The following is a 266,976-nucleotide window of genomic DNA, read 5'->3' on the forward strand; positions in this document are numbered from 1 at the left end:
AGTGCAACCATAGAGTCAAAAGCACCAACATGGCCCCAGAAGAATCAAATCACCAACTATGAGATGAAACCATTACCCCTTCCTCGGCTTGAGTAGGGGTGTATGTACAACTCCACACCCAATCTTGCTGCCCCTGGCTCCATAGGGGACTGGAAAAAAAGGAGCAGTTATTAAAAAGGGGAAAAAAAAAAAAGAAAAATCAGAGAAGCGGAAAATGTGCTTTCCTGATGAAAAGCAGGTGTCAGTTCATGTCTTTTCTACAACAGAGGGTTAAGGTTGTGAACAAAATTTCTAAGAACCTACATGAGAACAAAACTTTAAGAGCTCTCAGACCTGTAGGATATAATGAGCTGCAAGGATTGGAAGGGGAAGTTAAAAACATTCATATTGAAATAAAAAGATAAATGACATGCCTGGAAAAAAAGAGGAGCTATAAAGGTTTACAGAAACACCCTACCATGAGATTGTTAAAGGCTGGTTGATACCTAGGAGCAAGAAGCAGCCTTTCTTGAGCATTTCAGAAGTGTGTGATGCCAAACTCTCACTAATTTGTCACTGACATTTTTACACTTGAAGTTAACTATGAATAGGCAGCATAAATGAACCTTTGTTAGCATTGCAATTGCTTGGAAAGCCTAGGACAGAAAAAGCTTTGGGAGCACTAATGAGCTGAATGTATGACTCTTATTCTCAGCAAGGTGATTACTTCCCACAGAGCAGGCTCATGGTATGAAAAGACTGACAGTATAAACGGACCAGAGTTGATCTTGATCAAGAGCCAAGCCCTTAATCCAGGTTTAAAAACTGCATGTATGTGCCCCCTGTGAAAGGCAGTTCCAGCCTGCCTTGGCAGCAGCCAGCACCACTCAGCTGCAGGGCTGCCCCAGGCTGTGCCATCACATCTCCAGCAGCAGTGCTGCTGCAGCTCTTGGCTGTAACAGGGCACCCCTGAGAAGAACCACATCAGCTAACAGCAGGTTCCAATGACTCCACAGCACTCTGCAGCCTTGGAAAAACACTATCAGCCTGGATGATGGCAGCTAGAGCCTGGCAGAGGAACACCCTTACCTTTTCAAGTTAGAACAATATTCTGCTGTAAACATCTAGTAGTACTAAATTCTAATAGCCACTGCAACAATGAAAAACAAATGATAAAACTTGAATATTTATCACAATGCTTTTCTTGAAAAATGTAGTAGTATCTGTGGAATTCTTTTGAGATTAGTACAGCTATTAGAGGTTCCTTTATACTTCCTCATATTTACCTTCAGGAGAGGGCCATGAGACTCCCGAGATGATGAGACCTTCCCAGTGCTGCCTCGTGTTCCTTACGTGTTGGTTTGCTCCAGATTGAATCAGTCTCACACAGGCAGAGCTATCCTACTGCTGACTTCTCTAGACTCTTGCTGCTGGAGGAAAAGGCAATTCCTACACATCCTGAATTTTCTACTCAGTCCTGAATTCTCTACTCAGATCTGAAAGATCTCTAGTTGCTTCACAGACTGTCTTGCTTTTCTATGTCTCCCATCACCTATTCAGTAAAACAAAGCTCTTTTTCTCTCTGAGATAAAGAATGAAGAGAACTGTCAAATGCCAAAACATAAGAAATCTTTGGATTGTGAGGACAAAGAAAGAACCTGCCAAAATATGCATTATAGGCAAAGAACCTGAGGTCCAAGAAGAATGAAAAAAAATAATTTAACTGCCATGGTAATAATTTTAGCCATTTCAAAATTACATTTAGGTGAACTCTAAAACAAAACTCCTCTTTGAAATAAAAAAATCAGTATTTTTTTTAAGGGTTCAAAAATGCTCATAGTGTTTCTACTTTTCATTTTCCCAATACTCTGAATGATACTGTCAATTTGACTAGAACTTGAAAATAATTTCAGCCAATTATCAAATGTCCTTTTATTTTTATCTTGGTTTTGGGGTCTTGGGTTATTTGGCAAATGATGTGGCTTTTTTTTTATCTTTAAAGCAGCACCTGAAATAGTTCTACCATGGTGAGACCTCATTACCTGCAAGTGAATGGGCAGGCAGTACTGTGCCTGATCCTTTGGAGAGGGAAGGCTAATACTTCCTTCATCTTCACAAAGAGAGAGATGAATACTAATAAGCAGCTAGGACATCCTTTCCCTGACTCTCACTTTTTGTAACCCATTGGGATGTACACAAACTTAGCTGCTACAGAGAAAATAGCTTTCCTACTTCACCCTAAGCAACTGTATTTGTTACAGTCAAATCTATCATACTCTGTATTTTTAGACATAGAGAGAATTACTTGGCTATTTCTAGCTCAAAAACACTGGATTAGACAGACTGAGGGTTCAACTGGATACAACCCCTCTGCTATAGTCCCTAGTAATAACTTTGGCAAAACATGAATCCCACTGCTAGTGCTAACAAAGAGAACTGCCAGTTATTTTTTCCTAACTAACATACGTACACCTTTAATATCACAGAGTCTGACTCCCTGTAGAATTTCACATCACTACCCAAAGAAGATTCAATAAAGTTTTTCAGACACAGCTGCCAGATCTATCGGTACTGTCAGAATACGGGTTTTAGAAATAAAATGCATTATGAAAACATCAGTTTTAGGATGACAGTACAGAAAAGATGAAGTGTAACAGGTACAAGTGGCTCCTGGGGAGATTCCAATTGCACACAAGATGAAAATTTTTCACAACACAAACAGTCACTGAAATAATCTCCCCAGGAAAGTCATGGATTTCCCAACATTGGAAACTTATGGTATACACCTGGACGAGGTACCAGGCCAGCTGGACTGGTTTTTGTTGACAAGAAAGGCTGGACCAGATGATCCTTGACGTCACTTCTGACCTGGAATTCTATGATTTTTCATGAGATACACTTACAACAGAATTATTTTGCTATCATTTCACATCCTTAAATACCAGCCTTGGGTCTGATTTGCATTATGCAAGTTGGAATTAGCCACAGGGGTTGCATGGACCAAAATGTTTGCAAGGCTTCCTAGATTAACCAATATGCCTTAAAATATCCTTAAGACAGACAAAATAGAGCATCCCCTTTGGTGGTGGATGAAACATTTGGTCTTAACTACCTTTAAATAATTTCAAGTGCTGAAAAGTTTGGTGATGCTGAGTAGGCCTAAGGCACTTAATTATCTAAACAAGATTCCAAGGGAACTCCAATAGTGTTTTCTGCCTCATTAGGATAGAAATGCAGTTCTTCTCTTATTTCAGCAAATGCCTCCTCAATAACCAATAAAATGTGCAAGCTGGAAGTTAAAGACTGGTTAAAGGTCCCTTGACATGATCCTACTGAAGTAAAAGAGTAAAACCAGCATATGCTGTGTACACAAAAGGGACATTTCAGCTTAGAAGTTATGTTTTAAAGAAAACATACTGAAGGCCATGAAGAGTTCTGTATCTCCATGGAGGGCAATTACGAAGTTTTGTTCAGCATCCATTTTTGTTTGGGATGTTCTTTCTAATGCAGTATTTTCTATCCTTCAAAGGCAAAGGAGATGCTGTAAATCAAATTAATACAAAGCTTTTCTTGAGCAATAGATGAAGCACTTACTTTACTGCATATGCACATACCAGCTGTATGAATCTCTTCACCCAAGCATGCCATGCTTCATGGATTTTCATTCCACCTATTACTATTTACAATCATTTACAAGTCTTTATTGTGCCTGGTTACAAAAGCTTACCAAGCACTTTTTACAAAAAGACTGTGGAACAACTAAACAGAGTTTGTAAAGGAAAGTCTCTTTTGACTTTTCTTTTTTAATTTATTGACAGTATCTAAGATTGTTCTCCAGAAACGGTGGACATCAAGGTCTTGAGTTCCCAGCCTCCAGACTGCAGGAGAGCTGGGTACCAGGGACAGTGTCTATTTATTGCCCTCTGCTGGTATCATCCCTAAATTTGATGTTTCAAACTGGGCTTCTCTACCATTTGTCTCATTAATGTTTTGTAATTTGTTGTCAGTGCAAACAGTGTTCCAGACCATTATTGGTAGGATGAAATGCAGTGTGCTTAATTGTAAACAAATGAGGATTTTCACAAATGAAGTCCTGAAAACCCAAGTCTCTCAGGCTGTTTCTTTAAAATGGTCTTCAAATATGAGAAAGAATATGAAGAGAAAGCAAGGGGGAACCTTATTGTTCTCTACAATTCCCTGAAAGGAGTTTGTAGCATGGTAGAAGTCGACCTCTTCTCCCATATACCAAGTGACGGTACTACAGGAAATGGCCTCAAGTTGCAGCAGAGGAGGTTTAAATTGGCTATTAGAGAAAATTCTTCACTGAAATAAATCATTGTCAAGCATCAGAACAGACTGCTCAGTAGAGTGGTGCAGTCACCATCTCTGAAGGTATTTAAAAGACATGAAGATGTGGCACTTAGGGGCACGGTTTAGTGGTGGAATGGGCAGTGCTGGGTTAATGATAAAACTTGATGGTCTTAACAACATTTTCCAAACTAAACTATTCTGAGTCTATGACAACATCTTCACAGAAATAGACTCCTAAGAAAGGGAATCATAACTTGAAGACACTGAAGAAACTCCTGCTGATTTTCTTTTTATAGAAAGCTTGAAGCAGTAAAATTGAAGTAAAGGTTTACTATTTTTAAGTATTCATTGCTTCACTACATCATGAAAAGAATGTTTTAGATAAGAAAAGAGAAAGACTTAGCAAATGAGCTGAAAATGTAACATTTGATTTATCATTTGTACAGATAATATTTCTGTTATTTTTTTACATAATATAACCAGTGATTAAGCCATTTTGGAGAGAAACTATATATAACAAATGTTCTTAGCCACAGTAGTATCTGCCAACAGATGTGTTACTGCTCAATTGCTGGCAATATTAAAAAAAAATAATAATTTGTGGGGTATTTCTGTTTCTAAAACAAGAAGCCAGAAGAACTGGCTTAAATAATGATGGGCATGTACTTTAGGGCATGGAGTCCTCTCTGGTTTATGATCTAATAACCCAGCTGCACAGTTGAGATCCAGGTGCCTCTTTTGTGTATAGTTCCTGTCCTTCATCATTCATCTCCTTCATATATTCCTTTTTCTCCTCTTTCTCAGTTCACATCTTCATCTGTCCCTATCACTTCTCCACCTGGTACAATCAAAGGCTTCAAGAATAAAAGACACCAGTTCTTTCTTAATGTATAAAACTAGCTTTAGACTGTCACCTGAAAAAATACAGGAAGCCCAAGATACTGTAGTGGTCAAAGCACACTCTTTGGAGACAGCAAGCCTGGGTAAGATACCAAAAGCTGTAGACTTTTAAGTAAATTTATTGCTTCTTTTAGAAATTTGTTCCACTGTTTTCACTTCCTTTCTCAACATCTCTGTCTACTCTCTTATTTGAATCCAATTTTTTCATATGTTGTTATAATACACCACTGAATCGTTCTCTCAAGAAACAAAGACTCCTTTAGTACTTAGCATTTTTCTCTTGTTAAAATAATCAGAGAAATCACATCACCCACAAATTTGTTTTTAGATAAGATAAACAGGTAAAGAGATAATCATTATACCTCTCATTATACTACATTTTTTCCAGACCATCTTTTTGCCCTTCACTTCTGTCCTCCAACCTCTTTTGCTACATATTCTTGCTCCTAAACTTCTTTTGCTACTGTGTGAATTGAGCACGACTGCCCCTGTGATAGCAGGCCAATTTCAGCTCTGAGAAGCAGTATAACACTTGGGCTGGATAGATTTCAGAGGGTACAGCTGAGAATTCTTCAGCATTTGCAAATTTATACCAGTTTAAATGTTGCAATTCCACAACTGTAGGTGATTTTTCAATGAAGGAAAAGATACGCCTCCACATCCAGGGTGAGTTCTCTGTTCTTGGAAAAATCCAAGTTCCTGCTCCAAAGCAGGAAGATGCCTGCTGGCAGTGCTGAAAGCAATCACTTGTAAAACCATTTTGATTGCTCAGTAGAACAATCCATTCTTTTCTAATTTCAGTACTGAAAATGGCCAGACCACTTTTCTTGAAACTTTTTCTCCTGGAGTCTCCAGCCTACCACTCCCCCAGAAATGCCAATCCTGAACACCTGAACAGCCTGCAAACATTCAGCATGTACACTGAAGTAACACGTAAAGAGCTGCGGGGTAGCAACATAATATCCATGCCAGTCCTAAAGCTGCATTAGACACTGCTTTTTGCCCCATCCATTTCCCTTTTCCCAGAACTACCCTTCCACCAGACTTCTGTAGGTCTCCTTAAAAAAAAAACAAACAACCCATCTTGTATTTTTTTAAATATGAGCATCAGTTTGCATGATCTATCTGTGCAGGTGTTCTTCTGTCACTTACAAATACACAGTTCCCTTTGGTCCTTGCTGTTCACAAGTATCAGTACCTCTAAAACTGTACAGAGAAATTAAGTTCTGAAATACATCTGTTAGTATTTCAAAGGTATTTCTAAAAAGAAAATCTTGCAAAAAGCATTACATATATTTACTACAATAATATATTTAAATGGTTCTTGCAACATCTTTATCCACCAATGAATATTGCACAGCACTGAATGAACAAGAAATTGCTGAGTGCAGTGGAAATTCTGTATGACTTTCTTTGTTGTTCTAAAGCTCCTCTTTTGCTTTGTAATGGAAGCAAGTTATTAAGGTCTGCAAGCCGCTGGTTCACTTTGTGCCACAGAGGAATATATCAGTCCTGACTGGCAAAGCAGAAGATGGACTGTGCTGGATAAGGAAGGCTGGAATTGAGCTAAGTCATGTTAAATTAATGGGTAAAGCTTTCAGAAATACCATTTTATACATGGAGCTCTGCTACTTTCACAAGTTGCCCAAAGCAAAACTCCTTAGTTGAATTATTCACCGAGGGCAGAGTGAACTTTTTTCTCTCCTGAGAATGGATTTCTAACTTCCATCAAGACTGCATAATCTTCAGCTATGGCACTATGGTGCATGAGGTTGGATTGATGCTCTGCAGCCACTGTGTTCCCTGGTAAATGTTGCCAGGACAATTCTGACAGCAATGAGGCCAACTGTATTTTCCAGCTCCTTGGTTGATCTACCTTTTCTAGAAAACACTGGATTTGCACAGCGTGTCATCAGCTTCTCACGGGCTGGTGCTGGACACAGTATCATTTCCTGCCCATTAATCCTTGTGAACCAAACAAATTCAAACGGGAGGCAGGTGCCAACCTCTCCCAGAGCATCAGTTAGCACTGAACACAAGTAATGTGGATACCCAGTGACACAGGTTGAGAAAGACTTGAGGCACCCAGCGTGTGCTGGATGTAAGCTCTAACCTGAATGAACAAGATCCATAGCCCCACTTAAGTTTACCATAATGACACCTCTAGTATTCAAGAAGGCCCCAGGAACTCTGCTGGTTAGCTTGACTTCTTGGAAGTTCAGTGGAGTGAAACTGGTCAAAAAGGCTCCGCTTCTCATGACAGCAGGATATCACCAACACAAGAATCCATGGTACCTCCCCCAAGTTGGGGTTTGGCTCCTCAAGTGCCTTGCACAGAGCTCTGCAAGGTGCAAAACCAAGGTGCAAGACCTCACATGGGGCCATGATTAATGGCAGGATTTGGCTGGGGAAGGTGCATGCATCATTCCCCCACAACCAGCAGGATTTGCCATCTGCAGGATTTGGCATTCCTGACTCCTTGCTCTTGTGAAGCTCCTGCCTGGGATCACCACCCCCCTGCCTTTCTCACAACTTTGCACCTTCAAGAAGCAGCTGCTCAGTAGTTTTGCCAGCAGTAGCAGCACTTAAACAGATCTCCAGTGCTTCAGAGCCTGAGTCCTGTTCTGTGCAGCCACTGAAGCTGAGCTGGAACTGTCCAATTATAAAACATAAACATAACTTTTAAAACCAGTAAAAGGTGAAGGGAGAAAAGAGACATGCTGGAAAACCTGGATAGTTCCATTTGAGTTCTGAGTCTGTCATCCCAGTCACTAATTTGTCACCTGTACCCTTTGCAATGTGTTAGCACTGAGCCAGAGGTTGTGGATATAATCAGGTATCAGCATTGTGAAACAGCACTTTTTTCATAACACAGGCTTTATAAAGTGTTGTAGCAACCTTAAAAATTATATGAGAAGCAGAAAGGCTCTTTAAGCAGGAAAGATCTGCTGGGTAATGGCTACAGCATCAGTGCATGTGCAGAGGAGCTGCCAGGATTGGGACATATCCCATTTAAAGCCTTTGTAGTTTGAATATCTGAACCAGGGCAGGGGAGAGGAGGACGAGTCCCTCTGTGCAGGAGGGGAGATCTATAAATGATCACAGGCAGGTGGAATAGAAGAGCTCAGTAATGTTAAAATTGTGCTGAAGAATGGAAGAAAAGGTGAGAAGGACATCTTGCAGGCTGACAAGATGGGTAGGGAGAAGACTGCATGTTGAACAAAGAGAGAAAATCCAGTCACAAAGGACACTCCTTGGTGTGGGGGGAGTTGAGTGCCAGGCCTTCAGGTTACCTGAGATGTGGAAGCAGCTCAAATCACTAAACATCATGGAGAACTTGCAGTTCATAGATTTCTCTTTCATTTTCATGCTTTTTAATACTAATTTCTGTAATCAAATGTCATTCATAATACTTTTATAGCATACATTTCCTTTTTCTTCTGAAGTTTATCTCTTATCAAAGTGAAATCCCTCCTGACATAGATTAGTTAGTGACCAACCAGTAAGCTATGGCTTCAGGAACCCCACATGGTATAAAGGGAGTTAAAAAACAAAAAAAACCCTAAACTTTCATTCTGTTTCTTAGGGGAAGAGCCACACATACAACTGCACATATATCTACAAAGGAGTGGAACTCTTAGAAGCTTTGATGACCTCTAGCTAAAGTTGCTGCTGTTTCTAGTAAGAATTCTACACAAATATCAGTTTATCAATAGGCCTTTATCTGCACAAAACCCTTCTAGAAAATCTTTTACTTGTGTCATTTTTCATATTATGCCAATCTTGTTTCCAGCTGTGCTGGCAAGATGCAAGTTTTCCCAGTTTTCAGAAACTTGATGGGGAAATATTTCAGTCGTGATTTTCACATCAAACAGATTTAATAATTGAAAAATAATTTAAAAGAAAATAAGTAGCTTTAGTCAACTAGGCAAGTTCATCACTTTAACAAACATATTTTTTTATTTCAGTTCATAATTTTTGCGTGTGGAATTGTCTATTGGGAGATAGGCTAAAATAACTGGATTTTATGCCTTCAAAAATTTCACTGAGTAACTCAGGAAGATGCCATGCAGAGAGCGTCCTTTGAGAAACTGTAATTATTTCCTGAGGTCTCTCTGTTAACCTTTAAAGCTTCATCCAGGGGTTTAGAAGCATACAGAAAAGCTCCAAGAAAAAATAGTTCAGACTTGGCAAGCTTCCCCCAACAGCAGCCTGTGAAAGAGCCTATCACAGAATTCAATGATGATGAACAAGAGTTCATCAACCACAAATTATATCAATCCAAAGGCTGGCAGAGGTTCCACTTAATGTATTAAAATACTTCTGCCCTCATGAATGGATCATGTGACCAGGTCACAGAAGAATAATGAGGAATATAATTCCTACTCTTACTGAGCAACCTTTGCACAGCTATTGAGCTTCAAGTTGTCAATGGTGTTTGTATTTTTCCTAAATTGACTGACCTGACCTCAAAAACTCCTACTAATTGGACTAAATAAGAGAAGGGAGGCTGATGTGAAAAGGTGTCTTGGAAGTACATTACAGCTTCTTGTCAGGCTGACAGGAAAAAGCTGTTTCTGCAAAGTCCCAGCAACGCTAAGGTGATGATTGCCCTTCCCCAGTACTGAGCCGTTGTTTCCTGTGTTCAGAGCAACATGCTACACTCTCAGTCCTGCCAGACAAGCTCAAGACAAAATATAACCCATGTTCTCAGCCTCAACCCAGGCTGTTTCCAGTCACAGCTCAGACCTTGGCTGGCAGAGACAGCAAGGGCTGGGGTGGGCAGGCAGGAGGCTGAGGGGGTGGCACTCTTCCATAAGGTTTTTGTATCAGTAAGTATTGTGGATCAATAGGAGCAGGTGTCTATAGTGAAACATTTGTGCTGAGGACCTGGTGCCTATACTACATCTGTCCTGTATGGGCCATGTTTCCAGCTCTAGCTCAGCTTTGTAAACTGAAAGCACATCTATGTCTGTGACACTTACCGCTCTCCTGAAGCGCATTCACTGCGCTCCTGAAGCAGCATCAACCCTCCAGTTTTTCCAAGGAAATCCAGACCCTGCAACCCAAAAGTGCTTTGCCATCTCAGAAGTGATATCTGGGCTGGGATATTTGCTGTAACATCTCCCTTACCGAGCTGAACTAATGCAGGTGCACCCTGCAGTGCAGCCATAGCGCTGTCCAGTCTCAGCTGCTGCCAGCAGGATGAACATCCTCGCTGACAAGAATCTCTCAGCCCAGCTGCAACACTCCTGATCCACATTAGTGGCCTCCTGGGTGTGGGTCCAGGGCCACCCGTGGCCTGTAAGACTCCCTCAGCTGCACCAGCAGTAGAACAAAGTAGACACTGATCAATTCATAATTTTCACTACTGTTCTTCTCTTCCTGATTTTATCACACACCTTACAGAGGGCTGCTCACACCCTGCCCATCTTCCTTGATCTAAAGTAGTCAGCTCTCCAACCAGATCTCCAAGTGAGACACTGCTGCCTGTGGCAGCATCTGGCAGCAGTGATGAGGAGTGGGCCAGGGAGGCTCCACAAATGAAGCCATCCAAGGCAGCTTTTTCTCTTGCCCAAACATCCTACAGTGGGAACTCCACTTCTCCCATCTAGGCATTAGACAAGGTCCATAAACTGTGGGTGGATGAAAGGAGGATAAATCACTACTCTTTGTCCTCTGCCCTAAGTGCTTGAGTGAAAAGTCACACTACCCACAAACAGCAGGGGAAGAAGCACACCTTTGTTTGTCCTGTTACTTTTAGGCAATAACCTATTCACATCATTCACTTCCAAGACTGGAGAAAGAGAAAGGATACAGAAAAAGAGAGGGCATATTCAGTGACTGGATTTCACAACTGCAGGTTCCATAAAAAGCCTGAAGATAGATGTATGGCAAAATTAATTAGCCTTTTCTTAAATTTTTTTTTTCAATAGGACAGATAAATGACAACCAGATAAACTGAAATGCCTTTTGTTTTTGCAAAAATGCACTGGAGAATAGAGGGATTCTCTTTTCACTGCCATGTGTTGGATGCTGTGCAACTCCTATGATACAGCTATTTGGGAGCTTCTGCAGCATTACCAAGCAAATTTACTGAGACTGTCATTTTTACAATGGATAAGCAAAAAATGCATTTAAATTATGAGTCTGATATGAATATAGTATCTAAGTATATTTTAAATTGGAAAAGTAGCCTGAGACTTTCTTTATCTCAGTTTTAGTTCATGTCTTATTGCAAGAAATAAACTCTGATGTTGAATTATTTAAAGTCCTAATGGTGTTACTTGCCATTAATTGCTGAATACAGATAATATTTTATTGATAGACAAAAATATCTTATGTTTTTTCAGGAGTGGTAGAAAGTAATAATTAAATAAACACAAAATATTCAAATAAAAGTAAGATAAATTAATATTAACTGAAAGATAAAATTATGTTTATATTAGTAGAAGAATTATCTCCTATTGACTAAATTCTGCCAATAATATATTAGTACTATCTTCATATTTTGCACTGCAAAATTAACTTACCACTTTTGCAGTAATTCTTTTCAAATGATGTATTAAGGTATGTCAGAGTTTCTAAGTAATCAAAAATATTTCACAATAGCAATGATTAAGCATAAGAAGCTAAAGAAACATTCAGCTACAGGATGACTTTACAAGAGCTGGTTTTGGTCACTGAATCTAGAGTGTTGGAGCCTGTTAAATATTAATAAACAAGTGCTGTGAAAGGATTAGCTTGGACTGTGAGCAAGTACAGTGAGAGACAAGCCCTTCATGCTGGGTCTGAGTAAAACTGACAGTGCTTGATATATTTCCAAGGTGAAAGCAGGGAAGTGGAGCCTATTTCATATTTGAAATGGTCAGACATTTTATCAGAACATAAAATAAGTGGGAATAACATTAAATTTTTCAGTATGTAAGCAGTGTCCCACATTTGGCAGTTTTAACACTGTAGAGTAGATAAACATTATTGAATAATTATTTTAAAACACACTTTAAAAAGAAAATTACTTAACAAAAAATCTGAAAACTAGTTTGTGATGGCTTTTTTACCCCAGAAATCAAACTAGTGGGAACAAGAAGTCTTTTCTAGCATGTTGGAGGATGATAATAGCTTCATGAATTTTCAATTAATTGTTAACTGTTTTGATCTTTCCAAGAGTGTCACTTCAAACAGAGTTACTGAGATTCTACAGTGGTTTCTTGTTAGTATCATCAATTCTGTTCAAGTTGCAAAATAATCCTGAACAGCTTCTACAAACTAAACCGTAAGCAGGGAAGCAGGGCTGGGTCTGGTACAAACTTTGTGACTATACACACAAGGGTTATTTTGCCACAGGAATCTCCCCTGAGAGGTGTGGTGGGTGTCTGGTTACAAGAGGCTGGGGGTTCTCCAGGCTTCTGTGTGCAGAATACTTCATCTGTGGCACCCTGATTAAGTATTTCTCTCCATTTCTGGACTGCTAAAAGCATCTTAGGTCACTTAATATTGCAACTTTTCATACATAATACAACCACAGAATGGTTTGGGCTGGAAGGGACGTTTAAATGTCCTCTAATCCAACCCTCCTGCCCTTGATAGGGACAACTTTCACTAGATTAGGTTGCTCTGAGCTCCATCCAGCCTGGCCTTGAACACTTCCAGGGGATGGGGCATCCACAGTTGTTCTGGGCAGCTTGTTGTAGTGCCTTACTACCCTCATAGTTAAGAATTTCTTTCTAATATCAATGTGTAAGTGTGAACTCATAATCAGTGACAGCATATTGGGATTCAAGAGAGAAAAAATGCAAACTTCAGCAGAAACATCTGAAGGGCTTAATCTGTTAGAGACCACCAGGGACCAAGGCCTGCACTCACAGCTCTCCATGACCAGCCAAGGAAGGACTGAAGATGTCATGGTGTGGGAAGAACTCCAGGCCTGGCCTGAGAACAACCACCCTGCAAGGTAGGTCTGTCTTTGGAGAGACTTTGCACCCAGCCCATTGGAGATCCATCCATGTGTGTCAGCTGAGGTAACAGACTGCTTCTCACGAAAAGCACCGAGCTGGGAAAGGGCTTGGTGATGGCTCTAACACAGAAAAGTCAACATAAAAAGAAATGTCAGGCCAGGGCTGGAAGTTTGTATTGGTTCAACGTGGTGCTGGATTTTTCCCTAGCCAGCTCCCGGCACTGGGCCGAGCGTGGGCTGCTCCTGGAAAGCAGGGCAGCTTAGGGCTTATGCTCTACAGCAGTGGCTGTCCAGCGCCGAGGGCAGGAACAAGGACGAGGGAGAGCTCTTCCATGTGGCTTCCAAGAGGGATTTATTCTCTTGAAGGTTCCAGGGATGAAAGACAAAAGACACAAGGGTACAGCAACTTATGTAAGCGGAGGAGGAAGGGGCATGTACAAATAATAAACAAATAGGGAAGACTTAGGGGAGGAGCACAAGGCTGGGTTACACAATACGTAAACCAATGTGGAACACAAGGGGAGGAGAGTGGGACACATGGGCCAATGGGGCTTGGAGGAATAGGGGAATTCCAAAGGGGGCGGTCCAGGCAGGGGGTTGGCACAAGGGAGGATTGACAACTTAATGGGAGGGGGAACGGGGAACATTCGGGAACAAGGGCCAGGTATCAGGGTGGATTGGCAACTGGGGTAGGAGGGCACAACTGGGACCAAAGTATTAACATGGGGGGTGGGGGGTACAACTTAAAAATAAAGAAGCCAATTGAATCAAATATAATGAACAAAAATGCACTGCAACATTGGTAGCAATTTTAAGACTGCTGCTAGGATAGTGTGTTGCCAAGGAGGATGTTGGAGTGGGGAGATTCAATGCAGGAACACAAAAAAAGATCCAGAATGTGGAAGGGATTCTTAGAACTGAGTTATTCAGCTTGTTTGAGAAAGGGTAAGAGATCTTACAATCTTTTTAGATAGATACCTACACATGAAGAAGTGCTGGTTTGGGAGTTACTATTACAGACATGAATTAATGGGAAAAAGGGAGGAGGAAAACTTTAATAGGGTTGAAGTCTGCTACCAGTGCTGTCTGGGGCTGCCCATTTGCTTTTTAGTGATAAGGAGCAACACCCACACATTTCCCCTTCCTCCCTGGGAAGAAGGCGCAGCTCCTCCAGCCTGGCTCTTCCACTCTGCAGAGAGCAGGTCACCAGGATTCAGTAGCTAGAAGCTGAACTCTGCCAGATAAACTCAAGACTTGAAATAGGACAGAATTTCCCTGAAATAAGGTAATTAACAGCTGGAATGATTTGTCAGGGGAAATGAACAGGCTTCTAAAATGAAATTAAGTGTCTTTTGAAAGAGACTGTAATCCAGTTGGAGAGAACATCTTTATGCTGTTATGTTTATGCAGAAGACCAGAGTGAAAAAATACAGGGGTTCATTTCACCTCTATAGTATATGGAAAATACTCCTGATGTTTGTAGAAACTTCAGTTCCTGATCATGCTGACTTGGCAGTAGTACGTGTTCCCAAGCAGACTCAAGGCAGGACACAGTGCTGCTCTATTTGCTACTTGTCAAATTTGACAGTTTTAGGGAGGAGGGGAATGGATCATTTTGAAAAAACTAAGAATGCATTTTCTTCACTTCCCTTTTTAAATACTTATCAGTGTAGCAGCTAGTTAAAAAAAAAAACAAAAAAAAACCCCAACAAAACAAAACAAAACAAAACCACAACAAAAAAGCAGAAAGGAAACAAGCAACATCCAGTACAAAATTTCATGCCTGTTTGGTAAAATTTTCAAAATAAATCTGTGTTTGGTAAAATTTTCAAAATAAATCTGTGGATGTAGAGAAATTCTACAGAAATTCTACAGAAATTCTACAGAAGAAGGAGGTCAGTCTCAATAACCCACCTCTGTCAGTCTGCATTTCCTTTGGTTCCAATCCCTTTCCAAGGCGTGTCTGAGCAAAGCCCAGAGTGCCAATGGCCGTGCCTTGGCTGATGTGGATGAGGATGCACCCAGAAGAAATGGAACTGCCATAAGTGTTCTCCACTTTTCTTCTCTGATCCTGATGACTGCTGGCTATGAAATGGTGCTGTAGCATGTCTGCTTTACACATACACTGGCCAAGTTTAATGTGCATTCAGAGCAAGCTGTTTTCCTTGGTCATGCCAGCTGCATTGCAGAGTAAAAGGAAAGGCAAACAGGCACTTAAATGGGCTTTGAAGCCCTCATTGTGATGCAGTGAGAATAAAAGCCTCTTTGCTGCCAAAAAAAAAAAAAATCAATTTGCAGCAGTATAGAGGCTCTTTCTTCATTGTATTCTCAGCTTACACTCACACTTTTACTTATGTTCCTCCACAAATTGACACCAGTTGAGATATGGCAGCATATGTTGTCTGGCACTGGTGGCTGGCCTGGGAGAGCATCCCACTCCTCCACTTTCCTAACTCACCTTGATCACCCACCTTCCTGGGTGGATATGGAGGTGGATATGACATGGAAGTGGCAAGACCTTCCTGCATTCCTCTGCTCAGTTGGGGCATGAGGCCGGATGCTGATTGTGTCAGAGGCACTAGTGGGAGCTGGATGCAGGTTCCATTTTGCACAGGTGGGTTTTGGTCACAGCAGTGCCAAAGGCTGTCTCGGCAGCTGTCTCAGCGAGGCATTTCCATCCCTGAGCCTTTGCCTTTCTCCCCTCATCCTGCAAGCTCCTCAGATGTGGTGGTCTTTTCCTGTGCAATGCACAGAATTACACCAAATAACAAATAAACAGTCTACAACAATCCATGTTGCTCTATTCCTTCCCTGGCTGCACATATAGCTCCTTTACTACTTGGTGTTTGTCCACCTAGTCAATCCAAGCAGGTTCCTGAGCACAGGACCACTGATGTTTACCCTACCCTGCTCCGGCTCCCGCTGTGGCTGAGCGAGTGCGCCCCAGAGCTGCTGCCAGGCACAGTCTGGCAGTGAAGGCAGCAGGGTTGCCCTGGCTAGCAGGCTGTGTGCCTACAGCTGCCTCTGTCTGCCAGCCAGGTGGCAAACTGGAACGAACATGGGCTGTCCCACAGCAGGCAGTCCTGACTCACAGGGAAGTTTCTGGGCATGCTTCATTTCTGGGTAGAGATGTGTCCAGCCAGGGTCAGCATGCCCCTGAGTCCATTTAGCCTCAACTCAGGCAGTGTCTGTGTCTGCAGACTGTGTGCAGCTGCGCCCTGAGAGCAGGTCCAAAATATGTAAATTGTATTTTAGAACCAAGTTGGACTGAACTTGTAGCCTAAAAGGAGTGGGAGGTAAAGCAGCACCATATCCATGTTATTGCTTTCATTCCTCAGCTGTTCCAGAAACTGGAGTTGTTTCTGACATAATTAGGGCTCTACTGCTCCGCTTGCAGAGCTCGTGGTACAGTCCTTGTAAAGAAACCTTGATAGCAATTATCCTCTATTGCTAGAAGATTTCTGCAATCATACCATTGGCTTTTCTTTCATTTGCTGAAGAAGATGGAATAAGAAAGTGGATCTTTATATTGCACAAAATATATCAGAACACAGGGAGTAGCAGCTCAAAAGCAATAGATTTTAACTTTATGGGCAACATTTGAATAACTAACTGGACAAAAATCTGTATTTGAGTAAGTATTCCCAAAGTCTATAAAATTTATACTCCAGGCATATTTTGCTTTTTGGTATTCTTATTACTCAGCTTTGCACTTGAGGTTGAGAAGTTAGGTGGAAAATATGAGGTTGTCCCAGCTGCTATTTATATCACTCTAAATTATGGAAAACATAAGTTTCCTCTTGAATAATACTTGCACCACCTTTTTCCAAGCAGTTGCACAAAATCATTACACTTCCCAAAATTAACATGTTTGCTCGACTTTGGAAAAAAAGAATTTGCCCATATCATCAGCATTTTGTTTCAATAACTAAAAAATTATTATCTCCAAATGTCAGATTCTACATGATGATTAATAGCAGGCAATTTTACCTCGAAACTGTCCAGCTTTTATTGTAAAAGCCTGTAGGTCTTAGTGAAGGACTTGAGTTCATAATGAAATCTAAAAATGCAGGTTTAGTTATTTTGCATTCTCAAGCTGTCAAGACAGCTGAACTAGTTTGTCGGAAAAGCCAGCTTAGGTTTGGGAGATGAAAATCCAACCACAAGATGGCATCTCGTTCTCACAGGAACACCCAACAATGGGCAGGAATATTGCTGAAAACAAAATGAAGCAGTGATAGGCTTTTCAGTAAAACAAAATCATTTTAGACAGGACATTTGCTCATAGTGCTGCCCAGAATAGACTGAAGTAAAATGTGGAGCAACGAGCATATCTTCTCACCCCACCCAAACTGTGGCTGTGAGCTAATGTTTTTAATTGCTGCAATTAAAATAGAAAAGTTTGAATCCACAAAGAACATAATGCAGGCACTTTGGGGCTATTAAAGGGAAAGTGGATTACTAAAAGTGGTTTGAGAACATTTTGAGTGTGAGTTACTCCAAAAGACAATCTGAGTCTGATGTTCTTAACAGGAAAATACTTAGTCACTCTCACGGATGAGACAACCCTTTCCTATAATTCTTCATTTCCAGGACATGCATAATATCTGTTGCATATGTCCAGTTGTCTAAGAGTGATAAGACATAAAAAAAAGCTATGGGCTCAGCTGAGAATTACTTTAGTAGTATTACCACAGGGAAAATGTGACTGGGTCCGGAATTGATATAGTATGAAAGCTAAATTTAAAAATACACACATTTTAGCTGACAATGCAGTTTAAAACAGAAGGCTCTAGAACATAAATGTCTTTCATTTCTTAAGTGTCCTATTAAGTAGAACAGAAGTCTCTAAGCACTGCATTAATTAAGGACATGAGTGTGGGTCCTTTCTGGCCTCAGACATTTGTTTTTCCCTGAGTAACACTACATGCCTCTGCACCAGAAGCAATACCCCAGGAACCCCAGTGCTTTGGGGAAAGTGTTTCCAAGAGGAGAGGGAAAGAAAAGGTAGCATGGTTCCCTCCAGAACCTCTGCTTCATGGCAGCAGCAGCAGCAGCACATTCAGCACCACCTGGTTTCAGATAAACAGGAGCTGTGGGATGAGGGGAATGCTAGGGAAGAAGTAGTTGCCTGCTTAGCCAGAAGCTGCCCAAAATCTCCCTCTTGGCCTAGGTCATGCTTCTGTGTGCTGGTGATGGATGAGGTTGCAGGCAGTCCCAAAAGCAGGGGAGTGGAGCCAAGTGGACAGAAAGCCAGTGAGCTGAAAGGTGGATAGAGTGGCCTGTGATATCCCCAAAACCAGCAGCCTATTTGGGCAAGAGAGTGTCTCTTAAATCATGGTCCTTCCAAAGGCTGTTCTTCCAAGGGTGCACGTATATGAGACCTTGCTGAGGCATGCTGCCCTACTTGCTGCTGCTGTTCTGCTTGCTCTGAAGTGAAATATCTTGTAAATGTCCTGTAAATCATAATCTAAGACAATACTGCATCTGGCTGAAACTGCAGTGAGAGTTTCAAGTTGGGCTGCTGTCATCTGTATTGGATTGACAGCCTCTCCTCACAAAATTTTACACGGCCCCTCTAATGACCAAGAGAGGTCGTGAACCCCCCTCAATGGCTCATCAGGCAGACAGCTCCAAGTTCCCCAGTAAAATACTGAGGCTTCAGCTCATCTGCTCAACCGTGAATATTGACTGCTGAAGCACCTTTGTCCTACTGGAGACTTTCACTAATGCATTGGACAAGTATCCTGCTGCAATTAGCATCTGAAATCTAAGAAACAAAAGCAAAGCTCTCTTCAGCTGTGGCTTGGAGTAAGCCTTATCAAAGTTATGCCTTATCCCAAGCTCTGCCCCTTTTGTAGCTGTGTAAGAGATAAAAAAAAAAGTGAATGATTGTGTATTATTCCTATGTTTATTAATGGGAGGAAACATTTTCCAAAGCTTTGTCTGTTCTTGAATAGAAAGAAACATGCAGTAAAAAAAAATAAAAAGAAATATGACAAGAGTTCAGGAAATATCAGGGAAAATATAATTGAAATTGTCCTTTTTCCCCACATTGAATTCTGTGTCATTTTTATCCAGCCTGTTTAAAAATGGATCTGTTCTGTTTGCAGTGGGAAAACAATAGCATAGACAATTTACTCAGAACAATCACTTATTTGAGATCTGTTATAGTCAGAGAGCTCCAACAAAACCCGTGTCATCACAGAAGCTCATGAATGCTATTACACATCTGCACACATAGAATGTGACATTCCTGACACTCCACTGCCATCTGAATAGATGAAAAAATACTTTAGGACACACTTCAGAGCTGAGAGCATCTTGCAAGAGCTTCCACAATTTAAAACACTGAATCAAAGAGGTTTTATTAACTATGAAAATTGTACTCAGAATTATTAATATTTTTGTTTCTAATACTGTGGCTTAATTTCAGCTTTCTCCTCAGCATTGCTTTCACCCAGGAGAGCTATGTCCCATTTTGTGCTGCACCAATCCCCTGATACTTGGAGAAAAGCCCACACTGAATGCCACTGTGCTGACAGAGCTTCCCAGAACTGAATCTTGCTCAGGTAGACATGAGTGCTTTGCCTACATACCATGAGTCTGAGCTTCCCAAGCCAGAGAGGAAGCAAAAATGAGCCAGATTTGAGATCTTTGCACACGGTCTTGCCAGCAGCTCCTCCATTTACCAACACTTGAGAGCTGGGACTTCACAATAAAGCTGTTAGCCCTGAAGATTACCTCTGCTTCCACCTCTGTTACAGCATCTGGGAGCACACTCCCGGTGTGCTGTTCTGGTACCTGAACTAGAGCAAGCACTAATGATGAATCGTGTGTCTCCTCCCCTCTGGTTCCCACAGACAGAATGTTGCGATGAGAGCTGCAATGTATCTGTAGGTAAATACAGGTGCAACTTCAACTTAAATAGCTTACATGGAATGTTTTCCCAGAGGTTCAATAATATGAGCTCATGTTCTAAAAGACATGTCACATACATAGAATATAATACATACAAGCTTCTCAGATTCCAAAATGAGTGGATCTTTGCTAAGGTTAATAATAATAACTCAAAGAGATAGATTAAATAACAAATGCAATATGTACTTCCCTTACTTAGGAGGTCTTCAAGTTTAAGCTGGATCATTTAGGATATTCACACAAGTCCCATAGCTACCTTTCTGACCATTATGCTTCTTTTGCCACTGAACATCAGCCTGGCTGACATGGAGAGTTCTGTGGTTAAAAGATCTTCCCTTTCTATGCAATGCACAGTACAACCCTGGTAATTCTGCCTTTGTAACTCCACATTTCATATTAGTATCACATCAGTACTGTTACAGATTATAATGAAAATCTCAGAAGCCACAGACCAAACCACCTTTTCTGCCCATGGCAGTAGTCTGTCAACATATACTTATTTAATGGGACTTCAGCTTCTCACCTAAAAAGCCACCCTCCAGATACATTTTCCCTTATAGATGTTTTATCCCGACATTTCTTCCTAGAGAAAGATTGTATTTTCTCCTCCTTTATGCATCTATCATTTGTGGTACAAGACTTGTGAAGGTTTTAATATTTGTTCTGTTTTAACATGGTCCATAAGCACATTATTGTGACACAGAATGTGTTTCAGTTCCAAATGCATACAGCCTGGGGACAAATCAGGGACACAGATGTATCTCAGAAATATTCCAGAGACTGGCAACATTTACTATGTGGTTTGTAAGAAAATTTTCTACTTACTAAGTAGATCCTTCCTAACTTGGCTGCAAAATTTATTAGAAGAATGAGATTTAGGAGATGGTACAAATGCTATTGTTATGATCAAAGAACATCTTTAAGCCTTAAGGTGCCTGAGGATTGCTCTGGTTCTACAATGGAACCAGTGGATCTAATCAATTAGTAAAATCAGTAACATCTCTTCAAAAGGATGTAAGGAACCCTTATCAAATGAGTATTGGTAGCATCAGACTGTACTACAGATCAATTGGCCTATATTCTTCTCTCTTTCCTAAGCAACAGGGAGAGGTTGCACTACACTGCCTGATGCCTTGTGAGGCTATCTGGAAGAGAGGCTAGACAGTGTTAAAGGAAAAAAGGAGGTATTTATTAAAAAGGCCTCCAAAGGATACACCTTGGGCAGTCCAAGAGCCTGGCTGTGGCTATACCCAAGATGGACCCAAGGTGGACTCAAGCTGGATTCTGAGTCATGAGTTTTCACACTTTTATTAGTTTTTGTTCATTTACATTATTACATTATGAACATTACATCATGTTCATTATTAGGGTTAATTGTCCAATTACAGCTTCAGGTTATGAAGTCCCATCCTCCCAGATTGCTCTCCTCAATTCGCTGCTGCTTGTATTTTTTGGGCCCGAAGCTGCAACAGTGTCCTTGGTTCTCAGGCTGGAAAAGGATTGTTTTGTCTAACTACCCTGTGAAGAGAACTTGCTAACACCTTCTGTGAAGTTCAGGGTTATATACTAATGCAGTACAGAATCTGGAAGATATGAAACCTATAACTTAAGACATCAGCCAATAACAGAAATATTAAACCAATGCTGAGACTGCTTTTGCATATCCACAGTATACAGTTAAGGAGATAAAATGTCAAAAGACTACTTTAGATGAAAAAGAGAGAGCTTCTCTCTGTTTCACTTCCAGCTGCCACTCCTGTGGCAATTTCAATCCAAGGTGCAGGTGTTGCACCAAAGTGGTGGTGAGGATGTCCTGTGTGATTCCCAAGGGATGGAAGCATGGACAGCTAACTCTGTGCAGACTTCTGCACTCACAAAACCCACAAAACCAGTCTGGGTCCACAGAACACCACTGGATACAAAAGGAAGAAGGAGACCATGAAGCCCAGTGCTTTCATATCTGAAAGAAAAGTATGAGGACATTGTACTGAAACCCTAATTTAGCATGTAAACATTCAGATTGTATTTGCACAGCGCCTAACACGCTACATTTTGGAAGGTCTAGGGACCAGAAAATAACACTATTTTTTTTTCTAGGAAAGATTTAAATAAGCATTCTAGAACTACTTTAGCAAATTTATTTATTTATTTATTTATTTATTTATTTATTTGGCATTAATGTGCTGGGTAGCTTCCTTGACTAAATAAAAATGACCTAATAAAAACATCCAAATGTTTCAGATGACCCTGTGGGCCTTAAAAGAGGATTATCATCTGATCATATTATTTAAGCATTTTTCAGGCACAATTAAGAAAACAGCAATTGGAAAAGTATTGCAATTGGGACAGATAACATTTATATGGTATTTGGGCTGATGGGAGACTTAAAAGTGCTGTTTGTTACGCTACAGACGGTTATGAAACAAATGATCTGGCTCTAACATAAACTGTTAAACTGAAAACATGCCAGAGGGAGACAGCTGCCAGTACATTAAAAAGTCATTTTCTCAGAAAACAAAGACTTAAACCAATCATTTTATAAACATATTTCTTTGCCCAACCAGATTTTGGTAATTCTAATGGTTTGCCTACTGCATGGAGAAATAAAATAAGCTTTTGCTCATATGATTTGTCAGGAATTTCCAGTTCAGAAGAACAGATGGTGCTAAAAAATTGAACAAGGATAACAGAATTATCAGGCTTTCAACTACATAATCCATTCTTTCTACACGTTTAAAATGGAAGCAATGAATATCACAAACCTCTGACCACAGCCAATCCACAGTTTGCATTTACATGACAACATTTCCCAGTGTTGAGGAACAAAGTTTGGAGTAATTTTCCCCAGATTTGTGACAAAGATTTTGGATTTTAAATTAAAGACATGGCTAATCTTGCCATTGATGCAAATTTGGACATCCCTGTTAAATTGCTGAATGCAGGGATTTACACAGCATAAAGACTCAAAGCTACACTTTCCAAACAATCTATGCCATATTTCATGCTGACCCAGGTGATTGCCTGGACAAGTCTTAGGGAAGTTGGGCACCCAGACAAAGGTCAAAGCACTGTCTTTTCCTCAAAATAATTTTTTACTTTCATAGCATCACCCAGACAATTATTCATGGATTCCCCACTCCACTTCTGATATTATGTCTGTGACCCTCAGCCAGCTAGGGAAACCAGAGATCCCAAATTACTCTGTCCTTCTGCATCTGCATATTCAATAGGTAAGAAAGTAAAGGTAGGACTCAAGTGTAAAAATTTGAATTCCCAGCTGTCATTTCAGAAAGTAAAATAAAATAAAATAAAATAATATAAAATAAAATAAAATAAAATAAAATAAAATAAAATAAAATAAAATAAAATAAAATAAAATAAAATAAAATAAAATAAAATAAAATAAAATAAAATAAAATAAAATAAAATAAAATAAAATAAAATACTGAGGTGACCCATTACACAGACTGCTGTGAGTCCCAAGAATCATGAGTACTGAGGAGACAAGAAATCTCAAGTTCAGTAATTCAAGCCATGGAATTAATGAGGAGAGAATGGGGTGGCTTTACAACCCTGTTAATGTCCATAATTTGCTAGATAACATATTTTCATTTACTTTGTCTTTCACATTTGTTCAGTGGGCCACATTTTGACAGAACTATTGTCACTTATGTTACCAGTTACTTTCTAAAAGGTACAGTTCCTGCCATTGTTCCATAGAAATTATTTTTATTTTCTTCTTTTTCTTGCTTGTTATTCTAACCTTTCTCCGTTCCCTTCTAATTTTCTTCCCCTTCTTCCATCCTTTTCTTCATTTCTTCTTTCCGCCCCTCTTTTCCCTTTCCTTTCCTTCTTCCTGTAACTAAAATCTTAGCCTACTGTGGAAAGAAAAATGAAAAATTTTCTGTATGGATTATAAAGACCTAGAACTCAAACCATAAGGTAAACCTCTTTTGTATTTATTTCTAAATTCCATAATTTGGGTCCAGGTTTCTGTGGGCTTTGAAAACATGGAACTGATAACAAGGTCACCACTTGGATTTAAATCCAGGGCTCTCTTTACAGCACAGTACTGAGAGTGGCAGGTGGCAGCCATGCACAGACACAATTTGTTAAAGCAATAATAATGATCACCACTCAGCATTCCTCTCTCTCCAGAAGTGCCAACACTAATGAAAATGTAATCTGATGTATTTTAAATATGTCATTACCAGGTACTTCTAAGACAAGTCTAACAGCACTGGCTGCATCCACCAGCAGCAAGGCCCACAGCTTCTGCTTCCCAAGAGATGGCAAGGCACTTGCTCCACTCTGCAGCAAAGGGAGAAAAGGGCAACCACGTAAGTCTGCCTGCATGGTGTCTGGTGAATCTTCCTTTTTCTGATATGGACATGTTTGGCTCTGCCTGGTTTTGGAGGTATCTGCCCTGTGTGGGTGGGAGATCGTCTGTGCTCCCATCCAGGAATCAAGAGTCTCCCAAACCCCAAAATTCACCCTGAGCCTCAAAGCTCACCTTGTGCCCCAGCCAGGCACTGCCCCTTAGCACAGCAGCATCCCTGGCATCCCCCCCCGGCCAGCTGCTGCTCATCCCAGCTGAGCAGGATGATTCAGCACTCGGTGGAAGGTAAGTGGAGATGCTGCCAAAGTTTCCAAAGCACTGATGTCTACACTGGAGAGTTTTCAGGGCTCCCAGCCAGTTTTCAGCCTGCACACATCCATCATCTCCTCCTCAGTCTGGCAATTTCAGTCTGGAGCTGCTTTAAGACCCAAAACTAACGCAGTGCCTGTCTGTTTCTAGGACTGGGTAGATCTGCAGTGAGGGTTCAGACAAGCCAGTGTCAGTAGTCCTGCATCCCTGACCCACAGCCCTGTCATTCCCAGGCATGCCACGGCTCCCATGGGTGGCACAATGGCAGGTCCTGGCACACATAGAGGTACTGGCTCAATGCTCCACTACACACGAATGGGTACAGCAATAACGAGTCAATGGGAGCATCAGTCACGCTGTGACATGGAAAAGTTCCCACGTTGGGCTAATGTGCAAGCTTGGAGCTCCTCAGCTCTGAGGGGGGACCTCAGCAAAGTGTACTGTGGGCAAGCATCGTATCTAAACATACACAGCGTGGTCTTATATGAAACGTGCTGTGGAATGTGGCAAGTGACACAGAAAGAATATTTTAAAGCACATCACTCCTAATTTAAGAGATTTTCTTATGAAAGTTGTTTTTAGCGCACATATAAATGAAAGACAGAAAAGGAAAAAACCCCTTTTATTCTCAGCATCTTAGTAATTTAAACCTAATCAATTAAATCAGCATAAACTACAACCTTTTAGTTTGTATGATGTTGCACATTGTCACTGTAGAGAGAATTTCCCCAGGAAGAACAAAGGAGTGCAAATGTACAGTCAATAACACTTTCTCAGACACTGATGTGCACTCACACCACACCAAGTCTGAGGCCTGGGTTTCTGAGGCCGTCAGACAGTGAAATGATGGTGGTACACTCTACTCTGAGCCACCTGCAGTGACATTCCCTTTAACCAGCAACTACCCTTTTCCTTACCACTTGCCAGCAAAGAAACACGAAAGTATGCTTCACAATAAATGTTTACAAATCAAGCATTCCTGTTTCCATTTTTAAATCAGTGTTTACTTATACTGTCCATCCTTTTTATGGTGATAAAATTGATGTTTTCTTCTATCTACACTGGCATCACTAGTAGTTTCGTCCAGCTGCCTATGAAGAGATAATCTTTATTCTTGAATTTGTGAACAAATTAAATATTTGAGAGCAGTCCAGCTCTCCGTTTCATTAGGAGGTATACCAAACTGTATATTCTATATGACAATTCTAAATGCATTATTTTTAGGTGTAAGGCCTTCTTTGGGGGAAATTAAGCTGAGACCCTCATTTCTATCTCTTTTCTTCAGACAGTATTTTTTAACCAAAGTGTGTCACAGACACCCTTTTGAGTAGCCACCTTCATCTGTCAGCCATCACCCCATCCAAGCCACCTCGGCTGTTGTATGAAAAGGAGGGTAATGTGGGGAAAGAAGAGACTACCTTAGTTCATCTACTAAATGTGCTGTCTTAAAAAGAAAGTGGTGAAATTATACCTAACTAGCACCTAAGGTAGTGTTGGCATATCTAGTCTCTAAAAGCTGTAATAACCCAGGTGCACTGTGTACATGGGAGACAGAACTCTTCTGAAAACTGTTGTGCACAGAAGTATCTGTCAAAGCAGGCATCTGTGATGGGGAGACCACTGATCTCTAGTTTTGGACAACCATGCTGCTTTCCTGGTTTTGCACTATTTCCTTTTTCAGCTACTTAGCTGTGATGAATTGTAATGGGAGCCATTCTGGGTAATGCAAGTGAGAGTGGGCTGAAGCAGGCGAGCTGCTACATAAATTGGGCTGTTTGTTACAGCTTTTAAGTTGCTTAAACAGCCACACTGATGAAATGTTGGTAACCATCTGCTACAAACATTTGTAAATAAATATAAACCTAAATATTTACTGGCTTGTTGCTCTGTTTCAGGCATGGGTCTCTTGTCTGCGGAACCTTTTTAAATTTACCTGTACTTTATGTACAGGCCTAATTTTTTCAGACTGTTTAGCTACCTTGGGGTAATTTCACTACACTGTTCTTTGATACCACTCCATGCAAATTACTCATGACTGAATGGAGAGGGAAGATGCATAATTCTGAAGACAATTGTGATGATGATTGATATAATTTATCAGTGTCAAAGCAAACTGTAAAACTTTGAATTATTTCTTCATGAAAGACTGGTTAGAGATATTATTTTTAAGCTTTCTTTAAATCAATTTATTCTGTAAATCTGAGCAAGTGGGACAAATTTGATCTCTTTACAGAAGGAAGAGATTTTATAGCATTTAGGAGCCCTATCCAAAGCTCAGCTATGTTTGGCTCTATAGAAATAAGAGATAGAATTTTGAAAGTCTGAATCTTTAGTTTTGGATTTACATCAGGGTTGATTGTGTTATACACAACAGTCCTCATTTCAATGCATCCTATTCAATGCTTCCTCTCTGGCTTGTGATCAGATAATATCTCTTTTGTTTCCATAACAGATGCTTAATGGGAAAAATATTATTATCAAAACTGTACTAGAAATCAGCTACTGGATACTTCTTCAAGCATGTACCACAATAAATGTTATTTGTCAAGTGCCACTATCATTTAGCACCAGATTGCCCCACGGAAAAAAAATGCTGCTCACTCTCAGATCCACTTTCCTTTCTGACACCTTTGTCTCTGCAACAAAAACTGCCTCCAAGCTGAGAGTGCTCTAAGAAAAACCCACAATTTGGGGAGAGTCTTCAAAATATTATGAAGAAATGAAAGGACTTGAAAGCTAGATTTTTCTGTTAGTGTATTACTTTCTGGAAAGGGGTAGTTGAGGTTTACAACACGCTTTTACAACTCCTCCAACACACCAAGGACTGTGCCCGTTTTAGACATCCTTTGTCTTTTATTGATGATCTATATTGAGTTATCTCTTATGTGAACAAGACTTCTAAATCGACTGGTGAGATGGAATGTAATATAAATGTCTGTTAATTTTTTTTTAAAAAAAAGTTCAATTATTCCTTTTCCACTAGACAACTAGATCAAATATGAGCATAGCTGTATTATTTTGCACAAACCAGTGATCTTTTCATTTCCTTTCTTACTTCCACATGATTGCAATGCTTCTGAAAGCTGCCAGGATGCATTAAAATCATTCATGAATTTGTAATAAGGGTCTTGGGTACCACTAGGCAAGTATTTTGCAGTAGAAAGGATACATTGCCAAAGGATTCATCCTTGTTAATAGCATACTCTGTACTTGTGAAACACTGGCCTTTCAGACTTAAGTAAATAATTGAATGTCCTTTTGGCTCTGTTCCACTAATAACCCTCTAGAATAGCACAGAATCCTAAAGTCAGAGAGTAAATGGGGTCACATCTTGCTGGGACAGTCTTCTAAGTGTATTTGATATCCTGCTGTATTAAATAAATCTTCATTAAATAAAAAGTGAGGCTCGGACTTGAACAAAGTGTTCAAAGAGGTAGGGGGAGCTACTTGTTTATTTTACAGTGATGTGAAAAAAATTTTAAGATTGGCATTAATGGAGTAAGAGTGGAAGTGTCTCTGTCTGTGTGTGAAAGTACCAGAAGAAGCAGTTGGATGTGTTAAAAAGTTATGTGGACAGAGAGGAAGAACAAACTGACCTAAAGATAGGGTATCAAACAAGACAAAGAATGAGTCCAGGGCCAAAAATATACACTTTCATGAAATTCATTGATTTGTGAAGAGTGAAACAAAACAGTGAGGCGAAGTACGGTGAAGGCAAAGTACTCCCTCCTAGAGATATAAAAAGCAAGTTCAGAATCAGTTCACTTGCCAACCAAGAAGCCCAGAGGCACAATGAGGAATAACAGCATCCTTATTCTCTGTGTGATCACACACATGATCTTGGCCAGACCAATTAAAAACACACATTTTGGTATTTCCCAGTATGTGGGTGTGAAAGCATAAAAAGAAAGAGTCAACAGTTTACAGAGATTTTGTTTATAAAATCACATTCCCATTCCATGAGACCCTGTGCTGATCTTTATCACACTCTTTCCAGATGCACTCTAGTTCTTCAAAATCTGTCAGAATCTCAAGTTCCCAGGTAAATGATGCACATTTGGTGGCAAGATGTTTGCTGTCACTGCTGTTCTGCAGCTTTGTGAGGGTTGCACTGCAAGGATTGGCTTCACAAAGCCGTGGCAATAGAGGTGGTCTAGGCAGCTTGAATGAGAAATCACATGGCTAAAATTGTCACACGTGGACACAGCCAGCACAATATCTACACATCATTTAAATTCTCCTTGAGCCTTGACTGTCCCAGTTTCATCACCTTAAAGCACTTCAGCCAAAGAAGAGAATGGCAGTAAATGAAGACCTTACAGATTGTGTGATCCCTTTATGGTAGTGGCAGAACATGCAGTATATTTTCTTTAAAACAACAGAGGAAGTTATACTGAGTCTGCCAGAATGATTTGAAATAAAAGCTTAGTGTAATACTGTAGAATCAATGTGGAAGTTTGGGAGATTTATGAGTTTGATTATAACATGAAAAATTCTGGTTTCAGGTTGCCATCTCAGAGTCAGAGTAGTTTCCAAGTTTTCATGAAAAGTTTATACATGCTTAAAATTAAGACACTTGCTGTGGAAGTCTGTATCTCCTGGCTACACAAAGCAATATGCCAATCCAGGAAAGTCAGAAGTTGGAAATTGGATTATCTCCTTGGTGCAAAAAGCAGTACCTCTTAAGGTATGTTAGATCAGTCTCCACACACAGATAAAGAGGCCTTACAGGATCACCAGTTGGGCCTGTCTCAATGCAAGTACAGAAGTGGATATAGTGGATTTAGGATGACCAAACTGTGTACCAGAAAACCTGTTGCAGTGTCTTCCTCTGAATGTGTCTGACATTCTAGGTGTCCAATCCGAAGTCATGCCCTGGTATATTAAAAATATTTCTTCATCCTGGGAAATATTGAGTAATTCTGCACAAGCCTGTCCTTCATATGAGGGGATGGATACAGCAAGCACATTAACCTGCAGCATCAGCCACTTCAGAAACAGCAGTGGCAGCAACTGCTTTCTTAGGACTGCCAAAGAATGAACAAGATATACGTGAGATGCGGTACTGAACAACTCTTTAAAGTATTGATGCAGTCTTAGAAATCCCAGTCTCCTCTCCTTTCCTCTCTCCATTTCTCCCAGCAACTTCCTTATGAGGCTTAAAATTCAGATTTCCTCACACACTTCCTTCAGAAACTGTTCAGGTTCTTGCTCCACTATGGCAGAGTTTGTAGCAGTGGAGCAGGAAGCATTAGCAGTTATAACAACCTCTTCATAAATGTCTGCAGTGCAGTTATTTTCTTCACTTGAGGCTTCTGAGTACTACTCCAACAAAAACGTGGACAAACAAAAGATAAGAACATGACCCAAGTAAGAGAGAAATCTGCTGCTCACTAGCCCAACACAGCCAATGCTGACAGATGGTTTGTGAATGTCCTATTCAAATGGCTCCTGTGTCTTGCACCAGGCTGAGGCTAATAAATATGGTAGCTAAGAGGTAGCCCTCATTGACTGGCATTTACCATACTCCCTTGCCTCATTTCTACATATCTAGACAGTTTCAAAACCATGGTTTTATTTCCCAAAGCAAAGGTCACATGTAAGGCATGGTTTAGACTGTAATTCTCATAACCAGGCTGCACACTTCAGCTTCAAACTATTCCTTCAGCTCTGAAAATTCAGCTTCAGGGATAAACCTCCATGATGATCATTTTGGAGCTGTGCCTATCACACATGTAACCTGACATCTGTGTTCCTGAGAACCATATGTGTCTGTTGAAAACCAACTGTGTTTCAAAGAAGACATGCAAGAAAAGAAGAAAAGACAGAGGAGTAAGGACACCAGCCATGATCTGATGATTTAACAGCACCTAGTAATCAGGCTACTAGATTGCACTTAATAGTCTATTATTTCATCAAGAGGGATCACTCCATGTAAAAAAAATTAAAAAAAAAATTAAAAAAAGGAGCACAGCAAAACTGTCATTTGTGGTCTCATTTCTACTTCCATTGGTTCCATTGGGATTAGTGCTCTGCATGAATCATAATGGGACACTGATAGCTTGGCTTGAGTGCTCAGACAGCACATCAGGGAAGGGAATTGCATATACTAACGTAACATCCTGTTTGAAGGCTTAAGAGGCAAAAATCCAGCACTAATCACTTCCAAGGGTAGTAACTCAGTTCTTATTGCCTTCATAATGACTCCATAGTTATTCAGTCAATGGAAATGTAGCCTGATAGTGAGCATCAAGAAGATAAATTAAAAGTAAAATGAGTCTTACACATCAATGCCCTACTTCAGCAGAGGACTGCAAAAACACAGCATGTACTCTAAAAGTATGTTGCCCTCTTCTGTAGGGTGCTGAGATGGCTGAAAAGGAGGCAGGAGCAAACCCTTCCTTTACTAAATTCTGTGTGAAGAAAAGAAAAGCTGTTAAAATTTTGTAAGTGAATTTTCCATTGTAATTAATGAATAGTTCATGTTATAAAGTTCATGTTACCCATCATTTTGGCTGAGAGTGAAAACACAACAAAATCATTTTATGAGCTTCAGATTTGGCAATAACAACATGCACGAAGTGCCAAATGCCAGGAGGTTGGCCTTATTAATTTATGTATAAGAGCCACTATTCGAGTCAAAACAACTAGAGTCTAATTAACTAAAAGCAAACAAACAAACCTACCGAAATTGACATAAACCATACCAGTCAAATCCAAGCAAATTTGATCTTGTTTGATGTAAACTTCCTTCCTGATTCTCTCTCCAGCTCCAGGCACTTCTCTTCTGTGTCTCAAGTCATGCTGGAAATAACTTACAAAGCAAACACCTGGCTAAGGACCCCAAATGTCTTCTGGTCAATGAACATATCCCCCAAAGACTTGCCTTACATCTAAAATGGAATATAAAGGATTCTACAACTATACAAAGGATTCTACAATTATAGCAGCTAACAAAAAATCCATCCAAAATAAATCAGGGGATTATCATCAAGCTGGATATAAGACAATGAACAAAAGCTAATGAACAGAAGACTCACTGTGTCAAGTCTAAAATTAGACTGCATTGACATCTGCACTGTCACGGGTTTGTGGAATACTCAAAGACATATTGTTGTAAGCATCATATATATCTTTATCAATTTGATAATTAGCACTAGTTCAGTACATTGCTAGTTCAATGGGTAAGTGACAGGATAATTTCATACAGGAACAAATGATGGATTTGGTATTAAGAGGGACAATTAGTGCAAATTGTAACACTGAAAAAAAAGTGAACAGCAAGTCTTCTGAAGCTCCTGAAAGAAATGGTAGGAACAGAAGGGACAGCATTACTTCTGTCACTGTCCCCTGACACAGGTACTCAGTCCTGAAGCCAACTCTCTCAGTCACCTGTACAGCCAAAACCAGTCTTGTTGGCAATACAAGATGGGGCAAAATGCCAGCATAGGAAAAGAGATGGGAACGTGGAGGTGGGAATGGAAGGAGAGAGTTTAGATGATCTGAAACTCATGACATGGAATCACACCTTAAACTGCTTAAAATAAGCAGGGTCATTTTGAGAGAAATGAGTTTAGGAATGATCGTATGAGTGGCAATCCCAGCAGGCTTGAGAACATTGCATCCTCTGAAATAGAGATGAGGAGGCAGGACAGACTGTGGAAGACAGAAAGCTTCTGCCAAGTTGGACCTGGATACAGTTTCCACCAGTGCTTCCACCATGTAGCACTGGTCTCACATGCCTTATCAGAGCACCTGAAACTGCATATAGCAGAGCGATTCTGCCCAGGAGACATAATGAAAAAACTCCAGGCTACAGTCTGAAGAAATCCAGCCAAGTAAAAGAGAGAAGGGAGAAAAGTAGTGGAACAATTGCCCTTGTATCACTGTATGAAATTATAAACTGTAAATGGGCAGTAAAATCTGGCAAAAAAACCACAAACCAAAACAAAGAAACAAAGAAACCAACCAGGATTGAAAAAGAAAAAAAAAATCTGAAGCTGAAGCTTTGAGACATTATGCCATCAAAACACAGACATTTCTTGAACCATCTGGGTGGTTTGATTTCAATCAACTATGTATTTGCAAAATGTGTGGTTTGATCCATATGCAGAAATATTGCACTGAGCTGGGAAGTGACAAATCATAACACAGGTCTGGTGTAACTCCTTCAGAAATTCATTCTGGAGCTCCTGTTACCATAACGATGCTAATAAACTGAAAGTTGCACAAATGAAGAGAAATAAAAGTTGGTTTCTGGTTCAAATTATGATTTAGGAGGTTTCAAAGCCTCTGATGTGTACATGCACTCAGAGAATCAACAAATACATGATGCTGAATTCAATGAGAAAAGTGCTGATTAGGAAAGAGATTGTTTATGAAAGTTTTCTGAAAAACAAGGAATTCTAGACCATGGAATAACCTCACGGGAAAGAAGCAGAACTGCAAAGCTTGGCAACTACTGAGGACAAAGTAACACCCCGGTGTAAGGGCAGACTCTCCGAGGTAACAGATCTAAGCACAACTGTTCTGTGCTTGATGAAAGGCAGGTTAACATAAGAACGGGACAGCTGCTCAACGAACATTAAATGTGACAGGAACAAGCCCCTACAACAGCAGCTCTCATTTTCTACATGACCTCTAATACTGCAATTGCCTGATCCATTCAGCTTGGTTGCACAAACGCCTCCTTGTCCCCACGACACTTCATTCTTACAATTACAACCTCTTCTATAAAATCAGGAATATATCTGCAGTTTTCCTCAAGTGCAATTTATATAGCATTCCTTGAAATGCCAGAAAATTGGCTTTTCTTTCAGACCATGCACATTTTTACACAAAAGCATCTCCAGCCCCAGTTTCTGCTGCCATAGCCGTTTCGTAGTCAGAAGAATGGGCGCTAATTTAAAGTGTCAATAATAGAAAGTAATAAAAGCGTGACACATCCTGAGGCGCTGTGAGCTGCTCCTGACGGAGAGCCGCTTTGGGAGCACGACCCTCTCCCGGGTTCTGCCGGTCACTGTCTCACCATTATCGGATCAGCCCGGTCAGATTTGCTGTTCATTTACTGCTGGGGGGTGGTGGTGAGCAGCGACGATGCTGAGAGCTTTAGGTGTTTGAAACATTTTCTTTTACAATTAGGTTCTCCGACTACGGCTTGCAGAAACACCGCTCTGCTTCTTTCAACTAACTAGTGTGTTTTCAGCCCATCTCCATTAGAATTTTAACACCAAACCAATCCACAACAAAACCAAAACCAGCCAACCAACCAAACCCCCAATCCGATCTGTTTCAGCACGCAGTCTCTGTAGATGCACATGAATGATAATTTTAAAACCAAGCATTAATGTAACACAACACCGCTAAGTCCGCGTCGGCGGCTGGTCCTGCCAATCTAATTGCAGCTCGTAATCAGGGTGACTTTAGGGGAAAAACTCCCCCTTGCAGGGACAATCCCCTCATACGGTGGGTCTCTCCAGAAGGACAATCCCTTCACAGACTCAATCCCCTCAGAAGGATAATTCCCTTATAGGTTGGGCCCCCTCAGAAGGACAATTCTCCCACAGGCTAGGTCCCCTCAGAACGATAGTTCTCTCACAGGTTGGGCCCCCTCAGAAAGGCAATTCTCCCACAGGCTGGGTCCCCTCACAGGCTGGGTCCCCTCACAGGCAGCCCAGCTACTCCCGCCCAGCGCGCGCCCCCTCAGCCTCCGCCCCCCTCCCTCCCCGCCCCCTTGGCGCGCACGTGCTGGAAGCAAACACCGCGCGGCGCATGCGCGGCTCGGCCGCCCCTCCCTTACTCCCCCCCGGCTCGGAGCTGGCGGGGCCGGGGGAGGAGCCTCAGTCTCCGGGCGCCTGATTGACTGATGTCATTTCCCCGGCTCCGTGCCGCCCCAGCCCATTGGCTACTTACGGACCGCTATCTGCACCGCGCCGTCTGGTTGGCTGTTACCGCGCAGGCCATTGGCCTATCGCAATTCGGGCCACGCGGATTAGGGCATCTAAACCCCGCCTCTTGCTCCAGCCCCTCCTGCCGCCATCACCAGCTCCGCCTTCCCCGCCCTTTCCTGCCTCCCATTGGTCCAGAACAGCTTCGCTCCTCCCGCCCTCCCGCGCGCTGAGCTCTCCGATTGGGTGACGGCCGAGCTCGCTCGTGTCCCCCCTCCGCGGCAGCTGATAAAGTTTTGTTCGAAGGCGCTCGGGCCCCTCCCTCTCCAGCCCGGCCCCGCCCCTTCTCGGTCCCGGCCCCGCCCCTGACCTGCCCGAGGGGGGCGGCCGTTGAGGCGCGCGCGCGCTCGCGGCGGCGGCATCTCCCGTCCCCTCCCGACCCCTCCCTCAGTCCCGCTCGGCGGCCGCGGCGGCAGCACCCTTGGTGCGGGTCTGGGCAGCGGTGCCTTCTTCTCCGCCTCAGCTCCGCTATCTCCCGGGCACGGTGAGCACAGCCGCGCGGAGCCGGGCTCGTCTCCCAAGCCGCCCGCTCCGCGAGGGGGGAGCCGGGGCGGTGCTGGGGCCGGTGGGGAGGCGAGGCGGGATGTTGGGCGGCTGCGGGGCTCTGCCCGCGCCCTGGCACCGCGGAGTCGCTGCGGGCGCGGCCGCCGCTCGTCGCGGCTGGCGCTGGTCACGCTTGTCACCCGGGACCAAGCTGGGCTTTCGCATCGTATTTCATGTCTGTCATATTGCCTGGGAAACTTCCTCAGCCCTATACAACTTCGAGCGAAAAGGCAAAAGAAAAAAGCCCAAGCCATTTCATTTAATGCTACAGCTGCTGGAAAACACAGCCCGGCAAGTTCCTCTTAAAATACAATTGCAACATCACTCCTTTAGAGGAAGCGAGACCTGGAACATAGGACCGCAGGGAAAGCACTTAATCTCGCCTTTTGTGTAACGTGGGAAAAGACTGGGCTTTTCTGTGCCGTAGGACTCTCCGCTGGGAGGTCTGATGCCTTTTAAAGTATTCCGAGGCTTTTCAGAAAGATTTTAAGTGCAAATTGCTCCTGTAAGGCTCTAATTCGGTGAATTGGAAATGAGGTTGTGTATTGGAAGAGTCTGCTGTGCAGATTTTCTGTCATTTTGGGTAGAAAAGGCAAATAAACCATAGTGGTGCTGGACGTGGCTGGTCTGAGATTGGGGTATATTCGCTCGCTAGCCGATGGTTCTGACACCGCTTTCTGAAACTTGTGTGCGCTTTCTTCTGCCTTTGGCTTGACTGACCTTGCTCAGCAGAATCCTTTGTATCATTGCTACTTCCAAATCTTGTGTAACATCTGCCAGTGCTATAGAAATATATAATGTAGTATAGGTTTTGGATGTCCGTCTTGCTTCCTATTTGGTTTTTCTCAGAGAGAGATCTTTTTGAAACTCAGAGACTGAGATTAATGCTTTTCTTCTTTCCCCTCCTTTCCATTCAACAGATGCAGTTTATGTTGCTTTTTAGTCGCCAGGGGAAACTGAGACTCCAGAAGTGGTATGTCCCATTATCTGACAAAGAAAAGAAGAAAATCACAAGGGAACTTGTTCAAACAGTATTAGCCCGCAAACCGAAAATGTGCAGCTTTCTGGAATGGAGAGACCTGAAGATTGTCTACAAAAGGTGGTTCTGTCTCACTGACCTCATAATTACCATACATTACAAACCGTGTATTAAGTAGCAAGAAAATAATGAAGGTTGTTTTTGTTTTGTTGTTGTTTTTTTTTTTCCCTTCCCTCTGCTGGTTACAGAGAAGACTGACTTTTCCCTTGAATCTAATTTGATAACCAAGCAGGAGTTATTCATGTGTGGAAAATCACTCATGCATTTAGAAATGTACTGAAGAAATGAGCTTTCCTCTTATTTTCATAAGGAGTGGCAGTGCTTCTTGGTACTCTGTTTAGGTTCACACAGTACATACATGCTTCATATTGGTACACATTTCAGATTTAATAAGTGATAAAAATTTTATAAATATTTACCTCAAGCAGTGGCTTCAAAAATCACCTGAAAATGTAACTTGCTCTTAAGGGCTCAAAGAAATAAGGAAGTAATTTTTTGAAGTATTTGGTGATTTTTTGTTGTTGTTGTTTTTTGTTTGGTTGTTTTTTGTTTGTTTTGTGGTTTTGATTTTTTTCCTGTAAGTACCAAAAGGGATTTTTCATAATTGAAAACATCATGACCAGCTTTCTTTCAGTGGAAGTAACGTATAATTTTCTTCACAATAATTTCATTTTCCAGTTGTTTCCTAATAATTTCCTAACAGTATTTGGCAAGCATTTTTAAGCTTTGTGCTGATCTTTGGAATGTATCATGGTGTAGTGGCGTGACCATAATTCTTCTCCAGAAATAACAGTAATCCTCCTCCTGATGTGGTAGGCTGCATCTCTTCCAGCTAAAGGTGGTGCTACAAAGCTTTGAGTTATCTCTCTTCCCTAGTTAGTTGTAAACCTGAGAAGGTTGATGCATTCCTGTTTTCTCATGGAGATGGTAGATAGTTTGTGCCCCACAGTAAATATTATTTGTATTCCCTGTAGATAGGACAGAAAGGACTGGACGAGAAATAAGGAGTTTGTAACTCTTTTCCAGGATAACAAATGGGTAGTATTAAATATGTTTAGATGTTTTAAGTGCTGCTCTCATATATACACTGGTTTGTGTAAAGACATGTATGTGAGTATTGCTGGTCTGCCTAATGCATGTAGTTCTTCAGCGTGAGGAGGAAAGAGGAGACACAATGCATGAGGCTGTGCTGATAGTATATACAGTTTCTTCTGCCTCTCGATTTCCTAACAAAACTCCTTGAATGTGTATGTGGACAAGTTTGCTCAAACACTTGCTGTGCTTCCTTCTGTATTAATGCCTGCAAGTGCCTTTTCAGCTGGGCATTCATGGGACACTAAATCAGAAAAATGAGGCATTAGTAGGCCAGTATGTTTCCTTCCTTACCCAGGCTTGAACAGCAGTAGCTGTTCTGGGGATGATTCCACACAGCTGCTTTCCCTCCCTGTTTGTTGCTGTTAACAACTACTTGCCATGTCCTTTTGTGTCAAGGGAGCTGGTGGAAATTTGGGTGGGATTGTGAATTGCTGAACGTTGTGGTGCTGTTGCATTTCACTGATATGTTGTGGGTCCTGTGGTCAAGGAGAATGAAGAAATTTGCTGGGAGATGTCTACCTTGGGCTAAAAATGGTCTAAATACTGCAGTCTGTCTGCTGGACTGCTGGTGTGCACAGCTGACTGCAGTAGCTTATTTCACTCTCTGCAGACCAGTCTGGCACAGAGAGCCTATGAAACTGATAAAGATGAGCTTGTACCAAGCTAATGAACATCTCAACTTTTTTTTGACTGAAGCATCACCAGAAGGACTAGGTATTAGAGGTGATAGTTTAAACGTCTGTATCTGGTAACACTGATAGCTCTTAGGTCTGTAGGACTTGTTCCCATCATTGCACCATAATTAAGGATGATGAGCACAAACTACTATGGTTTCTTTGTAAAGGGTGACTTTTTGTAGCTGAAAGGCTAGTGTCTAAAAGAGAAATACACCAGAAAGAACTCTGTGGCTTGTGAAATTGCAAAAGGTGTTCCCAATTCCTCTTAAGCATCTCTAGAGGATCTCTGCTAAGATTTGTTCTTGTCTGATCTATTGCTGAGAAGGATCTGAACCTGCTGGTGCAAATATTTTTTAGTATAAGTTATAAAATACGTGCCTATTGCTATTTTGAGTCTTAAATTATTGGAATTTAAGTGCTGATTTTTGTTTTTGCTGTTTGCTGTTTTTGTGTTTATTGTTCACATGTAGGAGAATTGAACTTCAGTATTATGAATATGAAATATTATGAATATGAAAGATATTGCAGCTCAAAGAATGATTGACAGTATCAGAAGTATATTCAGGGGCCTCATCATACCTTTTTGCAGGAACAGAATGAACTCAAATGCAGAAGTTGGCAAGACAGTAGGTTTAGCTCCCTTATGATACTTAACAATCATTAAGACTGTTGGACTATTTTGATTAGCCTCCTTAACTCTGTAGCATTTAATCTTTATAGGATGTTTTCTGAATCTTCAAGGAAATAGATCTTAAAATTAATCTATATGTAGGTGATGTTGCTTTTATTTCCCTCTGGTTTCATACATGCAGCATTTATAATGGTTGCAACATAGGCTCAGTCATTGCCTTGTGAAGTTTTTTTTCTTTCAGCACTACAAAACACAGACGGAAAGGTTCCCAGCTTTTGTCATGGTGCATGAATTGGCTTATATGTATTCTGTAGCTGTTTTGGAAGATAAACTTCTGGTGTCTATCAGCCTGAAAAACTAAAAGGAGGATGTGAGCTTCTAACTTCAAGAAGAATAGAGATTTGAAGTGACTTGCTGGGAAAATAAAAAATTAAATATGGGAAGCCAACAACAATTATACTTTATGAAAATAGAGGGGGAGTCATCTGCAGACAGCTGATTAGAAACTTAAACACAGCTTATGTGCTTGCTCTTTACATTTTGTCATTTAAAAAGTAACAGTGGTTTTGGAGCATATAGGGTGGAAGTTCATGCAGCTTTCCCCCTGTGGCAGAAAAAATGTGTTAAATGTTAAAATTTATAATTTTGCTAAAGAAGGAACTTAGGATGTGATTTTTTTTTTTTCTTTGAAGACTTCTCTATTTTATGTTCTGGTAATATGAGTTATTTTCATTGTGTAGTATATTGCAGTCAAAATCAGAACTTGGAGAAGAACTTTTTTATATAGATTTTATTTTGTTAGCATTTAGCTAACTGCATTCACGGGACTTATTGTTAGTTACTTACTTGATTAAGGAATTAATTTGTGGCTTTGCTTTTATGTGTCAGTGTGGAACTGTATTTGGAATGTGATATTATGAAACTACCATAGCTTTTGCTGCTCTTGATGTGGCAGTTGTCTTTTGCGTTTGCACAACATAAGCATAATCTGAGGTTATGAGGTTAAAGACTTACAACAGAACAAGTTTTAAAACTTTCTACCCTCCCTCCACTGAAAGAAGCAGTGAAAGAGCCCATTGTGCAGGTATTGTGCCTCTTAAAGTATTGTGAACTGAAGGTACAGCCATGTGGCCAGTGGCCCAGCTTGGCATCATCCCTCTTTTTCCTTACGTGTAACTTAGCAGCCAGTTGTACCTCTTAAAAAGTATTACTCTGCTGTTGATTAGGTAGCTTTGTAAAACTGGCTGAATACAATGATTACAGTGAATTAGATACTTGGGCTTGATAATTTTAATTAGATCAGATTTTTGTTCAGGGTTCTAGCTTGTGTGGCATTAGGAGGACCTCAGTATGAAGAAGCAACAGCTTTTTCTTTGAGAATTAGCAGTATCAAATTCTTGTTCATTTTGAAGCTGCTGAGGGCTATAGCCTTGCTGAAATTAGAAACTGGAAAAGTGCTTCACTTTAGTAGACTCTGTCCTGGAGCCTCAGAAGTTCATCTTTTATTAAAGAAATGTGTAATGTTGTGGGACAAGAAAAAAACCTTTTGCCAGGCACAGCTTATTGGTGATTCCAATTTCCACTGGGTCAGGTATCAGCAAACGACAGATTCTTGGGCTCATTAAGCACTTGTATGCCTTCTTGTTATTATTTAATTCAGTTCTGTTTGTACCAAACTTTGTAAGCTTTAAACTTCTGCAGTTAGGATCTACATGCACAGTGACTTAGGTGCTGACAGACTTACGGCTTGTTTGCAGGCTTACCTGCTGACGAACTTCCAGGGATGACTTCAAGCACGTGTTCTCTCATCTAGGAGAGCACCACTGAACTGGTAGGATTTGCAAGTTGTGCTCTGCCCACAGTGACCTGATCTCTCAGCAGAATTACTGAGCCTGGCTGGGAGAGAAGAGAACTACATAAACATTGCCTTCCTGTTTTGAGCCTTCCCACTGCTGAGTTACTGCAGCTCTTGAGAAGAAGATGCATGGATTTGTTTCCTATCAAAAAAAAAATCCAGAGGCCATCTGTCTGAAGGCAGGAATTTGCATAAGTATTTATACCCGCTGTGTTACCTTTTTGTTCTTTAATCCTGTAATACATTTTCAGGTGGCTTTGTGCAAACAGTTTTTGGTCTCTCTGGTTTTGGTCCCCTTTCTGATAACTGGAGGATATTTATTATAAAATATTTTTGTAAATGAGGGTAAGCAGTTGAGTTGAGTCTGAAGATTATTTTAATAATACTTAGTGAGATAAAAAATATCCTGACAGCAACAGGAATAAAAAAGGCAGAATGTTTCTTACAGACTGCACTTTATTTACTTTTGGGTATGTGCTTTTCTATCAGGGTTTACCTTTACAGTGGGTGCATATGAAAGGTTTCTGTCAGGCTCATTAGGAAGAAGCTGTTTCTGCAGAGCAGAAATCTTTTTGAGCCCGAGTAATCTACTTGTCTTTGTGTGGATACTGTTCATGTAAACTTCTACAGTTGGCAAAACTTCCAGTTGTTTTCTTATTTTCTGAAGCCCTTCCTTCAGGGGGAAAAAAAATTAAAATAACGCCTTTGAGAATTTGGATCTGAAACATTCTTTGTAGTATGCTTATGCCCTTTGGTATGACTTGTTTATACCCTTCTGCCATTTACCATTCAGGCTTATTAAATCTTCATTTGTTTTCTTTTGTTGAGTAGTGATCCATTAGTCATGGTTGCTACTTAAAAAATAAATACCCAAATATTCTCTGCATATAATAATAGATACCCAGGCCTCTGGTACCACTGAGTAGTTTTTGTTTCTTGGTCTTATTTCTCTAGAACTGCAGTTGGCAGAGCTTGAATGTGCAGTCTGCTCACTAGCTGCCAAATATGATCTTTTGAAAGTATGTTATGTTATCTTTTAAATGAGGGCACTGAGAGTAGACCATTTTCTCAGTATTTTATATTGGTCTCCCTCTTTCCCGTCCCCCCTTCCTTTTCCATAAAATAGTTTGTGCATCAAGAGAGACTCTTAAGTACTAGGGGAGCAGAGAGGGACTGTCCCATGTGGGTAGAATTTGAGTCAAATTTGATTTGATAAGGTCTGCTGGTACATGGTTCAACTTGTGTTTAAGCATTGTAAGGAAACAGTATAACTGCACTTAATCATAATCAGTGCTGCTCATCTGAAGGTGATGAAAGGCTTTGTTTAGATGGATTTGGCCTGAGTGCTGGTGATTAGTGTAAATGTCAAATAATGTGTCAATGCTCTTTTTTGCTACAATGAAATATGATAGTGTGGAGCTTGACTTAGAAATTCCTCAGAAGGTTTGAAAGCACATTTTTTTCTTTATAATATTTCTTTCCAATATTTGTAAAAATAGTTTAGGTTCCTAATACTGATTCAATATTGCAAGCTACTACAAAGACTGTAAATGTCCTTGAAAAATTAGTGAGGCATAAACAGAGCAATGTAAAATCAAAAGAACTGTGCTCAGATAGGACTTCTGATGAGCTGATGAATCCCTATGGTGAATAGATGAGAGGAAATGAAGGTGTCCTTCAGTAGATGTGCCTTCCTCTCTTCTGCCATCATGTTTTGTGGTAGGATAGGCAGCAATATTTTAGAGTAGTTTAAAGATTTTTGTATAAAAGCTATTCCGATTAATCTTTCATCTTGAAGCAGTAGCAATTTGATTTGGAGTAGAGTGGGAGAAGGGGGGACTTTTTTAGATCATAAATGGTACTGGATAGGTGTCTAGGAGGCAAATCTCAACATAGCTGAAAATACAGCAAGGATTTTTCAGAACTTCTAGCCAAAAAGTCTGACAAGTCCCAGCTGATATAATCTGTGTAATGTTTAAAAGATTCATGGATTTCTGTCTATGGGAAACAACTATGTACCTTAGGCATTCACATCTGAATGACTTCTTTTTCAGTAGGGCTGGCTACTCAGGAGTGCTTAATGTGGCCAGTTGTCTCCTCTAAAGAGGCAAACAAAAGCTGGTTTTGGTTCAAGTAAATTAGCAGTTACAACAGGTGGTACTTGAAATCTGGTTTGTGCCATGTGAGACTGAAAGGCATATGGTTTTGACATGTTTGAAAAGACTAAATGAGGTTTTCAGCTTTCATTCCTGCTTTGTTTTTTTTTTTTTAATCAGCTCTCTTTAAACATGACTTGAACAAATGTATGATAGAGCACAGTAGAATTGGATGGTCTTTGTTAAAGTGGAACTTGATCATATCTGAAGTGACAACTTTCCTGTCTTCCAAGATGGAAGTGGATTGCTAGAAACAAACTGTTTGATAGCCTCTCATCAGTCTGATGCCAGGACAGTTAGTAGGGATTGAGTTGTTGACTTAGTGGTAATTGGGGTGGATGATATTTGTGTTGGAGTTTTTTGAATTTTTGTAATTCTCTATAAAGACTAAACTTGAATTCCTAATTCAGTTTATCTTTCTTGAGGCATTTTCTGTGGTTATTAATATCTATTTATAGCTTACATGATGAAAGTTTAACATTGGATCAGTTGATTAATATACTGGTGTATGGATGTTACAGGCAGAAAAGAAAGTATCTCACCTCAGAACTCTCCCATTACGCCACAAAATAAAATATATTTAGTTTTCCAACTGCCACTTTGGCTGTTTCAGTTCTGTCAGCTTGTACATATGTGTGTCTTCTGGTCTTTCAGCCATTCTTTGGTATGACTTGGTTGTGATTTGGATTACCAATATGCTGAACTTGAGTATAAATGACTGCTGAGAACATGCTACTGCTCAGGTGCATTCATTTTGCTTATGCTTGTATGCTAACATCAGGATTATGTTGTTATTACAGATATGCAAGCCTCTATTTCTGCTGTGCTATTGAAGATCAGGACAATGAATTAATAACTCTGGAAATAATTCATCGCTATGTAGAACTTCTTGACAAGTATTTTGGCAGTGTGAGTTAGTTTCTCTGTACTTTGTAATTTTGTTTTATGCCCACAGCACTTTTACAGGAACATAACCAACTAGTAATTGAAAAGGTGCATTTAATATATTTTGCGTGGCTTGCTTGGCCAAACTAAACTGATGGTTGCCTCTATTAAAATACAATATTTAATTCTTGATTTGGAGAAGAACTGTTATCCATCTGGTATTAATTACCCCTATTTGTTTCATTTCATAGTACTCTTACTTGGGGTCACATAAAACCTTACTCTTAGCAAGAAGCTTTTCTTCTCCCTGGCACTGCTCTAGTGTGAGCACTTCTTACATCTTGCTTCCAGAGGAGGCAGTTGGTTGTGAAGTGGCAGGAATGGTAAGGAAAGAAAGAGACATCTGCTTACAGCAAACACAAACATCTGTAGTAATGTACATGAGCTCTCCTAGAAAAACTGGTTCTCGTTCTGCCTTTCTTTGTAGTTTTTCTGACTATGAAATACACAGACTGAACGAGAAATTTGAGATTATTTGTTTTCATATCTTTCTGTAAGATTGCATACTGCAGGCAACAAGATAACTTTTATAGGGAATATTCTCTTGATCTTGAAGAGCTGTCTTACAGACTGCTGTGAATTGAAGCCTTTTTAACAGTGAAAGCTTTTCAGAGGTTGCTGTAGCTGTTTTTAACTCAAGCAAAAAAATATAATTTTTTTTTTTTTTCCAAGGTGTGATTTTATTGTTGTCCCAGTCCTTACAAGCCTTAGGCTTGATTTGGTAAAGTTTGGTTAAGCTGTGAGCAAGTGAAATTTTGTGAGAAGATATACATCAAGTGAGAGTATCCTCCCACTTTGCAATAATGCTTGATGTTCTTTTTAGGTATGTGAACTTGATATCATCTTCAATTTTGAAAAAGCCTACTTCATTCTGGATGAGTTCCTTTTAGGAGGGGAAGTTCAGGAGACTTCCAAGAAAAATGTTCTTAAAGCCATCGAACAAGCAGATCTTTTGCAGGAGGTAAGCAAATCCAGCTTCTCTGGCCAAAGTGTCAGCATGGTAGACTGTGACTCAAAAACCTCCTGTTCCTCTAAGCTTCTAGGAGGTATTTTTTAGCATGCTTAGTATGTAGTTTTAGCTAGTCATCCTAAGTGTGCAATAGGATGGTGTTAGCTGCTGTTTTTGTTTGGTTTGGCATGTTATGATATGTTGTACTCTACTGTGACTTTGTGTTCTGCTAGTAAATGCAAGTGGCTGTTTTGTGTTTATACTTAGATAATTGTAGGTCAAGCTAATTTAACTTAGTGTTGTTCATGTCTTTCATTCCTTCTTTTTATTTATTAACCATTAGTTTTTTTGTCATACCTGATGCATGTGCACTTCTTTACTGTTTCATTGCTGAAATCCAGAAGCTAGACTCTCTTCTTTGAGACTCGTTCAGGTATAGTTCTAATTAGTTCTTAGACTTGCTTTTCTGCTGTAGGCTGCTTACTGTGGAACATTTCCAAGCTGACAAAGCAGTAATAGTAGTGCCATAGAAACATAGAGAATAAAGTGTAAGAACATTGTTTTTTTACTTTGAATGCTTTTGTTAATTTGCTATTATTGTTGAAGAATGGCAGATTGCATGTCTACCATTTTTTTAAAAAACATTTGATGTGAAGGGGTTCAATGGTATAGAAAAACTTAATGTCATTTCTCCATATTTCTCCATCCTATGCTGGTTATTTTGGGTTATTTTATTTTGTTTGGTTTTTCTTCTTATTGAAATGTACACTGTTAAGGTCCTTGAATATCTAAATGGGAATAAAAAATTCTGGTGTACTGGGGGAATCATCAGTCCTGTGTGTAAGTCAGTGGAACATATGGTTTAACATGGATGGTTCACCCTTTTTTTTTTTTTTTAAGTGTACTGATGTTTACTGCCCAGATTTTATACAGATGCAAGTTGCTCTATATTCCCCCCTGTGTGAACCATCAATTTGTTATTTTCTCCTATGAATTAATTTTTAAATTCTCTTACAAGCCTTCTGTGCTCCACTTGGTAGTCTTTTGTTGGATATAATATTAGTAGGATGGGGAAACACGTGGTGTTCTTTACCCTGGTAGCTGTTTTTGTAATCCTTTCAGAGTACAGGCAGATCCACTGCACATTAAAGTTCTTATCATGAACAAGGTCAGCCATTACACACAGATTTGCTACCCTATTTTTCTAGAAAGGAAATACATACACTTATTTACTTCTTGTGTTCTGGTTCAATTTAAGTCGTCCTTTACTCTTTGTAGAAATTACCTTAACCAAAGTCCTGTTGCAGTTTACAAAGACGGGAGAAAAATAATGTTTATTCTCTTAAAATCTTTTGCTCTTTATATGAAAACAGATATAACAGATTAGTTATATGTTCCAGTTTGTCTCCTGCAAATATAGTTAATTGTGCATAAAGCAGAATAACTGTATTCTTATTGTTACTGTTTTTGAACTTTATTTTTACTATTTTATAGGGCTGTTCTAAAGAAATAATGTGTTTTATTACTAGGAATTGATTACTGTTTTTCTTTCTAAGCTACGAACATTCTCTTTTTACAGAGAATATAATTTCACATTAATATAACTTCAAGTTAAAAATCTTACAGAAAGGGAAATACCACTTTTTCAATGTGAGACTTTTCCCTAACCCTGATAGCTTTACTCTGATTATTCTTTCCCCATCTTTAGGAAATTTTCAGTTGTCAGTGTTTATTAAATAATTGTGATTAACTTGAAATGTAGCAGTTTATCACTGCACCACTGGAGTCCTATGGTGGGCTTTTATGTTTTTCATTCTTAGTTATATTGACTTGAGTGTTGGTTAGGTATAAAAGTACTCCCTAAATAAGCATTTTAGTTTATAAACCCTGGAAAAGTCTGGGTTCATATTTAAATTTAGCTTCTAATAAATTTGGACTTTTTTCTTTGGAAGTTGGGTTTTGTATCAACTTTTACTATGTAAATGCTGGGTTTGAGGAAGAGAGTTGTTAAAATAAGTTTCTGACATATGGATAATTTTTGGTACTTAGAGTTAATATCTGCTTCCCAGAATACTTCAAAACTACCAGACAGAAATGTAGTGTGATTCCAAATGCAAAACATATTTCTATCAGGGTTGTCATGTGTTTGTTTTTGACCATGTCAGATTTTAATTATGGGCAACAAAGTGATTGTTTTTATTTGGCCCTGAATACTCAAACTGCCAAACTTGTATGTATGTACATATATACACACACATATATACGTAGCTGAATACACAATATTATTAATGGAATACAACGTTATACAACATTATTAATTAATAATGCTACATGCGTTGCTGTATGAAGTACCTTAAAGATGAAGAGCTGTACAGAACACTTATACAAAAGAAAATCATAACAGATACATTGACTGTTTGTGTAATGTTAACAGGAAATACTCTAAGGCACAAATTTCTGAGTAGTGAATTAGTTCTTAATAGCCTTGCATACTTGTATTTTCTGTGGAAGTTTTCCAGGATGTACTTCTGTGTCTGAGCACCTACTTCAGTTTGTCATAAAACTCTTGCTGCTATGAGATGCCTTTACTAACTGCTAGTTTGTGGGATTGAAACACACTAACTTGTTAACCCCTCCCACTTACACGTTCCTGTTAGTTCTTCAGGAATGTACTTAGTTCAAGTATTCATTCCCTATCCCCTCCCCCATATTTATTACCACCTGATAGCTTATCAACAGTCAGTCAGCAATGCTGGCAGTGGTACCCACATGGGAGGTAGTAAAAGGTAATTAACTCCAGTGCTTCCATTCTTCCTTGTCACTCTATTGTAGAAATTCTTCTGTTCAAAAGAATGCTGTTACAGGTCGCTGATCATTTTATATCTTGTTTGCTAGAGAGATTTTAATACTGAACTAGTGATTACAAAGGCATGCACTGCTGAAAAGGAGGTTCTAAGCAAGAACAACTCAATTACACTGAAAGAAATTGGTAGATACCATGTGTTGCATGAATTAAATATATACATATGATGTGTGGAACAGCTAAAAGATAAGCTTGTGCATCATTTTGTGACACTTGAATTTTTTAAGGCATGGAGCTACCAATGATAGATGTTCTATACAAAAGAGAGGATTTGATTTATTTCTTTCAAAAGTCTAATTGCCCTGGGTTTTTTTTATGGCTTGAGTAATTCAGTATGGTGCTTGGGAGTTTGTGGTCATTTACTGTTCTAAATGCTAAAATCAAGGAGTTAATAATACTTAAACTGAGCAGTCACATATATATTTTAAAGCAAATCTGTACAGACTTGCTGATCTTTTTTTGAAGTAGGAAAAATTTCCTAAACATTGGCTATGAGTAAAAATGTTTTTTGTTGATTATCCTATGTGAATTTTAGAAAAGTATTTTGGAAATTAGCCTCATTTTGTCCACCACTATTCTTTTGTAGGGTTTTTGTGGATTTTTTTAGTATTTGATTGCAGAACATCTAAATACTTAAAAATACATTTATTTTTTAGAGGTATCTAGATAAAAAGTGAGTCTTTCTACAAATCACACTTGCTTGTTTGGGTCACTACTTAAGTAATGATCAAAAACCTAAAAACTATGTGAACCTTTTTTTTTCTTAGGTTCTTGCAGTTTGGCCTCAGGCAGTATTTACTAGTCCTTCCACATGAAGAAAAAGAGATAAGCTATCAATTAACCTTCTTTTCTTCCCTATTTCAAACCCTTTCCTCATCCTATATCCAGAGGGGTGCCGACAGTGTTCATGTTGGCTGATTTGCCTTAGATGCTAAGGGCTGCTGCACAGATTTAAGCTTTTGGCTTTAGAATGAGCGTCTTTGGAAATTAAACTCTGGTGAATTTCCTCTATATGCCATGAGAATTTTCTTACTGAAGATGAAATGTGCTTATTGGAAACCATAGGTTTGAAGGTATGCATAATAATAGGTATTGGGGTTGTTCTTGAGATAGGCCAAAAGTCCTTCATTTTGTCATTAGCACTGGCAAAAGAAAATTCTTCTTTTTAAGCCTCAAGTGGGCAGGAGTATAAGGAATTTTGTCTGGTTTAGGAAACAGCCTTTGTAAGCAGCTCTTTATTACCATTTGCCTGAGAAACTTACCACAACGAATGCAATTAATTCAGTCTTCACTTAATGTTCTTTCTTAAATATGTACTGTCGAAATAGACTGCCTTCCTAAGCTGGCAGTGGCATTATTTGCCTTGGCTGTACTTGTGGTCCCCTGAATGTGAAAAAAGAATGAATAATGGAATCTTTATTACGGAGATCCAACTGCCTTGAATGCCATCTGCTCTTCACATATAACTTCCATTTCAGTTTCAGGTGGTCAGCTTTGTTGGTCAGTTGGTCACTGCAATTCTAAGAGATGTATCTGCTCGATTTCAGGCACAGATAATGATCTATTACATTTTAGAAGATATATGTATGGGGACCTATGAGAGTTACTGTGCATGAGAAATGATAGATTGTTAGTTCATTATCTAGGGATTAGGAAATAGCTATGTTTTTTATGGATTTGGAATCCCTCTCAACTCACAGAAGAACAAGCTGTAGTGTTTTGGTAGCTGATGCTTTTGTAAAATCTGTTTCAGAAGTCAGTCTCTGGAGATGTATTTATAGAAGAAAGGGCTTCTAGTGCTATTAGAGTGTTTGCCACTCTCTCTGATACTCAAAAAGTCACAACAAATGCAGTCCCAGGTGACTGGAAAAGAGGGAAGCTTTGTACCCATTTTTAAAAAGGGTAGAAAGGAGGACTCTGGAAACCACCAACCTGTGGTTGGAAAAGAGGGAAGCTTTGTACCCATTTTTAAAAAGGGTAGAAAGGAGGACTCTGGAAACCACCAACCTGTCATCCTGACTGCTGTCTATACCTGGAAAGATCATGGAACAGATCCTCCTAGGAGCTATGCTAGGGCATGTGGTGCACCCCTTCTATTGGTTGGCCTTCTGTAATGGAGCAGCTTCATCAGTTGGCCAGGGGAGGGCTACAGATGTTGTTTATCTGGGCACAGTTCCCCATAACATTGTTCTCTTTAAATTCAAGAGGGGTGGATTTGATGGGTGCACAGTTATAGCCAAAATATAGTGATCAATGGCTTGGTGTCCTGATGAATTTCAGTGGTGTTCCTTAGGGGTCTGTAATGGGACCAGTGCTGTTTAATGTCTTGGCTAATGACATAGAGGAATTGAGTGTACCCTCAATAAATTTGCAGGAGACACCAAGCTGAATGGTGCATTTGGCACACATGAAGGATGGGATACCATCCAGAGGTACCTGGACAAACCTGGAGAAATGGGCCCGTAGGAATGTCGCAAAGTTCCACAAGATCAAGTACAAGTTGCTGCACCTGGGCAACCAAGGCAATCCCTGGTATCTGTATAGGCTGGAGGGTGAACAGGTCAAGAGCAGCTGAGAGGGGGTGCTGGTGGATGAGAGGCTGGACATGACCTGGCAATGTGTGTTTGCAGCCCAGAAAGCCAGTTCTACCCAGGGCTGCATCTGTAAGTTCCCAGCAGGTCAAGGGAGGGGATTCTGCCCTTCTACCCTGCTCTGGTGAGACCCCACCTGGGGTGCTGCATGCAGCTCTTAGGAACAAATCTCTAAATACTGTGAATTTAATTGCAGCAGACAGCTCTGTAAACCTTGATATTTCTGTATTTTTAATAGGTACTTTTAAACTGTCCTTCTTGCACTGTGGACTAGGCTTTCCTGTAAATACTTAGAAAATCATACTCTCATGTTTAAAGCAATAGGAAGTATTCCAGAAAATGAATAGTAGAACCTGCATTACTTTTTCCCAAGTAGTAATGGGGGAAGAGGAGGTTAATACTTCCAGATTTAAGTATCTTCTTGAAAAAGTGGCATTGACTATCCAAGAAGTTAGTATATCATGCTTCAACCTCTTCCCATGCTCAGTTGGGGGTATTTTTGGTTGTTGTTTAAGTGTGTATGCATCTAAGATGTGACTAATTCTATTGCATAAAAGAAATCAAAATTAGAAGATCTTAAGACTCAACAAGTTGAGGAAGGGGTCTTTCATGAAAGTTTTAAATATACATTCATTAAGCTTTGCAAATTGAAACATCAGAAAGTTTCAATTAAAAATAAGATAAATTAGCATTACCAGTCCTTGCTGTCTTGTAACTATTCAGTACCCTCTCTGATGTGAATTCCAGTACTGATCAGTTTGCAAACTGTGAACTTGATCATTTATTGATATAAGCCTTTTATTGATCATTTATTGATATAATACTGTTGAGGGTATACTAACAGTACACTGAACTCTTTGTAGATTATAATTTTAATACAGGTGTATTTATTCTGGGCATTGAACTGATAGAGTCTTTTCCAGAGACACTCTCCTGTCCTCAGCAATAGAAGCAATGTGTCAGGGTGGTGCAATGAAAATTTTAGCACTGCTGCTTGTACCAGAGCTGTTTCCAGGAGTTCAGTCATGTGCTGCTGGTCAATTAACATACTAAATGAACAGTTGGGGAAGTCTGCTTGAGAGTAAGGAGTATCTTATTTTCAAAATCAGGTGCTCTTTCTGAGCACTCATATTAATCTACCTTTTAATAGAACAAGTTCATTGAATGTGGCAGAATATTGAAAAGAGCAGTGTTAATGTTTGGATCTTGAGACTGTGAGGAGAAAATTCCATTTTTACTCTGTTGTCTGAGATGATATGTCATGTTGCAGTGCTACTACCCTTTCCTAGAATTTTCACTTCCTGCGAGATGGTCTTAAGAGTGCCAGAGAATATTAGGTGAAAAGGATTTGAATGTCCCCAGGAGGCATCCTGTTGTGTTTAGCTTTAGATTCTCATTTCCTTGTGGTCTTTTCTGTGTGTTGTACAGATGTTGGGGCACATTGCTGGTATGTATTTTATTTTTAAGGGAAAAGCTGTATTTTTTTTTGCCGTGCTGTCTAGCAACAGTAGTAGTTCTGATGATGGATATCAAGATACAATAAAAATGTGTATATTAAACTTTAGGCTAATAATTTGATATTAAAAGGCAAAAAAAAAAGTCTGAGAAGACCTGTTGTTCACAACTCTTGGAGAATTCTAAGTATGTTTGATTAATAGATGAATTGATTAAAGTGAAAATGTTGAACTTTTTGCACGACATGAGTGACTACTCAGCAAGTAACAATGGTGACTTAATAAATATGAATTTTGAATTAAATTGTTTAAATTACTTCAAGAATGATAGGTTGAATAAAACTTTTCTTCATGAAACAAGTCTTATTTTAATATTAATGTTAATAATAATACTGGGTGGCAGTTAATTACTGAATGAAATATATGTAAATTTGGTATCATCCTATCCTATTACGCTCTGAATCTGTTCCAATAATGAACTGCTTTTAAGTCTCTTTAAAAAAGTAAAAATTTTGAATTAATATTCCTTTATGTACAACTGAAGCTTTCTAAAGAACTCTGTACAACCTCTTTTAAGGTACCAGTATCCTTTACCTGCTTAAGAAATGAAAAATAAACTTTAGAGGTTTTTTTAGGGCATCTACTTGAAGTCTTTGAACAGATGTTTTCTTCTGATGCATTTCTATTTGCTTTCTTAAGAGTGGACTTTTAGGAAAACATATTAAAATTGTATTAACCTAAACAAGAACAATAGCTGAAAAAAATTTAAGTGAAATAACTGAATTTACTTTTGTATATTGTTTAGAATATTTTTAAGTCTTATTTTAAATGTAAATAATCTGTACATAATTGGGTGGATGTTGGGCTTTTATTTGCGTTTTTTTTAAATTTAGTAGTTGATACTACATTTTCACTGCTGCTTGATTTTGTTTGTAGAGCCAGAATGAAGACTGGGGAGGTTTGTCTGAGGATATCTTATGATTAAGAGCAGTCTAAGGCATTAGCCCTTTTGACCCCATCTAAATGATTGGTAACTACCAAGTTTACCATTTTGGTGGCATGGATTAAATGGGTGCTATGCAAAGAGTGCTGCACGTGTAATTAAGTCCTTGCAAGGGTGAACAGAAAATGGGTGATGGGCTTAACTTTCTGCAACACTTGCATGATGGTCTTTGAAGAGTGCTTTTGAGTGTTTCCTTTTATTTTCCTTTTATGTACTAACCGCATCAACTTGAAATGTCTGACTTCTACTGGCTTTCTTTGGTGTTGATAATTAAGTGAGATAATGCAAGTTAGAGAAATGGATACCAAAGCTAATAACTAAACAGATGTTTGGCTTTGTTTACTTACAATCAGCCCATATAAACATGTATTTATTGGAAAATGAGCTATTTACATCTGCTATGCAAAGAAAATGGGCCCTAAAAAGACTGGGCGCTGCTGCAATTGACTGTATATCAAAATGCCGGATGCTGCATGACAGAACAAAGCTTATTTGCATATATAGTGCATTGCAACATATTTTTGTCCAAAGCATAAGTGGAATACGTTGTGGCAGTTCTTCTAATAAAGGTAAGATTTTAATTTGCATAAAGCAAGTTTAAAACATACATGAAAATGATTTGCTGCAGAAAACTTACTTGGTATAATGATAAACAAGTAATTCAGTAAACAATTTGCTTTTGTAATGTGGAACTGTGATAATAGAACTAATTTCATATGCAGGATATATCAGGATTTATATGTATAAATATCAGTATTTAGTTTCCAGAGAAAAGAAAATAATGGTAGCAGGCAAAAATATTTATAACATGTTCAAAACTAAATTCACCTTTGGTGTATGTATTTTTACCACTTAGGAGTTTCCTAGTATATGATACAGCCATTGATCTGTGTTGGGAAGAGGGGAGCAGCCAATAATCTGCTTGCATATTAGACCTGAAGAATTAGGGCAGCCAACAAGTCATTTGTTGAAAACAATTATTTATGAGATTGGACATACTCTAAAACAACTGTAAGAAAAACCTAAGTTCTTATTTCCCCCCCCCAGTTTTATTGCTTTTTCTATGCTTTTCATGATAACAAGTTCACATACAAAGAGTGTGGTTCTCATGGTGAAGTTAGAATTGAAACTGTGCTTGTAAAACTTCTCTTGAAATTAGAACTTGAAAAAGCTACCTATATTGTTTGGGACCTGTGCTATGAACAGAGCTTAGGAATCCTAATCTTTTTTTTTTGTTGTTTGTCTCAGATGGCTACAAAGATCAATTCTGGCACGTACAAGCTCAGGCAATTCTGTTTGACTCAAATGTATTTGCCTGCAGTGTGTCCCTGGGTGAATTCTGTGTATGGGCATAGTTTAGTTGAAAAAATGTGCTTTGTCCCCATAAAATTAAACACAGTGGCATTATCTGATGCCCATGGAATGCTACTTCTTGCCATGTACTGTTCCCTGGAAGGAGTGAAGGAATAGTTGCTGTGTTCAGACCCTAATTTACAAGGTTGTCATGGTTCCTCAGAATATGGAGAAATAGAAATGGCATCTGCTGAGTTCAGTGGAGAGGGACAGATAGATTGTTGTACATTGTAAGAGATGGTGAATAGTTTGCCTGCATTAAGGAGCTGCAGCTTGTAAATAGGAATGAAGATCATCAGGGTTAAAGAAAGATCTCCTGAGGTAAAGGAGGCTGCCTTCGGGCAAGGGGAGGAGTTTGACGCATAGCTTTGGTGTTTGGATTAACCTGATGTTTAATTGGTTATACAACTTCAAATTAATTTAATCCATGTTACTCTTAAAGGCATAACCAAGCCCAGAATGAGTAGAACTTGTTTTTTTGTTGGCTGTTTTAGAGAGATTTTCTTGTAAACTAGGGTATTGAGGGCTATATGTTCCATGTGGCAGTTTTAATAAGCCACATACTTAGAATTAGTTGGTTCCATAGACAATGGGGTGAAATTTGTGGTAAGCCTTGCATAATATTTAAAAACCAGGTGAAATCTTTATATGCATTCAAATTGTGCTGTGTAGAAATTCTCCTTTCTACTGAGAGCATTTTACAGTGGTAAAGTCATGGTCTTGAGTAAGGATGCAGTTTGCTCATCACCCAAACTCATGCTGACAGTGATTCTTGTTGAGGAAGCCAGATCTGGTCCTACTGCCACCTTTGTGTTGTGTCCATCCACTTACCCTGTGGTTCTGGGGCTCCTAGCTTGTTACCCAAAACTTGAGCTAATGCAGGGCTAGCATGAGGGAAATGCCAGGAGAAAGAAAGCAGAGACATTGAGAAGGGAAGTAAAAAGCAGCTGCTTTTGGCAAGTCAGGGCTTTTGCTAAAGCTGATGGTGCTGCTTTTTATTACATCCTATTTTCGTTTTTTTTAAATCACTGTATCTAAGTGCCTTAAAAAGCCAGTGCTCGACACATCTTGTCCTGATTCACTGTGTGCTGTGAACCCCCAAGTCAGCTTGCCTAGGTAGGTTCTAATTTACTTGTCATATGCTGCACCCCTGCTGTTGGCCTGAGTCATAGGAGTGTAGCAAGGAGCTTCAGCAGCAGCATTGACTTTTGGAATTTCCAGCTGTCCTTTCTGTCCCTCTTTCCTCTGTGCCAGAAAAACTGTTTATACAACCATTCTAGAACTGGATTTTAGATCCATTTTAATGATCCAATTCAAATTTCTCATTTTAAAAAATATATAGTCATCAGCTTTTCTTTTCCATGTTTGCAACTTGTGCCTGCAAACATTTGTCTAAACAATTGTAAGAACGCAAAGTGCTGCAGGACCAGGAAAGAAGAGGGATGCTTAAATGCCATTGCCATGGAAGCTGAATAATATTGGACGTGACATGGTTTGTTGCAGCAGTGTATTCTGGTCATCCCTTCAAAGATAACAGCCCTGCAGTTTAAGAAATGCTTCCTTAAGCAAAGGGGAATAAGCGATGCAAACAAACCTGTATCTGCAGTGCTGGAAGAAAACCTTAATGAATCCTTATGTGCATAGTTGGGCAGTTTGCCAAACATACAGACACTGTCGGATTATCTGACGGAGAAGTCAGTGAATTTTAATAATTTTGTCTCTAACATCACCATACAAAGCAGTCAGCCGTAGTATGTGCTTAAAGCATTTGTGTTTTTGTGGTGGTGAGGTGGAGCCTGTGATGGATTCTTAGAACTATTCTTACTGGTAAAGGCTGGGCTCTGGATTGTTCCTGGCTCGCTGCATAGCAACTGATTGGCACATGTGAAGCAGAGCCTCCCAGAGCGATTATCACCTCTGAGCTGGCAGATCAGAGCAGCAGCTAAGAGGCAGGAAGCACCTACTATTATCGGGTTATAGTGCACAAAGCTTCAAGTGATCTTTGTACTGCTTTTGGGAGAGAGGCAGGCAGGCCGCTGCTGCTGTACTCTTCTGCTCTGGTCTGTTGAAGTGATGTTTTAGACTTGAAGTCTCTGCATATGCTCGGATGTTCTGCTGAATTAACATTTGCAGGACAACTTGCTGTTTCATACTCTAGTTGAGAATTCTGTAGACTGGTTTGCACTGATCTTGAAAATTTTTTGTTTGTTTTCTCTGTATAGAAAGCTGCAGACAAGGTCTTGACCAGGAGTTGCCATTGATGAAACATGCTTCTTTTTATTTGATTCCTTGTGTTTTTTGGGGGTTTTGTTCTTTTTTTGTAAGAGCATTATAGCTAATACTTAGAAGATACTCGAGACCTCGAAAGTGTTTCTGTGTTCTCTGAGAAAACACTTGGCTCTTCTTTGAAAGTACAAATAGAATTTTTAATAAAAATGCCGTAGTTGGAAATACTAAGGCCAGGCTAGATGGGCCCAGAGCAACCTGGCCTATTGAAAGGTGTCTCTGCCCGTGGCACAAGGGTTGGAACTAAATGATCAAAAATACCCCTTCCAACCCGAACCTGTCTATGTAACAGAAGTTTCTGAACAGTTAGGTAACCAAAGGTTGGGAAGCAGTTTCCTGTTTTGAAAGCCTTGAAGAGGCAAGTGAACAGCAGCAATTTCCTAAAGCAGCTGTTCATTAGAAATATTTCCTAATAACAATTCAGAAGTAGAGTGTAAAAGTAATTGCTTTTGAAGCATTGCTAAGGAAGTGCTTGTTAAATGTGAATCTCTACCAACTGCAAAAAATTCATCTTTCTAAACAGAAACCCTCTTCCTCTGCTCTTGATTTCCCCATAGCCTGCTTCTGTAAAATTCTTCCCAAACTTCTTACACTCCATGGACCCACATGTTTTGTTTGAGCTAGTGTTTTGTTAGATGCTGAGTGAGGTCTTTATCAAAAAGTGGCAGTTGTAGTTTTTGTGTGCAGTTTAACATGGCTTGACTTCCCAGGCTTTGTGCTGGTTTTGATGGGAAAGAAGTTAAAATTTGATAACCTAAGCAAACCTTCCCTGAAAAAGACGTTGTTCTAAGTATTGATGAAGTCTGTGTCACTGCCATGGGATGTCACCAGTAAAATGGCAGCCCTGCAACACACTGAACTTGAGACAGTTTGGCATAGACATAAATTATTTCTCTTTGTTGCCTGAGGAAATAACACAGTTTTCTTGTCCATTACAGACATAGAATACCTTAAATTGCAGCAAGAAAATAATTCAGGGTAGATGTTAGGCAAATTTTCCAGTGCAGATGATAATGTAGCATTTAAGTAAGATTGCCTGGGGCACAATGTAAAGGCATCACTGGATGCCTGTAATAGATGAAATATTTCTCAGGAAAGTTAGAGGTATGCTGTTTGGGGGACTGGATTAAATGAAGTCCCTTCTAATTTTATTTTGGTTATGATTTTTAATTAGTTTGGGTCATGACAGAGTTGGCTGAGAAAATGTCATTTGGGTTGGACTGGCTAAATAGTTCTGTTTACTCAGATCAACTCTACCATTTTTCTAATTTAAAAAATCTCCAATGACTCAGGCTGACAATTTCAGAAAGTATTATTAGCTTTCTAAAATGAGTTGTAAACACAGATGTCGTTTTGTAAAAGATTAATTCTATTAACTTTAAAATATTGCAATTCCACAATGTGCAGCTTGTGTTATAGAGCTATTACTTTTCTGGCAATGCTAGGATCTAAGACCTGTATTAAAGTCAGATAAACAGTTTACATCCAAAGTTTTAAGCAATGTTTCAGAGGTGGTATTTCATGTTAGTTTGTCCTTACATTGTGCTGTAAGGATGCCGTTGCCTCTTCCCTAGCTTCTAGATTTACTAATTTATAAACTCATTAGATATAGATTATTTTAGACAACATCTGAGCCTTTGAAGCATGTCCTTGAGGTCTGCACATTCCCACCAAAGGAAGGCAAGATATTGATATTGATTGTGAAGTTTGTCTACAACAAACTTCCCCATATTGTCTTCTCTGGTATTCAGACCAGCAGGTCAGCTGCTCTGGAGACAGTGTAGTGGGGAACACAAAAAAAAAAGTCAGTTGTAGTTGAAACTTGTGAGTTGCTGTAGTTCTGTGATGGCAAACAGAGGAACAAAAAACAAATTTTTTTTGTCAGAACTTCATTTTCCTTTCAGTTGTTTGTCAGACTGCCCACAGTGCCAGGCCTTCTGTGTAGAATGGTCCTGGATGTCCTTGGTGGGATACAGAGGCCCCACTGGAACACCACTGTTTTCCTTCTCGATATTGCTGTGTTATCACTTTGTATCTTCATTACTGTTGTCTTGCATTTAATCCTTTAGTTTCATCTCTACAAGGTCAGTTTATTGCTAGTCTAGTTGCAGGTGATGTTCACATGTTCTGTAAACTAAAATGCTACCAGGAGTGAAATAACCACTTTCTTCCTATTGTTATCTGACAATCTATCTTGCTTTATCAGTAAACCATAAATTTCTGTGAAGATGGGGCACTAATCCCACAAGAGTAATGTGAGTCAGTCATCTAATTTTGTGTACCATAATTTAACATCAAGACAGTGAATTCTTCAAGGTATAAACCATTGAAAATACAAACAGGGTGGGGAGTACCCCAGGGCTGTGTGGGACTCTGCAAGCTAGGAAAGCACATGAAATGAGCACTTCCATGGCCTTATTTGTTGATGTCTACAGTTCTGTAGAAGGGGACACGGTCAGTGTTTCCAGGCCAAAGAGAGTGCTTAAGAATGTATACACACATAATCCTTGAATACAATAGTGGGTTGCAATCAGCTTTGTAAGACTGCCAGAAAACTCTTCTTTCTGACCAGAGAGCTAATGTAAAATTAAGGAGAAATCTGTTAGGAGATTTGACAGGCATTTCAGTGAAGACACAGACTTTGATTGCTCCACATTTCCAATGGTGAACACTGGAACACATGAGTTTTTTTCAAGGAAGAAGGGAATCATGTGTATGCATGTATCTCCCAGATAAAAATTGGGCACTTTAGACTATTACAGTATGCCTGTTCTTCAGTTGTCTTCATGAACAGTCAGCAGCGTAAGTAGAGCAGAAGTTTTGCCTACGGACCTTTCTAGGAATATTTGTGGAGGCTCCAGGAATTCTAAAGTTAGTACTTTCTTCTTTTTAGTCAAAACTCCTACTCCCTAATGACATACACTATTACCATGCAATGCCTTTTCCAGTTAGGAATATGCCTTAGCATTTTGTTTTTAATGTGGACTGCTGTTTTTTACTTATGCCATGCGAGAGCTGTTAAGTGTTGAAATTTGTAATTCTTTATTATATACCAAATTCTTTTGAGTTTAAAAATTATAGCTTGCATCATATAACTTATTTGTAACTGTCACGGAGTTACAGGTGCTATTATTTTGTGAACTACTGGATTTATAGTTAGCTTGGTCAGAATAATTTAAACTACTGTGACATGATCTTCAGATTACTGATACTGAAAAACAGTATAAAAACTGTACAGCTTCTAGAATATTCTGTGCTTTTCTTTTGTAATTTGAGAAGAAAATTTAAAACCATGCTAGCTTGGACATGCAAATAAACTGAGATGGCACAGAGGAGATAGTTTTAGAAGTCCATGGGAACTTTCTCAGTTCTGATTTAAAACTCCTGTTATTCTTGGAAGTGAGATACTGAAATAGATTGAAGATTGTAATTGGTACAGGATCAAAGACGTAAACTGACATGCAGAGAGTTGAGTTCTGTGTGTTTTCATCCCAGAAAAATTGGCATATATGGGGCTGATGCTCCTAAATTTATGTTACTCCATTGTTAAAATTGATTGTCGCTTTCTTTCTAGTGTATCTTTCAGCAAATTGAATACTAATGTTCATGCCAGTCATACAAGAGTGTATTGAGTTCAGCAGCATAATCCAAAAGCAAAAAATCTTTCCCTGCTTTTAGAGGCTTAGGCTCAGAGGCCTCAATTTTTCTAAACAGACCCTCTTTTCTACAAAATATAATTTTTGTCACTAGTAATGCCACCGTTGTACTACCCTGGCATGGTGCATTCACAGCCATGTTCTGGAGGCCTGGTAATAAAACACACACCTCTAAATGTGTGTTTTATTAGAGCAGATGTGGTGGGTGGTGTCAGATGCCACTTAGCCCAGTGCCTGTCTCTGACAGAAGCCAACAGTCAATGCCTGATGCAGAGACAAAGAATAGATAGGGTGGTTCATCCCTGGAGCTTCAAACTTTTTTTGGCTACAAAGAAACCTTTAGCTTATGTAATAAAGTGTTTATGGTGTAAAGTTGTTCTGTCTGGTGTTGGACACAGCATGCAAGTATGGGTGGGTAAAATGATGATTCTCCCCACTACCCTCACCCCCTGGAAATCTAGTGTAGTCAAAAATACAATATTGTATTTCTGTATCAAATGTCCTTTTAATGTCAGAGATACAATAGCAAGATAATATTTTTGTTTTCTTGCATATCTGTCCACCTTTCTATTATGTATAAGAATGTGTACATTTCTTTTGTAGCCACGTCATGAATACTTTAATGTACCAGTGTACTAAATGGCTTCATTCATCATGCATGCAGAATTTCAGAGGAGATAGACCTGTGACTTACTCATGACAGAACATTATCATCAGCTTGCTGAATCCAGTCATCCTGAATCTAATAGAATGCCACAACCATTCTCTGCTGTTGTACTTTCCTCTTCCCCCCTCTGTTTTACAGTGTTGTCTCTTCACATGTCTCATTTCAACAAAACTTGTGCTTGTTGGCATATGGTTTAACTTTTTTATTGTCTGTAAGCTTGAAGTCTTATGCTTGAAAGTTCTGTAGCATTTTCTGAGCTAAACATCTATATACTGCAACACCTATCCTATAACACTGGCACCCACGTTTATCTTTTAAATAGGTTGTGGTGGTATTTAAACATACACATAAAGTCTGTAGGTGAAGTTAAGACCTACAGAGAAAGTAGTGAAGTATCATGTGAAATGTGTATACACACAAGTACTGAATGATGCTGAATGAAATTCTACCTAGACCATGCATCTTAGTTAAAGATGCAGATAACACTATCCCTTTCTGAAGACTGGCACAATAGTGTGACTGACCTTACAAAAAGGAGGGAGGCAGAATTGATTATGTCAAAAAGAATGATATGTAAATCTGAAGTTAAAACACTTGTATTTAAATGAGCAGAATGCTCTTATGAGTAATTTCACAGTTACTGCCACTGAGAGAGAGAACAATATCATTGCTTTCCAAATTAATTATGGAATCATAGAATCATTAAGGTTGGGAAAGACCTCTAAGCTTATTGAGTCCAATCATTAATGGTTAGGATTGGAAAGTCCATTAACAGTATACTTGCAATGTGCCTTCTTAAACTGGCATTTCCAGTTTAAAATGCAGGCTGCCTTGTGTATTGGAGCACTGATTCTGAAAATTGTTTCCATGAATTATCAAGGAGGTGGTTACTAAAAAGAACCACAAACAAGCCAGCTCCATGTACTATATGTGGTAATGCACTACCTTCCAAATGTTAAACTGACATAAAAATGGGAGATTTAGGGTGTTAGACAAAAGATTTGGATTGGATTTGCAGCATTCTGAAATCTTAGAAAACAAGAACATAGGAGTGGTTTTCCATTTCCAAGTTTGCCTTTTTCTGTAAGCCATTAACAATGTGTTTGGATGTCTGGTTAATGCTGCTTTAGCCTGCATTATTTCATGCCTGTTGGCTTAAAATGCTGTGCATTGAGCTGTAATGAGATGCTGTTTTTCTTGTTATCTGTATACAGCTACTTGCTTCTAAATGACTAGGTAATGAATTAGCTTTTCTGGCATGTTTGAAATAAAGTATTGCATGCACTTTTGTCTCATGTGAATGAATTTTTTTCCTCATCAGTGTTCTGATATTTCAAATTTGTGTTGTTTGCCTTGGGTGATTCTGAGCTGCAGGTAGTGTGTAACACTGCAGAATTCCATAAGAATTGGATTAAATGTTTGACACTTAGTAAAACAAATAATGTGAACAAAATATAATTAATTCTATTTGTTTCTTAAAAGTAATAATTACTGAAGTTATTCCTCTAGCAAAATACATTAGCCTATAAGGTGTTCCTTGAGATCATATTGTTGATGAGCACATAAGAAGGCACATCTGTCTCAAGGTTGCTGATTCAGTAATTAAAAAAAAAATTAAAATATGTCTGAGTTCTGTGGGTGATGTATCTGTGGACAAGTAGCTAATGTCCTTGAAACAGGTTGCTTTTAATGGTTAGCCAGTGACCTTGATTTACTTGAAGAAACTTACTGTTTAAGTATATGCCTGCTGAAAATAATCTCAGACTTTGAATTGGCAGTGAAAACAGAAATAGTAAACTGCTCTAAAAACAGTGGCAGCACTGCTCTGTATTTCTTCATAGCTATAAAGAACTTGATTTTCAGGTAACTTTGTAAATATCCTGTTGCACTCTTGAATAACTCTAAAGTGCCTGCTGCTGTCTAATAAATTTAAAATTGAAAAGTGAATTTATTTCAAATGTCTTGAAGACCCTGAAATGCTTGAGAAGTATTATTGTAGAATGCTCTTGAGTTCTGGTGCCATAGTGAGTTAACAGTGTAGGATTTCTTGAGTAAAATGCTTTGGTGGATATGGGACAGGTGTGTCTTCTAAAATGAAGGCAACAAAGTAATCTGGGAATATAAAAAAAAAAGTTATATTAAAAATGCTACATAGCCATTTCTTTATTCAGGTGCCTCCTTTTGGGGATTTGTTAAAATACATGTGTAAATCTTTAATTCTGCCAACCTGTCTGGCTTTGTCAAGGTCACTGCAGTTATAAGAATATTTAAATACTTCATCAGTGGAGGGAAAAAAAAACATGCCAACACTACGTCTTTAATACACCAAGTATCTTGTTTTCATATTTAACTTGCCTTTTTATTGCAAGTTTTATTTGCTGCTGGATTTTAGAAGCCATCTGAAAATGCTGAGATAGCCTGTTCCAAGCTCTGACTGACTTTTGAATGAAGTTGCCTTAAAGTATCATAGCCTGTTCCTTCACTGCTGAATCACCTTATACATGACCTGAATGATGATAGTAAACTTGATCATTTTGTGCCACATAGTCAAGGTTGATAGAGGGAATGTTCTGATGTTATTTGCAAGGTTTGAGGTATTTAATTTTGTGTTTTACCAACATTATTTTTCTAATAAATATTTGCAAAGCAGTTGAAAAAGAATTTGTTGGCTGCCTTAACTGTTATCTGCCTTTTTTTTCTGCTGCATGACATGTCTTGTTTTAGGATGCTAAAGTAAGTTTATTCATACTCTTGATATTAAAGCTTTTGTTTTGATACGGACACAGTATCCCTCCCCTTTTATTTAGGAAGGCATTGTTAATAGTTATGGAAAGGCTCAGCCTAATGTTTCTAATTTCAACCATTTCTTTTCAGATGCTATGGAAGTAATGAATACAAAACTGATGATAATGCTTTGGAATTTGGTATTAAACAACTTCCCCTGAATCTAAGGGAAGCTTTCTAAGATTAGAATTAACCTAAAACGTTATGGCTGTTGTAGAATAATAAAATTCCTGTCCTAAATAATCCCCCTGCTTTGAAAGGAATCAGTTTAACACCAGGCATATCAAGGTACCATGACCTGGTTTTATGCATTAAGCATGTTATCACTGTATAAAAAAACAAAACAAACCAAAACTCTTTAATAAGGATCTTAAGGGATACTGTATCTTAGTTGCATCAGTAGTTTCATTCACCCATTTATTTGTTACTCCCAAACAGATTTTTGAGACCTTGAGACAATTTACCACAAAATTGACTGACTCCATTGCAAGATCCTTCCCCATCCCTCCCCAGTTCCTACCTCTGTTACTCAGTTCTGATTTGTACCCTGCTGCTACATCTGAATTGTTTTATTTTTATTATGCTTAAAGGCAATAAAATCTACCAGCTATTCCTGTGAACCATGGCAATCCAATTAACAGCTCTGTGATAAGTGCAGCTAATACCATGTTTGCAAACTGCAGTGCTTCCATGTTTTCGTGTCTTTTCAGCTTTCTTTCAATTCAGCATCTTCCATACTAACTCATGTACAGCGCCGCTCAGTAGAAACTGTTCATTTACTACTGTCTCACATTTTCCCTCCATAGGAAGCAGAGACCCCACGTAGTGTACTTGAAGAAATTGGATTGACATAAATCTTCTCTTCAGCTGATGCCATCTCAGTGTTTCATACTGTAAATGTTCACTGCCTTCATTGTAATGTTTAGCTAATGGTGTAAGATGCTGTTTGTCAGTATTACTGTTTTGCTAAGCTGCTTCATTCAGGCCTACAAGAAAAATACTTTTTTTTTTGAAAAGGGAACAAGAAACCTAAGTTCAAAATTTATAAATGAAAGGAAATTAGATTTAAATTGACTCAATGTTTCCCTTCACTGCATTTATAGGAAAATTGCATTTGACTTCGATAAGTCTACTTTTTTTTATAAGCAAATTTGACTTCAGAAATAAATATATTATTATGACATCAGCATAGCCTACCTAGATGAAAAGAAACTACATGGACAACTCCAAATATGAAATGTTACGGTGTACAAATTGTGTTTATGCAACCAAAGACTTTGTTCATCTACATTTTAGTCGCCACTTGTGATTATTCTGCTTATTTCAGTTGTTGCATAAAGATTGGAAATATCTGTTTACTACTGAATTTGTCATTATACCAAAGAATCCTGCCAGGATCTGCATATCAATCTGGTAAAAAACTGTTAAGGTGATAACTGCTTTTCTAAGAAAACTGATCAACTCACTAGACATGAAGGTGTATTTTAGTGTAGCTACCTTGAGCAAAACTGTGCAAGTTATTATACTCCAAAGGGAATGCATGGAGGAGAAAAGGAAAACCAGCCCAGACTGAATAAGGAAACTGTTTTTAGGTCTGATATTAGCTTAACCATGAACACAAGAAAGGAGGTCAGCTTTCTAACTGAACAGGGAGATGCATAATGAAAATGGAATACTTTCAAAGATGGGAAAGAAGAAGCTTTATAGAAGGGACATTTTATTGTTGTCTTTCAAAGTCTACCAATTAATTTGTACTTATTGGTGTTTCATAGTTACGCTTTATTGGGTGTGTAGGTACCTTTAGGACACACGAAGTGTCAAAGTCATTTAACCGCTTTTCTTGATCAACACGTTAAACATTTGACACATCCCTTACAATACTCCTGCATGATGTACAATTGAACCAACTAATTTGCAGTGAGAGCCCTTAAACATTAGATTTGTATAGTATATTCACTACAAATCATGTAAACTGATATCCAGTAATATTTTGACAGTGAGCAGACTCTCAGTAATTATGAACTGAGCCTGTTTCACTTGCAGAAATGTGATCCATGTGTGGTTTTGAGGAGACAGTGTGAGTTTACACCTGGGAGTAGCCAAGTTCTGTTGCCTGTCCCCATGGAGAGGGGTTGTTCCCTCCCTCCACCCAGACACCTTCCCCTAGGAGTTTTGGCTTGTTCACCTGAGTTAGTGCCATGTTTTCACAAAGCTTAGCTCCGGCAGTGCTGCTGGCAGCAGCACTTCTGTGGCCAGCTGCAGAGTGGGTTCAGTAGTATCCAGCCAAAAGGGAAGTGCAGTGTTGCCACTTCTGAGGTCCCTGATCCACACCCCAGCATCAGTCCTTGAGGCAACAGAGCGGCCAGCTGGGGCTGGGCTGTGTGTGCCGCTCCTGTGGCGGTAGCTGGGTGCTGCCTGTGAACTCAAGCCATTAGAACTTGTCCATGGATGCCCATTCTAGGACTTAGACCCAGATTCCAGATGACCAGAGACTGTTTCTGTCCCAGGGCATTTCTCCAGAGCACAGCAGGCAAGGATAGATGAGGGTCGAGGGGTAGCAAAAGGACCCTGTGTGTGAGATTGAAGTGGTAAAATGGATTTAAGGCAAAGCAAAAGCAATTTTATATGTATTAAACATGTTTTTAAAGTTTACACTGTCACTTGTATGTGCTTGGCTGGATTAAGCTTCGTTGTGATTGTGACAAACTGTTTGACTTCTGTCTGTCACATTGGTTTAGTTGTAATAAATGTCCATTTTTACACCATTGCTGTGTCTATATGTAATTAGTGCCTGTATTCACAGAGGAAAGAAGAGGCTACTCAGTGCTGGCTTAAAAAAAGGGAAATTTTATTACAGTGCTTAACCTGTTCTTGAGCACTTCATTAAAAAATGTTGAGGATACTGTGTCCAAGTTATTATTTACATCCATTTAAATTGCAGAAAAAGCAATAAATTAGCAAGTTTTTGGAAAGCTTGCCACATTAAACATAAAATTTATTTAAGTGGATGTTAAATTGATGGGGTAGTACCACTTCATTTGAAAATTAAACCACATGTTGAGAGAGATTTCTGGATAATACAGACTGAATATTCAGTTCTTTTCACAGAATTCTGAGCAAGTCAATGCAATGTTTACCATCCAGGTCTCAACCAAAAATATGTCAGATGAATCTGTTTTCCACCTTTCTAAAAGAACTGAACTGCTTGATATTATCAGCAAAAGCATGAGGAAAAATGAACATCTTCAGGCATTGAAATTAATTTGAAATTAAATTCTGGTTTTTGAATTTCCCATATTGTGGGGAGGGGTTGGGGGGGCTGAAGAATAAGTAGGAATTTCTGGATTGTTCAGGCAAGTTGATTGTTGTCTTGAGTGTCTTCAACTTTGCTGATTTAAAAGTCTTTAACTCGAAGAGGCCTTCCTAAAGATCTGCAGTTCCTCTTGGGGTAAGGCCACAATGATGGTCACCCTGTGGCTGCCTCTGTCAAGTTCCCACGTACCATGGGTTAGGTTTGTCCAGTTTGCTTTGCAGTCTGTCCCATGGCTCAACAAAGTGTTACCTGTCCATGTCACACCAGTTTTGGTTTTCAGCCACAGATACTGAGTTCACCTGATACATCAGTGCTGAGCAGGAGTATATGTGGAATAACTGGGGTTTATTTTAATGACAAGCTTACAGTGAAAGCAAAATGAGCTGCACTCTTTGGATGATGTAAGAAAGTAAATTAAGCTTTTAGGTTATTAACTGTCATAAACTTTCATCTTTTACTTTTTGTAAGAAGTGCTAATCCAGGACAGGAAGCAATATCATCTTTTAGCAGGCTCTTGCATGTCTTTAGAAAAAAAACCAAGTTATTTAGTGCACAGGAATGTCCTTGGTAAACTGGAGGGCAGTTTCCAATACACTGAACGTGCTAATGCAAAACTGGATGTAAAACGGCCATGCTGCCATCACAGGGCATAAAAGGGAGAGAAGAGTCACTTGGGGTGCACTTTGGACAATGTGCCCTATACACAAGGGCTGGGGCCACAGAGGGAAGGCCTTGTTGGGTGTCCTTAAGAAATGCCTTGCATTCAACACAAACACATGCCACCCTTGTCAACCCCTGCTGGGGGTTTGCAGGGAATGAAATCCCACAGAAGTGGCTGCCAGCTACAGCTGCAAGGGGGCAAGCCCAGTTCCCTGATGCCTTAATTCTGCCGGGCAGCAACAGTGCCTGTGCCTACAGGGGTTCCCACTGCCTTGCCACTCTGCCCCTTGTGCTGCTGCCTGGCTGGGCTGTTCCCCCTCCACTGAAGGGCAGAAGCAGCCCCTGCTCCCCATCCTGACTGGAGTGGGGTATCTGGCAGGCCCTGGCTCTGCCACCCTGAACCTCTGTGAAAATGCCAGAATTACTCCAAAGCACCTCCGTGATCCCTGCAGAATTCACAACTGAATAAATGGATTTTGAAAGCTGCTGCTTTTAAGTAGTCATTAAAATAAAACTTGGTTCATATTAATCCACTTTATAAGGTCCTTTTCTGTGGAATATGCAGAATAACATACAATGGGAATAGGCTGTTCCTTACAAATTTAAATCCTTTCTGTGTTCTTCTGGGGCTTTTTCCCTTTGGGAAAGAAAATAATTAAGCTTAACATTAAAAAAACTTCTAGTCTGTTTTTCTCTCCAGAATAAAATAGCACACTCAGATAATAGTAAGGAAACACAAAACCATGCATATAACACTACTTAAGGTTATGAAGCAGAGAAGCAATACTGAAAAATACGAACTCCAAAGTTAGAAAACTGGTGGAATCCCAGATTTCATGCTAACAAATGCATAACCTAAATGCCAGATCTACAGCACTCAAATTCTGTGTAATAAACAGATGGTGTGTGAAAGTGAAGGGCAATCACAGCTACCAGTCCTACACTGCACAGGTACAGCCAGCACGTCTGGGTCCAGACCTCAAGAGAAACTGAAGTTTCAGCCATTGTAGAAGCAGAAATAAAGTATATTTAAATTTTTACATGCGTTTCTGAGCAAGTTTATTTTTTTTTATTTTTTTTTTTTTTTTTAATACAGCCACTCAGCTTCCCAAATCCTGTTGCAAAACTGTGGAGAGACAGGGAGCCTAATTACCCATGGAATCCTCACATGGTTCTTAGTGGGCACTTAGTTTCTAATCTCATGGAGGCCTGGTTTGCTGGTTTCACCTGACCGGTCACAAGTTCCTACCACCCCCTCCACCACTTTTACTTGAGCTGGAAAGCTGATTTTGCTGGGATAATGCTCTGTGACATCTGGCCGTGTGACTTGGGGTGCACAGTGTCTGCACAGGCACAAGCCAGCTTTCCCCCCAGAGAGCTTTGGGAAGCAGGGTAGCCCCAGGGAATGGAGGATGGAACCAGCCTGCTGGTGGCAAACTGAACCAGAGTTTGCCACACGCGGTGCAAGTGACCCAGCGAGACAATTGAGCATCTATAAAAAAACAGAAACCTCAGGGAAAATTTGTCTCCAAGGTGTGGTGAGAAAAAGGTGCATTATAAGAAACTGGCAGTAACAAATTTCTCAAATGGAATTAAAAACTTAGTGCTGTCTATCCTTTGAAATATGCCTTTTAAAAAAGTTATTTCAAAAGTTATGCTAATTAATTACGATTCCTACATCTGTTAATAACTAAAACATTTAATCAAATTAACTAAGCTACAGCTCTGCCTACAGTTATGACAATATATAGTGAAAATCGGGTTTGAACTGAACGTCACTTTTGTTGTATTACTCCATATTGGACAAGTCACACATGAAGAAAGAAGGAAAAAACATATCATCAGCATGCTAAGTGCACTATGCATTTAGAAAAGCAAAAATATACATATATCCTGTCCAGAAGCAATGTTCACTCGATCTTAACTATCCTGGGGAAAAACATTCTTGCTGTGAGGAATGCTGTTGGTAAAGTTCAGATACTCAGATTTTCTAAGGGAGTTTATGTTACATTGCTGGGAGTTGTAACAAATTCCTATTTGGGAGCACTTCATGCCTGCTTCAGGCTTCTAACCCATGGGGTCTGATCGGTTCTCTAAAGGCAGGAGCCCAGTTCTTTGGAGAGGCTAAAGACAGGGAGGTATCTCTACAGACCATTAGGGCACCTCACCTTTGGTGCCACAAGCTCTCTCCAAGTGTCTGAGGACACGGAGGTGCCCAAGTTAAAACCCAAAGATAAGCCAAGTAAAATACAGTACATCTAACAGCACATATCTTATAAATAAAAGGAAAAAATAAGGATTTGTCTAACTGCAGGTACTTCGCTAATGTAGCTGTCATTTCAAGGTTTTTGTCCCAATACTTTCATTTTTATGTACCCTACTCTTCACCTTGGCCATAGGAAAGCAAGGGAGTAGGGTGCCTTAAACTATTTGTAAAATAAACCTAAAAAGGCTCTAAGTCAAGTCCTCCTCTCCCAAAACCATAAAGTATTCTTTCATATATAAACCCTTCAGTTTCTTCATCTACTCTGCAGCCATCTTGATTGAGCCTTCCAATCACATCTTTGGTTCCCAGATGGACACTTTCCACCTCTCCTGCACAAGTCAGGCAGCTTGTTTTCACCTGCAAATGGTGTGCAACCAAGAGGTATGCCAAGTATTTCTAACCTCACTCAAGGATTACAGTTTCATGGTCTCCACTCTTTCTTGGGGATTAAGGTACTGAATAAACTGATTGTTTCTCTGTGTACTTTCTACTTGGTTTTAGTCTACTGCAATCCCTACAAGCAGTCAGCGCAGCAGCTCAGTCAGGGCAGAGAAAAATCCAACACTCATGACCAAAGAGCTCCTACTGGGCAAGTATTGTACAATCAAACAGTGATGTCTTTGAGATCCCTTTTCTCCAATTCATAAAATAATTATATTTTTTTTTGTCTAGAAAGCAGTATCCAATAAACAGATGAAAAATACAAATGGCAGTCATCTACACAGCCCTGGATCTGCAGTGTGCCAGGGTGTGAATTTACTGCAGACTGGCTGTTCTGTACTAACTCCCTACAGGAACAGTAAACACTTAACATACACGTAACAGAAATAAGCATATACCAAAGAGGCTTCACTTCTCTATTTATACTCAGTGTGCATCCAGGTGTTGCAGCAGTTCAGAGAGACAAGTAGCTAGAGTACTTGACATTCACACCTTCTATAGGACTTAAAACTTTAATTTTCTCAAGCTTCGCACACAGTAAACTACGTTCCTTTATTAGGAAGAACCATTTTAATGTGCAAGAACACTTTATTTGAAATTCAAATATATCTGGTGCCCTATTGGGAAGATTTCTTTGTCAGCTCTATTTTTATCAATTAGTGATTTCTGAAAGTAATTCTCACTTTGTTTTGGGAGTTTCACTATTTTTTCCTCTGCTGCTTGATCTCTTTTTACCCCTGCTCCTGGATCGAGAGGAACTCCTGCTCCTGCTCCTGCTCCTGCTGCGTGTCCGACTGTGACTCCTGCTGCGACTGCGGCCTCTCCTCTTCCTGCCCCTGCTGTGCGACCTCCTCCTCTCGCGACTTCTCGACCTCCCCGACCGGCGCCGCCTCTTGTTTTTGCGGCGATTCTTTTTTCTCTCGGATTCTCCATTTCTGCGGTAGGAATGGTCAGGGCTCGGGCTGCCCCTTCTCCTGGACCGGCTGTAATAGTCGTCACGATGGCTCGATCTGTTTCTCCTCTCAGAGTTTTTAGACAACTGATGAGTCCGTTCAGGAGAAATCCGTATGTCTCTATTGGCCTCCCAAAACTCATTGTTTGGATTTTTGAATACATGAAGAAAGTTGCAGTGTTTCCCTCTTGGACACTTCTGTCTTTCAAATAAGCCTGCAACAGATTAGGGTTTGCTTTTTTATGAACCAGACCTGTTCAATCTCTTTCTTCATTACGTACCAATTGGCATAATTATTCAGTAATAAACTGAATTTTACTTCTCCAAACAGAAGAACATGCATCTGACCACCTATCAATTTAACTCACACAATATTAATTTTCATTGTGTACTTTTCTTAGAATTAGCTTTTTAACAGCTATGAAAATTTGGTTTTAGCTTAGAACAAACTTAACTTTTCATTTAATTTCATTAAATTTTATTTACCTTAATGTAAGAAGGTAAATCTAGATAAGCCACATGTTATATTTACTCCTCAGACCTGTTGATAGTCCAGAAACTGCTGTTGCTTCTCAGTAGATAAATTAGTACTTCCTGGACTTCCACCTTAAGATTATTATTATTATTTCCAAAGCTAGAATCCAAACCTTTTTTCTAGGCTGTGGTAAATCCACTAGAACAATTCAGACACTTATGTGACATGGTGTAATACTCCCTTTCTTTCCTGGATCTACACAATCAAGTTAGCATATTTGTCTTCCAAACAGAAATGAATACAACATTAGGCAGATCTGAAAGCAACAGCCCAATCCCTCTTTTTCACTTCCATGAGTAAGTAAGTACTCTTTCACGTATTTTCTTTCCCAAGACTCACCACATATGGCAGTTTTCCACCTCGTCACAGGACAGAATTCACAATGAAGCTGTCTGCCTGCATACCATCGTCCACTGAACAGAGCCAGAGCTGCCTGACAGTCCTTCTCCCTTTAAAAAGTAAAAGTAACAGATGGCATTACCATCACATAATCATTTCAGACACTCCTTACCAATTTTGGGCTCCCACTACAGTATGAAAGTGAACTGCATGGATGATACAAACACTTCTTATTTATTACTCAGCTCCAGAGTTTGGTTCTAACACTTGGTAAGACTGTGAGTACTTACGACTGGTACTGGACGTACACATTTCCTCGCAGGTGAGGCTCATAGTTGCAACTGACCTGAGGGGATGGAAACATGAAGTTAGAGCAGTGGGAGGTTTATGCTGTACAGCAGCTCACACATTCTGAGATGGGCAATTCTTATATTTATGACAGTTCATCCATATCAACCTAGAGATGACGTTTTTCTCAACACTTAGTGTTAACCAAAAAAAAAAAGAAAAAAGGAAAAAAAAGAAAAAATAAAGAAAGCCTTTCTGGCTTATGTTTAACTGTTTCCAGCATTATGCTTTGATTAACTCTGGGACCTTGGCTTCACCTAGTCCACAAAAGAGCTTGAAATCCATTGTCTTGCACTTGTCTGGGCCAGCCCTACTGTGCAACAGCCAAATCCTGCTCTGACAATTAGTAGTATCCTCAAGTGGAAATGTGAGATTCATTACAGTAAGAGACTCTAGAGCAACGCATCTTCACTGCATCCCTGTGAAATCGGATTGAGAAGCTGAAGATGCCATTTCTCACTGTACAGTTCTGAAAAACCTTTTTTTGTAACGATTTAGCATTCAAAGTATATCTAAAGCTCTCAAAAATACAAAAATTACCTTTGAAAATTGAAATGCTGCTAGTTACAAATAATTCTGAGACAGGCAGGTCCAAGCAGGTGGAACCCAGTTCTCCAGGGCAAACTGTGGTTCCAGCCTCTGCTGCTTGCAGGCCTCTTCCAAAATCCACAGCAAACAAGGTTTAGTGGCTTCTCTCATCCCTGAACCCTGACTGACCCTCGGGGAATACCTCTTTGTATGCTGGAGCAGCAAAGGGCCACAATAACAAGCACTTGCATAATTAAGTATTTCAGAATAAGGAGTCAAACTAGAGATAAACAGTGTCAATACAAGAACAAGTGAGAATGATTTTACCATAGACATTTTTGGGTAGGAAAAGAGCCATAGTGTTTTAGGGTAGTGTTTTATCAGGATCTTCCAGATTCTGGAGCAGCTTCCCAGAAAAAAACAGCCAGAATAAAACCTTGGGCTACACTGGAAGTCAGCTGAAAGAGATGTGTATAATCTGATTCTAAATGGTCAGAGTCTCAGCTCACTCACAGTTAAGATCCCTGCAAGCCAGCATGTCATTCTGAAGAATCTCTAATGCAGAGAAAATGTGCATGAGAATCATCTTGCTGCTGCACAATTGCCTCAGGAGCCAAGGAATGCCACACTAACAGTCACAGGGACCCAAGCAGGTGCAGCTTAGCATACCTGCACAGAAGGACAGTACAAAGCCAAGGACCTGATGCTGCTGAAAAGGCTTTTCAATCCATGCTCCATAGGGAATCTGCATCCTGTCTTCTAGTAGAGGACAACCAACTATTATTCCATGAGTCAAAATATGGAGGGGATGCTCCACTCCTCCAAACAAGTGAAGGTTTCTTACCTATAAAGCTCATTATACAACTACTGGAAACTCACTCTTTCTACTTTCCTCTTGCTTGAAATGCTAATGCCATCTCAGTCCTGAGGCAGCTGTCAGTAGATGAACACAAAAGAAGAAAAGGCACCATGTGCCTTCTGGTGACTGCAGGAAACCACTCAGGAATGGCAAGCGGAAAGGGAAACTGCAATAGATTCTGATACAAGGAGATTGCACATCCAAGCTGCGAATTCTGGGGCAACATGGGACTGTTAATACACATCAGTCATCTCTGAGGTCTCCATTTACAGATCCCTCTTTATCCCCATAAGAAGTAACAATATAAATGGGAAAAAATCAGTACAAAACACTGAGCAAACCAAATGCACAAAAAAGATGGATGACGAATCTCAAGACCATTTATGTAACTTACATTTCTATAATTCTTCCTGCTGAAATACCTGCTATATTTTCAGTTCATTGTAATCTGATTTTATTTTATTCAGCCAGTCCTGAACTTACACTGTTTAGGTGTACACTCCAAATACATTTAATACCCCCACTATTTCATTCCTCAGGCCCAAATACAGTAGCTCAGATATTTTTATATTGTCTACCAGTCTTAATGGATCCTCTAAGGCTTAGCACAGGATAAGAAAAGAAAGGACTGTGAGATAAGTGGACTGTTGAGGAGCGTGCAATACAGAAGTACAAGCTTTGTAACACTTCAGGGGAATGGGAGGAAAGATTCACCCAGAGTAAGATGGTGCTCTGTAAGAACAGTGACAAGTTTCCAGGTGACATGAGAGATGCACAGTTTGTTGTAAGGACACTGCATAGTTCCCTACTGTACACAGGGTTTACCTGGGGCATGCTGACCAGATTTCTCTTAAGGCTCATAAACCGCACTTAGATGCATACCTTGAATTGAACCACCTTCCCCACATTCTGAAATTCGGGGAGCACATCCTCATAGAACTCCAGGAACTGCTGGTAGGTCTCCTCATCACTGTACTCCAGACTGGCATCTGTGTCATAGTCGTCCCTCCGGCACTGCTCCATGCCAAAAGTGATGAACATCCCTCGCACGAGCAGTGTCTTGCTAGATGTGGGATAGTTATGCTTGCGAGAACATCTGGACAGGTGTAGTGAAGAAAGAAAAGTGGAAAGATTGGCACTTTCAGCAGAAGATAAACTTGTTGAAGCTTCAAATATCTGTCATTTTCAGTTACATTTATTATAAAAGAAATTCCATTAGAGGAAGATCAAGATATTTCAATTACTAAAGCAAATCTTTCGGAGTGAGTTTGTACATAACCTTAAGGCTTCCTTAATGCCATTAACAAACACATTCTTGCTTAAGAAAGCAGAACTACAAAAACTATAGATACCAGTGTCACAGTGAGGGCTGAATTTCTTTTAGGCTGCTAGGGTTAAGGTGTTCCCATTTTCTGAAGGGCTTAAAATATTGTCAGGAGTCTTTCTATAACGAGATTTTAAAGCAAGTCCCTGCTCTTCTTTTTGCAAACTGAACAACTTTTACTGAAGTTGTTCTTACCATATGGGGGTGGAAAGCAGGAATAAGGGAAGAACAGCACATTTACACCTGCACCTGGATGCATACAAGACTGGTATTTTTCCACTTCTAACAAAAAAAAACAAAACTAAACCAACCCCAAAACAAACAAAACCAAACAAAAAAAAGCAAACCAAAAATGAACAAAACCCCCTACAAAACCTTAAAAAAAAATAAACCACACAAAAAAAAAACTCAAACAAAAAAAGAATTCTTCTAAATCAGTTCAATCTTAATCTGCATCTTCTTGGCAGCCATAAAAGTATTAGATCTCCCTCACCATCCATCATATTCAGGCTACCTTGCTAATGCTGAAATACAATTCTCCCCTAGACACCTTTAGATTCAGTAAGAACACAGATGCTCTCCATGTTTATTTCACTGTGCTTTATGATTCCCATTCAGTATGTCCCCAAGCAACTGGGTCATGCACTCTCCAACACATTCCTCCTTTTCATGACATGATGAGAAAAACATCCAGACTAGTCTAGTCTCTTTATGTCACTGGACAGCACAGATGAACTGCAAGGGAGGTCAGGTCTCAAAATGGACAATTACAACCCAGACTTCAGCTAGGAAGTTTTTCTACACCCAGTCAGTCAGAAATGGACCCTCACCTTCTGGTTGACCCCTTAGACTTCAAAATGCAAACAACAACAACAACAACCAAATAAAAACAAACAAACAAAAAATCAAATCTCCAAAGCCAAAACTAAACCAGGAGACCATTAATTTGATGACTATTGTTTTTTTACATTTTAGAAGCTGCCTCCTTTTGCTGTTCAATTTCAATAATAGAACACAAAATATTAAACCCACCTAATATTATCTGTACACAAAATTATATATTCACATGACAGAAAAAAAGGAACCCCATGGAAAATGAATGACCCAAGAATCCCATATTACTGCAAAATGTTAGGGTTTGAATTACTGGTGAAATTGGTAAACTCAGTTAGTTTTAGCTTCTGCAGGACATAATGAGCTTTGACAAGATTCAACAGTTATTTGTTGATAACACTGGCTTTTAATTTTTCACATCTTCCAACCCATCCTTCCAGTTCTACCCTAGCTGTACCAGTCCTTCAACTTGCAGATAGCACCAGACATTAAAATGACCAGATTATGAAGGAAGCAGGTATGTGAGGAAAAAAAAGGAAGATGAAAGAGAGGTAGCTGAGATCAACAGGGATGAAAGAGGAAGGGCAGAATATGAAGTTTCTCAATACTTATTTTCCAAGGGTTATTCATAGTTCAAATGCAAAGTTCAAAGCAAAACTGAATTTTATGCAATCCATAAATAATCCATGGAGGTTATCTCCATTAAAGACCACTGAAACAAAAAAACCCTGCAAAGATACAAAGACCAAGACAACTGAAAAAAATGCTGTCTGCAGTGACATATGCTGGTGAAATTTTTATTATGGAATTCAACACATATTTCAGAATAGAAAAAAAGAAGATGTGAACTTGAAGCTTCCATATAGTTGAATTATCTTATGATTATCCACAATATGCATCACAGTGGAACAAATTACTCCCGGGATAAAGAAAACTACAATAGCTAAACCACACATGTTTCAGTGATACAAGTTAGTAAAATAACCTCTTAAGTTTTTGCTGAGGGTTCATGCAATAAATATAAGAGTCCTTCCCTGCTAAGCTGTTGTTTCTCCTTAGCACAAAAAAAAACAAATTAAAAAAAAATAAAATCAGGCATTTTCAAGCCAGAAGCTGTATTTGGGACATCATTGTTCCTGGTCACCAATAAACATGTAGTCCCTAAATTCATTTATACTTCTGGCTTCCTCTATGTCCTCTGGGAACAAACTTGCCATTTGTTTCATATGAGAAAGTATTTTCTTTTTCAAAGCTGGTAAATGTTCTGAGACACCTGACTAAACTGCAAATAATCATTCCCACCCTACTTCTGAGTTTGCTGTTCATCTACCACAGTCCTCTTCCATCCCCCTCTTTGAAAGCAGAGTCTGGACTTGTCAGTCACTGTACAGAGGTGTTGCTCATCTCTCATTATCCTGATGAGCTTCTCTGTTCTTTCCTTTTACAACACTTACCTCCTTAGATAAGGGTACCCTGTCAGTGTAGCAGAACCACAACTGAATGTATCCCACATTTAAATAGCGAGAACTCTGGAAGCTACCTGACAACTTTCCCAAATGTGCAGATTTACCTTAACTTACTTTAGTCCCCTGGGGATTTGAACATGTGCAAATCAGAAAATATAAAAAAATAGCATCTGACATATCAGACCTGTCCTATTAACAGACCATATATATTCTGTCAGACTATATCTGTGCATTAGTCTAAGCTAAGGAAAACTCAAGTCTGACCAATGTAACCAGAATGCAACACCAGTAACATGCCATAACAATATATAGCTCAATTCCAGCCAGGAAATGCTCTGCTCTCAATCCACATCCAAATACACAGAACTATTTTATGCAGCAATTTTTCCTCAGTTTGCTTATGACCTAATTAAGTTGCCTCCTTTTTATCTCCCCAGCACACTTCTATCCTGGTAAAAATTCAATGGATTACCTGTCTCCAAATCGGCAGGAACCTGTTTTAATATAAAATGGGCAATTCGCTCTATCCTTCTCTGTTCCCAGATTCTCTGGGGGCTCTGGGTTATGCCAACTCACACCATTCTCCAGCTGTGGAAGAAACATTAAAATAGACAAAAGTTAGAAAATAGTAAAGAAACAGAGTTTCAGAAATAAAACTTAACAACTGAATTCACATGCAGTTATGAGCATTATGTTTCTACAAGGCAAGCCGAGCCTATTTAAAGCATTTTTTTTCAAAGCTGCCCTGTGCCTTGGGTCTCACTTTATACACCTGTGTCATGGTTTAACCCCAGCCAGCAGCCAAGCCCCACAGAGCCATTTGCTCACAGCCCCACCAAGTGGGATCAGGAAGAAAATGGAAGAGTAAAAGATATAAAAGTCATGCATTGAAATAATGACAGTTTAAGAAAAGCAAAAGCCAGGCACACAAGCAAAGCAAAACCAGGAATTAATCCACTGCTTCCCATGGGCAGGCAGGTGTTCAGCCATCTCCAGGACAGCAGAGCCCCACCATGTGTAACAGTGACTTGGGAAGGCAAACCCCATCTCTTCAAATGTCCTCCCTTTCCTCATTCTTCCCACACTTTATATCCTGAGCACGATGTCAGATGGTCTGGAACATCCCTTTGGTCAGCTGGGATCACCTGTCCTGGCTGTGTCCCAACCAACCATGCACCCTCTCCCTCTTCACCAGTGTGGCAGTATGAGAAGCAGAAAAAGCCTTGGCAGGAAAGGCCTTGGGTCTGTGTAGGCCGTGCTCACCAATAACAAAAATGTCTCCACATTTTCAACCCTATTTTAAATGTAAATCCAAAACGAAGACCCATACTAGCCACCATGAAAAAATTAACCCTACCCCAGCCAAAACCACAAAATCTGACAGAGAGAAAGCTGGGACTATTTACTTATTTTTCTCTGCAACAGCCCAAAGCTCAGTAAGCTCATCATTATCACTGTTATGTGCATCTAAAAAAGGCTAAAATAAAAGTAACCTGCCAAAGGACAGAATTAAAAAAAAACATTAAATTCGTAGGTAGCACTGGAAGTGTCTGTACTAATCTTGGGTCATTAAGATTTTTATAATTCAAAACCAGGTTGCAAGCCTTGAATGACTACAACCAAGACACATATTTAAAAAGGAATTTTCATTCTAACCAAACAGTCTGTAAAGCTGCCTGGCCTGAGTTCTCATTTTAAATCAACTGAAAATTCTTTTTATTCACAAGCAGCATTTGACCCAGCTACCAATTCTGTTCGCGACTTGCAGACATAACTTTCTATCACCAGAACAGCCCTGTTATGCCAGCAGTAACTGAACCCTGAACTGATACTCTAATGCAGTCTCTAACATACCACATTTCTGACTTTTCCTTTGCAGGCACAACTGCTAATGCATCTTGAGCTCTGGGCAGGCAGCAGTTCAACCAGTTTCCTACCCATCTTCTGAAACAGATTCCCTACCTAAAGAATTGTTTAAACATTATTTGGAACCAAATTAACTCAAATGTAGCTTATGGCAGTCAATAAACAATGGATAACCAGGTTAAAACTTATTTTTCAGATTCATGCAGTGGTTTAATCAGAGCAAGAATCTTCACAAGTTCAACCATGTGACAGGGATAAAAAGCCAAATTATTCTTTAAAGGCAATCTTTAAGATTCAAATGAAAACTGCAATTTTCTTTTCTACACACTGCCAGCTTGAGATCCATGCTCTTCCAGGCATCCAAACAGTCAAGGTTCTCCCCCACTTTTTCTTTTCCTTAAGGATCTGTGCCCTCCTCTACCACTGAATCCTCTTATTTAGAGCCTGACATCTGCTTTAAAAGATAGGTTTATCTTGCCACCCAGGACTGACAGATTTATTTAGAATTACAATTCACAAATAAGCCATCATGCATAGTGTTTTTTAACAGCACACAGCAGTATTTCCAGGTTCATTTTGACTCAGACCTCCGGAACAGTCATCAGCATGCACAACTGCACTGCCACCAACCAGCCAGAAATATGCTTAATTATGTTCCACCCAGTAAATAATTGTTTACAGCTCATGCAAGCCACTATATATTAAATTTATTCAGGCCATTAGGTTCTCGAGAGCAGATGGACAGCATGCTAGAAGGCAAACACTTGATGGAAATTAAATTACTTTTCAGTTCTTTTTTCAGAAAGTCTCTGAGCATACCTGGCTTTCAGCTTGATCCAGCATCCTCTGCACAGCTGCCTATAAATGGTGCAAACACAGGACTAGTAAAAACCCTGAGGACACGCAAAACATCTGGTTTCTTTAGTTAAGAACCTAATTTACAATGCTCAGTGATTATGCATAATGAAAGTGTGATGGAGTTTGCTTTAAAAACAGGAGATTTACTTTTGGCTCTGTAGCAATTCAGATACTACAAAGCTGTTAAAGGATACATCAGACAAGACCTTCACGTAGATGGTTTTCTAAACTAAATGATAGACAACATAAAAGTTTAATTTTCTTTTTTAAAACTATCATTGAACTATCATCACTATCATCAATGCTTAAATCTATCTCCTGCTCTAGTGCACTGCCTGGTTACAGGTAAGTCCATAATTGTTTAACTGCATGAAATATTTTAACTTGCACATTTTATGGAAAAGACAGAAAAATGCAATGATTAGTGAGCCTCTGTTAAGGCAAGACATGTAACTGGTAAGAAACTTAAACATCATAAGTTAACCATATCTTGCCTTCCAAATACAGGAAAGCAATGAGGATATACTTTCCCTTCCTTTTTCCAAGTGGGCTGAGCAAAACAATACCACTCTCCAAAACTGGCTACACACTACTTCTAATAAATTGTTCTATGAACTTCCTAGAAAAAAAGACATTTAAACATATCAATACTAGAAAATATGCTAGGACTGGTTTAATTTGGAAGATAAATAATTAAATTTACAAAGAACAAATAAAAATTTAAAAATTCAATTCAAGATGAGGACCCAGACAGCATCTGGTACTGATCACCAAGGATGTCAGATAGTACCCACCCTAATAAAGAAAAATGAAGCAGAACAAACAAAACTCCCCAAAGTACACAAACAAGAAAAAAGAAATAAAAAAAATAAAAAGACAAAACTACTCCTTCAATGTCTCCAAAAAAGCTTCAAACCACCTGCACCCATCAAACCAGAAAATCTACTTCTTAATTTTAGGGAGGGAGATTAGTTTTTCACTTGTATCACTGTTAGAATATGAATAAACTGCTGTTTCAAGACACAGGCAAAACAAATGAAACAACTTTCTGTTGCCAAAATGGGTGGCTCTGCTCCTAGCTTGGCAATCAGTTTCCCTTTGGGTGCTTGTCATTGCCCTCTATGAGCCAATTTAACTCAGTATCCTCATAAATAATAACCCAGAAAAACACAAGCAAAGAATCCAATAACCAAACAAAAAAGAAAGCTGCTTCCATTTAGTTCAGGGACACCAGTTATCCCACTGAGGCCTTGGGCAAACCCAGACACAAGGACAGAGGGGAGGAATAAAATCCTGCTGTTATCATGATTAAACTCTCTCCAAACTGTATCTCAACCCTAAATAAAGGACACGAGCAGAGTTTTCTCTGCCTACTCTGCAAAGAGAGAAATGGACACTTGAACACCAGAGGAAGTAATACAAGGAAATACAAGAGGAAATACACTAACTGCTGTTCTTTGGCATCCCTCATTCAAGTGTTACATCATCAGTGGCACAACCAGCTATTAACTACAGAGAATCAGAACTGTCTGCTCATGGCTCTTCTCCTGCTGTTCCTATCAGACACAACTGCAAGACATTTTCCAGTGAAATGACTGGAAACTTTGTGATTATGGAAAATCTAATATGACCAGATCCTAGAAAGCTGCGGTCACTCTTCAGTGGCAGTAAGAGGCCAGTCCTCACACTGGATTACTTTATAGGACATCTTATTTCCAGGGCACTGAACTTCTGAAACTTAAGAAGAATGTATCATTAACAGAAATGTTATCAATGACTTGCATCTTCAATATAACTTTTTATTCCACCCAAGGAGCTCTGAAAAAAGATACGTCCTGTTGGATGAGTCAGGTAAAGAAGAGCTGTAACACATCTTTTGATTAAGAACTGTGTTAAGGAACAGCAGCAGTGTACTTCCATATTCCATATCCTCTTTGGACATTTTCTTCAGGACTGACTGTGTTCAACTGGGACATTAAGGAAGGATTATCTTTAATACATGATGCAGAAAGTGCACTTATCAGAACCTGCATTGACACAGTACCTTTGTATTTACCTGACGTAAACAATTACATACTGTGAACAACCAGATGCATTAACAAGAGTTACACTTCAGTGTATGGATCCCCTGGATACTCTTTAAGACTGAATAATGGTTTAGGAACTTAGACAGAATGGGTTAATTAATGCATTTGCCAATTATAACAAAATGCCTCTTCAACGTGTGTAACTGTTGCATCTGATCATGTCACAGGATATGATATATAACACGTATATCCTCCCACCACCAGGAATCACCTCTCTCTCTCTCTTCTCCTGTTGCTTCTGCTGTGCCACTTCTCTCTCTTTTCTTTGCTGCTCTTCCCATTCTTCTTTGATCTTCCTCTTTATAATAAAAAAATAAATTAAGGAACAATACTTTACAATCAAAGTCAAAACTACCATGTTGCATTACAACTCCTTCACCATTAAGTTTTCATCCAGTCACAAGCAACTAAATCTCCGACAAAAACCCTTTTAAGAGTTGTTGTTTTCTTCTCTTTTCAATTTTGCTTCTTTATACAAAAGAGTAGAGAGTCTATGCTTTCAAACACACGAGCATTATGAAACATGAGTCCATCACAAAATAATAAAAGTCATTACACTAAGTCTACCTTGTTGCCAAGCACAACTGTAAAGTTTTACATCTTTGTACCTCTTCTTCTTCTTGACGCTTTCTTGCAGCCTCTTCTTTTTCTTTCTTTAGCTTGAACTCTTCTTGGGCCTTTTCTTCTCTCAGCAACCACTGCTCATGTAGTTTTTGTCTACCAAAGAAACCAGACACCAGTTACACCACCAACTTAAGGACTACCCACAACTGATGCAACTGTCATAAATACAATTCAAATTTTTTACTACCGCAATAACTGTAGCTTATCTAATCTTATTTAAAGCAGAAAATTCCATAGGAATCATTCAGGCTTTAGAAGAAAGGACTGTATAGCCTGACATATTAAATAAAGATTGTGTTTCAGAACATATTCAAACTTTTCAAAGTACTAAAACGGAATTGATTACGAAAGTGTTTATTTCATATATGCAATTTTCTATATTTCTCACCTTTCTGCCTCAAGTTTTTTTTCTTCTTCTTCTTCCTCCTCTTCTTCCACTTCTTCCTCTTCCTCCTCAGACACAGATTCATCTTTTTCTGCAGCTTCTGAGAAAATACACAATTCAATGCATCTGCATAACTGCATGCTACAGCCAACACAGGTACACAAAATGATATCTTTAAGCAAAATATAAAAACAAATCACTTCTAGTTCCACTGACAGTGCCAAATACTTCAGTTACCTGAATCCCTTAGCTTGGCAAGTGCCTGCCGCTTTTTTTTCCTCTTCTCCTTCTTCAGAATAGCTCTGTACTTTTGATGGCTGAAGATGAGAAAATATCTTTTATGTTAAAGCCAAACATCTACCATACCTGCACTTAATTTCCTTCACCAATACAAAATTCCACAAACTGCAAAATTAACAGGCATTTATATGAAACAGTAACTAAACAGCAGCATCTGATGTGACAATGAAATCCGTAAATCTGTGGCTGTGCCATTCAGACTTGCACGTGGGCAGTAGCAAGAAGCTACAGAGGGGGTCTCATCTTTTTTGAACTCTGCAGTATTTGACATCACCAACTCCATGAAATCTCCTTCAGCTCCTGAAACTTGCTCACTAGATAAGAGAGGAAAGCTTGAAGATCTCTTACCCTACAATTTTGGTACACCTTTCAGCACATTCTAGTCTTTCTTTTACAGGACATGAAATTTCACATCCTTTCTATTCTCCATTGATATTCTCCACAGGCAGCAGTCTCAATGCACAGCTAACAAAACACACTCCACAGCCCCCACAGACAATGTTCAGTACTGCTCTTCTGCTACAGAAGCTTGGCCAGACTCTTCCTTGCTTGTCTGACAGCTTTGAACAGCTGCCTACAAGCAGCACCATGTTTTCACTATGGTTAAAATGCCTCTAATGTCTAAAAGCCTTTTCACATCAAGCTCTTTTCTGTCAAGTTTCATTCTACCTTTCCTCTTCTTAAGCAGGTCATAATGGAGAAATAGGAAGGAGGGATTATCTTCAGCTCTAGTCATTGTGCCACACCAAATGCTGATGGGAGATGGAAACCTATCCCTTTTGGAGCGTGTAATTTTAAAAGATTCCACAAGTGTAACTCAGCCAGCCAAAACTTCACCCACATCTCCAATCCTGTTCAGGATTGCTCACATCCTCACCACCTGCACACCTGTGTGTGCCAAGGTGACACCACGGTGTTTGACCCGGCAGCAGCACCTGCCCGCACAGACCAATGTCCCCACCTGGGCCCTCTGCCTCTGACCCGGCCAGCCTGGCCGCTTCTCACCTCGTGTCCCTGCCTGAAATGGACCGTATCCCTCAGTAGGTGCCTGGGGCTGACAAGTGAGAAGCTCCTTCCCAGTTCCCTGGAAACTTCCCTTTCTTGATTCCCAAAGAAGGAAGGAAGGAAGGAAGGAAGGGACGGAGGAACTCCCCTTACTCCCATGCCAGCACACGAGGAGCTGGGCACACATCTGGCACGCAAGGAGCAGCGGCGCCCAAGCCGCTCCAGGGCTGGGGTCCGCCTCTCCCTGCAGCCTCACGACACCGGAGCGAGGCCTTGGCAAACACCACGACCGGGGAATCCCGTTGTGAGTATGGCTGCCCTGGCCCACAGCCTCCGCGCCGGTGCTGGACGGGCTCAGCCCGGGCACGCACACGCAGCCGCCTCCGCTGCTCCTCACACCAGCCAGCGCCGCCGCTTTCCCGGGCTCGGCCGGGCGGCCACGGCGGCCCCGCTCCCGCGGCTCTGGCCGGGGGCGGGACCGGCAGCGCCCCCCGCCCGCGGCTCCGCCGCCTCCGGGCCCGCTCGCTGCCCCCAGCGCGGCGGCGCTCCCGTCCCGCGAACCACGGAGCCCGGTTCCCCCCGTCCCGCCGGGCCACGGCCGCGCGGAGCTGCGCCACTGCCGGGCCCGGCCACGGGGCGGCCTCAGCCGCGGCCGTCGTGCGCTCTGGAGGTCCCGGCCAGGACGGGGCCGCGACTCTCCGCAGGGACCCGCGGACCCTCCCCCTTGCCCCGGGGCGTCCCGGTCCCGGCCCGGCCGCGGCCTCACCTCGGCTTCCCCAGGGGGGGCTCGGGCGCTAACATGGGCGCCGCCATCTTGCTGTGCAGACGGGACGTCACGTGACTCCGCGGCGGAAGGGCGCGCAATCGGTTCCGGCGGGCGCGCGCGGGCTCGGGCGCGCGCTCTGGTGCCGTGGCTGAGGGGCGGCGGGGCCCGTGCGGCACCGAGCGCATGGAAAGGCAGCAGCTGGGAGCTCCAGTTACCAAAATCTCCAAAAGACCACGAGCGAGGGAGTGCACAGAATATTCCGTAATCACAGAATCACAGATTGGGTCAGGTTGGAAGGGACCACGGTGGTCCACATCTGCTCCTACCTCCTTGCTCGAACACGGCCATCAAAGGGCGCAGGGCTGTTTCCAGACGGTTCCTGAATATTTCCCGTGAGGGAGACTATGCACTCTGTGTGGGCAATATTTCCCAGTGCTTGGTCACACAGGGTAGAGAAGTTGTTGCTGATGTGCATTAGTTTGTGCCCGTTTCTCTTGTCCTATTGCTCCGCACCACCGAGACTATGGCCCACTGCTGGACCCATCCTCTGACACCCCCCTTTTGATATAATACGTGTTGGTGAGGTCTGCTCTCAGTTGTGTCTTCGGGGCTGAACAGGCCCAATTCCCTCAGCCTTTCCTGGCTGTGTGTGATGTTCTCAGCCCTGTTGCGTAGCTGGGTGCCTGTGCAGTGCTGTCCGAGCTTGCCTGGGGTGTAGCTGCACATGGCAGTACCTGAGTGCCCACAGCCTGTGCTCTGTGTGTGAGCTGTCTTGGTTGTGTTGGGAACTGTGTGTGGGAGAGGGGTGGGTGTTCAGTGCCTGCCACGAGGTGAACTTTTGAGTGCGTCCCTTTGCTGTGAGTGTGCCTGCTCTGCCCCACAGCCTCTGAGAGCTGCGGGAAGTCAGCTCCAGTGCAGCAGCAGCACACCAGAGTGGTACATTGATCAATTTAGCTCACACTGCTGATGTATTCCCATCATCGTCTCTGAGGCATAGTACCTGACCTGATTATAAACGCGTTTCATGTCAGGAAACTATTCCACACAGACCCTCATGAGTATGATGGGTGGAAATACACAAGTTATCAGTAATCAATTCCTTTGTGACAGGAGTGATAGATTGCAGCCTTCAGAGGCAGTGTGTTTGTAGCTTTCATTTGGGCATGTTTTGCATAGCTATTAATAATGCACATTGTTGATTAAGGTCTAAATTATTCTCCTAAACCACAGTGTAGGAGCTTATTTCCTGTATCCTGGAGGTAGTACGCTGCAGAAACAGCCGGAGCTGCTGACGGTGAAGCACACCACAGCAGGCTCTGTCAAAATCTGACTAATTGACTCTGCTGTTCATTAACAGCATAATGAGTATCCTCTTTCTTACTCTGAAGCTCAGTGAAGTTATTCAAAGCAAGCATGTGACTGCTATTGTCAGCAGCTACATTTGCCACTTGACCAATGAGTATTCAGACCATGACCTCTCTGTTGTTACTGAACCATGTGCCAGATCCAAGACGCTCTTAAAACGAAGGAGTTGTCATCAGTAGTACTTGCACTGTTCCTTGTGCAGAACATACATGTCAAATAACATAATTTGCTGTTTCTTGGATACAGAAGATGGCAGTATTGTGCATTTAACACACCATTGATGATGAACCATTGACGCCCATGAAAGTTTTGGAAAAAAACCAACAAAATATGTTTCATAATCTTATTTCATTAGGAAATTATAACTTTCATCTTTCCATCAACAGAGGAACTGCCATAATATTAACCTCCCTTTAAGCTATTTATGAGTCTAAACTGAAAAATTCTATAATTTCTTCCTTTGGTATGCTACATTTCATCATGGCATTTTTCCGGTGTTCTTGGGGAAGGCACCGTCTTAAGCTTACGTATTTCAGCAATTAAAAGTAGAGTCTCATTGTAAGAAAACACAAAACAGCTATTACAGATATCCATAGTGATTCTGGAAAAAGCTGTCATTCTCTTCAAAACAAGAATGAAAGTTGCATTTTTCTCAATTTTGTTTGTTTTTTATTAATTTATACATATTATACATATAATCTTGATCTTTAAGCCCAGGTGCAGACTTCCATGCAATTTAATTGATACAGTGTCAGAAAGAAAGAGATGTGGCAATTCCAGGCAAGAGCCATTCACATATCCAAAGTTATACTGTATTCCAGTCAGTAGCTGTTATTCCTTACACTGGAATAATAGACCACAGGCCTTCACAAGCATAGTTTATTTATGTGGCAGCCTTCAGGTTGTGGAATTCATTCTTCCATATTTTCTAAAGAAAAATACTCCTTTATGGTCCAATACCACGTGAACCCCATTATGAGAATGTCAATGAGAAGGTCAATACTGGATGCACAGATTGTACTGTATGGAATAGCTCTTTTATCTTACTTTTTTTACTTACTTTACTTTACTTTTATCTTACAACTTGTAGTTAAGTACCATGGAGCAACTACCATGCATGTACCATGTTGTGCTCTAAATCTCTGTGTGTCCTTCAAGGTGTATGCACAGACTGGGCATGCACAGTAGAGCAGCTCCATGTTGAAGTGCAGTGACTCTGGCACACATTTCAACTTCCTTTCCCTGTGGCTCTTCTGGTTTCCATTTCTTGTATTTTCTGCCACTGTAGACTGACATAAGTAGATAAGAAGGGTTCACTCTCTGTTGTATGCCCAAGCCCTCTGTGGAAAAAAGAAAAATACATTTGATAAGCATACAGATTATGTAAAAGTTGTCTTCACTATAATATTGGCCTATGATCCAGGAGAAGAGTGGTGCCTTTCCTCATGGAATTATAAATCTCTTTTTTCTTTTTTTTTTTCTTCTTTTTTTTTTTTGCCCTGGATAATGCAAACAGAAATAAGAGAACATGAGGAAATGGCAGTCAAATCACTAGCATGGGTTTGCTGGACCCAGAAAATACGTGCTAAGTAGGAGACATCCAGGAAGTGTGTTTGGGATGGGTCAGTTTTTATTGATGCTTCTTGGCGTGTTGTTTATATAATAAATGTGACGATGAAGTGTTGGCAGCAGTACCATCCTCCTGCCCTGTCCCATGCTGGAGGTGTCTGTTTGCTCTCTCTCAGTGCCAGCCCTGCCGTGGGCTGTCCTTGGTGCTGTCCACTGCAAAGTGCCCTTTCCGAGGCGCTATATGGGAATGCTGGTGAGTGCATCCTTCCCCCACCTGCACAACTGTCTGGAGAGCTAAATGATTTCTCACACACTGTCTGCTTCTATGAGCACTGATAAAACTTGGTGACAACCATGTCATTTCTGTACTGTTACAGTGATGATTGTGGTGGCAGTCCTCATTCAACACCCTGTTCCCCGACATCTACAGGAAAAGACATGCAGTGTTTGTCGTTTCCACTGCATGCAGGGAACTGCAGAGCTCTGTGCACAACTGCAGCTCGGGTCTGCAGTTTGCCAGGTACATTTCCATGAGTGACTAGTGCTGACAGTCACACATTGACTCTTTCCTCGTAAGAGTTGGACACAACTATTTGAGACTAAAGATTAACTTCCTCAGAGTTTAAAACTGTTAATTTGTTAAATTTGAAAACTGAGGTTAAGTTTAGCCATAGCTGTTAATTAACTTACACAATAGCTATCAATATTTTACTTACCTGGGATTTTCCATTTCAAAGACATTGAAAGGAGCAGAAAAAGTACATTGCTAATCACATGGAGAAGATGGAGGGGATTGGTTTGTTTTACCAAGCATATGCTTTCTTGAAATTTCAGTCCTCTTCTGATTTGTTTGGTAGTCCAAATTTTGATGTATTTTTAAATACATACATACAGATCATACATGAACTTCTGTAGATCAAAAGCACTGAAAAAACTACAGAGATACTCTTATTTTCAAGTAGGCAGACAAATTCATTTGGTACAGTAAGATAAATATTTCTTTGCACTAGTTCAGTGATATTTCTGGACTGGTGCTCGTGCATGAAATTCTTCATGGCTATGACTTGTAGGTCCACAGTAGTTAGGAAAAACAAAGATACTATAAAACAGGAACTACTCAGAAATCTAACACCTCACAAAGTAATCAGGTAAAAACATACCTTGCATATGTGCATGAAGATTGTAATTTATTCAAGCAAACTGATACCTGACTGATTAATCAGTGGCAAACAAATGCAGACATGTTTAATAAACAGTGCTGTATATCCGGCCAAAATGAGAGCAGAGAGGCTGGGCAAAAGGCTATCCACACATGTAGGTTTATTACAAAGATATGAAGTGGCAGAATGTCTGTCTGTCTTTTTAGATTATACAAGTATACTCCATTTGTAAACTGATAAGTTGCAGTGCTTTTTAAGACAGCATTTAAAAATACCATTAATGTGAAGCAAAGTTATCTTCCTACTAACACCTGGTGTAGTCTTGCATGTCCACCTGGCTTATTTAAAAAATGTGCTGGCTTTGGGCAAATGTTTATAGATGTGTAGCAATTGGTTGCTTATGTGTAGCACCCTGTGCATGTACAGCTGGATACGCACATAGGCCTTCAGCTGGATGCATTTGGCACACATCCACGTTGCTGTGCACGTATGTATCAACTGCACGATGCTCTCCCTGTGAGCTCTGAGCTGGGGTGTTTATCACACTGCTGCTTCTCTTGGCCTCCTCCCCTCTCTGCAGGAAAAAATAATTTGTCTTGCTTCTTGCCAGCAAGACAGATTGGGGAAAATCAGCCATCCTGGCTGGAATTCAGCAGCTCTGATCAGGGAATCCAGTCATGTCCTCTGAGTTTGTTCCTGCTGGGTGTCGTGTGCCTTTGCTGTACTTTGTCACAGACCCTGTGCAATTCTGAGGGGAGGAACTGATTTGTGGTGTTTTACAGCAGGGAGAAGTGGTGATCCTGTGTATCACACTCAGTTCCATTTGCCTTCTGCCATCAGGGAAAGGGTGCTTGGCTTTTCTCTCTTCCCAAGTTCTTCAGTGTTTACCTGAAAGGTACAAAAAAGTTCACATGTTTTCTATTGAAGCAATACACATGAATTTACCATGAAACTGACTGCATTCACATTCTTTTAAGATTTTTTTTAAGTTATAAATGCTACAGAAACCTAATAGTCCTTCATACGTCTGTACATTTTTCAGTGTGCTCCTTTTGATGTGCATATATACAGCATGTTCATTTAAGCTGTCATTAGAAATGAATGCATCACTTTTTTGTTTTCATAGGCACAGATTGAATATCTAAGCAGATAACGTATCCAATAGTTTTGTACCCAGACTGGGTTGCCTAGTGAGAGTATAGAGGTGCCTGGGAATGAGCAAGTTCTCTGTTACCCAAAAGTCCGAGTATCTAATGCAGTAATTATTGGTTATTGTTTTCCATAAATTCAGCCCCACAGTTAAATCAGATTTTCTCATTGCATTGCCATTTGCATGAAGCTCTTTGGGTCTGCAGTCTGAAGACACTTCATGGTGCTAAAGGACCAACTGAAAGTAATTCTGAAGCGATCTTTAAGGTAGGAACTAACCATTAATCAGAATGGCTACAGGGGGAGTACAGCAACAGAATGAAATAAACTAATCCTGTCTTGCTGCCTAGATTGCAGAGACTGTTCAAATACCTGCAACACATTCCAGTTTCTGAATTGTTTTTCCTCCACATTTATTTATTTGTCTTGGTAAACATTTGATTAATAGTGCAGCGTGCATTAAAATATTTCCACATGTGTTTGTACACGTATACACAGTGGTCATGTCTACAAAACAAGAATATGTTCCTTTTCAACATGCTTAGTTACTAAGTCGTTTATTGCGTCTCTGCTTATTCTAGTTGCTACCTTAACAAGCCTCTGACAGGAAGAAAGTGTTTCTCCCTTCCTATAACAGTTATTTTCATGCAAAGCAGTGTCTCAGGTGTGGGGTGTTTTTGTGTAGAACGAGGCATTTGCTCTGTTGGGCTTGAGCCAAGACACAGGAGTGGGGCTGAGGTGGGTATGGGGGGACACGGCGCTGTCCATCAGGCTGGCCCTTCCCAAGTGCTGTGAGTTCAAAGGCAAGTGAGGGGCAATGCCTGAGTCCTGTTTTTTTGGGTCCAGGATTTCTGTATTCATCACACATTTCTTCTGGCAAGGTGAAAAGGGTCCCCAGTCTTCCTCCGTCCTCAAGGACCCTCACTGGGGCAAGACGGTTTCCCATGGAAGACAGGTGGCAGCTTCCTTTGGGATCTAGTGACAGCCAAGCTTCAGATTCGCCTGCTGTGGGTAACAGTTGCCAGCTGCTCTGGTGTGACATCCCACAGACACCTCATGTGTCTGACAGTATGCCTGTGAGAAAAAAACATTGGCCTGGAACACTCTGTAAAATGTTGTATTTTTCTAAAAAGGAAGAAGGAAAATTAAATACTTATTGCAGCTTTTTTTTTTTTTTTTTTTTTTAAACTACAGAGAAAGGTAGTAAATAACTAACAGAAGACAGTTGTTTCTAGTGCCTGTTTTTAGCTAAAATAACGGGGGTTAATTATTAAACCTTTTACTTGGTCGCTCACTTGTGCTCCTGATGCTTTAATCCTGGGTCACACAAAGTTTAAGAGTGCTTTACAGGGGAGACTCACTTCTTTTTGCCTCAACCTTTCCATGCTGACGGGATGTTACGTGCTTTGCTGTTTACACTGTCAGTAGTTGCCATTGCTCATGCTGAGCTCTGCAAGCCAGGTAAGATATGGAGCTGATTCCCATCCTTCTTTAGGTAAAGTAGCTATCAGTTTAGACTACAAAGCTGCCAGCTTCTAAGATTTTTATTTTCATTTATTGTCTTCAATTTGAAGATTGAAGAACTGAGCATTCTTCATGAGTTCTTTTTCTAAGTTTGCAAATTAAGTACGGAAGTTGGTCTCACTTAAAGAGGTCATGGTAAACCTCATTGAGACTCTGTAGGGCTTTTTTTCATGCAAGTAACTTCTGTTCTCCTAAGTGGGTGATTTCTTAAGACACATTTCACAAAATGAAATTTGTGAAATAATCAGGGAAGTAAATGATTTAAAATCCTATTTTGAGTGATCAAAATATCAATATATGTTGCTTTCTTCTCTTTGTTTCAGAAGCACAGAATGCTTTCAAAGTACGGATTAGTATCAAAACAGCTTTGGGAGATAATGCAGTAAGTAAAATATCTTCACATAGTCTTCCTAACTCAGTATCTGCCAAAATAGAAGTAATATATACTATAAAATTTCTGAAGGCAGCACAAGCAATTTGTTCTGCAGTGGTAATTGTAATAGTTTGCTCAAGTCATGATCCAGGAATCATTTCTTGACATTTGACTAGCCCACTCCTTCAAATGGCATCCTTTAGGAGAAATATAAAGCTCGTTTTTTCATAAAGATAATTTTCTGTCAAAGATTTTTTTTTTCCCCTGGAAAAGCAGTAGGGATGTTACACTTTATGCATGAGAAGTGCTGCATAAATGTAAGTCTGTATTTTGGGAAAAGCACTTCTGCTCAAGAGTGCTAATTGTAAAGTCAAGCATGTCTAGGAAGAGAAGCAGGAAAAGATTTTTAGGTCTTTATGAAATGAGACTTTATATCAGGCTCTCAGACAAGCATTAACTGTAGAGATCATTCAAGCATGTCTCATCAATTCCCTGCTAATGGAGGGCTTCAGATAGTGGCCTTTCTTCTCTGTCTGTGGTGCACAAGCTTGTCTCATGAGGACTGAAATGCTTTGGCTTAATTCAGGTCTTTGGGCTTAATGTAGAAATACTGGTGTGAGCAGTGAGAGATACATAAGAGACTGGGACATTAGATGACTGAGTAGTCCTTCCTGATCCAAGGCACTATTTAATTTGTCAGAGCCCAGTACTTTGTTAGTAGTTTTGAATACTCAGAGCAAATCTGCAGCATATTAACAGGGCTCAGCAGAAACCTAGGTATGAAACATCCTGGATGGTCATGTCCACTGTAAGTCTGGTGTCTGATTATATTATCAACCCTGGGAAACAAAAAGCAGCAGGTTACATGTGTCAAAAGACTGGTGATATGAGAAATTCCCTGTTACTGTAGAAACTCTTCTAAAGTTATCCTGAAAGATCAGACAATTTAAACTAACAGTAGCAGGGACCTAAATTTCACTGGTAATTTCATATGCCAAACAAAGTACAAAGAAATACTCAAGATACCCGCTAAAGTAAAGAAATTCATAGTGAAGTCAATTCTCTTAGGTGAGAGACTTTAATTAAACAGTAGTGAGAGCCTAGGGTTTTTTTTTTGTTTTTTTGTTATTAAAAATACTGTAATACTATGGCTGAAAATATGTTAATTATTAAATCTCCTCTTGATGATAACTACTAATATTTTGATTTAATCTTAGTTCAACACAGTGGCAGAGAACAAAAATTGCAGTTCCTGGTAATGCCCTTTTTTTGTGCTTTTTTCCAGCTGTAATAAAATAGGGAGACGTTGTTTGATCATTTATAGCTTTTTTATTTTTCATTCAAAAAGGGCATGAGAAAAATCATTACCCTTGAAGGCACTTTGTATTGCTAGAAAAAAAGCAGTAACTGAGGAGTCTATTGCTTTTTTGTAGTTGTTTATGTCTTATAACAAAGTGTGTGAAAGCTCAAAGAATGGGACAATCAAGAGCAGCATTTTAGAACAACAGCTTGCTGAAAGTGGTATGATGCCATAGAAAATCATCTGCAAATTGTAAACAATTTATTAAGTACATAGGTAGTAGTGGTTCTTTTCCATATACATTGCAGTTTTCTCTGTGAGTGACTGAAATTGAAAACTGAAACTACTGTTGAACTGAAATTCATTTTCGTTAAAGAATTTGGGGCACTTTACTTCTTTGTGTTATTTATGTGTTTTAACAAAGAAGAGTGTAATACTGTCATTGTGTCGCAGCAGGACACAGTCACCTTAGTTCATTTCCAGGTCACTTCAAGCTCCATGATAGCAGAAAACCCTGATACTTTGGGAATTTTTCTCCAGGAGTTACAGGATAACTCCAGTTTACATTCAGGGGCATAGGGAATAGGTTGATGCAGATTTTCACATAGTGTAGTACATGCCATCCCCTCTGTGAGGCTGATGAAAGCAGGACACCATTTTTTAATTTGTTCACCAGGTAAGCTGTACTCTGAGGCAGGGAGTTCCCTTTAGTGTATTTATTTAGTTCTTATCACAATGGAACTAGAAAGAGCAGCTCTGATGGAGTAGGTATGCAGCCATTACCATTTTATTTGCAAATAATGGGTGTACTTGACAGAGATGTTGTTTGCTAATCTGTGGGAAGAAACATGGTGCCTGTAGGCCTAAATGGAAGGTGATTTATGAGTCCCTATGAGGATGGTTTTGACTTTATGAGTGGCTTCTGGAATAGCTACTAGTCACTAGTTGCTTTCTGTTAATGGAGCCAGCAGAGGGGTAGAGAGTTCAAACAGAGGCAACTGGAGAGTGAGAAGAAGTGATAAGCACTGACAAGTCTGTGTAACTTGGTGTCACCACTCATTTTAATCATAAGAGTCAAGGAGCTGGCACTGCAGGGGGTGCAGCCAGCTGAAGTAGACAGTGCACTTCCCTTCTGGCTCATGTACTCAGGCTGCTTCCAGGGTGGAGGATGAAGAGGAGGAATGCTAACATACACCTTGTGTTTTGCCACCAGACGGGATCCAGAAGTGTGTTTGTGTGTCTGTAGCCACACTGCAGTCTGAATGGCTGTAGAGTTAAGCACAGAACCATTCAGGAGGGAAGAGATCTTGGATGGTCCCTAGTCCTCTACTGCTCAAAGCTGGGTCAACACTGAAGTCAGGTCAGGTTGCTCAGAGCAATATTGTAATATTATATTCTCATATCTTAAATTTTGTCTTTTACAGCACTATTTCAGCATTTCACCCCATCAGCAACCTACACTCATCATCTTTAATGCAATATCTCATCATCATCTTCATTCAGTGAGAGGCATTTAAGACTGCCTTTCACAATGTGTCCAATTCTGCTCCTCAATGTATAAAGGCTGGCAAGTGCAACTGAGCCAACATCTTTATATGCACAATGAAGATGGTAAATTTAACAGTTCTGATACCATCATGTAGTGTTTCATCGATAACAGTTATATTTACAGTGTGGTTGCAAATGATATTTAAATGTGGTTGCAAATGAAATTTCATGTTTCCTGGAGAGCAGCAGGTGTGCATCAATAGCTGCACTGCATAGGGACATCCTCAGTCATCTGCTGTGCTCCAGGCTTTTGCATTTGCAGATTAAAGATGAAGCTGATAAAGCTGATAATAGGAGGGTTTAGGGGAAGGTGTCCCTGCCCATGGCAGGGTGGTTGGAACTAGATGATCTTTAGAGTCCCTTCCAATCCAAATCATTCAATGTTTCTTTGCATCTCTGATTAGAGAAAGCTTCTGATTAGAAACCATGTTTTGGAAATTCATGCCCACCTGTCCTCAGTTCATACCGTTTGTTAGCTTAAAATTGTTCTTGCCTTACTTTTCCCCCCTCAGTATGTTGCCTCCCCCTGTATATTCCCATATGCAGGCATGTACAGAGGTTCTTGTTCACCTAGAGCCCACAGCCATCTCCATCTCCTCTACTTCCTGTTTAGTCTCCATTCTCTTGGGGCTTCTTGCCCAGAAAGTTGTCTGCAATATCTTCTCCTGACCCAAGCAGACCCCTGATTTCTTCTGAGCTTTCTCTGCCAATCTCCTCCCCCTCTTTCTTGCAGTTTTCTGTTTATTCTCTCTCTTTTCAAATGCCTACTCTTTCAACTGGGCCTGGAATTCCTCACTAAAAATTATCTTCCCTGATTTTGAGATACACTTTTTGTTACTCTGACTTAAAGAAGTGCTAGGCTAGTGCATTATTTATGAGAGCTGTGACAAATGGTGCATGTATATATGCATCACACTAAACATAAACATAGCTTATGTACTTGGTTACATGTACTTGGCAGTGCTGCATTGTATTTGTGTCCATGCGAGCATGAAATGGAGTGTGCTTCATCATTATACATTTTCAAGACAACTGATTAAATTATCTATACAGCTGGTTTAATCCACTGGCTAGCAAATCATGTTTTTTCTGTCCTTTTGGACCTGTTCTCAAAGACTGCAGATGGCATGTAGGGATTCAGTCAATAGTGCCACACACAGAAAAAACAAATCTTCCCTTTTAGTACTGCAAATTGTGCTTCATGGTTTAAATACAGATATCTTTAAAAAGATGATTAATAGTTCTGTGGCTCCGATCTGCATTAATTCCTTTACTACACAATCTCTTTTTCTTTCAGTACTAGTTGCTCTCATTACTGTCATTTTTCATCAGTGCAGTGGGATCAAAACACAGGCTTTTATAAATTTTTTCCGAAGAGTTTCTCTCTGGGTTTTTTTTTTTTTCTCAGTTTAAGTTCCCAAGTTGGCAAGCATTATCACAGTATGCTCACAAGCCCGTTCATTCACAAGGCAGGAGTGGTGAGTCAGAACCCAGGCTCTCAGCAGTGCAGCTGTGCTTTAATGCTGCTCAAGTTGTCTGCTACCTCAGCTTTGTTCTCCCTGTCCTATCTCATCTCAGAGAGCCCATTTCACTCAATGTTCATCTAGGGATGATAAACAAAATCACTTTCTGCCCTTGAAATAACTAACTGCATCCTTCCTTGTTCGGTTTCCCAGGATGCCAGTCTAGCATGAGGGCTGCAGATACCTGAAAGTTGGATCCTCTCTTTGTTTGAGGAGAGGTTTCATCTCCATGCACCCAAAATAAGAATTTAAAAACCAGAATTAAGATTTGGAATTTTCAATACTATTTACTGCTTTTTGATGTACATTACTGTTTTTTGATGTGTTACAAAGGACCATGAAAAAGTAGGTCCAAGTTGACAACAGAGCTAAGTGTCCACACCACTGGGTTTCTTATTTGGATGATTACAGAGCAGATTTTTTTAATGCTGAAAGTTTAAGATTAGATTTGTGTTCTGACTGACTGAAGAAAGCTGTTTCTAACCTCCCTTAATATAATTCCAACAAACTAATAATCTTTGTAATCTGCTGAGAAGGGAAGAAATTCAATCAGTATGCCTCAGTCATGGCTCCGGTTATAAAAATGTAATAGATGCAGTTCTTACAGATCATTAGAATTGCATATGTGAATGAAAGCCCAGGGGAACCCAGTGAAGCTGTCTCAGAAAACTTAAATTATGAAAGCATGATTTTTCATCAAGACAACAGAGAACAGACAACAGGTTTTGAAGCCTACATTCTTCTTGTTATTGAAGTAGTAAGGATGCTATTTTCTTTCTTTTATCTCACATGAAGTATAATAATTTGTTATACAGTTGAGTCTTCTTGCAATCAGGACAATGTGGGGCAATAAGGCTGCGATTGCAGTTATTTCCTGGTGTCCTAATGTCCAACTCTCAGAGACCACCACCAACATTAGGCAGTTTTTTATTATTATTTTTGGTCAGATCCAAATGTTCTTTGAGGGTGGATTTAAACCATCTGCTTTAACTGAGTTTCTCCAGCAAAAGTGGCAAGGCCATGAGTACAGCTGTGTGGGGAGAATTCTAGTAATATGCCTAGTCTTTTGTATAATAAACTTAACATCTCCAGTTTGGTCAGCTTGCAGAAATACTGAATGAATTCAGTTTTTGGAATATTCTTGGCAGTTTATATTACTTATATTACAGTTCATATTGCACTTTTTTTTTCCTATTAGACAAAGTCCTTTGTCCATACTAAATAATGAGCATTTATTTTCTTAGCACCACCAGAGAATTTATTAATTTTCTTGATCAATACAGCATTTCAAGTTCAGTGACTCTTTACCCTCTCTGTACTACCAGCACTGGTGCTGAAACTAATTATTTTCCATCTTCCTTTACAGTATGCCTGGGATGCTAATGAAGAGTACCTCTTCAAAGCAATGGTGGCTTTTGCAATGAGAAGATATTCCAGCAAGAGTACAACTCAGTAAGCATCTGCTTGGATTTGCTTTATACATATTAACAATGCTGCATGTAGTGACCTGTCCTCTGCAGTACCAAGCTGTAGAAATCATTATATAGAGATTCTAAAAGCAGGCTGTTCCACTATACTTCTGACACCCAGATACATATTCAACATCACATTCCTCCATCTTAAGCAATGTTCAATTTTTGAACCAGTATCCCTGTGGATGTGAAGTGACACAGCAGTGGATCTCAGTGGGATGGTGGTGCTGGTTCACTTTCAGCAGAAAGACCATACTGAGAGGAGGTGAAGGGACACATGGGGAGATCAGGAAAGGTAGCACAGATCTTTGAGTAAGCAGCTCTGGTACATGCTTCCTTAGAGCTCAGCTTCAGCAGTGTGCTGAAGATGAGCTGACTTGGGGCCCTGGCAGGTGGATAGCTAAGCAGTGCTGTGCTCTGCTGGGCGTTCCTAGCCCTGGTATTACAGCAGTTGAGTTACCCACCATCAAGAAGTTTCAGATGTTGCAATGCAGATAGAAATCAGCCTTTAATTGGTTTTGGGATTAAATCTACCCTGAGGTGTTGAATATTCTTTTCAGGCTTCTGATCGTTGCTACTCTATGAAATTAGATACCAGATTAGACAGAGCACTTAGCAAGCTGTATTTTCACAATGCTCTTATCTTTCTGAAATGAAAAACCTTGTAAGTGCATTTCCATAGGCCTATTATTTTTTTCATTGTTTTTCAATCAGAAATGAAAGATTGATACTTTTGGTAGGCTAACAATAATAAGGTTTTCAATTTACTTAAAAATAAAACTGCTTCCGGCTGTCATTGCATCAGGTGAAGCCATATTCCCCATTTGAAAAGATATTAGTTAACTTCAGTCACATGATTATTATTGTGGGTGCGGCATTTCTCTTAAGTAAAAGGGGATTTCCCCCTCCATGTGACAGGAGTGTTTGATTTCAGCTGTTTCATTTTTATTCTTCAGAAGTGGTCTCCTTTGAGCAAAAGAGCTGTTACATCAAGCTTAACAAAAACAGCCAAATGTGCTACTCAACCCAATTAAAATGGCACTTTAAAAAATGAGTTCAAGATACAAGATAATTACAGATTATTATGTAGGACTTTTTCTCAGGTTTTCAAGGCAGCAGAGTTTTCATTCAGCTTCTGATCCATAAAGATTCACTTTTGTATATTTATTTTAGTCCTAGGTCCTTTTTTAAATTATTCTCTTCCTTCAAAGTCATGCTATTTTCACACAGCAAAAATTCTGTGTCAGAAGCAAGTGATCTTTTTCCTCTTCAAGCACTGTGGTTTTGTGCAGATTAAAATAAGATTGCTGAAGAAATGGGAAAAAATCAAGCCAGTATGGAAGGTGTAGAAGTTATACTGGCAGTTACCTGTACTCACTCTGGGCAATCATAGAAGTTATATTCATGAATTCAGTTTCCTGTGTAGAAAGTTTTCCCTATAGACAAATATGATCATGCCAGTGTTACTCCAGTTTGGAGGTGGTATTGCACACATCAATAATTCCCTGCTACTAAGTTGGTCAGAAAAGTCACTATAATATTTGGAATCAGGCAGCCTTGGGCATCTTTACCTCTTTTTAAGATGGTATCAGACTTTCTCATGGGATATAACTTGGGTACACCCCTCATAGGATATATGTTGCAGGTATAACTGATAGTTCATGTAGGAGTTAGAGACACCTTTGGGGTCATTATTGACAGCATGTCACCTGAAGGGGAGCTGTACAGCTCTGAGATCTGGCACAACTTCCTAGGCAACTGGCTGAGGAGTTTCCTATGCATAGACCTCTCTCAAATCCCAAGGGACTTCAGAGTAAGTTTAGTGATGGAGAAGCTAGATGAACCTCACAACAAACCTCAAAGAATCTACCTGTTACATGGGAGCTGGAAGATTGCAAAAGCCTCCATCCTGTTGGATGTCCTGGAAATGACACACTCCTTTCCCCACCCTTGTGGCTGGCAGCTGGAAGGAAGGAGTGCAGTCCTGCTCCATCCCCTCTGCAGCAGGCATGGAGGTGTAGGAGCAGCCAGCACCCCAGAGGGAGCAGCAGCATGCTGTACACAGGAACAGCACCCTGGCAGAGCTGGTGAAGACACTTCACTGTGGTGAAGGGGGAGGCACAAGCAGGAGCTTGTAGCAAATAAATTGCACTGCTGGCAAATAAATTGAATTTCACTACCTGAGCTTTTGTATGAAAATGTCAACAGATTTTTTTCAGGAGATGTAAAAGACCAATGACCAATTATTCTGTCATATAAAACAAACAAGTTGCCTGTGACAGCATTCTGGTAGCATCTAAATCTATGGAAATTTTGCATCTGTTTAACTGAACTTTTTTTGTCAAAATAAAACCTGTGAAAAAATTCACTATTATTTTACATAGCTTAATACTAGTTCTGCCAGGGTATAAATTATGCATGTGGCCATGGCCAGGATGTGACAAACCTCCCCTTTAAAAGCCCATTAATTTCTAAAACCCCTGCAGCCTTGAAGTAACTCACAGCCACAACTAACTTCCACGTGAGACACAAATGCCATTAAGTTCAACAAGTGTACCAAATAACCATCAAATTACCAAAATTATTTGTCTGGTGGATCAGGATAACCATTGTTGCATCTGCCCCATCATTTTTGATACTCAGTCACCTCTTGTTAGGTTTCTGAAGCTGGATAAAAGCTGGCCTGTGATGACAAGCATTTCAATGTGCTGCTGCAAACAGCAGTTGATACTGTTGTTGCCCTTGTGTAACCACTGAGTGACCCAGCACAGAATGGGGAGGATTGCATGTTACATCTTGAGTTCTCTAAAGTTAATTTCCAAACTGAAATTTAATAAATCATGGAGCAGTATGTAATGTTTAAAAGGCTTGTCAAATTTTCAAGTTTGCACAAAACAGAAGAAAGGTGCAATCAATCAAATTACTCAGTAACCAAATAATTGAGATACAAATAAATACTTCTTTTTCAGTGGAGAATTAATACCCCATTATTTCCTGCTTTATATATGGCCTTTCAATTGATTCTCAATACATATGGTCGTGAACTACGTAAGCCAACCTTTGATCCCCCAGTTAAAAAATTATTGTTGTAGCCTGTGTTAGTAACCCTGGTTTCTCTAATCTGTGACTCATTTGAAATAATATGCATCTCTTTTGGGCCTGAGACTAGTTAATCTTTAGAGCAGAAAGAATGTCAACACATTTGTTTTCATTCAAATAACAGAATATACTTTTGGTACATCTTCTCCCCATTTATAGATAAAAAAAGCACTAAAATTTTCCTTACAAAGTGACGAAAAAATCATTCATCAATATTATCCATCTTCCTAAGAGTCTTTTTTGATACTAAAAATATTGTGACCAGCTAGAACAGCAAAATCAGAGGATGGAGTAAAGCTGTTAAACCAAGGTGATCCCATGCCTGCTGGAAAGAAAATAATGTTCCTTTGCAGAAGCAACTGCAGAGCCGTGTGTTGGAAGAGGCATGGTGCTTTTGAGAGAGCTAGAGATAGGCACCTGGGACTTGGGGACTGATTCTTTCATGAGCTAACAGCCATTGTGGGCACTCAGCTCTCTTTGACTCTCTGACAGCTTGTTCTTACCCCTAAACAATCACTTAAATCTCCATAAGCAGCAATGATGGTGTTTCAGGCCAAGGAATTACCAGGGTTTCCTGCACTCTACTCACCGGTATATTAAAGGAAATCCAATTTTGGACTTTGGCCATGGTGCCATAAGGTTGAACCAGGATCTTGTCATTTTGATGATAACAGTCTCCTATAATAGCATGTCAAAAGTCTATCAACTGCTAAGGAAAGGAAAAAATGTCCACATATATATTTACAAATACACTTCATTAGTGCTGGGAGAAGCCAGGTTTCTCAGCTCTATACAGTGTGACAGCATAGTTGCAATGGTTCTTCATGTTGTGAATCAAACCCTCAAGCAAATGGCATGGGATTAAAAAAAGGGCACCACTGCACTTAAATTGCCACATTGGTGCTTGTTGAGACAATCTGTTTTGGTGTTTACTTACCCCCTTTGAATTTCTCATGATTGGGATTATTCTCTTTGGGGCCTGGAAGGGTTTATGGTATTTGTATTCCACTGATGAAATAATGGTGGCAGTGAAACCAGAGTTTGGATGCTTGTAATTGAGAAGGATTTTAGAATTGGAGAAAGATTTTAGAAACAACAGGGAAAATAAGCCAAATTTACATATCCTAGTGCAATCCTTGCTGCATCTTGTTTCAGTGCTGATTGTTCTACAGAGATGCTATCCCAGTGATGACTGACTGCCTTTTGTCATGCTAAAAACCTTGGCACTTTAGGGAAGACCCTAGCTTGAAGAGTCTTTGAATGAGGGTGTGAAAGTCAGGGTGTTCTGGCAGTCCTTGTTTGCCTTTCTCTTTGGGGTTCAATCTTTCTTACCCCATGTCAAGAACATTTGTAGGGCAACACCAACTCAGATTTTCACCTGGCCTGGTTTTTGATTACACCACAGACACTGCAGCTTTAGGAACTTCGGCAACATGAAATTTTGGGTCCTACTGTTATAAACACTCAGATAGAAAACTTCCTCTGCAGTTACAATTTTAGATATTCTGTGAAGTCAGCAAGAGTTTGTCAGCCACCAGCCAAAAGTAAGCATTTTTTTCCCCTCTCCTGCAAATTTTGTGCTTGCTTTTTGTTTTGCAAAGAATAAACCTGCTTTCATCTTCTGACTGTTGCCAGCAAACTGATGTGAACATCTTTCCAAATTCCAGAGGATGGATCTCCTCTTTTATCCATAAAAATTCTCTGTAAAATTGATACTGTTCTAGAGAGGTAAAAGTGATCATTTTGGCTCTGCAAAATCCTTGCTTTCCATTTTATTGCATATCTCTCTGGCATGGGTGCTTGTAGCCCCTAAAGCCAACTGCATCCAAAGCTGCATCCAAAGTAGTGTGGCCAGCAGGGCAAGAGAGGGGATTCTGCCCCTCTGCTCTGCTCTGGTGAGACCCCACCTGGAGTGCTGCACCCACCTCTAGGGTCCCCAGCACAGGAAGGACATGAACCTGTCAAAGCCAAAATGAAATCAGCTCAGCTGTTTGGAGCATGGTGCTAAAACTTGCATGGACCACTCACATAAGAGCTGGACTTAATTATCCGTGTGGGTCCATTCCAACTCAAAATATTCTATGATTCTGTGATTAGAGGACTGGAGCACCTCTCCTTCCAGGGAAAGATGAGACAATTTGATTTGCTTAGCCTGGAGAACAGAGCTCTAGTTTGATGTTATAGCACCTTCCAGTATCTGAAAAGAACCTACAAGAAAGATGGAAAGAGCCTTTTGAAAAGGGCATGTGACAGGACTAATGGGATTGTCTTCAAACTGAAAAGTAGGTTTGGATTAGATATGTGTAAGAAATTCTTTACTGGTGGTGACTCACTGGCACAAGCTGCCCTGAGAAGCTGTGGATGCCCCAGGAGTCCCACCAATCCCACTACTCTCACCAGTCCCCCCAGTGCCCCCAGTGCCCCCAGTGCCCCCAGTGCCCCCGGTACCCCCGGTACCCCCGGTACCCCCAGTCCCACTCCCGGCTCCCCTGGGGCGGTGCTGCCTGGGGCCGGCAGGTGGCGCTGCGCAGCAGAGCGCGGGGCGCGCCCGAGCCCTGTCAGGGTCCTGACATGGATCGGAATGGATTTAATTTCCTTTGCTTAAATACTCGCGATTGTGTCATTCCAGAAGGGTTTTCTGATGTTTCCACCAGTTATTAGTGGAAATCTGGAAAAAAATGGCGTTTAAAAGGCATTTCACGCACTGTTTATGTAGTATGCCATGAAAGGCCACCTGCCTGTGCTCCTCCACATAAAACTGAGCAATCTTCCTTTAAAATAGATAATATAAATATTTGACACGGCATAAACTAAAAGAAAGGGGCCAGTGCCAGTAGAATGACTAAATTTAGCTTGTTCCCTCCACTCTGTTCCTGGCTCTGTGAACAAAGATGTCAAAAAGCATAACATCAGTTCCACTGATCTTCCCTCCAACAAATGTATCTTGTAGAAGAACTGCACTCATTTGACAGTCACGTGGGCAATTCTCAATGACTGGTTCCTGTGGTATTTACTGTCAAAACCAGAATTCTTTGTTCACCAATGCACTTGCTCCATTATATGGCCTTTGTCACAGCCAATGATGATTGTTATTCAACTATGGGGGTTTTCTTCCATTTGATTACACTAAATGTATGTCCAAGACCATGCAAGCCTGTAACAGATTTAGAAATTTGTTTGAAGACTCTTTTGGTCTTCATAAGCTTGATTTCTTTAAAATCATATGGAAAATGAGAATGGTATTTCTTTCTTGGGTATTAACTGTTAACTTTTTTAAAAATAAGAAATTTTTCCCCCTTAGTTGAGAGCAATATTTTAAGAAAATCTAAAATATTTCAACAATTCATTCCATGCTTCTTTAATGATGATTTTTGTTTTAAATGTCTGCAGAATTTCCAATGTGCTGCTCTGTAATGTGACAGACCGGGTGTCCTTTTGGTTTGTAGTCACAGATTCTTCCAAAAACGTGACAACTGTTCCTGGAAGTGAGGTAGAGGCGGCCATCAGGTACAGTCACTGCTTTTGCAATGTTTTCTTCCTAGTTTACTGAGGATGTTTTCTCTCTCAGGGCCTTGTATGAATTTTGCATTTTTAAGGATGAACTAATCCGAGTTGCTAAAACACTGAGGGGTCAGTACTCTTTAATGAATGTGGGATTAGAGGGTGTTTAAAAGTCCCACAGAATGTGAAGAATGTGAGCCTTGGGATTATAACTTTGGAAAGAGTCCTTGTTGATGCTGGAGACTCAGAAGAAATCTAGTCCCTTTCCAGCGCCCTCCCTGTGATGTGCTGTCCAGTGTGTGGCACACTGCTCTCATCCAACTGCTGCATTTCCCAGTGAGACAGCCTTCTTCCTCAGGTGATGGAAGGGCACACTTTCTGGATGTGATTAATATTATTTATTTTTCAGTGCATGCTACATGCACATCTATACCTGGGCTAATGACTATAGGCTCCCTTTCAGTGCTTCTCACTAACAGATCACCTGACTTAATTTAGAAGTCAGCTTTCACATGAGAAGAACTCGTGTGAATTCCTCATGAGCAGAGCTGACTGTGTCCTATCTTGGTTTAAGCAATCTTATGCTCACATTCTTGTCATACCAGCTCATTCTAGAATGCCAGTCAATATCACATCTGAGCATTGCTTGTACAAAGTACAGTGCACTACAAATCACTTTGTTTTCTACGATCACATTCTGTAGCAAGTAAAAGGAAGAATGTGGAGCTGACAAGAAAAAAAGAAAAATAGGGTAATCTGACTTCAATGGTAAAAAAACCCCCTGCACTAGGGGTTTATAGGGATGAGTCCCTCAAGCAGCATAATGCACATATATTTCTCAAGCATGGAGTGGAAAATGGATCTCTTTGTTTTCAGGCATTCTGTGCTCTGTCTTGAAAATTTGTGTTATCTCTATGGAGGTGTAATGCCTAATTCCTGATGAATGAGTATGCGTTCTTTTGGAAAGATTAATTTAAGCTTATGAGCAGATTAAACTATTTCCTACAGAGACACCAAACAATAGCTTCATAGCATTAGTGGAGAAGCAGATTATTTATTCACTGAAGCTCTCTGTAAGAGTGCTGGAATTGCGGGGGTTTTGCATTTCTGTTATTCTTTGATACATTCAGTAGCATAAGCTGATTTATTTAAGTCTTTTATGTGCCCTGTTTGGCACAGAAATTGGAGGCTGTTATTGTTTGGTTTTTAACTGTTGTCTGTCACCTGATAAAGAATATGCTATTTATGAAAAGTTTTAATTCCTACCTAATTTAAAAACAAGAAATAAAATGCACTATAAAACTACAATGCTTTTTTTTAATTGCTTCTGATTGCAGGCTTCCATACAAAACCTTTGTTATAATTCTTTATGCTAGGGTAGCACATAACACTAGTCATGGACTAGAATTTTGTTGCATGAGATTTCTACAAAGTAAGAAAAAAGAGAAAGGTAAACCATGTCAGAGTTCTGTATGATACTCAAGATTTTGCATAAATATACACAGTACATAGTTATGCATATAGAAATGTGAGATGCATTTGTAGTTGCCTGCATGTGTTTCAGCACATAGTTCTGAAATTCAGGCCATTGGATGAGGGTAAACAATGCTTATTTCAGCTGTTCACAATGATCCATTCATATCAGTAAGGAAATCTTTTCTAAATGGCAGACAGCTTATGGAATTATGAGTCTTAAAACATGCCATGGATTTCAGTCCTGTCCAGGAATGCTGACTTTCTATTAAGGCTAAGAACTTCCTGTTTAAGGGACAGCCAAACATTATGATTTCCAAGAAGAGATTTTTTTTTAAAATCTTACCTGTATTTCCCATACATTTTTTCTTAGGAAGTACTTGCTCTGTGGTAAATAAATTGAATTGTATACAAAAAAGAGCTCCATTAATTCATAAAACTGCTATCAAAAATAAACTCTCAAGACCAGTATATGTAATCCATTTGCTTAAAAAATTTTAACATTTTGAAAAAGCCTATAAAAGATACTTCTAAAGCCTCTTAAGCCTGCTTAGATTTAGATCCAGAAATATCTTACAGGCAGTGAAATGCTTACAGGCAGAGAAAATAGGTGAAGATATCTGCTGAAGGATAGCAGTTGTACTACTTCTGTGAAAAAGCATATTTCTCAGACTTACAGTTTCTCATATGGAAATGGAAAAAATGTGGAAAGTACAAATCCCTTTAGCTGCATCCTTTAGCTGCTGCAGGGAAGAAGGACATGTTAACAATAGGTGTGGATTCTTCCAGACCAAATTGTTTCCTGTGCCTCATAGATCTAGGAAAATCTACACTAGCAGGGGCAGATGTACCAGCCCATAACATGCAGGATGGCTCAGTTTGAGGGACTAGGGGACAACTGCAAGTAAATCCTGCAAGCATTGAAGGGTAGATCTGCCACTCCTGTGCTAATCTTGAATGCTGCATGAGCAAGGCAACAGAGCCAGTCTTACAGCTTACAAGCTGCTATGTCTTCAGGACATGGTTCAAAACAGAAATAAATAATAATACCGTACTTCAGGTCTCATCTGTATTTCCCAGATTTTCAGATAAATGCATATGAAACTCTGGTGTTCCAAATGTTCTAAGTGTGTGGGTGTCTATGGATTACTGAGGTCTCTGTTATAGTCAAAGTCTGTGTAATCCTGCCAACATCATAGAATTACAGAATCATTTAGGTTGGAAAAGACCTCCAAGGTCATCAAGTTCAACCTTTGACTGAACCACCACTGGGTCAAGCAGACAATGGCATTAAGTGCCATGTACAGTTGTGTCTTGAGCACCTCCAGGGATGGTGACTCCACCACTCCCTGGGCAGCCTTTTCTGGTGTTTAACCACCCTTGCAATGAAGAAAAATCCTCCTGTTGTCCAGCCTGAACCTCCTCTGATGCAGTTTGAGGCTATATCCTCTTGTCCTGTTGCTGGAGAGAAGAGCCTGATCCCCACCATGGTAGATAACATCCTTTTCTTCATCATGCTGGATGACATTCAGCCCTGACTAAATTGCAGCACATTCATGAAAAATCCTTTTATTTTCCGCTATCTTTTCAACTTGTAAAATGCTTTTATAAAGAGTTGTGATGTTTTTCTGTTTATTTGGGTTTTTTCTCTTGAAGGATGAACCGGAACAGAATCAACAATGCCTTCCTACTGAGTGACAAAACACTGCAGTTCCTGAAGATAACCTCAACCTTATCACCTCCTGTTGAACCCTCTACTCCCGTCTGGCTTATTGTATTTGGTGTTGTTCTTTGTCTCATTGTGGCTGGGATTGTTTTCCTCGTTGTTTCAGGGATTCAGAAACACAAGAAGTAAGCAGCCTAGTCTTTATTCTGTTTTAATGGAATACTTGTTAGTAATGTCTGTGTTTCAGAGCAGCCTCAGACAGATTAATGCTATGCATCCTTCACTAGCTAGGTAAAGATAACCTATCTCTCCTTTTCTGAAGAAAAGACTCAAAATTTTAAACTGTTAAGTATGGATGCCTTAGTAGTTTTGGGATATAATGAGGAAATGGAGAATGTAAGAATATGATCTTGGAGGCCACCTAACTGGAGATGGGCTTTAAAAGGACAATTGATGTCATTCTTGTGAAGGTTTATTGTGGCATGGGTGAGTCTCCTCTCACAGACAACCCCCAAAAAGCTACCAAGAAGGGGAAGGCTGGCAGTAGTGTCAAAAGCTGGTACATGAAAAACCATGCTGCTGCAGCTTGAGAAGCCTTGTAGAGCACACAGTAATTATTAATTTATGGCTGAAGAGGGCCTGCTTGCTGGAACAGAGCAGGGTTTCATTTACCACTCATGACCTGATGAGCCCAAAATACCCAGCCCTTCACAGGTTCATGGGTAGATCTCCCCATGAGTTTAGGAGTTTTTTCTGGTGGTAGGGTAGGAGAGAGATACTCTCTTTTCCTCTCCATTTCCATCCTGGTGGCACTGGTGAAAAAGAGAAGGGTATTCATGCTTCCCTAGTGTGAGCATGTGGGAACAACACAGAGAGCAGGTGAAATTTTGATCCTGCCATCTCTGCTAGCTCTGAGTTGAATATAAGGAATAGAAATTTCTCAGCTGAGTTGAGATTCTGCCATAGAAGTTCAGCTTCTGCCATGCTTTTGGCTGCCACAGAGTTTAGGTTTACACAAAATTCTGACTTCAGCAATAGATTTATACAGGAACAGCAGAAGAACTGAAAAAGGGTAAATTCTTGCTGATAACTAGATATTATCATTAATATCAAAATTAATGACAGTATAATGGATTGTATCCCCAAATATATCAGAGCAGGGAATTAATATATGAAAAGTGGCATGTTGCATAGACTTTTCCATTCTGCCTTTTTATTACCCTGAAGGATGTTAAAAGACCTCAGAAGAACAACACTTGTGAAGGTTAAGTGCTTCTTTAGTAGTGTAGTCAGAATCCCTTCAGTTGTATTTTGCAATCAGAGGAGTTGTGTGAATTTCCAAAACCCTTTTCAGTTTTCAAAGAAACCCCACAAAATTCAGCAAACAGTAGATGAAAGATGTTGCTGGGGAAAGAGTCTGGGAAGATATTTGGAATCTGTGGATAGTTAAAGCCTATCACACTCATGTTGTATGGACTGAATTATTTAATGCCCTAAACATAGGCAACCTCTTCTGTAAAACTGAATGATGTTGCCACCTGAAGCCCATATCTGCCCTCTGTGGCATCATGGCTCTGTGTTTCTTTATAGTGCCTAACTTTAAGGGGATCTTTGAACATTTTACATAAATGTAATATAAATAAACTATAATAAACAGTTGTGGTTTTTCTAGCCAAAATAATCACTTGTGCTTCATATAATGCTGAAAGATGGGATTTCCTTCTGTATTTTCAAAATAACTCAGCTGAGTTTGAGCAGTTCCCCTCAATATGGTGTAAACCACATGCTCTTATCATCACACTGCCATTAATATGGCTTGTTGCCGCTGGCCTGTGCTCACTTAGCACCCTCTCCATCCCATGCTCTTCTTTTAGTTGCTATGCTTTTTTCACTTCTCCCTCTGTTTCCCTACTCTTCCATTACATATAATCTTTCCTCAGGGCAGGTTCATCTGTAGCTGAACTCTAACCCTCCTTTCACATCAATAACATGTGCAGGCAGGGGTGGGGAAGTGAGAGAGAGGGTAAACCAAGCATATATTTCTTCTATCTACTGTTGCAAGGACTGGAGAGGTAAAAGGGATGGTCTGGGCTGTTTGGCTACCTTGGAAAAAAAAAAAAAAAAAGCCAGACATCAGAAAAAAAGATTTCAAAAGTGCTGATTTCTTTGTCAGACACTGAAGTGACCAGGTGTTCAAAGACTTCAGCATGTCCAGTAATTAGTTTTCTTACAAGTCCATCCAGAGTTTACATAATTGGAACTCTCTTGTCTAGTAAACTGTGTTGGAACTCTGGCCCCAAGGATTGTGTTGGCTTCTCATAAATCTGGCATTTTGTCTTTAAAGGCAGTTTAAAGTACCATTTAAATACCTCAGTTCAGATAAGACCAAAAGCACATGCTCCAGGCTGTCCATGCTCAGGGTGTCAGGGAGGAGGAATCTGCCTACAGAGGAGTTTCAGTATTGAGTTAGACTCATGCATCATTTATTGAACTGAGAGGTTTGTTGAATTCAGTGCCTACAGAGAGCTGGGTCAGACACACTGTCTCCCAGCCTTGTGTTTGTTCTCCCATCCTTGCAGCAATAGGACACCTCCCCCTACAGCAATAGGTTTGGCACATGCCTAGGGGCAGGATCATCCTCTACAGTCTATCCTGAGCTAGCCCAAAGTGTCCCCTTATCCCTCAAAATCCCATCTGCATCAGGGGCTGTAAACATTTGCCTTGGGAAGAGTGAAAACAGAGTAAGCACACTGTCTTTCCCTAAATCAGTTCTACCAGGAATTAATTTGCAGTTGTGGGCCTTCCTCAGCTGGATTTGGACTTCTTGTATTGGGTAACTCACAATGTTTTCTCTTCCCTTAACTTGTTGAGTCACCCCTTGGATTCATGGAAATTTTCAGCTTCTCTGAATTCCTCTGGTAATGAGTTTCACATGTCTTCTACTCCTCTCATTTCTTTTGAACCTCCTTCTTAGTAATTTTTATGTTCTGTCCTCACAGTTCTGTATTAAAGAACACGCCTTTTTATCAGTATAAGCAGCCAGAGGTCAGAGGTTTCCGCTACTACACCCCAAGTTTATTTTAACAAGTCTGTAATGTCAAGTCTCCCAAAGGCCAATACATTTATATTATTGTTAATATCTCTGTCATTGGCAGTTACACTGAGTCAGATTTTTACAGTTGTCCTGAGTCAGATTGTTACAGTGCATGTTGTGGGATAGGAAGAAGCGGTGCAGTTGACCTTTGAGTTTCTTGTCCTCTGAAACCGCTGATGCTGCAGGCCATAAAGTACTGCAGGATTTTCAGCTATGAACTAATTGTTCTCAAGGTCAGAGTAAATCTGGAATTAAAGGAACATCATGACCTGTTGACTGATATTTGTTTATTACATCTCCTCATTATTGTATTTTACATAACTTTTTTTTTTTTTTAAATGTAGATAATTTTATTCAACCATTATTTTAATATGTTTTTAGGACAACTGAAGCCTGGAAAAGTGAAAGCCATGCAATTGTTTGATCTAGAAAACGGAAGTGTAAAATACTGGGTAGGAAAGTGGCTGATAATGTAGTTTAAAGAAAAATTGCAGATTTGCAGCATTGAGATTACCTAAGAAAGTAGTCATGAATGTCCTGAAGAAGGTAATCATGGATATGAGGGCAACTAAGTTTCCACATTTGAAGGCTATAGTTAGTCTAAGACTGATCTGTTTCTAAAAAATATGTTTTATTTTGTACAGATCATGGGATGTGATCTATGATGTACATGACAGGGTCAGACTACATGCTTAATGTAGACCTTCCTGATGTAAAAAAACCCAAACAGATTTAGAGATTTTTTTCAAATTTTGTTTTGCCCCAGCTTTTCTTTTGCACCTTCTAGTCATGTTGCAGAATAAGAAGGTGAAATAATATTTAAAATGTACTTACAACATGTCTACTTCACTTTTTCTGATCTCCAGTTCTGATCTCAAACTGCTAAGGGCTTCAATCTGTGTGTCCCTCAGCTACTGTATTTAGATAAACCCATCTGGTGTATTTACTACAGCAAGGAAGTACACCAGATTGTGCCTTTAGGAGCATAACCTATGGCAAACTTCTAACTAAATATGCAGTTTTCTTTCTGTGGAATCATGGTGGAGTGCTGCAGGTCAACAGAATAAGATGATTTTTTCTTTCTTGTTTTTAGAAAGAATAAAGAGTCAACAGAGAGAGAAAATTTAGAAGAGAAAGATGAAGTGACACTAGAAAATGGGATTCCTTGTGAAGCACTGGATTTAAAAGCAGGCCACATTAATGGGGTCTTTGCAGCAGATGATGAACGGTTCACATCCCTATGAAAAGCTGCCACTGCTCCTGGGTGGTTTCCTGAAAGACTCCTTTGCCTGCTCCTGCTCATTCACTACTCCTGAATGTCAAACATGAAGACAAGAAAAACGTCCTTCTACGTAATTTCCCTTGAGAGAACCTTTTGCTGATAACACATACACTTGAACCTCCATTACAGTTCTTTTTCATGAGCAACGCAAATAAGAAGGCCTCAGATAATATCCATAAAAGATTTCTGGAAGATGTGTGGCAGAACAGGGTTGGAACCTGCCTTGTGCTAGACATCTCATTTTTAATGATTATTTAAATATGTCCATTGTTTGTTTTTCTCTGACATAAATGTGAAACATCAGTATTCTTGAATCTCACTGGTGAGCGCATCTATCATTGCCAGTTCTTGATGGGTTTTTTTTCAAGCCATATGCAAAAGTTTCTCTGTAAAATTACTTCTGTTTGCTGCTATGTAGTATGCCTTTGGATGGAACAGTCAACAGTGCATGACAGTTTTCATATATTGAGAAACAAAAAAGCTTTCACAGCCTCTTTAAGACCAGGTCAAAATACCTGGATCATCTATAGCTCTGGGGCTAGAAAAAAACGGTACTAGAAGTGTTTTTCACTTAACTGTCAAAGTTACAGATTTTGTGAGCTGGCAATTAAAAGTTGCAAAACTCTGAAATTTGTTGAAATTAAAAGTTGCAACAAAGGGCAGATTTTCCACAGATGCAGTCAGTGTTTAGTGGCTCTCACTAAATCATAGAATCACAAGCCAGCCTGGGTTGGAAGGGCTATTAAGATCATCTAGTTCCAATCCCCCTGTCATGGGCAGGGACACCTTCTGCTAGACCGAGTTACTCAGAGCCCCATCCAGTCCAGCCTTGAGCACTTTCAGGGGTGGGACATCCACAACTTCTCTGGGTGTTTTGTCCCAGTGCCTCAGCAATCTCACAGTAAAGGATTTTCTCCAAATATCTAATCTAAACCTGCCCTCTTTCAGTTTGAAGCCATTTCCCCTTGTCCTGTCGTTATATAGAAGCCCTGGTAAATAGTCTTTCACAGCTCTCTGGAAAAGTCTTGCTTTCAGTTTTTAATAATAAAGCTAGAGTAGATTTCCAACATAGCTAGCATGGGGTCAGATGAGCCTTCATGTTCATGTGATAGGTGAATAACTTTTGAAAAGATTCAAGGTGTGAAACACCAACTTCTGTGTTTGGTATGCCTGACCTGGATAAGTGATAAAATTCTGTCTGTCTCAGAAGCACTGGTCCACTGAAAAGGGGAGTTTTGTGTGTGGGTAACTATAAAAACAGAATGGAAATGTGTTGAAGCAAAATATCTGCAGTCACCAAGCATCTGCCCACATCACTGGATTTGACCATTAACCATCCCATTTCCAGTGTCATGTTTAGATGCAATATTAGAAAACCTCTTTGCTTATTAGGAGTGTTTAATCAGACTCCTCACCAACAGAAACAGGCTTAAACAGAGGAAAAGCTGCTTGTAAAGGACCATCTAGTGTCCTGAAGGGTACAAAGGTTTCTTGTTTCCCAGGGTGGAAATCCTTCAGCCTTTTGGCTGTATTGAGCACCTTTGACTTGTCTCAGTACTGGCTCTTAGGACCAGTGTCAGCAGAAAGGGAGGAATGGGAAGGAGAAGGGAAAGCAGCAGGGTGAAAGGGGAAAGCTGAGCAAGGGAAGCCAAAGGCTGGGGGAGGCAGGGGATACAATACAAAATAAATACAAATTTAAATACAAATACAAAATAAATACAAAATATAAAAATAAATACAAAATAAAATTATAGAACCCACTAATCATTTGCATCATGTGATCTCATTTGTCACAGTTGTCTTTGATGTCCTGCTGGTGGGTCTCTCTGGACAAGGACTGCATCATCTCTGTCCCAGTGTGTGCTGTTCTGTTCTGGGAAGGATTAATAAAATCAGTTATTAGTGATAATATCTCAGTGCTTCAAAATTACCATCCACAAGATGTGGATGTATTTCTCACAGGAATGTTGAAAATGAAGCTTGACAGTGTTGGAGGGGAAATACAGAGTACAGTGTTATTATTACTGCTTCAGTCATTGCTCCAAGGTCTCTCATGTAGGCAAGGTTTTATTGAGGTAATTCAGATCCCATCCTTTCTAAACATTCATACTTTTCCCATTCTTTGCATGACAGATAGCTACACCTCAGTGTGGCCACAATGAATTGCTGTGACTGCAGCACTTCTGCAAGAACCTGTGAAAGATTTTGGTGAGAACAGCTTAGTGGTGCAAGAGCAACCTCAAGCTACAGATTAAGAATTGCTGTTATCCTGTATTGTACTGTATGATACTGAAATAAAATTCTCTTGAGATGAGAAAGGGCCAGGCTTATCTGAGCATACTTCTTTCTTAAGGCCTGAAAGAAGGTTCAGTTCAGCCCATGGCACTGGCCACCAATTTGAAAACAGATTGAAATCCCCTAAACAAGACATTAAGCAATGTGGGCTGACTGTGGTGGTAAGTATTTAATCAGTGTCTTCCTTACAGCTCACCTTTTAGCTGCATAATTACTTTACAGCAGTTTGGCTTAATTTTCTGCTAATGATGATATAGGAATCACCCAGAGCACACATCTAGCTTGCCTCTCTGCTGACAGAAAATGGCTTGAGAAAAAGAAATGATATATGAGCAGCCATATACCACATTTAGCAACACTTTGAAGTCAGTGTATGTATTAGCTCTTTCACTGAAATAGATACCACAAATGAGGATAATCAAGGTCAAAGTGTTACAGAAGAAATAAATCTCTTTTCTAGTCCACAGTAGGATCATATTAGAAAACAACACTTTGATTTTGTACAGCCTGTCCTCCAGAGCCTGCAAATGGTGCAACAACAATTTATATCCCTTGAGGATCTGACACAGATGTTTTATGTAACTTCCACTTTTTTTTTTTCTCTAAAGCACCTGCATCCAACCTCTGATAATAAACAGCAAAGTGAGTAACAAGCAATATAGACTATATGGAGAATTGCTTCCTAAATCAATGAGTTGGTTCTGCTTTCAGTTATATTGGCATTTCATGCCAATGAATTTTGAAAAAAGGTACATGGTGTGCCCAAGACTGAACTGTTTCATTTTCAAGAGCTGTTTTTGAGAAAAGAGAGGAGAAAGGAAAATTCAATTAAGTGAAGCAATAAACCCAGAGAAGTTTTGTTTGAAGAAAATCTGCAACATTTAGCATTAGCTCCACATCCCTGGCAAGTCAACATTTCAGAAAGGACATGTCCAGTTCTGTTCAGCTTACTTGAGAGAGATCATTGATGTCTAGACTAGGATGAGCACAAATCATGCATGAGTAAGTTGTTTACACTGTCAGTCAGCTACACATTTGGAGTGCTGAAGAAGATCAGTGTAAAGGGTCTCTGTGGTACTCAGCCCTAAACATCTCTATCAGCCCACCTTGCAGCCTGGTACTCACAGCCGGACCTGGTATTTCCCTGGGGCTCTGCCAGCACTGAAGAGCCTGCAGGGATGAGCTCTCAGGCCTCATGTACATTATCTGCTCCTGTTTGTCTGTCCAGGTACAACATTTGCTTCTGTCATTCTGATCTTCATGGAGAACTCTTTCCTGGCTGAGCTGTCATAAAGTAGCATCTTTATTCTACATTTTGAGGGAACTCAGTCCATTGTTTCTGCTGTTGTTCACAAAAGAGATGGGTGAAGTGGGCTCAAGAAGCCTCAGGGCAGGATTCAAGGCCTTTTCCTTCATCACTGTGAGTACAAAATAATTCCCAAATTAATACAAATCACTGTATTAGCACAAGAGCTTTTGGTTTGATAATTTCTTTCAAGAACTGGGTGCCAGTTTTGACCAAGAAAGGAGAGTTATCACATCTTGACAGAAAGAGTTTTTCATGAGTAAGCTCCCACATTTGGGAAAACAAAAGAAATTACTTTCAAGCTCAGGGAAGAAGTGCAACAAAGACGTGAAACAACACAGTGAAAAGTGGGAGTCTGTGATTCTAGATACTCTTAAATCATGGCTCAGATGCCCTCAGAAATTTGATCAGTTCATCAGAGCAGTAACCTGTGACTCATGAAATGAGCTGCTTTAAATACATCAAGCTTTTATAGAAAATGCATTGACCAACTGTCCACGATCTATTAGTGGTGAGCAATCTGTGCTTGGCTTTCTATGAGCAGCTCCTTTTGGCCTCTCATGGTTTTTGTTTCCTTTTAATGTGGCATGCAAGAAGGGATGTGTGCAATGGAGTGATACCACAGCTTCCTACACAAACAGACAATTGCTAATGAAAAATTTGCACAGTTAGATATGCTTAATTTGACAGACTGAACTTGCTGATTTTCAAACCACATAAAACTAAATAAAGTACATCAGCAGTGATGAGTGGTTCACTCTTGCCAGCACAAATGTGTCAGTATGTTCAGTTTTGTGAATACATTAAACATTGTGGATGCACTTTGCATAAAAGACTTGTGTTTTAACTGGCTATTTTGTGTCTGCATTGATGTTTGTATCAGTCCAGAGTACTTTTACCCATATAGCCCAGATCCAGCTTTGTTCTGAGTAAAGTAAGTATGTTCAGTAGGAACTGAATTTGACCTAAGATCAAAAAGCAAAGTTTGATTTTGTTAGTCTGTCCTATTCCTTCCTACCATGTTTCCCTTTCCCTTAGAGGTGGCAATTTGAAGCTGTCAAAGCATTTGCTAGCTACAGCAATGGCTAAATGGAAAGCCTTTTATTTTGGAGAAACTGCAAGAGTGCTCTTGCATTATTTCTCTATCACCTTTGCTTTTCTTCTGTAATTTGAGTTATAATCACTACAAAGTACAGTATGTAGCTTTTATCAGTTGTGGACCAACAGGAATTTTAGACTTTGGACTAACGTTCTTGATGATATTGTATCTAAACAACTTTGCAGGTGCTGATGTATGAACACATGGTCACTGTAAAATGAACTGGGACCACTCGCTTAGTGAAACTGAAGTGAGAAACACATGTTGCCTGGATGCAAAGCCGTGTTTCAGAGGGTCAATTCCTTTCCCTTCATTGTTGGGGCAAGGTGTTTTTTGTAAAGGGAAAGGTGTAAGGGATGCAGAATATTATGTCCCATGAGTGGTTGCATGTATAAACCTTTATAGCCTATGGTTTTGATTTTTACTGTAGCCTTCAAAGTTGCACTTTATGATATCTAAATTTAACCTGCCAGTTTGTACACTTGTCTTCCTAAAAATCATTCAGCTCCTAAACTTTCTTCTAAACTTTGCAAAAACACTTTGGTTTCCTGATGCTTCAGGAAACTGGCAGCATCTTTACACAGCTCCTGATGTCCTCAGATCTGAGGCTGGCCCCTGTGCACAGGGCACTGTCCCCTTGTCAGTGCTCAGCACTCTGACTTGGGAAACAGCCTTCAGCCTGTGGCAACCTCGGAGTGCAATGGAGCTGTGTGGAGGTGACAGCTTTTTTTAGGTCTGAAAAAGAAAAACAGAGCAAACTCAGCCTGTCTTGGGACAGGAGGTTATGGACAGATATGGATTAGTTGTCCAAGGCATTGGTCCCAGGCTCAGACCAGTGGAGTGCAAAGCCCTCGGTGCTCTGGGCGGTCACTGGGCAGTGGAACCAGCGGCAGGAGGTGGGTGCTCTCTATCAGTTAGCAGCACCTCCTGCTAAAAACCTCAGGAAACCTCCTCTGGCTTCTTCCCCTCAGAGACAGCGCTCCTGAGTGCGGCACAGCAGGTGGGGAGGCTCTGTGCTCTGTATTTGCTGCCTTTACTTCCATTCCTGTTGGGAATTAATCCGGACAGCCACTTATCTGCCCTTTCTCGTTTCTGCAGAGGAAGAGCCAGCTCGGCCCAAATTGCCGAAGCTCGAGCTGACACTTTGTGCTGGTACGTGCCTTTGGTGGCTCAGATGTCGAGCTGGACAGGCCGTGCCTGCCAGCAGGGGAGAGATGCCCGCTCTCCTCGCTGTCACACAGCTCCGGCTCTCCCGAGAGAGCGGACACGAGGGTCTCACGAAAGCCTCCTCCTGTCGACAGGGATGTGTCCCAGCGCGGGCAAAGCCCCTGCTGCACGGGCTGAAGCTCGCAGCTGCGGGGCCAGGGAGCCGGGGAGCCGGGGAGCCAGGGAGCCGGGGAGCCAGGGGGCCGGGGGGCCAGGGGGCCAGGGGGCCGGGGAGCCGGGGAGCCGGGGAGCCGGGGAGCCAGGGTGCCAGCATCGCAGTGCCAGCTCTGGCGGGAGGGCTTTCATCTGACACAAGGCGGATGTCACGCATTCAGAAGAGTTAGTCATGTGGGAAAAAGGCTGCTCGGGGGATTAAAAGGACTATTTGCCCAGCCCCCAGTTCGAAGCACGAGGAAGAGGATGGGGGATTGCCCCCCAGCGATGCCCAGGTGCAGCCGGGGCAGCACGGCCCCTCTCCAGGCACTTCTGCAGGGAGATGTGCGGAGGGGCTGAAGCCACCGCTGGGCTGTTCGCTGCCTCCACAAAGCCACTTTACGGGAGTCCTCAGAGCAAGGATTTGCCAGGTATTTAACTGAAGCGAGCTGCTCTTTGGCAAAGGGCAGAGGAACGGCGGAGCGGGGCCGCAGCCTTGTGCAGGCGGTGAGGCGGCTCTGCCCCGGCAGCTCGCATCCTGGGGATGCTCCAGGACAGGCAATCCCGGCAGCCCCTGGAGCTCTTTTCCACAAAGTGGCCACTGAGTAAAGCTTCTGGCCGTCTTTTATGCACTAGGCAGAATGACAAAAGTGTTACAGAGAACTTAAACAGCGCTTCTGTGTGGAAAATTTGTCCTGATAATGGCATTTTAAGCCATTTTAAGGGTGCGTGGTGCCCAATACACAACATAGAGGGTTTTATTGAGGCATGTCTAACTGCAATTCTCTGTTATTGCAGTCCCAGATTCATAGCACAGCTCAGCCAACAACATGAGTGGTGAGGCAGAAAACTGCCTTGATAGAGCCAGAGTACAGACGAACATCGGTGGGCAGCTCTTTCAGCAGATGTCAGACAACTCGTTCCCTTGGGACAGGACTGGGAGCGCCAGGTAGGAGCTGGGAGCCGCAGCTCCCGCTGCAGACGGGAGGGGTGGAGGGGAGAGCTGGAACACGGGAGGAGAAGGAGCCTGTGTCAGCATGTCAGGTTACAGGCAGCCTTTGTGCTGTGGCAGTGGCAAACTGACACAGCCCTTTGCTCCTGCCAAGCAGGCTGGCTGCCATCGCACACAACAATGGATCTCAAACCTGAGACATGGTTTAAACCCTCAGCTGCTCTTCCATCACCCAAACCCATGGCTGCTGTCTTGCTGCCTTGGAGGTTTGAATTTCCTGAAAAGGCTCGAGGGAGTTCCCTTTCTCAGCTGTTTATTGTTCCCTTTTTGCTGTGGTATAACTGTCTTCATGCTCTCATCAGCTTTCCAGACCAGATTGAAGGTCCACCACAAGAAATGCTCCTCACCCAAGCATGGATGGCCACCACCAACTCTGGCTATATAAATCACTCCCAGCTAAGAGCCTGGCCAATCTGCAGAAAGCCTGCTGTGCTAATAAGGCTGACACAATCAAGTCTCTGTTAGCCCAGAGGTTGGTTGGGCACCAGAACAAGCTCTCCAGGGAAGTGATCACAGTACCAAGTCTGTCAGAGTTCAAGAAGGAACCTGGATAACACTCTCAGGCACATGATGTGAGCCTTGGAGCTGTCCTGCACAGGGCCAGGAGTTGGACTTTGATGATCCTTGTGAATCCCTTCCAATTCAGGATATTCTAGGATTTTATGATTCTATTAATCTATTGTCTCCCATGTCTTCTCAATGGGAGCAAATCCATCTATGCAGGTTTGATGTTCTTGAGGCTCAGTGACTCCTCAGTGTTCCAACACAGCTTTTCAAAGTGTGGCTTTGTACTAATTCATCTTACAGCTTATTTTTTCTCTTGTGTAAAAGCAATGGCAAGGAAGGTGGAATGCAATTATTGTGTTATTCCTCAGATATGATATCAAGGTTTGCATTTAAGGTGACTCAGAGGTGATCTTATCACTCTACAACATCTTGAAAGGTGTTTGTAGCCAGGTGGGGGTTGGTCTCTTTCTCCAGGGAACAACTGACAGAATGATAGGATACAGTCTCAAGCTGTGCCAAGGCAAATATATGTTTGATATTAGAAAAAAGTTTTTTACAGAAAGAGTGATAAAGTACTGGAATAGTTTGCCCAGGAAGGTGGTGGTGTCACCATCTCTGGATGTGTTTAAAGAAAGACTGGATGTGGCACTCGGTGCCATGGTCTAGTTGAGGTGTTAGGGCTGGACTGGATTAGATGATCTTGGAAGTCTTTTCCAACTCAGTGATTCTGTGATTTAGGTATGCAACAGAAAAGAACTTAGAAATAGGGCTGAGAATTTGCAGCATAATTCAGCATTCAGCAGCAATGGAGCTGTTCCAGCTCGCTACAGTGCTTGCACACACATTTAAATGCAGGTGCAGAGGCAAGCCCTATGGAAAATGAGGGGACACCCTTCTCTTCCCTACAGGTATCCCCTAGAAGTATTCTGCCATTTGGGGGCTCCTGGGTGGTGCATGTACCCCTTGGGGCTTCAGGCTGTGCAAGAACAGGTGGTGGCAGCAGGCGGGAACGAGGAGCAGAGCTGACTCCTGCACCATGGCAAGGAGGGGACAGCTAGCAGGGCTGCCTCTGGACAAGGAGAGCACTGTAAAGGGGGAAAAATAACACCTGCATGTAAAAAGGGAGTTTTGAATCAGCTAGCCCTGTTTCAGTACCCTAAAAAGTACCCAGTTCAGTGATTGTGCAATTAACTTGCCAGCACAGGAGAGAAAATAGGAGAGTTGAAGTGAAGGGTCAACATAGTCCCTGTTCTCTACTGGGGAAGAAGAAATTAAGGTAATAATAGGCATAATTCTCTGCTCTAACAGACAACAGCTGAAACAACAGCACAAAAACCTTTCATCATTTCACCGTGTGACAGTCTCACTGGCAAACTGAGAAGCAAGGAGCAAGACAAGAATCACAAAAGGCACACAATTACTTAGTAAACAGGCTTTGTGGTTCCCAGTCAAGAAGAGGGGTCATTTTAATACCTCTCCTGGGTTTTACTGTATCCCATATCATCTGGATGTGGGAAGAGAATATCTATCTATTAACAGGTTTTTGGGCATTGCCAAGCACTGCCAAGGGAGTCCTTCAAAGGATTACAATTCCAAATGATCATAAAATTTTGAAAAATGGACTGAAATCAGTGTGATGTGCTTCAGCCCAGACAAATTTACAATGCAGTAATTGCTGTCACCCTAGAACCAGATGTGCAGAGAGAAAAAAGGGAACGGCTGAGCAAGTAGCACTACCAGAAAGGTCTCAGCTGGAATATCAGTTGATATTGGCTAATGTTGCCAGAAAGAAAGTGTGTATCAGCAAGGCACTGGATGTAAAATGTTCCATTAATTGGATTCCTGCTCATTGATAGAGTTTCAGCTGTTTGCAGGTATGGACACCATCACTAAGGAAGCACAAAATGTGGCAAATCTGGATGACACCAAGAAGATCAACATGAAATTTAGGGAACACGACCTCTGGAGAAGGGTTGAGTGAATGTTGTTAACTTTCACTCAAAAAACCCCAGTTGTTAGAGGATTGCACATGGATGTGAGAGATCCGTCACCCCTGGTCCGCAGGACGTGGGTACCACAAGATGTTGAAGCCAGGTGTTTCCTCAAGGTCCCTGGTTTCTGGCTGTGCTTGCCAGATGCTTGTTGCTGGTGGCCCTGCTGAGGCTGTGCTGGGTTCCCAAGGGTTCCTGAGGACTGGACCTTCTCTCCAGGGTTTGGCAAGGAAGGGGCTGATTCCTGCTGCTCCCAGGGAGGCAGACCCATGGTGGTTTCAGAGAAACTCTGCTGGGAATAGGAAACCAACCCTGTGGATGTGGCTTCAGAGTTGCATCTCAAAACAAACCCCCACAAGACCCAAAACAAAACCAACCTAGTGATCCTGAACAGAAATAGGCTAATTTAAAAAATACTAAGGCATTGTCTGATCGATAACACTCAACCCAAGCTGCATTTCCAGAGCGAATTCATGCATTGATATTCCCACTGATTTGCAGTAACTGCTGAGGTAGATTAGCAAAGGTATTTAAATATTAAGATGGAGTCATTTTAGTAGCCTTAGTCACCTTAGTACTTAAACCCAGTTGATTTATATTTCAGATTAGGTATTTACACAACATGCTGTGATCTCATAAAGTCTCTTGCTGCTTTTTGGTGGCTCAGTGGACACATTTAAAATTCAGGTTTTATATCTCCTGATTGCTTTGAAAAGGAGGTCTGTTCCCTGAATCACCTGGGCTTTGCGAAGCCTTTAACAACATGGCCCTAAATAACCAACCAAGTACCCTATCTCAGACTAACTGGAGTTTCTTCCTGCCTGGGAGTTAAGGTTCTTGGTTTGCTGTTTCAGTGAAGTCTCTAAATATTTTTACAGCTTGTCACCAACCTGTTAAAGGATTGACAGAACCTGAGCTACCAGAGACACGGGTAGGCTATAGATAAAGTGACCAGCTGTATCATTGACAGCACACTTGGGAAACATTAACCAAAAGTAAAAGCCTTTTATAAGAAGGCTATAAAATGGCAGGAGTAATTATGTTTTTCCAAAGTTAATAATTGACTTTTGTTTATTTGGCTTTTTTATAAAAAACTTTTTCCTTTCTCTCCTATAATGAATAAAACCTATAAAAGGTCCAGCAAATTGGATTCAGCCTTTCTTCTTCACCGTGACCATGCTTGAAGGCTGATGAGCAGAGGCCAACAGAGAAGCTTACCTGAGAAAACCCACTTGTTGAGAGGTTCTCATGCTGAACATGAATATGTTGGTCCATTTCTGGCTTCTCTGTGGCCTGAGCGCTGTTGTGGCCCCTCAGAATGTCACACAAGAAGCCCAAGAGTTTTTAGAAGAGTTTAACAGGAGAGCAGAAGATATCAGCTATGAGAACTCCATTGCGTCATGGAACTACAACACCAACATCACTGAGGAGAATGCCAATAAAATGGTAAGTGCTCCATCCTGCAGGTTTCACTCTTCTCGTAGGAATCTGACACTTTCTGGTTTGTTTTGGTTCCACCAAGCTTGGCTGAAGTTGGAGTGTTACTTCTCTGGTAGCTGTGCTTCATTTTGGGGAGGTAAAGGGCCTTGCTGTAATGTAGCAATTCAGATGTGCCTGGGCCACTACCAGCCTCTACAGCCTTGGGTTAGTACCTGGACTACCTGCACTGCACAAGGATGTCCAGAGGCTGGACTGTCCCTAGCCATCACTTCAGGTGAGTGGAGGGAAAAGGCAAGGGAACACTGCACGTTCATCCTCAAAATCTGTGTTGGATGGGGGGAGATGCTTTCTTCTGCTGAGTCCAACACCACCAGTGCCTCCTGTGTAGTGTTTTTCTGTGGAGTTTCCCTTTCCAAAAGCAAAGCATTTCCCTTTCCTCTTGGAGAGAGCATATCCTGAGGGTGAAGATCTTCTCCAAGGGCCTGGGGTAGGTGCGGTCTGTGGTGCAAGGAAACAGGATTTGAATCTTGCACCCTCATGAGTTCAGGTCTTCCACTTTCCCTAAGACCAGACAAACACTGGGCTTTTTATTGACACAGGCAGTTGTTTTACTTCTCAGTGAATATGCAAATGTTTTCTGGATGCAGGAATTCTGTTAAATGTTTGCTGATGGATTTATATAGCTGCCCACACCAGTTACCCAGTGGTGGACCTTCCCCCTGCCCCCATCACTCTTCTCATAGTCAGGGCTGTTGGTAGACTGCCTGGAGGTATTAGACCGGGAAAAATGAAGTGAAATCACAGACTAGCAAATGCAGCAGTGGAGTTTCTATTACAATGGTCTTGTATGTTGGTTTGAAAATCCATTTCTATCTGCAGGAAGGACCACAGCATTTTTACTTATCCTGTCTTCCAAAACAGTTCTTGCTTCTCAACACTAGCCTCTGTCTGCCCCAGCCTCGGGGTCTCTAGGCAAGAACTTGCAGGAGCAGGCAGCCATGGTTACTGATATTGCCATGCCTCGGTTCAGGATCTTGTAAGCTCAAAGCCTTTCAAAATGAACAAAACCACCTTGAATTTTTCTTTGTTTTGAAGTGGCATATTTTTTAAAGTTAACTCAAGCCTTAGAGAAAACAATTCAGAGCATAAAAGCGAAGTTGAACATCCTAAATCTATTTTTGCTTAATGGCCGGTCTTTCACTTTGTGGTCATATAACTTAATTAAAACATGTTTTAATTATCATATTTCTTAATTAAAGCAAGGAGACTGGTTGCTGGAAGAAATCCTAATGACTAATCATTGTCAATCTGGAATTTTTTCCAAGGCACCAGATACTTAAACTGTAATGTTTCCAAACACATAAAATGAAAGACCTTTATAGTATTTTCATCATTAATGAGATGATAATAAAATACATGAGGAGATACCAGCAATAAAAACCAATTAGTCAAGTGTTCAGAGAGAACTTTTTCTCTCTCTTGATCTCTTCAGCAGCACTGGTAATAAACCCACTGTTTCTCCTCCTCACATTCTGCTGGAGAATGAATAATGTTAATGAATACTGTCCCTTCTGGCTCCTTCACATCCATTTTCCTTGTAAATTGTGTCATAAGCCCTACAACTATTCCTCTGACTTATCAACCAATTCCTCTAGTTGTGGAAATATCAGACAGCAAGACAACTGCTTTCCCCTGGCTCTTGTAGCCAATGAGCCCCCTCTTCTGCCCTGCCAGTCCTGAGGCCTCTCTGTTCCTGCTCAGGACAAGGAGCTCAGGAACACATTTGCACAGTGGTGCTCTTCCTTTGGGTGCTTATCAAGCTCTTGCCCACTGAGCTCTGCAAGCTGCTGAGGAGTGTTAGCACTGTTTGCTCCCATGAAGGGGAGAGTTTGGAAAGCCTGCCAGCGATGGCTAGGATGGAAGAGATGTGGGGCTGGGATTACCATGGGTTTACCTCTGCCACCACCCCTCTCTGCTGGAGCCTGGAGCAGTGGGTGCTGTGCCCGTCACACATGGGGCTGAACAACTCGGGTACAGCCCTGCAGAAGGTGTTGGTCTTACTGGTGTGTCTGCACAGGGGCAAAGGGTGCCTGAAAGAGCTCTGAAAGAGTTTTACAGGTGTTACAGGTGCCCAATCCACGAGCTGGGAAGCCCTAGCATAAGCACAATTAAATAAACTCTCTCAAGGACCCAGGTTAATTGGTACTGTTCTTGTTGCCATTTGGAATGTTGTTGATGTGTTAAACTGTGTACAAACACATTAGAAAAAGGGGGATAAGACAGTCCCAACTCCAAATTGTATTCTAATGCTGCTGCTTTGTGCACTGAAATTTGGGAGTTTCACATATCATGGTCTGTAATTGCAGAAGTGTTAAAAGCAGTGTCCAATCTGGGCACCTTCTTTAGAGCCTCCTTTGCCTAAGTATAATCTTTTATTTGCCAGCATTTCAGAAGAAAGTGATATTTGCCTTAAAAACAGACTCAGTATCACTATCTTGCATGTTGAGTTTTCCTACTACTGCAGCAGAAATGGGAATTGACATCTGGGTCACAGATCTCTTTGTGCCCTGGCTTATTTCCTAACTGGTGGGTGAAGAAAAGCATTAAGGGAAGAAAACATGATTTAGAGTAGGAGAAGACACAGCAAAGTGATGCTGGATCAATTATAACAAGCAAGGTGTGCATAGACAGTTATGCTTTTCGGTATTCCCAAAGAAAAATGGTTATCTGGATGTGAGAATAAAACAAAGCCAAAAAGCTCTCTAGCCATTTCACCGTGAAGTGCAAGTGCTCAGCCCACAATCATGGGTGTTCTTCACCAATAAAGCTCTTCCTAGAAGTGACATTTTTGCCCATTGAGTGCATCAGACCACTCCACTCTTTTGGAGGGATTAATTCAGGGTTGTGTGAACCCCTTGCAGAGCCAGGCAGGTGCCAAGTGGTCCGCATTTTACGAGGAGGCCTCCAGGAATGCCAGCAACTTCCCAGTAGACAGCATCACAGATGACCTCACCAAGCTCCAGATCCAGACTCTCCAGGAAAGAGGATCATCTGTGCTATCATCAGAAAAATATAACAGAGTAAGTTGTTGAATGTAGTTCATCATTTTTGGTGGGTGAGTTCAGCTGCCTCGCATGGTGCTGTCTGCTTGTTTCAGGATGATGCAGTGTATGGTATGGAAGTGTACTTGTTCTAGATGCTCACAGCAATACAGAGCTGTGGGGTAGTCTGGCCTAGGAAGCTTGTTGCCGTTTCTGTCAGCAGTTTTGTTGTGGAATAAATTTCAAACACGCCTCAGAGCAGTCCTTGCACTTATAGATGGATCAGCCATAAAATCGAGAAAGGCATGTTGTAAGTGCTTGGTGAAGTCCAGACCTAGGGCAAGGAGCAGAAAGGGATGGGTAAAAGGCCATTCAATGAGTCAAAAAGGTGGAGATGGAGGAAGTCTTTCTTTCTCTGAACATAGTACATTACCACATTGTGAAAAAGAAGGAATGATTCATTGCACTGGCCACCCTGGGATGCCTGAAAATGGAGAGGGTTCCACAGAAAGCTGATGAAGGGCAGCAAGATTTGGCAAGAGTCATAATGAGATTTAACATTTGCACTGACGAGTTCACCTAAGAGGCAGGTATATGGATAATGATTCTATGTGAAATTGGAGTGAGCAGCTATGCAGACTCAAAAGGAATTTATAACCATATACTCAAGAGTTAAATTGCTTTCCCTTTGCTGAAGATCAAATTGAAACATAGTGTTGAGTCATGGGAACCAACAGTCCAGGATCCTACAGTCCTCACTACAGAAGAATGGTGAGATTTTTCTGCCAAGGTCAGCAGTGCTAATCACCATGCAAGGGAAGCAGCAGATTGGCTGGATCTCTTGTCTGATCCAAATATGATACATTTCTGAAAAAGAGATTGTCTTGGTGGGTATGCTGACAGTTCATACAAAAATATATTTATTTTGGATCACAACAGTGCACCAATGTTAATGTTGTCTCTGTTGAGGATGTATGTTCTTCAGTACCTTCCCTGTTTAGGTACTTAGAATTTCCTAGATAATGGCCTTTGGGGCTGAAGTCGTTGATTCATGTTGGAAAGTGACTTTTTTATACAGTCTGATGGGGTTCCATAGGAACATCTAAGTATTCTTCACTGACACAAATTTTGCCTGGGCACTGATTTAATTTAATGCTGACAGAATTTAGAGCTACTCACTAACTACCCCTCCCACTGACAGCTTTCAAGTTCTGATTTAAAGCTCTAAGTGAGAAACTGCATAGTCCTATAGGGAAAGCTAAAAGTGATACACGTTTTCCTTGAGGCATGAAGACGTGAAAACATTAAAAAATGTTTAAAACAAAGCTATGTAGCATAGGTTCTGAGATAGAGCTGAAAGATTTCAGGTGCATTTTGGCTTTCAGCTGGCCCATGACATGAGCCATAGCTTCTCAGTGATGGAGTCCAAGCAGATCCATGCAATTAGTGGGACGTGATGTAAACACCCTCAGGCAACAGTCATCCTGGCAGCACCTGCCAAAGGGGCCTTTTTTGCTGCCACTCAAAGCCACAACCTTCCTGCAAAGTTTATGTGGGTTCATGCTTATGGAAGCACATTGATAAACTTTATTTTTTTTTACTGGTGCTGTGCATTGACAGCTCTCTTGTGACAGTCAGTGCTCATTGAATCCAGAGCTCTGTCTGACTGGATATTAAGAACCTGCAGGTTTATGTCATATTTTTGGGAGATTATCTGTCTTTTTCAGCTAGGTCTGGTTCAGTAATGCATTTAGGCAAATTCTTTCATTAATCTCTCCTGAGCTCAAACATATGCTTAAATATTAAGCTGGTGGGTGAAGTGTTGATTCTAGCTCTTAAGGAATTAGCATAATTGGCTGTTATTTTGCACAGAGTGTTTCTAACAGGCTATCTTGCATCTAACTTGCAGCTGAGCACTGTGCTAAATACAATGAGTACCATCTACAGCACTGGGACTGTCTGTAAAACCAACAATTCATCTGAGTGTTTGGTGCTGGAGCCAGGTATGACACCAACCACTGCCTTACTGTGTTCTTCACCCTGAGGGTACAAAAAGAGAAAGCCAAAGGGTGACTCCTGACTGCAAAATAACAGGCTGTAATTTCAACAGATATTTCCAGCTATCTAAAGCTTAGTCACAATTTTATTGCACCTCGCTGTTCAGGGATCTCCATTGGACCTTCTGCCCATGGGACATACTGTCTCCTGTTAGTAGTAAAAAGAAATTGGGGAGGGCTGCTCAGCTTGTCAGGTGGCAGCCTGCCTGTCACCTGAGGTTTGCCTATATCACAGAAAATCTATTTTTTATTCCCTGCCATCAGTCATGTGGGACTCAATGTTGTGTTAGGCCAGTCCTGAGAATTCTACCAACTTAAGGGAAGCTAATGTGGAGAGAGCATTTGAGAGACTCATGATGTGCTTCTTGCTTCTTAAAGACAAGGGGAAAACCTTAAATTAGGAAAGGATGCAATGAAATAGTGGGATCTTTCAGTATATCAAATACAAAGTGTTTTCTTCTCCTTTCATGAATTTCTTTCACTTTGGTTTGTTTGCCTGCTGTGAAAGAAAAATTCTGCTTTTCAAAGCCTAGTACCTTCTTTTTTGTTCTGACAGGTCTGGATGCTATTATGGCTGAGAGCACTGATTATAATGAGAGACTGTGGGCCTGGGAAGGCTGGAGAGCTGGTGTTGGCAGAATGATGAGACCATTATATGAAGAGTATGTTGAACTTGAAAATGAGGTTGCAAGGCTTAATGGTAAGTCACCTTTTGCTTTCTTTCTGTTTTTTTTTTTTTGTTTGTTTGTTTTTTTTGTTTTTTGTTTTTTTGTTTTTTTGTTTTCCTTCTGGCTTCCAGAAACTAGTAAACATACTGCAGTCTTACACAATTTTCCCAGGAATTCAAAACACATACATAATTTGCACATAATTTGCTCTTGGTGCGCAGGTCTCAAAGAAAGAGGCAATGCAGACAACTGTTATTGACCAGTTCAGAGGTTTCTTCCCAGCCTGGAACAAGAGGCACCTTTTTGTTGGCACCCTTCCTTGTTAGCACTTTTCCCAAAGGCCATAACTCATCAGTGCCCCTCATTACATACCACCCAGGACTACACCATTTGTGATTTATGGACAAGCACACTCCATTTAAACAGCTTCTGAGTGCTGCTGAGTTTTGGTGACATCTCCTCTTTCCTAGGGGCCTTGGCCTTCTTGCAGCAGCCACAATCATGGGTACATTTATAAGCATTATCCCCTAGCTGGAATGATCAGATTTGATAGGCCTGGGTGGGAATGTGTTCTTCCAGTTTGAGATCTCCACAAATCATATGGAACTGTCTTTTCAAGGAACAGCAGCAGCTGCCTTCTAATTTTCTTTTGGGGTCATCTAAGATAGTTTCTGAAGTAACTACATCATCTGTCTCTTGGCCAGACTGCAGCTGTATCACCTGCTTTCCCATCCTCCTTGTTTTGAAAAAACTCTCAAGCTGGAGATGGATGATAAAATATGGCCCAAATAGTAAGACAGGGAAAAAACCCAAACATAGTCATTATGGGCTCCTCCATACCACTAAGCAAGATACTTCAGCTAGGAGTCACTCTTACTCCAGGCTTGATGGAGCTCAGTGGACTGGAAGACTTAGTGGAACTTGGAGCTGAATTTTACTTCTGGTGTCTGCATGTGTCCTGGTGGTTTAGTTTCTGGAGGAGGGGGCCCATATTCAATGTCCACTGGTTTATGCCTTCTGTGAGAAACCCTTAGCATCCAGCCTGAGCAGAGGCCGCTGTCCCTCACAGCCACAGGAGCTCCAGTCAGGACTCCTGATTTCCTCTGACCTCCATCAGAGAACGACCCTAACTAGCAGATAATCATGACATCAATTTCTGAATTTACTGGAAATCTTCCATACCTGCATGTTCATGAGACAGACCCTCAGGGAGGCTTTTTCCTCTCTGCTAAACCCAGACTAGCGTTTTGATGCTTTGCTTTGGGGGAAGGCTGCAGGTCTGCATGGGATCTGCAGGGAGCTGCACTTCCCCTGCAGACCTAAGCAGTGCTACATGTGGTGTCCTCACGTGATGCATCCATGCTCTACAGGTTATTCTGACTACGGAGACTACTGGAGAGCAAATTATGAAGCAAAGTCTCCAGAGAATTACAAATACAGCCGTGACCAGCTGATTGATGACGTGGAGAAAACATTTGAGCAGGTAGAGGCAGGAAGAGTTCTCATCTGGGTTGCAGGGTTGTGTTTTGAAATGGTGGGCTCATGTGCTGATGTTATGAATGAAGATGGAACCTGTTTTAAACTGGCTGATCTCAGTCTATGTGGGTTTAACAGAAACAGATGTGAGGAGACATACATGGCATTTCTACCTCTGTAGTCATTCAAGGACCAGCTTGGTCCCCAGAGGCTGGGAAAGAGGGAGCTCTACAGGTCCACGTCTCCCCTCCAGGTAGGGTCCGTGGGGTAGATGGCACCCTTGATATTCCAGCTCAAAAGTTAGCAATGCTCCCTCCCTCATACCTGAGCAGGACTTCTGAGGCTGGAATCTGGACTCAGTGCCTGACCCGTCAGGCAGGGAGCAAAACTCAGCTGCAGGTTTGGGATGCAGTTATCTGTCAAGGCTCTCTGTTTAGGAGTAATGAGCGGAATAGAGCAAAGTGAAAATAAAAAAAAAATTGTTTTGTTCTCCTCCTCTGCCTCTAGATAAAACCTCTGTATGAGCAGCTGCATGCCTATGTGAGACACAAGCTGGGGCAAGCGTATGGCCCTGAGCTCATCAGCTCCACAGGAGGCCTCCCTGCTCACTTGCTGGGTATGTCAATGCATCCATGTTTTGCAAGCCTGACTTAATGCACAGGACAATCACCTTCAGGGCACATGGGTGGAGAGTAATCTGACTGTTTAATCAGGATATTAACAAAAAGGTTACAGATAAGAGAAGGGTAGAGGGGAAATGGATAAATTTCTAGCAGAGATGACACAAGTGCTTAGCAGCAGTGGCAGGAAGGGAAGGCAGGTTCTTATCTTGGCCAAAACTCACATATCACAAAACTCTAGCACTGGGCTGGGACATTTCCCTCCCCTCTGCAGCATTTGTCTTCCTTAGCAATGAGAGTTTCAGAGACATTTGTTTTTCCTTTCAAATTTTAATCTAAGATCCTACATTTCATGACTTGGCTTTCAAATGATGTAGCATTAAGCTGCTGTAACAGTTTGTGTACCTGAATGTGGCACAACAATCATGCGGACTAACAAAAAGGATGTTCAGTCTTCACTCACCTTTAGGAGTATGATCAGTCCTGAAACTATATTATCCAAGAATTGCAGATATTGGGTAATAAAAGGATCCTTGATCTGAGTTTGACCTATGAATGACCTTCCAGAGCTGCTCCCCTCCACAACTGGATCAGGCCTGGTTAGATGAATAGGAGTCCCTATTTTTGACACTGCACAATTTATAGACCTGTCTGGCACCTCTGAGCAATACATAATAAATCATTTAAAGTATTTCTTTGTTTCTTTCTTTTTATGAAGGTGATATGTGGGGTAGATTCTGGACAAATCTGTATGCCTTGACTGTTCCCTATCCAGCCAAACCAAACATTGATGTAACTTCTGCAATGGTTGAAAAGGTAAGACATACCTTTATGCAATATGCTTTATGTAACAAATCTAGAGGGTATAAAAATTATGCACCACATATCAGCTGCTCTCTAGAAATCCATGGCTGCCCTCAGGCAGACACATTGCCAACAAAGTGTTGCTTTTTTGCATCCCTTTTTTTGCTTTTCACCTTTAAGTGCTTATGCATTTTTCAATGTACCTATCCCCTTAGCTGTTCTCTGTTTTACTGAACCCTCTTTGACCCCCTTAATCTTGTCTCAAAGTCTATTTTCCTCAGAGACACTTAGACATTAAGAGATGTATTTTGTACTTATAAATATTTCAGGACTCCTGGAGTGGGCTGGTATCAAATATGACCTTTTCCAGTCATTACCATAATCAAATAGTTTGTATATCACAGTTTGTTTTATTTTTGTCAGTCTTGTTTATTTGTATACAGCTAGAGAAACTGCAGTGCTGCCTGTTTTCTTTTGATAACTGCATAGCACCATAAGGTCTGTGTTTGGGATCTGTAGAGCTAGCAGCTGTGACAGCACCTTTACCAGACCAAGAACATGGGTAAAGATAATTCCCTGTAGTCTTGCCAAAGCCTTTCTCCCTTTTTAAAATTAAAGGGTGATAGACGGAATTTGTTTTTTGAAATGCAATGGTTCACCTGAAATCTACTCTCCTCTCAGGCAGCAGTCCATGGAAATGGTATGCTGGTAAGAGAAGGAATAGTTGAATTTGATTCATTAGCAGTTTTCATAAGTCTGCATTAATCTCACCTCTGTTTTACACTACTGACCTCCTTGTAGTCATAAATATGAGTCTGTTGAAGTACCACTGCAAGAAGGGAAGCATTATTTACAGAGCCTTTGAGCAATGGGGGGGATTCATCCTTGTTGGTGGGTGTGCCCCATTTGGGGTTTTCATCCAGATGAGCTGTTTGCTGCCCAGGTGTCTGTGAGAGCTCAGTCCAGTAAATGCAGAGCGCCTGCAGGGTAGAATAATAAAACTGCTGAATGGCAAAATTATCCTGAACATAACCATGCAGTTTTAATGCATCTGATAAACAACTCCCATAGATACATTTGCCAGGTTTTATGGTTCTGGCTGAAATCCCTCATGCTCATCTGCTGGGAATGTAGCTCCACTTCCTCAAATGAGCTGTCCCCAAGTTGACTGAAGGGTCAGGTCACAGATCTGACATATTACTGCCAGGAATGCATTTTTTATCTTACCTTATCTTTTATTGAGAGCTTCTCTGGTCTGGGTCAGGTGCTATCTGCTGAACCTCGGAGTACAGAAGCCTATTTTGTTTGCAGAGAAAACAAAAATTTTAAGGGAAAACTTAATTCCAGTTTCCAGCAGAATTCACAGAAGTGCCAAAGGCAGACACTACTGACTTTCTGTCGATGGGCCAGGTGCAGCTGTGAAGCTCCTGGGAAATAAACACAAAATCAGCTGCCCTGTGTTGAGCAGGGCAGTGGGAACAGGCTGCACGCAGAAACCAAGGTTAATGGTGCCACTCTCTCTTTCAGAAATGGAATGCAATTAAAATATTCAAATCTGCTGAGGCCTTCTTTGTTTCCATTGGCCTTGATCCCATGACTGAGGGCTTCTGGGAAAACTCCATGCTCACAGAGCCCGGAGACAGCAGGAAGGTTGTGTGCCATCCTACAGCATGGGACCTGGGCAAAAACGATTACAGGTACTGAAATTGCTATGACCCCTTTTTGTACCACCTCCTAATTTCTCCTTTATTTTTTTCTGGCTGAAAAGTGGGGAGAGGAAGACAAGAGAGCAAGGATGCTGTGAGACTGTAAACCCTTCTGTGTAACTTTTTCTGTGAAGATCTACTCAATTTTACTAGTAGATCTACTCTCAAATTTTAGCTGAGATGTGACTAAGATTTTTATGAATTAGAGAAATATTTACTATGTTCTAGGGCTTAGAAAGCAGAAATTCAGGTGGATACCATTGCAATTTGTGGACTGCACATTTTGCAACAATGGCAGCAAGGGAAAATCTCCTGAGTCCACTGTCTATCTTTAGCAGAGTTATCCAGTTTCATGAAAATCCATCAGTCTCTTCCACATCTGGGAAAGGAGTGGGACAGCAAGTTCCCACACAATGCATACTTTTCACAGAAATTCTGACCCTTCTTGCAGTCCCCACAGTTACCCAGGGAAAGAAACTGGTGTGAGGCAGAGCCTTAGTGAAACACATCAGCGTCCCACCTCAGCAGTCTGGGGAAGGTGAAAAAAAACTCTATTTGGAAGACATTCCTTTAGTAAATTTAGTACCTGTAGTACCTACACAAGGATGAAGTAGCAGGAGTCACCAACACACAGAGTTTTATAAATTACTGTCTTACTAAGATTGCTGGTGGTTAGTCACGTCCACATGTGCAGTGAGTTTATCACCAGGTTTTAGGGAGCAGCTCTTCTCACAAAACAGCAGTTTTCTCTTATTCCCTGGACAATTTCAAGGTGGCTGAAGGTGTTTTGCTGAGTTTCCCATGAAGTCTTGCTGTAGCAGGAGGATCTGCACTGCATACCAGGACGCCCAGGTTTTGCAAGAGGCATTTGCCAGCTCTGGAGGGGCTTTGCCCCATGGCTGTAGCAAGCAGGGCTCAGGCTGCCTTTCTCTGGCCCTCTCTCCCTCTAACCATAGACACTTTATTCTGGTGTGTAGGATCAAGATGTGCACCAAAGTGACCATGGATGACTTCCTGACTGCACACCACGAGATGGGCCACATTGAGTACGACATGGCATACGCGGAGCAGCCCTACCTGCTCAGGAGTGGTGCCAATGAGGGCTTCCACGAAGCTGTAGGTGAAATTATGTCACTTTCTGCAGCCACTCCTCAGCACTTGAAATCTCTTGGTCTCCTAGAGCCAACTTTCCAAGATGATGAAGGTAAATAAATGCATAAATATTATGTATTTATATGAAAGCACTTGCTGGCCTTATTTTGTAGCAGACGATTGTGCCTGCAAACTCAGCAAGCAACTGACAGGCTTCTGAAAATCTTACTCCTCTAATTTACTGTATTTTTCCCCAAATCACATTGTGAAGCAAGGATCACTGCTTTACAGTGCTGTTACATAATTTAAAAAGAAATATCTAGCACTTCACTACCTTCAATACTGAACTACCCATCCTTAAATCTTCATAGTTCATTTAAATGGGTCTCCAAAACTCTTTTCAATCTCTGTTGCATGAATACATACATATCTCTATCAAGATATGTATTTAGCAGTTCAAATGAAACTGAAACCATGAGATTTACATCTCACACTTAAGTGAATATTGAGTGACATCATAGGTAGGCCCTCATTATAATGTAGTTCATCTGGCTTCTGAGTACTGCCTTAGATGGACAAAGATGCACATTTTATACATTTTGAGATGTCTTCAGCTCAAAATTCCTCGAAGACACGAAAGGTTCTCAGTGATGGGTAACTAAATGTTATCATTGACTGTTGTCAATGTCAACTAGATTATTTAAGAGTTTGGGGGAAAGAAAGAGAGACAAAACAGTGTACAATTCCTAATTTATCTTATGTTTTTTCCAGTAATATTCTTCCTTCCACTTTTTCTTAAGTGAAAATCTGTAATTCAAATGAGCTGTAAGCATTAACTGTAAAGGGAAGCAACTTTAGCCATCTAATCAGATACTAATTGCTACTGTAACCATTACCTTAACTGCTTCTCTCTTCAGAAACTGAAATCAACTTTCTTCTCAAACAAGCACTAACGATTGTTGGAACAATGCCTTTTACTTACATGCTGGAGAAGTGGAGGTGGATGGTGTTTAGGGGTGAGATTACAAAGCAGGAGTGGACCAAACAGTGGTGGGAGATGAAGTAAGTTTGAGAAACAAAGGGGACTTTTTTCATATGAACCTGCAAACTCAACCCCAGTTACTCAACATGGTGAGGTGTTTGTGCCTCCATAGGGCAGGAACTGTGTCTCTGGGTGTTTCTGTAAATACCAGTAGAGTGCCAGATAGAAATACCCAACTGTGATGCAGACAATGTCTCATAAGCCATATATCCCCATTAACCCTGTGTACAGCCCCTAGCAGTTTACCCTACCTCTCAAAAGACTTTCTCCCTGTTTCTAATGTCAGCTATCTGATAAAGACAGCCCATGGCCTTTGCATGGCCTCTCTCAGATCAACATTGCTGTCCCCCTGACAGATTCCCCAAGACATCTTTGCAGCTGAAGTACAGCCCTTCTCTGAGTGTAATTGGTCATGTGTGCTGGTGTGCTCCCCACATCCTTAAGGACAAGTGGAAAGTGAAGTTCATTGTACTTGCCAGCCAGAGAAGCATGCAGATCTCAATCCACCAAATATCTGAGCACACTTCTCTGCTTTGTGTCTCCTCCCCACCTATAGTGCTTTTGGAGGCAAATTGTCTGAAAGATTTTAGACTGAATCTTTCCTTTCTTGTGTACTAAGATACCACCTTTCACAGTAAAGAAAATACAGTTCCCTGGGCAAGTAACAGCCAGAGGTGCCTTTTCAGATTATGCCCATCAATCAGTCTATTTTCAGCACCTTGGAGCACAAGATTAAAAATAACTATGACTCAGAGTGGAGTTTGTAATTTCCCAGGTTGGTTTTAATATGAGAGCAGAAAATGCAAAAAAACCAAACAAGCCCCACACTGAAAATGGAGCCTGAACTCTAACACTAACATGAACAGTAAGCCTCCATCAGCAATCAGAATCTATAATAAAACTTGATATATGCAAGCCTCCTGACCCACTGTAAAAATCAATCAGTTTCAATGTATTCAAAAGTAGCAGAGATGTCAGAGAAATGTAGAATGACAGATTATTCAGGGAAGCTTATGACATTTGTTGCAGTGGCACTGCAAAGCACTCTACTTGAAATACAGGTTTATGAAAAATACATCCATGGAAGCTTATTACAATTTTCAGAACTCAAGGTATGGGTTTGTTTCTGTAGTACTTCTCAGGAAACACAGTCTCAGGAGAGGAAAATAAAGAGAAAGCTCATCTCCAGCCCGGTGGCACAGGAGGCCATTTACCTTTTGGTTTGCCCAGTCTCTGCATGCCCTTGCCCAGAACAAAACACAGGTCTCTAAATTTGGGATGGTCCAGGACATGAAGTGGTTGTGTGAAGCTCATGTCTTGCAGATTATTTCATACCACTAATTGATCCCTGCACATCCTCCTCTCAGAAAAATCCCTTCCTTGCACTATGAGTTTCCAAACAGTTTCCTGTCTGTGGTCTCCAGCTGTGGAGCAGAACTTGCATGGGGTTACTGGGGACTGTGTGGAATTCTTCTGTTTGCAAGTGAGAGGTGTCCATATATATCAGACAAAAGAGAAGAAAAGCTGAGTCAGATTACCTTTGCTTATTGTCTAGAAACAGAAACCCTGTTTTTTTCCCTTCATCTGCAGGAGAGACATAGTTGGTGTTGTGGAACCAGTCCCTCACGATGAAACCTACTGTGACCCTGCCACACTGTTTCATGTGGCCAACGATTACTCCTTCATAAGGTAGTGCAGTGTTTAATTCATGACTTAAGTTTTGTCTACAGAACAATCCCCAACTCCCCAGGACCCAGTCTTATTTTGTTTAAAGCCCAGACCGAAGGTTGCTGGTTTCAATGGGAGTGTTTCTCTACACATCGGGGGTTGTTCCATAATGATCTCTGAGCAGTGAGGAGGCTGTTGACCCTCTTGCTGAACAGAAAAGTTTCACGCTGCCATCAAACCAGCAGAAGCACTTCTGTAAGAGGTGTTTGTCTGCTGTAGAATCACTGTGCCCCTTGTCACTTGGGCCACGAACATGCAGCCCTGGATGTCTGCTGTGTCCCAGCCGCCTCATTTTAGAGGGCTCAGAGCAGAGAGCTGGACCTTAAAAGCTTTACTCTCTCCTGATTTATGTGGCAACAAACAGATTTGGGGCTCTTCTAGCCCATTTGATCTTGGCATTTTGCTAAATTTGATTTAGATTAGCCTATAAATACAAGCTGGCCTCTCTCTGCAGTGCAGTTTCCCAAACAGGAGTGACAGCTGATGCAGCAGAGCTTTCCAAAGGTCAAAGGCTTCCAGGTTTCCTTGACAGTCAGCTAATACAACCTGTGCCTCCCTTTTCCTTGCCCTTCCTTTAGGTATTACACCCGCACCATCTATCAGTTCCAGTTTCAGGAGGCACTTTGCAGGGCAGCTAACCATACTGGCCCTCTTCACAAATGTGACATTACCAACTCCACTGCAGCTGGGCAGAAACTCAGGTAACAAAGCACATTTCTCATACATAATAAATCAGAATATTACAAAGCTTCTGGAATAAATGAGGTTGCATCAAGAATAAACCTAGCTTGTAAATTTAGCCTAAACCCGCTCAATTCATTTTGACAAGTTGACTAAATTTATGTACTCTAAGGTTCTAAATGTCACAAGTTTAATTACTTGTTTGTGGAAATAAAATATTTTTATTAGGAATAATGGGATAAAGGAGTGAATCAGAAGCAAAGAGAAACACTTTTATACTGAACACAGAGTGTTTTTCTTGTCTAGATGGAACATGGCAATAACATATTACTTCTCATTCCACATATACAGACAGTTGCTGGCATTAGGGAGATCCAAGCCCTGGACTCAAGCACTGGAAAGTGTAACAGGAGAAAAATACATGAATGCAGCTCCCCTGCTCCACTACTTTGAACCTTTATATGAGTGGCTGAAAAGAAACAATTCTGGCAGATTCATTGGCTGGAAAACAGACTGGGCTTCATGTACGTATAGCTTGTGGGTGATTTAAGGACACTAGTTATTCTTTACAACCCTTGGTTAGCAAAGTCCCTCTCTTTTGTAGCTGTTGAAGGCTATTCTCCCTAGAAAAACAGGGTTATGGTAAATAAACACTGAGCTGTAAGTTTTACTCACAGGAAAACAGTTCGGCTTCCTCATGGCCAGAGCTGCAGAAGTCAGCACATGACTTGGTCAGAGACCCACTCAGTTCTCAGAAATGGAGGTGCCTTTTTATTTCATAATGACAGTACTCAGAGTGTGGGATGGCTCTACAGAAGGAAGAAATATTCAGAAGTTTGGTCTTGTGTGGCACTTTCCTGAGAGAATGTGCCTGCATTGCAGCTGGGAGCCACTGGTCCTGGGAGCCAGGTGTAGGGGCAAGCTAGTACAAAAATATTACTGCTATGCTTTTTCTGACATGTGTTAGTCAAAGAGGGGAGTTCAAGGAGAGGAAAAGGAGGAGGCTGTGGAAAAATACATTTTTCAGCTTATTGTGACACTGAGTGATGACCCAGCCAAGTTACATTTGTGTAATGATTGCTGGTACTGGAAAACACTCTAACTCTTACAGCCCTGTGCCAGTCTCTGGTAGTGGGATTCACCTAACCAGGCATCAGCATCTGCATCTAAACTGCTCATTCCCAGTGGTGGGAGAGATTAATTTTCCTTTAATCTGCTACAAAACCAGACTTGGGAACTGACAGCTCAGATGAGTGTGTTTGCAGTAGAGGTGACTGAAGGGAAATAAAATCAGTCCCACCAAGCTCTCCAAGGTGAGCAAGGGAACTTCTAAGGAAATTTTAGTCACCTCAGCATTTCCCAGGAGCAGACTTTTCGTTGCTGCAGCTCTAACATGGCCCTTTTTTCTTTTTAAACCAGATTATAGCAATGCCATCAAAGTGCGCATCAGCCTGAAGTCAGCGCTGGGGGACCAGGCGGTGAGTGTGTTCATCCTGTGGCGTCCTTATTGCTTGGGCAACAGAGGTGTTGTGATAATGGCTCAGAAAATGGGTCAGGGAATGGCTGATCTCCGTGTCTGAAGGGTGGCATCAGCTCAGGTGGAGGGTTATCACATGTCTTGTCTGAGTTTGTGGTCAAGGTTCCCTCTAGATTTAATGGAAGAACTTCTCCAGGGAGTGAGCCCACCCATTTTAGGAAAGGCATCTCAGCTAGATGATTTATTCTGTAGAGATGCCAATCATGATTTTTCACCTCCTACAGAGCAGGCCTGGAGGGCTAACATAGAGGAGCCTGTGTACATGAAAATGGCTGTATTTTCCCCATTTTCTGATGTGTCCACTTAAAGCTTCTACCTAATTTCTTCTAATTGCCATTGTCATGGCTATGGTGGCTGCCTTCAGAAGTTACTAGAGCAGCTAACTTCACATTTAAAACAGGCTGGTGAATCCCACTCACTGTCCTTGAATGCTCTTGCCTTCAAACTGAAACACATCTGTTAGCATTTCTTTGTAGATTTTTATTTGGCTGTTTACAGTAATATTTCCAGGCCCTGATATATTCAACCGCCTTCCTGTCCTCCCACCCTGATGCAGAGACAGCTTTGTTATTGAGAGTGTAAGGGACAGTGCAGGGCAGCTGCTTCTGTTTCAGATGAGGAGAAGGGCTTTCATTCCCAAGAGCTTATCTGCTTTCCCCAATTATACCAGCTGGTCCAATAAAATGTATTACAGCAATGAAAAAATCTCATCAAAACCGAAGATGGCTTTTACGATTTTAAACAGAGCATTGGCTTAGCCCATCTGCTTAACCCAGGCTGAAAATTCACTCCTTATTCTAACTCTTCCTCTTTATGCAAATCTCATGGAGGCAGTGTAGAAGGTTTAAGTGCAGACACTTCATTCCTGTTAATAGCTATTTTCACCTTGCAGGACATTAGTAATTTTCCAAGAACAAGTATATCATCAGGCAGGTCATTTAGACCTGTGTGTTGGAGCCTATTGCACTAGCAAGGACACAAACCATGGGCTCATTTTTCATATGAACTGATGCTTTTGCTTCAATCACTCTCTCACATGCAAGCCCCACTGGAGTTTTATTGCTTCCTAGACTGCCTAGTTGAGTTAGATACAATTCAAAACTGATAGCAACAGCATAAAAAGGTTCCATATTACAACACGTTTATTAGTCATTATGGTTAATGTTTAGCTTAATATCATTTTTATGCCTGCCTTTAGCTATCATAGTCTTTTGTTGTGCAATTGAGCAGCTGTAAAACAATCTCATACAGATTACTTAATTTGAATTATTGTATGGACAGTAGGTTCCTAAGCTCTGAAGAGCAAGCCATGCATTTTCCTCTCAAAACCAGTTCACATCACCAACTTGCAGGAAACCTTTTCTATTCGGTTGCTTTCTGCCTCCCCAGCAATTTCCCTTTTGCTGAGCCCCCAGGGACATGGCTGGATGCTGCTGTGGCAGCAGCAGTAATGGCACAGGCAGGGGGAATCTCGGGCAGGAATCTCAGCCCAGCCACACAGAGCAAAGTGTTTTGGGTGCTTTGCACAGCTCACAGTGCACAGAAGCTGTGGGCCCTGCGGTGCAGTTGTCTGAGTAAGGTATATTTTGAGTTGCTTTGCACTGACCTAACAGCATAAAGCACTCTGAGTATGCCAGCAAGCAGTTTTGTATTTGTGCTCGTTAGCCCTGGAGAGAGCAGGCAGGGAAAGATTCCTGCTTTGAGCTCAGGTGGAGCTGTGCTGGGCACACCTGCAGCTCACAGCCTCCAGGCCGTGGCTCAGCCCTGGCTCTTACCAGCAGGGACATTTCGATAGCCCCACGTTCTGGCAAACTGAGCACCCAGACTCTCGTTGGGCTCAACGCCAGCTGTACCAGAGCGTGCACTGCCTCAATTACCCTGCTAATTGTTCTCAGGCTGATGAGATTGGAGCTGCAGCCGCAGCATCGCTGGATCACTGGTGCATCTGGTGATGAGGCTGAAACATCCACAGCTTTGCTTCAGCTGGGGGTTTATGAAAGTGCCCTCAAGAGAAAGTGCTACAAGATCCCACTGAATGCCTTGGGGTCTGTTATATTTAAAATAAACAGTTCCAGGAACACCAGCCCCTGATTGCCACTTGAAAACCAGACCCCACTCCAAACATGGATCCAAAATTCTCTACCAGGTCAATGCCATGTGTGTGATCTCAATGCCAGGTGTGTAAAGGGCTGTCACACAAGACAGTGTCAGGCAATGGAGAGCTGCCAGCCTGCAGGCATTTAGATGTATTTTACAATGAAAAGTCCTTTTTTGAATCACAGGCACACTTACACTGTGTTTCAAATCACATCTCGGATCCTGTAACAGAGCAGAGGTGCTTGGCAGAGTTCATTTCTCTCTGAAGCACAGTGTGCAGTGGGTGCCTGAGATGCCTGGGGAAGCTGTGTGAACAGTCATGACTCAAACACTGATCAGAAGCCAGCCAGGTACTTCCCATCCACACAACCAATAATAGTATTTATAAAAGCAATTGAGAGGCACAGTGGCAATTAAAATCCATTAGACTGAAAAAGACAAAATATAAGTGAGAGAAATTAATAAATTATTAAGAAGTTAGCATGCTAAGTACAGAACGCTTCAGTAGAGGAATCAAGCTCAATTAGATCCTGGTAAAAAAAAAAATAATAGAAAAGCAGTACTGCCAGCCTGAAGATGTTGGGCATAAACAGAAAATTGAGAAACCCCAGCAATAGCCTCTTAGCTGTGTAGTGAACAGTGCCAGCTGCCGGAGGCAGCAGCAGTAACAGGAGGAGGTGATTTCAGTGCAGGGCTGTGCAAGCAAGAGACAGCCTGGGGCCTTTGCCTCAGCCTTTCCTGGTGGGAATGGCCAGGGCTGGCACAGCCCCTGCCCTCCAAATGCCCTGAGGACTGTTCTGATTGCCATGGCCTCGGGTACCTGTGCCTTTCCCAGGACTTGATCCTGAATGGACTGACAGCAGTGGGTTCATCCTGCCCTTTCCTCCCCTTTATCAATAGAATCAGGACTCTTTAGGTTATGAGGGACCTTTAAAGATCAGCCAGCCCAGCCCCGCTGCAATGAGCAGGGACATCTTCAGCTAGATCAAGCTACTGTAAGCCTCACCCAACCTGACCTTGAATGTTTCCAGAAACTGAGTATCCACCACCTCTCTGGGCAACCTGTTCCAATGTCTCACCACCTTCACAGTAAAGAATTCCTTCCTAGTAACTAATCTAAATCAACTCTCTTTTAGTTTAAAACCATTACTCCTTGTCCTATTGCAACAGACCTGGCTAAACAGTTTATCCCTTTCTATCCCTGGCTTCCTCATAGATATTTATACATCTTTCTCATTTTACATCAGTGTCAAGAAGTGGACACATTTGAAAAATGTAGCTGGGTTTTATAAAGCCTGTTACAACAGAGCTGCCTTCTACCACAAGTTCCTGAATAATACTCAAGAAAGTCAGGAGCTGACTGTCTATCACTGGCAGCATTTATAGGCTTTCCTGCCCAGGTACCATAAACACAATCAAATCTATGCCTGAGGGGAATAAAAAGATATTGCCACAGAGTTCAGTTGGGAATTTTCCCTTTGTGCACACATGCTATTTCACAACAGACCAGGCTGCTTTATCACCTCCTGTGGTGGATTTTGCCCCCTGTACAGCTCTTGGTTCCTGCCCCAGAGAAGCTGTCTTTGTCTTCCACTGCAAATAACTTTGGACTCATAAGGCAGGCCGGGAAAAGCGTGCACATAGGCAATAATTTATTTTTTTTTTAATATCACCTATCTATTTTCCAGGGAAAAAAACAAATATATGCTTACTGCAGAAGTACTGATACAAAGAGTTTTTTACCAAAACAGACCCCAAACAAAAATCCTAGCTCATCAAGCAAATAAATTAGCCACCTTCACACAACTACTCTACCACAAAGTTTCTCCTCCTTAACAGAACAGGTCTGCAAATAAAATTATGTGATTAAAACAAGATCTAAATAATGAAATCTTTGAACTTCAAAGAAAATGCACTATATTTGGTAGGAATAGCCTCGCTGTTGCCTTTTCTCCCTGTAAGTCACAGAGGTGTGCTGGCACTGCAGCATCTTCAGCAGTCCCATATAAAGGTGCTAGAGATTGCAGAGGGACAGAATGATGTCTGGCAGCAGGGATGCCTCCTTGGTTATCCTCCTGCACAGTGCCCAGATTAACAGATCTAAAGGGTTTGAGTTGGTTTCTGATGTGCTATCATGGCACAACTAAATAATACTGAAGTGCATGCCAAGCATTAGGTTGCTATTTCTTTTTAGAAGGATTTCTTAATGTCTCTAACTTCTTGCCCTCTCTGAGGAATTTCTCTTGTGCTGTTCCTGCAGTATGAATGGGATGAGAACGAGCTCTTCTTGTTCAAGTCATCTGTCGCCTATGCCATGAGAAAATACTTCGCAAAGGTGAAGAAACAGGAAGTTGACTTCCAGTGAGTGGCTTGCTTAATTGTGCCAGCTATGCCTGCATTGCTCCTGCTTGGCTAATGACAGGAACTGGTGGGATTAACTGTGCCTTCTGTCAACTGTAAGGTGAAACAATGAACAATATGTTCAGCATGAACAACATACCAAACAATGAAACAATGTCAAACATCGGCTCTTTGTAAAAGGCAAGATGCCAGCTTGGGTAGATGGTACCTTTCCCCTCAAGAGCCTGAAGTTTAGGAATAATGTGTTAGTTAGGTAAGAAGGCTTTGTCTCCCTCAGCTTATCACTGATGGAGATGAACCTTGACAATTTGTGCCCAACACTTACATCAGGATATCAGGAAAGGTACACTGATTAGAAATAAACATTTCTAGCTATGTATGTGTATTGTACTGAATGTCCAAGGGGTTTGGGGCCAAGGAAAGATGAACATGTTGACTATAAAACACTAGAATTTGGTACACACTTACTAATTTTATCTAGGTTCAGTTACAAGCATAAAATCTTTCACCTGAAGGTGATTTTGGTAAGAAAAAACCCCCTTTGACTAAGTATCTTCCGTAATGTTCATAAGCTTTCTACTTAAGCTATTAGACATTATAGAACATCAGTCATGTAATATCTAGAATCTGCTCTAGAAAAATAAGGAAGAAAGCTGCTTTTTTCCCACTTAGTACTTCATACATTCTTGAGACCAACCCCAAACATTCTCTGTTTTACAAGTGATTATGTGCTGTGGAAAATTACACCAAGACTTCCTTTAGGTATGAGGGAGACTCTCTCCAGCTCAAGTTACAAATTAGCACACAGAAAAAGGAATTCTGGCAGGAAAATTGATTTCACTTCCCAGCTGATTTCACTAGGAAGCAATCCCCCAGTGTAAACTAAACCCCTGGCAATGCCAATCAAACACAACTGTTCACTTGCCCAAATTTAAAGCTAATGTCATCTCAACAATGAAAATAACCTTTTCCTTCTGTTTCCCCTTCAGAATTACAGACGTTCATGTCAGGGAGCAGACACAAAGGATCTCCTTCTACATTACTGTCAGCATGCCAGGTGATATCGGTGATCTTGTGCCCAAAGCTGATGTGGAAAATGCCATCAGGTGAGATTTTTTTCTCTGGGGTAAAAAGCCAAACAACCAACCAACCAGATGGAAGGTTGGAATGGAAAACAGTGCTTAAGTCAGCTGAGGCAGAAGCAGTGACAAGAAAGTAAATTCTGCAGTTAAAATGGAAATAGTGGGATGAGAGACACTAGGATGAAAACTGTTATGACAGAAAGAAAACAGACCATCTATCAGATGGTATCTTGGGCAACAGCCAAAGTAAAATGTTTCAGGGGACTTGTAAAATTGCCAAAACACACCTCATTGCATCATACCTTGCCAGCAGATCTAATTGCTCAAATTTTAACAGGAACTATTCTATATACTGAAATGTGGAATACAGTAATGATGTGTGCATGCACACGTGTGTTCTTCCTCTCATTTTGAAAAGTCAGTATAAGAATTATTGTTAACAAGGACTCCAGAATAATGGTGTACTAGAAAGACAGCCAGATGTATTTGATTATATAGAGGAGGTCAGAGCAGGGGCTAGCTCCCACTTACAGGTCAGTGAACTTACAGGTCTTTCACAGCATGGTGTGACACCACTGTAATTCATTGCTATAAAAATGATAAGTAAAACTGCAGCTCTGCAGAAAATGGTGGGTAATGTGCAGTAGGAAATGAAGAGGGCACAAATCTAAAAGCAGCATCAACATGATATGGGGTTGAAGAAGCAGTGAGATAAATTGGTGAACTAAGGGAAAAGAGTATGGCTGTGAAAGTTACTCTTGGGTTAGCACTCAATAGCACACGTGGAAGTTTAAGGAAAAACAAGGCACAGATGATACAGCAGGGAAAGGGTCTTCAGGGCAGTGAGAAACACTAGTCAAAATTGTTTAAGATTGTAGGAGGGAAACAGGTAAGATGTCAAAGCTGTGGTTTTATGTGGCATAACTAAGAAACTTTTCAATAGACAAGAAATAGTGAAGAGAATGAAGAATACAAAGAGAGAAGGAGATCTAAAGGTTCAGCTGATAAATGTTAAGACTGAGTTTAAGAGTCCATAAAGTGTCTGAACATGTCGGTTAAGCTGCAGTAGGTTAAGGGTTTTTTAAGTTCCTGTGGTTGTCCTCACATGCCAGAAGGAATATGGGTTTAGCAGTACCTCCTCTGCAGCCTTTTCAACTGAACAGTTCAGGGGAAGCTTGGCATGCTGGAGATTTATAAAACAAATGAAAACTGTTCCTTTCATTCCAATATATGTGTGAAACTCTTTGAATTTGCATTCAATGGCAGTATGTCTCGAGGACGAATCAATGAGGCTTTCAGACTGGATGATAATACCCTGGAGTTTGTGGGAATACTTCCAACCCTGGCTGCACCCTATGAACCACCAGTAACTATCTGGTTAATTGTATTTGGGGTGGTCATGGGTCTGATTGTCGTTGGAGTTATTGCCTTGGTCATCACTGGGCAAAGAGATCGCAAAAAGTGAGTAATATTTTTTGATACTATGCTCATGGCTACTGGAAGATGTCTTGATAATTGAATCATAAGGATTTTTAGAAATGAGGCTTCAGTTTTACTTGAAGCAAGTTAAGGAATGAAAACCTGTTGTCCCTTTCCCATCAACAGTGCTAGCTAAAGGTTCATCTCCCTGTTTCTCAGTACATGACAGCTTTGGCAGCTTAATGCAATTTCCCTGTCACCATCAGTTTAACCAACTTTGTCCACAGGGAGCTGCAGGGCGGCTAGGCTTCTGCCAGTCCTGCTGCAGGGAGGAGGGGATGTCCTGCTGGGAATGTGGTGCTTTCTCCAACAGCAGGGTTGCCCACATTCATCAGCACCTGTAGTTTTCTGTAATCTGATTGTAGGCTGTATAGTAATAATATTTTCCTTAAATATTATTGCATTAACAAGGATAGCTTGGTTGGTTTTCTATGTCCCTCCACTAACAGGGTTTCTAAGAACATAGCAGATTTGCTACAGTGCTTAAACCTAACTTGATTTCTTTTATATAAATATTTCCAGTTAAACACAGTATTATTTAAAGTCAGGAATTCTGGGGATCCAGAAGGACTTGAACAGAACAGTGATGATCTAATATAAAATGAATTTCCATTACAGGAGAGCAAGAGAAAGCAGAGGTGAAGCAGGATCAAATCATGAAGAGGTGAACCCTTATGGAGAAGAGGGAAGAAGCAACCTGGGCTTTGAGCCAGCTGAAGAGACACAAACATCATTTTAAACTGTGTGGGTACAATAAGGGCTTCTGTTTTTCTCTTCATTTCACTTTTAACAATAGTGCCTAGCAAAGGAGCAAAACACTATGGATGTCATCAAACAATGTCTTCTGGTTGACCATTGATCTACTGGTTCATGGCCAAAGCAACTAAATCTGCTCTCTGTGTGGTAACTAGAAAACATGCATGGCTTTTCTATGAATTATGTGCATAACATTACACACCATCTGTGCTGCTTTTCATGTGTGTGCAGCATCCAACTTTTGTTTCCTGTGTAATGAGAAACAAAGGCTTGGAAGTATATAGTTGTATACAGACCAAGACACACATAAAAATAACTCATATACTCCTGAAGAACATCTTGATCTTCCCAGATGGAGACTTCAAAAGTGTTGAAAAGTGATGAAAAATCCCTTGACTATCAGAAGAACCTTAGTGATAAAGAACTCAATTTGATATAACTGCAATTTTTGCACCTTCAAGAAATCTGTATCAATGTAAAATGGATACTGGATGAAGACTAACAAGCACTGGAGGTTTATTAGAAAATCATAAGTTATTTTTCTAACTGTTTGCTTGATAAGTATTGTAGAAACAAAATAGCCCATGCTCCCTCAAAAAAAAAAAAAAAGCTCTTTTATGTTGTATTAAAAATGGAAACTTCCTAAATACTTAATGATCAAAGTGGTTTTGGTTATTTTTCCCTATACCTTGGCCATTGCCTCCACTATTATAAATACTGCATTACAAATGCTGTGTACAACAAATACAATTTTGCTATTACATACAAGGGCCAGTAGATTAAGGCTTGGGAAATTCTGGTTGCACCTGAGAAACAAAATCAGTTCACATGGAGGGTAGATCAGCACTGGACCAGGTTTGCTACTCTGTACTCTGGGAGAGGCTGTGTGATCTCCACCTTTAGAAGTGTTCAGAGATCAGGTAGGTGAAGGTGTGCACGATGGAGCAGTGGGGATAATCCCACTCTGACTGAGAAGTTTGGTGATGACCTCCAGAGGACCCTTTGAGCCAGATTTTCTATGATTCTGAGTCTTGAAGGTCCCCCACTGTAGCTGCAACCGTGCCAGTGTGTTTTCTTTATGTATACACCCAGTCACTGAAAACCAGAAGGTTTTCTGACAGTCAGTCCCAGATTCCGATAAAGAACCAGTAGCAAACACGATCCTGCATGAAAAATGCTCAGAAAATGCATGGACTCTTAAAATCAAGGGCCTCCAAAATGATCACAATCTGTAGAAAGCAGCCAAACATTTATCTGAAGAGTACCTCTGGGCTCTATGGCTTCACATGCTCCACATTCATTTCCTGTTTAAGACACAAGACCCTTAAATGAAGCAGCTCAAAATGGCCAGCAGATGATGCTTAATAATTAACAGCAAGCTAGACACTAATGCAAAGGAAGGAAAATACTTTTTTAAAGTTGCTTATCTATACCACATATTCCATTGCCATAACAGTCCCAAACCTTAGTACTTGAGCTGAACTTTTAGGATAAATAAATCAACTATTTGTGGTCTTCCTACTTTGCTGTAAAACAGAAAAGAAATGGCAATTCTGAAAACAATCAAATACAGTAATTAGTCATGCCAGCCATCTTCAGATCTGTTGTAAGAGTAACTTTTTCATTATGACAAAGCCATAATTTCAATACAATTAATTTTAAAAGCTGTGCTATGAGATAAACAAAAAACACCATTCAGAATTATCAACACATAAAGCTGCTATAAGAATGTGGAAGAACATAAAAAAAGACAACATTTATATGAAAAAAATCACTTGCATGCATTAGGCCCACCAATAGCTCACACCTTCTGTGCTGGGGGAGCCCTCCTCCTCCTGCTTTCTCAGTGTCTGCACTCCTTCCTGACCCTTCTTCTGAGTCAGCACTGCTTGGGCCAGGTTGGTCCATGGGCAGCATCAGATCAAGCCCTGCACAGATCCCCAAGGTCATTTGCATCACCCCAAACGCTGCTTTCCCTCAAACACACCTGCAGCTCCCCAGGTAGACAAGGATATGCTCTCTGAGCCAGCTTCCAGTGCTGGGACCAAGCAGTGCTGGCAAGGACAGGCATGGGAGCCTCTGTCTGGCCAGAGACCTTCATTTCTTTCTGCTCTTTCCTCACATGTCTGCACCCTGCATTTCTTATTCCTTAGGTGAGCTCAAACTAGAACTGCAGAGGGGTCCCTGTTAGGGCTGGGCCAGCTGCATCAGGAAAGGGGCAAGCAGACATCACTGGGACTCTTAAGGGCATTGCATGCTGAACTGGCTCAGATATGAGGAGAAAGAAAAGGATTTATTTCAGAAATTACTCAATTTTAAAGCCTCATTATACATTATTATTATACATATCAGCATTTTACAACTGTCAGTGCCTAAGTTTAGATGCCTCTGTTATGTGGCTTCAGATGTATCTGTATCTCAAGACTTGCTGAAGTTAGCACAAATTTTTGTAGTGCTGAGCACATTTGAAAGTTGGGTGCTCCTATTTAAGCACTAACATCAGAAGACAAATTTCAGGGCCTCTGTAGTAAAGTATTTGGCTAAGCAATAATATTAATAGCATTTTCATTTATCTTCAAATTTTTTCTTCTCAAGTTTTATAGAGATCAGCAAATTTACCATTTACTGTTGAAGTGACTATAGAATTCTGCATAAAACATTATTTTCTTTATTTTTACCTGTTATTGCAGGAAGCAGTAACACTCTACTCGATGCCTCATATGTTGCTAAATTGAAAATATCCTAAATATGCAGCTTAGAATGAATTCCAAATCAAATATATACCCCGCGGGCCAAAACTAGAGTCAATAACACTGGTGAGAAAACAGATATAATATTTTACCTGTAGTAATTTCTAAGTAATTGAAAGTGAGACTATATTTCTTTATGTTGCTGTCACTTGCAGTAGTTCTAAATTCAACTTTAGGTGTCAGCTTCAAGTGATTATGAAGAAAAAAACACATTCAGATGAGTTATGATAATCAGAAAACCTAGCAAGGATATATTTCCCTGTTTACATTTCCAGTTAAGGCCAAATAATGACAATCTGGAGGCACTGAAGGAGTGCACATAATTGGTATATATATCTCAGTGTCTGGGAAGTCTTTTGAAAAAATGCTAACAAAATAAATTATATTCTTCCACAGTATCCTTTCAAATTCTGTCATCCACAGAGTGTCAGAAATGCTTTCTCCATATGCTTCTTGGTCAGCCCCCTGATTAAACGAGAAGAACACTAAAATACAGAATAATAAGGGTGGCTAATGTCAGGCAGATTTCAGGTTCAGCTCTTGTAGAGCAGGCAGGTGATGTGGAGCCAGTATGCACAGTCATCTGTTTCTGAATCTTATTTTTCAAGCTCTGTTGCCTTCTCTCAATGCCTCAAAAGAATGGTAACAGCTGATAAAAGGCAGGGTGCTGTTCTGGTAGCTAAATGAAGCAAAGATGATATGTATAGTTACCTAATTTTAAAATAATTCAGACACTGTAATTTGCATTCCTTTTTCTTGATTTTAGCATGCAGAAATTCATAGAGGGTGATGTCGCTACAAATTTCTGCATGCTAAAATAAAGTTGCAGGACATAAATAAAATTCAACTTACTTTTTATATCTATTTTACATTGTGATAGTTTAATCTTCTTTCTCTGCACTAATATGGCCTCTAATATAAGTCACTTTACTCATTTTCCTGGCAATTACATTAAAAAAACCCAAGGGAACATCACAGTCATTTCATGGTGTAATCAATAATGTCCAAAACAGTTCTTTGTTGCTGGTGAGAAACAAGTCCTGGTCTACAGGCAGCTGATCAACATTTCGAAGAGGAACAATAAATCAGGATAATTTTTGGCACAGAAGATGAAGATCTCAAAATAAAAAGATCATAATCAGCATTTGCCTGATAGCTCCTAGAATGGATGGGGTAACATCCTTCTGTTTTAAGGACAGGGTTGTTTCACACAGATTAAAACTGTATGTTATAAAACTGGATGTCTCCTCTATGTCTGCTGTTTAAAATCTCTGTACAGGAAGGCAGGTATCTTCTATTCTGTGGCTGCTGAGAGAGAAAGGGCAAATGACCACAGGGAGGTATCAGTAATGGTCCTGTAGTCATGGAAGAAATTTAGTTAGTTTAGCTCAGCACACAATTTTTAAACTGTTAAAATTAGGTGAGAGGAATCTCATCTTGTATTTGTTGATGTTGAAAGGTGTTATGCTTAAATATGTGCTTCTAAAAAGAAGGAAACCAGCCCGCCTTTGTGCCTCATTTCCTGTATTGACCATGGCCTGAACTAGGTAATGTAGAATGTATTACTTACAAGCAATGACTTTTATTAAAGAATATTTTCATTATGAGTGTCAGTTCAGCTATCAGCAGGGGCTCATAGTGACTCCTGTGATTTTGTTTTCTCCAGTTTGTATGTGCAGATGTACATACACCATACACACCTCATACCAGCAGTTGTCCATTTTCTGGTAGGTGATGTTTGGAACCTGCTGTGGTCTCTATCCTTGAGAAGCTTTCTGCAGTCATCACGAAGCTCATAGGCCTGCTTTCCCAAAGTAAACACCTCCCACATTAAGACATGAAATTAAAGTCAAGAAATACAAGATAACTCCTTTTTCATGGGACAAGATACACATGCAACATCAAAATGATCAGACTCTGAGAATATTGTCCAAAAAAAAGACTGGCAAGTGTGGTTCTGTACCTGAACTTAAAACAGCTCCTACTCCATAAGAAGACTAATTTAGATGATGAAGTTACAAAATACATTTAGTGGGGACAATGTTGGGCTGAATTTTCTGCAGAATACATGCAAACATCATCTTACATATGTGTGTGTACACAGAAGGAAGGAAAAATGAAATGACAACTATAGGTATCTATGTCTTTATAAAATAATAAGAAAAAAAATTACAGATTTTTTTTGGAGTGGGACATACAATTCCTTGGTATCAAAAAGATTTTCAAGTATTTTACAGTGTCAGCTGTATCCTTTAAAAGCTGGAGTACACAGAAGCAATCGAAACACTGAATAATATCATAATCACTAATTCATAATTATAGCCTTGCATGAAACAATTTTGTGTGTAAATGAATATATGTGATAAATATGCCTATCCTAAAGTAAGAAAAAAAAATTAAATTGGGAAATATTTATTTTATAATGATATATAATATTGCCTGTAATTTTTTTTTTAAAAATAAATTTGTGGGATCTTTGATTTCACTCCAGGTTGAAGACTGGAGCATCATAGTGTTACAGTGACACTAAAATGGCATCCAAATCCCAGCTTTCTTTGATGAGAACATAAAAAAAATAGGATTCTTTGTTCTCTTACATCTGCTTTTGGGATATGAATACATCAGTTGTATTCTTCAGCCCTTTAAAGGCTCATTAGTTAAAAACAATCAAACAAGAACTGACTGATCCCACAGTCCCCTTGCTTCCACTGCATCAATGGATAGTGTTAAAATGAGAAAAATATCTTCTAAGGAAAAATAAAATTTCTCATTGAAGTTAATGCCAATATTGAAGTTAATGAAAGTAAAGCCTGGGGCCAAGATTTAATCAATAGGAGCAAAAAGAAAATGTATCACCACAAAATCCAACTTCTGGTTTAATTGTATATATTATAAACAGCTTGTAAAGGGCATGAATGAGTTGTTTTTCTGCCAGAGTGGTTAACACTGGGAGACCAGGTGAGGTTAAAGATAAGAAGCAACCCAACATTCAGAAGCACTTTTATCTGCTTAATTCACTGTGGTTTGATGCCAAGAACAGTGGGTTGCCAATCTTTCCATCAATTTGACAGCTGCCAAAATATTCCTTCTGGAAGAGCAGACCCAGATAAGTGGAATTCAAGCCTGTTCACAAAAGGTTCTGTTTCCTTTGACACCTTTTGCAGGCTTTTATAAACACTGAACAGACTCTGGGGACTTGGAAATCACAGCTTGAAACCACTGAAGTTGAAGTTCAAATGTTTGAAATTCCTGGTGGAAAGTGATCTGCAAACAGGTATACTTTACAGTGAGATACAGAGTCCCAGCTCACAGAAACTCCTACAGCTGGGCAACACTGATTTATGGTCTAGACAGACTCAAGATTTGACTTGATCTCCACCACCAAAGTTTACTTGACCATATTAAACACATATGTAGCAAGTGTGGAGTGGGCAGAGTTTCTATTTGCCTAAAAGAAGAATCATAGGGCTAAAAAGTCCAAATATGATAGGACTTGTTTGCATATAAAAATTGAGCAAGAATACAAGCTGTAACTTCTTTTTACAGCCTTTAAGTGTGTTAAATGTCTGCTTAACAAGTTGATGAAGTCCAAATGTAATGGCATATATACATACAAACTCAGATGTCAAATTCAATACATAGTAAGGATGCATGCATCTGACTTGCTGCTAAATTTGGTGTGATGAAAAACTTCTGATGCTGAGCACTCCACTGGAAACTTGGTTCCTAGAGAATTTATACACAGGTTATCCACAACATCCCTAAAAAGCACAAACCAAATTTGTGGTTGCGAGCGAATTACAGTGAAATACATTTATTGCTTCTTCCTTGAACATCATAAGGGTCCTAAAGAAAGCCTAGGCAGAATCTCAGGTTTCCAAAGGATACCTGATAGAGGCATTACCTATAATCTAGAACAGATGATTGCTATCAGCTTACTAGGGAAGTAATGCAGAATCACAGAAACACCTGTTGTCAGGTCAATCTAGCCCAGCTTTCTACTGGAGTAGGGTTACTCCCAAATCAGGTCAGCCACAGCTCTCTGTTGCTAGGTCTTAAAAGCCCCTAAAGACTGCCATCCCCCTGACCATCATGTTTCACTGTTCCACCACCCTCCTGGGGAAACAATTTCTCTTTTACTATCCAACTTGAACTCCCTGAGTTGCAGCCTATGGCAGTGTCTGCTGCTGCATCACCTGGCACAGGTAAGACTCTCTTGGCTCCATTAGCTTTGTACCTGTAAGTGGCTATAGGCAGCTTTTAGAGCCCCTCTTATCCCCCTGTCCTCCAGGCTAAGCATCTCTCTCCCTCAGCCTCTTCTCAGAGGACATGCTCCATAGGCTGCTCATCCTCTCCAGCTTCTCTTCATTGAGGCCACTGATTAAGATGCTTGGTACCCAAATCAGGTGCAAACTTTGTACTCAAAGTAAACATTGAGATTTCTTCACAAACATGACTAGTGAAATCTCTCAGCTGTGATTTGCCTTTAAGCCTTAACTTTTTGAGACATCTGTGTGACTCTATTCTCTATTTTTTATTCTAATTCCATAATAACTTATGGTTATTAATGGAACGAAAAGACAAAGTGCTGTATCACACCCCATGTCTTAACTTCCCTGACAGCCAGCTGCAGCTGATCAGTGCCAGTAAACTGCATATACTCCAACATCAGAGCTTCAAATTGTCAGGCTCCCAGTTCTTCCACCTACCTTGCCTTGTCATCCCAAGGTCAGGTACTTTCACAGTAAGTTTGCTGTCAATCAAACAGTTCCTAGCAGCCTTTAGTGGAGAAATGAAAATAGATGAGTGGAAAGAACACAAAAAGGACCAAACAACATCATATGTTTGCTAATAATTACTGTTCTCTAGCATTTCAGTGAATTATGACATCTTTGATTTATGCAATTCAGTTTGAAACTGTTGCTCTCTTGTTTCACTTTTTAGCTATTGAATGAAAAATATTCTGTACCATTTTCTGAGCTTTAAGAAAAAAGGAAATTGAAGGATGTGGAACAGAGGTAAGAAACCCACATTCATCTAGAAAAACAGCAACAGAGCAAGAAACTAAACCCTGTATTTTAAAGGCTTCCTACTCCAGGCCTTCTTCAGTAGTCTCAGAATTTACCAAGACATCAAAAAGTGAAAAGTGTTGATTGGATTATTTGCAATACACTACAAACAGAGTGAAAGGCAATTTAAACAGCTTGATTTATGAAAAGTTCAATAGCAGCCTGTTTCTGCAAACAATCACTTGAGAACATTTATCAAGGGCTGTATTCTCTGTGTGCATGCTCATTAACTTCTGTGATACTGTTTGCATCCACAGTTCTCAGTCTGAAATCAAGCTCAAGTTTTGTTTCTGCTTTCCCATAGTGCACAGACAATTTTCAGGAAACTGACTTTATATTTACAGCTTGAATTCAGCTACTTAAGTTGTCTGATATTTCTGATTTATAAATCAGTTTGTGAAGTATGGATTTAACAACTTTCTTTACACATAAAGACAATTCTTTGAAAGCATCAACAATACAACTAAAATGCTAGCTGGTGGGGCTGCACCCCTGTTGAAAAACGAAGCAAGTCTGGAGCATAAATTGTCAAAAATCTCCTAACACATTTTTGACTAAAGTTAGAAAGCAAAATATTGCTGAAGCGTAATGCACCAGAAATTTGGTTGTGTACACTATTATGAAGTCAATGAAATAACAGCTTATTTTCCCAATAGGGAAGGACAGCACTTTTGCAAGATAAGTTTTGCATAAACTTTAGGTACAAGTCCTTGAAATGACTGATCCCCTCATCAAAAGCAACTTGAAATACTTGCTTGCAAACTGGCAGATAAATGGAGGCAGTTCCCACCATTAAGGCCACACTTTTGTGCTGCTAAATCCTGTTTCAGGTTATGGCTATAGATTGTAATTTCATCAATACTGAGTCTTCTTTTGATGTCATAAATACCAAGTCTCAAAGTAACAAGCAGAAGGACACTCAATCCTTTTAGAAATGGAGTGTTTGAAGTCTGAGATGGGACTGTATCCAGTTTCAACAATTTCTTTAAGTACATTGTATTGATATTTGAAGAGCAAAACTTAGAGAGAAGTACAACAATTTCTATTTTTTCTTTGATTTTTTTTATTTTGGGAATCTTAATCATCCCAAACATTTTCTGTTGTACAGTGTATGCTCAGAATTAAGTTCCATCTATTTATTGAATGAATACTTGTCTAATGGCTTTCTGGTCAGCTACCTAGGAGTCATGGGAAGGGACCTTCCTGCCCTTCACCTTTCTGGAGGTATGTTGGATGTCTGTGCTGTGAAGTGGCACAGTAATTCCTGAGCCTACAGCCCACAAAGGCAGCGTGCAGTGCTGCAGACCTGCCAGCTCCACTCTGGAGCAGAACACCTTGGGATGGGGGATATCCTGGAGTGGAAGGGACACACAGGGATCATGGTGGGGAGTGCTGGTTACATGTGACCTTAGTGCTTCCTGCAGAGCTGCCCCGTGCTGGGCCAGCTGGGTGTCTGTGCTCAGCAGACCCCAGTGCTGCCTGGGGCCAGGGCAGCAAAGGGAGAGCAGCTGTGGCTGATCCCGAGGGGTAGAACTGACCCATGGCAGGTCATGCCCCTCCCTGCCTTCCGAGCACCACTCCTCCGGTGGGATACCTCACAAAAATCTCCCTGCCTGAGCTGACAGCTCTCCAGAAATAGCACCAAAAGCATCCTAACATACTTCCAGAAAGCTAAATTGTGCTGGTGGTAGTATATAATTTTGGGAATTGATTCCAAGCGGTAATTTTCATGGAGGTAGTACTTCTTCCCTGGGGTTTGTACACATTTAATGCTTAACTGCTCCTTTTTTACTAATTAAAAACATCAGCAAATGCAGGACATGTCAAAACCTTGCAAAGTGCCTCCCAGCCCTTGTGTTAGTAGATTAGTTAGTTGTTGCATGAGCTGCAATGCTCCAGCTGGCCAAATAACAAAATATGTAGTAGATGTCGCCAGGAAAAGTCTTACATTTGCCTCAGCTTGCTTTTCCCTCCTCAGCACCTGGGATGTGCAGTACAGGCTCCCAGCCCACTGGAGGTTCCTGCAGCATACTCAAGTCTGATGGTTAGTACTTGTTTCCCAACAGCTACATCTGGAGCAAAAGGCTTTCACATTCTGCCCTTGCAATGGTTCTATATCTAACACCCTCCCTTCCTCCTCTTCCCCTTTCCTTGTCTCTTCCCATTCTCCTTCCCATTCCAGCTCCCATTCTCATTCCCACTCCCTTCCTTCTCTGTCATTCTTGAGACTCCTCTATTCCTCTAGATTACGTGCCTGCTCCATGCCTTTGTTTAGATGAGACAGTTCTGGGTCCCAGTTTTCCCATTCAGGGAGCCACTGTCATGTTCAAATTCAAAGAATGAATATGACCTGAATGTGCCCCAGGTTCATCTTTAACACAATATAGAGATTTTGTTGTTGCCAAGTCACACCAAACATCATGTCTATGGCACACTCACAGAAATGCTGCACATTCACTGGATACTTAGTAAGGAGCCTTGTTGAATACAGACGCTGTGTAAATCCCTGCCTAGCCAGAGTAAACCAGGAAAGCACCTTCTTTTCCCTAATTAAAAAAAAAAAAAGTACAAGAAACAAAGAAGCAACGAGGTTGGGATTAATTTCAGTCAGCTTTAGGCTTTTACAGTATTATGTCCAGAAAGAAAGAGACATTAATCACCTGAACTCCTTAAAGGACTACATTAGGACATGATGAATTATGCCTGAGAAATACTTCTGTCCACTAAAGAGAGGGTCTAGGAAAGTGGTTGTGGCATCCCACTATAAATATTTAAAATTAGCCTAGACATGAAGCAAGTTGTCTGCAATTTTGTTTTGTTGGACAGATACAGATTTATAAGTGGGGAGATGAAGAGTTATTAGCCTCATGTCTCCTCCAGAGTCTGTACAGTTTATAAGACCCAAACACTGCCACATATAAGAGCCCTATCCACCACACTTAATTTCTTTATATTAAGAATTAGATTAATGTATTTTCTATTGTCCAAGTATTTTTGAAATACTGAATAAGTAAAAAGATTCTCACTGTACTCTGTATTTGCACTGTTTTCAGTCTTTATGTGGTACTCCAATGCTAACTTTTGCTATCCAGCTTAACTTCTGTTAATGGTTTGCCATACTGGGCTGGAAATTCTGGTTTTCAGAGTTCATTTAGCAGCTACACCTCCATATTGCAGGGAGGAAAGAAGAAACCTAGAAGTTCATTGCTGGGAAGTTTGAAGGAAATATCCTGTCCCCTAAAGTTAAATAGGGCTCTATTTAGTGATATCCAGCATCTTTGGGGACTGGGACATAACTGCCTTTTCCAATCTTTTGGCCACGCTTGAATTTCACTCTGAACCTCTTGTTCAGGTCTAAGGAAAAGGAGAGTGAGCCAAAGCTCACAAAGGATCGTGTTCCATCAAAGTTCTTGGTGTCAGAGTGAGAGCAAGCCAAAAGAGGAAAACACAGCATATCCATGAGGAAAGCATGGGTGAGGTTGTGTCCCTTCCAGGAAGGTCCATGGACAAGTATTTTTGCAGTCATCTCCTTGTGCACCTGACTAGTCCTGTGGTGCTGCCCATCCTTGCTCCTTCTCAGCTGCATCCAGCCAACACTCCATGAGCACAGCACTGAGTTTGCTCAGGGTCGTGCTCTTGTCTGGGTGAGCTGCTTCTGCTCCACATTTGTATGTTGTAAAACTGTCTCAGAGGATTCCTCTAGACTGACCTGCAGAAAAAGCCACACTGGGAGCAAACAGCTCAGGATTAGAGATGAAAAAAACCCCCAGAGCTTGAGGGGGAAATGCACCCAGTGTGTCTTTGTTCCAAGCCTATTTTAGAGGTGCAAAATTTGTTCATTTATGAAGAAGAGGCATTTTTTGAAATATGACTATTAGTGCCAAGTCAGCACAGACATTTCTAATGCTTTATAATACTACAGCTATTTGAAGAGCATTAGCATCCTCTAGCTACACAGTGGAGCAAAGATGACACAGAAACTGTTCCATGGTTGTTCATATAGAAGCAATAAAGGATATATAGGACCTTCTGACAGAGCAACTATTCAGGCTGAGCATGGGAGATATTACTTGCATGCCAAAGAGAAATATTTGGCTTTTTTTTCACAGGCTGGTTTCTGAATAAAGTGCAGCAGACACACAAAAAATGCCAGACACTGTAAATATTTTCAAAACTGCTTTTAAAAGTCAGAGGGTAGATCTGGGATTTGTTCTACATATGTATTTGCCATGAGATTATAGGGAAACCACTAGCTCCCATCTGCTTCCCCTCATCAGCAGCTCTCCTTGCCCTAAATATCTGGGTCCATTTTGTGACATTGACTTTTTAGGGTAACTCCTTAGAGGAGAATGCTGCTGCCCTAAAGTTCTGCCTGGAGAGAAGCAGTTTGCTCTGCGTCCTGCAGGCCATGACACAGCTGTCTGCCTTAAACATGGGAGGTACATAGTTCTCTAACCTTATTATTATTATGCAACCCTCTGGTTGCATAATATTTAACTGAACTAAATAAAGGGAGAGTTGCCAAATGGGAGAAACAATCCAAACATGAGCTGTCAGATCAGTTCAGGGAGCACCAATGGAAGTCTTTTTAACAGCAGTTCCCTTTCATGAAGCATCACTTTAGTCTACAAGACTCATTTGTCTAAACAACTTTTTCTTTCCCTGAAAACAAATACCTTCATGCCTTCAGGAATCTGTGGGCAGTGATGTTCCCAATGACAATATCTATATTTATTGTCACTGTTATGATAGCCATCCATAGGATACCACTGCTGTGGGTATAGTGGACATGTAAAGTGGAAATGCAAGCTCTGCCCAAAGAATCTTCTGGTTCTTATGAAGATGGGTTCTGTAAATTCACTCAAACTTAGCAATACTCTGCTCTTCTGCCAGTGTCAGTTCACAGACATTGGAGTTTTCCCATCAATGAAAAAACAGTATGTTAAAATTGTGGAAAACATGTGGCCTTCCAATACTTAGAATGGCTTATCAGAAAGCTGGAGACAGACGTGGTACTAAGGCCCATGGTAATGAGGCAAGGAGTAATGCTTTTAAATTGAATGAGGGTAAATTTAGACCGGACATAAGGAAGGCATTTTTCATGAGGAGCGTGGTGAGATGCTGGAACTGTTTGCCCAGAGAAGTTGCGAATGCCCCATCCCTGGAAGTGTTAGAAGTCATGTTAGATGGAGCTTTGAGCAGCATGATCTGGTGACAAACATCCCTTTCCATGGCAGCAACTAGAGGAACTTTAAAGGTCTCTTCAAACACAAAGCATTGTAAGATTCAATGACTATGAAAAATTCCTTTCTTGTGTTAAAAGTCATGCTACTTCTACATTTTTTGAGTAGTTATGCAGTGCTCTAAGGTGAATATTTGAAAAACTTAACACATATGTAATTGTCTGGATGTTTTTACCACTTGGTGAACACTTAAACAGCCTTACTCCTCTACCGTGCAGTATTTTAGAAAGCCAAATATTCTCAGTGCAAGCCCTAAAAGGCAATAACACTACATATCCTTTCAGTGACCTTAGGAGGAGACTGCATCTACCTTTTCAAACATTACGGGGAAGCTTTCCAAAATTGCACAACCCTAGACTTTCCAAACAAATGTCCTTGGCATGACAGATAACAGGAGTTCATGTGACAGAGAAAGAGGCCTCTAAAATAACCTCTTCCACAGAAATAATATTGTCAGGATAATAGAAGAGTATAGATTTTTCAAGGAAATCTCTGATTTTTGTCCAGTATGGCTTATAATAAGAAAATCTGTTCTGTTTCATTGAAATAGTTTGGCATACATCTAATGCTTAAAATGTCATGTCATCTTACTAAAAAGGGAAAGATGGATCTGATCTGGACTCCTTTTATCCTGCCCTGGACTACTCATATAAATACATACAAAATCACAGGAGTGCTAGCAAGGCAGATTTAATGTTGAAATAAAGAGTACAAAGATTGAAATCCCAACATCATAGTAGTCAGTGACAAAACTCTACTGATTTAAATGGAACCAGAGTGGTTTTTATTATTGTATGAGTCAAGAAGATAAACCTTGTCTGATTCTAAGCATTTCAGGAAACTTTATGCTTAATACTCAAAAGGTTATTTAAAAAAAAAAAATATTCCAGAAGCGTTGCCTAATCTTTACTAGACTGGTATGGAAAACATTAAAACAGTAAATGGCTGCATATTGGCTTATCATCATCCCAAGGCAGCTTTTTCAAGTAAGTACTTGGTAAAATCCTTCATTCTCACAAGATAAGCAGTTCCTTGTTTAGATGTCATACATGACTGCATCTTAAATTGGTCACTTAAAACAGGAAAAGGGATTAATCAGAGAGCCATTTTTTAGAACACCACTAACAGAAATGCTCATGGTTAAAACATTTCTGCTTTTACTTACCATGCATAAAAATACAGAAGCAATTTGTTTTAGAAAGTTGCACTTCAATGAAGAGCTCTTTTTGCTAATCATTGGAATGGTTTCTCCCTCTGTGGCTGGTTTAATGGAGTGGGAGGCTGGAGCAGCTGTTGCAGGATGTCCTCATCTGCTGTCTCAGGCGTGTGGTGGACACCAGTGACTACTGGCTGCCTGCAAGCTGCCCAAGGCTGAGCACAGGCTCAGGAGGTTGGCTCAGCTCTCTTCCCTGCACAATGACAGATGAAATTGAGAAGCTAAGTGAATATGGACAGCTGAGCTGCACTCAGGCGTGATGGATTTGTGTTTTAGGGGCCAACAGGCATCCGTAGGTTTAAGATAGTGGACTGGATGTTGTGCCATCAGAAAAATAAAGGGGAGGGGAATAAATTGCATTTGCCCATATTTGAATATGGGCAAAGAGGGAAGACTCCCTTTAACACAGATGTCAGTAGCACAAGGAAACTGAACTCCTGATGTTTGTTCTTACTACATTTAAGAAATCGAGATCTTCATTCTTTTTTCTCAAGCAGAATTTAAAGATTTTGTTTTTTTCTGGTGTATATGTGACTTTTCCTTATACAATCAAGACTGCAAAAGTCTCAGTTTCTTGACCCAAAGGAAAAAAAACCTGTACATGTCTTGCCTTTCTCTGGATGTCTCTCTGCTCCCTCATCCATCTTAGAGCCCTCTAATCAGGCTCCATAAGCAAATCTGACTGTATCATATATTTTTACATAACCATAAATGAAGGTGTTTAGGATCATATCTTGGCTTACCAATTTATCTTTTCCTTTGAGTTGGTGGGGTCATGTGCTGCTTTCTTCATCCACAACTGCATGCAGTCTTGTGAGTCACCTCAAGTTTAGTGTCTTTTTTTGTTGGTTTTCTTCTAATTGCAAACCTAATCAGGGAATTATGAGCAGATCAAGTAATTTCAGTCTGTTCCAAAGCAATTTGAGCATCTCCTAGCTCAAAAATTCTTCCCTTCCACATTTCTATCAAGCACACAAAATTAAACTCAGCTAGTATCCATCATGAGACACACCAGGAACTTTATCTCTTCTAGGCAACTCCTGTTTGTTGTACTGCCTTGGTCTCCAGTGAACTCCTGGAGGTGCTCCTCATTTAATAACTTAGAAAATGTGCTCTTTTCTGCCCCTGATGGATATTAACGAAAAATATCTGATTTTAATTTGCTGAAGGGACTTTCTCCATTTTTGAACCTCTAAAAGAGTAATAAACCCTGTGCAGGATAGGGATGCCCTGCCTTAGGGGAAAAGCATTACCAAAGCTGAGTAGAGACTGAAGTGACACAGGATTTGTGCCTCAGCAGTTCCCATGGGTCTCCCATGCTGTCTCTGACACTGCAATTGTAATAGTGCTGATCTAAAACTGGTTTGCATACACACAAGAGGCAACGTTTGTTAGGAGAGATTTTATCTTTTTATTCACATGAAATAAATAATCGGAAAAAATGTATGTGTTCTGAGTAGACAAGTCCTTCTTCAGGCACCTGTGAAAAATAAGGCCACTGGATATCTTAGTTATTGCACTAGGCAGTGACTGCTGTAAATTTTATTCAACCTGCCAGCCAAGGATGGCAATGAAAATGGAGCTGTATAGAAGACAGTGAGGCTTGTAGAGCAATGTTTAAATCTACTGAGGTAATTCTAACATAGATCCTGAAATCTGCCAGGGCTGTCTGCAGTCTTGTCTTTGAAGATGAGATATGTGGAAGATTTTGGTCATGGAACAAAATCTTTCTGCAGGGCATATGTACCCTTCCAAATCCCTTACTTTCCACCAGTCAGAATGATTTTCTTGTGATACACAGTATTTATTGCTTCTGACAAGCTGGATAGCTGAATTTCCTCTGCCTTCATGGTTGCATTGAGCCACAGCCATATTCAGGGCTGACTTGTCTGGTGGCAGCCCTGGGGGCAGGACGGGCTTCTGCGCTTCCCATTTTGAAGACTGATGAAATAAATGATAAGGTGGTGCAGTACAAGCTGAAATAAGAATTAACACATGACATGTACATGATCACTTACATCTTCAACATAGCAAACATATATAATGACTAATCAAACTAATCAAAGCTCAGAAGATGGGCACAGGCATGAAGTTTTTTCCTTTATCCATTTAGAATGGATGAGGAAAGCAGCCCAGCCACCGTTGTCCACATGTGAGAGGCAGGCGAGGACAGAACCAAGTTCTATGATTATGACACCAGAAGCAATTAACTCTGAGGGAAGACTGACACTGCTGTAATAGGAGGCTGTTGTTACCAGAATTATGGGATAGACCTGACTTGTGCCCCAACCCTGCCATCTCTCTGAACTGTTGCAGTTCCAGACACCACTTGGTCAAATTTGGCTTTACTATAACTGTGATGGGGTACTGTTGTATCAAAAGATACATTCAGAGTATTTTAAAAATAATTTTGGAGTTTTTTTTTAATGGCTTTTGATCGATTGTGATGTTATCATCAAGCACAACAAGGATTAATCAACTGTTTATTACTACGCACTGGAAGCAAGAAGCTATGCTAATTCTAAATCACTTATTTTCCTCTACATGCTTTTTTTGCTGTTTCTCTGCCAAGCATGTTGGATATAAGGAATGTCTCTCCCTGGTGCCTAGCTCTGCCTGGGCACAGCTGAATGAAATTGATATGTGGCTATGGGATTCATCTTATGAGATTTTAACCCATGACTTCACATGAAATATGTCATCCTACAGAAGTGTCTACCTCTCATCAAGGATTGTTGAGGATGTCTGCACAAATGACTTGGATGAGAAGCCTGGCATTAAAGTTAGGTGACATGAATCAAATCATGGGCAAAAGCCTGTCTAAAATGAAGGCTCTGAAGTGCATTTAGAAATTGGGGAAATGTCAGACATCACAATTCTTTAATTAAGAGCAGAAAAAACTACACTTGAGACATTGTCAGCTAAGGATGAGAGAAATAAGAATGACTTAGGAGAAAAGGCTGCAAATGCCACCTATTTATTTATCACTAAAGAACCACTGTAATGCATTGTCAGGAAATAAATCCAAGTGTCCTTCAGCAGGCTGGGATTCCTTTAAATCAAGTCCAAGTGACCATGGCATTGTATGTATGCTTGTTTTCTATTTATTAACATTTCTTAATTTAAATAAGAAGAAAACACAGAACTGGGTTGAATCCACTGAGACAGAAGACACATAATCTCTTCTGCAAGCAACAAATCTCAATCTCATCTCACTGAGCTCCAATGAGATACTCATTCTTTACAGAGGTATCACTCACAGAAGAGTCCTCTTCTCTTGACTAGAAGTAGATCTGTTACTCAGAAAATAATGCTACTTGGTTCCTGTTGGTCATATCTGACTTTGGTGGAAAGGATCTTACAGCTGAGGGCCTGAGTTAGGCAGGACTCAAATCTTAGACTGCCTTAGTGGCTTTGTAGAGTAATGACAGAAATAGAGTCCCCTGCAGTTGTCAGAAAGATGGGAAAAAATATAGTACAGGGATTAAACTGTTGTCTCTTTAGAGCACCTGGTAGAGCAAATTGATATTCAGTAATCATATTTATGAGCTGATGTGCATTTCTGATATTAGGCCTTTGTAATTTTTGAAGAGTTTTGAAGATTAAATTGCTCCTTCAATTTCCTGTGGGTTTTGACCTCATCAGAGTGTCATCCTCTGATGGAACTTTCATCTTTTTGTATGAACAGAAGAAATTAGAAAGCATTGGGAAAAGTAAATTGTGTATAGAATTATTATAATGGAAATTAGTTTTCTTTGTCCAACCTGCCAGGGAAAAGAACCAGTCCAAGATGAGCACATCTGTGTTTCACTGCTGGTTGTATATTTGACTGTTGCAATATTCTGGACAGACTTCATTTGTAATCTGGTAGAGATTAATGTCCTGATTTGTGTCCATGTATACAGCTTTCCATGTCCAAAACTGGCTGAAAGCCCCAGAGCATTTCCTGAGTAACTGAGTGGATCTTATTATTTCCTTTATGCTTACAGTGGTACTTTTGTGGTTGTCATAATGATGACTGTGCCTCTGCCATCTACAGAGAGCCACAGGTGAGTCTGAGATTCAGCTCTGATGAGCATATGAGGAATGGTTATTATCTGCAGAGCTGCATTCCTATTTTACATCTGGAAGCATGTGCTGGATCATTTCAGCTTTCATAAGGCTTGTCCAATACATAACAATGAGGAGATATGTGTGTTCACTCAGTGAACTTCCCTCTGCTCTGCTGCAGCATTGGTCAGACCTACACAAACCATTGTCCATTGCAAAGACAGTGGATGCCAGGCACCAGCAGAGGTGAAAGTGTGTCTCAGGCAGGAAGCTCTTGCTTCCTGTGGTTCTCAAAGCACAGAGGAACTGCCCTATGGCCCCCATGAAGGGACCTTTTGTTCCCAACATTCTTTGTAATGAAACTCTTTAGGCACCAGCTCCTCTGTGGGAGACGAGAGGTACAAATACTGAACTGACAAAGAAATGGAGGCATCAAAGGTGCAGGATGTGCGTGCAAAAGTAATGCCTTGTACAAAAGTAACACTGCAGGTCACCTGGGAAAAAAGCAAGGGAGAAGGGTTTGCAGAGCTGGGGAGGTGAGGGACATGAACTGAGAGGTAGGCAGAAAGAAGGCTGGGGGGATGGTGACACCTCGGATCATCAAACTGAAAAGATGAAAGGACAAAATAAAAATGTGCTGAGAGCTTATAGAATTAGCTCTGTGTCTAAATATAGACTGCTCCTCACCATGAAAAGTCAGTATTAGCTTTCTTAACCTGATTATATCACATGGCTTTGGAAAATGTAGTCAATTTGTTCTACTCAGATGTGGTAATTATTATAGCTTAATTTACTGAACCTGTTTTAGAAGTACCCATCACAAAAATGTCATGTCCCTGCTTTTTAAATTTGTCATTTTCACAACATCTCTGAACTCAAGCAGATAGCAGAAATTAGTCATTAAGGCTTAGCAGAGTCCAGAATGCTCAGCAGCCGATTTGCATGACCGATGATCTCTCCAGATAGACAAAGCATCTCCTGATGGAACCCAGGCATAACAGACCATGATATTCAAAACAAGTTATGCTGCTACATGTTCACAATGCTATTGCTTTCAAATCTATCAGAAAAAAAATGTCAAAAGCTTCTTTGTTCATAGCTTCTCTCTAAAGCTTTATTATTATTTCTTCTCAAAGCTCTGTTTTACAGGTCTTTTGATTTTTATCTTCTGTCTCTTGGCAATCTATGTGTCTCTTAAACCTCTGGCTATTCATATCAACTGCATAAATAAATACTCCAGCTCTCTTTTTTCTTTATGTTTCTTTTTGATTAACAGAGGGAATCTGGGAAATAGACCCAAATCTAAATATACAGAAAAGACAAATTTTAAAAAGTGTAGGAAATACAGATTTAAAAATCACATGATTTGAAACACAACCTGGTTAAATTTGTTGGAGGCTTTGTAACGATGTATGAATACACAGTCAGACCCTACTCCTGGTCCTTTTGTTTAATAGATAAAAAAATCATAACTTAAGAGGCTTTGGTCTCTTCTCTTTTTATTGTTATTGTTGCCTCCTTCCCACCTACAAATGTCAATAATTAAGTTGGGCAGTAAAACTAAGGTCAAAGATATCACAATTGCTGTGGCATTTGTCCAGGAGGAGAAGCAGCTAGATGAGGAAATAAACAGAGAAGAAAATCTTCAAGCTTTCTTCTATTCTAAACTCTGTCAGCTCCTGACCTTGACCAAACCACTGCTGTGCTGGAGGGCTCAGGTTGAGTGTGAGCAGTGCTTTTTGGCATCCTGGTGTCCTGTTTGTCTCTGGGTCTGTGAAATCCTACCTTTCTCAGATGCTGGAACACCACACTCTTGGTTTCTGACTGGTATAAAGTCAGGACAGAGACAAGAGAATGTAAAGATGCACCTCCCAGTTCATTAACTTAGAGGCTGCCTCTGTAAAATTGGGCTAAACAGACATTCCTAAGAAGGCATCTGTGCTCCTGACCCAAGCTCAGAAAAGCACAGCTTGGACTTGTCTGGGGGAAATGCAGCTTGGTACCATTTCTCACCCTGCAGAGCAGCTATAGCTGTTCACAGGCACAATGTTTGCCCTGCCTAACTGCTTTCACTGAGGAGGGTGGTGGAGAGGAGATTTTGGGATCTCTAGGAATGGGGACTTCCTACACACTAGAGAGCTGATTTTGATGGTATTCCCTGGTCCCTCTGGAAATAAGCCTTTTACTTAATCAACATTGCTGCAAAGGCTGTAGCCAGTATTGCTAGCAGCACTGGCCTTCTTGGCCAGCTGGGCACACAATGGCTCATGTCCAGCTGGCTTCAGTTTTGCTGAAGTTTTTTTCATTCATAGACTCTTCTAGTCTATGAATCAGTGATTAAGACATACTGCTTTCAATTACACAGTGGTCACAAGCTCAAGGCTGTTTGGAGCCATCCCTACAGAGAGAGTCTCCCTGTGCTCCACACAAGTCTATTAGCAACACCAGGAGCCTCTTTAGGGACAAATTTAGGGTGGATAGAGCACATTATCATGCATGCATTATTATCTGACATAACTGAAATGTTCAATACACAAAACTTCTCTTTTTAGTTCTTGGGTAAGCCATCCATGACTGGTAATGGGGTATTTTCTTGCCCTTGCAGCTGTCTGGAGGTTTCATGAGCCAATTTGCTGTTCTAAAAAGTGATTTTGAAGCTACGTGAAGCTCTTCAAACTACTATTACAAATCAATTGATAACTCTGTACATTATTAAATATTCCATAATGATGAAACCTGTGGTAACAGTAGATAAGCTGGCATCATAAATTTCAATTTTCAAAATTGATACAGGCAGTCTCACAATTGAAAATCAAGTTCCAAATTGCTCACATCTACATTTTTAGATTATCTTTTAATTTTTGGTTCATACTTTTTTAGACTGTAAATGTTTAAGACCAACCAATCTACCAGTGTTCTACAATTTGAAATAATCAAACTTTAGAAGGCTGAAGCCCAAATATCCATAAACTGCTGTTCTCTCTACCAAACATGGTCTTTCAGTGTTAAGCACCTGCACAGACATTAGGAAATTCTCTTCTGAAAATGTGGTACCTAGGGGGGTCCTGTTGTCCACTCTAGGTCTATACAGATAAAAACTAAAATCCTGCAACTAAATTGTACAGATAACATGTCAGAAATCATGTTAAAATAAGTTGCACAATGAAATCACATTGTTTAGGAAAAAAAAGATATGAGCTTAGCTTCTAAAACTGTATTGTTTTACACTCACCCATACACTCTCTCTTGCTCAATTTCTATTGCTTTTACCTGTTCAGCTTATGGGACATCATGACTAGAAGGGTGTTACAGCCTAAAACTAGAATTTAACTAGAGATATTAAGAATAAAGACAAAAAATAATTCCATCCAGTTTATTTGGTAGGTAAAAATGTCACTAACTTTTTGATCAAACATGGCAGATATAATTTAGTGTTTTATTTCCCCCTGGTTATACTAAAAGCTACATTTTATAGCAGCTATGATATTAAAAAAAGCACACACATGAAAAGATATAAATTTAAATGATAGAAATGTGAACTGTCTTAGCTGTAACCTAAAGAACAGTTACAGAAAAAAAAGATGTCATCAAATATTTCTGTATATTCCCATCATTTCTGTACAAACACCTTATAGTCCACATGCAAACTATTTCTTTCCACTTCAGTTTTCCACATTTGTCCTCCAGCTTCTGGCTCGTGTTACACCAGGCTAGATCAAACACTCATCAAGGCCAGGAACCTGTCACTGGCAGCACCCAGTAATAAATACTGAGGAAAAATATCTGCTCCAGGCAGCTGTACAGTGTCTGAGAATCCTGAGCCAAAGGTGGTGCAGTTATACCTAATACCCCTTGAGAGATATATTTCTACTCTGAATTCATTGTTACCCTTTTAGGCAGATAACTAGAATCTATAACATCCTTCAGTAAGTGTTCCTACAGCTTAACTACTGCTGACAATATGAACAATCAGCTTGTTTGGCCTGTTTTCAGCCTATCTTCCTCCAATGCCCACCTGATAATTACTAACATCTGCTTTGATTTTTAGATCACCTTTAGTACTGGGCTGTCTCTGTGTTAGGTCAGGGTTTTATTTCCCCTGTGTACATTGTTTTTCACTCATCTGCACAGAATTTCAAATGCCACTTTACTGCTTTTGTATGTTAGCCCAAAGGGCTCTTGTTAAATGTTTACTCCCACTGGTGAGTACACACCCATCGATCAGTGTGCTTCCTCTCCTTATGCAGTGAGATGCTGGAGCCCTGTGAGCTCCTCTCTTTGACATGTTATCCATCCAATCTATTAGTCATTGTCAAGCCTCTCCTTTGACATCTGTTCACTCTCAACATCTTTCCTCGATTATAGTCACCAGAACTAGACACAATATTCTCTTGCTGAATACAGCAGTGTCAAAACATGTCGAGTGCTTTTACTCACTGTGTGCCTGTTTCCATGTCCAAGGAGACAATTAGCTGCTTTGGCCACAGCATCAGGGTAGGAATTTATGTTTGGCTATCAGGATCCTAAAGTCTCTTTTAGAAACACTGTTTTCCCACTATAGCATACACTTTCCCCTACTTTACTGAATTCTGCACTCCTGACATGAATACACTAATTTAACATAGATGTGTCGTTTGGTGTCACAACACTGTGGGAGGGAGAAGGAAAATGGAATGACAGCTAGGATCAACCACATAGTTAAATGTTAAGTATCTGTCATGGGCCTGCTCTTGGGCAAGGGAATTATTGCAGGGTCATGAGTTAATGCACTATTCAGTAACCTGTGACTCACTGTAGCTGCCTGCTGCTTGTGCTGGGGCAGTCTGACACTGGCACTCCAGCAAGGAATCTGTGACCACTTCCACATCTGTTCCATTGCCCATAGAATTGGGATTGATGGAGGCTCCAGGAGGAACCTGAGTCCTGCATCTGAAACTGATGAAAGGCAGCAAATTTGATGTTACGCTTTTCTAGTGACATTTAGTTTTTGAACAAATATGCTTTGTGCAGCTGCATCTTCTGATACAAGGCACAGCCTGGGATTTCCTGAATGAATAGTAATCAGGAAGTCAAGGGGCAGATCCTGCTTTTGGCGTTGAGACCAAAAAAGAGGAGTGGAATTTGACAGAGAGAATTAAAATAAGAATTTTATGTGCTCAATTCTGCTTCAAAATAAATGATAATCACACAGATGTATTCCAGATAAAATCAAAGCAAGTATATAGATAGATTCATGAACATGAAAGAAACAAGACCTGATCTAAATTCCATGACAATCAGTTAAAATATTTCAGGAAAGTTGCATCTTCACTAAGATGCTGTAAATATCTTAGAATCACAGAATTGTTTAGGTTGGACAAGAGCTTTAAAACCTTTGTGTCCAACCATAAAGTATTAATATCAGTAGCACTCAGCAGTGTCAGGTTAGGACAGGGACACAACGTGTAACCTTAGGATAACTAGGGTATTTCACAAGAAACATAAACGTAACAAATTTCATGGCTAACCTGAAAAGAATACTGTCTTGCAGGAGGCATTGTTTCCTCAATATTCACTGTCTTAACAAATTGAATTTTCTCAATCCTAATTGACCCCCCTTCACTTTCTTCCTAAGAGAGACAAAACCACAGCAGATTGTGACCTAATGTTAACACAATATAAAGTATTACAGTTGGAAATTTTTGTATAATTTTGTGCTTCAGGTTTGTCAAATTTTAAGAGAAAGGTAGTAAGAAATCTCCTTGATGCCCTACCTGCACCTAATATGTGGATTAAATTCCTTTCTAAGTCAGTTACAAGACTCAGCCCTACACCTGAGAAAGCATCTGCTTCAGCTGCAGGAGGGCAGGGCAGAAGGGGGGAATAGGAGAAAAACAAGGAAGAATTAAGGGGAAAACACCTTAAGTGCAAGCCAGAAGCCTACCTGAGGCATTTGCAATTTTGGCAAAGTAATGGAGTTTATTCTCAGTGGGCTTCCCTGCAGTTATGTAATGGGTTGTGACTCACATCAGGAGTTCAAAAGTATGAAAAGGAACAAAAGAATTAAAATAAATTGCCTGGAACATATATTCCCAATGAGAGATCTTTTGAGTGAAAAGCCACCCTTTTGTGATATACAGCCATTCCCTAGGAAACAAGGATAGTTTAACCATCTGCTTTGTGCAGCTGAGGGATGGGATTCTGCACTAATTACACCTCATACAGGTAAATTGTGAAGCCAGTTATTTACATGAGTTGAGAGCAAAGCCTCAACAAGGAAAGCATCCCTATCCAAGGCAGTGTGTAAACATATGTCAATGTCAATTACTTGCTTAAGTCCTCCTTGGAAGGACACAAACAGATGCTCAATGGTAAGCACAACTGTAGGGGTTGTTTTGAATATAAACACTCTTAAGTCCACAGATAAGTGTTCTCCTGAAATGAAACTAGGATTTGATTCCCTATAATTCAACTCAAAACAAAGTACACTTGTTGTTCTAACACACAATATCTAATCAAGTTTCATAGAAAAAAATGGGAGTGGCACTGGAAAATCTTAAAATAGCTTCTTTTGAAAATATATTTCATATGCCTTTGCCATATTCATAATCAGAAATGTTTGATTTTGTCAGAACAAAGAATCTTCTCTTGTAATTGATTGGTGATATTTTACTTCTGTTGTGACTTCTTTAAATGTTCTTCTAGAATTGTTTTCTTCTCCATTACATTTCCCTAAAATAACATCACAATTACTTTCATTGTTATTATTAAGTTACACTATTTATTATTACTATTTTATTACCATTAACATAAAAACAACTATAGAAACTGTAATAATGAACGTATAATCATTTTCTTCTATATGTTTTATATGTAAAGGAGGCAAAGGAGGAGTAGTCCCCTCCCTTCAGAAAATTTCTTGGGCATTACAGGGCAGGTACTTGCCCTGACTGACTGCAGGAGTGAATGGTATGAAGACAGAAGTTAGTTAATCATAGCTTAGAGAAGCTGTAAATGCAATTAAAATATCAGGTTTGATAGAAAATGTAAAAAAACCTTGTCATTCCCACTGAAGTTGATGGGGCTCACAGGGGTACAGGAGGCCAGGAAAAAGGTTGGGGCAGATGGAACTTCAGCTACTTTCTTTTAAAGCACTTCTTGCAGGTCCTTTTCCTGAGGTTGTCACTGTGTGATCTTTATGAAACTTCTTAACCTACTGGTGCTTGAATTAATCAGATCAATTGCTTGAAGTGCCTGGGCTGCTAACATTGTGCATGTGAGAGCAGGTGCCTGATCCACATCAGCTCTGACACTGTGACCACTGAGAGCCCAGACAGGATCAGCTGAAGCCACATGGAATGACTAAAACCTGCATTAGTGGGGCTTAGAAAATAGGCCAAGTACTTCCATTACTACTTGTGCAAACACTAGCACAACAGTCTCTGGGTTTGACAAAGCTATGCCAAGAAATGAGTACAGACTTATCATAATATGTATTTATATGGATTTATCATAATATGTAATTTAATTTAAATACTAGAACCATATGTTCTTTAAACTGCACCTTGCAACACTTATTTGTTAATAAATTGTATTGAAATGCAGGGAGAGATGTTAAATATATCAAATACAAGTTATGAAACAGTAAAATCCTACATGATTCATCACATATATTTATATAATGGAATAATGAGTACAGTTAAATATAGTCGTTAAAATTTTGTTTTCTTGATAAAAGACACATGCTCTTCATTCTAAGGTAATTAACTGAAAAAATTAATCTGTTCAATTTAGGTGCTTGGTGCCTGTGGATATGCCCTTGCAGAGTGAATGACATACTGGATCACCCTGTGATATAAAAGCATGCATTCTGTCTCTTTGTGGGCCTGTAGCAAGCACATGACCTAATTCTAGGAGTGCAATAGAAGGTTAAAAGTACAGGTGAAAAGAAACACCTAAAAGACTCAAAAAAGCCTATACATCCCTTGTTTCTCTGAAACAGAATGGAGAGTATTAAGCCTTTGAAGGAGCAGCTGCTTACACTGTAGCATGTATAAGTCACCTCATTACTGCAGTGCTCTGGCAGAAGTTTAAAAACATATTACCCAGATTTCGGCTTTTCATTACAATTTGAGAAAGAAAACTATTTCAATCTCTAAAAAAAAATCTTGACAGTGAAACTAAAGTATTTCCTGTCCAGATCCACTTTACAATGGTCCTCTTTTTTCACTTGGAAAAGAAACCACAACAGAAGAAATTATGCCAGATGAAATGTTCAACTCTTCTTTCTCTCTTTTTTTTTTTTTTTTTTTTTTTTTTTTTAAACAAGGTCACTGGTCCAGGAATAAAATATGTCTGTGTTGTACTGCCTTTTTTCTGCACAGGATGCCCTTCCTCTGTGAGCAGAGTCTCTTGTGCTGAGTCAGGTCATGATAGCATGGCTGTGCTGAAGGGGATGGATGATTCTTCAGGGCAGAAAGTGCAAAGAGTGGCTTGTGCTGTATACAAAATTCTGCAAGGTATGATAACCTCCCTTTTTTTCTGGTTGTAGCTCAATTCCTTCAACTGTGAAATCTAATTTCTCCTGGGAAGAAAATAAAAAGCCATGTGGAATCAGCTGTAAACATTTGTTCTCTATGATCTGAAGAAAGATAAAAGATTTAAGGAACTCTGATTATTTTTCCAAACTTGAAATTATACTTGTACTGAGGAGAGTTGCATTTTCTTTGCCTTCTGTAACACAGGGACAAACATAAAAGGTTTGTTCTCCCAACAGATCTCAGAAGCTGGGTTTGGAAACTTTCCCTGTCCTTCAGAAAGAGGGTTGTTGTGAGACAAATTCATGGAATCACAGAATCATAGAGTAGCCTGAGTTGGAAGGAACACACAAGCTCCTGGAAACTGGCAGAAAGGCCTAGGACATTCTGGAGGCTAGAGGTGCTTTCCTTAGCATTCTCTAGCTGCTGCCTCTGTTTCCTTCTCTGGCACAGTGGTTTGGATATGGTGGCCACCTACAAGCATTTTCTGGCAGTAGCGAACTCTGGCTCCTTCCCTCCTGGTAACATCGCTGTTCAGGAGAGTGGGCAGCTGGAAAACTAAAATGGAAAGGGACAGCATCCTGACAGGGGAAGCTTGGAGAAGAATTTGGCTAATCTATGGTGGTTGGAGAAATAGCCATGTCAGAAGCTCAGACAAGGTGAGCTCAAGGTGAAGCTCCTGACTCCCAAACACACGGAAACGTGTCCTCCAGCCGGGTGAAGCAAACAAACTGGCTGGGAAGTGCTTCTCCCTGTGGCTTGGCTCTGTATCCTCAGCAGCACCAGCCTGAAGGGCGTGTGTGGATGTGGAGGAACCAGGGCAGGATGGTGGCTGGGACAGAGCAGGGACAGACCTGGCGGGGCAGGCTGGGCAGCATGGGGGCGATGGGGCAGAGGAACAGGCAGGGAAGGGAGCAGCAGCCCGAGCAGGAAAATGCTCTGTTTATTTTAAATTGATGGCTGTGCAGCCCTCAGCAGGGCTTGGGCAGCTGGCAGGGAGGTCCCAGAGTCCTGGGCTGGGCAATGGCAGGGCACAAGGGGGGTGGAAGGAGGCAGGAGAGACAGAGGCAGGGCATGGACACCTGTCAGTCCGGTGAGCTGTGGGAAACTGAAGCGCTCCCATTCTGCTGCTTGGATATCTTTGAGGAAATGTTCCATCCATCATCTCCCCCAGTGCTGCCCCCAGGAGCAGGCCTGATGCTGTAAGGACATTGCAGCAAGCTATGCTGGCATTCTCTGTGCTAAAGAAGGCCAAAGACCCCTTTGTTTCATAGCCATACCTCTTAGTTTTATTATACCTTTTTTTATTAATGCCTTTTAAAAGTGTTTTTTCGCTCAGGTTGAGGGAGAGCTTTTTCCTTCATTTCAGGTGAACTGTTTCATCCAATTGAGCTGTTTATTCAGAGCTCTGAAACAACACAGAATTTGCAATAACACAAATTTTCTTTTCCATTCCAAATAAAGTAGATGTAGAGGGCAAGAGCTACTAATTCTATGACTTATAAGTTGTGAATAGACCTGCAAAAACAATACTCTCTCATTATTTACAAATTCTTTTCACCTTCCTGATGAGACATACATTTTTAAAGTTTGAATGTTTTGATAAACTGACCTTTTTCAATCCACTGCACTTGAAGTACATTGTAGTTAATTAAACCAGTGGCGAAACACTATATTGGTGTTTATAATTTATGATTAAGGTGATTCTCACACAAACAGAGGATGAAAAGCAATCTGAAATGAGTCAGGTAATTTATTTTAATATTACAAAAATGTAAACATAAAAAATTTGAACATACTTCCATCAACACACTGTATTTAAATATAGATATCTATAATGTATCCTTTTGGGGTTCATTTTAGCAAGTCATTTGGGCTAAGGGATGGAACAGGTTCCTGATCCTGGTGTAATGGAAACCAGTGAAAGAGATAATTAAAGTACTCAGGAAAATAGTCCTAATAATCTTAATGTTTTCTGCCTTCTAATTTTAGAACATAATTTTAAATGGTGTTTTAAATTATCCTGCATTTCAGCTCTCACTTTTCAGTAAAAAAGGTATCATATTTTTTTCCTCACATGGCAAGACATGCAAGATCTTTGCAATATTATACTTACTGGTTTGTATCTTAAGTGTCAGTCTGATTTCACTCCATGAAGCAAAAGTCATCTTCCCCCTGCCCCTGAAGCTCTCTTGTTCCATCAGTCTTTTGTTCTGTGCAATTAAAAAATTTCTGAGGGACAGAACTTATGTGTACAGGGTACAAAACCAAAATAACTTTGTGGGGACCTGCCACAATAATTAATTATTTATGAAGGGTTATTAGCGGGATCTAGCCTCAAATACCTTAAAATCTGATCACTGAAATGTGTTTAAACACACATTTAATTTACTCTGTTTTAGGATTAGCCATTTGTTTACAGTGTGCCAGATGTGAAATGGGATATTTCTCCACAGGGTGACCAACCACAGCCCTACCTGTTTGTGTCATGATGCACCTGCCCAGAGCTGGAGCTGTGCTTTGAGCAGGAGGCTGAATTCAATGACCCCTGAAAGTCTCTTTCAAACTGGGCTGTTGTGTGGCTGCTTTTGATGGTTGCTAACGTTATGCAAACAGTACCCCTTGCAGGAATAGGTGAGAATCTCTTTTGCCTGAAGCTCTCATCAGTCCTGCACTTGGTGGCACAAAGCTGCAGCTGAGGGCCAGACTTGCCTTACAGACATTTAGGGAACAGGAACAGTCTGGTACTCTTCTCTGAGCACCAGTCTGCTGCTTTTGTGACCTGAGCTCCCTCTGAAAGCAGGATGGACCTAACATATCTGTTATCCTGTTAACCCATCTTTCAATCATGGAAGTTTTGCAGAATTTCTTAAAGCAGTCACCTAGACAAGTAAAGCTAACAATGTAAATTATATACATTTACATATATCAGGTGTGAAAGAATATCTTCGTATTATTGCCAAACAATCAAAGTAACAGATGTCAAATGACCTTAAGATTGCAACCAAAAATCATTGTAAGGCTTTTTTTTTCAGATCACTTAAATTTTTTTACATGAACTTTAAAGCTGGTTTTAACATCAATGAGAACAGATTATTTTTACATACTTGCCTGTTTTCAGTAGCAGGAGATGAAACAAACCATGAAATGCTTTGGAACTGCTCTATCAGGGTTTTAAATAAGGTATTTCTGACATCTCTGTACATGTGTAGCCACCAGCATTAGCTCTGTGCTAAAGAGCAGGGCTGGAGCAGCACACCACCAATAGTAGTATTGAGCTGATTGTGGACTCTCTGTACAAGCTAGAGATAAATAGAGAAAGAAAAGGATCTGTGGGCCCTCCTTGGGTGTATTTCAGAGCGCTGAGAACTTGCTAATATCATTGCAAAGACATGTAATCCTTTTTGAAAAGTCACAGAAACCAGAAGATGGGAAGGGAAGGGAAGGTGAGGGAAGGGAAGGGGAGGGGAGGGGAGGGGAGGGGAGGGGAGGGGAGGGGAGGGAAGGGAAGGGAAGGGAAGGGAAGGGAAGGGAAGGGAAGGGAAGGGAAGGGAAGGGAAGGGAAGGGAAGGGAAGGGAAGGGAAGGGAAGGGAAGGGAAGGGAAGGGAAGGGAAGGGAAGGGAAGGGAAGGGAAGGGAAGGGAAGGGAAGGGAAGGGAAAGAAGAAGGTTTTGGGGGAATTCATTCCATTCTTCAAATATTAAATTAATTAAATATTAAATATCAAATATGAAGAGGTATTTGTGGAGAAGGTGGAGACAATCTTCACAAAGATGCACAAGGACAGGGCAAGAGGCAGCAGACTAGTTACCTCGGGAAATTCTGTCTGTGTATAAGGAAAAAAATACTTCACTGTGGGAAGAGTTATTACTGAAATTATCTAGAGTCGGGGTGGGAACAGCCGAGACAAGCACAGGGCCATCCTTTGGGGCCGGAGCCGGGCACTCGGAGGTGGCTCCCAGGCGGGCTGTGTTTCTCGGCAGAGCCAGGAGGTGGCACGGCTCAACTGCAGGAACTGCAGGGCTCTGGAGCTGCTTCACACCGGGGTAACTCCTGAAAAAACATGGTGATAACGAGAAAAGGGGCTCAATAAGAACCAATTCTACTTCAGAGAGGGTAAATAAGCATAGTTTAAGAGAAAAGTTTGCTTTTTTGGACAATTCTGAATCACAGGTGTGTTCTGTGCCTGCGTGTCCAAGGTAACACTGCTCTGTTCTGCTACCCCTCCTGGCACAGGGTCACCCTGCAGCTTAAAGGTTGCTTTCCTTGGCTCTCCTTTCCTGACAGGAGGCCATTGGACAGGTTAAGGAACACCTAAACACCACCTATAGGTGCTTTATAGGCAGGCAGTTTAATTTTCATGTTACATGTGTCGAGTGAATGAAAGGCATTGTCCTCCAACACAACAGGCAGATCCTCAGAAAAGTTCATCCGCAGTCACCACCAGGACTAGAACTGGGAACTCTAAGGAGAGAAGCATTTGAGACCTTGCTGCTTACCTGTTTAGCCCATATCTCATTCCTGATGTGTGTTTGAGGAGTCCCTGGGAAACACAGAGGCATGGAACAGGCTGCACTCTGTGTAAGATTGTCTTCAAGTGAGCAGAAGTGGCTGCTAGAGATGATTTGGCTCCATCTAATTTTGTTGTTGATTTGTTCTGCTGTTGTATGTTATTGTGCTCTGATAGAAGCCATGAATGTATTACAAACAATGAAACAAGTCAGACTATTTCTGTTGATGCAAAGAAGTTCTGGTTGAGCAATATTTGCCTTGGTAAACAGAGGTGGATGAAAAAGTGAGTGAATGATCACAATGTACCGTGTTCAAGTACATCCAACACAAGTGAATATTGGAGCTGAGAGGTTTTCCCAAGCTCTTTTCAGCTTGTACGGATTCATTACCTTAATCTCAGGAGGAACTCATGGAAATGAGCAGACATGTAATGTAAATGTTTTTTATAAACTGATGACTACTCACACCTGAGGGCTTTGGGATTACTGTCAGTTAAAAAAAATTTAGCTGAATGCTTGAAGTAAAAGCTGATTTATCTTTTTAATGATGGATTTATAGTATTGAAATGTCATTGCTCCTAATTACAGGACAAAGAGGCAGGTCCAAACCAAGCAGTTCGAAGGTTCTTAATATGATGACATAGGATATATTTGTATGAACGTTTGGGGAGAACAATGTGATCTGACAGAAATGGTATTTGATAGATTAATGGTGGTAGTGGGGTTAATTTGATGAAACTTATTTAAAGTGAATTCAGAAATAAATTTTAAAGGATGTGGTGTTAGCCCTGGAAGCCCACCCTTGTAACACAGTGGTCAGAGTATTTGCTTTGAGGAGTGGGAGAAAAAGGAGCACCTTTCCTTAAGTTATTTCTTTGCCAGGTTTGGGAGAGAATTTGAAATGTGGTTCTGTGGAGCTTGTTTTGCTGTAGGCTGCAGGGAATTCAGCGTGGTTTCTTCTGGTCTTTGAAACTGCTTCTGTGAAATATGTACTGGATTAAGAGATGAAACCTAAACCTCCCCAAAGAATTTGTTAATCATCATCACAATGTCAGTCTGTATCTCTGTGGCCAGTAGTTGTCTGAGTACTGGAACTGGTGGGGAAGGATGAATGTAATGGTTCTCCTCCTTTGCTCAGAGCAGGAGACAAAGCTTTAGTTCAAGCTTTTACTCACAGTGAAGCAGAGAAAGCGAGTGAGCTGCACTCTTCTGCAAAGCTGGCAAGACTGCTATGAAGGACATTACAGAGATTTTGGGTTTGTTTCTGTGTCCTAATGAGTTTAGCCTTGTGTATTACAGAAAATACCTACAATGGCAAGCTTAGGAGGGTTGTGTCTGGGGTTTTCAATGTTATCTTTTGCCAAAAGTTTTGTATTAACAGAAATGAATTTTTGATTTGATTTAGCCACAAACCCAGGGATCTTACATCTTGGAAATACCATAACTGCATTAACATGGTGCTTCTCAGCAAGGGTAATTAGCCCACAAATAATGAGGTTCTGATGTAGTTACATTTCTGCTTGTTCTGGAGCTCATTTATTGTGTGACAGTTTGAAGATCTTTGTGCCACACTCCACTGCTCAGTGTAAGGGTGACCTCAGTAATCTTAATGTCTTCCTTATGTCTTTTTCACGCTTTCACTCTGAAAAAAAAAAAAGACTGCTCCCTTTCCTCTTAATGTTTAGTGCTTATTGAGTTTAGCAGACAAGGTAGAGCTTTAAAATTCAGTGAGTTAAATGAATTGGTGGAAATATGCAGCAACAGAGGCTGTCTGGTGGCCAGAAATGAAGGCAAAATGGAGAAGAACAGAACATTTCATCAGAAGACAGCCTGTAGAATCTGTTGGGTCACTTAACACTTGACTGTGTGCTGAATTAGGAAGCTCTTTGCCCTGGGGGTGCTGGAATTTCAAAAGGTTTGCTTGTCATCAGCCTGATAATGACAGAGCTCTGACACCAGGACCCAGCCATAGCAAAGGGTTGGGCAGAGTAGCATATGGTTATTTTCAGTCTAAATTCCCTTTGAAGTAAAACAAATACCATCAAATAAGGCTCAGAGTGAGGACAGAGGAGGGGGAGGGAGGGAAATACGATGCATCCCCAGACATGATTCAGGGCACAGGAAACACACTCACTGTGGATACAAACACTCTTCCTGAGGTATCTGTACCCTCATGTAAGGATGGCAGTACATGTGCACAAAAGCACACCTTCCTAGAGGAAGAAAAAGAAATCTTAGTCTGTTCTTTAACTTATCTGTGTTTTCCTAATCTTTAAACTGTGTGAAATGACAAAGTAATTGATAGGGCTTGGATGTGCTGTGTGTTTACTGAATTGAATCTTTGGATGTGAACTTAGAGCAGACATAATACACTGGGTGTAATCTGTGTAAATGGGGGAATGCTGACATCTGAGTGAAAATGCTCAAAGAGCTCAGAGCTGGGCTCAGAGTTGCTCAGGGCTAGGTGGGGTATTATGTAACCATAGAGTAGGCCAACAGAATAAAACCACAGCAAGGAGCTCCATTATTGCTCAGTCAATGCAAAAATGCAGTGTTCTATCCCTGCTGGTTTTGCTTTATTCCTTTATGAAACACCAGTTGAAGAGGTTAAAAGCTTAGATTTTAATTTATGGAATTCATGTTTTTCCAGACTTGCTGTGCATGTTTACAATCAAATTTTATCATTCTCATTGACTCTCCCTGGACTACATCAATGTCATTTCTCAAAAAGGCTGCCAAATATTTCAAAGAGGAGTATAAATGTCTTAAAAGAACCAGATTTAATTCTCCCTTCTTGTTTATTTGTAGTCATTTGTTGGTGTTGATGATTTCTTGAGTCTTCCTCATACCCAGGCCCTCCCTATGTATTTGTGAAATATAAAAGGTTCAGCTTTCGAGATATGTGCAGCAAATTTAGAAAGCAAATCTGCAGTTATACTGAAATTCTAAACGAGGTTTATCAGGTACAAACCCATATGAAGTTGAGAGAAGAGAATGTGCTGAATTTCTCACAAATGTGAACTACACAGTGCAGTTGATGGTGAGGTTTGGAAGAAAGTGCAACATCCCACTAGCTGGCTTATTTGAACTTGAATTGTGTTTGAGTTGAGCCTAAGTTGCATAATGGCTTTGTCAAAACAAAATGTTTGTATTCTTAAATTTGTCCTTTGGAAGAATTCCTGCCATATTCTGCATTGCACATGTTCCAACTGAAATGCAGAAATACATGGAATTAGTACTTAAAATGAAAGCAACTTTTATGACCTATTCTGAGTCAAGTATGAACTTTATGATTCAGAGCACTGAAACTGTGAAAGATATACTGAGCAAGGGGCCAGTCACTAATGTATCAGGCCATGCATTCTTTGTATCCAAGACAACCTTAGTTATTCTGGTATGTCTGGTTTATGTGGAGGGCTGCAGTAAGGCTAAATGTCAAATCTCCAGATTCAAAGATAATAGCAAGAAAATAAAACCTAGAAAGTGTTTCTTGATCGTGTTTCTAACTATAGTGGAATTGTGTGATCTCTTCTTATCATTTGAATAACTTATCAGTGACTGGTCAAATTGCAGCTCTTATATAACAGAAATACTATCTGATACCTCTGCATCTGAAATTTACAGATTTCACTTAAAAGGAATGTTTTCACTTAGGAGATGAAAACCAGATTCTGTGTAGGGAGCAGCCTTTGCTATTGACCGATCTCAACACTTCTGGTGCTTGTGTCCTGAAAACACATAAAACATTGGTGGAGAGAGCCTCCGTTGTAGCTGCTGAAGACTTTGGTTACACTTCTACAATCTGAAAGCTTTCATGTTTTCAAATGGGGAGTTTCTTACCACATCAGGCTTCCTATTTAAACCAGGGGACCTTGAGAAAGGTGCTAAGTGCAAGGCCAGGAGCTGGATTCTCACTCTTTTCGTACACCTAACCCACTTCCAAAGATCCAAATTGCCTTAAATTTGTCTTTGTAAAAGTGCTGATTCTAGAGGGAACATCTGTCTGAGACCTAAACAGCATGTAAATAAAACTGACTTGTGTTCAAAATCCAGAGCAAGGCGTTGAATTTCAGCTGTCAGCTTTCAGTGTTGTGCCCAAGCCTTGTGCAGGTTTACACAGCAGAGAAGTATCTCTGTGTTGGAAGAGCTTGATCCAGCTGTGCAGAGGCTGATAGGGCCCCAGAGCAGATGCTGTGCAGTACTGGCCAGAGCCTTGTGTGCTGGAGCAGCTCCCTGCTGGTCACAGACGGTGGGCATGCTGCGAGGAAGAGGCTGCTTACCCCTTCCTGCTTAGCCTCCAATTAACAAGGAGCTGGCTTCTGGTGGACTAGAGGAAACTGCAAACATGGGAAAACAAAAACAAGTCTGGCCAAAACAACTGGTGAACATTCAGAACAAAAACACCATTTCTAATAGCAGGTTTTTTTCTAAATGACCCTCATTTCAGAAAAAGGAAGCTGAGGTAAAGGACAAAATGATCTATGCAGGGTCACTCAGGCTGCTTTCTCCTTGGCAGAGGCTGCTGGTTAGTGGCTCACCTTCTGCTGTACTGTTTTGACTCACTAGAACAACAGAAGTGTCATCAGTTATTGCCAGGCTGTTTCTGTGCATTGCGTAAGGTACACTGGCTCACAGAGAGCTCTGAGGAACAACACAAAAGCTGGCACAAACAAGACAGCAGGGAGTGGGCAGCTGGCAAGAGCAAGCTCTTGTGGTGGCTCTCCACAAGTCATGACACTGCTTCCGACACAGTGCTGGTGGCAGGGCATGGCAGAGGAGAGCAGGTGTTCTCACACTTCATTAATCTGTTTATTCTGTCTGGGAGTAGTTAAAGCCAATGGCCTCCCTTTTACTTCCATAATCTTTTGCTTTGGTGTGGGCATGTGCGTGTATAGAGAGAAAACCACCTCTATTTTCAGTTGTTTTCACATTATATTGACAGGAGCAAGTTGATTATCTTTGGGAGAAACCATGGACAAACTGGACGAAAGCAACCCTGCATCCTACCTAATCAAATTTACACAGGAGTATTGCAGGTACAGAACTTTGTGCTATTGTGTCAGTCCACAAAGATGTGAAATCAGCCCATCAGCAAATGATTGATTTCATGCAGCATTTTTGCTTCTAAACGTGTCAAGTCATCATGATTCACATTATCAAACTTGTCCTTCATAGCACAAATTATTTTTTGGTTTGTTTTTTTAGTGTACATTTAAATGTTTTTTCTTTATATCAGAGCAGAGGGGCTATCAGAAGACAGTATTGTGAAACTCACATTACTATGGCAAATGCAGCTGATTGTGAGAGGGAGCAGATGTTCTGGGCCAAGGCCTGGGAAGTAGTTGTGGAGAGCCAGGAGCCTGGCTGAAGCCAGCCGAGCTCTCAGGAGGGTGCTCTGCAGTGTGTTTTCTTTGGAGACAAGGAGCTTTGCCCTTTCTCATCTCCTGGCTGCTCTCTCCTGTTCCTGCAACCCTCTCAGTTGTACTAACATAACTGTGGGCTTTGCCTTGAACTCACTGCTATGAGCTCCAAAGGAGCATTTCCTTGATAAGGGCCGGGAATTTTGGTGCAGTGTTCGACAAAAGACTCTGAGAAGTGAGGAGATGTCGTCCTCTCTCCTGCTCCAGTCCAGGAGGTGAGGCCTTCCTGCTGTTACCCATCAGAGGAGACTCTCTAATCCTGCTGGCTCCTGCTCTGTGCCTCCACGTCCCAGCCACGCTTTCTAAAAGCAAATACAGTCAGAGCAGTGTTAGTGTGACGCGCATTGATTGGATTCTTCTACGGGAAAATAAATCTCACGGAATTAGTCTCGCTTCATTTGTGCCCAGAGCCTCGTGTTGTTTCAGAGCAGCAGTATGTGTTTGTAGGAGGATGGTCATGGGAGCAGTGACCTTTAGTTGGAAATATTGCAGTGTGCCTCCATCCCTTGCCTCAGGACAACAGCCTTCTTCCTTTTTTTTTTTTTTTTTATTTTTCCATTCCTTTGAGGAGAATCTGGTTTCAAATTATGTTAAAAGACTTAGGGTTACTTTTTTTTTTTCCTTGACACTGCCCCAAACAAATATTTTCCATTGGCAAAAACACTCTTAATTTTTTAGTTACTATTGATGTGGTTTTTATTCCTCCTTCTCCACCTTTTTTAATATGGCAGAATCTCCAAGGCAGAAAATGAAGGTCTGGTTAGATCTATAAATCTTGTTGTGGGCAGATCATTCTGAGTTGCTGGGCCACTGTTATCTGATGTCTGTATCTGATTTGGCTATTATGTAACAGAATTTGTGTAAAACTTTATTCAACTATTAAACAAATAGCAGTCTCCCTTTTGAGGCTAAGCTCATTCGCTGCAGTAAGTGCTATGGTTAAAACCAAGCACTGTTTCAGGGTGGAGAATTGGCTCTATCCAATGATCTTCACATGGCACTTGCTTTAAACCTGGCAGAGGCTTCTCTGACAAGAGTAAGTGGTGACTCATGCATCTGCAAGTTGTGCTAGTTGTGCACTGCATTTTAAAACACCAAAGTACAGCCAGGAGTGATGTTCTGCAGAGTTAACACTTGTGGAGGAGCAAGGGCTGCTTGATGTCACCCTTATAAAGTTTTGAATGCTTCTGAAAAAGAGAGGTAAAATTTGCTGTTGGATCTTTTGTCTGCTGTGTTACCTCAGTAGTATTTAATTTCAGCAAGGGATCCAGCATCACCTGCTCAGAGGCACGAGAGTCGCCTTTTCCTGGGTTTCTGCAGCATTCAGGCCTGGATGAGCAGCCTCTGCCATGGCAGCTCTCTGAAACTCACCTTAAGGAGGTGACCCAGAGGTATCTGCCCATGGCTCCTACACCTTGCTCTTCTTCTTTGAATTTATGCACATCTCTAGACTAATAGCTTTAGCTAAAAATAAAGCTAGATCTTTTAAAGAAAAAACAGTGTAAAGGTGTTGCAATAATTTCTAAAGCAGATTTAACTGACCCTTTTAATATAACAGATTGAAAGGATGGAACAAAATCTGTACAAAAACACTTGTCACAGATTGATCCATAGAACTTTGCTCTTTTGTGCATCCATTCAAGTGCCTGATGCAACATCAGTTTTGTAGTGATGTAACACTGCTGACTTTTTCCACTGCAAAATTTGATAAGTAAAAGAATAGCTCTCCTTGTGCCTTGGGCGAAATAATAAAATGCTGGCTTTAGTTGACAACTGATGGTTAAATCATTCAAACATCGAAGGAAGCACATATTAACTACGTCTCAGTAAATTTAAGGGCAAATAAATTTTTATACAAAGTGTACGAGACATGGCATGAAGAATTCAGATGGAAAAAAGTGGAAACTCATTGGAGAAATGCTGATTTTAGATTACTAGGCTGGCATTGAATAAAGCTGCAATACTACACATTACAATTCATGACAAAAGCGTTGTTTTAACTGGGAGATGATAAACACAGATTTTTTTGTGTTGAAACAGTGATTTTTGGTCTTACTGCATAATCCAAGTTAAAGTAGTGGTGTGTACTTAAAACAGAAGAAGGATTAGATGGAAATTACCGAGTTATATTTAAAATAATATATATCCTGAAAAAAAATACATTTCAATTGATGAATTTTGTAATGCAAACACCAGAAACCACAAAATTCTAACTTTATAGAGTTTAAAATGTTAGTATCATTCTTGCAATCGAGTAATACTTTGAAGTAAACTTTTATATGTCCAGGACAAATCTTAGAAGTAATTCAAGTTGAAGTTCTTTGATAAAAAGGAAAGAGGGCTTTACTATAACCTTATACATGAGTTGAGTAAGAATATTAATGTATATGTAATTCTGGAGATGGATTAACTGTCCTTAAAATTTGACTTTAAGCAACTTTTTTATGCAAATGCTGAAATGAAGTCATTGCTGAACAAAATACTGCTGTATTGTAGCACATAAACAAATGTATGTCTCTAAATAAATACAAATGTTTTTGTTGAGGTTGTGATCATTTTGCAGACATCTTGCAGAAACTGCTTTTTAATATTGTGAAAGAACTTTTATTCATCTTCATAAATAATAAAAAAAAAAATTCTGGACCAAATTTACTCATGACATAAGTGAGCAGTGAGCATATAATTATGCTATGTGACATATATTTGAATTCAGGCCAGTGATACTGATACTTGTCCCTAATTTACATGTAATTTCCTTATTCCTGACCCCCATCTCAGTTTCTATTTCTTTATTCAAAATAACTGCATTTTCCCATCACTTTCAGTGGAGAATGGCAGGATGGCTGTCATTTATTTTACTCATTAAAGGCACTTGCAACTTATTTTTTAAAAAACTGAAACAAAACAACCAAACAAAGAAAACAAAAAAGAAAACCTCATTCTGGAGATGTGATGAGTGGATGTAGTGTGAGAGGGATGGTGTGATGCAAGTGCAAAGACAGACTGAGGAGATGGAGGAGGGGGCAAGAGAAGGTGCATGAAATAGAACAGATGAGATTAGAGGGGACAGAAGAGGTTGCCTAAAATACCCACCTGCCTGTGTGGGGAATTTAGGTGATACCTGGAGTTTTCCTCATACAGAGAGTAGGGACTGTGTGCTGCTTCCTTTTTTTAGGGATTATTGAACTGTTCACTTACACACTGAGGCCAGGAACTTCCTAACATATTCTGGAAAATAATCAGACACAGTATGCAATGTCAAAAAATGCACAGACATTTATTAGAACAGCACCATTTCTGGAGACCTGAATTGTGGTTTTTAAGTGTTTTGGATGGGCTGTACAGAGGCTTTCACTTGGAGTGGACAGAGGCTTTCTGATAACCATTGCGTCAGATTATATTTGGTTTAACTGGCTCTTAATTCTGGGTGCTTCTTAGTACCTATATATGCTCCTTTATATCTGACTTCTGATCCCTCCTCTCCCATTTAATTAAGCTCATGGATTTTCTCAGTTCTTGGCTTTATTGTCCCAGATATGTAACTCATTTGACTCAAGTTTTGCTCAAACTACAGAACTTCTTTTTTTGAAGCTGAGCCAGAGAGAAGATAGCACAACAACATTTCTTAGCTATGGACGCTGAGGCTCACCTGAGGTGAGCAGAAGCAGGTGGAGAGATGTGTGCGCCTATGCCCAGCTGGCAGCTGGAACCAACTGGGGCCCAGAGGTGCTGGGCTGGTGGAAGGTATTTCTTGCCTCAGCAGTTACAATCCATCTAACCAGCGAGTTCAGCAGCTGGTTCACTCAGATTTAATTTTCAGTTCTTTGAAAACCTCAATATGAGTATTATGTGCTTGTAGGAACAGCCAGATCTGCACACTCCTCTGCAGATGTCTTGGCACTGCTCTCTTCAATATGCTGCTGCAGGAAAAATTGACTATGGCTTGTCCTGTGGTACTTCTGCTTTCCTCATCGAGGACAGTCTTAGGAAAATGTGTGGGTTTTGCACTTACATTGTAATAAAAGCTGTAACACTGTGGTTTTTAAGGTCCTTGCTAGTTTTTTCTCCTCTTTCTCCTGCCCTAGAAACAAAACAGAACAGAAGAAGGAAAGTTTAAAGATATAAGAATAAGAAAGCAGAAAAGGTGGATAGGCTTAATAAAAAGAAAAAAAAAAAAAAAGAGGAATAAAGGAATAAAGAAAGCAAACCCCAAAAGTGTAACTCTACATCTTAAGTGTAGAAAACCACACAAATTGACTTCAGCTCTTTGCTGCAAAGGAATAGACTAATTATTTTATACCCTGCCTTTTCTATTAGACTATATATTTTTATTTCCAGTGTAAGGTATTTGAGTTTGTGATCATTCTGAATGCAAGTAGCACTCATTGAGTTTATCTGAACCCCTTGTTCTTCAAGGGTACTTAACCATTAGAGGTTTTATGGCTTGTGAAAACTTTGATGGACATGTAACTAAACTGAAGCCAAGCTTTTTACAGGTAAGGGAATCTTGACAGAAAAGAGCACTCGATATTTAAGAGGCTCCATCTGCCTCATGTGAATTGATGAAAATATTGCAGGTCTTTGTTACCATATCTCCCTGGTGTGTTAAAACTAGCTGTTGAAGTCAGCCAAAGTATTGTACTCTGCCCTCACATATGTAGCACATTTACATTCCAGACCAATTCTCAACATGCCTTGCTTTACTGAAAATCTTTATATTTGAGCTGCTTGAACATCCACCAGTGGTGCACTGTCATGATTTCTTGATCTGCTAAACCTCATTAACATTTCACTGACATTTTCCATGCACTGCTTCAACACAAAAAAATCAACAGATAATGGATATGAAGTGATTGTATGCCTAATTTACCTTGAAATCAGGTGAAAGCCTCACCTATATTTCTTGCATCAAATGCAATTCTAGTATTTATTTTTCTCCACCTGCTTCCTTTAATATGCTCTCTTACAGTTCAAGGAGCACAGAATGTTGATGATGCCTTTAACACTGTGAGTTTTCTACCTGTGTCACCACACCTGTCACAAAGACACATACTTTGTCTTTTAGTCTTTTGTCTCTCACATTACAAAATGTTCTATGGAATTTCTCCACTTCTGTCTTCTAAACACAGTGACTGATTGATGACCCCAGAGCTGGATGCAGTGCTCCAGGTGAGGTCTCACAAGAGTGGTGTAGAGGGGGAATTCCCTCTCTTGACCTGTTGTCCATGCTGCCTTTGCTGCAGCCCAGGATGTGTTTGGCTTTCCAGGCTGCAAGCACCCCTTGCTGTGTCGTGTCCATGTACTTTTGCCTCAGGGTTGATCCTTTCTGGGTGCAGGATTTGCACTTTCCCTGGCTGAAGTTCCTGTTGGCCCATTTCTCCCACCTGTCAAAGCCCCTCTGGAAGGTGGCACAACCACCTGGTGTCAAACACTTCATGTTTCTCTACACATTTTTAAGAAGTATAGAGGCTGTTTAAAGACAATGTAAAGACTTGTATTAGCACCCAGATTAGAAGATCTTCAGTGTATTTAGGATTTATACAGTAAATATATTTCAGAAGTTCTGAAAATTCGCTTCCACTGAGCCTTAAGAGAAGTTTTCTTTCTTAATACATACTTGTAACTTATCATAATGAAAGTTATGGGTATCAGAAAGACAGCAACCTTATATGGTTCTTGTTAGAACTAAAAAAACAACACACCACACATTTTTTTCCTAATGTCTGGTCAAATAGGAACTTGTCTTGGAAAAATTTCAGTGGTGTACTAGAGTATCACAAAGTGGAAAATTTAACTAAAAGCAAAGAGTAAAATCTTCCAATTTCACCTGCACATCTAATTTTCTATCCTAGTAGCTTTCTTGCAGCAAAGTGTGCCTTTTGTCAAAAGAAAGGAAGCATGATAAAAATGCTTTTTTTCATGTTTTGCTTGCTGTTTCTGAGCAATTAAAACAAGGAATTCAGTCTTTCCTGTCTTTTGGATGAGAGGTCTTGAATGTGAATGAGTCAAGGTGCTTATTTTCACTCATAAATTTAGGACTAGAATGCAATGTTTTAATAGCGATTGATTGCACAGATCTAGACAGAGAAGTCACTTTCTTTAGTACAAGGTTTGGGTACAAAAGAATGCCTTTGTGATCTACAGAAATGTGTCTTGCCAAAGAAAAATGAGTTTTCGTCTTTGCTGTGAACCAGAAGGATATTTTTATCAGAAAAAGTTGGGAAGGAAAAACAAATTTCAGGACAGCTTGCCAGTGCCCATGCTCCTGCTCCACCCTCCTACTCCCATCTCCAGCCCTGACCTTGGCCTCTGCATTCATCCCCTCCTTTTATCCCAACAGCTCTGCAGCAGGCCAAGGGCGTGCAAGTGTCTGTGTCTGACGTACATGTCTGCAGTGTCCAGCACAAGGGGAGGTCAGCACAGGTGCCCACTCAGGCAGTGGCTTTAGAGGAAAGAGCCTGCAGAGCTACAAAGAGGATCTGTGCAAAATAAACAATGTGTGCAAGGAAATGTGCTTATCACATTACAACTTCTCATAAATCCTTTTTTCTTCCTTCCCACTGCATGAAGATGAAGCTGTCTGTGATGACTTTGGGTGCCCTAAATAACTGCCTGTGTCCTACTGTCTGCCTCCAGTTCAGTGAGGATGGAGTAGAGGTGTTCTTCAGACCAATGGTATCTCCAGGCTGTAATTGTATACAGTCAGAGAGTTTGCTGGTTTTGTATGTTTCCTGTACAGCTTGTAGGGTTCTACAGCAATTACCTGAGCATCTGGAGATTGCTGAATAATTGATAGGAAAAGAAGATTCTCTCTCTATTTTACACGTTCCTCAAACCAGATAAACTGTCTGTCCAGGTGCTTCTCTTTCTTCACTATGCTTACAGAAGATAAGGCAGCAAAACCTTTTATGTAAAAACTACAGGCCTGATGTAGTTTTTTGGAGGCTAACATTAGGCTGGGGCTAGCTAATACAGTGTTGAAAGAAAATAAACTGTATAGGAAGAAATGAACTGTCTACATTTAAGTAACAGGGCACCAAATTATTCAGCAAGTCTATGCTCACAAAAAAAAATAAATATATATATATAAAGGGGCACATCTATCCAGTTTTCAGACTGATGTGGGATTCCCTATCCACAGGGTGTATGAACTGGTTCAGGTCTGGAGCAGGGGAGCTGTGCTGTGTAGTTTAGTGCTGTGGTCAGGTGTTTTTCATTGGCTATCCATGGCTTTATCCATAAGACATCTGCTCCATAGCTGGCTTACATTTGACTTGCTTGCAGCAGTCAGAATTCACTGCTAGCTGTTTGGATAAATGCACTCAACCATCTGAGGAGCAGTACAAAGTGTACAGAGGGACCATTTCCTAACTGAGGAAGTGGGTGGTAATGGGTTCCATCTGTAACTGCAGGCAGATAAATGAAGAGAAGAAAAAGCATCAGTCATTTCAGGAATGTTTACCTTTTTTTGGTTGTTCTAATTTGTTTCTGATAGGCTGATATGAACTACTTACTGTAGACAGTGGATTAGAAGGGATCAATTTTTTTGCTGCACACTGTAGCTTGGACAGGATATTCCTTCCTCTTCGAGATGGATAATGAGAGTGTATTCAGAGAAAAAAATGCGCAAGTTTTTTCTCAATTGGCATTAAGAGCATTAGGGATGATAGAAGGGATTTTTGTGGGATAGCTTTAAAGGAAGTACTATTAATACCATCAGAAGCATTCATGTTATGAATGAGGTGTCTCCTGAGTCATCTTTCACAAAGTGTTGCTGCATTTTTCTTTTTGTTCTGTAGACCTCTTTCTATTACTAATGGAAGCTATCCCAGCACACCCCTTAATTGTGAACTCCAGTTGTTTCATACCAAGCCAACAACATGTAAGTCCCACGACTAAACCCAGGAACTGGATTATAGGGCATTTCTCCACAGTACAGAGATCATGCCTTTCAATTGGTTTGCTTAGGAAAGGTACTTAACTGGCACAAATCATTTTGCAAGTAGAAGACCCTACAGCATGAAATTCCTACGCCCACAAATGAATTGCTAGGTATGAAGATCCTTACCTTTTGATTGGAAATTATATCCTGGTTTGCCAAGATTGCAGCATTTCTTTTTCTAGCATCCCTAAGAGAATGGCCACTCATTTAGGTATATTAGAGTTAATGTAAATAGGCTACCTTTGCTGTAAATCTGATGCTACAAAAAATAAGAATTTGCAGTAAGGTTATGCCACAAAAACAGCAGAAGCCAGAGCTGCTTTTAAGAGATGCAGTATGGGAGTAGATGGTACTTAGTCTCTCTAAGGGAGAGAGTTTGAGAGGTTCTCTGAACATGTAGTAAAATAAAGGACAAGCCTGCATTCATTCTGATTTTAGCTCCTTACTACCTCTATTTAGCAATGTCTGTAGCCATCACAGCCTTTCTCAATTAAGATAAAGAGGCATCTCCCAACTGCTGTGCAGCCTTGATAACACCAAGAAGTGCCTCATTCTTTATTGTCTCAGAAGGGTGGCTGGAGTTACAAGGCTCTTAACTTTAAAACCTCAGCTGGGTCTATAATGAGTCTCAGACTTGCAGATATGCAGCTCATATGAAATGCTGCAATTGAATTTCTTGCATTAATGGTGCCTTTAGAAATAAGCAAGCTGGTTAGGAAATTATTTGATCTTTGTTATTGGCAGTCGAATAGGGAGGACTCCTTTAACCACAGAAGCCTCAACCAAGAGAGAGATACAGAAAGGACCAGGCTGAATGTCCCTCGAGAAGTACTTCCAATCCATGTCTGTACTTCTGCAAAAACAAACAAACAAAAAGATTTTGTTGTCACTGGCTTCAGTCTTAAAAAAAAAAAAAAAAAAAAAAAAAAAAAAGTTTTGATTATTTCTCTCTTTTAAGGAGAAAAAACCAGCTAACCAGACTTAAAATTACAGACAACTGAATATCTTCTGGTAGAGATGTAGTGAGTATACAATGATCACCTCATTGTGGGAATAGACAAATTGCAGCATCAGGGTCTATTGCTACATCCAGAAGGGTGGACAGAAGAGTGCTTGCTTGCCAAAACCTCTTCTGAGACAAAAGAAGAGATATTCCAACTGCTGGTCGTGTCCCTGAATGGTCTGTGTCTAGGGCAGCAGCCTGTGACACAAAACCCCATTGTGTTTAAAATGGAAATGATTTGATGGTGATTTTTTTCTGTATTGTTACATAATTTTTTGTAAAGGGAATTTGCAAGTAGAATTTTTGGTTTTTAGTACCACAGGTAAATCCCACATGTCACACTGAATGTGTCATTCCATTTGAACAGAAGGGAGTTAGAGAAAAATGAAATGTAATCAAGGATTCTTTTATGTATAGAAGATTAAAAAAATTATATACAGAGCTACTAGAAGTAAGCAAATATTGGGAACCAATTTGTTTTGTAGTTAAGAGTATGGCACTTCACTAGCTCCAGCATCACCTGGTTTTCTGATGTTAAGAGACAAGAATGGACCATTCAGTGTAGATCTGAAGTTTGAAAATTGAAGACTGATATAAGCTAATGTGCTTTGTTTGACCAAAAATGTATTTAACCTTTGGAACTCAGACTGTAGGAGGCTGTTGATGTTGAGAATTTAACATGATTCATAAACTGTTTGACAGAATTACAGGGTTAACAAACTTTCAGGACTGTGGTGATTATTTATTAAATAAAAAAAATAAAATATCAGAATGCTATTAAACCACATCCTTCTGAGTTTTAGACAGCCTCTGATAGAAAACAGGAACACATTTAATCTGTCTGATGAGAGGTTTATTATGTTTCCTTTGGAGTGTCTAATGACTTTTGCTACATGAAAAAATGATTCTGAGCAATTGGATAGATGCTGGACTGACTGATTTCATAATTCCCTTTCCTAATGCTTTACGCACACATTTATTTAAAAAGATCCCTGAAAGAGTTCAAGGCAGAAGATTTGAGCCTTTTTTCTTCTCTGGGCATTTGCATATGAGTATGTAAGGCTCCTGTGATGTTCCTGTTAGCATCCTGTTCTTTGCCAGGCCACCGGCACAGTAAATACAAAAGCAGAGCTCATCTTGTATGCAAAGATTAGAGCAGTGCAAAATCCAGATGTCTGTCTGAATTCAGCTCCTCATTTCTTCTGTCTCCACTTCCAACAAATTCCTGAGAAATCATTGATTGTATGCATCCAGCTCTTTCAGAGATCCTCAAATGCTTTGAGAAGCAGTTTCTCACTGATGAAAAAAGTGATGAGAACAACTTAATGGGGAGTGTAAAAGGTTTTAATGATTGATTTTATCTCTAACACTGATGACTTCTAATAGAAGCCTCAGGTGCAGGCTTACTCCTCAGACCTTTCTGTGCATTTTTATGGCTTTGAAAATCCTGTGAATTACAGTCTCAGAGTTCACAAAGTTGGAAGAGGCTCTGCTTCTGTGGACTCTCAACCTGTCTCTGCATTTGCTTCAGCTGTGTACATGACATTGTTGACAGCATACACAGATCATTTTCCAGAGGAACCTGGAGAAACCAGCATCTCCTTGTCTTCCCTCCTCCTCACAGCCCTTTGGTGCCCAGCAGTGTCCCAGTGAGCACACGGGGGGTGGGCTGTGTGGAGACCTCCCTGCACATGGAACTCCAAATTGCATCTTGTGTCATTCTGGGTATCACAGTGCAATAGGAAGGGCTCTCTGCTTTGCTGTTCTTATTATTCAGCACCACTGTCGCTGTGTCTCCCTCCTCTTATTGTATGCATCATTTTTTTGGATTCCTTCCTTTCCCCAATACATATATTTCTCCCAGACATGGTTTTACAAACCTCTCACCCTCTGCTTTTGATGAAAGACTCTTTGTAGTATTTCTCCTTTCTTACTGGTGGTTGACATTCATCCTGGTTTAATTACATCTAAAAATGACATTTATGTGGTATCCCCTTGGTTTTCCTGATTGTAAATGCATACTTGAAATAAAACCAGATTTACATTGATGCCTAAATCTTCCATTAGCTGTCTCCCCTGGCCTATGTACTCTGATATTTATCATTGCCCTCTGCTTACGTGCATGGAGGTTTTCAGTCCATGTGACTGTTTCATGCTAGCTGGCTCACATTAATTTTGTAAGTGAGGTTTTGCAAGGCAGATTGGTGTAATGCTGGTATTTGCTGCATTCTTTTCATCCACTGATCTTGTGTTTCTGGCTGAAAGCCATAATAAAGAGACAGTAAAAGCAGTGCTGAAAGACAGAAGGTGCAGCTGAGTTCAAGATGTGCAGCATCATGAATTTACAAACTAATACAGAAGAAATATTGTTTGTAGATGAGACTTCCACTTATATGCGTGCAGAAGTGTTTTCCTTCTGCCATTTGTCTAAATACACCCCATCTGTGTGAACTACTGCAAAAATGCCAGAATAGCCAGTAGAGTCAAGGGAGATTTATGGTTCTATTGCCAGATGGAGCAAGTACATGTTTACAGAAAGAAAAAGAAAAAGGGTGTAACTGAAGTTTCAAAGACCACAGATGGATGTTGAATAGGAGGACTCTGGCCTTGATGCTGCATGACTTTTTTAGAAACATAGGCAGTGGAATTATTTCACCTGATTTTGAAGGTCTCAGCTATCACTGGAGAAGATAAGGATTTTCTTTTAAATTTAGATTTCCATTTTAACCCAATCTGAATAAATCAGGCCTGTTGACCTTAGGAAGTAGTTTAGATGCAAATGACTGCATTTATATGACTGCTTTTGATCAAAAGAAACTGTTTCCTGATGTTACTAGGAAGGGGGAACTGTGTTATCCTGTGCTATGCCAGAACAGAGAAGAAAGGCAGGCTCTCATTTTTATACATACCATTCTACAGGTCACTTTCCACATTAAGAGCAGCTGTTGGCAGTATTACATATGTCACTTCAAAGTGCTCCCCAGATGCTTCCTCCTGTGCTAGGGAATGGTTCATGGCCCAGCTGCCACCTCCTTCTTCACATGAAAGTGTGAGATTGGGCTGGAAACCTGTTTCCCTACACTTTCACAGGTCCTGGAAACAGAACTGGAGCTGCATTTGCCACCACTACGAGCACACTTTAAAATATTTCTCATGACAATGGATAAATCAAGAGGTGAAGCTTGGGCACTCATATTCTTCATGGGCTTATTGGACACCACTAAAAATTAGTTTAAAGAAACTGCCTTCTCTAGCTCCTTCCTTTCTGCAGACAGTATTGCCAGGTTGTGTAGCCTTACCATGAGAGTGTAGACAGCTTGATTTTTCATTTAATGCCAAACTTCTGATGCTGTTTAGTTCATCCAAAACAAAATCCTAACTGCTTTCTGACTGTTCTGCCAATATTTTGGGGGCCACAGAGACTGAAGCTTATAAAGAATTCAGCAAATCAAGATAAGAGTCAACTATTTGTTACCAACAGAATGAAGCCAGATTTTCAGCACAAGTGCCATGGGAGTCTTTCATTGCCAGAAGATAATTGTTGCTTTGACTCAAGTGCTCATAGTATTTTGCATTCTTCATAGTCAAAAAGGCCACTGCAATTTATTCTGTTGTCTCAGTCAAAGGACTGAATTAATGATTATTAAGAAACCAGCCCCAGTTATTAACTCCCTAAAACTGAACATCCCATTACCTTTGACATAAGCACGTTGCAGGGACTCTTGCTGCAGGACATAAGGCAGTCTTATGTAGCTCCTCCATTATTATTTGTTTTGCAGAGATAGATGGCTCTGTGGTTTTATTATCTTTATTAAGATTAACATATATGGGGGAAAGAGAAGGTGAATAAATATTGGAGTAACATTTCTATATGTACTACTAACATTGTAATTAGATGCCTTTTATTTTTCCATTGGCACTCTTGACTATGATGATTAAGCACACACTCCTCATTTTTCTGCAGCTGTGGTGTTTTTCCTTATCTATGGGAAAGGAACTATGGGGAGGGATGGATGTGGAAACAGCTCAGTCCTCTTGATCTTTGTGATCAAGCTGGCAGCACATTTCCAGTTGACAGTGGTTGGATGATGTTGGTACCTTTCCTGCTTTTATTTACTCAAAATAAAAAGACCCAAAAAAGACCCTCAAAAAACCAAAATTATTGATAGAGCCACTGAAAATCTAAACCCCTAAACAGCAGAGAAAGCACAAATTCTGTGATAGACATCCTCTGGGGTAAAAGCAGTGAAGAAAGAACAGTGGGCAAGGCTGCAAAGATAGCATTAACTTGGCTGCATTACATTCACCTTTTATCTTTTCTTTTACAGTAATTTTTTTTTCCCAAGGCAGTGATAAAGTGCATTGTGCCTCAGTCTTTCATCAGGGGACAGTGTCTGTGTGCAGTTACAGGGTGTTGAACATTTAGGGGCTGTCTCCTGTACTGTCTGCCAGATAATTTGTTTTGACTTTGAGGAAAATCACTTTGGCTGCCTACCTCTCGGATGGTCATGGTCCATGCAACTTCATCTATTGCACTTTATTATAAAATAGAGAATAAGACTATGATGTTTCACCAAGCTCTGTTATGTATGATCCTTCCCTGTCTTGCTCCACAGTCCTCTGGATGCTGATGAGTGGGGTACAGATAAGGGCAGGAGTATGCACAATCAGATCTGAATTCAATTCTAAACCTGTATGCAGTTCTGGTTACATTCATAACTTTTCTCCCAGTAAGAATTATATTATATGTACTGCTGCAGAGGGCAGTTGAATTTGTAGATATATTTAAAAAAAAAAAACCAACCCTCAGACTTGTGTCTGCTTATACTGTTCAGATTTCACATCCCTGCTCCCTTTCCAAGGCCAGATGCTTGTTCTCAATGGGTGTCTTTGAACCAAAGCAAGAAAAACAGCAGCCGCCCAGCCTACAATTAGAGCATGAGCTGTGGGATGGCCCTGACCACCTCTGACAAATGGCCACTGGGGGCTGGGTGTTTATACCCAGCCTCAGTAGTTTGTTTGTTCAGCGATCTTGCTGCTAGTATTAAGAAAGGAATAAATGAGAGCAAACAAACATTTGGGCAGGATATGCATTTTTATGAGGTTAACTCATCCTTGGGGAAAGAAGGAAGGCTCTGATCAAAGCGTGGCCTCATTGCAGAAATCTGCCTGCAGGGGCAGCTTCTTTGGTCAGGACTCAGTCTCTAGCAGGCAGCAGCCTTGAAGGATTTAAAATCTGCCCAACAGAAAGACAACAGGCAGGAAGGGGTTACCACTGCTGGGACATTTAATAGTTCTGAAATAAACTGGTTTATTTTCAAAACAGGAAATATACTACAGTGTTGACATTTACTGCCCTCTGGCAAAAATGGAGTAGGTCCATGTGGTAGGGTTGGGATGTTTTTCCTGGGTTTTCTTCCCTGCCTAGCAAAAAAGGGAGGAAACCTTCTACTTGCTTTTTTTATTTTTTTTTACTATTTGTTTGTCTTTCCTGTATCTTCAGCCAGTAATGGGAAAAAAATATTGGAAAAGTCACAAAAAAAGGGGGTAAATTAGGAATCTACACCAATTATTAGGTCTGTTAATGGATAAGGCAGTGACTACCCAACCAGACTGGTGGCAGAAAGGCTGGATATGGAAACTGATGTCCTGATTTTCTGTAAACAGTTTTCTTTTCAGAACAACCCTCTTAGTGCACTATCATTGCATCTTGCTGTTTTGTAAAATATCCTCACCTAGGCTTTCTTAAAGGCTTTCTTTCTGTTCTCAGTTACACAACAACTTTACACAAAAATCAATATTTTACATTATTGTCAATAAAGTCAGTTAAGGAAGTGTTGTTTTTTTCACATTATGATTTCCAATGACACAAATTACTTTATTAGAAAAATTTTGGGTGAAGTTCTGGTCCTTCTGATGTCAGTAGATATTTTGCCATCAACAGATGGAGAGAATGTTCTGTGTGTACTGCCTGTCTTGGGCAGGTGACATTCATGTGCAATATTGTGTCTAACTTGTTAAAATTTGTAAACTAAGTCATGAGTCCTCATTATAAAAATTAAGTTTCTGGCATTGCTGTTGCCTGTGCATACAGGAGCACTTTCTAATTCTTTGCAGTGAACTCTGTAAGACATCTGTACTCTAGCTGGCAGGCACCACTGTTTGCTAAAAGTGGGGTGAGGTAATCAAAATGGGAAAACCAGCTGATTGCTCACCAGAACAGGACTGGCAGGGCACAAACAGAAGACAAACGTGCAAATCACTAGAAAAAGGAGCTAAATGAAAGCTTATGATGTACTTCTGGGTATGATGAGCCATTGCTATATAGGACATTCAGTAGCCTGTTCTGAGCTTGTTAGAAATTATTCTGACATTAGCACACCAATGTAGATTGTCTGGAATAAAAGAAAGCCTTTCCTCTCCAACTGATTAATTTTTCTCCATGAACATTATCCATGACTTTCTCTCTTGTGCTGAGGGGCAGCTCCCTATGAAAGAGACAACCTGGACTCCACTGCTCACCTGGACTGGTGAGTTCAGCCAAATGCTGTGTTAATACAGCTACAGGAGTGTACTGTGGCCACACTGTTTTTTCAGACAGGCATCTTGACAGAAGTTAAATTAAAGTGCTAAGATTACACTTAGTGATTCCCAGCCTGCTTGCCAGCCCCAGTTGTTTGTGCACGCTTTCAATTCCTTGTAAATTGATGGATTAGTTTAAGACCTCACAACAGTTGTATCCAGAACTATTCATTTATACATGTTCACATTACTGCGGAGTTCTTCACTCCTTTTTTATAAACCATCTGTTTTCAGGCACTTTTAAAATGATTCCTTTCTGGGGAATTTCTTTCTTGTGTTTTCTGTGCTTCAGAAAGCACCTAAGAATCTTTGGCATTTCTGGGGATATTAATTTTTCTACCTTTAGTTTAGGTTTTCATTTTATTTTGTTTTGTGGGGTTTTTTTGGGTTTGTTTGTGGGTTTTTTTGGTTTTTTGGTTTTTTGTGTGTGTGTTAGGGGGGGGTTGTTTTTTGCTGTTGTTATTGTTTGGTTGGTTTTTTTTGTTTTTTTTTTTTTATGCATTGGCTTATTTTTATTAATTGCATCACTTCCCTAGGAAGACATCAGCAAACATATTAGAAATATAATCTACCATAGTAAAATAATACAGAAAGAAAAAAGGAAGACATTAATAAAAAAATCTCCTTCTCTTTTCCAAGAAGACAGCTTTAATCCAGTCAAACAAGGCCTCCCCAAACTTTTAGCTTGTCTGTGCATCTGTTTGGAATGTATTTTACCACATTCAGGATAGTAAACTCAGGAAAAATGCAATTCATGGTGTGCAGGTAAGAAAGTTTTGGTGGCAGCTCCTCTAGAGCATAACTGAGTGTTATAATAAATTTTATCTCTCACAGCATTATGTAGCAGAACTCTCAAAATGGGTAAGCTTGGCTGCAGCATCAACCTTATAGGCTGCAGGGGGAAAGCCTCATAGCACCAGCACCAAATGAGCAATTGGCTGTGTTTTATTTTGTAGAAAATCCCATGAGTTCTTCACTGGCTTTCTCTTTCCAAGTTAAGGTTTAATATGCCCTTTGTGTAAAATGTGTTGCAAAAATACTGACTAAACTTGGCAAAGATGTGGTGAGACTATTCCTCCTATCCTTTTCAGAAAAGGATTGGCTGGTGACTAAGGAATATTTGTGTTTGTTGTTAAAACTAGTAAAACTAAAACACCTCTAGGTATGTTCACTGGGTGTTTTTGAAAACAGATAACCTTAATCCTGCTACCCTTTAGTTATATTGGACTAGGAACATTAGCAGTTGTTTTCCCCTAATTAATTAACAATTTCACAAATAGTTCCCTTTTCAGTTCATAGATGTTCATACATTTGTTCACATACATATAAAGACTCATAAAAAGTATTTTCAAAGGTAGGTTAATCTAGCTTTAACTTTGAGATTTTATCATAGATAAGGCTGTAGTTATTTGTGAGTTCATCAGTTAAATTTAATTCACAGCTCTGTAAATAGCTGGAGCAGTTATATGTATGTATAGCACATGATTCTCTGAACTATGGTTCTACAGGAAAGTGTACATAAATCATAGTAAATTACATATAACATAGTATATACAAACTATAGTATAGTATAGTCTATATAGTAAATTATATATAAACTGTAGCAAACTAGAATGTTTAGAGATTACATAGAAGGAACATATGTGTGTGTCTACACCATAAAATGTAATGGTTGCTCTTTCTACACTTGGAATTTTTCTCCTAGTCCTCTTAATACCGCTAAAGTAACCTAATCTCAACAGTCACATACTTTTTGGATGTCTTAGCAGGGAAACCATTAGTTGATTTGGCATGGAGACTAACCTTTCACCCCTTGGGGTGGTCCCTTCAGGACATAAGAGAAGGCACGTAAGTGGATTAGTGTGTGGAGCTTACGCTGCTGACAGTGAGCACCTTCTCACAGTTCCAGCAGCAGTGCAGCCCTGCTTAAGCGAAACTATCCATCTATTTCAGCTCTATTTCTGCTCTGCTGTCTACTAAAGCTAAAGGTTTCTGCTGAATTTGTAACCTTAGTGAATAGCAACATCACGTGAATATAACTAATGAAGAGCAGTACCCTAATGGTGTTTTAAGCACTAATGGCCAACAAGTTGACTGTTTCCTGGCAGTTAATGGCCATCTGGAGGAGATCTTGATCCATCTGGTCATTAACTGCCAGGAAATTATTGACTTGGAGGTTGCTATTGCTCTTAAAAATGAATTTTTTTTTTCCTTCTCACTCTGCCTACCATCCTGCTTGAAGACCTTAATTATTGTCAGTGGCAATCAGTGGCAATTCTTTACTTGATTGCAGAAGTTTTTAAGCTGTCCAAAGTGTTTTCTGCACTTCATAGGATGTCACAGGTGTGTTCCCTGCCTGAAACAGTCTATAATGTGGGGCTGATATTTTGTATTTGTATCTACATAGGAAGGATCTTGAACTAATGTGAAATTATGTTTAGCTGAAAGGAATTCTGTGTGCAAAAAGAGATTTTGATCTTTCAGATGCAACTGATATATACCTGATAGATACCAAGATAGATTTGGTCAGAAAGGATACCTGTCGCAGGAGAAGAACCCAGAAAGCAACAGGACAATGATAGCAACAAAATGGTTACAAAGAATCTGTCTTAAGAAAATTAAAAATTGACATGGCTAAAACTAGGAGTTTCCTTGCCCATCTTTGCCTTGACCCCACGCTACTTTTTATATTTGCTATGTATTTAGATACAAGCTGTTGAACTGTTTAAAAAATTATGTTGAAGTATAGTAGTAATTTAGTAAAATCTACATTTCTAAATCTCTCTATAAGGTCTAGCTTTCCCAGGCTGTCTGTAGCAAGCTTGATAACTTGAGTTTGTGCTGGGCCCGCTCCCTATCATCACCAGATTGCCTTGCTGGTTCTCTCTCTCCCCCAGTCTGTGATAATTTCTGTCATAAAGATCATCCTTAAGTTCTCTAGGACTTGAAGACTTTCAGTTTGTGTTTGTACAGGTCATGGCAGAGTGGCACATGGGATTCCTGAGGGACATTGGTGGCAAATTACTGCAAAGCTGCTTGAGTAAAGTTGGGCCCAAGACTTAAAGGATTTAGGGAGAGAGCAGAGAGGAGTTAAAAAGAGAGGATGGTTGTGGAAAGGCACCTTTGGGTCGTGATTCATTGATGCTAAAGGAAGACGAAGAGGAGAAAGGGAAGGGCTAAATGGATGAGATGTACAAAAGAAAAAGGTAGGTGAAGCAAGGTGTCAGGTAAAAAAAAAGTTAAAGCTGCAATATATGAATAAAAACAAAACACAGATCATTGTCAACATGCAGTTTACTAACAAGCAGCAATTATTCAAGAAGGTGCATTGGTCTGAGTGAGTCCCACAGCACAGCTGTTCACAGACTGGCTATGTCCAATACACAGCATTTTAAGAAGCAAAAACTGGACAAAATCTTGGCTGATTCCCATGTAAAGCACAGCTTATAGTGTTCCTGGAATTATGAATAACTGATTTTTCCAACCCAAATCATTATATGGTTTTAATACAGATTCTGTATGCAAACTATTTGGTTTCTTTGTTCTGTTAGGAAAGTATTACTAGAATAAAAGAAAAAAATCCAGGGAGGAAGACTAATTCATTTTTTATAGTGTCTTAAGACATGATGTTTCATACTTCTGTTGCAAATTATACTTGGGCAAGAAATTAAATACAATTCTCTATAGAATTTAAAAAATTGATTGATCTTGAAGAAAATATTAAATAAAAATACCTTTAAAATATAACTGTAAAATAGTTATGGATACATTTGAAGCCACATGTTGAAAAATTTATGACTGCTCTGGTATGCAGACCCCACTCTATTTCAGCCTCTCCTTGATTTCATATTTCATATTTTGGTTCACTTTGGCAATAGAATGGACATATTAAAAAAGGTTCATAAATAATTTCTAATTTGCAGGAGGGGAATTTGGTGTGGACACATACTCCTGCCTCTCATACTTGTGCTGGGAACTCCAGTGCCTCCCTGTTGGAGCAGCTGTGATTTCAATAGGCTGCATAGCTTATGTGTGGCAATGTTTTTTTCTTATAATTAAGAACACATTTACAAATAAAACCCAGGAAAGGAAGGAAAAAATGTTAAGGGTAATAAAATTAAAGACTTCTGAATGGAAACTCTTTGAAAGGCTTCTGAATTGAAACTTTGAATATAGGAAATTCTTCATTTCAGAAAGGGTATTTTTAAATTCAGTTTAGATCTGATTTGCATTTTTTCTGCACCAAGACAGTTACAATGTGAGACTACTTGCTAAAGGCCAGTTCCTGGATTGGTTCAGTCCTTAATTAGGGAATTATCCAGTGGTGGTGACAGAGATTGTATTGGCAAAATTGCAGGATGGAAAACAACATCAAAGAGCTTCAATTTTTAACATTATTTAACGTTTTGTTGGGAGGTAGGGAGCTCACCATCTGCCTGGACCCAGGGTATTCTGTGACCTCTTCTTTTCCTCAGCAGACTCTCCAGTTTTGATTGGTGACCCAAGACCAAGAAAGACTGGGGAACTTCTCAGCAATGGAAAGTCCATCTATCATCCTCATCCCCCAAAATAAATGTTCTGGGAAGTCTGTGAATCACAGGAGAAGGGAACAAACCTCTTTGCCTGGAAGGAGATCTGTAAGACTGCAGCCTAGTCTTCTGGTGTTTTCACTCTTGAAAAATGTAAGCCTCTTTCCTTGGTCTGCACATAAAATTAAGTTTTAGTGTGTGTAATAACATGTGGGAAATACAGGCAAGGCAATCTCACCTTGGTGCCTGGCAAGAGCATAAAGCAGATTCTCCTGGAAGCTGTGCTGAGACCCATGGGAAATGAGGTGATTGGCGACAGCCAACACAGCTTCACCAACAACAAATTGTGACCGACAGATTTGGTGACCTTCTCTGCTGAGGTGGCTGGAGGGAAGAATGGATGACATGACCTACCTGGAGGACTTGGGACTCTCTTGCATGAGATCCTTGTCTCAAAACTGGAGACATGGATTTGATAGGTGAACCACTCAGTGGATTAGGAATCTGCTGGATGGTCACATCCAGTAGAGCTTGGTCAGTGTCTTGATGTCAACGTGGAAAGCAGCGATGATTTATGTTCCTCAGGGGTCGGTACTGGGACCGGCACTATTCATCATCTTTGTTGGAGACATGGACAGTGGGACTGACCATTGTATGAACTGCACAGGCTACCAGGAGATGTGCTGGAATCTCATTCTTGGAGATACTCGAAATCTGACTGGGTGTGGCTTGAGTGCTGCTGTAGCTGCCTCAACTTGGGCAGTCTTCAAGGATGCCTTCCAAAGACTCTGTGATCTATTCTGTGCTGTAAAGCAGATCTTCAGTCTCATTTCTCTTCAGGTTTTTCCTCTTTTCTTTGATGACTTCCATTGTCAAACTTCCATTTAAACACACATAGACTATGCTCAAATGTAACATATCCAGCAAAACTAGGATGGTGTTTATCTTCCCAAATTTTAGAAGTCTGTATTGGAGCATGTACTGCAGAGTTGGTTACTGAAGATGCTCTTTAAAGTATGTGAGAGATTTTTTGGATTATGTTCACAGGAGTGTTTATGTTGTTTAACGGAAGATGAATAACCCTTTGAAATCTCTGTTTCTCTGCATCAGCCAGAAAAGCAGCCAAAGGTGACTGTCTCAGACAATTCAACCCATTGGAACATTTTGCATTGATTCGTTAAAGGTTCTTTCCCAGTATCTTTTTCCAAAGTTTCAACTATGATTTCTCCTTGCCATTGGTATCCAAACTTCACACACTGAATGAGCCAGGTGAGTGTAATATTCCATTTTGTTATTTCAGTGTTGTACAAGCACTGTGTTATCTTTTAGTAATAACTCATCTTCTGAGGTTTTGACACCCAGAATCTTTCTGAAATCTCTAGGTTTTGTGGGAACTTTTTTTTTAATGGAAAAAGTAGACATGAAGCATTTGTTTACATATTTTGAAATATAACAAATCCCACCTAAGGGCACTGGAATGCATTGCATACATTTATTATATGGTTGCAGGACTAGATTAAGTCTAAGTTTCACAGAGCATTGCCACTGTGAATTCTGAAATCAATTTACTTCATTTTTATCCAATGCATATAAATAAAGAATGCTGCAGGCTAGGTCTACAAGGAATTATCTATAATAAGTACTATGTTATATTTGTTTTGTGAATTCACTGAAATGATCAATTCAGTATTTTGATGAAATGGTTAATGAAAAGGCAATTCAAAGCCACTGTGATATGACCAAGCATATAACTTAGTTCAGGAATTTGGCTCTGTTTGGTTAGAGTGTCCAACCTGTCCTGTCTAGGAAAAACACATATGATAAGAGATGATTTCTTGCACATTTTCTGTAATTGTTGTGTAGCCTGGCACCCACACAGGTCCAGTTGGTTTGCTTGTTGGCAGCTGCCTTTCCTGTCAAACAGATGCACCAGCAGCTGAAATCAGTCATCAGAGGAAAGTTCATGTCTGTGACCATGCAACATGTATTCTGTGAGCTGTTTTACTGTGCTCCTGCTTTACTGTTGTCCAGGCAGTTCTGGTCAGTTCAGTATCTGCTGTTCATTGTGGCTGTGGATGGACAGAATGCTGTCTTGTGAAGCCTCCTGCAGACCATGAGCAGCTTTGAGGAAACTCATGGAAGGTTTGCATGGGGATGAAACAATGCATTGGGGGCTCCCTGAAAAGCTTCTTGAGCTTTGAGTAGCTTTCAGCTTTTTTCTAGAAATCTTAAGAAGAAACTTAGTTCTCTATTAAGATACTTCAACTTTTTTCAGGGATTTACTCTTGGTTTTGCTTTGCACACTAGATTCAATAGGCCTTCAGAAAAGGACTTGGTCTCAGCAGCGTTTCCAGGAATAATCCCTAAATCGTTAACTTTGAAAAGAAGAAAGCTCGACAAGAATTAGGTGATCAAATGCAGCAGCATTCCACTGAGGAAAAGGTGACAGGGAAATGTCTGTCAGCATTTGAACCTGGGCTATCTTCTGCTGGCCTCCTAACCCTGTTGGTTACAGGCGAGTGGGCTGGTGCTGCCCTGTGCCTCCCAAGAGCTGCCTGGGCTGCTCTCATCCCGCTGCAGAGGGGGAGGCAGGACTGCCTCAGGGCTCTTATACAACCTGCAGGAAGTTCCAAAGAATTCTTACTGCTTCTCTTTCGGGGAGGGCTGATGTATATTTTGGAAAACATGAGTGTCTAACTTCAATGTGCTTACACTGGCTTTTTATTTGGCGGAGAGGGGGAAATCAAAGGCTTTTTTTTATGTACATTTGGATTTGCCTCTTAACTAGAAATATTTCCAAATAATGGTAAGCCAATTAAACACGCACTGGAAAAAATAAATATTTTGCTGCATTGCTATTCCTAATGGATATTTTAATTGATTTATTTATTTGAGTTCTAGTCATATCACTTGCATGGATGAGATTTCACAATTGCTATTGATTTCTATAGCAAAATTTTTTTGTTATAAAACTGTGTGATGTAACACTTTGAACATTTTTGCCAGTGAATATCAGTCCAAGGGTGGTGATTCCTTTAGTTTGCCAGTAATCTCTAAAGACAAGCATAACATTTTCAGTACCGTCTACTATTGGTTAGAATTTTAATTTTTCTAAGCTTCCCTTAATTTTCTTCACTGTCTCAGTGGTGATAGCAACAGGTCATTTCTTCATACGCGCTATTAATTTCACTCTTGTTTCAAATTCCCTGTTTTCTTCTGAAGTTCAGAACCCATTCTGAGTTCTTAGTTATGTAAATACTTCAAGAATACAGAAAAAAATGATGCAGTGCAGGAGATGTCACACAGAAAGAAAATAAAACTACTGTGTATAACCTCATTTCTTCATAATGGACGTTATATACTTCTATTTAGTGTACCTGAGGAAGTATATTGAATATTAACATCAGCCATATTTCCACTTTTTTCCTCCTGTTTGCTGCTTTGGCTTTGCCTTTTACAATTATTTTTTTTATGTTTCCACATTATGTTTATACAGCTGCCATTACAGCTTCTTTTACTACATTTTAGCCATAGTGCTAAAAATGTAGAAATCTTCCTCAACTCCTACTCCATTTACCTGGGGTATTACAGCTGCCTTCCAAAGAACAAAGGAACTGATTTTGAATGGTGGCCCTAGATACCTTACAAATTACAAACTAGCTTCTAAGTATATAAACAACATTTTCCTTCACCGGTGCTTGCTTTATGCTTAGCCATATGAAAGTACCTGGGCTTCAAGCTGGACAAAGAAATCAAACACACAACACTTTCTTACAGTTAAGAAGGTTATTGGTTTTGTGGGAGGAGAAAATTGGGAGAAGAAGAACGTAATGAACTGGGTGTGATTCATAATTAGATAAAATATTTCACCTTTATAGGGTGAAAAACACGTTAATTTTGCAGTGTTCTGCATTCTGAGTGTTTGGTAACATACTGAAAAAGGCAGTTACCTGTTCCCAAATTCTGCTTTCAGGACAGAGCAGCACAGTGTTTGGTGGGAGCTGGGCTCCTCTGTAAGGCAGCAGAATGACTCAACTGATCTAAAAGTGCACTCAAGAGAGCTCAAATTCCACTGACAGAAAATCAACAGCGATTGAAAGATGCAATCCCTACCTCCCAAGTGTGACTTTGAGGTGTTGGACTGGAGCATAGGAACATACTTTTTATAATCTGGAGGTGGTTTGTTTGAAAAGAGCTCATTTCCTTGGAAGGGTAATTATGGATAAACACCAGAGCTGATTTTGTCAGATCTTCATTGCTTTCTGGATAACAAAAGGTCAAAGCTCACCAGCCAGACTGAATTTCTTTGTCTCAGCTGATGATGGCCTGGATGAGAGAAGAAACTTCGTCTTCTGCATAGAAAAGCACGCACCTGATGTTTCAAAACACCCTCAAGTGAGAGTGTGGGCTTGTGATGCCTTTAGTGAATGAAAACTTCTTAATTCATGATGATTCATCGGTTCAATAGTTTCACTTGGTGTGAATAAAAAAATTTAAAAAAGCAGCAAAAGTGTAGTTGTGAGCTGTATAAACTTGTGAGGAGGCATTCCAAGTGTCTTCATACATACCAGCTCTATTAATGTGAGAACAGATGAAGAGTAGGCATTTGGGAGAAAGGTTTAAACAGACAGTCAAACAGGAACATTTTTCATATGGTATTTCAAGTGTGTTGTTTCATTGTTCCTTCATTTTTTGGCTTCTGTAGATTTCTTAATTGTCAGACTGCAACTGGAAGATTAACTACAGATGCTAATGGTAATCAGATGTTTTCACATTAATCTACTACAGACAGACTTTGAAATGGAAACAGAGTAGGATTGCAATGTCTATTAACTTCAATCTGGAGTACTAAGAATGTACAAACAATGTATGGCAGACAATATCTTTACATTTTTTATAGGTATCAAGGGAAGACCTTACTATGTGAATGTACTTCTAGTGTCAGTCAGCTCACGAAAGGAGATTGTTTATGAATGATTGTTCATGAATGATAATGCAAGCTCACTGCAAAGGGGAGGGATGGAGGCTCTGTTGAGAGCCCTGTACTGAGGAAGGCAGCAGTAGGACTCCACTCTTACCAACCCCATGAGACAGGGTGTTGCAGGTGCCCCAGAACCACAGGGAAAACATCACTCATAATCTGCACTTCATCTGAGAATTCACATGGGAGTGAAAGGAAAAAATAAATAAAAGCTGATGTACATCCATTAGAGATGAATTTTCAGGGAACTAGTTGTTTTAATTGCCTGGATGATTCCTTTAAACTAGCACATCTAAGAGTTAAACAGTTGGTCAGTGATTCTGGTCTCATAGAAAACAGATGTTTCAGCACAGTGCGAGAGCAGCAGAAGGCAGGCTGGGGGTTTGAAAGCAGCACATTCTGCGTGGCTTGGAGAGAACCCAAGGCCACATCCTGCAGCCTGCACCCATCTGATAAACTTGCCTCTTGGGAGCAGTTCCCCACACAGCATGTGCCAGTCTCGGCAGTCAGTGGTTGCCCTCAGGATTAGCAGAATCTCAGGATTGCGTAATTCTTTCACATTCGTAACACATTTCTTCCTGCTAGCTGTATAAAAGGGAATTCCTTACTATCTACGGCAGTGGATTTGGTTTGCACCAGAAATCAATTCCATTTGCAGTACCAAATATAGTTTTTATCTGCTTTCAAATAGAAAGGTCAGATGAGGAGTAATGTTAATCATTATGAGCATGTAACACCTCCAAAGAACTCTTTTGTCTGTATGATCATAGGCTACAAATTACTGACATATTAGAAGAGCAATAAAGATGGGAAGCTGGGCGTAGTGAATCACCCCAAATTGCACATTAAATGCATCATACAGGTGTGTATGAATAGGCCTGTAGCTGAGTGGTCAGGATTGTATTCAGTTGCTGAAATCAGCATGCTGGATCTTGGGGCTGGATTGCTAGAAGAGTGACTGGAGATGGTCACGGCATGTGAAGTAACAGGAACATAGTGAGCCAGGATTTTACATTAGCAAAGGGTCAGGGTAACAAGGTTATCCATGAATGAATGACCTCAAGCTGTGAATGAGTTAGGAGATGGTGGCTCTGATTTAGCAGATCCCTTTAATCACAATACACTTACTTACTTATCTCTTGCATGACGACAGCTTCATGCATGTTTGTAAATATACTAAATAATATTGTAAATATTCTAACCCAGCCCTCTCTGAATGCATGAATGCAGTAATTGGAGGTAGCTCAGTAGTATTCTATGTGCCATAAAACAAGTAACTTTTGCCTTTTGTCACTGTTGTTTTTGAGGTAAGTTCAATATCATGTGGATTTTGAATTTAATAACATGTAGATACACCTCTTCTATGTAGATATCTCTTCTTCTTAAAAACAGTCACCCTGTGTTCTTCTGTCTCTGCATATTACCATATTCACAAGAGATAATTGCTTTCAAAATGCTGTGTAAGAATTGGTGTAGTGTCTTACCTTGATGAAACCCAAAATAGCATAAGGTTTGATTTGGCTAACAATTTCTTATGAAGTCTCTTGTATATTCTAGCTAAAACTATAGTTATTTTAGCTGATATGTCTTCAAAAGAAGTGGCATCCCAATGTTCTTTATATTGAAGCTTCACAGCAAGGTTACTGTTTTTTTGTTACATTTGGTCTAATTTTTAACCAGGTGTCTTCTCACTACTTCTGGCAGATTTGTTAGCTTGATGGTGGACATGATATATTGAAGGGAAGCATTTTGCAATCCATTGCCAGAAGCATTCTTTGGTGAACAACGTAATGTAAAATTTAGTCCCAGGATTTGAGTGATTTTAAAAGTAATTTCTTGAAACATTTAAAAGCACTGAACATGACCCCATAAATTTTAGAAATTATAGTAGGATGATTTTCCTACCTCTTGGCAGCCAAAATATAACAGTTTGCAGTTAACTTATGATAATTCAGAATTGCAGATAAGAACACAAAAAGAAGCCAAACAAGATAAGGCTGATATATTGTCGTTGCTCAAGGTGAGAGGAAAGCAAAATTAAGCAGTACCATGCCAAACAAATAGGTCAGTTTTCACAATCAACAGTTTATCTGATAGAGAAGCTGGAAGATATTTCTTTATTCCAAAGTACCTTTCTAAGAATAAATCATTTGGGAGGATGCAGTATTCTGCTGTAGGGTTGTATCATCCTTGGAGATCTGAGTTGCTGTAACATTCTCCAGTTGAGCCAAGTCTGCAGTTTGGCTTCAGCTGCAGATGGTGTGGCATCCAGTCAGCGTGTAAGGTAAGCATGAAAGCAGTGCATTAAACCTGGTGTCAACAGATGTTCACAAATGAGGGATTTAGAGTCTGTAGTGCTATTTAGGAATCAGGCCTTGATTTAGGAGTTAACTTCAGGCAGATATAAGTAATTTTTAAGGGGTCATGGAGTTTATGTACTTCTAGCCTTTAAAGTATGTGAGCTGGGGGAAAAAATACTGAGATAAACTCTTAATTTTTATTAATGATGACCTGTAATCATAAAAAATTGATAGAATAGGAAAAAATAGGGGTGTGAAAGGTATGAGATGACATTTTTGAGAATTTCAGAACTTAAGGACTAGACCTCTCTCCCTGCTGTCAGAGGTGATTACCAAGAAAAATGATTCCTTGGACATGGCAAGTTAAGAGAATGTAGAAAACATCTCCAGTGTAATATAATGGGATTCCCATCTGCTGATTTACTGCAGATATATTCCTGATACCAAATGTATTCTGAAATGAAACTGGGTTGTTGGCTTGTTAAGCAGTTAGTGAATGTGTGTGCATTATTTACTTATGAATGTTTCTCACTGTGGTACTGATTGAAAATTTTACGCACTAAAAATCCTTTTAGCACAAAGTTATAATTTGATTGCAATATTAATTCATCTGCATTGGAGAGCAAATCATGGAAAAAATGTGCAAAGGACACCCTGCTTAAGAATTTGACTAATATTTGAAAAGAAGCTACTTTTAAAGTGTTCTGATACTAGAAAAAATACTCCAGTTGTGGAGTGTTGGAATTTAACTGATGAGTATATAATATTTGGAATAGCATTCCCAGTAAGACTAATCTACATCTCAGATATCAAACCATGTCTTCTACTGAATGTAATCATTTCTTACAGTAGTAGTGCAGCATTCTTCAATATAGAACAAAAGCAGTTTCCTTAACATTAAGGTATCTCTGTTGTAGCCTGCATACTTTGAAAAAAAAGTGGTAATAATAATGGAGGGAAGATTTCAAGGTGAAAACAATGTTATACCAAAACAATGAGATTGAATAAAATAGGGAATAAACTGATCTGAAGGGAAATCTTTTGCTAGAGGTAAATGGAACAGGATATCAACTAAGGCATAAAGAGTTATTAGTTATCAGTTTGAAATTATTGAAGAAATGGACAGAATATCTGAAAGCCTAAGGGACCTGCAGAAAATTTTGGAAGACCTCATTTCACCTTGAGGAAAGAAGGATGCAAATATTTCAATATGCACGCAGCAACAACACCAGATGTGATACGTTGCAAATTCTGCAAGTGGTAAGTTATTGGCTTGTGGCATAATAATTTAAAATGTTTCTAGGAAATTGACATTTTCCAGGCAGTATATGAGAGGCAGAAGAAAAACGCATCTGGAAAACACTGATTTTATTACATGGCTGAACGACAGCTGAAGGAGTGGCCTGTGACTGTGAAGACTGAATCCACTGCACCTGAGCCAGTCACCCTGGACTCACTGCAAGGTCAGTGGAGGCAAACAGGCTCACTAGAATACCACCCTCAGTTCAAAGCTCAGGCATATACTTGGTCTGATAAACCCATAGGCTTATTTGTAAAAATCCAGAGTCAGGGGAAATGAATCCAGTGATAGGTACCTGTAAGTCCCTTGAGTAGTGAGTGATTTGGCTCAGTGTAAGCCCTTTCAAAGGCTAAGTTAGGCTTCAGAATTTCAATGTGCAGGGCTGTTAGGCTCCCACAGCCAAAGCTGGAAAGACTGTGTTGATATTTACTGTGGTTCCTGTTCAGAGCACATTTGTGCAAGGTTATACATGCACAAAACCAAGAAGTAGCACAGAGCTGCAGCTGTCTGATAGGGCTGACACACACAAATGTACACTTTGCCTTTGAAAGAGCTGCTAAACGCCCCCATGGAATCAATAATTGTCCAAAATTACCTTGCTGACTGCAAGTGAGCCATAAGGCCACTTAAGAATATCCAGTCTGTTTGTTACACTGCCTTGTTTGTGTCTGTGAGGTTGGAAACAAGGAGAAAAGCCACCTTTCTAAATCGGTTCTTGCTGTCTGTTCCTCAGATGGCAACAGTACCTAAGGCTTACAGACTTTAACCACAGACACATCTGTGCATAAACAACTCACTGAGAAAGTCTATGAAACCCCTCAGTTCAGTTCAGTGTTATCCTTTCTATCTGTTTCCTAAAACTCTGTGTATTAAACCTGGGTTTTGTGTCTCATTGTACTTCATTGTTGATAAACTTTATTCACACCATGCCTGGCACTGGGTATGGTTGGTAAATCAGTATTCAACTCTTCTTGAAGCTTCTGTTCAGCTCTCCAAAAAGCAGCAATCTGGTGCACGCCAGGATGATGAGATTTGTGGCAAATGGCAAGATGACAAGATTTGCAAGTATGTGAGATGCTGCACTTAATAAAAACAACAAAAGTCTGTGGCTGAGCAGAACAACGTGCTGGTGTTTTGACAGCTTACTGCTTTCATTTCCTCTTCAGTGTCTGAGTACTGTTGACACCACTGTGCTTTAAAGAAAAATGCCCACAGAAGAGGTTTGCATTATGCAATTAGTATTTACATGCTCAATTATCTATCAGATCTGCTTTCCCACCTGCTGGAACTGATTTAGGAGCCAGTGCCCTCCACCCTTTTATCTCTGTGGGGCTTCATGCCTGCACATTGCTGGGGAAGGCAGGGGCCACCCACAGAGAGCAACCCAAAGGGAAAATGTGCCCCTGACAGTACCCAACCCAGCAGAGTGACCTAGATGTTGTATTGCAGCATCTGACCGCTTAGCTCTCCTGTGCTCTCTTTGTAAATGGATGAATCGGATGATTAGAGCACAGGGACAGTGTTTCCATGTTCATGTCTGCAGTTCTTATTCCCTTGCTAAGAGATTTAGGGCATTCTGTAAGTCTGCTCAATACATCCAACCAAAATAGGAAGCAGTAATCAGAATTTCAATATGTGTGTTACAGTTTAATTGGTCTGGTCTGTGTCTCTCAAGATGGTGGGAATTATTGCTTAATCCTCAGTATTAGAAGAAGGGAAGCAGAGTCAATGGGGATTAAATGTGGTAGCCAATAAAAGTCATACCCTATGAAAATATTGCAATTAGAAATGAAAGATAGCCTTTCCAGATAGCTTTCCTTGAGCTCTTACAAATGTTTGGACAGCCTAATCTAACCACATATTTAGAACAGCTATTTTCAGAGAGACTCTTGTGAACTGTGCTGTTAGTTAGCATTCTTGGCCCAGGTTAGCCATGGAAAATCTTTCTTATCTGATTTGGCTGTATTTATAAGTGAAAGACATGTAAGATGTATTTTTCTTTTTGAAACATTTTTGATTTACAAAAAATAACAGTGTTCATAATTTATCAAAAAAAAAAGCCTGTGAACATTTATGTAATTTTCTTTGATGCTACTCTGCAAATCTTTTGTAAGAAATTTATATATAAATAGCAATATGTTTTGCATATGTAATCTATCTTTATATAGCTAGCTTTTCCCATTTTCATAAATGACCTCAGTGTTTGGGACTATAGACAGAGCACTGTCATTTAACCATGAAGACAGCAACTGATAGTCCAGCAACAGACCATAGAAACTACATTTATATGTAATCTGAAGTGATCTTTCATATCACAACATTGCTCTTTCCAGCTATCCCTTTGAAAAGTGAGGAAAGGAAAAATGATCTCATATTAAGTCAAAAGTTCAATATTTTGGAAAAGTTGTACTAATGATGTGCAACTTCGAACTCTCAGAAAGGACAGGAGAAAATAAATTCTCTGAAGAGTATATATGCCCTCTATAAAAAGGGCACTCTTGACATATTCAAATTTTAGATTACTACATAAAAAATCTTATATGTGGCTTTGAAAAATGGTATTTAATGCTTAAATGGAGATGGAGTGACAATGAAGACTGATAGTCCATGCAACAACAAAAGATTTTGGGCCATCCTTTGTATCCAGTGTTTGAGAAAAGGCTGGTTGCACGTATCTGTCTTAAAAGTAGAGAGAAAACAGCCTTCTTCCAGTCAACACTAAGAAAGAGTGAATCTGAATGTATTCAAGGAAAAAAACCTTTTTGTAAGGATTTTAAATTGATTGTAAGAGTATTTCAGAGTAAAAAAAAAGTAATTCAGAAGTGTTTAGAAAGAACATGCAGCCTGGTTCCTGTATTTATTTTCTTATTTAAATATCTGTTTTACTCACAGATCCTGAAGATGATAAACGAAAACTTGAACTTCACCATAGTGTATTGCCTGACAATGACTGCTCAGTTTGAGGACAAGGTATTTCTGCCTTAATGATTACAGTCTGAAGGACATTTCTGCATAAGATTTAAGATAAGAGTTACTGACATTGTTGCCATAAGCCATAACTGTTGGTTCATCACCTTCCTGACACACCCTTGCAGCCTTTGAAGTACAAATTTACAAACCTACTCTCAGTATTTTAGATCAGAAAGCTCCTAAATATTTCATAATAGTTGTGTCTTTCATTAATTGGTCAAATTTTTCTTAATTTTTATGATACACAGCAATCCTTCAGCCTCCGCATTAATTTTGAAGTTGGAATTGTAAAGGGGACCTTTTCTTTGACATCATCAGGATTAGTTTTACCTGGACTGATCATTTCTTTCAAATATCTTTTGCCATTATAAAAATTTAACTATCCCAGAACAAGGTCCCTTTTCCCAAAAATAGGACAAAAGGACAACAATAACAGGTCTGTAGTTACAATTAGCATGCTCACTATCCACCAGATGAGTTTCTCTTGTGTCTGGCCTACTTCTCCAGCCCTGGGGATCTTCTGTGAGACTGTAACAGTATTGTCTCTTTGGGAAAGTAAAGTGTACAGCCACAGTAAGTCATTATGATTCTTCATTAATCTACATCTGAGCTACCTCTCACCCTCTGTCTCATCTGATCTTTTGCTGTGCTCTGCTTCCTTTTATGCTGAGTGCTCTTTATTGTAGGCAGAAAAATGGTGGGTAGGGCATTATGCATGTCAGATAAATATTCTGACTGTGAAGTCCAGCTTGGCAGAAAGATTCCTAAATAATTATCTGTTGAAATGTGTTTACTGTATTTGCTTTTGTCCCTCAGTGACTGAAGAGAATTAAAATCAGGGAAGTATCATCAAGTAACATTGCTTGTATCAAAGGCCAGTGAAGATTCAGATCTGCCCAGAACATTCCTAATAGCACATATTTTATAAGCCTCAGGTAGCTCCTTGGATATTTGTAGGATTTTGGATGAAAGAAGGACAGTCTCTCTCCCTGAGGACAAGACACTTGTGTCCAGAGTGCTTCGGGCCACCCCATCAGGACTGAGAGCAGCTTCATCTGAATCTGGGCAATGGAGAATTTGGCCAGCTCCTCTAAGCTACATGTGATGGTCCTGTGGCTTTAAGTAATAATTATCCCTTTTTAAAGACTCTTTAAGCATTATTATCCTTAATAACTTAATTATTAGATCATAATTATGCATGTACCATGCCTTGGGGCATGGCAGGAAGACACTTGTGCATGTTTGAAGAAGCAAAGCCTGCATGTAAAGCTCTGTGTGAGGAGAATCAGGGAATCCCCTTGCTTCAGCCTTGGAAAGAGATCTCTGGAATGATCCACTGCCAGAACCATACTTGGGTGTTGCCTTGGGTGAGCTAACTAGAGTGCTCCAAAACAGGACCGTGGAGCAAGGAAACCGTGACTTATGGCAGAGGAGCAGAGATCCAATGCTCAGAACTCTGTCACTGCTTTTATATTTAACAGTCTAGAGATATTCCTAGTTCCCAGCCAATACTGAAAATATGAATTGATTAAAACCTGGTCATTGGATTCAAATCTGATTTTTAGTGTCTTTTATGGAGCCTGAAAAGATTTTGTAACATCTTCAGCTCTTTGAAATCTTGTCTGCTTGAAGAATGTTACTGAAGATTTTCTGTCAAACTAAAGGGATCACAACAGCTAGAATTGAAGACTTAGGTATACTTAGGTAGAGCACATTCTGGGGCTTTTTTCAGTGTTTTAAAACTTGTTGAAAATTTGATATTAAGTTAACTATTATTGGTTTTTAACATGTTACAACAGCAATCTATTCCCAGTGAGCTTTTGAGTAATTAAGGTTTAATTTCCTTTGGACTCATATCTGCCTGTTTTATTTGCTTTTTATTTATTTAGTAAGTTAGTTTTATTTTTTTTTGTCTTTAAATAATTAACTCCTGTTTCAGTATCTAAATAGTGTTCACTTTTTTTTTATTGGAATTTTTTCTATAAAATTTCTCCATTGTGTTTAAAGAATAATACAGCAGTTGATATGGATTTAAGAATAAATATCTCATTATTTAACTTGGTTCTTGCCTTTCTCTTTTTCTTTTAAGCAGCATAGGTTTGCTTTCTGTTCCCTGGCTGCCCTCCTGAGCTTAGAGGATTTTGTTATGAATGTTATGAATTGTTTAACTGGCCAAAGGCAGTGCTGGAGGCTTAAGTTCATGGTATATTAATCAAATACCAACAAGAGGGTAATTCCCAGATAGATAAGGAGATCTCCCAGAGCTCTTGTGACATTATAAAACACTCTGGTTAAAACCTTACAGTTTTTATGGCCAAGTGAACTCTTCTCTACACCACTGCCACTGGTGGGGGATCCATCAGACAGAAAGACTCCTACACTTGTGAGCAGATGTGGGGGCAGCAGCCTCCTCCACAGAAAAATACATTTACAGTGAGTGTGAGACCAGCAGGCCCCAAGATGAATGAATGTCAGGGCACTCTCTGAGCTGCTTCAGGACACCTCCTGTCCTTTGAGAAGCCTTGATGGCAGCTGCTCTTCTGAGCCCTGATGTCTGCCGTGGATGGGCATCACAGATAAGCAGTTTGTTTCACACAGGTGACTGGCCAGACGGTGATGGATCTGAAATGTTCATTGGATCTCGTGTGCAGGCAGGGCTGGAGCAGCACTAACAACAACATGGGGATTAAAACTCTGTAGAAGAGTCACTCAGGCAATCTTTTATTTTGTCCTCAAAATACATAGGGTGAGACTGATAAACTGTATTTATGCTTACACATTATTGATAGCAGTAGGATGTAATAAAAAAAGGAAATGGTGGGTTTCTTGTGAAAACACAGAGCTGCTTTTGTGTTTTAAGTGTCAAAAAGTCATCCTGTTGGAGCTAGAAGTGAACTTTGCTATATACACACTTTGAAGCATATATTTTCTTATCTAAACATTTATCAGAGATCTCATCTATTCTCTCCTGCTGATGTCAGGGAGCTGATTTGTCCTTTTATTGGCCTAGTACCTGTGAGTGTCAAAGCAGCAAAACAAAGTATAAATAATACCCATTACATCCTCAAACTCTAAGTTGCACCAGAAGGGTTTTATTTTTGTATTACTTAGCTGTTGTTACTCTAAAGTGTTCTCAGATAGGTATAAGTCCTGAAATTAACTTTCAGTGCTTTGCTATAGCTGTGTGCACACTTTTGGGGTGTTCCCCACAAGGAGAATTATGCTAAACCCTGTACTGTTTCTTTGTCTTTCTGCTCTGTATGTACATATTGCTCCAGGGATGCCACTTCAGGGTGCTACAGAAGTAAGTAGGGAAATCAGCTGTAGAAAACAAAGGTATAAATCCCTTTATTATCACCTTCTTTCTGTCCTACTTCCCACAATGTTGTTTCAGTTATCCTTGGACTTGTAACAAAATTTTCTGCCTCTGAACATTTTAATTTCTACTTTGCCTGATTTTTCTGATCACTTAACAGCCTTTATTTGTGAAAATATCTATGTGAGGGGAAGAAGTCTCTGTTTAGGAGAAATCCTGGGTGAAGGAGTTGTTCCTAAGACTTTCTTAATGCTGGAAGGTCCTACAAAAAGCTGGCTTATGTTCAACAAAGACAGAAAGAGGCAGGGAGGGTGGCTACATCTTTAAGTTGTCTTGTGTGGGGCTTAGCCTTGAAGTTCCTTGCTGGCCTTGAGGGGAAGGATGTTTTCACAGTATCCTCTGGCTGTACCCACTGGGTTAAGAGTCTGGGCCTCTGGCACAGAAGCTATTCCCAGGGGATTGTTTCTTATTTCAAGGCCACATCCCCCTGACGGGACATCAGAACTAGGAAGCAAGAAAAATCTGAGCCCTGGAACTTGGCCAGGCACTTGTACTTGAGGTATTCTGTATTGCACTTAACCAAGAACTTTTTTTAAGCAGACTGGATATGATTATAAAGTCCAGAAAAAGGCCAAAAGCTAATTGTAAGTAGATGTTACTGTGAGATTATTCTGTTCTGAGAGACAAAGTTATGCCTAAAGTTACACCAGCTGCTTATGGACAACCATGGCAAGTTCTAGTCTGGTATCTGAAGTGCAAAGATGAAACTAATCTTACATTCTCTATTCCTGTCTCAAAGTCTGCCTTACCTCAAAGAAATGTTGTGATGAGATGGATGAAGCTCTCCAGGAGCACTTGAAGGTGATCATGTGGTAATGACTGCTTCAGAAAAATGTTCTGGCACAAATTTGCTTTAACTCTCCCATCCCATAACGTAGAGTTGCTTCTTGACCTCTGAGAATGATACAGTCACTAGAATAAATGAGGATTTTCTCATGTCAAAGATGTTTCTTTGATGTCTGGTAGCTGCTCTTCTGTCACCATCCACTCTACAGTAACTTGAATTATATTGCTGTGAGACTCTACTGGATGAGAAGTAAATGTTTGAAGTACAAGCTGTAATGCTGCTCTGCCATGTGGACTTGCTCAAGATATTGCCAGAGACTGCAAGGTTAAGGATGTTGGTATCACCTGCAGTCACATCTTTCTCTTGAGAAATTCTGGGCTTGATGTGCACAGTGCAACAAATGTCTATTCAGTTACACAAGTTGGTGCAAGCTGTGCATACCTTAATTCCCAGGGTAATTTAGCAACTGTGCCACATGTGCTGGAGAAAATGAGAATGCATTATTAATTTCTTCCTTATGAGAACCCATGAGTTCATCTGCTTTGCTTGCAACACCTTCAGGATTCAGTAGTCTGGATACTCACTGTGCTTTGCACTTACACCTCCCTTTCTTACTGTACAGAAGTGGAGGATGAAGACTCAGACTGAATGGAAACACTGAACTCTGGATGCTGAATCCATCGTCTTGGTAACTACTCCCTGCCTTGGCTTTGTGAACTGTTTCAGACCTGAGTTGAACAGGGAGTGATCCTCAGATGTACCTGAACACCAGTCAGTCTGGAGGCAAGGGCCTGGATACAGACAATGGTAGGTGTGAAGGATATCATCTGGTCAGAGTTCCTCTCCTTCCTCCTTTCTCTTCTGGTTCACCTATCCCCTACCTCCCCACCTTTTTTTTTTCCTTCTCCTTAACTGCAAGACCTGTTTTATCTTTATGTTCAGCTTCTCCCACTTCTCTGTGGAAAGAAATGAGAACTTATAAAATAACAAGTGAAAAAGGCTTATGAAAGCTATTACACATCTTTGTAATTAAAGTTTGATTATTGTTTCAGTTGTGCCCTCATTAACAGGTATGTAAAAACAGATGGATGTGAACACAAGCAGACACAGAGCTCCCATTATTGAAGATAAATATGAATAACAGAAATACAGAGAGAGCAAGAGCTGGGTCAGGTACTTCTGGGTAGGTTAGACTTAGAAGTTTAAGTTAGAAAAAAAGTCATAAAGGAAGCACTGAAACAGAAGAAGAACAAATTTCTTCATACCTGATATAAAGCTGTTGCTCAGCACAGCAGCCATCCCCCAGAGAGTTCTTCTCTCTTTCCATGCATTAGACATTACAAATGTGAACTAGTGAAGGGTAGCAAGGCAGCTGTGCTTTTCATGAGGTTGAGGCAAAGCCTATTCAAAGATGGAGCAGCTACACGGTGTTTACACCTCTCAAAAGTTCAACAAACAGAGTTTGTTTGTGATTTGTATCTGTCTTTTGCTGACAGCACTCCTCCATTAACAAGGGCGTCCCTCCCTGGAGCAGGGGAGGACTGAGCCATGGGATGCTGTGGAGAGCTGGGAGTATGCCTGCCCTTCAGCCAAGGGCGTGTTTGTAGCCTGTGCAGACATTCCCTGGTGAACTTTCAGCCAGCTAGATGAAGGTATGGATAGCAGTTTAGCCACCACAGCCTGGAGCACAGAAGAGGCACCCAGTGGGATTTCCCCTCTTCCCCGGCCGGTTTTGCATCCTGCTGTGAGCTCCAGGTCTGCTGCAGCAAGTAGACAATTAAATCATCTAATTTAAGGGCAACTAAAGAATAACCTGAGGAGATGAAGCAGTGCTGTGGCTGGTGAGAGGGATGGCTCTGGATCTGGCTCTGTGGTGCTGTCCCCATCACTCTGCTAGCCCAGCTTTGTCTTGCGCTCTGATTCTGTGCATGGGATTTTGCTTTTATTTTCCTTAAATTCTACCAATCCACCTTAGCATTAGTGTGATGTTTCAAGCATTCTGCTATTTCACAGAAATTTCTGATGCCAGTAGCCATTTTAATGTTTATTTTAAAAAAAAGTTTTTAGTTTAATAATTACTTGATAATTAGTTTAATCATGTGTGCTAAGTGATTGGATTGCCATGTAGCTGCTATGCCATAAGTTCTTTATAAAATTTAAGTTAGATCCTTGTTTGCAATATTTTATAAACTGTCCCAATTTTCATTTTTCTCTGTAGTTGTCAAGAAAACAAGATCCTCTGTGTATGGATTAGTTAGAGGGAATGTAGAGATCTGCATATAGAATAATCTTGAAAATAATGACCTTCACTGGGAATTATGTTATTCTGAGGATTGTGCCATACTGAAACTTCTAATGGTGTGGAGCTTTCATGTCTGAAGTAGCTGGTGAAACAATACTGTATTTGAAGTAAAGGCTGTGAATTGCCTTAATTTATCTCCAGTTTCAACTTTGTAAATTGATCAATTTAATTGGAGATTATTTAGGGCATATCCTCACAAACCTTCTCTGATCTGAGTAGTCCTATTGATTTGTGGCTTTCTTTTGTGTTAAAAGCCTGAAATATCTTCCTTCGGTGTTTTGTTACATTTTTCCAAATGAAGACTTTTTGTTTGTTTGTTTGTTTGAGGTGTTTCCTTTTAGGTTTTTTTTCTGGCTAATAGTGACACTAATATGGGCCTATCTGCAAGTCTAAGTTCTTTTCAGATTACTGAAGGAATTTACTGTCTCACCTGAAAGGATTTCAGCTTGAAGAACAGGAGTTGTTCAGCATTGTCAGGAAATCCTTCTTGTGTGAGCACACATGCAAGAAATGCATGAGTTAAAGAAGGTGCTGTTTTGTTAGTTTTAGTCATCTGTACTGGCCTTTTTTTTCTCTTTATGTGCTGTGAAGTCCAAATATAGATCCCTCAGTGCATCATGGGGAGGAGTTCCAATAAATAAACTCCACTTGGTCTGCATATCCTATCATAAAAGTACCGAGAAATTATGCTTAATCTATTCATTTACCAAGTTCTGTGTCATTTATATGTTCTTTTCCATCACAAAAACAGAGACTAGGAATCAGTGATTCAGGGTTTCTGTGCGATGAATATGAGACTATTACTTTGGAAGAAAGACTCATACTTCAAATATTACTGAATAAAAACCATACATAGTGCTTGTAGAAAAACAGATTTAAAGTTCTAATCTGTATTGTTCATCCATTTCAGACATCAGTGTTGATCAATATTAGAAACAGATTTGACTAAACAAAATTTTAAGCTCTTCTTGCAAAGAGCTGACTCATTGCCACAATATTAATGTATTAGCTGCTTACCCAAAGGTGGCATAAATGTTTGAAATTTCAATCCATTATACAGTATTTAATGTTGCTGATGTCTGAGGAGCTGATTATTCCATTACAAAAGTAATTTAAATAGTCATATGAATTTTATTTAATCCCCTTTTTAGACAGTGTTAGATTCTAAAAGAAGTGCAAACCCCAAACCCCGCACAGAACTGAGCTGGTGGTTCTACAACAGCTAACTGAGATAAAAGAAGAAACTGGAGTGTGTGTATTGATAACCTCTGTTCATAAATTAAACTAAAACAGAGGTGGCCAGACAGCAAGTCTGTGCACTGCTGTTGAAGGCAGTCTGCAATATAATTTCACCATACTTCTGAGATTTGAGCTCCAACACAGAAGTATTTAAATTGTTCTCAAACACTAGGCAGAAAAAATCATAAGAAAGCTGTGTAAGGAGCAGAGCTGAGGTGGTGCTGAAGGGAGAACTGATTCTTACCCAGAGCTGAGGAGAGAGACAGGGAATATAGGGAATGGGATGAGCACAGTGATACAGATGGTGAAAACATTTTCCTAGAAATTCATTATCTGAGTTGCTCTGGTATCCTATCGGCTGATTTCTCTTGCTTTGCTTTTGCTTTCACTAACAGCTTTGAGATAGCTTTAGAGTCCTCTGCAGTTAACAAGAGGGTTTTTTTCTTTATTTGCTAGTCTTTGTGTCTGAGTCTAGGGGAGAGAATATAGGTACTTTTTGTGTTCTGCCTGCAGCATCTAACATGCTCTTGTATAAACCAGTTTGATTCAGTGCCTGAGGGCCAGTTCAGTCTTCCTGCCAAAAAGCCCCTTGAAGCCAGAGGTGGGTGACCTTTTCTGATGAATGGTTTGCTTTGAGAAAGATACAGGCCTGGTCTTCCCAAATGCACAGAGCTGAATTTGGTATGTAACAGTGATACATACAGTGACATACAGAAAATACTACCGAGGTTTTCCCTCCAGCATTTCCAAACCAAACAGCCTTAATTTTCTAATGCCAGACTGCTGAGAGTCTCTCAAGGGCAGTTTGTGGGCACTTGGCACCAGCTCTCCCAGGGAACAGAGCGGCTCATCCCTGCACTGTGCTGCAGACAGGCTGTGTAAGGATCCCACTCACCAGGCTCTAAGGCACATACTGCTTCTCCATTCTCCCGCGGTGCTGCGCTCCAAACGATCCCAGAAATCAGAGGTGAGGATGGCCAGACGCTCTCTCCAGTTAACTGCAGGTCGATAGAAAGTTATTTTCATGTAATCCTGAGCCTACAGAGGTTATTTTTGGTTTGATCCCTTGCTCGGAAGCTGTGCATCCGAGGCTGAGGCATATCCATTTCTTTTAGCAGGCTTTCAGCTCCTGCAAGGAGATGGATAGTAGTACCAGAAGCAAACCAGAAACATTAAATGAGGTCAAGGTGACCGTCCATAAGCGTTAGATAACACAATAATTTAAAATAATGCATGAAATAGTGCAAAGGATTTTAATTATAACCTACAGTACAGACACAGGATGACCCTTGTAGCGTGGGGTGTGCAAAACTGAATATCTCTGGCAGCTGTTTGAGGTTTGAGGAGGAGCAGCAGGTACACTGCCAAAGCAGCTTTCTCACTCTCATTTCAAAGAGGTGAAATCCCTACTGTCCTTGTATTAACCAGTGTGGGGTGGGTGGAGGAAGAAGCAAAAATGAGAAATAGATTGCTTTCACAAAGTAAGTGGGAAAAGACAAAGCTAAAAAATAATAGAGTTGCACATATATTTTTAAAACCTAATTGCAGTTAAGAGACATCAACTGGAAAGACTGGATAAAAATAATTTTCTTGCTAAGGTCCATTTGTGGTCAATACTAAATAAGAAATTATTCAACCTAATGGTAGGAGAGAACAGTAATTTGTATTTAAGACATCACTTGTTTGGATATCAGAGATAGGAAACCAGGACTGTGAAGTATTATGCACTTGGTTGGTTTATGTTAACAACTGTGGAGTCTGATTCTGCAAACACTAAAACATGTGAGAATGGAACTATTCTCCTGGCCACAATATATATGAGTAGGGCAATATAGATTTAACACGCTATCTCTGTTTTTAAATTTTTTCTTTTAAACTGCAAAAATATACGGAGAAAATACATACATACCTTGGAGCAGAAATGCTGGTTGTGTTTTGTTGCAATAAAAAGTTATTTTGTCCTTTTATATGTGTAGCTTAATGAGCATTCTTTAAAAAAAAAATCAAAATCTTGTTGTCAGAGATAGTTCTTAACTTTGCTTGTTAAAATTTATTCAGAAACCCTTGTGACACATAAAATAGAACACATGAAAGAAAGAAGTCGGTCTTTTTCTTTTTTTTCCCTCCCTCCCTCTTTTTTTTTTTTTTCTTTTCAGAGAAGTAACATAAAATATGTGTGTGGTGTAAGAACGTGTGCTGAAGTTTCATGTTTCAGGTAATCTTCTTTAAAATAATGGGAGTCTAGATTGCATCAGTTAGTTTAAAAACTGCTGTGCTATTGGTAGGAAGAAAATGGGATTTGAGCCAAAATTTGCCTGTGTTACTGCCAAAGTCTGTATCAGATTTAAGACACATGCTTCTGCAAGCTTCCATGAAGGTTGTGAAAAAAGTTTTCATACAGAGTTGGATTACAGCTCTCGGCTCAAAACACTGGCCATTACACTACCATCTTAAAAGCCTGCTGTAACACAGAGCACAGAATCGAGAAGACTTCTAACATTTTCTGGACCACAGATGGATTTTGAATGTCTCTTTGTCTCTTGATGGAAGATATATTAACTTCATTAACTGGAATCCATACCTGATCGCTTGTGAGTGTGTATGTGTATACATACAGATATATATCTATTTAAAACCTTATCATGATTTTATTTCAAGTGTATCTAAAATCTGCTCTAAGAAATTCCATTCTCTAGAGGAACTTACAGTTGTTTTGAGCAGCAAAGAGACAGATATTTAGTTGCAGATGCTGGAATCCTTTGTGAGTTTGTGAGAGAAATTCTGGAAGCTTTTCTGTGTTGGTGGTAGAGAAATGCCTTTTGAAACAGACACTTCCAGCTGTATGACAACGACTGCGTAGTAACCTGTGGATTTTAAACATCAGAATGTACAAACCGTGGGCAACTGTGAATATTTTCATCGTTTCTTATCTACATCTGCTGCAAGGATCTGACTATGAGAACGGATCTGTGAAGGTAAGTGAACTTTACTGTGATTCTTAATATAAATTTCCAGAATTAGCTATGTTTAATGTGCAAGGTAGGGAGTTTCTTGCTGTTTTGATAATGGGTTATTTTTTTTCTTTGGTGATTGTTTAGTTGCAGAGATAAATCTACAAGGAATTTAAATCCATATTCTCTGTTTAATATTTGTATTACTTTTTTTTACTAAGTTAATAAGTACACGTATACTTTGTTTTTGAATTAAAATTTTAGTTTCAGTCATGCAAAATAAAAGAAAAATCTGAAAAAAATGCACGACTCAGAGTACTTAGAATATTTGTTAAATACACTTTTTTTTTTTTTTCCCCAGGTATTTATAATTGCAGGAATTAGTATGCTGATGTTGAAATTTTCCGTATAAAAACACATGTTCATCAGTTGTTCACTTGTTTTCCAGAAATCAGAGAGATACTATTCTTTTTCTTCATTAGAAAAAGTTATATATGATTTTAAATTAAAAAACAATTAATAATAGAGTACATTGCTTAAAAATTAACTTTTCCTCTGAATATAGTACATGAAATAAAATTTAAGCTGAAGCCTCACCATGAGAGTAGAATTTTTCAGATCTGACTTTGAGACAATGTGAGAACATCCAGGACAATCATTTAGAAAAATCAGAACAAAAGCTGGAACAAGTTTCTACATGTGCAGTCTGTCCAAAAATGATTAATTCAGTGTGTGGTCCAGAACAAATTATTTGTTTTTCACTGGCAAAACAAGCTAATACTTTTGTTTTCACTTCAGAAAACCTCCTGCTTGCAAGACATGACCACACACTAGTCTGTGAGCCTGTTGTATGCTGACCTGTTCTTTAGAGAAGAAATGCTAAGTTGTGTGCCTAATTGCAGACTGCTGTTGCCAGCCCAATAAGTCAGCAGTGGGGAGCAATGTGTGCCTCAGGATGACTGATGCCTGCTGACTGCTCACAAGCTTTTAATTTACAACCTCAGAAATCAATTCTTTGAAGGCATTAGGACCAGAGTAATAAGCCTTGTTTAATACATTAACTTTGTGCACTGAATGACAAATCACTGATTTTGTGCTTGTAGGAATCACTTTATTTAAACCAGAACGTGCTTTCTAATACAGAATAAAAACCATTTTATAATTGGCAGGGGTGATAATTCTAGCCACATGTGGGACGCTAGTTTATTCAGCACCATAGTGAAACCACTAGAAAGCCCTTTAATTATAAACTTTGAATCCATATCCACTTTGCCTAGAGTAAATGCAAGAGCTCTTCTTGCTGTCTTATACTGGCTTACAGTTCATTCACTGTGATAGGATTGTGCGCCTGACATAGGTAGAATTGTGATTATTTTCACTGAAATATGGTGTCAGGCACAACCACTGTCAAACAGCCAGCTTAGCCACAGGATAGTGCTCTTGAAACAACTCACTGAGAATTTCCTAGACTATCCTAAAGGAATCTCATAGGTCACACTCAAAAAGGTATCACACACAAATGCTTTATTTCACTTGCATTGGCTGCTGATTGCCAAAAGGAAAAGACTGGCTTTCTGCTTGTTCTAGATCTTTTGGTATAGACAGAGGTTTTTGGCTAAATTGTTTGTTTTTCTTTTAATATGTTACATAGAATGTTAACTTTCTGGGTTGCTTTCTCTGGGTGTCTGTGTGTGTACGTATGTGGAAATACACCACATAACATCCTTCATCTTACAGTGCTGGATGGCACACAGGGTTATAATTATTTTTACCATTTGCACCTCAAATTGAATTTGCAGTACACAGAAACGATGTATTGCATTCACCTACCCTACCTTATTTTTCTAAAGTTCTTTAAGATCAACAGCAGCATAGCCTGGATAAAACCCACAAGGCCAGGATACAGGTAACACACAACTAATGAGACCTAGGAAGCACCAGCAACCTGCTCTGCCCCAAGTTAGGTGAGCTCTGCCCAGGACACCTGAAATTTTAAAATTGTTTATGCTCTAAACCATCAGGTGGTGTCAGTGTGGTATCATGCAATGGAGTTTCAGGGGGCTAAGGGTTTTAACTCTCTTTTTCCCCTTCAAATATCCTGATTCAAGGTATGAATGTTAAAAAGCTTATGCACAATCTGCCATGATCCAGCATGTCCATGGCAGTTGGGTTTTCCAAACCCTTCAAAAACTCCATGCTCTTCTGAGCACATGAATCCCTTTTCCATGTGCATGTATTCCTTGCCTGTCAGAGCTCTTCCTTCCTCTCTCCATTCCTGACCTTTTCTACTCCCAGCACTTGACCTGTGTTCCCTCGCTTCCAGAACTCAGGGACTCAGTCTCTTGTTTGTGCTATCCAAGTGTCACCCTCCTTCCCACTTGCTTCCTCCCAGATGGGGACATTCTTCTTCTCTCTTGGACCCTCAGGAGTTTTGGCCAAGTTGCCCAGAGACAGCCTTAATGGGCACATTTGTTTTCCAGTCATATCTGACCATGGTTCACCCTTCCCTTCCCCATCCATAGCTTCCTTCTTTGTCCCTGTGGTTTTAACTGCCCCAGCTTTCCTTTTCCAGACCCATTTCTCCTTCTGATCTCCAAAGATGATCTCAGCCTCCTTGGCCAGGTCTGGCCCTCCTCCATAAGTATTCATCTCCTTCCCCTGCCACAGGCAAATCCAGCAGCTTCCTATCCCTGGATGCCAGACCCCTGTGGCCTGAGGGGGAAGAAGGGCAGGTCCAGTGCTCTCAGCCCTACAGGGCAGACCTGCACCCATGTCCTGCTCGGTTCCCAAGTGGACTGGAACCAGCACAGGGCCTGACTGCTGCAAAGGTCCTCCTGCTGGGAGGGCTATGCTGCTGCTCTTGGAGGCTTTCACGTTTGGGGGGATTTTATCAAAGATAGCAGCAGACACATCTGAGCTAAAGAAAAGGTTCCTCAGGCATCAAAAATTCACATCTGTGATTCACAGCAGAGAAAAAGAAAAATTTTTTGCACGGATAAACGAGGGGCTTCATCCTCCCCTGCAGTCAAACCATTTTGACAAAGCAAAAAAAGTATTAAAATAATTTTGAGGAAGACATCTGGTATGGAAAGTTTCAGCCTGAACTCTGAATATCTGGCAATCAGAAGCACAACTGGAGCCCAGGGTCATGGTGGGAAGCAGTGGGCAGCCTCAGGCAGGGGCAGCACAGCCACACAGGTGTCCAACAGGGCTTGGCTCCAGAGATGAACTGATGTCAAGGCTGGTCCTTGCCCTCCAGTGGCTCGGTTAAGGATGCCAACCTAACATATGAAGTCCTCGAGGAAGAATTAGATTTCCACATGAGTTTTCTGAAGACTGAGAATTATTTTTTTAAGGTTTTTTTTTTTTTTCATCACAAAATACTTTAAAAATTCCTTATTGAAGTTCTTTTCCTGACAGTCTCTTAGGTTTTGGATCCTCTCAGCTAGAGAACCGCAAATTTCCCTGTCTCTCTTTTTGTCTCTCCCCCTCAAATTTTTCTTCTCCTTGAGCAGCAACAGACATAAACTACTTTTTCCGGAATTTTAAAATTAGATGTGAAGAGCTATGTCCTGTATTCATCAGAGCTGAGGCAAACTTTTTGCCAAGAAAAGCCAATGATCCATCAGAGCTGCTTCTGCCTTCCAACACTAAAACTGCCTCTCTAATGAGGCTGCGAGTTTTGATCTCGGAGAATGAAAATCTCATTGCTTTCCTCCTCAATTCTGCTGCTTCACATTATTAATAAAGCGTTGGGGGACAGGCAAGACAAAGAAACAACTGGTCACTTCCAAGTTAAACAGACTCAGAGCCTTTTCCTAATGCAGAGGTTTTCTGCCCATGTCAAACCCTCCTTCGGTTTTGTTAGAGAGAAACCCACAGTGGATAGGCCTGAGGAGTGTCCCTGAACTATAAAGCTGCTTCTTGAGGGGTTAGGGGGGCTTAGCTGGGAGGTGAACGTGGCTGCTCTCTGTTACTGCACTCCTTTTCCACAGCTAAATCTGTTCTACCTCTGCACTAAACATTCTTTAAACCTCGAGTGGTCGTTCTTGCTCAAGCAGATCTTCCTCATCTCCTACTGCCACTGTGATCTGCACAGAGCAGTAAGCCACTTTCCAAACACAGCTGGTACACAGTCCTTGTCTGCTGGTGAGAGTGAAGCAGCACTTCCCCATCCTCCTGAGGCCCTGGACCACCTAAGTGGAGAATGCCTTGCCCTTGGAGAGCCATCACTCCATGGGCAGAAGAAATCAGGAAGTTTTTACATCTCCTTTCCGAGAGCCAGCTGCAGTCTGTCTGTCTGTACAGCTGAAACAGCTTGGTGAGGAAACATCAGCAGCAGAGCTGGCTGTAAGCCTTTGTCTCTGTAATTATAACTGGCACTCTTTTTCAGATAGATCTACACACCTCTCTAAAACCTGCTTGGAAATGCTGCTCAGTTTCTAGAAAAGTTAGATTCTAACAATCTTCCATGTCATGGGATTTCTTCCTCAAAGGCAACTCCTGAAGTTCCAGCAAAGTGCTCAACTGCTAGAAAAAGCAACTTGAAATGTCACTGGGAACACTTTCTCTGTTCAAACTAGGTTTTCATCCTCAAATCCAGCTTCCTTTCAAAGTTAGGAAACTCTTCTAAACAAATCTTATGAGATTGTGGTTTTCAGAAGTATTTAATTTTCCCAGTTTTGTCTTCTGCTTTTGATTCTCTGTGATTACCATCTCTGACAGGCACGAAGAGCCAAAAATGTGTGAAAATATACTTAGAGCATTACTGCAGAAATGATTGTGTTTTTTCTTCAGAAGTGAGAAGCTATCAGGGAAGTTGTGAGGAAAGCCAATTTGTCCTGACTTATCTGCTACTGTCTTGACAAGGTGCACTGAAGGCAAGCAGAACAATCCTGTATTGTTATCATGCCACACAGCATCCGTCCTTGGCTCTTATCAGTTTGGAAAGGCAACTACTAACAAGCTGCTACTTTATCAAGAACAGTTCTCACTCATGAGAAATGGAAAAAAAATCCCTCCCAGCTGCTGATCCAGCCCAGTCCATCTCAGCTAGGATTTTAATATCTGAGGATAGAGCAGAGCCTGGAAAAGTACACCAGGCTGTGTAGATTAACCAATGCAGAATTTGAGCAATCCAATTATCAGCTGTTTGAAATAAAGCACTAATTAAACTTTGCCATCAGTTGTAGCTCACATCTGAAAGTCTGTGAAACCAAAGGGAGGCAAGAAGGCAGGTTCAGAGAGCAGTGGGCCATCTTTTCATTAATTAGTGGTCTGAAAGCAACCAAAACAAGCCATCAGCTCAGGCTGATGGAAGTGTTGCTTGTTTCTGTTTTCTCAGCCTTACTGCTGCTTTCTCCCCACAGGCATTTATGTTGTTTATAACCAGTGGTGTAGTGCTATCAGTGTAGGCTCCCACAGGAGGCAGGCAGAGAAAAGATCTGCTTGAAAACAGGAAAAAAAATCCCTGGTGCAAACTCTGGCTTGTGAGACTTCTGCCATGGTGTCTGCAGCTCTTGTTCTGATCAACACTGCTGCTATTCCAGACAAGGTTTACTTGTGTCTTATCTCCTGTGGACACCATACTGGCATTTGGGAAAAATGAATAAGGTACATTAGTTGTAGGTGATGACTCATTTATTCTTATTCCCACTAAAAAAAACCTAGTACAATACTTTTTATAGTTATCACACAGCGGGCTCTGTGATTCTTTTAGGCCTTTCTCTAGGGCAAGTAAGCCCAGTTGCAAAATTGGCTTTTGCCCTTTCTTGAACTTGGCTTTGAGACCATATTGCTGAGGGGAAAAGTGACCTGAGCTATGCTGCTGCAGGGGAGTAAATCTGATGTGGTGACTTTCCTACAGAAACACTTATTCCTGAGAAATTTCTTATTCCTCTCACTACGTGCCTATTCCCTTATCTGCTTCTCCACCTGCTTCCTACCTCCCCAGCACGCTTTTCAAATCGTCATGCATCTTGCTGAGATTTGAGGAATGGAAACAAAATGCTGAGTGCCCCCACTACAGCTGCACAGGCCCCCTTTGCCCATGGGAAGACCAAAAAGAATTTTTTTTAACATCCTGGTGATGGGCTTCTGTACCAATGAACAGCAGAACAATTTCACAGGCTATTTTAGCTTTCTTGAATTAAGAAAAATTCGGCGTCCTTCCTTTGTGAGGGACAGCTGTGTATTTTTTTATATTTTTCCCCCAAAAGTGTTTGAAGCTGGTGGTAGGACGCCATCTAGGGTCCTTCTGCATCCACAAAGCCGTGCTGAGCACCAGCTACGCGGAGCGGGGCTCCTGGGATTTGGCAATCCAATGTGGGCACCACATGAATGGGCTTGGGAAGGGATGAGCGCCTTCCTCACCCTCGGGATGCCGGGATGGGTTTTCCTGAGCCATGCTGTCATGGGAAGCAGGCTGTGGCAATTCACAGTCACTGTCTGAGTGCAGCTGGGGAGGGAATTCTATTTGAGTCACGCTGAATTGCAAAAAAAGTTGCATCATGTTACTAGATCGTATGTCACTTTGCACACAGAGAATGTGCCACAAAGACAGGCAAAACTTTTCACTTTAATTAGCAGCGTGACTCAGAAACCAGGTCAGGATACTTTTCTGGATTGCTAGGGAAATATTACTCAAGAAAAACTACAATTCCAGGAAAATGTGTGCATGTGATTGGGGTAACATAAGTTCATTCAGAGTTGGCAATGGCTTGGCTTTGTGAGTGACATTTTGAAACCCAGCTGTCCAATTGGCTAGTCATACTTCCAAAACATTTATTTAAGTGTCTTGGGGAAAACCCAAAAACCAATGAAAGTGCTAACTGAAGGACCCTTCATCACATTAAAAAATATTTTCTAATATTAAAAGAACACATAGTCATCTGATTTCATGCAGTCTCTGTTACTGAGCCATTCCAAATCACTCCCTGAACCCCAGTGACTTCCAAAGAATGGACAAATATCGAGAGACAGTGACTACAGCCTGGACACGCTCTTTGTAAACACATTTAATACGCTATTTTTGATGTGTGCACCCTGTCCTGGTGTTGGGCCAGCACCTAACCTGGTGTACAGAGAAGTGATAATGTTCTAGCTGAGCTCTGTATTGATCAGCATATCTGCCTCCACACATTGCAGCAATGCAAGACCATATGAACAAACATGTAAGCAGAAGCTCAGAAAATGTACTGTAAGACTCCCAAAGTTGTCAGTAGGATTTAGGATATATCAGTGAGTTACCACACTGGACATTTATGACAAATCACCTGTGTTTTTTCATTTGCTGAATGAATGTACTTTGCAGACCAACTCTTTTGTCTAGCACTCCAGCTTTTCCATTGCTGCCAGCAAACTGATGCACAGTGGACATTGCTACCTTCAAAATCACAACTGGAGCATGTTTCCCATGACAGCCAAAAGACCTGGCTGTGGGAAGAAGCATCTGTTTAATGAGAGTTGTAGCTGATACTCAAAATGTCTGCTGGCTGAAAAAAAAGTGCCTCATTTTGGTGTAAAGACCTAACTGGCTAAAAGTATACAGTTCTAAGAGGTATTTTGATAAAATTTTATCTGTCTCTGCTTTGGAAATGAAAAATTATATAATTTTCTAAAATATATATTATAATATATATTATTAAATATATAATAATATATTAAGTATATGATATTCTGAGATTCCTGCTTCCACAAAACTGTGTCAAATTCTGATGTTCTCTCTTATAATGCTTTCAATATTTTGGTTTATTCAAGCGAGAATACAGCAACTAAAATGTCTCATCTCCAAGGATTTTTATAATGTAAGCATGCTACTAAAGTGCAAGAAGTCTGATTTGTTTGCTGTAGTACCACAAAAGATCTAGTTCAAAAGGCCTTTCAAAATATAAAACAGCTGTTCTCTTGAAGCCACAGTGAAGTTAATATGATTTACTTGTGAAAACATATCATCTTCAGCTAAAGTAGAAGCTGTTTTATCACCACCTTGACCACCAAATTTAGAAAACAGGTAATTAGGTCTCCTTCTTCAGTGGAAGCTAAACTGAAGCTCAAGAAGACAGACTCAAGAAGGAGTGTCTGGAGCAAGCTTTGTTCAACCACATTGAACATGAGATGGAGCAGTCTACAGCTTCCTCCTTCTCTGGTTCTCTGTCTCAGACAATGTGGTGACAAGGTTTTAGCAAAAGAAGCCCTCAAACATAACAAATGTATCAGTGACAGTCTCAGGTCAATGTCTCCCTGTCAGCCTTCTGCCACCTCATACAACACCTGGCCAGACTATTAGTTTGACCATTTCTTGTTCCTCCCAAACCCACAAGTAACATATGTGCCAGTCCTTTCTGTGCTCTGGCAACTCCACACTGCTTTTCTTACAGCCCAGGGCTCTATGCAGTTTTTCTTCCAGCACCCATGGCACACAGGACTTCAGGATGGAGTGCTGTGATCCTACAGTCACCCTTTCCTGAGAGGATGCACAGCCAAGGCCAACACTCTAACTCGCAAGGCAGACTGCAGAGAGGTTTTGCACAGGTTGTGGGTGAGGGAAGCAAAATTTTCCTGTGTCTGTTCTTCAGTCCTTGAGCTTTTTCAGGGAAGAAGTTCTGTCCCTTTGCAAATTTTTTGCTGTATACTTGGACAATATAGCTGTGTGCTTTCAATACAGCTCTCACTGGAGACAACACCCTTCTTAAAATGTGACAGCTTGAAATTTTTTCAAAGGGTCCAAACTTGTCCCTTCTATAAACAGAATGCCCCATCAGGTTATTAATGCTGTAACTGTGATAATCAAATGAATATTCAGTCTGGACAAGGCAGTGCACAGAGAGAGATGAAACATTTTTAGGAGAGATTTAAGTATTGGTTTACAACGTTTTGAAGATGGAATGAAGCACTGCATGCTCCTGAAATTTCATCCATTCTTCTGAGATGACAAAGACTGTAATAGCCACTTAAAATCCCATGACAAGCCCACCATGTTTCAGAGAACAATTTTAGTAGGAAGTCAAAATATCTAATTGTTTTGTCTCTCTATGATCATGTTTGCTATAATTTAAAATAGCTTATTTGTGTACTAATAATGTACAATGATGCTTCCAGAGGGAATATAGTCAGGGATGAAACTTCATATATCAGAAGTTCATAGCTGATAGAGAATCAAAATTATGAATTTACTGGAGCTGTTGAAAGGTAAATGCTCTTTCTCTCCTCAGAAATGAAATACAGTGTGATGATAAAATTACTGCATGCTAATATGTGTCAGACATGTGGCAAAGTGAGATGCCTCATGATAGATATTTATGGGGTGATGCAGCTGCTTGTTGATAGGGCAGTAAGTCACTCCTCTAAGCCTCATGTTTTCAAGCTGCAGAAGATTCTCTCACTGTTTCATTACCTGTTATGCAGCACTCCAGGGATACAAAATGCTGTATTATAGACAATATTTGTTATGATAAAATTTGGCGATAGTTGAGCCCCTGCTACTTAAAAAATCATGGTCCATCATTTTGAGCAGTATCTTCTGCCTTTCCTTGGTGCTCCCTTTGGATGAATGCCTTCCTCTCTTTTCTTGTATCTTTTGCTTTGGCTACAGACACCAGGTTACAGATCATCTCTTCATTTCATGTTTTCACCTGGCTCTAAACTGATAGGAGACACAATAATGCTAGAAATACTACCAATAATGATGAAAACCCTCAAAAGAGTTCTTACTGCAAAAACTCCACACAAGTTTGTTATTCTTACCAGGAAGATGTAGTTCTTTGTGTTGGAGTCATAATGGCAGGAGCTCCCTCATTTTGCTGCCAAGAGAGAACCAAACTTTTCCATGGGAACTCCCTTGCAGTTCCTTGTCCACATCAGCTCACAGTCTGTGTGCTGTGAGCCGAGCATGGCTGGGCAGCTACACCGTGGCTTTGAGGCAGGGAAGGGAGTGCTTTCCTCTGCCAGTGCTGGCCTTCAACCAGGTCCTTCTGGTGCAGTTGCACTTCCTGGATGGTTCTACTTGTGAACCTCATAAATTGCTTCTACGTTAGATTAGGAGAGGTTATTTAATCTCATTTGAGTACTCTCAGTTGAGTGGGATTCAGCTCTCCTCACTACAGCTAAGATGGTGACCTGCTAATTCATCCTTCAGTGTTAGTGGAGAGGAAGAGGCATTTTGGAGGTACAGTTAATTCAACAGGTTTTAGAATGTGATGAATGATCACCCAGTGGCCCTATTTTTCTCCATTATCTATGAGGGGAGTCTCAGATAAATAGTTCCTATTCATTCACGAGAATAGAATCATAGAATCAGAATACTTTTTATTTTTGATCATTGTGGGGTGGCAGGGAGCTGTAGGCACTCCTTCTCCACAAGATGAGTCTGCAACCATAATCAGTCTATACACTGTGGTAAAATCACCTTGGGGAATGCATCATGGAAGAGAAAAGGAGGTTGTTTTCAGGTGCAGCATACACAGAAGCAAAATTCCTTGGTATTTTCTTGTGGTGATGAATCATCTACCTAGTGTTTAAACTGGTTTGAATCTAGTTCTGAGATTAGCCTTCAGGCAGCACTGGAACAGGGGGAATTCACCTTCTGGTCACATCAAGTCTTTTTCTTCTACATAACTTCTCTGGAACTGAATGCAGTTGCTACAGCTGCGTAAAGCACACAATGCTGACATAAAGGTTCAAAATGTCCTCACATGCTGCCAGTACTCTTTGTGTTCAGGTGCCCTCATTTTGAGACAAAACTTCCACCCCACAGATTGGTTAATTTTGAAAGCTTTATTCTGGCTTTATCTAAAACCAAGGTTTGTGATACAATGTTGTTGATATTTTGTTTGGCCAAGTTTGTGCTCCAATGGCATTAAGAGAATCATCACTGTGCTGTGCAGCTACAGTCTGCTTTCACTGGCAAGATAAATCTGTTACCTTCTTTCTATTGCTTAGCTGCTGAAAGGATGGATCATAAAATAGTGCAAGGTTATCAAAAGGGTCCTTAATCATATGTCCTGGCCCCAGACACAGTGGTAATGTTGAAAATTTCCATCGGTATTTGTGCAGCACTTGCCACGATAGTGTCTGTGACCCTAACTCAGAAAAACATTCCTTATCAGAAGAATTCCTACACGTGTTTAGCTTTAAGCAGAGGTTTATGTCCTCCCTGTAGAGAAAGACTGTGAGGCTAGGGCTTAAGGAAAGTAATCATATGTGTAAAACTTTCAGAATGTATTTCCTGGGTCTGTGAGTGTACTTGAGTACAGAGTAAAATGCAGGCAGATTGAGCAAAATAAAGATTTCAATCCATTTTTATTTTTGCCCACATGCACACAAATTATTATTCATCTGCATCAATACAGATCATTTGTGCATCTGTTTTCTTAAAAACAGCCTCACATGTTTTTATGCTACAGGTCTTCAAATAAATTTAGGACCTTATCAGGCCTTTTTGTTTACTGTTATACTCCACATCTTTCCTCTGTTGTTCAAAATACCTCCTGAAGGTCTTGAAACACAGAATTAATGCTGCTGAAAAGATCAGCACATGCAAAGAAAAAAAAAAGGAGTTCTGAAAAGATGGGTTCTGCTGTCTTTCTTAGACATAATTTTGATTTACTTTTCCTAAGCAGGAAATCTAGGAGCTTGTCAAGGATGGAGGAAAGGTGCAAACTGCAGAGCTGCAGCCCCTGAGAGGATATGGTCAATACTGATACTCAAGAAAAAGCCCAGTTTGAACAGTGCAGGCTGTCTGTGGGATTGTGCATCTGTGTGACATGATGCATAAACTAAACATTGGACTAGCATAAATCAGTGGGGAAATGAACTCACTGTCTGGTTTTAGGCAGTGTCCAAAGCAGGAAAGGCCACTGAATATATCACTGCTTTTTCTCTTGTTCCTTTCCAATGCTGACTACTTTTAGGGTTCTCCTGGCATCTAAGATTACCAGGAAGAAGATAGATAGTGTATTATGGTTTCTTTTGGAAAGACAAGAGTTGTAATTATCCAAAAATCACAATGCTAACTTGTGTTATCATTTCCTGATGATTGTTCATTGTGCCAAAATAGAGGAAAACAGATATTCCTCTTTGAATTGAAGAATAATTTTGGAACATACAAGAGGTCTGTGTTTTGAAAAACAACTTCAGTTAATTATGAATCTGGTTTTTATCTCGGGGTATGGGATCCATTTTTACATAAGATACTTAGAAAAATGACATTAAGAGCAGCAGCAAACTGAGGAGATAAGAATGAACTACTTAAACCTGCTAATTCGATATTTGTTATCGATAAATTCTACTCAAACATTTCTCACAGGGAATAGCAATATGTCTTTGGTGGACTATGGGGTGTACATTGATGGGTACTGAAAGTTTAGGACATTTGGAGCTTCCCAGTGACATAGCTCCACAGGTAATTTTTTTAATTTTTGGGAGCATGGAAATGACAGTGCCGCAGTCCTTTCCCAATGACTCCTTGTCTAATTTGCTTTACTCTCAAGTCTTAATTCATATGTTAAGCTTCCTTGGTCCAGAGCTCATGATTTTGCTCCCTGTGTGTACCATGCCAAGGGCAGTGAAGTTCTGCTCCACGTCTTGGCTGCAACCATTACAACCAACAACTTCCACAATGGTGACAGCTTACCTCAGCTGACTACTAAAATCTGTGTCAATGTAAAGGAAAGTTGGATGAGGGCATGGAAGGGAAAAAAATCGATGTTCCTCTGGACCAGGAGGCTGAGCAGCTCAGCCTGAGATAGGTTTCACTAGACGCCCACCTAGCAGAATATAGGGAAAGAAGTGAAAATAAACAACATAAAAGCACAGTGGAATCCAAGCAGTTCAAGATGTTGAGATCAGAGTGAAGAATGGGAGGGGAACCTGGAAGGAGGAATGCAGTTATCAGAGAAAGACTGAAAAAGGGAGGTAGGGATATCTGAAAAGTGGGAAACAGCTTGTGCAGATGGCTGCAGTCAGGGGAAGCAGTCAATGGTTCTGTTCCCCTTTTGCTTTTTGTGAGGATATGGATCTCCCAGAAATATCAGTGAAATGTCAGTCTGACATCTATGTATCTTACCTCTGCTCTGAGTGAAGAGCTGAGTGAAGAGCTCCCTTCCTGTTCAAATGCTAGTTTTAACTGCTTCCCACTTGCTATCAAAGTGAGAGGGCATAAAGCCCTAAATCAGATGACAGGTAAGTGTGGGACTCTGTTGAACCTAACACCCTCCTCCAATTTCACATTTTGAAAGATTTATTCACATTTCTGTCCAAAGCTGCACTCTTCTAAGTAGGTCTTTTCAGTCAGCTAGCATATGCCTATATTTAAACAGAGCTTGAATTTAAACAGCAGTATATGAAAGAAGTCTCCAGACCTGTGTGGTGGCCTATGGCACTTCATCCATGGTATTATCTGAGACCATAAGAGGTTCTGTGTTTTTATTTGGTGCTGTCCTTTTCAAAACAGTATGACCAGAAATGAATGCTTTGGAAAGATTTCATGACAATGCTCTATTTGGTGTAGCTGTGCTGTAGGAAGAGGGTGGCCAGCAGGAGCAGTTCAGGCTGTAGGGCTTTGTCCTGCTGATGGAGCTGATGCACCTCTTACACTTCTCATTGTTAAAGTTTTTACTTTTGAATGCTTTTTTGTTTTGGGCAGCCACCTCTCTGGTCAAAGTGTATTAAAATGAGGATGTCCTTCTGGTTGTTTAATGTCTGCTGTGTCCTCTAGCAAGCATTTAGAACAATGTTTTAGATAAGAGCATTGTAGTAGTCTCAAACAAATCAAAAGAAACATATAAGGAGCTATTCACTGTTCCTGTTTTGACACTTAGGAAGACTGGAGCTAAATTTGGTGCTTCTCTTCAGATGTTTTATACCCCAGTTAGCTGTGTTATGTTTGACCAAAGATCTACCATGCTGATACCTCTTGTGTTCTGGTGAGCCTGGCCTTGCTGGTTTACCCAGCAAAAAGATTTTCAGTTTGATTTCAAATGAATCATGCTCTAAATGTGTCTATGTTTTTCTGTCTCTGCTACAGAAGGAGCTCAGTGCAACGAGCTCACAAACAAAATAGACATCCCCACTGTAAAATCCCATAACTACTTGAGATTCAGACCTCCCTTAAACTCCAGCAGTGCTTTCACTCACCATCTTGCCCAGTGTCAGCAATGCTCAGAGGCAAAGACCATATTTTATGTCAGTGCTGTTACAAGAAAGGGCACCAGGAAGTTTTGTACTGGATAGGGAATTCTGTGAAGAAGTTAAAAAGTCATTTGTGAAATCTATTCCCTCTAGGAAGAAGTCAAATATAAGAAGTAGGAGTACAATTATTCTTGTGTTATCATGGTAGGCAACAGGCAATCCCACCAAGCTGCAGAGCTTGGACAGGTGTTAGGAAACATGCTGAGAGAAGGGGCAAGAGGCTCACTTCAGGATTGAAAAGCTTGGGCAATGTTGAGCAGAGCTGGGTCTGACAGAGAAGTGCTAACTCTGTGTGAGTTTTGGATGATCATGGTTAGGATAATTAGGATACATATCTGATGACAATTCTACACTGAGCACTGCTCCTTCCATTTCCTTTGATCATACCCTCTAATTTCCAAAATATGAAAAGCAGTAAGACAAGAAACAACCTGATTACATAGGCAGGTTTTGTTAGTACCACTATTATGCATCAGTATCAGAGGTGGTTTTTTTTAATTGTCAGAATTCAAATCCAATTGGAGAAGCATTTTTGGTATAGAAATGACCTCTACTAATGACCCATCTACACAACAGTATTTGTGACAGCACAAAGTCTGTTAATTTCAGTGTATTGTGTCCACATTATGGAATTTGTATACCTTTAAAAATTAAAAAGTCCTTAAAACAGTAAAAATTCTTCCTTTAGATAAAAGCAGTGATCTTTCCTTACCATGAGGAGGCATTGCTACTTTTTCTGTACTTTCATCTTAGGTTTAAACCTTACTTTGCTCATATAATAATCAGGGTTTGGTTTAGTGGTGAATCCAGTGGTGGTGTTGGGTTGATGGTTGGACTTGAAGTTTTTAGAGGTCTTTTCTAACCTTAACAATTCTATGATTCTATGACTAATAAAACCTCTTGATATAGGAGTAAGAGAAATTGAGAAGCTAATCATCCCAAACTGCTGACTCTTACAAGAAGTGCAGGGATATACCTTCTAAGTTCCAGAATGCTATCATCTCACTTTTTACAGGTTCTCTGTAAATTCAGTCTTCTTTAGAAGTCTTGGATGCTGATTCAGCTAGAACACATTTTGTACCACAAAGAGAGAGGAAAAAAGTTAATGCTTTAATAGAGTTCAGTTTTGATATCTTTGGTCCCGATACCATACCAATGCTGGTCCTACATGTTTTGCAAGACCAAGGAGACAGTTTGTGAATGGGAGTGAACATAAGTTGTGGTTATTAGAACAAATAAGTCTTGACGCATTGACCTCAAACTGAATTTCAGCTTTCCTGGATCAGCAAAATTCTGGGTTTCTTGTTTGTAAAACTGTCTAGAAATCCAGTTCCTGGTGCTAAGTATTCACATTCCTTCTGAGCTATTTGTCTGTAAGTACTGAGATGGGGTTTCCAGTTTTCACCACATATGAAATGCATGAGAAATCATTCACCTATGAAGCAGCCATCTCTATAATGAAATATGGCAACTTGCTAGAGCACAATATAATGTTCTGTATGGGCATAAAAAGAGAGCAAACAACTTTTTCTGAGTTAATTGCTTAAGGAATTTTAGCTCATTGGAAGGTAATTACCCAAAAATTAACTTGGCCCATGTGTACAGGCTAACATCTGTATTGTTGCAAAATAAATGCCACAGATGTCTTTAAAACAAGTAACAGATGCACTCAGTGCTTGGACTTCAGATCTCATCTAAAAATCTTCCTTTTATAGGTGGCCCTTTCCCTCACCCCTGCCCCAGCCCTCTACAGAGCACTCAATTGCTACTGGTTCAGACTGCTGTCTGCTACACACCTCATCAACAACCTCTTGTACTACAGCTTTGCTTTAAAGAACTGGAGTTTTATTTATCACAGCTGGCACTGCAGCCCTTTGTTTGCAAGTAAAAAAATACAGTTCACCAGGACCAGAGAGTACAGCTGAGAGAGCACTAGCCCAGTGCAATACAGACATTTACAGAGATAACCTCTTACTTGTGTTGGAGACAATGTTTTCAGCAGATCTGGTGAGTCAGTGGAAATAAATACTCAGTGCCTTGATAAAGGCACAAACACAGATGTCAGAAAGCAGCAGCCAAAGAAAGCAGTATTGTTACAGGATGCTGTGCAATATTAAGTGTTAAACAGCTATTTTTAAAGTGAATATTAACTTCACGCTGATGGTACAGGTCTTTGTAGGGAGTTTTCTGCTGTGGAAGCAGAGTGGTCATGAAGATCACACAGGTGGAAAATGCATTGACTGTGCTAATGCTGCTGCACAGCCACAGCTCTGGGGCTGGACATGGGCATGACCCAAGTGGAGTCACAATGGGGGATGGCAGATGCATCTGCACTTTGTAGCATGTTGAATGATGCGCTTGCCTGCCATATGGATGGGCCCTCGTACTTATTGCAGCTTCCAGCTGTATCATCTGACCCTGCAGTGATGTCTCTTGGCTGGAACCAGAGTTTTGGCACCCGAGGTGGCTTGCTGCAGAGGCACATGGGCTGGGCTCACCAGCTGAACTGATCCAGGTTACCTGTAGGGTGACCTCTGGCATGACTGGCCAGCTCAGGCACAGCAGGGATGTGATCAGTGTCTGCCAGGTTCCCTGGAGACCAGGGACACAGCAAAGTCTGCGTTTGTCAAATAGGTCTGAGGGCTGTGATGAACAGGGTGAAGAAGTTGGTATCTCCCCTTCCTAATCTATGTGGGCACAAATCCTGCAGATCAGTCTGGTGCTGGGAACTCTCAAAGCCTGGGACATCTCTGTGCACTGCTGTTTTCCCAGGTACACTCAGATGTCCCTTTTGGTACAAGTGATCCCCGTGCTGCACTGGGGACAGGCTGTAAAGAACTGGCCTTCTGACTCCCCCCTTTCCTTCCAGAGGACATCTCTGTCAGCATTGGAGCGGTCAGAACAGCAGATTAGGAGAGCATCCAGCCTGGAAGAACTGCTTCACATCACTCACTCTGAGGACTGGAAGCTGTGGAAATGCAGGCTAAAACTCAAGAGCTTGGCCAACTTAGACTCCCGCTCTGCTTCACATCGCTCTACCAGATTTGCTGCTGCTTTCTATGATATCGACACACTGAAAGGTAGGTGCAGGTTTGTGGCCCAGTCTGGCCTCAGCTTCAAGACCCCTCCCTGATTCTTGCGTGGTAAACTGTGAAGTAAGGGGGTTCCTAGAATATACCCATACTGGAAACAACAGGGCATTACTGGAAAATGACATTGTATGGGAAAGTGTCAGACAACAGCCTGAGTACACCTCCTTGTTTTGTGACCACTGTTTTGTCAGTGCACAAAAGAAAGAGAAGTCAATGTACAAAAACCAGGTCAGAATGACTGGCTGAGGAGCTGGACAGCAGCACTGTGCTGCATCTCAAACTTGCTTGCAGGCAGAAATGAATAAACTTTACTGCAGGCATAGAAATCCCTTTTTTATTAGGTGTGCTCTGATGCAAGGCACTGCACCAGCAGCAGTGTCTGTGTGGGAATTGAGAGAAAGAAGGTGTTGTCCTAACCTCAATCTGTTTGAGGAAGTTTCTACAGAGAACAGTAGACCTTGAGGCAACCAACCAGCAACTAAAAGCGGAGAATCACAACTTACTCCCTCCATCTGGAGCAAGTATGAATATTGTTCCTCGTGGCTGTGATGCTCAAGAGGCATTACATATTCATGGATGTAAAACAAAGGATCAGTCGCTATATTTTGATCCAGAAGATGAACATCCTACAGCAAAAATAAACTGTAGACTAATGAAGGACAGGTTGAGATAATCTCTTTGTTTTTATCCTGATGTGATATTATCACATCACTTTCCTTTTGGGAAATCAGATATTGCTGATCCTGTTCCAATACCACTTTTACAACAATCCCAGCCACATTCTCACACCATTACTAAGCTAAATTATATCTGAGCAAAGGCCTTAAATTGCTTCTGTGAGCCACAACACAGAATGTGTATACAAGTGCCTGTCTGAGGAGGGTTTTCATATCACAGGCATGGCTTTACACTTTTGACAGGAATTTGGTACAGAAAAAAAGTTAAAACAAGTACACACACAAAGAACAATTAAGATAGCTTTTAATAGTGATAGACATTTTATTTACATACCCTTATAATTCTACTCAGAAACATTAAAAATCCTTAGAGTTATTAGGAGTACCCAGAGTCAAGTGCTGTAATCCTCTATTCACTGCTGCTCATTTACTGAACACCACCATTTCTGCAAAACTAAAATATTCTTTTTGTCAAAACAACATGACTACAGGGCATGTTATTAAATATTATGGAGGCAGGGAACATTCAAATGCACATTTTTCAATGGCAGAATAATGTAACTCAATATTATAACGTAGATAATGTTCGGATAACAAGGTCACTGTGCCATTTAGTACGCTGTGACTAATTTGAGATGGTCACAGGGCTGGAGCACCTCTCCTATGAAGTCAGGCTGAGAGAGTTGGGGCTGTTCAGCCTGGAGAACAGAAGGCTCCATGGAGATCTTATTGCAGCCTTCCAGTACCTAGGAGGGAGCTGCAAGAGAGCTGAAGAGGGACTTTCCCCAAAGGCATGTAGTGAAGTTAAAAGAGGGTAAGTTTAGATTAGATATTAGGAAGACACTAGAACAAGTTGCCCAGAGAAGCTGTGGATGACCCCTCCCTGGAAGTGTTCAAGGCCTGGCTGGATTGAATCCTAAACATCCTGGTCTAGAGGAAGGTGTTACTGCCCACAGCAGAGCGGTTGGAATTAGATGATCTCTGAGGTCCCTTCCAAACTAAACTGTTCTGTGGTTCTATTTTACTATGGTCATATAGACACAGCTTTCTGCTTGGAACAGCTATTAGGTTGCTTCCTATTCACCCTTTGAAAGTCTAACTTTAGTCACAGAGTTGTCAGATTTCTCATTAAAAGTCAAGTTGCTGAAATTCAAGCTGAAAAAACCCATTGGGCTATCTTCTCCATTCTTCCATTCAAAGAGGAATTATCCCAGGACAGAAAGTACTTTTGTTCTAATATATAAATATGTTCAAGGTACTACAGCTCCTTTTAAAAAAACACAAGCCCATAAACATGTATTTCTTTCCCACACCCTTTCCAGTCATTAAGTAGTGACCTTTCTGTCAAGGGCATCTGTTTTGTTTTAATAAAATGTTTTGATGAGAGGGCTGGGTCAAGACTCATTGTTTCACTGGAGTATCTTTCACAGCACTCCAAACTCCATCGGGCAAAATTCAGGACTTTGTTCCTCCTTTCCAGAGCTTTAACAATGAATTCACTGAAAGTTTGTGTCACTTCATCTAACCACAGTCTCCCCTGAGCTGCTCAGTCACTGAGGACTGCAGGACTTTCAAGCTGGAGACTGTATCACAGACAAATTTCTCAGAAGCTGCTCTGTGCTTGGTCACAGAAATGACCAAGGTGACCACGGAGCTTCTGAACAAGATGTGACACCCACTTTCTTGGCAGCCAGTTCCTGTAACAGCCCTTCTGCTAAAGAAGTGGTTAATAAAGTGAGGATGAGTGTAGCTGGAAAGGTCATCGCTGCTTATGCTCATTGAAGTGACATCTGAAGTGATTACAGGCACATACCTTAATGAGTCTGGCAAACACTTCATTTTCTATTTTGATGTTAGGATTAGATTGCTGTTTTGATAGAACTAAAATTACTCTAGAAAATTCTATCAATGCTAATAATTATTCTTATCTTAATTTATGCCTCTTCTTCACAATTCAGAAATAAAACTTATTTGCTGTACTCTTTGCATGGCTGAAAAATGGAGCAAATCAACCCTGTCAAAGGACTTTTTAGGAATAAACAAAATTATTTAAATATACAAAGTCAGTTGAAAAAAAAGTTTAAAATAACAAAAGGAAAGTCAGGAATGAGAAAACCAGATCTTCATCTGAAGGTGGGGTATAGTATGTAGGTTAAAAGTATTCCAGAATTTCTTTTTTCTCAGACCTTCACTGTAAATGTAGGCATTGTTTTTACACTGGTAGGGAGGTGGACTGCACTGGAAGAGAGAGCATTTTTTTAACAGTATAAAAGTTGCTTTTCAGCTTTTTCAGCTTTCACAATCCAGATGTAGTGGGTAAAGAGGAAAAATGTTTCTCATCATTTTAAGAAGAACTTAAAGCATAAGCATTGATGACTTATGAGCAATTCCATAACTTGAATCAAGTAAGGAAAAGGCAAGAAAAGGAGATCCACCTCTTGACAAAACTCAAGACTGTATTACATAAATTATGTAAATGCCACTGTTTTCTCTGTCTGGTTCAGGAAGTTAATGCATTGTTCCTCCTCACAGTCAGGATTTGACAAATCAGACAAGCCTAGTCTACTAGTCTACAGCAATTCAGAATCTGAAAGATGCCATGGTATTTTGAATAGGCTTGAACTCATGCTTGAATTCATATCCCTGTTATTCAGCCTTGAACCCCCTGATGGTACTGAGGTGTGAAACTGTTTATCTTGGATTTCACTGGGCATTTTGGAAACAGTGCTCTCTGGCTGACATCCACCAGGAGTACTCATACCCTCTGACCAGAATCTGGTAATCATTAATGTGCTTCTGCACTAAGGCCCAGGCTCTGCTGAGTCTGTGGTGGGGTACACTCAGAGAGAGGATAAAATGACAATAAGGAAAGCAAAGGGGAATGGGATGTGGGGCAGCTTTGTCACAGCTTTGTCAGACAGACACTGGAGCTGGGGGCTCTCAGCTAGGGGAAATCAATGCAGCTGAACCTGATCTGCTGGAATTAACAGAGATTTTGGTCATTTGCATTGAAAGCTAAAGGCAGATAAATGCAACAACCTTTCTGCCAGTGCAGCTGGTGTAAGTTACTGGGATAATTTTGCACTCAGAACTCTCTCTGGTCCTTAGATTGATCCAAATAAGTGTAAATTGATCCAAGTAAGTGCAAATGTCCTGCCAGGGCTTCATTTTTATTTATATAATGCTTCTGCTTCGCTAATCAAGAGGTTCAGCTTTGCCATGATTGTTCATAAAAATGGTGTTTTCTCCAGTCATAGATGAAGAATGGCAAAAGACTCAGTGTGTGCCAAGGGAAACCTGTGTGGAAGTTGCCAAAGAGCTAGGTACAACAACCAATAAATTTTTCAAGCCTCCCTGTGTGAATGTGTTCAGATGTGGAGGCTGCTGCAACGAGGAGAGTCTCAGCTGCATGAATACAAGTACAACTTACGTGTCAAAAACGGTAAATGAGGCTATTCATCTGTTTTCTTTTTACTGTGGCTCACCAAAAAGGGAGGGGAAGGAGGATGTTTGGTTTCTGAGATCCTAGTATGGAAGATCTGTCTGTACTATCACAACAAACAGAAGAATTAATTTTTTATCCATGTGGAGTGAATGCAGGAGGGTGCCATAGCATTTTACATTCATGTTGCATTATTAAAAGTTATTTATATGTGTGTAGAGATGGAAAATCAGGCCCTGATAAAGTGGCTCATGATGACCAGAAGTTTCATCCTTCTTTAATACATTGTTACTTGGACTGGGGACCCCTTGAGAGTGTTGCCTTCTAGGAATCCTCTGTATCCAAGGTTTAATCCCAGGAAATTTTGGTGTGTTGGGCCACTTCATTTCAACATTATCATCAGTGCAAGAAGTCTGGCTAATAACTGTGGATGTGCAATTTTGCAACCCAAAAAAGGAGACATATTCATCAGGAGAGATCAGATGCTCTTAATAAGCATGCCTCAGGATCTGAATGTCCCGAATCACAAACCTCTTAGGGAAAGGAAGGCATAAACCAGTAGTCAATTACTAAATAGGCACAACAGATGATACCCAAGTTTTAGTGACCAGTCCCAAAAACGGACCATAGAGTAGCCAGACAGCTTCTTTCCCACTAGAGGCTATGTACAGAGATATCTTGCTCAAGTGGATGACTGAGCAGAGGTCCAAGTTTAGTACTTTGAATCCATTCTGTGAATGAAACCAACCATTGTTCAACAGCAATCTGGTCTAGTGGGTGGCACCACTGCCCATGGGAGGGGGTAAGGGGTTGGAACTGATCTTTAAGGTCCCTTCCAAACAAGCCTTTCTATGATTCTATGAGTCATACACACAGAAGAAGCACAGGAGACTGGTCCTCTTTGAGGAACCTTCATCTTGTGCATTCCTGTTTCACTTGGCGTAACAAATGAAATTCTACTTATGAGAAAGGCTTTTCTTTAAATCGTAATAAAGATCAAGTGCAGTTGTTTCAAAAAGAAAATTGAAGCCCTTGTGGGAAACAGGTCAATTTACTTCTGTATTTATTTTATGTTTGCTGGAATGTAATTCCACTGTGTCTGGTTGTACTGGAATATAGCTGGAGTAAAATAAATCAGGGCCTGTCCTTCTTGCGTCAATGCTCATTAATTGCTTTCATTCCATACCAGAAGGAGAAAGCTGTTATGAGCTGTTGGCCACACACAAAAGACATCTGATCAGCTCAGGGAGCTAGGTCAGGCTAAGAAGTATTTATTTATTTATGTGTTTTTTTGAGCAGCAGTTCATAAGTTTGTTGAAAACCTGAAGTCTTGCAGAGTGTAACATTCCTTTAGCATCCCTCAAAATAAGCATTCCCTCAAAAGTCTCCAGCTAAGCTCCATTTCTGGAGACACCACCATCAGTCCAGATTTATTCATCTAATGGAATTATTCCCATATTCCCATACTAGTGAGAGGATTTTTTTCCCTTGATATAAAATATTGGCTGGAGGATATTGATGCCACCTACAGTTGGACACTGCAACACATATGTTTTAATGCCTAAGCAGTCTGTTTAGAAATACTCAGTCCCTGCAGGTGGATGCAGCTTTAAGCCAAGACATGCTGGCACACCAAGATGTGCCCAGTGCTTTGGTTTCCATGGGAAGGAAGCTCCTGCACACAACTGCCCAAGGAACCAGAGCCCCCACAGGCCTACTCAAAGATCACTCTTAACAATTTGGATGCACTGAAAGCGGCTGCTTTGTTCCTTAAGCTCCTCCTATAGTCAACAGAGAGACATTTCCAGGATGATTGATTCCCTGCAGAAACCCAGCTGAAGCAGAATGAACCTTTCTCTATTTACTCCTGTTTTTTTCCCTTTCTGAGGAGGCTGTGGGGCTTAAGCTAGGTCCCTAAAGATGCATACTGTGATTATACCCCAGGACAGTTAAGTAGCTGTCTCTGTAAGTGGTAGAGACTCAACTGATGGCACCACCAAGAAAAAAGTTGTCAACATCTACCTCTCCCACCATTTGGCCCTACCATCCAAAAGAGGGTTTTGTATTTGCTTGCAAATAATTTTGAGTAGTCTTGGCTGTTTAATAGCTGTAATACAGCACTTGAATGCCCATTTTGGCAAGTTCCTACCTTGGTGGGCATTGCTTATTCTTCAAAATCCTCAGTGCACTTCTGCTCATTTATATTTATGGTAACTATCTCTAGATAAGAGAAAGGGTGGGAAAAATGGTGGAAAAGAATGTGATATTTTTATTTTAAATTGTAATTATTAATTACTATTCAATTAATAACTATTAATAATTAATTATTAACTGTAGAAGGGAAACTGAAAAATAAATGTTATTTGTCCTACCTAGCTCTTTGAGATCTCGGTTCCCTTGACAAGTGTTCCTGAGCCTGTGCCCATCAAAATTGCCAATCACACAGCCTGTAAGTGTACGTCAAATACCCAGCGCCACCAGTACACCATCATACGAAGATCTGTCCAGTACCCAGAAGAAGATGGGTAAGTTCCCTCCTTTGCAAACTTCTACACATGTTGAAATTGTTTTGTCCTGATTTGCATGTTATAATGGTCCATTCTCTTTCTGTTAACCCACCACTTTTTCTGAATAACTTGGTTAGAATCAGGGTTAGAAAGTTCACCCAAACCATGTGAATTTTAAGGGAATGGTCATCAGAGTCCAACAAACTAAAGGCCAGTTCTGCAGCATCTGAAGTCACTAAGATATTTAGGCTCTTGAGCAGGGACTCAAGGTGCTCATATTGGCACTATGCTCCCCTGGAGCTATTTGGGAATGTGTGCACAGACGTTGCCAGCCTGACACAGCACTCTGTGCATTATTTAGCCACACCAAGCACACCGAGTTTATTATTATTATTGAGCACACCTAGTTCTGTGCTCAAGCTAAAGCCCTCTGCCATACTTTATGGCACATTGGGTCAGAATTGATGTGAATCTTGGCTTTACAGTTTTTTGATCCAGTCTTGGTTTGCTCAGACTCATGGACAGGAGAAAAGTGACCTCACATCTCACTCAAAAAATTTGGCACAAAATACTAGTACTCCTGGTGATAAATTAAAAGAAAAGACTCTAGAAACTCAAATAGCTTGAGTAACTCACTGGAAGTCAGCTCCAAAGTCTCTGTCAAGCCCTGCTTTTCCCCACCACTGCCCCTCAGCTAGGCATTGGGGTGGGGAGAGGTGTCATTTCAGCAAAGCCACTCCAGCCCTCCCTCAGCCTGCTGGCTACTCCAAATCCTCGTTCTTGACAAATACAGAAGAACCTCAGTCTCTTTTCAGTTTGTGAGTTTCCCTCCTGGAGCAAAGGGCCTGAAAGTCAATCTGTCCCTCTGACACTGAAATAGTCCCCCATGCATCCGTGAGCATGGGCAAATTAAAGTGGAACTGAATCTTCTGGCAGCAAGACAAAATTGAGTAAAGTTACACAGCATGAATACTGCAGGACAAAGACAGCCCCGCCCGGGTTAAAGCTGTTTTATGGAAAAGTAGAGGTGCAAAACTGTAGTTTTTTCCTAAGGCTGTAATCTGAAATAGGTGCTGAACTTGCTTCCTGTGTCACTGGGAGCCAGAGAGCTCTTCCCTATCAGCAGAGTCACCCAGACCCTATTCTTTCTGTCCGCAGCTTTAGTGCAAACAGGTGCCAGGTACACATAGCAGACCCAGCACAGCAGCAGCTCATTTTGCCAAATGGCTACCCTGATGGGCCTAATTATTTTTTTTAATTCCTATCACAATTTCTTTTTCATCTAGATGCCCCTTTACCAACAAATTTTGCCACAATGGATGGATCTGGGATAGTGACAAATGTGAATGTGTTATAGACACACAGCACTCCAACAGACGAGAAGGTAAGGACAGAATGACAAAGGGACACTTTTTGTAAGGATGGAATGACAAAGAGACACTTTTGTGTACCATCTCCAAGCTCTTTGTCTCTCATTCTGGTCCTCTTCTTTACTTTTTTCATTGATAGAGTTAAAGCTTTTATTCCACATCCCTAGATAGACTTGGATTATGGTGTGGAAACTCACCTGAAAATAAACACACATGTGCTTCTTCTCATCTCATGATTTTTTGCCTGAATGTTTTACTGTCTCTGTACTAGCAACCTGACTAGGACATAGGAAAGTACTTATAAGATTTTGTGAAGTAGGCACCCTGTACAAATTTTCACTTCACATGTGCCTTAAATTGTATGATGGGCATTAGGGAAACTTCTTAACTCTAGAAAAAAAAAAAATCCCTAGAATACATTACATGGGTACTAATTTTTAATTTTTTAATTTATTTTTAGTTCTTAAGAAAAGACTTAATAATGAATAAGACAGACAAAACTAGTCCTGTACATTAACTGTAATGAGTGCAAAAAATTATATAACCTTTCAAAATATTTGAGTATTTTAATGATAATCTTAAGTTACTTAGAAATATTTTAAACTGATACACCTTACATACTCAGGAGTATGTATGGATATTTGTTCAGGTCTGTGGAAGGAGATGGAAAAGGATAAAATTTGTAGAAGGAGAGTAACAGCCTTTCTTCCTCTGCTTCTCCTGTAAAATTTTTATTTGTCAAAGAAAATTGCAGGAAATATTCTGGGTGGTAACTGTGTGAGTCTGAACATACTTACTAGCAATAAATATTAAGAGAAATTATATTTTCTCCAAGTCCTGTGTAAGATTTTTTTAATTTTTTTTTTCTCAGGAAATTGCATTGGTCAAAATAACATGGTCATAGCACTAGAGGAAACAGAGAGAATGAAATCTTGCCTTTTTGCTTTAAGCTACATTCAGCAAGAGAAAGAATAAACCATTCAAGGCAAAAATAAATCAATCTGGCAAGCAATTCCTAGAGTAGCAAATTAAAATAAAGCTAAGTAACCTCATAAACTGATCTACTGATTACAATCTCCTAATGCTAATAAGCAAGAAATAATTTGCATAGTGGCTTCTGTTGAATTGTTTCTCACTCTGGATAAGATCCTCTGACCATCAGGTTAGGGAGTCAAACACAAGTTAGACTTTTCAGTCCAGAAGGAATTAGTACTCTGTATTTCAGACTGAGTCCAAATGCAATTCCAATACTGAGAATAGCCAGAGCCCTCTTAACTCAGAGTCTTAAGTAAAGACAGCTTGGAGCATTAAGATCTGTGGCTTGTTGAATTATGGCCTTTGTTGACATAGACTCAATACTTCCTTAGAAAAAATATCATTCTCTGATGTGCATTGTGTTTGGCAAGTGGCTGGGACAAAATAACTTAAAAATCTGTCTTTGAGGTTGAAGCAAAGTGAGATAGAAACACTCTACACCACTTCATGCATGCCAAGCTTTATCACCTCAAGGAAAGGGTTTGTCTTCCAAGAATTTTGGGCAGACTCCCTCCTCTCTTTCAATAGGCTTTAGATTTCATTCTGTTGAGATACCGGTTTTTCAGCATTGAGCAAATAATAATGAAAATTTCTTTCAAGTAATGTGCGAGCCTTTTCTGACCCCTGAGATCAGGGATCAGATGGCAGAGGTGCAGGTTACATTTCACATTCCATAGGTTATATCCAAGAGCTAATTGTAAAGCTACAGGAAATTACCTTCCCAATGACACCTTATATGCCATGACCTTTAACCAGGGATGTGCTGCTTGCATTTTAATAAAGCTTTCACAAAATGTGTTCCCTTTTTGCTAGGATTAGCTGCATATTGTGCTCCAGATGTGCACTTTCAGGGAAGATATTAGACAGTGAGTTCCCTTGGCTGTTTTGGCTTTTTTTTCTGAAACAAAGTATTTTCTTTCATCTTTGACAAATATGAATGTGCTCCTTGTTGAAGTGCTAGGCCAGCTTGCCCCCTAGTAGACACAGCATTAGTCCTTAAAAATTCCTGCAGTGCCTGTGTAGTGAAGCACACATGGTGGGTGTGGTAGCTTGCATGGATGTGCCTTTTTGTCATGGGTATAGACTAAGTCCCTTTTGAGATTATCTTTTTAAAACTTGCTGTCCAGTAAATATTTATGCATTCCAAAACATAACATGAGACTCTAGCAGTATACATCCCCCAATTTTTTTTTTTTGTGCTAAGTTCAACCCATAAGAAATAGCAGTATTAGAATAAAGTGAAATAATCAGCTCAATCCTCTTGAGTCTGTTGCTGCACAGAAAGTTGTGACAGAAATTGTGAAATCTGGAATCTATCAGAAAGTACATGTGTGAGTCCTAATGAATAGAGAGCATAGTCTCTTCAAAAGCAGGATTTAGTTATGTAAAGCTTAGTGCTAAAAGATGTATGTGCTGTTGCAGGACTCCCTCCTCTTGCTGAGCTGGCTATGTGTGGACAACATATGGAATTTGATGAAGAAAATTGTGAATGCATCTGTAGACATAAGTGTCCCACAGATTTCTTTCAAAGTAAAGAGAACTGCAGCTGCTATTTGTGTAGGGAGAGCCAGGAGAGCTGTGCTCTAAAACACAAGATATTTCATGCTGAAACCTGCAGGTAAGTGATCCTTGCCATTCAGTGTCTACACTGCAAGAGATGAATTAGAGTTGCAAGTGCTTAATTGGCTGGGATAAAATACCTTGCTAAAGTTAGGAAGATGATGATGATGATGATGGAGATTATATTTACAATACTTACCGAATAAAAGGAATTTAAGCTTTATTTGTATTTTTAAGAAGTCTGGGCAAGGCTGCTATTCAACTGTCAATACTTACCACTTGTTTTTTCTTGCTAATCTTTAGGGAATGATGACTAAAACTGTACTACAACTGATATTAGTTTTTGCAATGAGATACCAAGTCTTGTAGGTAGGCAGAACCCATCCTGTGACAGCTGTTCTCTGCACCAGCTGAAGGCAATCTCACGGATGGTTAGGGACAAAGGCTCCCTAAATTTGCACACAGAACACACAGCACATTCCATATCCAGTTTGTCCTCAGAGCAAGTAATTTTCTAAACCTAATGCAATTCTTCACACATATAAATCTACTCAACCAGCTCTGACTCCACTGAGAAGCAGGAAAATTGTTCTGGGGCTATTACACTCCATGAATTTCCCTAATCTGTATTATTAGTTTTGAGGTTTCTGTGTCAAATCACAGGTATAAAATGCTGTCTTAAAACACCTGTTTTAATGGATTAGTTATTTCTTTAAATTTTTCAGAAAGCTCTGGTTCCATGTAGAGACCTAGGAGCATGCAGTAGGTTAGTTTCAAAGTTTATATAAGGGTAGTCAGCATCCAGTTTCCCTGGGTGCCTTGGCAGAGCTGTAGCTCACTGAGTGGTCACCCACAGGGTCCACTCTCAGTGGCTTCACAGGTTCATTGACAGGGAAGATGCTGTGGGAGAATTACCCTTTGCATCTTCAGGTTCAGCTTTGGAAACAAGGACAAACACAAAATAGTTGTCAAGTATAAAAATAGCTAAAACAATCAGCAGAGCTAAAAATGAGAAGGAAAAAATTGGTTATTTATGTTTCAGAGAGGTGGGAGGGGAGCAATTTAACAATTTGTTTATATGAATTTGGCTTCTAGAAATTCCTGTAATCTGGACACAGGACCTTAATGCCAGACTTCTATGTGCAGTATTTCTGGAGAAGCAAAGCTGAATCATGAAGTGAGATAAGCTACTTTGCAGAGTCCCAGAGCAGCACTATCCAGTGCTGACCTTCAGGACTTTACTGGTCTCAAGAAAGGAAAGCACCACTTAAGTTGTGAATCAGAACAAATGGACCACTGCAAGACATGTTGCTGTAGACAAAAATTGTGAGGCAGAAAATTCCTGTCTCTCTGTGTTGTAAGACATCAACACTTTCCCAAATGATGTGTAGGGAGCATTGCAGTGTTCAATGATGAAAAAGTTGAGGAATATGACAGTGAAGAATTTTCATATTAAAATGCTTTTCTCTTTTGCATTCTTTCTTTATCAAACAGTTGTGAAGACAGATGTCCATCCCAACCCAGAACATGCCCAACTGCCAAACCAGTGTGTTCCAGGCATTGTCGTTGTCCAAAGGAGAAGAAAGGTACTCATGGCTCCCAAAGCAGAGAAACTCCTTGACTGAGCTTCCCCTACTCTTCGAAAATCCACTGCTTTGCAAAGTAGCTGTCACTGACTTTCAAACAATAGTAAACATGAACATCTTCCACATTAATAGCAGAAGAATTAATCCAGTCTGCATTTATTTATTAGAGTAATCACTAACTGCAAGTGAATCCTCTGGGACACTGGTAAATGTTCTCCAAGAGGTAACAACAGCTGATGAATTTCTGGCTGCATGGAAGAAAGATTGGCAAGTACCAGTTCAAGGTTACGTTATGGAAGATAAAACTGTGTATTGGAAATAGAGTCACAGTGTCCAGCCAGTCATTCAGAAATTGAGACTTGATAATCTTAGCCTCTGAATCCTTAGCTAATGCAGCTCCTGGGTAAAACTTTCTTCAGAAATTCAGTGTACAGGATTTGGCTTCTAATAGGTTCAGCACTGAGTTATTTGATCTACTGTCCAGCTTTGATTATAATTTTGTGTTTATTGTACAACTACTGTCAGATGTGCCATATTTAAGTGTATATAAGAAAATAAATACATCAGTTATTCGAGTGGATTTGATTTTTCTCTGTTATTTTAAAACTCTGCCCAACAAAAAGAAAATAAGGAAAACCCCAAAGCCATTTCAAGTACAGTTTTCTTACGTTTGTTCCACAGGGACTGGCTTCTGCTCAAACCCAGGTCGAAACAAGGTCACTTGACCCAATAGTTTCAGTAAAAATGAAGCATTTTTTCCCATGTCTGCCTTATTTATTTGTTCCTGGTGTAGTGTGCTAATCTTCTAAAGGGGATAACACCACACTAGTACTAACTCTTCAGTGATTTTTTGGAAAAGCACTGTTCATTAGAAGATAGTTTTCCTTTCAGCTTACCATGCAATGAAAATATCTCCTTTGCACTGAAATTCCTCTCCCCAGTGTGAGGCCTGAGTAAGAGTGCTTTAACCAGATCAGGTAAAAGGGCAGTATTATTTTCTGAGCCACTGAAGTCTGGTGTGAGCTAATCCAGACAAAATATTATGAGCAATAATCCTGAACTGGAAGTGATATTCTTGACATCTGTATAATTTTTTCCGAGTTGCTGAATTCTCCAATTCTACACTGCACTGTGAACAAAGGGAACAGAGTATATGAAACAAATGCTACAGAGATGGAATATTTGACACAACACAGGGAACAGAAAATGGATTTCTGATGTGCAACTAAGTCTGGGGTTTTTTTATTCATATAGGAAAAATAGATTGCTTTATAATAAAATTAGAGCCAAATCCCATAAGATTGATTGAATAGCTGGACAAAGCACCAAACAATTTAACATGCCTAGAGTGTCAGTAAGGCATTTAGGATTTGATCCTGAGTGCTGTGAGTGTTTCCTAAGCCAGCTGGGACCTTAGTCTGTGCAAACATACCTGCAGGCTGTTAGTGGTACCTGTTCTGTGAGCTGGCCTGGGATCCTCTGCTGGAGCAGCAGAGTCTGGGCTGTGAGCAGCCTGCCTGGAGCCCCTGCAGCAGGGTTATCTCCTGCTCTGATATCCCTGGGCTCCTGCCTGTGGCTGCTCCTCCAGCCCACAGGACACGTGCCACAGCCTGGACTCTGCATGGACAACAAGGGGAAGGTGATCCCTGTGCAACACCAGGTGAAGCAGCCTGGCAGCACAAGCACACACATCTCCCCCGATCCTCGAAGAGGCTCTAAATTCAAACACCTGTGTGGTGGTGAGGTCCTCGAGCTGCACAGGGGTCCTTAAAGGGAGTGAACTTCCCCATCACTTCTCCTCTATCTCATCTGGGGGCACTCTGCCCAAATGGCTGAGTTGCCAATAAGCTACACCTGTAGCATGCTCCTCAGAAAGCCAGGGAGCTGTAGAGGCAAACCTGACACTTAACAGGGGTATATAGAGTGAAAATACACCTCTATGCAAAGCCACACAAAAGTATTTGTAAAGCTAAATTCTGTGGGAAGAAATCAAGCTTTTACATTACCTAGTTTATCCTGGAGTTCAGCAACTGGAGTGCTGTATTAATTACATCTGTGTCAGTGTTGATCTGTAGAGGCTTCCTTGGTTTTCTATCCTGACCAGTGAATATATCAATTTCATTTCTCAAAACTGAGTGCTTTTGCCAGAGAGACAAGTAAGTCTGCTTCAACCCCAGGAGGCTCTTAGATAAAGCAGTCACTAAGGGGCTGAAAACCATGTTCCAAAGCTTTTCTCACAGAGATGGAGAGTAATTTGAACATGAACCACCTAACCTCCAGGAGATTACAATGGCCATTAGAATACCTGCGCTGGAAAGGTCCCATCACTGACCACCACTGTGAACCCTGCTCTGAGCTTTTCACATTTCCCCATTCCAATGCAAAAGAGACCTGTGCCTCGATGCAGGACTGAAGATCCCAGTGGGATGGAGTGAGATGAGATCTTGCTATATCTATAGGCTTCTTTCAGTTTAAGCCTCTGGGTGAATTTAACCTTTAACCTCAGAATTTTGCTCTGAAATGTTGTGGCTCACTTTGTTAAACACTTAGGCAAATATTTTTGATAGTGTCATGGTTTAACCCCAGCTGTTAACTAAGCACTCCACAACTCACTTGCTCTTCCCTGGTGGGAAGATTTGGAAAGGAAAAGTAAACCTCATGGGTTGAGGTAAGAACAATTTCTGATAATTGAAACAAAATTAAATATAACAGCTACAACAAGAATAAGAAAAGTAATGCTACTAGTAGTAGTAATTGTCATGGAAAAGGGAGAGAGAGGAATAAAACCCAAGAAACACAAATGATTTACAACATAATTGCTCACCACCCACTGACCAATGGCCAGTCCACCCCAGTGGTGATGGGACTCCCCTAACTCCCCCAGTTTATATTCTGGGCATGACATACTATGGAATGGGATATCACTTTGGCCCATCGAGGTCAGCCCTCCTGGCTATGCTTTTTCACAGCTTCTTGTGCTGCTGCTCTCTGTCAGAGCATAGGAAATTGAAAAGCCCTTGATTTAGAGTAAGCACTAGTTAGCAATAGCCAAAACATCAGTGTGTTATCAATATTATTCTCATACTAAAAACAAGACACAGCACTGTACAATCTACTCAGAAGTTAACTCTATCCCAGCCCAAACCAGGACAGATACAAGCGTGTTTAAGCAACAGAGAATGTGTGATCATCAAAAACACACTGGGAGGGCAATGCAAAATTCAGTGTTTTTTTCACCAAATTTACCCCCCTGACAGATTCTTCTGTGAGGGATTCCTGCTTTGCAGGAGCAATGTCCCTGAAAACTTGTGGATTAAGAATGGTTCTCAGGCTCACTGTGAAGATGGAAAAAGGAACTGCTTGTGGTGGCATTCATGAGTAAGCATGACATAAGCAGCCAACACACAGGTTTTTATCTAGTTTATAACTTAAATTCTCCTTAGAGGTTCTCAGCCCTAGTTTCCAGAAGCCTTAAGAATGCACTTGCATGCTTCAAGCAGGATTACCAGCTCTGGTGCAACCTACAGGCATCTTACAGCCTATTTCTTTTACAATAAATCCCTACCTCAGCAGATGATCTGCTCCTAAGTCCCTGTGCCAGTCTCTATTGTAGGGTGCTGCCCTTTGCTAACCTGCTTTCCCAATCATTAGAAAATTACCAAAGCTAGAGTGTGTAGTGCATATCTGTAGCATTCACTGAAACACCATGTGGAAAAGCTCAATAATTTTAGCACAGTGCTGTGAATGACAGTGGTGTGTCTTCACTGCCACAGCCCCCAGAATACCTGGATGTCACTAAGTCTGTGTCATAGCCATAAATCCTCTGTGTGGAAGACTAGGACTAAAAGGAGGGTCTGAGTGAAGATGCAAATACATGCAGAAAATTAGATTTTGGTGATAATCTACAAAAGTTCAATGTATTTCGTTGGTGGAATTCTGGATTTTTCATTTAAAAAATATTCAACAAACTTTAAAGTAGAAATGGTTGATGTTATCTTTCACATTGATACATCAGACTGACTTTTAATTATGATATTAAATATAACAATTCAGAAGAATTTAATGAGGTATGTAAAATTCATAGCAGATCTGTTTTTTGACTGATATCATTAACTCTTAACCTATGACTAAATGACCCTCAGAGAGAGAAGGTTATTGTGCAGTGGAATGTTCTCTTTGAAGTTTGAAAGGCCTTTTATTACTGTGTTCAGCATGACTTGCTTTTTAGGCATATGGACATGATTTACAGATTTCATAGGCAGAATAATGGTGCTAAAAATTCCTTCCTGTGTCTTAATTTTTATATAGTGAGGGATGTCTTTAATGTGATATTTGTGTTATGTATGTAATAGGAATGGCAATACTTAAACAATAATTGTTAATTCTAAATAAACACACACGATGTTTCTCAAACCATCAGATTTTATGAGTAGCTAGCTTCTACTTACATGTGCTTTCTTGCAAGAAGGGGACAAGGAAGAATATGAATCAGAATAATAGCTAAATATGCACACTGCATTGAAAGAGTCAGGAAATATTTATCTACTTGCAAAAACCATACTTGACTTCCAGAAGGACAGAGGTACATGTGATATTACCAAATACTGGTGAGATGGAAGAAGTTCAAGCACATCTTGAAAGTACTGCTCTCATTTACTTCAAAAGCTATCACAGGTCATATGCTGTGACATTGCTTATAGCAAGAATTATTCATGGGAGGGTTGACAGAGCACTCATAAATCCAGTCATACTCATACACACTGCAAACATATAAATCTGTATGTATCCTTTGGGCATCAAATCCTGCTCACTCGTAATGTCCCTTCCTGTATTCCAGAGAAAACAAGTGTGAATCTGCTTAGGTTTATTTTCTGTTTTCTTGTACCACTGCAAGTCGGGATTTATGCGATTAAAGTTATTTTGCTTTACAGTAGCGTAAAAAAAAAAAGAAAGGAAAATCTTGAGAACCCAAAACTGAATCTGAGGAAGCTTCATCAGCTGCCTGTCTCCTTTGTATTTTCTAAATAACTGGTATATTCATTTCAATTTTAAAATTCAATATTTTAAAATATCAAAGGGGTTGTCATCTTCTAATTCTGGACTTGTGGAGTGAATTGTTCTTTCTGGAACTACAAGGTGGATAGCAGGCCAAGTAAATCTTTTTTCTCATTTATTAAAGTCTACATTAAAAAAAACCAAACAAAACAAGTAGGGGGTTACAAGTGATGTACTGCCATTCACTTTATTTTTCAAACCCCTACATCAGCAGTTACTTAAAAACTCCACTAAAAACTTTTAACTCAGGGGTAAAAAATCTGTTCTAAATGAAAATAAAAGGCAAGTGCTCCTTTGGCCAATAAAACAAAAAGAGTACACAAAATGATGTGTCAGGGCTTGGTCTGCACTTTGACTTCAATGCCATTAACACTCTTTGTTTCCACTTTTATCATACTTTACAATACTACTCAATATGAAAGGTCATACCAGGCTGAGAACAGTGGGGGATCCATAATTTAGCATGAACTGTTTCCTTTCTTAAACATCAAAATGTACCTTTAAAATGTTTATGGCTGAGTAATCAATGATTTAATTCTAGTGTGCATTGGTATATGCTATATATTTGAAAATACAACAGCAGTTATACAAAAAACACCTAGTTACGGAGTGTGATTACAACTTAAGTGGCAAAAAAAAATAAGGTAACAAGGTAGGAAGCATTTCACTTAGCCTTTTGCCCCACTTTGTTATGCTAAGTGGTATTTTTAATTGGTGGAGACTATCTCTGATATGTGGCTTAGGATCACAGGTCCAGCTGAAAAGGTAATGCAAGATACCCAGACGAACCCATCAGCTTCTGTTAGGTGTCTCATTGGCAAAGCATTTATCCAAAATTTTCCCTTGACCCCAGATCCCACTGTCTGTGCACACTTATGTGCCTCCTTTGGTTTTTGTTTTTTTTTTTTGGGAAAGTGTATCTTGATTCCTATTAATGGACTAACTTTTCAGAATTGTGTTTAAACACTCAAATATATTTGCACAGTGGATATTTTGATTCATCCCTCAAAATAAAATCACCAATATAAGTGATGATAAAGAAGGAAGAGCTTAATGCATCCACAAGAACTATGCAATGCATCTTATCAATATTGTCCTTGCAATAAACATCAATATTCTTCTGTAGCTGAGTTATGAAGGCATATCATGAATATCCCTTGAAAGCCATCTCAGTCTCTCTGTTCCTCCATTTCCCTGTGCATCCCATTTTAAATCTGCCCACAGCTCACTCCTACAAGTTTTCAGAGCTAAGAATGCCTACACTTCTCTCTGTCCCCTGGAGTACAGTTACCTTTCACCTTTCCCTGCTCCACATCAATTAAATAAACCTTGGAGCAGCACTTTCCAGCCTACACAAAGCTTGAAAACTGTGGCTTCCATTTCACACCTCGAGAATGGTTTGCATGCCCCTCTGAGTTTTCTCAATTCTAACAATCAAATAAAAATTACTTCTTCCTCCACAGACTTTGCCTTATTTCCATCTCTAGATAGTCAAGCCTACAGTAACAGTATCAATTTAAAGAAGCCTGTGCCTCATTTAATAGATTTTAAAGTACAATTAAAATTAATTATTCTTGCTTTACAGTTTAAATCTGGATTCAAACTATCAATATAGAGTTAATTATAGTATCAATATATAGAACTATAGATAGTTCATGTTTATTTTTTATAAGAAACTCAGTTTTCTTTAAATTCAAACTGTACAATGCAGGCAGGTATTACTCTATTTGATATAACGACTACAGAGAACAGTGCTAAAAATGTTCTGGGGCATTTGTGTGGTAGGGGCATTAGTAGTAGGAAATAAAACATACCAGCTAAAGGTTCTTCAGCATTGCACAGATATATTTTGCAGCACCACAAGGATGAACACACTTTAAGTTTCCAATAGCTCCATCTACTGTTGTCACTGTACCTTTCTTCTCCTCCACCAAAAAGTCCTCATATATACTCAACTTTCAGTTAAACCCATTTTGTAAGCATTTTAAAGCTGAAATCCACCCGACAGTTCTGCCACTCCAGTTTGTGCCAACTCCCAGAATCATACAATGTAGAACTCTACGACATAAATTGCCAGGAGTTTTTAAAAGTTTGTGAAGCACAGTTTTAAAGATACAAACAGAAGACCTCTAGGACAGGCCTTCTCTTCTAGCACAGTTGATACACTGGTGTTAAAGTCTTCTGATGTGGCCTCACGGCTGCAAAAGCAGAAAGAGATCTGCAACTAAGTAGACAGCTAAATTTAGTGAAGGTGACCAAAAAAAAATAAAATAAGTAGAACCAAGCCTAGAAGTCTAGTGTGGTCAACATGCTGTGGCTTCATAACTGACACCAGACCTGTGTGTTACTGTAAATCTTTTGATCCAAATCAGACACAGGCAGAAATGTCTTTCTATCAAATTAGTCAGATGGGTTGTTAGAGAGTTGATAGTAGTGGCATGCTGGCTGCAGGACAGGTATCCCCTGGGTCTGCCAGTACAAAAGCAACCAGTACTTCTGACAGACTTAAAATGTCAGGATAGGCACAGACACCATTTTGCATTGCGTGCTCAGGAATCTTTTTCTGCCCTATTTGACGAGTACTTGCTTGCCTTGGCTGTGAAGGTAGGAGACAGGCAGCATCCAGGTTTTGTTTGCCATGTTCCTGCTAGGGACCAGGAAGGACCAGAGACCAAGTGTTCAGGTACTGGAATGGATCCTGCACGGCAGTGGTGAATGACTCACTTGCAGGTGGTGTAAAAGAGGACTCTTCTCAGTAACAGCCCATGATGCCAGCAGCTGTCCTGTCCTGTGTCCTGCTCAGAGATGTAACCTGTTTGTAAGCCCAGAGGACTGAAAGCTACTCCTGGTATCCTTGGACTGTTCCCAAGCCCTCATGCCCTTCTTCACCTTCACTGACCTGACTTGACAGGGAAGGGAATGCTCTGGGCTCTGGGGAAGAGCACTGTAGTGTGCAGAGCACGACCAAGTGATTGCGACCTCCGGGCACTCATGAGAGGCACAGGTTACACATGTGAGAGCCAACACGCACGGCCTTCAGCCTTGACAGTCAACTTCTCCCTTCTGTTAGCAAATTCATGTCCCACAGATGAATTCCAAACTGCTTGGAAGGGACAAGTATCTGTAAAATGGAAAATTAACTTATTTCCTGGCATTCTAAAAGAGAAATTTGGCTTCAAGAAAAGAAGCCCTTTCTCCAGTTTGTGTTTAATGGGAATTTCCTTCACAGACAGCAGTGTGGTTTGTTAAGCCTTCAACTCTAAACTTGTATTTTAGAAGTACATTAACATGTAATTTTAGCCAGCTTCTGTGGGATTCCATGAATAGGAAAATTCAGGTGCTTGAATGAGAAAACCATGATTTTTCCTGGCTGCTTTATGGGAGCTATTCCAGCCAGGTAATGAAATTGGACATATACAGTAGAAACCAGGCAAAACCAACCTTTCTAAGGTATTATAGAAATCTATTAGATCCTGTTGCTATTTCCTAGCAGCAAAAAACAACTGCTGAGGTAGACAGCTGGGCACTCACTCCCGCTATGAAGGAATCTTAGAAGGGACAGGCTTTCCAGCCTTACTCTGTAAAAGCAAACTAAACGGAAGGACAATTAGTCCTCCTTCTTCAGAGGAACAATTCCAAATACTGCTTTCCTCTTTGTTTTGGAGCCTATTTAATTCCAGCAGGATCAAAAACTGCAAACACTGTCATTTTTCAAACAAGGTGTTGGACTGTCTTTGGCTGTCCTGCTTGGTTTCACTAACCAGTCTCAGTTTATGATACATCTATAGGCCACAATTCTCCATTCAGCAGTACTATTTTTCACTGATGTACTTCATTTGTGGCTCCCAACAGCTTCTGCTTTCCTGAATCATGAAAAGATAATGTCCTTCACTTCAGGCCAGTTGTGCAGTCTCACACCACTACTCCATGTCACAATATTTCTTTTCCAGAAGCACTATGGCTCCCTTGTCATGGCATCAGGCTCTAGAGCAGCACTGCTTCAAAGCTCTTTTGTGAAGGACTCTGTGAATAACTGATAGCCTGTTTTTGTCAATTACTATTTTTTTTGAATAATAAATGTGCATGCTTTAGGCTTATTGAGTGTAAATTAATGCATTAATTTAATACACCAGCTTATAACACAGCAAAGCCACTTCAATCACAAATGATGATAGTCTTTGCTCCATACAGACATGGAATAACAGCAATGTCACCCAACAGGCTAGGGGATAGAATGGAAAATTCATCCTGAGAGGATGCTGAGTGGGAGTTGAAAGCGCAGAGTACTTGGCAGAAAGTTTTCCTATATTTTCAAGAACACTGAAGAGGTCTCCTTGAGAAACGATGGCATCTGCTACCTGAACAAAGACACAGGTGTCTCTTTGAGTGTCCTCCATCTTCTCTGTCCATTAACTCAATTTATGAGATGTTTTAGAGAGCATTCAAGGACCAGGCTTGGAAGTGGTAATTACTCTGCTGTCACAGGTTTTACATCTTTGCTCTCTATTTATCGTACAGTCTCACTCTGACCTTGTATGTGCTCTAAGTGAGGGAGTAAATATACTGAGTGCAGGATTTAGAAAGTAAGAAAATTTCATTTTCTTCAGCTGTTGGTCCCTTCAATATCAGCTTCACCTCAGATCAGGGCAGGATAGACTCTGGATATGACCAGGATCGGTGACAGTTTTATGAATACACAACACAACACCACAGACAGTGAAAAGTGAATGTTATCCCATCCTTGTAAAACAGCTGTGGAGACAAAATTTAGCAGTATCTTTTTCAACTTGGTAGTGGCAAAGATTCCTTTCCCTTAAGGTTTTTCCTAGGCTCCTTAGTAGACAAATTTTTCAAGTTCCCTTGAACAGGACAACAGGAGAAGGCTGCTGATCCAGGGGGATTTACTGAACCACTGACAGGAATGACATTATGCTCAACAAGACACATTTAATGACGAACACAGATGTCACACCACCAAAGCCAGCATGCCAGGCCAAAGGCATGAAGGTTGGCCACCATACCTGATCTCCTTCAGAAAGACATCCAGAGCCTATGACCAACAGCCAGGAAAGTAAAGAAAGGGGCTGCTATGTCATGTACCAGTTATGATTTATCTTCAGGGTTTTTAAGTTTGCCTTCCAAGAATTACTAGAGAACACGCATGAAGAACTAATCCAACAAAAATAATTTTCCAAATAGTTAAAACCATAAGAACTGTTTTCCTGACAGCTAAAATTGGAGTGACTTGACAGCTTGATTCTTCAGGGCAGTGTGACAGCACGGGAGGTCACCACCACCATTTGCCAGAGCTCACATGGGGTGCTGCAGTGGAGACCCCCCAAGTGCATTCCTCCTTCTCCTAGCACTACTTTGATGGCTTTTTCCTAGATGCAATTCAAGGCCAGAGCTTTACACTCTGGCTAGTTTCTTCTGAGAATGAGGACCCCTACAGATTCCTGCTTCTCAAACTCCTTTCACACCCTGCTGTTGCTGGTGAGAAGCTTCCCCTCTTCTGGCCTCACACTCAGCTCCTCATCCTGAAATTCAGGTTCTTGACATGTCAGAGAAGCACCTGATGATGAAGTCAGATTTGCCAGTGCTGGTCCCACCTTTCTGAACCACATGAGAAAAATTCAATCAACGAGCAATGCTTTCCTTATTCAACACAGTGTAATTTTTCACATCTTTAAGTCCCCAAAACGAAGTGCCTGATTTCCTCCTAAGTCCTTCTTGGGATCAGTGCCTCCAAACCACATCTGTCCAAGCTTCAATCTCAGGAATCCGGCCAGCACTCCAGCCTAGGTCAGCTTGTCACTCAAAACAAACACATTTGCAGACGAGTCACGACAGACTCAAATCTGACAAAATTCATATCAGAAATCATGGCAAGAAGAAGGAGCTGCCAAACATAATTTTGGGAACATACAGGAATAGCATGAACACCCTTCTAGGCAGCCAGCAGCAGTCAGGACAGTGTTGGAACTGCAAAACAGGCTGATGGTAAGGCTTCTCGAGAAGACCAGGAATACATAGCCAAGTGATGCCAACCCAGCTCCTTTCCCAGTGTTCAAGCTCCTGGACCGTCTATGTCTACATGTCAACAAGCCACTTTTAAAAAAATTATTTCC

General features: G+C 40.4%; 5 protein-coding genes and 2 long non-coding RNA genes across 24 annotated transcripts; 5 read left to right on the forward strand and 2 right to left on the reverse strand.

The window, feature by feature from the left end:
- Nucleotides 1-21,357: 21,357 nt before the first annotated feature.
- On the reverse strand, nucleotides 21,358-34,460 carry LOC111922846 (uncharacterized). The gene is made up of 5 exons (XR_002860756.2): nucleotides 31,424-34,460; nucleotides 31,001-31,129; nucleotides 24,280-24,379; nucleotides 23,832-23,946; nucleotides 21,358-22,028 (listed from the first exon to the last, which is right to left on the reverse strand). It is a non-coding gene; the product is annotated as an uncharacterized LOC111922846 (long non-coding RNA).
- Nucleotides 34,444-65,975, forward strand: AP1S2 (adaptor related protein complex 1 subunit sigma 2). Of its 6 annotated transcripts, none has more exons than XR_015284182.1 (6): nucleotides 34,476-35,147; nucleotides 36,127-36,305; nucleotides 43,460-43,568; nucleotides 44,428-44,565; nucleotides 60,363-63,159; nucleotides 64,017-65,975. XR_015284182.1 is itself a non-coding variant. In XM_086880016.1 (6 exons), exons 2-5 carry the CDS (start codon nucleotides 36,127-36,129, stop codon nucleotides 52,440-52,442), a joined length of 471 nt encoding a protein of 156 aa, XP_086736142.1. In that variant the 5' UTR covers nucleotides 34,503-35,147; the 3' UTR covers nucleotides 52,443-52,491; nucleotides 64,017-65,975. The 6 variants fall into 6 exon arrangements, 5 of the variants coding, with proteins under 5 accessions (XP_086736140.1, XP_086736142.1, XP_086736145.1 ...); XM_086880016.1 differs by lacking the exon at nucleotides 60,363-63,159 and adding an exon at nucleotides 52,398-52,491 and having other exon boundaries at nucleotides 34,503-35,147; XM_086880019.1 differs by lacking the exon at nucleotides 64,017-65,975 and adding an exon at nucleotides 44,955-44,986 and having other exon boundaries at nucleotides 34,503-35,147; nucleotides 60,363-61,710.
- A 2,250-nt stretch (nucleotides 65,976-68,225) lies between these two features.
- Nucleotides 68,226-88,183, reverse strand: ZRSR2 (zinc finger CCCH-type, RNA binding motif and serine/arginine rich 2). The gene is made up of 11 exons (XM_086880012.1): nucleotides 84,967-88,183; nucleotides 83,133-83,212; nucleotides 82,899-82,995; nucleotides 82,495-82,603; nucleotides 82,098-82,184; nucleotides 79,761-79,799; nucleotides 77,548-77,663; nucleotides 74,334-74,547; nucleotides 72,007-72,062; nucleotides 71,717-71,826; nucleotides 68,226-71,057 (listed from the first exon to the last, which is right to left on the reverse strand). The coding sequence occupies exons 1-11, from the start codon at nucleotides 85,149-85,151 to the stop codon at nucleotides 70,570-70,572; spliced, it is 1,581 nt and encodes a 526-aa protein (XP_086736138.1). The 5' UTR covers nucleotides 85,152-88,183; the 3' UTR covers nucleotides 68,226-70,569.
- Nucleotides 88,184-88,254: 71 nt separating this feature from the next.
- CLTRN (collectrin, amino acid transport regulator) lies at nucleotides 88,255-113,828 on the forward strand. 2 transcript variants are annotated; one of them, XM_086880013.1, is made up of 6 exons: nucleotides 88,255-88,420; nucleotides 92,057-92,115; nucleotides 97,844-97,929; nucleotides 104,439-104,555; nucleotides 107,679-107,873; nucleotides 111,876-113,752. In XM_086880013.1, the coding sequence occupies exons 1-6, from the start codon at nucleotides 88,255-88,257 to the stop codon at nucleotides 112,024-112,026; spliced, it is 774 nt and encodes a 257-aa protein (XP_086736139.1). In that variant the 3' UTR covers nucleotides 112,027-113,752. The 2 variants fall into 2 exon arrangements, with proteins under 2 accessions (XP_086736139.1, XP_023774185.1); XM_023918417.2 differs by lacking the exon at nucleotides 88,255-88,420 and adding an exon at nucleotides 91,519-91,670 and having other exon boundaries at nucleotides 111,876-113,828.
- An 8,940-nt stretch (nucleotides 113,829-122,768) lies between these two features.
- ACE2 (angiotensin converting enzyme 2) lies at nucleotides 122,769-147,962 on the forward strand. The gene is made up of 18 exons (XM_023918416.2): nucleotides 122,769-123,079; nucleotides 125,995-126,153; nucleotides 128,024-128,117; nucleotides 128,728-128,871; nucleotides 130,210-130,322; nucleotides 130,823-130,931; nucleotides 131,654-131,751; nucleotides 133,267-133,436; nucleotides 134,423-134,649; nucleotides 135,455-135,599; nucleotides 137,170-137,268; nucleotides 137,886-138,008; nucleotides 138,340-138,512; nucleotides 139,408-139,466; nucleotides 143,883-143,983; nucleotides 144,973-145,089; nucleotides 146,332-146,526; nucleotides 147,163-147,962. The coding sequence occupies exons 1-18, from the start codon at nucleotides 122,882-122,884 to the stop codon at nucleotides 147,281-147,283; spliced, it is 2,445 nt and encodes an 814-aa protein (XP_023774184.2). The 5' UTR covers nucleotides 122,769-122,881; the 3' UTR covers nucleotides 147,284-147,962.
- Nucleotides 147,963-154,100: 6,138 nt separating this feature from the next.
- On the forward strand, nucleotides 154,101-176,411 carry LOC147653985 (uncharacterized). 3 transcript variants are annotated; one of them, XR_015284185.1, is made up of 5 exons: nucleotides 154,101-154,255; nucleotides 154,995-155,068; nucleotides 157,098-157,163; nucleotides 173,992-174,126; nucleotides 174,384-176,411. It is a non-coding gene; the product is annotated as an uncharacterized LOC147653985 (long non-coding RNA). The 3 variants fall into 3 exon arrangements; XR_015284184.1 differs by lacking the exons at nucleotides 173,992-174,126; nucleotides 174,384-176,411 and adding exons at nucleotides 165,568-165,627; nucleotides 168,234-169,988; XR_015284183.1 differs by lacking the exons at nucleotides 173,992-174,126; nucleotides 174,384-176,411 and adding an exon at nucleotides 158,472-159,501.
- Nucleotides 176,412-219,548: 43,137 nt separating this feature from the next.
- VEGFD (vascular endothelial growth factor D) lies at nucleotides 219,549-256,373 on the forward strand. 10 transcript variants are annotated; one of them, XM_086880027.1, is made up of 10 exons: nucleotides 221,373-221,497; nucleotides 224,166-224,353; nucleotides 225,543-225,601; nucleotides 226,271-226,361; nucleotides 243,394-243,604; nucleotides 247,545-247,735; nucleotides 250,112-250,260; nucleotides 251,529-251,626; nucleotides 254,070-254,265; nucleotides 255,702-256,373. In XM_086880027.1, the coding sequence occupies exons 4-10, from the start codon at nucleotides 226,272-226,274 to the stop codon at nucleotides 255,826-255,828; spliced, it is 1,062 nt and encodes a 353-aa protein (XP_086736153.1). In that variant the 5' UTR covers nucleotides 221,373-221,497; nucleotides 224,166-224,353; nucleotides 225,543-225,601; nucleotide 226,271; the 3' UTR covers nucleotides 255,829-256,373. The 10 variants fall into 10 exon arrangements, with proteins under 10 accessions (XP_086736149.1, XP_086736148.1, XP_023774183.1 ...); XM_086880025.1 differs by having other exon boundaries at nucleotides 221,404-221,600; XM_086880028.1 differs by having other exon boundaries at nucleotides 221,460-221,686.
- The last annotated feature ends 10,603 nt before the right edge of the window (nucleotides 256,374-266,976 follow it).

Source organism: Cyanistes caeruleus, chromosome 3, assembly GCF_971803275.1.
Source record: "Cyanistes caeruleus chromosome 3, bCyaCae1.hap1.1, whole genome shotgun sequence".
NCBI classification, from domain to species: domain Eukaryota; kingdom Metazoa; phylum Chordata; class Aves; order Passeriformes; family Paridae; genus Cyanistes; species Cyanistes caeruleus.

Bases quoted from the DNA above. Each gene is read 5' to 3' on its own strand.
- AP1S2 (XM_086880014.1), top strand. From the start codon at position 36,127: ATGCAGTTTATGTTGCTTTTTAGTCGCCAGGGGAAACTGAGACTCCAG. The intron at 36,306-43,459 runs GTGGTTCTGTCT...TTGTTATTACAG, and splicing joins CTGAAGATTGTCTACAAAAG to ATATGCAAGCCTCTATTTCT. The intron at 44,566-64,016 runs GTAAGCAAATCC...TTCCCTCCATAG, and splicing joins AAGCAGATCTTTTGCAGGAG to GAAGCAGAGACCCCACGTAG.
- ZRSR2 (XM_086880012.1), bottom strand. From the start codon at position 85,151: ATGCGCTCGGTGCCGCACGGGCCCCGCCGCCCCTCAGCCACGGCACCA. The intron at 82,185-82,494 runs GTACAAAGATGT...TTTATTATAAAG, and splicing joins AGCGTCAAGAAGAAGAAGAG to AGGAAGATCAAAGAAGAATG. The intron at 77,664-79,760 runs GTATGCTCAGAG...TTTCTTCCACAG, and splicing joins TGGATCAAGCTGAAAGCCAG to CTGGAGAATGGTGTGAGTTG.
- CLTRN (XM_086880013.1), top strand. From the start codon at position 88,255: ATGTCATTTCTGTACTGTTACAGTGATGATTGTGGTGGCAGTCCTCAT. The intron at 92,116-97,843 runs GTAAGTAAAATA...CTTCCTTTACAG, and splicing joins CAGCTTTGGGAGATAATGCA to TATGCCTGGGATGCTAATGA. The intron at 97,930-104,438 runs GTAAGCATCTGC...AAATGTCTGCAG, and splicing joins TCCAGCAAGAGTACAACTCA to AATTTCCAATGTGCTGCTCT.
- ACE2 (XM_023918416.2), top strand. From the start codon at position 122,882: ATGCTGAACATGAATATGTTGGTCCATTTCTGGCTTCTCTGTGGCCTG. The intron at 130,323-130,822 runs GTAGAGGCAGGA...CTCTGCCTCTAG, and splicing joins TGGAGAAAACATTTGAGCAG to ATAAAACCTCTGTATGAGCA. The intron at 143,984-144,972 runs GTGAGTGGCTTG...TTTCCCCTTCAG, and splicing joins AAACAGGAAGTTGACTTCCA to AATTACAGACGTTCATGTCA.
- VEGFD (XM_086880022.1), top strand. The intron at 250,261-251,528 runs GTAAGTTCCCTC...TTTTTCATCTAG, and splicing joins CAGTACCCAGAAGAAGATGG to ATGCCCCTTTACCAACAAAT. The intron at 251,627-254,069 runs GTAAGGACAGAA...GTGCTGTTGCAG, and splicing joins GCACTCCAACAGACGAGAAG to GACTCCCTCCTCTTGCTGAG.